General features: G+C 39.8%; 3 protein-coding genes across 9 annotated transcripts; 2 read left to right on the plus strand and 1 right to left on the minus strand.

Moving 5' to 3' along the window:
* Nucleotides 1–4,299: 4,299 nt before the first annotated feature.
* LOC111773188 (uncharacterized) lies at nt 4,300–50,454 on the plus strand. Of its 2 annotated transcripts, XM_070264671.1 has the most exons (5): nt 4,300–4,501; nt 4,677–4,753; nt 17,567–17,738; nt 41,363–41,473; nt 47,570–50,454. In XM_070264671.1, exons 1-5 carry the CDS (start codon nt 4,325–4,327, stop codon nt 47,633–47,635), a joined length of 603 nt encoding a protein of 200 aa, XP_070120772.1. In that variant the 5' UTR covers nt 4,300–4,324; the 3' UTR covers nt 47,636–50,454. The 2 variants fall into 2 exon arrangements, with proteins under 2 accessions (XP_070120772.1, XP_070120773.1); XM_070264672.1 differs by lacking the exons at nt 41,363–41,473; nt 47,570–50,454 and adding an exon at nt 19,698–21,295.
* Nucleotides 50,455–73,147: 22,693 nt separating this feature from the next.
* On the plus strand, nt 73,148–215,677 carry ABCB5 (ATP binding cassette subfamily B member 5). Its single transcript, XM_023639344.2, has 31 exons — nt 73,148–74,330; nt 80,326–80,449; nt 94,227–94,413; nt 95,489–95,555; nt 97,712–97,769; nt 101,930–102,080; nt 105,366–105,420; nt 112,724–112,915; nt 113,001–113,172; nt 115,824–115,948; nt 116,029–116,206; nt 117,580–117,693; nt 117,993–118,103; nt 120,149–120,274; nt 121,550–121,753; nt 127,995–128,165; nt 157,926–158,087; nt 161,913–162,053; nt 172,017–172,160; nt 173,074–173,178; nt 173,350–173,427; nt 178,281–178,364; nt 190,954–191,157; nt 193,868–193,968; nt 194,849–194,989; nt 201,752–201,908; nt 204,560–204,757; nt 206,595–206,801; nt 212,203–212,349; nt 214,133–214,358; nt 215,266–215,677. The coding sequence occupies exons 4-30, from the start codon at nt 95,503–95,505 to the stop codon at nt 214,328–214,330; spliced, it is 3,777 nt and encodes a 1,258-aa protein (XP_023495112.1). The 5' UTR covers nt 73,148–74,330; nt 80,326–80,449; nt 94,227–94,413; nt 95,489–95,502; the 3' UTR covers nt 214,331–214,358; nt 215,266–215,677.
* A 3,235-nt stretch (nt 215,678–218,912) lies between these two features.
* On the minus strand, nt 218,913–237,908 carry SP8 (Sp8 transcription factor). 6 transcript variants are annotated; one of them, XM_070264667.1, is made up of 7 exons: nt 237,771–237,901; nt 237,062–237,165; nt 231,970–236,780; nt 230,650–230,688; nt 228,651–228,715; nt 222,561–222,741; nt 218,913–221,279 (listed from the first exon to the last, which is right to left on the minus strand). In XM_070264667.1, exon 3 carries the CDS (start codon nt 236,745–236,747, stop codon nt 235,281–235,283), a length of 1,467 nt encoding a protein of 488 aa, XP_070120768.1. In that variant the 5' UTR covers nt 236,748–236,780; nt 237,062–237,165; nt 237,771–237,901; the 3' UTR covers nt 218,913–221,279; nt 222,561–222,741; nt 228,651–228,715; nt 230,650–230,688; nt 231,970–235,280. The 6 variants fall into 6 exon arrangements, with proteins under 6 accessions (XP_070120768.1, XP_070120767.1, XP_023495113.1 ...); XM_070264666.1 differs by having other exon boundaries at nt 236,936–237,165; XM_023639345.2 differs by lacking the exon at nt 237,062–237,165 and having other exon boundaries at nt 237,771–237,908.
* Between the last annotated feature and the right edge of the window lie 50,450 nt (nt 237,909–288,358).

Below are 288,358 nucleotides of genomic sequence, written 5' to 3' on the forward strand. Positions count from 1 at the left end.
GGTCATGTGGTCTATGACAGGTTTCACAGCTTAGCAGCTGCAGGACTCATTGGGAGAAGGCCCCAGAGCTTGTGGTTGCTGGAGCCAGTTGGCCTGCGTTTATTCCTGTAGCCATCTGCCCAGCAGCATGGCCGTGGGTGGGCCCCTAACTTGTTGGTCCTCACTTTCTGCATCTGTATTATGGGCCTGAGGAGAAGGAAGAGGCTGCTGCAGCAACTTGCCCTGAGCCCCATCTCAGTGGTCCGGGTTGCTCCTCTGTTGGTGCCTCTTCCTGGCAAGCCTCAGAGCAGGTGGGTGCCATCCCTGCCCCACTCAGCAGAGGAGGAGCCTGAGGGTCAGCATGAGCGATTCCACAGGGCCACACAGTGTCAGTCCCCTCCCTCAAACATGGCTCTTCTGTTAGAAGCTGAGCTTCTCGGGGCCCATGGCCTCCTTGGGGACGGTGTCCAGCCCATGCTCACGCTGAACCTGGGGCTCTGTTGTCAGACCTGGGGCGGGATCTCCCCGAGCACAAAAAGGGCAGGGCATGGCCTACAGACCCCCACAGGGACATGAGACACAGGCCCCCAAAATGTCTTGGGTGAAAATACGTAAGGAAAACAGACAAATGGAAATTGGTGAATGCTGAATTCAGAGTCTTCAGGGTGAGATATGTCAGCTGACCAGGTGCAGCTCAACGGCTTCCCCAGGCTCTCAGAGAGAGGCTGCTGAGGTACGCAGTCAGATTAGGACCCGGGTCGGGGTCACTGAGTGTGAGGAGCTGGATGGGCCGCCAAGGGGTGAGGCAGTACCTGGGAGGAGGTCACCGAGGTGCCATGCATTGCCTGGGTCAGGCTAAAATACCCCCAAGTACTGAGATGCTACCAAAAGGATCCCATATGGAGACAAGACCCTGAGGAGTGGGAGGGATGTTACCTGGGAGTCAGGGAGGGCCTCTGAGCAGGTGGCGTTTGAGCCAAGAACTCACTGATGGAAGGAGCCAGATCTGGGACTGCGAAGGGTGTTCCAGGCAGAGGGAACAAGGGCAAAGGCCTTGGAGCTTGAAGAAGTTGTTTGTGAGATGGAAAGAAGGCCAGCCTCCTGGGGCAGAGGGAGAGAAGGGCTGAGCACTGGGAGGTGAGCCCAGAGGGGTGGCCGGAGTGTGCAGGGCCTGAAGGCCATGTCAGTGACTGTTCTATGCATGCGGGAGGGAGAGCAGACAGGACCACTGACTCTTCAGAAGCCTGAGGGAGCAGAGGTGTTGGAGCTGTCAGAGAGGAAGACTGGAGAGGGCGCTGCAGCTGGAGAATAAGGTGTGGGCCTGGCGTGAACGTGGAGGGCAGAGGGCTCGGGGCCGGCCTCGGGGGCAGCCAGGTGCATTGGGCCTTTCTAGATCTCCCTGGGTACCAAGAGTTTGGGGTTTTGCAGGCAATCCTTTCCAGGACTTTGTAGCAACCAAGTGCTGCCCTCTACTAGGATATCTGAGTATTACACCCAGTGACTTTGGGCTGGACCAACCCCAGAACTTCCCTGAGAACTTCATGGAAACATCCTTGGGATCCAGGGTCCTCAGGGATGGCAGGCACTCCCGAGGTCTTCTTCTCCTGCCACCGCTAGATCCTTGCTTGCTTACCCCTAGGGACAGAGAGCTCACTCCCTTTTGAGGCAGTCTGCATGGCGCAGATCAATTTGACCCCAGAAGGAGTTGCCCGTGGCTTCCTCCTGGTTTCAGCCCTGTCCTCTGGGTCTCAGGACTGCCTGCAAGGCCTGGGGGCACTGACCTCCCCCACACCCCAGCTGCCCTGCTCCAGGCTAGGCTGCTCCAGCTCCTGCAGGCCCTCTCCAGTCTGACACACCCAAACTGCCTTATGCCAGTCCATCTTCCATACTAGAGCCCTGGACCAAAGAGAGGACCTGTCAGGAGATCTAAATGGCCTAGGCCCCCACAGAGGATGTGACTTTCTCAGGAAAATACCTGCAGACTTCCCAAATGTGCCTGTGTCACTGTTTCTATGTTGGAGCCACAGGCGTCTCTTGGTTTCCCTGAATCCAAAGGGAGGTTGACAGTGGGTCTGGTCATGGGGAATGGCCAGGTATGGACAGAAAGGCAAGCGGCTGAGTCAGAGAGGCCAGCTGGGGCAAGGCTGCAGCACAGGGACTGGGGCTTCTCTGAAGCATCATGGGCCCATCCCATGCTGGGATTCCAGGACGTTCCATGGTCCCCGCCCCTGCTTCTGTAGTAGCCACAAAGGAGGGTCTTGTCAAGGAGGCCAAGAGGAAGAGAGAGAAGAGGAGGGAGGCTGGCAGGCTTGGTGGCAGAGGAGGAGGGTGAATTATTCAAGTAAAAAGCCAGCGACTTTATTTGTCAAGTAAGGAGATTCAGTCATTCACTCATTAAATAGTTTTTGAGTACCTACTATGTGCCACACACAGTCCTGAGCCTTGAGGCTGTAGCAGTGAATAAAGCAGACAGAATCCCCAGTAACACAATTCACAATGCACATCAGGAAGCGTTGTGCAGTTCTGATGCCATCCACCTCTGTCATCCAGCTGCCTCAGCTCTACTCCTGCTCCATATGAGGACATGCAGCCAGAAGAACTGGGTTCCAATCCTACCACTCATTGCTGTGCAATTTCAGACAAGTCACTTGCCCTCTCTGAGTTCTATTTCCTCCACTGTAAAGGAAGGAACAAAACTCAAGGATGCAGCATCCTTTCTTCCTCTAAATTCAGTGGGTCTGAGAGTCCAGAGAGAGTGGGAAGAAGGGGAGAATGGCCCTCTGAGCTGCCAACCAGGGGCCAGGGCCTTCATACCCATTCTCTCATGTCATCTTCCCAGTGAGGAAGTTTTGCAAGTGCTTAAGAGCCAAGAGCCAAGACTCTGGATCCAGACTGCCCTGACATACCACCCACCAGCTCTGTGACCCTGGGCCAGATGCTGAACCTCTGGCTTTAGTTTCCTCCTGTGTAAAATAGGATGATAATATTACATCTCACTGAGATTGTCATGAGGATTATAATGAATGTAAAAATTATATATATATATACACACACATATATGAAATAGGTTTGGAATTCCTGATTTACAGATAAGGAAACAGACTCTGATCAGTTAAGCATCAGATAAGCAGAGAGATCTGTGTATGAAAGAAAAGTGAATCTGAGAGGAGAGGATGGATACGAACCCTGTCACCTTCACCTCCCTGTGGCTCGCTCACGCCAGCCACACTGGTCTCCTCAGCGTTGCTCTAACACACTCAGCTTATTTCTGCCTCTGGGCCTTGACACGGGTCTTCACTCAGCTTATTTCTGCCTCTGGGCCTTGACACGGGTCTTCACTCAGCCTATTTCTGCCTCTGGGCCTTGACACGGGTCTTCACTCAGCTTATTTCTGCCTCTGGGCCTTGACACGGGTCTTCACTCTGCCTGGAATGCTCTTCCCCGAGCTCTTCCATTATTCAGGTCTCAGCCCACATGCGCCCTCTTAGAAAAGCCTTTCCTTACCACTCCATCTGATGAGATGGCTGCTCTCCCTCTGCCCCTCCCCCTCCTTTCTCCCTTCTGCTTTATTTTTATCCCAATCCTTATTACCAGGAAAAATATATATGACTACGTGTCGGTTTCCTATTTCCCCCTTAGAATGTAAACACTATGAGGGTGGATACTTTGCCTTATGTACCACTGTGTTGCCAGTTCAAAAGCAGTGCTGGGCATGTGGATGATGCTCCTCCGTGTTTGTTTAATGAATGGGTGAGTGCGTGGGTTAATGAATGAATGGGTACCACAGCTAGACCAGAAATTCTCCCTAGCCCCAGGACACGGTCAGCACAAATGGTAACAGCTATGCACCTGTGCAGCTTCTGTGTGTGGTGGGCCCTCCTGGAACCCTGTGACGTAGCTGTTATGATCCCATTTTACAGTAGCATAAATCAAGGCTTCCAGAAGATAAGCGGCTTGCCCAAGGGCTCATGGCCCTTAGGAGGCAGAGCCAGACTTGGAATCGGTTGGCCTGACTTCAGAGCGCCAGCCCAGTGCACTCCGTGGCTCGCACGTAAACGTGCCAAAGACAGACAGAAGTCACCCTGGAAAGCAGCGTCATCACAGGCTCTGGGGCAGTGCGTGCGTTTCAGCAACAGATTTCCAGGTTTCTAGTGCAGGGCAGGAAGGCGCCCGCGCCAGCGCTCTTGGTCTGGTGGGTGACTGCAGCAAGGGCGCTGCGGTGCGGCGCCGCCTGATGCTGCAGTTGTCATGGCGACGAGCGCCTCGGCGATTGGTCCCGCGCGGCCTCACTGTGTTGCTCCTTGGGCGCTGGGGCAAGGCTCCCGCGCGCCCGCCCCTTCTCTGGATGCTGCCAGAGCAAACCGGGCGCAGACTTCCCTCAGCCCTCCCCTCTCTCTCCCCGCACCCCGCCAACCCGGATGTGTGGGAGGGCAAAAGTCCAAGGTGGTCCCACGTAGCGGAGAGGCCGATGCCCCTTCCCAACCTGGCGACCATGGTGACTCCACGTCCTGCCAGGCACAGTGTGAGTGCTGCGTGCCAGGGGCCCCCTCGGAGCCCGCTGCTGCCATCCCCCTGCTCCCATCCCAGTCTCCGTGGAGGAGCCCTTCACCCCCAAGAATTTGACTCGCCCCTTGATTTGATTTTATTCCCTTCCACTTCTTGCCTGAGCATCTTCTATTGCCCCTAACCACACTTAGCCTTCCCAGCTGGAGAAGGAGAGAAAGAGAAGAGGAAAACTGCCCCCAGACAGGATGGCTTGCAGAAGACGCTATTTGTGAGTATATGTGGCAGGTTTATGCCTGAAACTCGAGGCCGAGGCCAGAGGGGGCCCAGCTGAGCTTGGAGCCCAAGTGAGGATTCGGTGGACAGAGATGCCAGCATTTGTCCCCTGCAGCAGAGGTGTTTGTTGGTGGTGACCATGAGAAAAAAGGCTGTTAGTCAGCAGGTCTCCATCGGGCTGTGAAATTCCCTATCTCTGAGGGCAGGTTCCCCCAAATCCATATACAGGGTCCCCAGACCCACTGCTGCCATTTTGGCATTTGGTGTAGCCCTCAGCATGTCTACTCGGAAGAAGCTTCTCATGCCCAGCTCATCTATGACCGGCACTTCAGCCATACCTGATGGAGGGTTGCCAGGAAGGTTGAGGTGCGGACAGGATGCTGTGTCCTTCATGGACAGGTAAAGGTCCAGCCTGCTATCATGAGAAGGTGGCATCAGTGTCCTCCTGTGCCATCCAGGTGTTCTGTGGGCCAGCAGCAGAGCACCTGTCTGCTGGGCCTGACACCAGCATCAGAAGCTGTTAAAGTCTGCCCGGAGCAGTGACATCAAGGGTCTGGGTATTTATGGAAACTGAAAGCCATGCCTCCTTAAGCCAGGCTTCCCAGGGCATCAGATGAGAATGCCAGCTTCCCTCGCAGCTCTCTGGGGCTCTGCGGTGTGCTGTTCTGGGGTGAGCAACCTTTGGTCTCTGGCCTCGCGGGACCCCTCCTCTGGGACCTGGGGCCACAGTGATTGAGACACAGCCACATATCTCCACTTGCCCTGGGCAACTTGCCCAGTGCCTGGGCTGTCTGGGGTTGTTCAGTGACATCAGACTCTGTAGGTCAGAGAGCAGAGCTGGACCCTCTTGGGCTGGGCTCAGTCCCCTGGACTAGAAAGGGGAAGCCTGGAGCATTACATAGGGGACGTCAAGGGGGGCCACTCCAGGGCCTCACAACCCCCTATACCATGACAAGGGCCTGTGGAGCCCGTAGCTCAGCAGCACCCACTCTCCTCCATCTATGGACAGCTCTCTTGATAATGGGCCAGACGGGAGCCCCGCAGGTGAGAGAGGAGGCCTGTGTCTGTGGTTTGCTGTGACGTTCATTTGCTTTTTTAGGGGAAAAGCCCACAGGTTGCTTTGTTGATGTGAGTAGAACATGCCAGCTTCTCACTCCCTGTGACAAGGCCTCAGCTATATTTTTGGAAACAAATAGTATATCCTTTCGCACCACGAACTTCCACCACCATCCCTGGAATAGGTCCTCCGGAGGCAGCTGCCCCTTCCTGCCACACCTTTGCCCGGGCCCAGGAGCCTGATGTAGAGAAAGTCTCAACTCTCAGGGCTATTAAACACCGGGGAAAGGGAAGATGTCGTTAGGGTGGAATGTGACATCTGCGTTGCACACTCAGCCGAGAGCCTTGCCTCAGATGTTCAGTGATGGAATCCTTACAGCAGCCTTGGCTGGACAGGCACTAAGACCCTCATTTTAGAGATGGGGAAACTGAGGCTCAGCATAGTTCCCTCTGGAAACTTGGAGTGTACTAGCCTAGGGGTGGGAGTTTTAGCCCAGGCTCCACACTAGACTCACGTGAGGAGAGTTTTTAAAATACCCATGCCTGAGTCCCCCATACCCTGAGAGATTCTGGTTTACAGGTCTGAGGAGGCCTCAAGCACCAGGATCTTTTTAGTTCTCCATATGATTTTAATGGACAGCTTTGGTCAATGTTCATGGATGCAGCTGCTTCCCAGGGCAGCGCCTCCCAAGCCTACAGGATCACGATGTTGCCAGGGACACAATTACTTACCGTAGATTCCATTACCCCTCCCAATACCAATACAGACTCATCCAGGCTGCCAGGGGCCCAGGAACCCACCTTTTAACACATGGCCCCTGGCAGCTTTGCTGACAAGTGGACTAAGACTGTCTTAGCCACTCGCCTGGGAGAGGGGCTGGACCAGGGGGAGGGCACACCTGTCCAGGGGCTCCACACTCCCTGCCTCCCAATCCTGCGGTCTTTTCATGCTTCTCCAGCTTTCAGGCGCCCACAGTCTGGCACTGTGACATCTGTGACATCTTTGCACATGCTGCCACCAAACCTGTGGGCACCAGAGATTGCAAACAGACCAGGGAGTTGGTGGCTGGAGAGGAGCAATTGCCCGTGTTTTTAAAGAAGGATTTTGAGACCCAGAGCAGGCTGTGCTTGAGGTTACTCAGTGGACCCTTGGTAAGCATGTGTTGGCTCCCCATTCCCCCTCACCCAGAACTGGGGCTCTCCCAGCACCTGCTGCTCAATCCTCGTTGTTACCAGGGCTTCCAGCATGAAGAAGGATGGGGAGTTGAGTATCCACATGTTTAACTCTCAGGGCAGCTTGAGACACAGTAGCATTGTCACCAATGTCAGAGGCTTCTCCTGCCAATTGCCTCACTGATTATCACAAACTGCTGTAAAATGAGGTGTTATTGATCCCATTTTACAAAGGAGAAAACTGAGGCTCAGAGAGGGGTGGGACTTGCCTGGCATCACATGGCTTTTCCTCCTGCACACTTGGTAATAGTATCCCTCCACCAACATGCCACATGCCAGACCAGGACAGGCTTGCTCCAGTGGCCCTGCACATGGCCAGCCATGGGGTCCTGCGGTCTGGAGGAGCCCTGCCGGGGGGCCTCTCCACTCCATCCCCCCTCCCTGTCCTCCATTTTCTTCCCCTCTGCCTCTTGGCCCCCAAGAGAGCCTTGTGAAATCTAGACACTGTTGTCGAGAGGCGGGCAGGTCTCCCCGTGGGAGCTCAGTCCCTTACAGAGGTGGCACAGGGAGGGGATAAAGGACGACGATGAAAGTGGAGAAGATTTATTAATGTACGAGGGGGAAATCATGAGCCTTCCACAAATCCGTTACTTAATGAAACTTGCTAACAACCGAGGTCATTACTGTACTGGCAGCTTAATTAATGGTGTCTTCATTATGGCCAGCCCCCTTCCAACTGTAGCTACACTTGGCATGGTAACGGTGTCTTCCTGGGTACATCACATTCTACTACTTGAAAACGGAAAGTTGGGCTATAGGGAGTTTGCAGTGAGTGTATGAGACCTGGAGCTGCTCAGAGGAGCTGATGCGGGATGGTCTGTTGCCTCCCTCGCACACCTGCTCATTCATTCATCATTCACTCACTCACTCTGGTCACTGTGGGCACTCATTCATTCACTCAACTCACAGTGGTTATTAGGCACATAGTCTGTGTGCTAGGCTGAGTGGGGCTATCCTTGTAAATGGGCCCGGCCAGGCCCTGCCTGCATGGAGCTTTCAGTCTAGATGAAGGACACACAATAAATAAGGCCACAGAGGCCCTCTGTGCACCATCCTGCACAGTCCTGGCAAGAGAGCTCACACTGCCACACTTTTGCCCATGCTGGTTCCTCTGCCCTTTCTCCCCCTCACCTCAGACCTCAAGACCCAACTCATGCCTCTTTTGACTCTCCCAGGCAAGTTGGTCCCTTCACTGAGCTCCCCCATCACTGGTCCTCCCCTTTCACAATGCAGGCTCCTCTGGTGTCACCAACTATCCACATCTCTCTCCCCCACCAGCCTGGGAACCTCCAGGCAGGGCCCTGCCTTTGTTTCCTGGCAGCCCTTCAGGCTCTGGCGTGGCAAGGCACCAATCACCTTTTTCTAAAACTTGTGGTAAAATGCATATAACATAAAATTTAGCATTTTAACCTTTTTTTTTTCTAAGGAAGATTCGCTCTGAGCTAACATCCATTGCCAATCTTCCTCTTTTTGTATGTGAGCCACTGTCACAGCATGGCCACTGACAGAAGAGTGGTGTGGGTCTACACCTGGGAACCAAACTTGGGCAGTAGAAGTGGAGCACACGGAACTTAACTAGTAGGCTACTGGGGCTGGCTCCATTTTAACCATTTTTAAGTGTCTAGCTCAGTGGCATTAAGCACATTCACATTGTTGTGCAACCATCACCATCATCCATTTCCAGAACTTTTTCATCTTCCCAAACTGAAACTCTATTCCCATTAAACACTAAGTCCCCAATCCCCCTCGCTCAGCCCCTGGCAACCACCATTCTACACTCTATCTCTATGAATCTGACTACTCTAGGGACCTCATATGAGTGGAATCATAACAGTATTTGTCCTTTTATGAGTGGTTTATTTCACTTGGCATAATGTCCTCAAGGTCCATCCATGGTGTAGCATGTGTCAGAATTTCCTTCCTTTTTAAAGCTAAATAATATTCCGTTGTATAGAGATGCCACATTTTGCTTATCCATTCATCTTTCAGTGGACACTTGGGTTGCTTCCCCTTTGGGCTATTGTGAATAATGCTGCTGTGAACATGAGTGTGCTATGAACATGAGTATCTTTTCAGGTCCCTGATTTCAATTCTTTTGGATAAATTCTCAGAAGTGGAATTGCTGGATCATATGTTAATTCTATGTTTAACTTTTTGAGGAACCTTCATACTGTTTTCCACAGTAGCTGAACCATTTTATGCTCCCGCTGGCAGTGCACAAATGTTCCAATTTCTCCACATCCTTGCCAACACATGCTATTTTGTTTTTTTGGTTTTTTAATAATAGCCATCCTCATGGTGTGAAGTGGCATCTCATTGTGGTTTTGATTTACCCTTTCTTGAATAAAAGCAGGCGTGAGTGATAAAGCTCAGCCTCCTCCTCTCCTGATGGACCACACAGCCCCAAGGACCCCCCGCATCAACCTGGGAGGGCTGGATCTGGCTGGGCACCCACTGATACCTCCACTGTCTTTGTCAGAATTTCTGTCCCAGGGCAGGGGTCAGGGGGAACAGGGAGCTCTGGGCTCCCCACCCAGAACCCAGTGCTCCAGGACATAAGTAGCCTAGGGGGCTGGGTCCTTGGGGGTGCCTGGAATGCAGTAGGTTCTCAAAAAATTTTAATCACAGGAGTAATACCTGCTTTCATCCTTTTTTGTTGTTCTTTATTTATTCATATAATTGAGAAATAATTCATCAACATGTCTGTGCACAGTGCAAAGTTGCCTCCCTCCCTGTCCCTCTGCCAAGAGGGCACCACTGTGTCCAGTTTCTTGGGTTCTTCCAGAGCAGTTCTGTGCATTTACATATGTGCTATATTGCTGAAATGCCTCCACCACCCAGACAATTTTTCGGAGCAGTTTAGCTTCCAGTCACTGCTTTACATTTCTGGATTCGAGCCAATTAAAGGCTCAGTTTGGGGGACATGGTGACTAGCTAGCCCTTGAAAGAAGCAACAGTCTCTATCTGGTGGGAAGTCCTGACTCATTGCTTGCTGTGGGGTCCCCATGCAGGAAGCAAACCCATGGCAGGAGAGGGGAGATTGGCAGGACTGGTCCTGGAGCATCCTGAGATGAAGATCCACCAGGCCTCCCAGGAGCCTGTTCGTTGAGGCTTTGCCATTGTCACCTTGACTGACTCTCCATCCAGATCAATTCTGTTGGGCACATTTATTAGCACCTGTTCAACACTGGGCTTGGGATGGATCCTGGGGAACAGCGGCCCCTGCCCATGGGGAGACAGACACAGGTGGAGCTGCCAATGTGGGGAGCAGGGGGTATATGCTAGACACCTTCAGCAGGGCCACACACGTCAGAGGCCGTGGAGATGTGGGTGAGTATTCTGAGAGGATCCACGGAGGGTGTCTGGTTGATGGGGACAGGGAAACCAACAATCTATGGTGTCGGGGGAAGGACTGCACGGCCCAGAACTTGCAAATGTTCACCAGATATTCATGAAAGTGAAAATCCACATGTCAGTGTCTGAGCCTGGGACCTCACGCTGTTTGACATTTAAACCACGTAGTGCACTTCCTGTGATTTTAATATATGTTGAGTTTTACAGGAATGCAACTGCCCTTCTCAAAGTCAAGGGAAGATCAGACTTTGATATGTTTGGACCTCTGCCAAGAGCTGTTACCATTCAGAGCATCATGTCACCAAGGGCAGCGTCCCTCATGGCACCTGAGTCACCAGCAAACCTCTGTGTCCATCTGGGCTGTAGTTGCTGTCACAGAGAGGCAGGGGGCTGCCTTCCTCACTGTGCCCTGAGGGGCAGCTGTCCTCATTACTAACGCGCTAATTACGGGTCACTTCTTTATCAATTACTTTCCTCTTCTTCTCTCTTGATTTTTGTTTTAAAAAATATGTATGTAGATAGATCATATTATTGGTGAACTCCATTTCAGAACAGAGAAGGGGGTAGCTCAAGGTTTGGGTTATAAAGAGGGGGCGTTGGACAAGGGATGCTTGTGGTGATGGAACTCGTGTGTTTTCACATGATCCTGCACATGTGATAAAACCTCATGGAACTAAACACGCACATGCACACACACATCTATGTGCGCACACATGCACACGAGGAGGAGTAAACAGGAACTCTGTCTACAATGGTGGACGGTACAATGTCAGCAATGTGGTGGTGATATTGGCCTATAGTTTTGCAAGATGTCACCATTGGGGAAAATGGGGAAAGTGTAGACAGGATCTCCCTGTATTATTTTTAACAACTACAGGTGAATTTACAATTATCTCAAAATAAAAATTTTAATTAAAAAAAAAGGCCAGGGGCAGGTGGGTCTGATGGGCCAGACTCCTGGTGACTGTGGGACAGAAAGGCCAGTGACCCCTCCTCCTCAGTCTCAGTCCCGTTGTGGGAGGCCTGTGTGGTCACCAATCTCTGCTGTCCTCCCCTCCCTGACAGCTGCGACCCCTTGACCCCTTCTCCCCAAGGCTCAACCGCAGCAGGGGCTCTGGGACCAGCCTCCTCCCCCGAGAAAGGCAGCACAAACCCCTTTTCGGCCAGCTAGGGCCTCACTGGCCTCCAGCAATGAGTTTGAGACCCAGGGGCGGGGTCTTGTCGACTGTCCCTGGAGCCCCTCCCGGAGCCAGGACCCAGCCCCACCCAGGGGCTCCCCTCAGGTCATCCTGCATGACTGCCCTGCTGACCGTCCACTCCTTCCTGCCCAGTCTCTGCCCAGTGCCACCTGCATGAGTGATGATACTGTCACCTCATTCTTCCCAGCCCTTCCGTCCACACTTCTTGGCCTCCTACCCAGCAGCAGGAGCTGGGCAGATGCAAACTAAGCATTCATTCAAATGCCATTTTAAAGACAAAAATGAAACCCAGACAACTGAAACTAAAAGGTTAAGGGAAGTGAGTGCTCTTGATGGGTTTGTCATCCTACAAACTGACTATTCAGTGAATTTGTGTTTGGCAAATTGACTCATCATGGATTTCAGGAGAGCCTGGACAAGGCCAGCGAGACTGGAGCGGTGGGGTCAAAGCCAGTGGGTGTGGTGTCAGCTCAGGGTCCAGCTCACCTGGCATCTTGGGGGCCAGGCTTGCTGGACTGACCCCTTCCAAAGGGTTCTGGCCGTCCTCCCCTGTGTTTCCAATTTCCTGGGAATGTGCTGGGGACATGGGGACTCCAGGGACCTGGGGCCTAGCCCAGAGATGCCCCATGTCTCCCTATCTCTGGTCACACCTGACCCTGGTGCACTGGCCTGACCTCAGAGGGTGGAAACACCCAACAGTGAAAGGGTCCCATAGAGCAGCCCTGAAGCTCAGTGGGTGGCCAATCGAAGTGTGGCTAATTGCAAGACTTTTTATTGGCTTCGGTGGTTTCATTCCTTGTCAAGATGATCCCCGGCATCTGTTTGGAATGGTTAATAAGGGAAGTGATGCATAATCATCACGGCCCTCACTGAAATTCGTGGCCTGTCTCTTGCAGTGCTCGCCAGCCCGAGATGACACATGATGTCTTCCTCACATTTTCTCTCCATTCTCTCCAAGAGAGAAGCACTGGCTTCACCTAGTCCAGCGGGCTAGGCACCTCCTGAGTCCCTCAGATTCCCCATCCTTGGTCCAGCTTCAGGGCTGCTGAGTGATGGGGGTGCCTCAGAGGAACTCCCCAACACTAGGTGGGCCCAGCAGAAGTGGGGGCCAAGGTATTGGGGTAATCAGAGCCTTTTCTAGTCCCGCCCCCAGCTGCAAGGCCCAGCCACTCTCCAAGGAGCTCTCAGGGAACCCCTTATTTGCTTCCCAGTAACTGTGTGACTTGGAGCAGATGACTTAACCTCTCTGAACCTCAGATTCCATTTCTGTAAAATGGGGTCAATAATTTCAGCTTTGCAGGGTGACCACAAGGATTCAGTGAGGTAATAAAGCATGTAATGGATCTGTACACCTATAAATATTAATCTCATGCCCTTCCTTCTTTGGATTCTCACTGCACAGGGAAGGGCTTCAGGACGCTCTGGGACTTAAGAAACATGGACATCTGGGGAGGGGCAGGAAGCCAGGCTAGAGCTGAGGGACTGTATTAATCAGGAGTCTTTGGGTTGCAGAGAACAGAAACTCAAGTCAGAAGGGATTTTAATGGTTACTGTCACTGAACAGCCCAGGGGTCTGGCTTCAGTGGGGCCGGATCCAGGGGCTTGGACACTCTTGTCATCATCTCCTGCTTGCCTTCCTCCTGGGGTGTGTTCCTATGTGGGGGCTCCCTCAGAAACCCTCACATCCCGCTGGTCAGCCCTGGCGCTCCTGGCCATTCCTGAAACCATCTCCCCAGAGGAGGCCATGTGCCCATCGGCCAGCCTCTGTCCCCGGGCCACCCCTGTAGCTGGGCGAATGCGGTGAGCTGAACCACTGCCCTGGGAGTGTTAAATGTGTGTAATATGTGTAAACTGGGGAGTCTGGGGGACATATGAGCCTTGAAATGTGTGTGTTTGTTCTGAAAGAGGCAATAAACCAAGGCTGGAGATAGTCACTAGGTATGCTTGGAGTTAGAGGGCAGCATAGGCCGGGCTGGCGGTATCAACTCAGTAGTGGGCAGACGCCCCCATTACTGAGGCCACCGCTAAGCACCAGATGGGCAAACCCTCAGCCGGCAGCTGGCCTCTGGCCCAGGGCAGAGCCCCAAGTCCTTCACTCTGGGTATAGGGCGCTCCGCGGATGGGAGGAGAGGGTTTGCAGCTGGAAGTGACTGGGTAAGTCCCCAGGACCCCGGACACTAGGGTCCAGCTGCCCCCCACCCCCCAGGCTGCTGTACACCCCTTTTTCTTATACAACTGTGACCTATAAACAAGAACCCTTTTTCTTGCTATTCCATGTTTCCTCTTTTCCCAGTGGTATATATTTAAAAAAGAAAAAAGCTGCCCAGGGCATCGTGTGTTACCCAAGAAAACACATGGTCTGTTTCAGATGGACCTTGTATCGAAAGGAGGGGAAACCCTTCCTGGCTGTGCTGGGCCTCCCTGGAGAGGAGGAGGGAGGGAGAGGCAGAGTGAGGATTGTGGGGAAGGCATGCTCATGCTGCTGGCTGCATGTCCCAATGTCCCCATCTGTGAAATGGGCCATTCCTGGCCCCTGAGGCCGGGTGAGGGTGCACAGAGATGATTGCGGACAGCACACAGGGGTGCTCAGGCCAGAGAAATTCCTCAGGAAGGATGAGGGCCTGGGGTTCTCATCCTGAAAGGAACAGCACCTCATATTTGTCTCCCGGACTTCCAAGTTTACAGAGCACCCTGGAGGCAGAGCGGGGCTCGGAGACCCCTCTGTAGAAGAGGAGACTGAGGCTCCAGGAGGCTCATGGTTCATCCCAAGGACCCTGGGCTGAAGTGGGGTTCAGACCTGGATGGTCTGGGTCTGGGTCATGGGCTCAGCTGTGCTCCCTGGATGGAGTCTTGCTCTCCAAGTGCCCCCCTACCCCACCTGTTGTCAGGCTGCCACTTCCTCCTGGAGCCTGAGGCTGAGGGGTCTCCCAACCCTGGGCCCCTGGGCAGGGCGACACTGCTCTGACCAGAAGCCCAGGGCCCCCTCCCTTCCAGCAGCCTTCTTGAAGGGCTGTGCTTGTGCTTTGCCACTGTTCTGTCCTTGTTCTTCTGACATGCCCATGGCCTGTCATCAGGCCTTGAACAGGTGTCCCTACAAGGGAGCCTCAGGTCCGGAGAGGGACACGAGCCCAGAGAGGGCAGGGCTCTTCCCAGTGTTGCCCAGCCCATCAGTGGAAAACCAAGACATGGAGTCGGGTTTGGGGACAGCAGGGCTACTCCCCCCTTTCCTGGGTCACATCTGTCTTATGGCCAAGGCATGGTCTCTGGGCCAGGCCCTCAGGAGCCTGTGCCCTGTCCCCTCTGGCCTCCCCAACTTGCCCTTGCTCCCTCCCTCCAGACACATCCCCTCCTTTCTGTGCCCAGCTTGCCCAGCTCGCATGCACCTCCTGGCCTTTGCCACTAGACTTTACCACCAGACTGTCACTAGCCTGGGTCCGCCTGGCCTGCTGCTGGGTGTCCATGCCTGGAGAAGCACCAGAGTCAGTAGTTGCTCTGCAGACCTTTCTGCACCGACTGGGGGATCAGAGGCCCTGGGGTGCTGTCCAGAGGAGGTGGCCCTGAGCCGGGCCTTAGTGAGAGGCCAGCCTGGCAAAGTAGGCCTTGGTGTTTGTTGAATGAGTAAAGGATGTCCCACGTTGTCTCCTTCAGCCTGGAGTTTTATGTCTTTCTTTCATCTAAAAAATACCATCCAGAGGGTACCCCCATCCCAGGCTCGGGCTGGGTGGGCTGGGGCATGATGGGAAAAGGCAGAGGGAGTCTGCTGGGGGGGCCACAGCAGCTGACCAAGCAGAGTGACCAGGGTGCCCACTGAGGACCCGCCCAAGGCTGGGGGGCAGTGAAGGAGAGGAAGGCATCAAAGCATGGCAGACTATACAGTGCCCAGAGGTCTGGCTTGGGGATTCAGGTGGGTGACAGTGCTGTCGCCCAAATAGGGCCCCCGCGTGTGGGTTGCTGGCATAGGAGATTCCTTTGGGACAGCCAGGAAGGAGCTGGGGAGCACTCAGTTCAGTGTGTCTATAGATTGGGGTGGGGAGGTCAGAGGCTGGGACTGACCCCTACTCTCATTCCCCAGGGAGGACACTGCCCCTCCATCCCCCAACTTGGCCCTGCACCCCGGGCTCAGCCCTATCCAGCTGGCCAAGGGCAGATTCTCCCCGCCCTGCTGCAGCCGCCAGCCTGCCCCCTGGTCCAAGGGTGCCCGAGGCCTTCTACCAGGGCTGCTGCATCTGCCAGGAGAGTGTGCCATGTCCTACGTGGAGACCAGACGCGTAGGGAACAGAGCGTGCTGTGATGTCGTCTTGCCACCCTGGAGAAGAAGCCCCCACTCTTCGACCTTCAGGCCGAGCCTTCCTCTCTAGCTCCTCCCTCTCATGAACTGAGTAGGTGGGTTAGGGCTCCCTGTTCATCCAGAGCCCCTAGACCCAAGGGCTAGGGGTCCGCAGAGCTCTGTCTCCAGGCCCCCGCTAAGGCTTCAGCCCCACTGCAGTCCTCAAGAAAGGGCCTCCACGCAGCCCTGCAGTCTGCCTCCTGCTGCTGCAGGCTAGGGTCCCCATACACTGTGCAAACCCCACCCCCACCTCTTCCTCCTGGCCCACCCGCCCCCTAGTCCAGTCTGGCCTGCAGTCGAGGATGGTGCCCAGGTGCCCTCACTTGCAGTGTGACTGGAGACAAGTCCCTTCCCCTTCAGGGCCCAAATCGCTCCCCTGTGAGGGTAGGGTGATAAGGGTCCCTGCCCCCAGTGTCTGGAAGCATGGAGGCCACGGACCCCGTACCTGGCACACAGTGGGCACACAGAACCTAGTGGCCTCATTGTCACTGGCCACTTTAAGCCTCAGTTTCCCAACGACGTTAATGTGAAAGCATCTAGCCTAGGGCCAGGTCTGCAGTAGGTTCTGGAAATGGTCATTGTTTTTAACTTTCACTTAACTAAAATGAGTCAGCACAGCAAGTTTTCGGGAAAGGGTGGCACATCTAAAAGAAAAGAACTTGTGAGTTAAACATGAGCTGTTCCTCACTACTCTGGGTTCCTAGCCCTCAGTGAAGGGAGTGTGGGGCAGACTTACCTGTCATGTGGTTGTTGAGTGCAGGGCATAGGAGTGGGGAATGCTGGGGTCACATCACAGCCTGACTGTGTGAGCCAGTGCTTGGTGGCCTGAGGCCAGCGGTTGTGCTCCCAGAAGGTCTTCGTGCTTGTATGTGTGCACAATTGTGTTGTATGCGTGCATGGGGGCTGCAAGTGTGCATCTTTATGCATGTGCACACACATGTGCATACATGTGCATGTGTGCATGCATGCTCATGTGATGGTAATGGTGTGTCTTGTGTATATATTTATCTGGCTCTGTGAGGTCAGCAGGGTCTGAAAGTGTATTTGTGCGTTGGGGTACCATCCCATGGGCCCCATTTCAGATGCGGCTGGGGAGGCACTGCATGCAGGAGGTGCTCACCATGCCCTCCCCACTGTTCAGGAGCTCCGGTGAGGGAGGTCCTTGCCCTGCACGGAAGAGAGCTGTCCTCCACACCCACACCTGGAGGGATTTTGGGGGCGAAGCCCGCCCCCTCCACCTGGCTCAGTCTTTAGTCCGTGGTGGGGTGGGGAGCACTGTGCAGCTGTGCCTGAGACTGAGGATGAGCTCCAGGAGGTGAGGTCAGGGGAAGGCAAGGGCAGTGTGTCCAGGACGCGACCTCTGTGTGAGGAGCAAGAAGCAGACGGCAGCACGACCCACAGCTGTGCACATGTGTTTCTTAGCTTCTATTCACATACAGCAATTCTGTAAGGACAGCCAAGAAACTAAGGACAGGGACTCCCTGGGGGCAGGGGGACCTTGGTGGATGTGGGACAGTTGGGAGGCTGACTTTTCACTTGACATCTTTTTTATTTTACCTTTGAACCATGAGAATGCATTAGCTTTTTAAAAATTAAATTTTAAAAATGTGTAAGTTGTTGGGTTTGGGTTGTTTTCTAGATATCCAAAGGAATCCCCTCGCAGTGGAAGGCCACCCTCAGAGAATCAGCAAATCCTCCTCCCTGAGTTTGGGCGGGGTCAGAATGTTCTCCTCGTCGGAGGTCAGCTGGGACGACTTTGGATGGTGGAGACCCTGGGGCAGAGGGCAGGGGACACAGCCCCACTGACCCAGGTGAGGATCTGGGGGGGCTCTCACCCGCTGAGAGGTCTTGGGTGGGGCTCAGCCTCTCTGAGCCTCAGTTTCCTCCTCTATAAAATGAGGGTAAGAAACTGTGGCTTCCCAGGCAGGCTTGAGGATGAAATGAGATTATGTCAGCACCTGAAGAGCCTGACGCCTGCTGGGGTGAGGCTGAAAACCCAGGAGGGACCTCCAGAAAGGCCAAGTGGACCCCAGTGAGTTTGCTGGAAGCTGCAACTCCCCTGGAGATGGGGCGGCGCCCGATGGCTCTGCAGGGCGAGAAGTTGAGAAGTCAAGGTTTGGGAAGGATCACAGGCCACCCCTCCCCTCCCGACCTGTGTTGGTCTAAGGCATCTGTCTACTCCCTACCTATCAGCCAGTTGAGCCTGGGAATGACAGGAGGTGGCAGTTCCAGACATGGCACCAAATGGCACTGGGGCACAGGCTGGGCCAGGCGGAGAGCCACATGGCAAGGCCTCAGTCTGCTCTCCTTGCCAGGAGGCTGGAGGTGCCCTAGCCAGCTTCCCTGGACCCTCGACACCTTCAGCTGATGCCTCTGCCTTAAGAACCCCCGGTGGGCCCCGTGGGTCTCAGAAGAAGCTGAGATGCTGGAGTGGTGGTGCTGGGGTCTCAGTGGGCGTCCCTCTTCAAGCCAGGCCTTTATTCCTGCAGCAGATGCCTGGCCTCCCCCTGCACCCCACACTGCACCACACCAGGGGCCCTCACCTTGATCCCTTGCGTGGAACCCCCTCCCTCCTGAGCTGGGTTCCACTCATCACTCAGACCTTGGCTCCGCCGTCACCTCTTCCTAGGGGCTGCTCCTGACCAGCATGTGAGGGTAGCCCCCCTCCACCCCTGCCTCGCCACCTCACACACGTGCTTCTCCTGTCTGTGCTGGTGGGAGTGTCCTTGTTGGTGTGCTCAGCTGTTTTTCGGTTCTGCCCCTCCCTCTACACGGCAGCGATGTGCCTGTCTTATCCACTCTTCTATCACACTGTGCTCTGAGTACTGCTTCCCATCACGTCTGGGAGCCTCAGTTTCCTCATCTATAGAGCAGAGATAAGAACATCTCAGGTTGCAGAGTGGTTGTGAGGGGACGTGAGTCAGTACTGAGCTCAGAGAGAGGCTGGCACGAAGTGGGGGCTGCATGTTAGTAGGTGGAATGAATGAATCATCGTCCCAAAGGGGCCTGAGACACCCCACTCCCAAAGTTAAGAACTGCTTCTCTAGACAAACCTCCTCATGGTGCATGTTGGGAAACTGGGGCCCAGAGAGGGACTAGATGCCCCTTGGGTCTCACCCTAGGTCCCCTGCCTGGCTGCCCTAGGCCCTATCTCCACACCTCTGTCCAGGGGGCTGTGCAGAGACAACCCCCCCTCCCCCACTGCAGCAGGGAGTTTTCCAGACTCAAGCTGAGCTCCTCCAAAGGGTATCCTGGCAAGACGGAGGGGCATGGAGGCCAGCCTGGGGACAGTCACTTCACTGTGCCAGGCAGTGGGGTCCCTGGACAGGCAGGGTGGTCTGGGGCCCAGAGCCAGGACAAGAAGGCTGAGGGTGAGTGGGTAGGAGCCCTCTGTGTCCTTCCCAGAGGGCGGCCTTGTGGGGTGCGTGGGGCCTGGGCAGGACAGCCAGGGTGAGGCAGTACGGCAGCACGAGTGTCGGTCCAGTCTACAAGGAGCCTCCAGTTTGTCAGTTCCTGGGAACCTCACTATGGCCTCTCCGGCAGGAAGATCAGCTCCATTTCACAGATGAGAAAGCCGGAACTGAGGTAGATCAGAACTGGGAGCCCCGATGGGTCTGTGTGACTCTTGCTGTGTGACATTGGGCAAACAGCCTCACCCCTCGGGAATGGATAACAGACCGAGATGACAGGGCAGCCTGGCATGGGGGAGAGGCTTTTCTGGGTTCAAGTCCTGGCACCACCTCTTACCTTCTCTGCATCTCCGCTTTCAGAGCCCCCAAGAGGAAGGATGACAGCACCCCACTCTGATGCTCAAGGGCAGCGACGAGGGGTGAGCCCAGACCCCGCCCTCGCTGGGTGCTTTTTCCCTGACAGCCTGGCAGAGCGGTCAGGAGCACGGACCTGGGGAACTGTTGCTCACGTGGCAGCTGTGACACGGCTCACAGCTGGTGCGTGTGGGCCTGGTGTGGAGTAGGCATGGGGTAGAATGGTGCCCAACACCTCCTCCCTTGTCCTCATTTCTGCCCCAAATGGAGAAACTTCTGGAGCCCTAACAATGGCCAAACGTTCGCTGTCCCTACCACTAGGACTGTCAGTCCAGCCTCTTGGGTCAGCATCGTGTGTACCCAGAGCCATAAAAACATTCCTGCCTGTGACCCAGAAATTCCAGGAAGGGTCCTAAAGGCACATGACGGCTGTGCACACAGACCGCACTGATGGGACGCTCCCGAGGCCCCGTTTCGGAGGAGACGGGAGATGGAGCCAAGCCACACCCATCCGACGGCGGGGAAGTGCACGGGAGTTCCACCAGCTTTCAAAGGGGTGGCTGGAGGGATGTTTGAAGACCTAAAAACACACATTTAGAGGAGGGCCTGGCCATAAAACATCCTCAAATAGTAACACTGGTCAGTCCCCAGGGAGTCGGGGATGGTGGGTGATTTTACTTTCCTTGTTGTGTGCCGCTGTTACTTTCCACAGTTGATACCGTGACTGTGTGTTACTTATTTAATAAGAGCAAGGGGGAGAGTGTAACAGAGGTATGTGGCCTCCCCTGTCCCTTGGAAATGGAGGCCAGTTCCACAAATAACCCACTCCAGGCCTGTAACAGCCTGGAGCTACCTTGCTGCGAGCCCCCTCTAGGGTCCTGCCCTCACCCCAGACAAGACTTAGCCACCCACCGCTTGCTACAAATGAGCCTACTCTAGAAGCTCCTGCGGGCTTTGAGCTGCCTCCCCAGGTTGGGGCTAGGCGGAGGGGTCCCATCACATGCCACGCGGCCACCCATGCCTCCCTTCTCCTCATTCTGTCCCTGCTCTTTATTTCCTCTTCAGTCCTTCTCAGGAGCGAACAAAGCCATCCTCTGGCCCGAGACACAACAGCTCAGAGCCAGCTGGGGCAGCCCAGACCTGCCCCGGGGCCCTCCAGGTATTCTTTCCAGAAAGCATGGAGTGCCTAGAATTCTTACAGAAGCAAATGTGTTCTTTTTAAAACTGACGGAACTTTCTAAGCCTGGAGGGCCCCAGGGGATTTGCGGGTTCCCTATTAGACCCATCTGGGGAGCTTTGAAAAACGAAGGTGCACACGAACAGACATGTCATTGAGGGAGATACACAGATGGCAGACAAACACGTGCAAAGACGGTCAACATCATTAGCCATCAGTGAAATGCAAACTAAAACCAGTGAGATATCAGTGTGTATCTGTCAGAATGGCTAAAATAAAAAATAGTGACAACATAAAATGCTGGCAAGGATGTGGAGGAACTGGATCACTCAGACATTGCTGTTGGGAATGTAAAATGGCACAGCCACTCTAGAAGACGGTTTGGTAGTTTCTTTTCTAAGTAAACATACGCTTACCATACGACCTAGCTATTGCACTCTTGGGCATTTATTCCAGAGAAATGAAGACTTATGTTCAGACAAAAACCCGTACGAGAATATTCATAGCAGTTCTAGTCATAATAGCTGCCAAACTAGAAAATGCCCAGATGTCCTTCAGCAGGTGAATGGATAAACAAGCTATGGTATATCCGTACCAGCCGTAAAAAGGAAAGAACTGCTGATGCATGCAACAACTCGGATGAACTTCCAGGAATTATGATGAGTGAAAAAAGGCGATCTTAAAAACTTACATAGTGTACAATTCCGTTTCTATAACATTCTTGAAATGACAAAATTATGGAGCCGGGGAACAGATTGGTGGTTGTCAGGGGTGAGGGACTGGGGTAGGGAGGGGTGTGTCTGTAGAGGGAGGGGTGGCATGAGAGAGCCTGGTGATGGATCAGCTCTGTCACTACGCAAAGGTACAGATGTGATAAAACTACACAGAGACATGGATGCGTGCACGTGTGCTTGGGTGACTAGTGACATTTGAACAAGCTCAGTGGGCTGGACCAGTGTCAGCTTCCTAGGTGGGTGGTGTGCTATAGTTGTGCAAGATGTCATCACTGGGGGAGGCTGTGGGAGGGTTCAGGAGACCTCCCCATACATTTTACCTTGGAACTTCCTGTGAATCTAGGGTTATTTCAAAGTAAAGAGTTAAAAAAAAAACCCACTCGAGGTGAAGGAAAATGCCCCCAGAGGTTCTGAGGTAGTTGTGTCAGTATTTCTTAAAGTACCCCAGTGTGTCTGCCGTACAGCCAGGGACAGAAACACTGACCATTTCTCATTCACATTCAACAGAGGGGAACTGAGGCCAGAGAAGGGATGGGGTTTTCCGAAGGCCACACAGCTGCTTCGGGTGGAAAGGGATGACCACCAACTCCACTGAGTCCAAGGCTTGGGTTGTTCCTGCTGCTCCAGGCTAGGAGTGCAGGCTGGGGCTGAACCAGGTGGTTTGTTTTAATGTAAATTTGTATTGAAATACAGTGTACAGCTTGTTGAATTGTCACAAACAACACACTCATATAATCAGCACCTAGACCCCGAAATGGAAAATGACCAGCCCCTCAGGAGCCCCCTCATGCCCTGCCAGCCACAGCCCACCCCCAGGAGATCCCTCTCCTGACTTTTTAGGTCACAGAGCAGTTTTTCCCTTCTTGAACTTTGTATAAATGGTTGGGTGCTGTGGGCAAGCTGTGACAGGGAGTAGGACTGGAGCCGCCAGTTTATTCTGAAGGAAAAGGAATCAGCCTCCCCAGGAGCCTGATGCAGTAGAGCTGGGGGTGGGGCTTCAGAGAAAGACCTGTCCCCAGGGCAGTTGCCTTGTCCAGGTTGAGCTGGAGGCCAGAGGAGGAGCTGGAGTCCTGCCCGGCTGACTGAGAGCTCTGCGTCCACCAGCTTGGTCCAGGGTCCCCCAAACATCCTGGGGTCCAGCCGGGTGGACAGAGTGCTGGACGTAGGGCTGGCAAACCTTAAGTAAGACTGGGTGGCAGTGAGCAAGTCACCTGGTAGAGCCCTAGTTCCCCCAAATATAAAATTGGGATTTTATATATGTGAATAAACCAAGTATCTATTAATATAAAATTAATGTGTTAACATAACAGTTGGCATTTATGGAATGCTCACTCTGCCTGGCACTGTTCTGAGTGCTTTAAATGTATTAACCTATTTAATCCTCCCAAAGCATCACAGATGAAGACACTAAACTGAGGCAAAGAGAGGTTCATCAACTTGCCCAAGGTCACACAGCCAGTACGTGGCAAAGCTGGGATCTGAACCCTGGCCCTCTTGGCTCTAGAACTCATGTGTTAACCTCCAGCTCTGACATCTCAATATACACTCTTCGATGTACCAAGAGCTCCGTGAATATTGCAACTGTGCGTGCACTGCACTTTCTGGTTTACAAATCACCTTTTCTTTGTGGGCAGTATCTCATCTTTCCTCACAACATCCGTGGAAGGGGGGGCTGTTGTTGCCACCCCATGCTCCAGATGAAGAGGCTGAGGCTCAGAGAGGTTCTGTCACATCATAGGTTGGAACAGGGGTTTGAGCCCAGGCGGTTGGTTCCAAATCCAGCTGTGCTGGGCTAGGGGCCTCTCTGTGCACTCCGAGAGCCCTCACCCTGGCCTTTCCTCCTTGGACCTGTGCATCTCCTGTTTGCAGATGGACTGAGAGGCAAAGGAGGATTGGGGGGAGAACAGGCTTCAGTCTGCGGCTGACAAGGCCACATTGACCTGGCAGGGTGCATGGCAGAGGGAGGGTCTCCATTCAGAGCCAGTCCTAGCTGGGCTATCCGGGAGTCAGCGAGATGCCAGGAGGGCTGCCAAGAGTTCATGCCGCCGAGGAGTCCCTGGGGTTGGGCAGGGATGGGGGTGCGGAGGAGTGGAGAGCCCAGGCACGGGTCACTGCCTGCCACGGGGGTTAGGGCTGGGCCACAGCACCGTTAGGGCCCCCTCAGTCCTGTGAGAGCAGACAGTCCCCATCTCCACATGTATACTCAGTAACAGCACTGTCTTGTAGGAAAATATCATGCACCCTTTAATATCTTAGACCCAGGTGTCACAATATGGGGAAGTGCCACCACACCTCCCTCTCAGGGTTCGGTGAAGGCTAAATGAGTTGATACCCATAAAGTGTCAACACCAATGCCTAGTAAGTAGAAACTGCTCAAAAAATGTTTACTGTTATTAGGGAAGTGGGAGAAAGAAAAAGAAGGGAGGAAGGAAAGGAGGGAGAGAGGAAAGAAGAAAGGAAGGAATGAAGGGAGGGAGAGAGGAAAGGAAGAAAGAAGGAAGAAAAGGAGAGAGGGAAGGAAGGAGAGGGAGGAAAGTCTGTCTAGGAGGATAAGGCAGGAAAAGAAGGCTGTACAAAGGAGTTGACGTTTGATCAGGGTTTTTGTAGGGTGAATAGGAGTTTGCTGCAGGATAAAGAAGCAGGAAATGGAATGGCATTGAGGGTACAGGTGGCCCCTGAGCTGCACTTTCAGCATTTGTAAAGGAGGGGCATGTTTCCATGTGCTTCATGAGGTTCATGCAAGGGCTGGATGAGGAAGTGTTTGGAAAAAGCATCTAGCTTGAGGCGGGCTCTCTGCAGCAGGCCAGGGTAGTGCCACGTGATCATGATGCAGTCAGAGCGGGACCCGAGCTGGGGAGCTGAATCCCTATGCTTGTGGCAAGGTGGCTGTTGGGCTCTACCTGAGGGCACAGTGGGCTCTGCCTGAGGGGCCGGAGAAGCCCAGCACCATTTTGCTGTGTCCTTGTCACATCATATTGGTATTGTCTCCCATGGCATGTGTGCATCTGAGCAGCCAGGTGGGAGTATTGAGAGCTGGGTCCTCCTGTCCAGACTTGGCGCTTCCTGAAGGCCCAGTGGAGGTCCTGGCATAGGAGGGAGGTGGGCAGGGACAGGCTGTGCTGGGGGCACCAGGCCCCCTGCCTAATGGAAGGCATGCCCCAGCCCCTAAAGGCCTGGGACTCGGGGCCTGCTGCCAGCGACAGCAGACAGAGGCTCATGCGTCTCCACAGTCGTTTGAGACCTGTGATTTGCCCCCATGAGTGACATACTGTTACTTATTTACATTTTACAGATGAGGAGACTGGTGCAGAGGTGAGGGGGCTGGCACCAAATCCAGGGCTGGTCAGGGGGAAGGTGGGATCTGACCCCCAGGTGGGGTGGCCCTGGCCTGGGTCCAGAGCTGGACACTGAGCCTCTGGGTGTGGGCCCTGAGCCCGTGCTCTAGGGGACTCCAGGCAGGCCTCTTTGGGGAAGGAGCATGGTGGTCCCAGGTCAAACACACCTGAGTCTCAGTCCCAGCCCAGCCTCTCAGAGTGGTTGACTCTGCCCGTGGCGCTTCCCCTCTCTGGGCCTCCATCTCCCTACCTGTAAGGGGAGCTGCCGCCCTGCCTTACTGGGTGGCTGTGGGGCCTCAGACAGGGCCTGCTCCCCTCCTCAGACTGCACTCACCACCTCTGACTGGCAGTTTGTGGCAGGTCACAGGATCAAAGGAGGCACCATGGCTGTGATTCGTCTTGTCCCCTCAGTGGGGCCAGCAGTGAGCAGACCCAGGAGGCCCAGGCTCTGGGAGAGCACACTCTGATAGAAAGACAGGCGGGGACAAGCAAGCCTGCAGGTAGATGGCTCACCTCTTTTCATGCAGGTTCTGAAAGAGAGAACAGAGAGCAGTGGGGTGAGAGGATGGGGGGCGGCAGGAGGGCTTCTGTAGACAGTCAGGGGAGGTCTCCCAGAGTTGGAAAGTGCATGTCAAGTGAGGTGATGGGGCAGAGCATTCAACACAGAGGGAGCAGCTAGTGCAAAGGCCCTGGGGTGGGGATGAGACTGGCACGTTGTGGCAACAGCGAGACAGCCAGGGTGGTTGGAGTGGGGGCTAGTTTGGCAAGAGGGGGAGGAGGCAGGGGCCAGATCATGCATGGAAGGGAGTTGTCTGTGGCAGGGAGACTGTGGGCAGAGCTGCGAGCTGGAGGCTGAGGCCCAAGTTGGGTCCAGGCCACACCCCAGGATTGGCCCATTAGCTCTGACTGCAGAGGGCCTCGGGCTGGGAGACTCCCTGTGGGACCCCGGACTTCAGCTTCCCCTGAACAGGGAGAGGCTGATTTGACATTGCTGAGGGCCCCTGTGACTGAGCTTCCTGAGGTGGTGTGTCGGATGGAGACAGGGCAGCTCCTCAGTTGACCCACTGAAGGGAAAGAAAGCACATGGTTTCTTGCATTTGGAGGCCAAACACTTTTCCCAGGGCTGCCCACCTACCCCAGGACCTGTCCCGAGACCCCCAGCATGGCCTGAGCTGGCATGGCCCCCCAGGTGTGTGTTGCATGGGGTCATTGGTAACCCTGTCTCACTTTTGCCACCTCAGGAGCTCTCTGGAGATGGGGAGCTGCCTCTCCACTAACTGCCACAGGTACTGTCGCTCCCTTCACTCCGGGCTTGTGCAAGGACCACCGGGCCCACTCTTTCCAGTGGCACCCAGGGTGGGCCCCCAGAGGGCATCAGGGGTAACTTCCCCCTCCATTTGACCCTAAGGTTCCCCCAGGAACCAGAGGTACTGCTGACATGTCCCCTGAGAACAAGTACAGCTAGGCGTGGTCCTCCCAAACCAGGGCTCAGCCAAAGGTCCCCCGAGGACCAGGGTTCAGACCATAGCTCCTCTGAGAGCACAGGCTGGTGGCCCCCAGAGGACCATTCTACAGCTGTGGTTCCCATGACAAGCAAGGCTGCAGCCCAAAGGAGATGCCTGGTGGTTTCTATTGGTTTTCAGACTGTACTTGGTGGAAGCGGGTTGTCTGAGGGTCTCTGCCCTCGTGGATCTTGCTGTTCCCCTATGTCTTTAGAAGAAAGCATTCTGTTTTTACAAGAAAGGGTTGGAGACTGCAGCCCAGAGGAAGGTGCCCTGATGGAGGTCACCAAGTCTCTGCTCACAGTCTCACGAGCAAGAAAGACAAGTAACCAGCAGCTGGTCCTGGAGTGGGGTTGGCACAGGGGAGCCGTGTTCCGTGTAGCCATGTGAATTGGGGAGGAGGGGACGCCTGGACTGCCTTGTAGAGGTGACTAGAAGTCAGCTGGTCCTGTTTGGGAGGTGGGAGATGAACCGCTCCCAGGAAAGGGTATACTTTGTGAGGACCTGCTGGACATGGTGGAGAGCAAGGAAGAAGTGAGATAGAGGGTGAGGCACAGCTGAGTCCCACTGAGGAGCGCTGCCTCTGTGAGGGGGCTTCTGAACCGGCCTGGAAGGAGACTCACAAGGCAACGAGCCCCCGCACTGGACACGTCAAGCAGGGCCTGGGCCCCACAGGGCGGGGGCGGTAGATGCTATACAGGGAGGTGGTTGTAATGACCATCCAGGAAACTCTGAGGCTGCGAGAAGGGACGAAGGGGTGGCCATCTGGGCGCTGCTCCCCAAGGCCAGCTTAGGGCTGGACAGCCCCCCAGGGTGTGACCCTGTGGGATGGGGAGCTGGGCTGTACATACATGGGCTCACACATGCTTGTACCATCCCATACGTGGACCCTCCACAGTCATACATAATCTTCACAGCAGTGCATATGTTTAATGAGAGCTGAGGGGGCCCTGCATCTTCATGTCTGCACAGAACCATTATTTGCCCATTTTACAGAAGTTATTTGTTCAGGATTCTCAGCTGGTGAGAAGATTTGGGATTTGAACTCAGATCCTGGTGTGAATGCTGCCCGATGCTGTAGCGCAGTCCTTGTCCCCGTGTATACACCTCTTCATTCCACAGTTCCTCTTACCGTGGTTGCACAATCTCACACACAGACTCCGGAACATTTGCACACCCAGTCCCTCATACAATCAGACCCTTGCACCATCACTCTCGTACACAGGCTCACACCCACCCACAGCCACACCCTGTTTTCAGCACACAGGTGATTACATGCTCACACTTGTGCACTCACACACTCGGGCTCCCCAGCCTGGCTGGCCTGGACACCTGGCAGGTGTGTGGGTGTCCAGGCAGGGTGGGCTGGCCCCCGGGAGAGAGGTTCAGGAAACTCCTGTAAGCAGCTGAGCCACTGGCTTCTCTGACAGCCGTCCATGTTGTGGACGGCAGCGTGGCCCCATCTGCTCTGTCCACTCTGCCAGCCGGCCAGTGGGCACCCAGCTCAGGGCCAGGCCTGGGAAGCTTCTGGAATGAAGGGAGGGTGGGTGAGGTTCCTGTCCCTGGGTGTCTGGGGGCTGGCTGGGAGCTGTCTGGTTTGACCCAGGCCAAGCTCTGGTCAGCCTAGGCAGGCGGTCATGGTCAGGGACCACAGTAACCACCGCCCCTCAAGACTGACCTGGCCAATGACCCAGTGCCTTCACAGCCCTGCAAGACCAAGCTGGGGGTCAGGGCAGAGAGAGCAGGGCCCCCTGGCTCTGCCCTTCCCCCTCCTCTTCTCAGCTGTCATTTCCCGAGTACTTGTGGTGTCGGGCGCTTGAGATACCATGGGGAGCAGACCTGCTGCCTCTGCAGAACCACCGTGTCAGGTGGGGGACAGGCAGCAAACAGACAAAGGGATGGGTTTCCAATGTAAGGTGTCAGGTGGTGATAAGTGCTCTGAAGAAAAATAAGTCAGGATAAAGGGGATATGGAGTGATGAGAGGGTAGTCAGGGGAGGCCTCTCAGAGGAGGCGCCATTTAACCAGACACCAGGAGGAGAGGTGGGATGAGCCACGTGACTATCTGGAAGAAGAGCATCCAGGCAGGGGTGAGGTGAGGTTGGGGTGGGGGAGTAGGCAGCAGTACAAAGGTCCTAAGGTGGAGCATACTTCGCAGATTTGAAGAACAGCAAAGAGGCAGGCACTGAATGGGATCTGCCCCCATCCCTGTGATCTTCCCGTCACAGGCATCCCAACTTCTCACCCTTCCAGCAGCCTTGGGACAAGGTAGAACCAGGCTCAGTGTTCCTATTTCACAGATGAGGAACACTGAGATCCAGAGACCACAGGAGTATGGTGCAGACCCAGAACTAGGACCCAGGGCTCCCACCTATGTCCCCGCCACCAACTGGCCTCGGTGCCCTTGTTGTGCAGCAGTGGCACTGGCTCTGTGGCTTTGTGGGAGCCTTTGAGAAACCTGGCCCTTGGGCTCTGGAGGAGGAGGTGCCTTTTAAGCAGGCCGGCCACAAAGGGGCTCTGGAGGCCCGTTCACAGCCTGCGAATCCAGAAACCTAGGTCCCAGCCAGTAATCGCCTCCTTTCAAAGGCACAGCCAGCGTCCTCTGCCGCAGTTGTGCGAGGGAAGCTACTGTCCCCGTCCGTCCAGGGAAGAAGGACAGGTGGCACTTCAGGGCAGCTAGCCCGGCCTGTGCCACCTCAGCAGATAGGCTCATCGCCCACGGCAGATGGCCGCCATCGCCCTCCTTCCTCGCCTGCCCCATGGTCATCAGCCCAATTGTCCCGTGGCTCATCTCTCCCCAGCCCCAGACAGCAGGGGGCATCCTGCATCCAGCCCGAGCCCATTCTAATGGTGCTGGGAGTGCCCTCTCCCCTCACTGGGCCTCACACTCCCCGTCTGTACAATGAGGGGGTTGGACTGGGCCACTCCGAGCACCTTCCAGCTCTAGCCGTCCACAGCGGGATGTTTCCAAGGAAGAGTTACTCTGTCGAGCAGGGTTTCTCAGTCTCCCCCTCCTGACATTTGGGGCTGGATCAGTCTTGTAGCGGGCTGTCCTGTGCACTGTAGGATGTTTAGCAGCATCTAGATGCCACTAGATGCCAGTAGCACCTCCCTCCCCAGTTGCGACAACCAAAAATTTCTCCAGACATTGCCAAATGTCCCCCAGCAGGGAGAGGGTGGTGGCAAAATCACCCCTGGAAGAGAACCACTGCTCTGGAAGCAGCTTGTTTGCCAGCGACAGACTGAGGGAACAGCCTCCTGAGGCCAGTGAGCTCGGAGCTGGGATCAGGCCCCTGGTTCCGTTCCAGCCCTCGAAGTCCAGCAGCCTTGTGCGGGGCACACGAAGCCCAGCCCCCTTGGGGTGCCAGTTGTCACCTGAGGCCAATGTGTCGTCCCTCACGGACAGGGATAGGGTCTCTTCGGAGCCTCTGTTTCCTTGTTGTGAGCAGTGGAGTGTTAGCAAGGCCTCCTTGGAAGGATGCGATGGGACCACAGCTTTGTAATGATGTTGAGCACATGAGGCACCCTGTGCACAGAGGGTGAGTGTGGTGGGCTTGGGGCCACAGCTGTGTAAGGATGTGGGGCACATGAAGGACCCCATGCACAGAGGGTAAGTGTGGTGGGCTTGGGGCCACAGCTCTGTAAGGATGTTGAGCACACGAGGACCCTGTGCACAGAGAGTGAGTGTAGTGGGCTTGGAAGGGTGCTGTGTGCTCTGAGGTCCTTCCATTCTGCTCTCCAAGATCCTTCGTTCCTTCACCAAATGATGACTGGGCCCCTGCGGTGGGCCAGGCGTTGTGCAAGCCCAGGGTGGGCTATTCAAAGAGAGATGTGGGCCCGGCCCTGGAGGTGCTTGTGCTGCAGCTGGTGGGGAGAGAGGCAGGAAAGAAATAAACAAGTAAATAAACAGGATCATGGCAGAGGATGGCACGTCCCATGGACAAAGTCAGATAGAGTGGGGTGAAGGGGGCTCAGACGGCCAGGGAAGGCTCTGAGGAGTGCTTGAGGTACCATCTGATGGGAGATGGGAGCCACCTGGGAGGGCAACTCTGGCAGAGGGGCCTGCAAAGAAGGCCCAGAGGGTGTGGAGGATTAGGGGACATGAAGGGGGTCTCCGAGAGGTCAGACAGTCCAGTCGGCAGGAGCCAGGTCACGGAGGGCCAGTTGATGGGTCAGGAGTTTGGTCTTTAGTCTGAGAGCAGCAGGGGGCCACATGAGTGTGTGGAAAAGAGAGGCATTTTAAGGTCCCTGCGGCTGTGCAGGGAATGGGCAGTCAGAATAGAAGCTGGGAACCCTCCAGGAAGGCTGGGGAGACAGGGCTGGCCCAGTGGTTCTCCTCCTTCATCTGTGACTGCCAGGTCCTGGGGCTTCTAAGCTGTGCAACTTTGGTGATGTTACTCAACTTCTCTGACTCTCCTTTTTCTTATGAGTAATACAGGAATCACATTAATTCCCTTACAGAGTTAATGTGAGGATTAAATTAAGTAAGCATCTAGGACCAATGCGGGAACATATGAGCACTTAACAAATAAGAATATTTAAAAATAAAGTAAATAAAAATCAAAATCAAATCGAATGACAAAGGAAGACAGGCAGAGCATTTTCATAGGATGTCTAGCTGTTTGAGGCATAGAATCATTAGCTGCCATGGGAAACAGGAAGTCAAAATGTGGCATTTCTTTAGAACCAAATGTTTGAGCTTGCTCAAACATTGCTGTTTTGAGGGTGAGATCGTCACATTACTCTTTGGTTTTAATGACTTCATTAGTGTTTCTTACAATAATCATTGTGTCTGAAGCTCTCCCCTATGGGTTTATCCATGGAAGAATGCAGAGTACCTACTACTTCATTAACATGGAGGTCTTCAGATTTGTCTGGAATATAGCCTACTGAACACTGATACCTAAGATTGAAGGTACATTTCTGTAAGAAGAATTTCTTACAATTGTAATAATTTAAGGACACCATCTTCAACACTTTAACTGTGTACAGGCAAAATTACTGAAGCCCCAAAATATGCAACAGCTTGGAGTTTAATTGTGACTGGAAAACTATCCTTTGGAAAGTGTATGTGAATAGAAATATTTATGAGTTGGCATGGAGAGCTGGCACAGTACATTTGCTATGGAATAATTTTAACTGTTACCTTGTTTTACAAACTGGATTTTATCTGATACCTTTACGGGAGGGTTGAACAAGTCTATACATTCACTCTACATGCTTAGGTTACTGGTTTGGTTTCAATTCCAGACATGCTTGAGAAAGTTTTAATAAACTTCTTAACTGAAAATGATCAAAATGAAACAACTAGAAACATTTCCCATTTAAGAGCAACATGATATTTCACATGCTCTACTGTTTGATATATCATCAATTTTGCACCAGATTTTGGCAAAGGAAAGGATCCTGCATCAAGAATTTTTATTTTTTGGACTATAAACAAACAAAAATCCAAAAGTAAACAAAGACCAAACCAAAGAAGGAGACATTAAGCAATAAAAAGCAGAACCATGACTTGCGTGTTAAGTGGAAAAAGAAACCATACGATAAGTTTGCTGCTCATTCTGATTTAATCAAAGTCTGTCAAAACAGAGTGGTCTTTCTCACAAAAGATTCAAAATCCCTAAGTTTATTCTCAAATACAAAAATAGCTACACTTGGGAAATATTATTAATGCTATGTGACCACATCTGAATGCATACCTCAAAAATATTAAATTTTAGGGATGTATCTAATGGAAATATCATGGGTCTACCAAATCTATATATACAAAGATGTTCGTACAATATTATTAAAATAGAAAAAATATTTAAATGTCTAAATTTGTCCAGAGTAAGGAACTGATTAATGAGAAGCATTCACAGTGGATTGTTAGCAGCCATTGAAAAACAATGCTGTAGGAAAATATGATGACATAGGGGAAATGGGCGTTTGATCTTAAGTGAAAAAAATAAATAATATGGTCTTATTTTTGTTTAAAAAATTGTGTTTATGCACCAGAGACCTGCTTTTTAGTTCTATTCACCAATGGTTTTCTCCATGTGACATAGACTTATACTAGTTTATTTACTTTGAAATTAAATGTATTTTACAATTTCTGGCAATGTATAATTTATTATCTCTGTGATAGGAAAGTATTTATTATAATAACGACAAAGTAAAAAAACTATATAAGAAGTGACAACTATCTTTTTACAAATAAGTATACTACTTTCTAGTGACATTTCTCCTTCCAAACTCATGTCAGAGTGTTCAGGTGTGTCCAACTGAGACAAGTCACCAGAAGAGCCAAGTCAGAAATCAAGGAGGAAACCTGAACAAAGACCAAAAGTAAGTTAAGAACTAGAGAACCAGAGCAAAGTCAGAATCCAGGGAACCCAGAGAAGGTTACACAGGTCATCCCAGTGATCAAAGGGCTGGAAGCTGAAACCCAAGAGGTAGAAGGCAATTGTTTCTTGCCCAACTCCACCTTCCACGTTAAACATTTCTGTCTCTGTCTCTGTCTGTCTCTGTCTCTCTGTCTCTGTCTCTCTCTCTCTCCCCCACCCTCCCCCACCTCAGATTTTAAGAGTTCTAGGTGGGCCCTAATTTTCTTCAAATTATATTAGGAAAGGCAACTTTAAAATAAATACTTTAAACTCTAGAGGAAACCAATGGCCTAAATCTAAATTCTAAACTCCAAAGTAAAACTTCAGTCTCTGATTCCAGAGTGGCTGGGTACGCATATTATGATGAGAAGACGAGGCTGTGCACTGCTAGGGGATGCCCCTGCCAGTGTGCCCCTCAAACTATAAAGAATCTTCCAATATCACTACTCACTTTACATCTTTATCTCCAGGTTAAGATAATCTCAATTCAATTAAGTTTTCCTCATAGGCTGACAAGTGGTTTTGTTTTTGTTACTCACCTCTAAATTTCTCCCGTGTTTCTGAAAATAAGATGCCTAAAATCAACCTTTAGCATTAATACATTCAGTATCACAAGGATTCTATTCCAAGTACTTCTATGATAATTAATTTCAGGTTATGAAGAAGCAAGTTGTGTTATAGTTACAAAGATAAAGTAGAACATGTAAATCAGATGATAATTTCAACTAATAATAATAACTGTTATTTAGATAAGTTTGTGACAGTAATGACATAGTGTTACTTCATTACACCTATGATAAAAATATGACTCAAGGGTTGGCACTTCAAGCAGAAGTATTCCAGCTGGCTTCCCAGATACTCTCAGCTTTCCAGAGAGTCCCATCATCTCCTAATGGGAAAGGGCTGCTTCTTCAAGCTTCTTACTCCTGGAACTAAGGCTCTTTCCCTGTACTTCTTATGGGATCTCTTTCACAGCTCGTCTGAATAGAGCTAAGCAAAGCAGCTACTCAGAGTGCAGAAGCCACTTCTCTCCATGTGTGGAGATCTCAGGGTCCAAAATACATTTCATGTAAGTACGTGCTGGCTACTCAATTTATCTTGGCACAGGTTAACATATAAATCCCGGATTTACAGCCATCTCCAATTCTACTTCCTAGTTCACTCCATGTGACAATGAGCACTTTATATACCCTGGTGCTTAACCACACACCTAATGAGCCAATCTGACTGATTTCAAAGAGTCCACTAGGTGGCAGAGGCGTTTACAAGGAAATAAAGGTGAACAACGTCCAAGTCTCCTTAAATAGTTCAGCAAGCAGAAAATGAAAGAGAACCTAATTAGAGGAATATATGGCATTTATAAATTACACAATACATATGTGTTAAACTGTGAAACCACACATAGACAAACAGAAGTTCCAATTTTAAACAAGACATAAAAGTCCACCACAAATAGCAACAGCTACCTGGTTCAGCCAGCAATGCTTATTTTAAATAATCTTTTAAATAAAATTTGCCTTTTTAAAAAAATTCTTAAAGGAGATTGAACTTTAAAGGAAATCCCGGATTACTGGTGTTCCATTGACACAAGTAAATTATTTCCAGTCTATACACTCACAAGCTCTGGGTCTCTTCCCATTGTCTATCATCTGCTGTCTGCTGCATGTCAAATCCTATTATTTAATCAGAGCTAATTTACAGTCGGCCCTCAATATCCATGGTTCCACATCCGCAGATTCAACCAACAGCCGATTGAAAGGCCTACGATGGCTGGGTCTGTACTAAACAAGTACAGATTCTTTTTCTTCTCATTATACCATAACAACACTAACAACCATTTACATCACATTTACATGGAATTAGGATTATAAGTAATCTAGAGATGATTTAAAGTATACAGGAGGATGTCCACAGGTTATATGCAAATACTGTGCCATTTTATATAAGAGACTTGAGCATCCACAGATTGGGGGGTGGTTGGGGGCAGGTGATCCTGGAATCAATCCCCCCCGGATACCGAGGGACTACTGTATCTCTTTTAGCCATGCAGCTCAACTCTGGAGTTGACTGTTGGTCACAGTTTTCAGGAAGCTATCTCTCTGTTCTGTTTCTGCAGACTTTGTTTAAGCTACCTGAGAAACGATCCTCTTGGCTTGACAATAACATTATTTCTACAGGTGTCCTATGTGATAAAAAGAAATAAGGTCTGGTAGAAAGAAACAGAGATTTTTAAGCCAAAGATCTAGATTTCAGCCCTAATTTTGCCATATTAACTTCCTGATCCTGGACAGGTTTTCTAACATCTATAAGCCTAAGTTTCTTTGTTAGTAAAATGGAGGAAATAGCTAAACTCGCAGGATCATTGTGAGAATCAAATGACAATATGTGGAAATCATTTAAAGTATTATACAAATGTAAACTATTAAATATATATGGACAAATGTAAACATATAGTATCACCATTTAATATTAACAGATCAAATCTGAAAGAAACATAGGGCTGAAAGATATCAATATTATGAACCTAGAAAGACTAAGAGTGCAAGTTCTTCAGGGCCTAACCTTTAAGTTTCTAGTGGACAAAAACTTGCCTTAGTAGAAGGCCATGACTGTGACAAGGGTGCAAAGATTCACCTGCTGAGGAGATTTTAAGAACCTCGGCAGGCCAACATGAGAGAACAGATGATTCGTATCTTCTTCTTCAGAAGTCAAAATTACTTATTAATAGAATGTGTGCTTTGACTGTTTCCCTTGATACAAATGCAGTAACATATTCTCTAGAACTTCAGATCTAATTACTTTGCTTTGGATTCATGTCATCTTAATTGAATCCTAGAAAATGCCTGCTTAATTTGTTCATTCTCCAGTGCACGTCTTTTATTTTTAAATCTACACACTAAACTCAGAGTATATTTGAAGTTATTTTAAATTTTTCATGCAATATCTTCATGTAAAATATATTTTTTAATACAAAAAAGTTAGGGTATTCTAAAACCTTGCTACTCAAAGTGTAGCCCATGGTCCAGCAGCACCAGCATCAATTTGGAGCTTGTTAGAAATGCATAATCTCAGGCTCCACCCTCTACCCACTGATCAGAATCTGTATTTTCATAAGACTCCCAGGTGATCTGTATACACTTCAAAGTTTGAGAAGCACTGGTCTTGATCATCTAATATTTAAGTTTAGATCAATTGTTATGTCATTTGATTTATCCAACAATACTGACTTTCTCTATAGTTCCATTAGAGATTATGAGGGTTCTTCCTTCAGCATTTATATCTTTCTTTCAACCTCCAGGGAACATACCATAAGAGGCTATCAGTGCTTGAGCCCCCACTGCCTCATCAAGCTTCTGTTCTCTCCCTCGTTTTCAGTTTCCTCCTTCTCAGGCGATGTTTCAGAAGTGCTGCAATACTTGAGGCTGACATTAACAGGCTGAATGTGCACTGCGTAGAGTCCCAGTTGGGCACTCATTTGACTACAGCATTGCTCAAAATATTAAATATGGAGATGTTAGAAAGATTATTAGCCAGGAAGATGTTGAAGAGGCAGATAAAAGCTGAAAATATTCATGGCTTTTCTGAGATTGGCCTAAGGCAACATGGAACCTTCTCTTTCTCAATCTTCTTCATTATATAATCTGTTTATGAAATTCGTAATTCTGTGTAACCTACTATTATGAGGAAATAATAGTAAATATATCCAGAGTGGCTGGGGCTTTGCTTATGGAGGTAAAGACGGAAATTCCATTTAATAAGAAGAAGGATGAAATAAGGACAGTGAGGAGAAATAGGGTTCCATACAACAGAGTAGTGGTTATTCAGAGGACACAGGAGGGCACAGAATAGGAGCCGGAGGTTTCAACACTCAGAAGGTGTGGGGTGGCCAAAGGTAAGGAAATAGTCACAGAGAAAGGGGCAAGATTGAGCCCTGAAGCCCTGCCTCCAGAGAGATATGAGGAATCAACTCTTTTCTTAGCACAGAAAGTAGGACTTTCAAGGTTTCCTGCTACATGAGATGAGAGTACCAGTAACAGGTATGTATCATACTTTGACTTTAGAAATAAAACAATATTCAAGTGATGATTTTTTAAAACATTCTGAGCAGAACAATACTCAGAAACACATTGTCAAAAACATAACCTTTAAGATATCATGACAACCAAAATATCACAATATTATTAAAGCTCCACAGTTGGACTTCAAAATATTTTGCCAAGGGCAATTACAAAGCTGCTTGGATTCTGGAGCTTTCTATTGCAGAACATATTGGGTCCTTTAAATTGCAGCTTAGTATAAACAGATGGAGGGAATGACTAAGGATGACTATACAATGCCTAATTATAAACTTACTATAATTAAGAGAACTCATAAGCCTTACAAAGAATTCTACTGCTTGAAGCCATATATTACAGTGTAAACTCAAGTAGAAATTATTTTACTTTGAAGAAGTTATTTCAGTCTTCTGTGCCTCGTTTACCCCTATTTGTCTAACACTGATTACTAACCCTCACTTTACCTGATTTAGTTCATAGGAGCTAATGACACAATGGTCCCATTTTCTGACTACAGTCTGACGAGGATTTTTTTCCTAACCTTTTAAAATCTTGCCAAGGCATAAAAATTAAACATACTCATCAATACGTGTAAGAAATTTTCTTTATGGAAAAACATAAAATTCCATGAAATAAAAGCTAGGAAAAACTGAGATAGTTAATCACAGCTAACCTTATCTTTGAAGTCAAATAATTGATTCGTAACTGACTAAAACTGTTTTATATCATTAGGTGCAAGACTCTAATTTAAATGCAAGGCTTTTATATTATATCAGGAAAAAAAATCAAGATTTTTGAGTACTCAGAGAGTACGGCATGTTTAAGGTGTTCCACTTATTTATTCCTTAAAATTATAATTGTGTATGAAGGAATTTGATTAGCACATTCACACAACTGATTTCTTACTAGAAGGAAGAAACTGGTACTAAATAAAACCCCTCCTTTTCCCCAGCCCAGAGATGAAGAGGCAGCTCTCCAGGACCGCTTGCTTTCACTCCTGACAGGAAGGCAGGGCTCAGGGAATCCATTTCCTGTAGCTACTGTCAGCAGCCTCCACAGCCATAATGGAAGTCTCTTGCCCCTTCTTGCTTTCTGATGTCCTAAAGAATCATAGATACATTTTCTCATTATTTTAAAATACAAACATAAAATACACAGATTAGAGAGAAGGGAATATGGCTCTTTCATGGCCAGAAACATATATTTGTTTTTGCTTACGTCTTAATTTGAAGGCACATTTTATCTTTTTGTTCTGAAATAATTTCAAACTTAATAGAAATTTTGCAAGAATTATACAAAGTACTCTTGTATCCTTCACCCAGATTCAATTGTTACCTCTTTGCCATATTTGCCTCATCTCTTTCTCACTTTATATTCACGTGTATGTGTATGAATATGTAAAAAAAAATTTCCAGAACCATTTGAGAGTAAATCACAGACATTATCCTTCATTACACCTTTAATACTTCAGTGTGTATCACTTGAGAAAAAGACATCTCTTACAAAGCTCCAGTACAATGAACAATTTTGGGAAATTGAACATTGGTGCTCTTACCAAATCCAGAGTCCATATTCAAATTTCACCAATTATTCAGGCATATCAACTCTTAACAAAGTATCAACGTAAATATGTAACTAACTCATTCAACAAACATAATAGAATGTCTTCTGAAACTGGCAAACGGTTAGCCATTGACGATTAAGTAGCTGGTAACTAAAGTTGTTTTCCCTTTTGCAATTACTGATTATAGCGTTTAGTTGTTCCCCCGCCCATTGTTAACTGTGTTGTGTAGGCAATATGCTATCTGACTCCCACTAGGTTCCCATAGATAACATCTCCCTGGAGCCTGGGTCACCATGGTAATGGGTGTTTGAGCTGTTTTTCAGGAATTAGAACCCCTTGTACACTTCAGGTCAGTTGAGACCACCAACCCATAAACTGGGCCCATGCAGATGTGTAAGAAGTGACAATTTGACATGAAGAGCCTAAAAACTCCACCCTCAGATCATGCTAACACTACCATTTTGTGAACATGCGTCCTGTGAAGAGGCGTGAAGTCTGACTACGCTTGTGCAGATCGTCAATTACCTCACCTCTCCTCACCTCCAATCATCTATCTCCACATTTCAGACCACCTTGTCTCCCTACTCCATAAATATCCCTGAGTCCCCATTTTCAGGGAGGCAGATTTGAGATTCATTCCCCTGTTTCCTCACTTGACTGCCTTGTGATTAAACCCTCTCTCTAGGGCAATCTCATCATCTCACTGTTTAGATTTCTGAGCAATGGGCAAAAACGAACCTGGTTTGGTAACATTCTGCTGTGTATACAGGAACAAAAACCTTCCTGAACCATGGTAACACAGCTTAGCTACCTACTAGAAATGGGAAACTAGGAGAATATGCAAATAACAGATGGAATTAATATTTAATGAACTCTTTTACTATATGATAATCATGGAAGAAAAGTGGAAAGGTCCTTTTTTTTCTCTTGGAACCTCACTGAATGAATCCAAATATATTGAGAGTCTGTACCATTCTGATCTCACAGATTCATAAAGGTATTTCACCTATTGCCATTTCCCAAAGTATAACAGTGTGAAGATCTGCCAGTAGTGTAGCAAAGGCTAAAGAACAAGTGATTTCTCAAAGTTTGAGTACAGTACTTGGGAGAAAAGATCTTTGTCCTAAAGATTTCTTAGGGTTTAACTTAAAACCTAGCCTTCATACCATGACAGTTTACAATGAAATCACCAATGAGCAAGAAATGGGATTAACCTCAGTCAATAGGGAATTACTAGGAGCAGTCTACTTGAAAAACTACAATTTTCTTTGCATAGCTGTACAGATTGTTCAGGAAACCTTGGAAGATGTCACAAGAGATAAAAGTAGTAATGTTAAGGTTGATCCCAGGACAACTGTACAAAACGGAGATGTCATGGCCACTTCTCTGAATAGAAGACTAGTGAAGCAGGAAATTCCAGCAGCTTTCAGTAAAAGACAGTCAATATTTGACACTGTAAATGCATAAATACTACATTTGATAAATACTCTCAATGAAGGTAGAGCATTCTAGTCAAACAAAAATAATACTAGAATAAAATTTAACCTAACACACAGTACTACTGAGAGGTGCATAGGCCTCTATGGACCAAATATGAGTGGGAATCTCAGTCCTCTTACTTTTCCTGGATAAAATCTTTCCTTTCTAGTTAAACTTTCAGAATTTCAGCCACCAAAGTATCATCTTTCTTCATATATGCAATGGAATCTCAAATGTTAAGAAAGAAAAATAATTGAGTCTGTAACTGCTGACTGTATCACAATTGTATTGTACAATATGTACATTGTATAGCTTAATATCACACTCTATGTACAATGAGCTCCCAAATATTTCCAAGAAAAAAGTAATTAAAGAATATACTCCCAGCAGATATTTACATCTGTCCGTGGAATTTTCACTGTTACTGCTACTGTATGTTAATATTGTATATATTTTAAAACTTTTCTACAAATTCAAAATCTAAAAGATAAATTTTTAAAGAAAGATATGTCATACCCTCCCCTAAAAAAAGATTATGTGAGTATTTCAGCCAGTCTTTAATTTTATGATATGTCTTTCTTACCTATTTCTGACTCAACTTAAGCAATTATGCCTAAAGTTTTAGCTGTTCTTCAGAGACCACTTTTAAAATGTACTAGTTAGGAATTACGCAAACAATATTTATACTCATTTAAATCCCATCTATGTGGATAAGTAAAGAAGTCTATTTATTTTGTGTAATTATGTTACAGATATTTTATTGAAAATGTTTTGTTTTTAACAAAGGTATATTTAGCTAAGTTACAAAGATAACTTAAAGGAGCTTGGCAGATAATTCAATTGTGATGTTCATCCTTTAGAAAAGGAATTTTAAATAAAGCAAGACAGTAAAATGTCCAAAGCAAACCAAATAGTGATACCACATTTGTGCATTATATTCTCAGTAACGTGAGAAGGAAAAGAAATTTATACACAGTACATAAATTTTAATGCTTAGCTCATTCTTAGCTTCATTTTTAAGGATAATTAGGCCAGATTTTAACTCATAAAATCTTTTAAAATGTATTGTTTGCTGACGCTGTGACCAACAATTCTGGATTAAACTATTCCCGGAGCCATCCCACTTCCCAGCAGCTCAACCTACTCCCCCTGCCTAACTCATCCAAAAAAACTCACAACTTTAAATTGTAATTCTTAATCCCCAAGTCAAAGTCTTAAAAAATAGTCAACTAGGAAACAAAATTCAAAACTCCTTGGATTAAGGTATGTGAAAACATGGTAAGAGCTGCTAGGAACAGAAGAAGTTTTTTTGTTTTTCATCCAGAGTAGGAAACCATTAAAGACTCCATGAAGAGTCAAAGACACCCTTTATTTTCTGTTCTATTTAAAAGCTTTACTGCACCTCCCATGAATGGAGCAACTGCCTTTAACATTTATTTAATGGCTCTTTACTTGCAGCAGAAATTAGAAGCATCTACCAAACAGAATGAACTGAAAGTTCATCTCAGATTTCGAATTCCCACTTCTTCCTTCTGCTCTTCAAACCTGTATCAAGAAGAAGCACCCAGGGTAAGAGCTGACTCTATGAACTAGAGTGGCTTAAGAGCAAACAACCTAAAGAAAATAAGATGAGTTCTCTACCTATCAAGCCACTAAGTGGCTCTGACCAATTCTTTTCTCCAAATGTACCTGCAATTTTGAGTAAACTCATGCCAATTGTTTTCTGATTCATAAAATAAATTAAATTCCTAATCTAGATCATCACTCCTCTGCTGGACATTTATCTGAAGACTGGGAATCTTTACATTCTGTTTTCAAAGGTACAAATATCATAAGTGTGGGTAACTTTATCACGGGGCCATTTAGGAAGGAAAAACCCAATAAAGGAGGTTCTACTGCATTCAGACTCCAAGACAAGTATAAGTTTGTATGAATTCCATCAGAGTATTTATCAGCATTATGTGCTGGAATCTAACAACTTGATTTTGAATTCCAACTCTAATATGGGAAAAACCCCAGAAGAGGAAGTAACTTAACCTCTTCCCATCTCTTTTACCTCATTCATAGGTAATACTTAGCCCACAATGTTGTAAGGATGAAACTCAATGTAATACGTGACAAGTAAGTGGCAAGCAATAGGATATATTGGAGTATATGAGGCAGCCATTTGGTGTAAACCTAATTCAGCCTGACCTTGTTTTTCCAAAAGGGGCTGACATGGCCATTGAGCATGCATTGTATATCTGCTTTAAGCATTTGCTATGTCCCAAAGACAAGAACAAATGGCCTTAAGATAAAGGTGCAACTTCCCCCACATTGGCATTTCCTTAAGGATGAGCATCTTTCCCTAGGCTAGGAACTGATTGCTGCACCTACCCTGTGACCACCTAGCTTGAGACAACAGACAGGCCACCTGCTGTGCCCACCAAGAAAACAGATGTTCAACATCCATGCCCATCTTCCTCTACCCCATACATGGGACACCTACCACAGCATGGCTTTTGCCAAGTGGTGCCATGTCTGCACCTGGGATCCACACCAGCGAACCCCAGGCCACTGAGAAGCAGAACGTGCAAACTTCACCGCTGCGCCACCAGGCCAGCCCCAGCATCTTGAACTCATATGCCAAGGAGCTGAAGGTGGGCAATTGCACACATAGGCTCAGTGACTCAACACTCTCAGGGTTGCACCTCTGTCAGTCTCTGGGCCTTCTGCTCATGTTTGTGAACTCATGGTTACAAGATAGCTTCCCTAGTTCTGACTATCACATTAGGGTTCTCTAGCCAGCCGCACCCCCTAACCCAAGCTTTCATTAAGTGGAAATATGCCACATGCTTGGCTTCAGCAGAAGCTAGAAAAATTTGTATTTAGTTTTTGCAGCTTCTATAGTGAAAATGCCCAAGGAAGAAAGGGGTGGAAATGGGTATTAGGGAAAATAACCAACAGTATCTACCATATTTCCTTTGAAGAACTTTGAACAGTACCTTAGTAGTGTTATTTAATTCTCCTACAGCAATTTTTTTTTTTTTTTACTCTGTATAGTATACATTTATTTTTCTCCTGAGGCTGCTTACTTTATCAGCTCCCATAACCCTCCCTGACTCTGATCTCAGCAGTAAGTGACAGCATACGTTTTTTCACAAATGCCGATTATTCTGCCTTCTCTAAAACCTGGCACAGTCACCAAAACAACAGAGGAGGCACATCCCAGGATCACCCCAAGGAAGAAAAACACCCAAATATATCCAATTGTTTTACTAGAAGCAATTTCTTAAAATTTTAATTTTGTAACAACAATTATTAAATGGAGTAACTTACATACAGTGTTTCCTTTAAATAACTACTCTGTGGGGCCGGCCCGGTGGCGCTGCGGTTAAGTTCGCACGTTCCGCTTCTCGGCGGCCCGGGGTTCGCTGGTTCGGATCCCGGGTGCGGACATGGCACTGCTTGGCAGCCATGCTGTGGTAGGCGTCCCACGTGTAAACTAGAGGAAGATGGGCACAGATGTTAGCTCAGAGCCAGCCTTCCTCAGCAAAAAGAGGAGGACTGGCAGTAGTTAGCTGAGGGCTAATCTTCCTCCAAAAATAAATAAATAAATAAATAAACTACTCTGTAATTAGTTGAGTGTGGCAAGATGTCCTGCCTGAGGCTACAAAACCTGACTCTGTGCCTTGCATGTTGCTTCTGCTAGCTCACACAGGTTTACTTAATCTTTATTGCCATCTTTTGGAGGATTTGCTTTCATATGCAAATAGGTAATACTAGGCCAATACAGCTCCTCCCTTAAAGGGTTCTGGAACCATAGGCCCTTTTCAGTGTCTCAAATGAAAAAAATAGGTCAAATGTCATAACCACCGAGCACCTCAGCCTCAGCCATGGAGGCAGTCACCTCAGAGTGCATTTCAGAAATAACAAGACAGTCCTTAGCTCAGAAAAACAACCTCCCATTTACAAGAAGAGGCCTATTATTAACGTTCCATTCTGATGGCATAAGTCTTTGAACCATGTCAAAAAGCAGGTACCACTAGAAATACTGATCTTTTAAACTGATTATCAATCAACTCCACTTCAGTGTAAATGAGTTTGAAGTGGTGTCCTATTACGATACATAATGAATGGCGTGCAGTCGTGAAGAATACAGTACATGAGACATGTGAATATCATGTCTCTGAATGTTGCCCAGCAGAGCCCTGCTGCCCAATAAGTAGACATAAGAAGACCATAATTTGGAGCTGGAACTGCCTAGGGCAGGGAGAAACCAAGCTGTGAATCCAAAGAAAATGACTAATTTGGCAGCCAAGGGGGTATGGCCACCACAGTCTGTAAGCAGCTGACATCTGGGAATCTGACCTCAATTCATCGGCCATCCCATAAGATACGCTGAGCAGTCATGGACATCTGGTGATGGCAGTGGTCAAACTGAAGGCAGAGAGGCTGACAGCTAGCACTAGAGAAATCTGTCAGCAGAGAGTGGCATCCCAGGCACCCAGTTCGAGTTCCAGAGTAGATGCCAGTCTCCAGGTCCAGGCCCATGAAGAGTAGCACAAATCTTTACCCGTAGAGTCACTGAGGATTTGAAAGTTTATTATGACAGGAAACAGATGTCAGGACAGTGTACTTCAACCTTCTTGCCTCTTAGTGAACAAAGAAAATAGGTGCAGCCACTCACAGAGTTGGCCCTGGGCCACTTCTGCAACCCTCCATCTCCACATACCAGATGGGAAGCTCCAATCAAGAGAAGGGACCAAACCCTAGTTCTCTGAATGGGGCCCAAGGGCAGAGCCAGAGGGAAGAAAGTACAGTAGTCCCCCTTATGCATGGGAGATATGTTCCAGACCCCCAGTGGATGCCTGTGTAAAAACTGACAACACTGGGGCCATTTAAAAATGGAATTGAGCTGCCTTTCCAGAGAAACTGTCTTGCTGTCTTGAACACTGGACTGAGACAAACCTTTGGACTGGGCCAAAACAGCAATTATTTTACAAGCAATTGTTTGAGAAGTCAGCAGGAGAACAGACATCCTGATCACAAATACTGAGGATTGTAGACTTTCTGAAGATCAACAGTCAATCAATGTTTAGCCAAGACTAGCTCTCTGCCTCCAACTCCAATTAAACTTCTTTGTAATATAATCTTCCTTCTTTGCCTTTAAAAGCCCCTGAACTTTACTCCCTAGTGGGACGCCATTTGGGTTTCTACTTGAATCTGTGCTCCCCGAATTGCAATTCTTTGATCCCAAATAAACACTTTGCCTCTTAAACTGGCTTATGTTTTTGTAGGTTGACAACTGAAACAACAGATAGTACTGAACCCTATACATACTATGTTTTTTCCTATACATACATACCTATGATAAAAGTTTAATTTATAAATTAGGTACAATAAGAGATTAACAATAACTAATAATAAAATAGAACATTATAACAATATGCTGTAATAAAAGTTACTATAGATCATAGCAACCTCAGCATATGATTTTTTTCTTCCCTTATTAAGTCAAGAACTTTCACCTTCTCACTTAAAGGAAGCACTTTACAGCTTCTCTTTCGTATATCCGGATTGCCAGCATCACTACTCTCATGCTTTGGGGCCAGAAGTAAGTAAAATAAGGATGTCTTGAACACAAGCACTGGGACACCATGACAGTCGATCTGATAACCCAGTTACTAAGAGACTAATGGGCAGGTAGCACATAGAGCGAATATGCTGGACAAAGGGATGATTCATGTCCCAGGCAGGACGGAGCAGGACAACTGGAGGTTTCTTCATGCTACTCAGCATAGCGTGCAATTTAAAACTTACGAACTGTTTATTTCTGCAACTTTCCATTTAATAATTCGGGACCCTTTGATCCTAGGTAACAGAAACTGGAGGAAAGCAAAACTGTGGATAAGGGGGGACTACTGTAAATAGAACCTAAAGCTCAGATTCAGAGGGTTAAGGAGGACCTAAGGTTGTGGCTGAGCTCTGAATGCAAGGCAGATGGCTCTTGTTAAGCAAAGAGAAGCCTTAAAGAGGATACTTAGCTGGGGAGGAGGGGGAGTTGAAGGATAGGGAGCAACCAGGCTTGGGTATTTTTCTGAATACCAAGCTTGCGTAATAATTTTACCTAGGCCCAGCAGCTGCAGTGTCCTTTTATTTAAAGGACATAATCATATTGTTCTAACATTCATTTACGCAACAAATATTTATTGAACCTGTATCATATGACTAGCAGAATATTCATCACTACAGATACACCCTTGAACAAAACAACAGGATCCGGTCTTTAAACTATGAGCTTAGGTTTACTGAACAAGCCTGACATTAAATAACAAATCCAAATCTTTTCTCTCTAAGAGAGAACAAGCCAGATGGCCAACTACTTTAGGTTAGGAGACCAAGAATGACCTTTCTAAGGAAGGTATTTCAAAAAGATGCAACAGAAAAACATAAGGAATTCTTTTTAAATGTGTTTAAATACCAATTTAAGCTTTAATGTTATATATTATAACTGTACATATTGTTACCTACACAAAATTGGGGTTCTCTTGCCCGATGTGCATAAAGAGCCAATTATTGCAGCATCAGCTTTTGAGAAAAGAAATAAGCTTTAAGGCAAAGTTGACTTGCAAGGAGACAGGAGGCAACAGCTGTCAAATCTGTCCTCTCGATTCAGGATTTGGGGTGAAATTTAAGAAGTTAGGAATAAATGATTTGCAGATATTTTCTCCCAGTTGGTGGGTTGTCTTCCATTTTGTTCATGATTTCCTTTGCTTTGCAGAAGGTTTTTAGTCTGATGTAGTCCCATTTGTTAACTTTTTCTTTTGTTTCCCTTGCTGAGTAGACATGGTGTTCAAAAAGATGTTGCTAAGACCAATGTCAAAGAGTGTAGGGACTCTACTTTCTTCTAGGAGTTTTATGCTTTCAGGTTTTACATTCAAATGTGTGCGGTGCAAGATAATGGTCTACTTTCATTCTTTTGCATGTGGCTGTCCAGTTCGCCCAAAACCATTTATTGAAGAGACTTTCCTTTCTCCATTGTATGTTCTTGGCTCCTTTGTCAAAGATCAGCTGTCCACAAATGTGTGGTTTTATTTCTGGGCTTTCAATTCTGTTCCATTGATCTATGTGCCTGTTTTTTGTACCAGTACCATGCTGTTTTGATTACTATACCTTTGCAGTATATTTTGAAGTCAGGGATTGTGATGTCTCCAGCTTTGTTCTTTTCTTTCAGGATTGCTTTGGCTATTTGGGGTCTTTTCTTGTTCCATATACATTTTAGGATTCTTTGTTCTGTTTCTGTGAACAATGTCATCAGGATTCTGATTGGGATTTCATTGACTCTGTAGATTGATTTAGGTAGTATGGACATTTTAACTATGTTTATTCTTCCAACCTATGAGCATGGAATATTTTTCCATTTCTTTATGTCTTCTTCAATTTCTTTCAATAATGTCTTATAGTTTTCAGTGTACAAGTCTTTCACCTCTTTGGTTAAGTTTATTCCTAGATATTTTATTCTTTTTGTTCCAATTATAAATGGGATTATATTCTTGATTTCTCTTTCTGCTAGTTCATTGTTAGTGTAGAGGAATGCAACTGATTTTTTTAAATTGATTTAGTACCCTGCAACTTTGTTGTAGTTGTTGACTATTTCTAATGGTTTTCTGGTGAATTCTTTAGGGTTTTCTATACATAGAATCATGTCATCTGCAAATAACGAAAGTTTCATTTCTCCAAAATATATAAAGAACCATACAACTCAACAACAAAAGAAGAAAACAAACAACCCAATCAAAACATGGGCAGAGGACATGAGCAGACATTTTTCCAAGGAAGATATACAGATGGCCAACAGACACGTGAAATGATACTCAACATCACTAATTATTAAGGAAATGCAAATCAAAACTACAATGAGATATCACCTTACACCAGTCAGAATTGCTATAATTACCAAGACAAAAAACAGCAAATGTTGGAGAGGATGTGGAGAAAAGGGAACACTCATACACTGCTGGTGGGAATGCAAACTGGTACAGTCACTATGGAAAACAGTATGGAGATTTCTCAAAAAATTAAAAATAGAAATACCATAAGATCCAGCTATCCCACAACTGGTTATTTATCCAAAGAACTTGAAATCAATGATCCACAGAGACTTATACACCCCCATGTTCACTGCAGCATTATTCACAATAGCCAAGATATGGAAGCAACCCAAGTGCCCTTCTACAGATGAATGGATAAAGAAGATATGGTACATATATACAATGGAATACTACTCAGCCATTAATAAAAGACAAAATTGTCCCATTTGCAACAACATGGATGAAACTTGAGGGTATGATGCTAAGCAAAATAAGCCAGACAGAGAAACACAAATACTGAATGATTTCACTCTTATGTGGAAGATAACAAATACATGAATAAGAAAGAGAACAGATTAGATGTTACCAGAGGGGAAGGGGGTTGAGGGGTGGGCAAAAGGGATAAAAGGGCACATATGTATGGTGATGAATAAAAATTAGACTACTGGGGGTGAGCACGATGAACTGTATTCAAGAATTGATAAACAATAATGTACACCCAAAATTACACAATGTTATGACCCATTATAATTCCAATAAAATTACTTGGAAAAAAAAAAGAGGTCAGGAAGAATAGGCTGATATGCAGAAATGCTAGTGGAGCAAGTTTTGATTGGAGGGCTTTAAGCATTTATGGTAAGGTTTTAAATAGTCATGGTAAGGTTTTAAACATTTATGGTGAGGTGCGGAAGGGGTTTTAACACTGGACCTTCCTAGACAACAGACCTCTCGCTTCTGATAAGAGTCTGACTTTCAAGTTCCAGTCAGGTCCTGGTCCTTTGGTTCCATGGGGGGTAAATCTTTCATTCTGGGGTCATTTCAGGTCATGAACTTCTCCTCTATACATGCTCTGGTTATGTGACTTGCAAATCTTTGGCTTGCCCCTGAGTAACCTTCTGTTGATAAGACTAGGTAAGTCTGAACTGGTCCTAGAGGGCCTGTGGTTACAATATTATGTATGTATGTAATTATACATAATAATATATATAGATACATTACTATGGAGGGATTATTGTACAATGACTAATGACAAACAACTAAAATAAACTTTTTTTTAACTAATTTTACTATGAAATATACCACTGTAACACCGTTGCTGGATTCTTAGTGAACTTTCTTCTCATGTGACAGACAACTTAATCTTTCACAAAAATATTACAGATCCAGAAGATAGAGAAGGAAGAGAAGGTCTCAGATAGTCCTTACATATAGGTGTATATACTTCTAAAAAAGCAGCATTTAATCTTGGTTACTATTTATGCAATTTGAATATAATAGCAGAAATCTGGCCACAACTCAAATAGCCACCTATGCTCAAGAAAAGAGGTTTCCAAGTTGATAGTCGAATCTGAACACTAGTGGATGCATCTAGCTCTGGGGAAAATATCAAAGTAATTTCAAGCATTTACAGAATAAGACAAACTCATTGGGATATAATGACAATCAAATTCAAAATGTGGCCAATTCCCAAAGAAGGGTGAAAAATCTGAACTTTGAAATGACTCAGTTGGAGGTTAATGGGCCCACAAATTTTGCTTTATGTACAAAAGTTTCTGAGCATCTAGAAGGGAGTATAAAGGGGTCCTCTGGGGTGCAGATTACACGTGTTCAATTTGTGAAAATTCACCATGTGTACACTTACGATTTGTACAAACTTTTCTATTTGTATATAATATGTGAATTAAAAGTGGTTTGTTTATGGTTTTTGTAGCTTAAGAGGGAAAAAAATCAAGTCCAGGAAAATATGCAGAGTTTTTATGGGGGAGACTAGAAAAAAATCTTAAAAGCTTAGAATAGCTTTTACAAAATTGGAAATTAGTCAGTAAGACATCTCTAAGCATGTAGAATGGAATATTCAGGAGGTGCACAAAAGCTAATGAAATCAGAGATCACTGTGTTAACCTAAAACAAAGTTTCACTTTGACAAATAAAAATGGCAAGCAATAGGATATATTGAAGTATATGAGGAAGCCAGTTGGTATAAACCTAATTCGGCCTGACTTTGTTTTTTCCAAAAGGACCTGACTGTGGCCCTTGAGCACGCATTGTATATCTGCTTTAAAACATTTACTATGGCAAGAGCAAATGGCCTTAAGATAAAGGTGCAACTTCCCCCCACATTGGCATTTCCTTAAGGATGAGCATCTTTCCTTAGGCTAGGAACTGATTGCTGCACTCACCTTTGACCATCCAGCTCACCTGTGACCACCCAGCTCGAGACATCAGGCCTGCCACCCTGCTGTATTCACTGAGACAGAAGACCTACCTGCTGTTTCCATCAATCGCTGTGCCGACAGAGCAGTCTCGCAACTACTGTAAAAGGGACATTCCAATCATATGTGAAACATCCTGTCTGGGGGTATATAACCAATCTGTGCACCCCACTTCTTTGGTGCCCTTTCTTCTTTCAGGAAGAAAGGCCCCAGGCCATGGTCCTCAGATTTCAGCTCAGAATAAACTCACCCAAATTTTCATTTATAGATTGGTTATGGATTATTTTTGTCAACAACTTTAACTATAGATTTTAAAAATCAGTGTCATCCTTTTTTTTCCCCTCAAGATTGGCACCTGAGCTAACAACTGTTGCCAATCTTCTTTTTTTCTGCTTTTTCTCCCCAAATCTCCCGAGTACATAGTTGTATATTTTAGTTGTGGGTCCTTGTAGTTGTGGCATGTGGGACACTGCCTCAGCGTGGCCTGACAAGCGGTGCCACATCTGCGCCCAGGATCTGAACTGGGCCGCAAAAGCAGAACACATGAACTTAACCACTGGGCCAAGGGCCGGCCCCACTGTCAGCCTTTAATCTGTATTCTAATCACAGCTTTATCTTCACATATGGTCTTCATTTACACACACCTGGAAAGTTTTATATTTGCTCTTTTGCAATTTCAATCACTGATGCCTAAGGCAAATGTTCATAAAACTATAAACACTGAGCTTGCCTCTTTGAGCTATCAAGTTAAAAATAAAAGCCATAGGATGCTTGCTCTATAAGAATAGAGGAAAATCTGAAGTTGCACTTCCTCAATATTTATGAAAGAAGTTAAGTTAAATTAAAAAGTATTTCTCTTTCTTGTTACATTTTGCTGTTCTTTTCTCTACTTTTTGTATTTTACAGATATTTGAGACATGAAACACATTCTACCAAGTGTTTATCCTAATTCTTTTGGACATTTCCCATTTACTAATGCATTTTTGAGATCTTAATGTATTTCAAATTTTGAATTTTCAAATTACAGGTAATTATATAAGAACAAGGCTCTCCTCCATTTTATTTCCCACCACCAATTCATATCATGGATTTTCATTAGATACATAAGACTGATGATGATTACTCCCTCTGAATGTATAAGAGCTATGAAACTGTTGGTAAGTTTAGGGTCAAGCTTATCTCCTAAGTGGAGATCTACCATCACTATCATTGAGGAGGATTTTAGGCTGGTTACTTTTAAAACTGCAGATGAGAAGCAGGCTCCGAGGACTGGAATTTGCTTACTCTTCGAGAGATATTTGCACTTGTGCAGGAAGGGGGGATGACCTTGTAGGGACCTGAAATTGGCCACCCCAGGATATGTCTCTTTGGCATCGGGATTGTTTGGGGCTGATTGCTTTTGATAAACTGGGACAGGGAGGGAGGCTCTGGGGAATGGAACTTGCCCTTGGTGGGACACATTTACATTTGTAAGGTAAATCTCTGTCTGTAAAAGGTGCCTCCCTCTCTGTACCAGGAAGAAGAAGAGAGATGACCTTGTCCCTAGAAACTCTTAATGGGGAAGGCAAGAACTTAAGTTGGTTGCTGTCTGGCAATCTCATGTAACTGATTTAGGGTGGTGGCTTCTAACCTTTCTAACCTTTACTTAACCCGATTTGATTCTTGTCTAAAAGTCATGGGATCACCCAATGACCAGACCCCACCTGCACTGATACCACTTTAACTTTTTTTCATGTTCTTTCTTTTGTCTTGTAAAGAGATGACTCACATACCCATGCCTTATAAAATTAGCCCTAACCCTCAACTCGGCGCAGCAGCAGCGGCTCTGCCTGCCCATGGGTCCTGTCGCCATGCCAGCGGGGGCAGCAGAAGCGGCAGCAGCAGCAGCTCTGACTGCCCATGGGCCCTATCCCCAAGCTATTCCACACTATTCTCTAAATAAAAGAGCACTACTGCCAGATCTTGAGAGTCCAAGAAATCTTTCTTTCGACTCCTGGGCTCACCAACCCTGCATCATCATCACTCTTAAAGAACTTTTCAAACAATAACTAGGACATAAATTATACAGATTCACAATAGTCGTTTACTTGTGAACAAAAGATAAAAGGAAAGAAAAGAGTAGAATCTGTTTACTACAGAGAATTACAGTTTTCAACAACCATTATTTTCTTCATGAATGCAGCCTTAAATTCACTGGAGAAAAAAAAATCCCTGAGCATTTGTTAATGTTGCAGTTTATCCCAAGAGTTGCTTCAGATCATATCATACAATCCTTCATTCACTTTGTTTGTGAAACCAGTTACTCATGGTCACTTAATTTCTTCCTAATTGGACCCTAACAGAGGCACTTACCAGGCCTATTGTTTGCAAAGGTTAAAATATCCCATGACCATGACCTCACTGCGAAAGTATGTCCTGGTCATAGGAACAAACTCAACAACATGACCAAAGACTCCTGGGGAGGGAGAGAGGAGACCTGAATTTTAATCTGATTTCTGCAACTAACTAACTAACTATCTAGAAAAACTCAACCAATTGTTCCATCTTGAGTCTCTGCCACAGATATTTTTTTAAATAATAGAGCAGTTGTCTATCGCAGCCATTCCTAAGATGTGTTCCAAAGTATAAGTTGCTTCATAAAAGTTTGCTCACTTCTGAGACCTATATTCCCCTCTTGGAGGTTCACGAGGAACATTAACACAGTAAAGGTTCTGAGAATTCCTGCAGCTCTGCTTAGCTTTGTTCAAGCCACACAGAACGTTTTACATGTGTTTGTAACCTAGCACCCCTAAACATCTGTGGAGCCTGCATTGCAAAATGCTGCACTGGTGATTTTTCGGCTATGTTCTGCAGAATCCTCTTAGGGTTTGCCAGGAAACTGTAGTGAGGGAAGCAAGGAGGCCAAGAGGAAGCCATCAGCAGGTAGGACATTATGTCCCCCAGCCCCACTTCAATCTTTTTACTTTTCGGCCTCAAAATACAATATCACTTTGAATGAAGGAATCCATGACTTAAAAAAAACTTTCGTTTCTAAAATTCTGTGACTTAGAAATAATTTATGTTGAGTTTGTTATGGGATTGCCCAAGAAGGGTCTACAGTATTTCCAAGACAGTTTCTTGTGGTGGATTGAATTCGTGTTCATGTCATTCCCTCCTCGCTCTTGCTACACTTTCCTGGAGGCAGAGTTCTCTTCCCTGCCCCATTGATTTGGGGCTGGGCCATGTGACCTGCTTTGGTCAATAGGATATGAAAGTCTAGTGCATTTTTGTGGTTTACTTATGTCCCCCTTGAGCTCTTCTCACCATGAGAAGAGCATGCCCCAGATAATGGTTGCTCATCAGCCTAGGCACAGGAATTAGAAGACACGTGAAGCTCAGCTGATACCAACAAAGCTACAGCCAACTCACAGCCCTCATGTAACATGAGCAAGAAAGGCATGTTTATTGTTGCAAGCCTCTGAAATTTTAAGATTGTTTGTTGACACAGCAAAAGCTGATTGTTACAATTGCAAATCAAACATGTAATATTACCCATGAATAACTCTGAACTAGATAATAAGCTTTAAAATAGGAAATGCTGAATTCACTAATAGTTTTGCAATTAATTTGTATAATTTTAACAAAGTGCGATAATGTTATACTTCCTTTCTCTACACCCAAATCCCATTCTCCACCCTTCAAGGGTAAATACTTTACCCTCCATGATTTACAGGATAATCAATGGGTAACAACAACGAGAATAAAACTCACTGTATACACTTTTCCACCAGGGGAATCAAAGGATTTTCCCTTTGCTCATAAAGCCAAATACTGCTTTGGGGTTGGGCTTTAATAAGAAAAATTCTAATAGGCGTTATCCATGCCTATAATTGTTTTCAGATACCTTAGTCAGGTCAAAATTAAAACTCAGCTATCTTTAATCAAGCTGTAAATCAAACAAGAGCCGTCCCAAACAACACACAGGAAAAGCAGTCCACACACAAAAAGCTATATTCACTTCCATCCTAAATATTGAAACCACATCTACCAGAAACAGGTATAGGGAATAAGTAAGCTTTCACTTTATTCAACTTCTTTTAATTTAGAGGACAGTTATATGAAAACAGTGTCCCATAGTATATGAATGACTATGGAATTACCCCACTCAATAGAGAATACAGTTGGAAAAACACCTCCGAGAAAAATTCTCCTAGTTAGGTATCAACCCGTAGTCATGTATAAGCAAATGAATAATGAAAGGCTTCTAGAAGTAATCTATCCCTACTAAGTTAAACGTGCACAGAACGGCCATACAATCAAAAGGAGAATTGTATAAGAACAATAAGAGGCAAACCAGCAGCAAGATTCAAAATTCCCAAGAAGTGAAGGCTAATAATATGTGTAAAGCTTAGAGTTCATGATTATTTTGAAAAGGAATGAGAAAGGGATTTGTCATCTACAGAGGGAGAGAAATTTCTCTCTTATTTAAACAATTAAAAATAATGCTAACTATTATTTATTCAGGACCAAGTATGTGACTGCAAAGAGTTGAATGAAATAATGTAAGTAGGGTACAGCAATCCGGTACAGTACATGATATGCCCATTTTACAGATGAACAGATAAAAACACCAAGTTTAAGTAATATGTTCTCGCAACTATTAAAAGTGGATTTTTTAAAATAAGATAAGTAAAATCAATTAACAGAAAGATTAACTAAGAAAAAAAGAGAGAAGACTCAAATAAAATCAGAAATGAAAGAGAGCACATTATACCTAATGCCACAGAAATAAAAAAGATCATAAGGAACTATTATGAACAATTATACAGATTGGACAACCTAAAAGAAACAGATGAATTCCTAGAAACATACAACCTACCAAGACTGAATCATGGAGAAACAGAAAATATGAACAGACCTCTAACGAGTAAAGATAATGAGTCAGTAATCAAAAACTTCCTAATAAAGAAAAGCTGAGGCCCTGATGGCTTCCACAGGTGGATACTGCCAAACATTTAAAGGGAAATTAAGCCCAATCCTTCTTAAACTCTTCCAAAAAATAGAAAAGGGAACACTTCCAAACCCCTTTGATAAGGTCAGCATCACCCTGATAGCAAAGCCAGAAAACATGCTACAAGAAAGGAAAACTGCAAATTAATATTTCTGATGAATATTGAGGCAAAAAATCCTCAACAAAATACTAGAAACCAAATTCAACAGCACAGTACAAGGATTATACATCATGACCAAGTGTGATTTATTTCTGCAATGCAAGGATGGTTTAACATATAAAAATCAATCAATGAAATACACCACATTAAAAAAATGAAGGACAAAAACCATGTGATCTCAATTGATGAAGAAAAAGTATTTGATAAAGTTCAACAAACAATCATGATAAAAAGACTCAACAAACTAGGACTAGAAGGAAACAGCCTCAACATGACAAAGGCCATATATGATAAATTCTGCAGATCTATTGTACAACAACGTGAAGACACTTAGCACTACTGAACTGTACACTTAAAACTGGTAAATATGGTAAAATTTCTATTATGTGTTTTTTACCACAATTTTTAAAAAGTGAAGAGAGAATTCAAATCCAATTTTTTTCACAGATGTTTTCCTACAACATACACTTAGAGGTGTATGAAACGAACAGCAAGCAGTCCAGGTGGAATGAAAGAAGTGATCAGATGAACAAATGTCCACAGTTATGTGTGTTAAATGAGAGTAACATGAGAGGAAACCAGAATTGTTACATAACAAAATATACATGGGAACCTGTGGCTCAAATGCAAGGATATGTACCTTTATAAGAGATTTAAATGACTCAATGCTTTTTCTTCAAAGATTTAGTACTTACTCCATTATCACTGTATTAGTTTGCTAAGACTGCCGTAACAAAATACCACAGACTGGTATTGTAGAGGCTAAAGTCCATGATCAAGATGTCAGCAGGTTTGGTTTCTCCTGAGGTCTCTCTCTGGAGCTTGTAGATGGCCTTTTCTCTGTGCACATGCATCTCTGTATGTGCTAATCTCCTCTTCTTATAAGGGCACCAGTCAGATTAGATAGAGCCCAACCTAATGGCCTCATTTCACCATAATTACCTCTGTAAAAGCCCTATCTCCAAATACAGTTATATTCTGAGGTAATGAGGGTTAGGACTTCAACACATGAATGTAGAGGGACTACAATTCAGTCCATAACAATCATACATAGACTTTAATTTCCTCATTGTATATGTGGTTTTTACTGAAGAAAAACAGAAGAGCTATGGATACATAGTTGAAGTCATATGGTATCAACCAGAGAAAATAAGAGAATATAATTCTTTTATGTTTTCAACATCACCAGCCTCTTATGCTTCAAACCATATTTTTGCAGGCGTTCACTATAGGCAATTTCACAAATTATACATTTCTACAGATCCAGCCTTTTTTGCTTGTTTGTTTAGTTGGTTAATTGATTGACTGTTCTACATTTTACTGGGTAGTAGGAAAAAACATCAAAAAGCAGGCTGTCAGGGCCAAGTGAAAGTTTAGAAGAACATCTCTATAATTCTGCAAGAGATTTCACAACATCCTTTGGGAAGTCTGAAAGCAAAACTTTCCTCAAAAAGTTTTAATATTCCGGCCTCCAAACTTACTCTGGACTGGGGAGTCCCTAAGTATTTTTAAAAGAAAGTAAAAAGAAATCTACAAATATTTCCAATTTTTTTTTAATATTCTAAACAAAAATGGGATGTACACTTTTCCCCTGGGAACCAGATATGTCTTCTTTTCTTCCAGGTTCATTTTACAGTCATTTCTGTAATATAGTCAACAGCCATTAATTTTCTCTTCTGACTTTTTACCTGATTTAAATTTTTAAGAAAAATATATTCTTGCACACTGACTAATATTCTCACTTGTCATTGATGTCAGTAAATATTTATTAAAACCAGCTGGGTAAGCTGCATGAACTAAATACACACATATATTCTTGACAAAAAATACAGCTCAAGAGCTATCTTTAATTCAAGGGCCTAATTGGTGTTTTTAAGTACACATTGGTGTGCATTTATTTGTTGGTTTAGTTTCTCTTAATGGAAGCTCACAGTATTGAAGAAAATAACCCAATTTACAGCTTTCTATACTTTACAAAGAGCTATGTACCAATAATATGAGATCTGTCACATCTTTAAATCTGTTAAATAGTAAAACATAGGATAATTTAGAACAGTTTCTAAAGGCATGAGAAAATGAGATTGTTCAAATGTAAATAATATTTGAGGGACCAGCCCACCATACTAATAAGAACATCATTGTTTAGATAGATTTAATGTTTCCAACTATTGTATTTTCAAAAGCACAACCAAATTCATGAACTTTACACACCAAATACTGTTTATAAGGCCCAAGTTTTTCCTTCCTTGATTTTATCTTACAAATATTGGTCTATATTAAATGTTCTCTAAAAATGTATACATTCCTACTTGTAGGTCAAAGTGCTGCCATTAAATATTTCATTTAATTTCACTACTACACCAATAACATTCTGAAATATAGTTTACTACATTAAAAAAAAAAGTCACTCTAGTCAATGGGAATATCAGCTAGAGAACTGAGTATCAATAATAGTCATACAATATTCAGCTGAGGGGATCAGAATGCTAAATTTCAAATAGATTGACGTAACATCAAATTTTCCTCAACCAACCTGGAGATACTGGCACGCAATACTTTTCTATTTCCCTGAAAAGTCCAGAAAATAAATAAAGCATTGTCATGTTAGGAATTTAAAATGATATACCAAGGAAATACTGATGATGACCCATATGTTGCTCTTTTTTTTAAACTTTCCTGAGGATACATAAGAACAAATACTTTATGACTCTCAGATTAGACTGGACCCTGTGTCCAGTAAAGTAGCATAAAATAGGAAGGAGGGTGAGTTGGAGATAGATTGTATTTGAGTGTCAACTTCCACTAAACATTTGGAACATGGATGCCATCTTGACTGCTGAGGTCTTCCTAGCAAGTATGAGAACACTAATACCAGGAAATATTCCTGCCAGACAATCTAGAAACATGAGAAGAGAAGCCCAGGACAGTCATTAGAATAAGCCCTCATTCTCTACATAAGCCTTATATGAGGCAAACATTTTCATCTCCTAAACACTTCTCTGCCACCCAATGCACTTCTTGGACTATCTTTTCTTTCTTTCTTTCTTTGTTTTTTTTTTTTAAGAGAATGTAAGGTTTTTTTTCTTTTTTTGGTGAGAAAGATTGGCCCTGAGCTAATATCTGTTGCCAATCTTCCTCTTTCCTCTTTTTTTTCCTCCCCAAAGCCCCAGTGCATAGTTGTATATCCTAGTTGTAAGTCATTCTAGTTCTTCTATATGGGATGACATCCCAGCATGGCTTGACGAATGGTGAGTAGGTCTGTGCCAGGGTGCAAACTGGCGAACCCCAGACTGCTGAAGCGGAGTGCACAAACTTAACCACTGGGCCACAGGGACGGCCCCCATGACTATCTTTTCTCATCATCAATTTTATGGCCTTATGAGATGTAAATTAATTTTAGCATCAGTTTAAGAGAAACACTGAGAAGAAACTGTACAGCTACATATAGTGCATATGAGGGTTAAATAAAAATACTTTCAGATGGTTTTTGCCATGGCTTTCTTTCTTGAGTGAGGAGTTGACTGCATCTTATAACTGATTTCTGGGCTTCCATTTCCCCATTAAAACATTACCAAGTCATCAATGATTCTGCCTTGGTCAGAAAGCCTCTCCTGCTGACACTCCTATCTAATCTTATAATGAAAAACTGATATGTTTATGTATAAGAGCTGGTGATCTGACTGCATTTGATGGTTGGCAGGAATCAGAAAGGAAACACACTGGCCAACCATCACATTACTAAGAAAGCAGGCTCCTTTTGCACGATTTATTCCTAATTCTTTGGGAGTTAGAGAACAAAATGTGATAACAAGGAGGACTGCTTCTGAGCCCAGTTCTGTTCCACTGGCCTCTCTCCCGGCTCTCCTGTTACCTCAGCAATCACTTTTATGTAGATGCCTCTAGTCCAACTCCTGGCCTGACCTCCAGACCAACATTTCAGCCTAATGGCTGACACTTCCACCTACATGTTCAGTTAACATGTCTGGCTCCAAAATGTGCTCAAAATGGAATCTTTCATTTCTGCCTTCCATCTACCTCCCTTTCCTCTTCCTTGATAAATCTCCTTTCTCACTTTTCTACTTCCTATTTGCCACCACTATCTGTCACCCATATTTCAAGTCATGTGTGGGTCCTTCTTCCATTGCCTCCTACCTAGATTTGACATCAGCCTATCTTTTCCAAACTAAGCTCCTATTTTTGTGTCTACTATTGTCAAAGGCTCCAGTCTCTCCTTGAAGCAACTGGTCCTATCTTCTGCTTTAAGACACATCTACCTACAGCACAGCTGTCACAGGCTTCACCAGCCAATATGGTGCTTTTGTTCAAATCAAAAAATCATCCCATCTTCAGGACACTTGACTTCAACCTGTCAGGAAAATTGTCATAATGTAATAAAACCCATGATGGGTAAAACATGGTCATAATAAATATAGAAACATACAGAGTTACCAGGAGAATGGCACCCTCTAAGATTTGCAGTGTGCAACCTGCACACAACACTGGACAGCCCTGTGACACCACCATCCCTCAATTCCACAGATTAAGGACCCTTCATCACCTGTGAAAATAAATGCACATGCGTCAGCCTATACAGGACTCATCATGGGTGGCTTCAGCCTGCATTTCCAGCATTATCTCCTGTTTCTTACCTCCTCACATACCTTTGCTCCACTCTAGCTGGCACACTTTCTCAGAACTGACTCACACTTGCCTATCGACTTGCCTTTAATCATTTCTCTGCCTGGTCCGCTCTCTCTCCTTTTGTTCGCCTGTAAATATGCCATGCATTTTTCAAATGTCATTTCTCCCACAAAGCCATATCTTTTCCCCACCTCAAACAGGAAGTGAGCCTTCCCTCCTTTGAACCCCACTGAACTTTGTTTATACCCCAGTTATGACAGGTGTAATCTACTGCCTTTTACTAGACTTATTGGCTCATTGCACTGATTCTGTACAAGATAGTAAACTATTGCAGTAGGGATTGTGTCTCATTTTATGTGTTCCTCAGGTCCAAATCCAGGGTTTTATGCAGAGTAATTTTTTTTTAATTTGCTTATTTAAACTAAATCAGTAGGTCTCACTCCCAATAAAGGTGTATCACATTTTTCTGGTTAAAAGCTTTCCTTATTCCTTAGGAACCTTATCAATAATTTCTTTTTTATTTTCTATTTAATTGCCCCCAAAATTAGAATTGATAATTATGTTTCTGGTCTTCATATCTGCATTATATTCCATTTGCTTTATTTCTCCAATAGCTGGATAACATTCCATTGCTTTTAGATACATAACCCATAAGACACACATTCACAATTTCATTTTGCTCAGCCAAGCAGAGTTAAGTATGATTTTTCCTTGTTTTGTCTTATAAACTGTCTATCCCTGGCTGTATTGGTCTTCATTCCCCAACCTCTTCAGTGTAAATAAATAACAAAAGTCCAGACAGAGTAGGAGATGTTTTCTTATTTAAAGAAGAGCAGATACAGCTCATAAATAATTACAGGACAGGAAGATCTTTAGGCTTCCATCTCCAAGGACTACTATGCCACTGTGGGTTTTTTAAAGAGATCAAGATCTCAACTGAGTTGAGCACTATTAATTCATGTTATCACTTTGATGTTAAAACCATGCTAAGTGCTAATAAGAAGTCATTATCATATTTGATTCAATTTGGATAACATTAATACATGGCAAATACATGACTTTTAAAGATTACCTATGTTTCTCAGGTCCAGAGAATCCTACCTATGTGTCAAAAACTGGGTCCTACAGTGATGTATTGGTTAAGTTCATGCACTCTGCTTCAGTGGCCTGGGGTTCCTGGGTGTGGACCTATACACCGCTCATCAAGCCATGCTGTGGCAGTGTCCCACATACAAAACAGAGAAATATTGGCACAGATGTTAGCTCAGGGCAAATCTTCCTCATCAAAAAACAAAAAAGCCCCCAAAAAACAAAGTAAAAAAAATGGGCCCTGGATGTCAATTAAAGATGGTAATGATCAATGACCCAAAGATACAAATGCAAATGACACTGACAATATTTATGTTTTAAAATCATTTTAAAGCCCCTGCTATATCATACTTCCTCCACTGACTGAGCCTAACAACCAAATTCAATAGGCCTCTGAGAGGAGAGCAAAGAAAAGGTCCACTTTCCCTAATAAACTCATTTTCTACTTTTTTTTAATCAAACTGAGAATACATTTTCCCTTTTTGTTTTGACTCCCAGGAAGATCAGAGTCACCCATGATTGAACTCTTACTTTCTAGGCCTCAAAATGCATATGAACCCTGATGTTAAGAAACTCACAGGGTAGTAATTTTCAGTCACAGGAATTTGAAGGTCACCTAGTCTACCAGTCCCACTCAGATCTCAAACTGCCCTACAGCTCCGCTAACATATGGCCATCTGATTTCCACTTTAACGTGTCTAGTATTAGGAAGCTCACTGTTTCACAAAGAAGTCCTTTTACATAGGATTAATTTAACTTCAGAAAATGTTTCCTTGTGATGCCCTGAAATCTTTTTTTCTCTGACTTCTCATTGATTCCTACTTCTACCCTCTAGAGCTACAAATGATTAACAGAAAAAAACCAAAAACTTCCTTTCACATCATGTTCCCCTTTGGACATGTAATTAAAACTGCCTTGGCCTTCCTTAGTTTCAACCCTAGCTCTGCTACCTGCCAGCTTTAAATGTCTTTAAAGACAGTAAAGACCATGGGAAAGTTACCCAATATCTTTAAGCCTCATTGTTTTCCTCTATAACATGGAGATGATAATAGGATCCATCTCACAGGGTTATCTTAAAGATTTAGTGAGAAAAACACTTAGAGAGGTGCTTAGCACATTCTCAGTACACCTTCTGACTATTATAAAGATGTTCTTTCTCTCAAGTATCCTCTCTGAGTATCTTATATAAAAAGCCCTCTTTCTCTCAGTCTATCACCATCCCTCCAGTTTTGTTTTTGTTCAAAGTGCTCTTTCATGATGCCTTTTCCACTTCCCTGGCAAAAAAGACAAAATGGCACTGATGTTGCTCTTGCCCCACACTGTTCTAGTGATCCCTGATAACACACTCAAGTCCCACTTGTCCCTTTGTTGAGGTCTACCTTCACTGCCGGCTGGAGCTCAACACGGTGTTAAAGAAAGCCATCATGCTGATCGGCGTTGCTCACTCTCCTCTTGAAATCTCCACACCAGGCTCTTCATTTCAGCCTTTACTTCCCACACAGAACTGCAAAACCTAGACTGTCACAGACACTCTTTCTCCTCCAGCTTCCTCCAGCCCCAATAGAAAAAGAAATAAACTCACATTCTCCAAGTTCCTTTTTTTCAGTGCCCTTGTCTAATCAGGACAGCTAATCTGACAAAGCAATTGTCCTGTTGAGCTAATGGGAACTAATGCTGTAATTTTTACCCTCCTAAGTAACCAAAAAATGTTAATTTTAGACCAACTTTAGAACCTTGACACATGCTTAGAATGACTTTGTCTTTGATAACACTTGATTGTTCCCTGTAGGTATCTTAACAACTATGCTTACAAGTTTTTCTTCGTTATTTAAATTTGCCTTTAATTTAGTGTTTTGTGTGTGTGTGTACAAGAGAGTGTGTGTATGCAGGACATCGCAGACCTCCACATCTGTCAATAAAAAGTGGCAACGTCCTTATAATGGCAATGATAGCAATCTCAGGCACTGGAGGATGCTGGTATGAGAGACTTCTCAATGAGAAATCTTGTGATATATCTTAAATAAAGGTACCTCCCCCAAAAAGCTCACACCATCTGCAGCTGAGTCCAATCCTAAATACAAATTTATTCATGATCCCATGCTATGAACATATTTTATTTTACATAAAGAGACCTTTCACAAATGCCGCTGCTGCTTTTTGAGAGTGAATGTTCACTGTCAACAGATTATTATCTAAACATTAAGACATTAACCTAAAAAGAGAGATGGAGATGGAGGTCAAATGGCCTAGGGCTAGATGTAGCAAGCCTCTCTTTACACAATATTTTCCTAATGCTTTCTTAATGCCAGACTTCAAAATGAATCATTTAAGAAACTGAAAAGACACTTATAATCAAATAGATTTTTAGACAAAGTCAACAAAAGCGCAACTTTCCTGCATATTTCATGTATTCCCAAAACAGGAAATGACTGAAATTCCTCTAAACATTAGACTATTCTCTGAACAGCATCCTCTCAACTTTCTTCATTTAGAAGTTGTCCATGCTAAACATGTGATCATTCTTCAAAACAAATTTACAGTAACATGTTAAAATTGATTTTGCTCACATCAGTGGCTAGTTTTTCTGAGAAACACCTTCTACTGGCTGTTCTACTTTCAGAGATGTGTCATATTTCAGGAAGCCTTCTTACAGAAATTTAAATACAAATAAAATAAGAAAACAAATCAGTGACTCAAAGGGTTGTTTCAGCTATTAAACGAGATACTTTGGGTCTTCTGTGCCACTCACCATAAGGCAACCATCTTGATCAACTCAAGTTGATTAAGAAGTTGATAAAGACTAAGGCATCAATAAACTTCATCTTTTGTTTTCACAAACATGCAACATTCTCATTTATAAAACAAGAAGGAACATGATTATTACTCTACGTAAAAACACAGACATGTCATGAACAGAAGACATTAAAGAGATCTCTTTGTGGAAACTGGGTGTGTGGTGGGTGGGAGGCATGAGGAATAAGAATATTTAACTGGCATCAACCAGTTAACCAGTTAACTGGGCATGTAATCTGATGTCAGAAGAGATGTTTCTTAAAGTAATGAAAGCAGGAAACTCTTAAGACCCAAAGGATCTCATGTTCTTAAATACTTTAATTTTTAAGGAGATTAAACCACTTTTTGAATCAATATTCTACACATCCTAAAAGTGCCATTGTTCTTAAGAATTTAACAGTTTCCTAACATTAGTATTATATCACTCTCTAGAAGCCTCTCTCAACCTCAAGATTCCCTTCCTTTTCCCCTTTGGGACCCATATCTTGGGACTTTGCACAGTTATACTCCATCCTTGTGGGCAGTCCCAAGCTGCTGAGACTTTATCTCTGACAAGGGTTCACACACTGGCAGTGACTTATTCTTCAGCTCATCTTTTTTTATCCCTGACAAGTGATGTTTTAGAAAACTTCGTGGATGAGGAATCATCAGCCTTGAGTGTCATATCAACTATGCCATTTATTAGCTGTTAGAATTTGGGCAAATCACTGAACCTCATACAACTTCAGCTTTTCTGAATGTTTAATGAGAATACTACTTTGCTCATTTACTCATTCAAGAAGGATTTATTGAGAGTCTACTAAGGCCAGACATGGTCTTCAAGGCTGGAGATACTTCTTGAAACTAGACCCTGTCTCTGCCCTTGAGAGGTTTATGGTTCAGAAGAGGAGACAGACATTTGAATTGGCAAGTAGAATATAGGGTGATAAGCATCAAGTAAGGGGGAGACCCCAAAGACCTTCCTGAAGCATTACTGACAAAAAAATCCCTCCTACTTAAACTTGTAGCAAAACAGATATAAATATGAGTCAGCAAACATAGTGTCAAAATGTACACAAGACCAAAAAGTGAATTGGAAATAGTTTGTTTACAACTGCTAGAAGGGTGTCATGTAAATATATGGCTGCATTTCAGAGTATCACTAAAAATATATGTAAAATTTGGTGGGTATGTTTATTTTCAGAAATAGAGTCCCTTAGCTTTTATCAGATTCTCAAAAAGTTGACTGGCTCTAAAATCTTATGAATCAATGCTTTCTAAGGCAGACGCATTTTGGAGGAGTAGTTATAAGTGAAATGTTTGGGTTCAAGTATAGATGATAGACAGATAACAGACAGACATATATATGTGTGTGTATACATATATATATATATTTATCATCTTCTGCCACTAATTTATATGCTCCACAAATTACTGATTCTGTACTCTCCACAATAAGACTCTTTAAATATGTTAAATATCTACACTCTATGAAGTTGTTGAAACTTTTCTGAGATTTGCAAGTAAACTAATATCTAGCTCCTTCTTATATAAACAAACAAACAAACAAGAACTTAGCATATATAGTCTCTATTTCAACCAGGAAGACAAGTAAAGTATTATAAATTAAAGTGGCTACATGTGGACTTGTCCACCAAACTTTTCTCTTAAAAGAATATATGCAAAGAAAAGGTAGATTCATTTTGTTCTACAGCTGATTTGACCTGTTCTCAAGCCATACGCTGCTAGATAACAAGAGAGAAAAACATTAACTTTTCCAAGCAAAAGTATTAAATACCTTCTAGCCTAAAAGAATATACAAGTTATACACACACACTCACATGCACACACATGCATACATAGGATTCATGAGGACTCCCTCACATCCTCATTCCCTCTGAATCCCTTGCATGCCAGTGTAGGCTGTGAGGAACTAGGAGCCTCTCCCTCAAGTTCATATATCTGGAAAACTTCCTCTGCTAATGCTGCATTTTGGCTCTGAATCAGGATGTGTAACAGGGCAAATGTGTAGGGTGTCCTAAGTGCCCTCCCTGGGAAAGCAGGCCACCAGCCTAGACATCTTCCCAGGTTCCCCCATATTCATCTGGATGTTACCATGCACCCCACCTCCCCAGGTCCACTGCCACAATATTCCCCAAGAAGGGAAAAAGCAAACACACTGCTCCATTTCAAATCACTTATTGAAAAAAAATCTTATATTATCTAAATTAAATTCTAAATATGAAAATCGCATAACCCAAACATGGCCCAACTACATGACTTTGGATAAGTCAGAACCTCACTGAAAAAATAACATCACAAGTTTAGGTCTTCTTGTTCCAAATTCATCATTCTTTCCACACAGTGCTTCATATCCTCTTAATTCTGTCTTTGATACTCATGAATCAGACTACAATCCATATTTAAATAACAATGGAGTTGAATGTTAGTCACAGAGCGTTTTCCATGTAACAGACATACACATGATAAATTATCCATACCACAGTCAAAGTGATAATTTTCAAAATACCTTTATTCATGTAGCAAACATTTCTATAGCATTTAAAATTTGTCAGGAACCATTCAAAGCACTTTACAAATATTAATTACTCGATCTTCATTCTAATCTCATGTAGCAGGTACCATGATCATCCCATTTTACAGATAAGAAAACAGAGGCACAGAGAAAAAAAATAACTTGCCCAAAGTCACCCAGCTGACAGGTCAAGAAGCCAAGACTCAATTGAGGCAGTCTAGCTCCATAGTCCATTCACTCAAATATTGTCACTCCCCTGCCTGAAAACATCCATTATCTTCCCATTTCATGCAGAATGAAAGTCAAATAATGAATTACTAGGTCCTACATATCACTGGTCTATCTTAGAGGAACCAAGCAGTCTCCCATCTCAGGATCTTTGAGCTGTCCCTCCATCTGGAGCACTCTTCTTCCATATACACATTCAGCTTGCTCTCTTACCTGCCCTGTTTCACACCCAGGCACTGCTCATCTTCCCCACTCCGCTTTATTTCTCTCCAGAGCACTTATTACCTCTACACATTTATTTATTTATAGATGCATTGATTTACTTGCTTTTGTCTATTTTCACTCACTTAAATCTGCACCCCCACCGTTGCAAGTTCCATGGGGGAAGGGCTCTGTCTTTTGTTTGCTGCTGTATTTCTAGAACAGTGGCTAGCATGTAGCAGACACTCATTTACCATCTGTTGGACAACTAAACAATGAGAATGAATGTGTAGAAGATGCACACATGAAAAAAAAAGAAGTACGAAATATTGATCCTACTCTTTCTAGGCTGCCACTTTGACCCCAGTGCTATTAGACCTAACATTTGACTCTACTGCTTGGTTTTTCCTTCAACAGGACCCAGAGTACAAAGTGATTCAAAGTATACAGAAAATTATACTTGCAACACAGGAAGCCAATCCTGGACATAGAATAATACTAAAATATTTGTAAAGAATTATTACAGTTTTCTCATGATTTAGCTAAAATTCACATGTAACATTTTAACTAATTTATAATAAATATTACCAGTAAAAATAACCAACGTAAATATTCTATTTATAATAAAATGTTTTATAAATTAAAGACTGACAAAAACCTATATCTTGTTGATAAAATTTATAGTTACAAGAACAGAGTAAGAATTATACTTTGTATAAGCTATAAAAATAAATTTACAGTAGTTAAGCCTATACATTTTATTCACTTAAAAATACATAGCTTTTATAAGCTTAGCTCTATTCTAAGAGCTTTAAAAAAAAAGTAATTTACCAACCGTATTAATCATAGAATTATCATATTATAAAATATGCTAGGAGTTAGATGGGAATATTATCCCTTTTTATAGCTGAGAGCAGAGAAACACGAAGAAATTAAGTAATATCCCAAGAGACACAGCAGGCAATGGCAAAGGCAGGTTTGGAACCTGTCAATCTAGTCCTAGAGTTTGTTCTATTACTGCTCCCTTTCTAGTAAAATTTTATTATTGATTAGGAAATTACAGAAGATTCCATTCTTCCTATTGGAATTTATATCCACAAATTTTGACATAAGCAAATTGAGCTTATTAGAAAGAAAAGCCACAAAAGAAAACTCAATGGCAAAATTAAAATCAGTACAATATGATATAAACAAAACAACTATGAACTAATAATTTTGGGGAATTTGCACAAAAAACATTTGATTGTAGTGAAAATAATTTCTGAAAAATAAAATGAAACAATTTAAATGACACAAGGATACTGTACAAAATAATTATCAAAGAATGAAGTGGGTTTTATGGAGATTTGCTCTTTTATACCAGCTGAGATGAGCTAAATAAAGCAATGGTAACAGATGACAACCAATTTCAATCACTTCAATGGTGTGAAGCTGGAAAGTTTATTTTTCATTCATCTACATTTTCACCATATTTTGGCAAGGGTTTCTGCACCCATTGTCCTCTCTTGGGACTTTCATCATCTAGTGTGTCACTGGTTGAGGTGACCAGCATCACCTCTCGTATTTCATAGGCCACAGCAAGTCACATGGCCACACCCACGTTCAAGCAGGTGGTGCGGTGCCATCCTCTTTGTGCTCAGAAATAGAGAGGAGCCACCTATTAGTGAGCTAGTTTTCAGTCAATGTTTATCAGCATGTGGCTCCCAGATAAACACACAAAATCAATGCTCAGATTACAAGGAAGATGGAGCAGCAGGAAACGTCTGTAGGTTAGGCAACCAACATTTTCTGCCACCACAAATGATGGGAAAACAATAAACATGATAATAACAGCCAGCATTCATTAGAACTCACAAAATGCCAGGCACTGCACTTTGTATGCATTTCTCATTTAATCTCACAAGGTAAGTGTCTATTTTACAGAAAAGAAAACTGACGAACAGAGAAGTAGAATACCTGTCTGGGCCTTAGAGCTAGTACCTACTGGAGCTAGGACAAGAACCTAGACAATCTGATAAATACCCCTCTTAGAACTGCTCCCCTAGTCTGCTGCCCCTACTGTGCTTTGCTCCAGAATTGCACATGATTCAGAGTTTAGAGCACTTTATCTCTGGATATTGCAGGTTTTGCAACAGTATTCATCAGTGGATCTTGAGTGCAAAATAGAATTTGACCCTGGTGGTTTAGCTATAACAGGAAAAGACAATTGCCACAAAACCTCTCATAAAGCCTGTTGCCAAGATCGTTGAGAACAGCATGTGCTTTTCCAGATTACAGCGATAAGAAGGGCCATGTTGCTGAGAGCTGCAAGTCCTAACAGGGCTGCATGTCTCCAGGAGAGGGATATTTCCGCTGGCCTCCACAAAAGCCTGTGCACTGGCTTCTTGGGAAGGAGCTGGCTGAGACTACTGGGAAACCACATTGAAGAGATTCCCGCTGTTGGAAGCGCTGTCAACAGGAAATGGTCAATAGATTGCCCTAAATCCACTGAGCTTGCAGAAGGGTACTGCTGCAATAGTCTGGACATGCCAGGCTGTCCATTCCCTTGAAGACTAAAAGACTCCGTCTCTTCTAGAGGCAGCAGTAATTGAAGAAAAAAGGATTCTCTGCCTAAATAGGTTGTATTCAAATTACTCACCCACACATGGGAATTTACACCAATCATACCAAAAAAAGAAAAAAAGTAACTATTACAGTGTCTGGTGTCAGCTGAGCTGTAAATCTCTTCAACAGGTGCTTACTGTCATGGGCTGGTAGGCACTGATCAAATGGCGTCTAGCCATCATCCCTACCAACACACACTCCATGTCTTCCTAGTTTGGCCCCACGTTCCTTCAAGCCACTGGATCTCTTTCAATACTCTGCCCCTCCACTGGATCCTTTCTCTCATCTCTGGGGTACTCAGGACTCCGTGAGGAGGTCCTCAGAGCTATTAGCTCAGGCTACTCATCACGCCACGGCTGGTCTGCTATGCCAGCCCCACGATAACCAGGGAGCTTCTGACACGCTTCCAGTCTCCCCTGGCTACACTTCGGTACCCTGGGATATCATGCACCAATTCCCTTCTGTTTGGGAGGTGGGAGTGAGGGGACACAGAGCAGGATTTGGGTCTCTCATTAACTCTTACCTCTTCATACATTCTGTTGATTTTGGCATAATCTCTACGCCTCGTTATCCTCAGGACTTTGGACTCGGATATCAAAGCCAAGCTTTTGAATTTTAAAGCACCTTATCTGTCTCAAGCACTTGGCTTTCAAGACTTTTGTTTCTGCTATGAGTTTCAAAATCCATCTATCAATCCAACTGAAGTCCCCTTTCTAATCTATATTTGCCCTCCCTCTGCAGGCAGTGGATAAAGAAAATTACATTGGGCAGAAGGGTAACGGGATCCAAGCTGCCCAGTGGAGGAGCAGGAAAGTGGGGTCAAGAACTCTGACTAATGTATTTCAAAATACTGTGTGTTGGATATGCCTTCTGGAATGCTGGTAGTTTCCTGCTATTTTGAGGTTACTCTAACAATTGTTATAGCTACATTTACGTAGCATTTACTATGTGCCAGCCCCTTAAATGTCTTTATCCTCTAATCCTCACAAAACACTGAGTTGAAGCTTTTATCTCCTCTCACAGATAAGGAAAGGGAATCTTGGATACATTTATTAACCTACCTAAGTTCATCCAGGTAGTAGATGGTGGAGTCAGGCACTATGTTAGTACCGGGGTGTACAAAGACTAATCATACAGAGATGAATAATACAAAGATGAATCACCAACCGGTTTAGACATCAGACACTCAAATGGATCCTGATACTGCATGTCGCTAGGACTGTTCTTGAGATTCACATACAAAGCAGAGGCATTTGACTAAGGATTACGGAAGACTTACTAAAGAGATTAACACCTGAGTTGATTCAAGAAGGATAAGCAGGAAAGTTACACAAGTGAAAGGAACAGGAAAGGAGGAAAAGAAACAGCATTTAGGTCCCAAGAAAGAACATCAACAAAAGCACAGAGGCAAGCTGAAACAGAATGGTTTGCTCCCTGTTTAGGACTATTTCTCCAGTTATCTAGTGCTGTGTAACAAGACACTTGAAAACTTAGTGTTTGAAACAGTTATTTGCAGTTATTTTGCTTATGAACCTGCAATTTGGACAGGGCTTTGTTGGGAACCCTCATCTCTGCTCTGCCCGGCATCATCTGGGAGAGCTCAAACGTGGGGCTAGAATCAACTGAAGGCTCACTCACATGTGAGTTGATAATGGCAGTAGGCTGAGACCTTAGTTGGGTCTGTGGGTTCATAAACCTACTCTTGGCTTGTTCCTGTGGCTTGAGCTTCCTCACAACATGGTAGCTGGGCTGCAAGGGGGAGCATCCTGAGAGAGAGTAAACCAGGTGGAAGCCATGTCACATTTTTTATCTAGCCTTGTAAACCACGCAGTGTCACTTCCCCCACATTCTCTTTGTCAAGACAGCCACAAAATGCCACCCAATTTCAAAGAGAGGAGCAAAGCCCTCAACCCTTGAGGAGGGGAATGGCAAGGTTTTGGAAGAGCATGTGGATTTGGAAATATGGGTGTGACCCTTTTTTTTTTATTGAGATTATGATAGATTACAGCCTTGTGAGATTTCAGTTGTACATCATTGTTAGTCTTGTTGTGGGTACACCACTTCCCCCTTTGTGTCCTCCGCCCATCCCCCCTTTTCCCTAGTAACCACCGATCAGTTCTCCTTGTCTATATGTTATCTTCCACCTATGAGTGGAGTCATATAGAGTTCATCTTTCTCTGTCTGGCTTATTTCGCTTAACATAATACCCTCAAGGTCCATCCATGTTGCTGCGAATGGACCAATTTTGTCCTTTTGTATGGCTGAGTAGTATTCCATTGTGTATATATACCATATCTTCTTTATCCAATCATCAGTTTCTGGGCATTTAGGTTGGTTCCACATCTTGGCTATTGTAAATAATGCTGTGATGAACATAGGGGTGCAAAGGACTCTTGGGATTTCTGATTTCAGGTTCTTAGGATAGATACCCAGTAGTGGGATAGCTGGGTCATAAGGTATTTCTATTTTTAACTTTTTGAGAAATCTCCATACTGTTTTCCATAGTGGCTGCACCAGTTTGCCTTTCCACCAACAGTGTATGAGGGTTCCTTTTTCTCCACAACCTCTCCAACATTTGTCACTCTTGGTTTTGGATGTTTTTGCCAATCTAACAGGTGTAAGGTGATATCTTAGTGTAGTTTTGATTTGCATTTCCCTGATGATTAGTGATGATGAACATCTTTTCATGTGTCTATTGGCCATACTTATATCTTCTTTGGAGAAATGTCTGTTCATGTCCTCTGCCCATTTTTTGATCGGTTGTTTGTTTTTTTGTTGTTAAGCTGTGTGAGTTCTTTGTATATTATGGAGATTAACCCAGGTGTGACCCTTTTTTAAATATACAATCTGACACCACTCCAAACTGGAAAGAACAATATAAAATACAAATAGCCATCTCCTATAACAATCCTGTCTTTCCTGATCTAATCACACTATTAGCCACATGAGATCATTAACTGACTCACTGCTTACTAGGAGGGGTTACCAGCACAAAGCCAAGAAAAGAACTGAAGTCATTCACAAGGCATCAACAAGACTTACCCACACAGTAGGCTGGCCACAGGGAAATTCGGTCATCACTGCACAAAATGCTTGTTGTGTTCTCTTGGCCACACCGCAAACAACACATTCATGAACCGTCTGCAACAAAGACTGAGCTAAAAATTGTGTCCAAAGGCTTGAATTTCATTCTTGCAACTGAAAGACCATTTCAAGCCATTTGTTCCAGACTGCCATGATGGCTTTATTTCTCTAGGCAATAATCTATATGCCTTGACCAAGAAGCCCTAATGACTGTGCAGAGTGATTTCAGGAAGGGTCTTATGGTTTGTAGAAATGTTCTCAGAATGGCTTGAATGCTTTTGGCTTCATCTCACAAACTGGGTGCAGCAATCATAGCTCCATGCCATTTATGTGTAACAGTGCAACTGGAAGACCCTGTTGTTTCCATATCCTACAAGGGCCCAGAGTGCAAGTGGCTCAGTATTGCACGTGAACAGTTCCTGTTCTCCGGCACCTCGGAATGAAGCTCTAATCAGAGCGCTCCTATCTTAAAGAAGTTAACTCTGAATTTTCAGCTTCTTAACACCTCACCCCACCACACCCAGCCACCCACGGGATCATCAGAAACACAGAGTAGAGAAGCAATGACGTTTACAATCTCCCATAGTGATGAGAGAAGAAATAACCGTGAGCAAACGCAGGCATGGGCCCTGTTACCAAGGAATTTACATTTTAGTCGGAGGAACAGAAACTAATCAAATAGTCACACACATATGAGATATAATTGAGAAAGAAAATGCTATGACAGAAAAGCACCTAGGAGAGCATATTATAAGGAACCTGACTACGCGTGGGGAAGGCTTCTCTGAGGCCCTGACGGTGGGGCGGGGGCTGAAGACCGAGTCTCAGCTAACAGGCGGCGCAGTCCGGGCTGAGAAGGGGAAGGGGACGGAGGGAGTCCAGGCAGAGAGAACAAAATGAGCAGGGCCTCACAGCACGGAGCAGGGTGAGCTCAAGGAGTGAGATGTTTGCAAGTGTGGGACTGGGTGACACTGGGGGACATCTGTCCTAAGGACGAGGAGAAGCCATGAACCAGCTGGGAGCCTCTAGATCCTGAAGTTCAGTCCAGTCAGGCTCACAGAATTTCCGCCCAGGGAAACGGAGTGAGAGCCGCGCCTTCGTTTTCCTGTCGACCCTGCTCGCCTTCTGCCAGAGCCTGGCAGTCGGACACCAGCGCGGTTAGCGACGCACGTTCCCCTCACCTGCACCTCCTCTCCGGCTCCTTCCATCCCCCGCACCGCGGTGGAGGAGTCCGCCTCGCCCAGGCCCGGGGCCGCGGCGGCGGTGGCGGGAAAGCGGCCGCCGGAAGCGAGCGGCCGCCGGCAGGAGGACCCGGATCTTGACGCCCACGCGGCTGAGGAGCCAGGCTCCCGTGGTCACCACAAGGCCCCGGCCGTGGACCTCCGGCACCGGCAGGTCGTCTTCCTCTTCGGTTTCTGCGTCATCTTGGTCCTTGGCAGCAAGCACCTTTGTGGCTTCTCTGCCTGACGACAGATGCTGGCGTGGGCTGGCCGGAAGCTGACAGGCTGGAGAAACGCCGAGAGGCCGGTGGCCTCGCGACCGTGGACTCCAGCTGCTTCGACCCGGCGACATCAGCGGCTGGACAGGGATGCGGACTGCCCCGTGCCAAGTGGGACCCAGGAGGAGCCCCCTTCGCCACCCCTGGGCGCCATCCTGCGCTCTCCTCAGGGCACCTCGTTGAAGGCCTAGAAGTCTGAAAGGTCTTTTTTCTTCAGCCTTTCAGAACTTTATTAGGTGGCGTTTGGGCAAAAGAGAAAACCCCTGAAACAGCCGCTCAGCTGTTCCGACGACTGGAAGAGAGAAGCAGCCTTTGTTGGCTGACGTTCTCTCACTGAGGTGAAAGCATGAGCTTTGACTTGTTTTTAAGGGAAACAAACTGGCTGAACATCTCGAGTACAAATTCAGGTTATTTTAAAAACGGCCAACCAGAGGAAAGCAGGTCTTTGGGGCAGAATCAGAGCAGAAGCAGAAGCCCCTGCTCTATCTGAAGGCAAACAGGAGCCAGTTCTCTGTTGAGTGCGGGGGTGGGGGTGGGGGTGTCTCTGCGGTCTCCAGATCGAGATTTGATGGGGAGGGAACATGAAAAATGACGAAAGGACCAGGATACAGGAATTACACAGGGAAGAAAGCTCAGATGATGGTTTACAAGAGAGCGAGATAAGTACCTGACCCCAGTACCCAATCAGTTCATCTTCCTACAGTGGCATTCTTTTAGAGGCAAATTTAGAAGGGAGGGTGAGTTCCAAGGCTCCTCTTTGTCATTTCTGCTCCTATACTATGTGTGTCCTACGCAGCCTGCTCCCACTCTTCCCCAAATGAATCTTCCACTTCATCTGAACTCTGTATTTATTTCCACCTCCATGCTTGTGCTCGTGTCATTCCTCCTCCCTGGAATGATCCTGCTCTCTTCCTACCCTGGCCGTCGCTTAGTCATCCTTTAGAACACCACCTGAGTCCCACATCTGTGGAAGCTTCCCCGTCCACTCCAGTTTACATTTACATCTCTCTCTCAGATCTTATAGCCCGTGTTACCTCTACCCTTCGTATTTGCAACTAGTCACAAATGAATGCACACACTTGGGATATTTGGTTACTATTCACATAGGTTTGTCTTGTCTCTTCCAAGGAAAACACAAGTTCCTTGTCAGGAGTCATGTATTTAATCTCTTGATTAACATTAGAGTTCTCTTGAGTGGGCAATTCCATTTCATAGCCAACACTGCCATCTAGTGGTGGCAAAGTTGCATGGCTTCTTCTGACTTTTTACTAGCTGGACAAGGCGTTTATAAAGGGAATGTTATAGATTATTTAATGAACCCAAATTATTCCAATTACACTTGCTCATGAAGGGATTTCAAATGCTTATTTTTGTGCTCTGCCGTCCCAGTGCCTTCCCCACCCTCCTGTGGTCCAGAGACCCGCAAACTGCTGGTAGGGGGTCCCTGCATGAGCTCTTGCAAACCACAGCTTCCCTTTCCCGTAGGAAGATCACCAGAAGCTTTCATGGTGATTGTGTGATTTTTAATTCTCTGCTTCCTGTTAAGATAGAGTTTTATGTTCGTAAATATTTATTTTGGAAATAAAATATGTAATTTAGGAAGAAATTTGAGATGATAAATATGATACCCAGAGTAGAAACTCATTTCAAAGCCAAATGGGAGAAAAGCATTGTGGTACAGAGGAACGCCCGTGGACTTCAGCTTCTGACAGACTTGGGATCAAATGCCAGGTCATCTCATTAAAGTCACGTGGTAGTTATGACAGACTAACAAATCCGGGATTCAACTTTCTCATCCCAAACAATGAAGATGACATATGCCTTGCCAGGCTGCTTTGGGGAGGATTAAATAGAATCATGTACCATAACATTCTGGCCCATAGATAATAAACAGTAGCTATTATTATTGTTTACATTTTACTAAAACTGGTTGTCATCATGTTTCCAACTTAATATTTTAGAAAACCAAAATCCTGTTTTTTAAATTTGGGAATATCAACAACTAACTTTGATTCTGAATAAAATTACTTCATCTCTCTTGGTTTCAGATGCTTAAGCTGTAGAATAATGAGTTTGGGTAAACTACGTTAAATCTCTGAAAATAAAATAGGAACTCTAATCTACCACAGACATCAAAATTTGATTAGTAATAAAGGGTTTAGACGAACTAGACCAGACTGAAATTATCTTTATAAAGACAACTTGAAAAATGACCTCTTTAACTCAAGTTATAAATTGTGAAGATAACCTGGATTTGTGGAGGGAGAAAAAAGTGCTAGGAATAAATACATAAACAAATTTGTCACAAGAAAATACTGTGAAGTACTGATTTGCGTGGCCCCCCTGTGGTCAGAATGAGAATCATAATCACCTTTTCAAAATGTGTCTTTTAGAAAAAGTCTGAGTCTTCTAACTTTTATCTGAACCCTAAGATAAAGCGAGAACTTGTTTCAGAAGTTTACATTTTTTTGCTTATTATTTGGAACTTTGCAAACTTTTTTCTATATAAGGAATGTTATATATGGTGGTTTATTTCCCAGTCGATCCCGCAAATTAATGTCTCATTTAGGCCTTGACTATATAACCCCACAAGTAGTACAAGCCCCAGCAGCAACCATTGTCAGTGATGTTTCTTTGGGAATGTCAAAGAACAATAGAATTTCTGGGCTGGAAGAAATTGAATGGCATTCTGGTAAAGTTCTGACCAATGGTCTCCAAACCTGGCCACACATCTCAGAACCAAGGGAGCTTTTAGGAAATGCATACTTCTGGGCCTTATGCCAGAGATTCTGATTCAGGTAGAACTGAGATACAGTTCTAGATTTTGTATTTTAAAAGCTCCTCAGGAGAAGTAAAAGTAGCTAGGGAATCCCTGAGCTATAGGATCCTTTTTAGCAACAAAATTCTGCACCTATATTCAATAACTTCCCCTTTTTTGCAGGCAGGGGGGATTTGTCTTATATTGTTTATATAACTTTGTTTGAAACTTTATTATTTTTTCTCAATCTAATATAAATAGAGTTGGCTTATTTTAACCAGAGAAGAATAACAGGTACTGATTTGCTCATAAGAAAGTCATAATGAAAGTTTCCTTAGCTGGACAAAGAGTTGGGTGACAGAAAAGTAAAGAGGAAAAATGCTTAAAGTGACCATGTAGCACTAAGGGCAGAAAATAACAGTGATGAAGGCATCCATTCATTCTGTGATCGCAGGCTCTGGCTTAACATGTAATATTTCTTTGAAGCCTCAGGATAGCCTTATGAAGGAGGAAATATTATACATATCTTAATCTGGGTGCCAGAAAAGTTAAGTCACACAGAAATGGTAAAGCAAGATTCACACTCATCTCTCTAACTTTAAGGCACAGGATCTCAGAGATGTCAGTGTCTGATGTGCCTTCCAGGAAATTCCACCAGAGGCCACAAATAAAGGAGGGGAAGTGGATAGTAACTAGAGGGTCAAGGAAGCAGTATTTTATACTTTGTAACACCTCCCAGGTGGCAACATTTCAGTGGTCTGCCCTCATTGTTGTGCCCCAGCTGCCTCTGCCCCACCTGCAGACCTCCCTTTCTGCAGTTGTCACTGTGAAGGCAACACTCTTATTAATGACCGCAAATGTTGCCACTCTGTATCATTTACTGTGTGCTGTCACAGCTATCTCATTTACTATCCTCAAAAAACAGTATTCAACAAAGGCAGAAGCCAAGATTAAAGTGACTTGTCTAAAGCAGGGTTTCCAAACCTAAGTATTGTTGGACTGGATTATTTTTGTTGCAGGGCTGTGTCCTGTGCATTGCCCAATGTTTAGCAACATTCGTGGATACTAGCCATTAGATGCACCACCTCTCCCAACTGTAACCACCAAAAATGTCTCCAGACATTGTCAAATGTCCTCTGGGGGACAAAAGCACCCCTAGTTCAGAACCACTGGCCTAAAGTGATGCAGCGAACAGGTAGAAGATACTCTCTGACCCATAGCTTCTGGCTACAAATGAATGCAAGTTCCATTGCATCCCTGAAGCCTCCCTGGAATCATGAAATTTTGGAACCCAAAGCTTTTAGTGATGTCCAGGAAATTATTTTGCTGATGAGCAAGCCAAAGCACAGAGAAGTGACGTGACTATCACAATTTTATGTCTGAAAGCCATTTGAAAATAATTTTTAGCATTCCTAAGAGACTTGTGAAGAGTCACCTTACTGATATGCCTCATACGCTGAGGGCACCTCTTGTCCTGTAGCCACATCTGTTAGCCGTCGTATCTCTCACAAGAGAGTGCTTCTGTCATACCAGTCTTTGGATCATGAATCTCCTTCACCCTCCACTGCAAACTCTCCACAGGGTCTAGCAGTGCTGACTGAGTTATCAAATTACAACAGTGAGTTAATGGCATTGATTCCTGTGGATGATCTTCCTTAAATCAAGGCTTGTAGACACAAGGGTGTTATAACAATGGAGAAGCCAAGTTCATTCGCAGAGAGAGAAAATTTCACTGGAACAGCAGACTCGTCCAAGAGATGTTGTCAGGTCCCCCACTGTCATTGCCTGGCTCACAGAATGCCTATGGCTGAAGCTTATCTAGCCTCTCCCTTTCCCCATAATCATTTTTGTCCCTTTGATAAGATCAAGGAAAGGATTTGTTCTTATCATTTTAACGTCCAATTAGCCTTTACCAGACTTGGAGCAACTTGAAGGCAAAGACTGTCCTTGGTTTATTCTCTGCTACGTCCTCAGTAACTAACACAAACTAGGTGGCCAATAAATAGTTATTAGACAACTTAAAAAGAAAAATCAGGGCTTCCTGATTTCATGATCCCAGTGTCCACCAAGCAATTTGCTTCTCTGGTCAACTTTCAAAATTCTGCCTCTTTGTCCTTACCCGGGAGAACCTACAGGAGTGATCATCCTCATCTGGTGAGCACCTTGGGGTTTCCAAGCACGAGTGCTCTGGCCTACCAGAGTTCCACATCTTCAGGTAGGTGAGACTTGGAAAAGACAATTCTAATCCTTGAGTCTGTCTGTACCTGAAGCCAGCAAACCCCTAAGACTTTGTTTTCTGATTAAGCTATTTGGCATTGGATTTGTCACTTGTAACCTAAAGAGTCCTAACTAATACACTCCCCTCAGGGATATTCAACTGTGTTGTTGTTGGTTTTTAATGCATAAAATTGGAAACATAAACCAGGTGGGTAACCTTGTTCAGACTACCAGTGCTGAAACAACTCATGCTATACCACTGCTACCCTTCATGTTGAGGCCTTTCAGTCACCCTCCTAAGTTTCTGTGGTACTAGAAGCCAGACTTCCAAGGAACATAAGATCTATCATAAGTGTTCCAGGAAGGTAAAAGGAAAACCACCTTTCTGACTGGATGGGGACATTTGGAAAATGGGGGAATGCTGTGCTCAAAGGCCTCCTTCTATGCTTTCTCTGACTCCTCCTTCCTGTCCCTTTTGTCTACATTCTGATCCCTTCTACTCCACAGCTGGGCCCTTTACCCAGTTCCACTTTTTTCAGAGGTTCTTTGGACAGCTTTAGCTCTGTGTGGGAGAGGTTTCCTTTCATCCAGAAACCAATGGAATCTTAGCTCACCCCTTGCCTCCGTGCCCATGGTGGCAACTGTTGAGATGCGCACTTCCTCAGGTTTACAGCTTTCTCAGGTCTCCTCTGTCCTTAACTCGTGATGTTCAAGTCTTTGCTGTTCCAAGGAAAAAACTAATTATTACTTCTGTTTGGCCACACAGAATTTCAGAACAGATGAACCTGGATGCCAAATGTTGCTATAGAATTTAATGTTTTTCGTGCTTTAAATGAAAAATGTCATTATAATAGTTATGGTATTAGGAGTGTAAAGCTATTGTTTTAAAAAGTGCCCTTTAACTCCTTGAGAAATGATAGAACATTAACACATTACCTCAGAATGGTGCTGGTATATAGGAAACCACCCACCCACACATGCTTTATAGCAATAGCACAAGAACTTCCTCTGTATTAATCATGTATTTATTTTCTGTATTTTTCTGATGCTTTGACATCTTAGGGCCTTGCTGACCCTGGAGGGTCTGCCCTTCCTAGGATTAGCTAATTCCTAGAGTTGGCAAATATCTGGAGTGCTCCTTTCACATGTAAACAGAGTGAAATCTGAGGCCATACCCTCAACCATCTGCTTTATTAAGCTATCACATGCTGAGCAAGCCACTATCTCCCTGCTTTAATCACCCCAAGGTCAGGTACCAGACAACTAGAAACAGCCCCTACACCCCAGAGTCCACTGAAATTATTCAAACTAACCAATTCTGAGTCTGCTTATCCTGCTTTTCCTTGCTTTTCCCACAGAAACCACAAAAAGGGCTCTTGCACATAGTTTCCCCTACTTCCTGGCCAACCCTGGCGCCTCCCCATGTGGCCTTGCATGGAGTGGCACTGCATGGAGTGGCATGCCTACTGTTTCCAGGGATCTGTGAGTATAAACTTCTTCCTTCATGACAGTCATTTCCATGTCTGTGTGTCTTACCGCAACTGATTAAACAAATCCTGGGTACCTTTTAAAACACTCCCCAATCCTACTAACTATTTACCAAGATAGCTTCTGTTAGTAAATATGTTATTAATCTTTTTTGACAATATTCATAGGTTTCCTTGAGAAACATTTTTCTTTTTAAGTAAGACTTCAAGAGAGAGGAAAATTCAACTCCACTGAGGCTATTTTGGAATGAATCACTTCTGTGTTCTTTAATAAAAACTTAGTAATGATCAAAGTCCATTAAGTTGAATTAGTGGTCTACAAAAGTCTCTATAATCTGTTTTTGATATCAATAATATACTGCGAGTCATCTAAGGAAAAGTAATTTTTCCTTTTGTGAATGAGAAATGATTTCAGAAACCTTTATAAAGCTCAAAGGGAAAGTCTTTGCTTCTAACAACTTGCCCAATGGTTCATTTAGATTCAGTGGTTTAATCTTGTAATTTATTTACAGAAGGAGCTATTAACAAGCAAGTGGCCCCCACATGTGACTAGCTGGAGCTTCTTTGCCTGATGGAAATTAATCTTGTGGCCAATTATACCTTTTCTTTTAATTGATGTTTAAATGAGAATGGAGTTGATGGCCTGTTGGTGGACAAAATACATTTATGAATGCCTGGCTGCCTGGCTGGGAGATTTTACACATGCGAGCTACATTAGTGTACTCTTTTGTAATTTATATTATGAAATAAAAACATTATTGTCCCAGAGAAGTTATTTTTCCTCCATTTAGAAGAAGAACTTTAAAAATTCTGTAAATAAAAACAACCAGGGATAGAGCCAGAGTGCCCATTACTTTATGCAATGTATCTCAAACTCTAATTTGAATAAAATCACTTGTAGAGCTTGTTAAAAATGTGTGTTCATGGACCACATTCAAAAGTCTGAGGAGAGGCTCAAGAATCTGCATTTTTATCAAGCACTCTATCCTGACACGGGATTCCAAGAATCACAATTTAATAAACACAGAGAAACCACTGGCCTGCTTTACCTGCTTCTCAAGACTCAGTGTTGAGCCATGTGTGCAGTCAGCTGTCATGTTTTGGGTCCTAAAGTATCTCCCAGTAGCAGCTTCTCTCTAAACATTGGGCCGATAATGTAAATTTCATGCATATATTATGTAAACATTCATAGATAGAGCTATAGATCTAGATATCTAGATATAGATATATTGTTAATATCCCCTCATTAGGGATCCAGGCATAAAAAGGAAATAACTCCAGCTCAGTTACTTATTGACTGTCCAAGTCAGGGCAAGTTAAACACTCTGAGTCTCAGTCTCCTCATCTTTAAAATGGGATTACAATGCTGCTTCACAGAATTATGGTGAGGATTAAGGGAGCAGTTGTATATAATACATTTATTCCAGTATCTAGCAAAGAGTAAGCATAGAAGTGGAGGCAGTACAACCCATTGATGCCTTACATTTGTAAAGAAATTGCTATATAGTTTCCAGAGCTCTGTCATGCACATCATTTCATTATATCCTCTCACTGTGCATGTGAGGTAGAGGGTAGAAGATACTGTTCCAATTTACAAATGATATTCAGTCTGAGTCTGTCCCCATGAGCATTTGATCACAGTGAAAAACAAATGATTCTCAAAGCAGCTGAGAAGGTAAGAGTTTCTTTTGCCTTTTGAAGCCAAGGAAATAGTGTGCGCCAGAATGCTTCTGTAAACTTTGGAGCTCATAATAAGTTTCAAATTTGTAGAAAGGCACAGTGATTAAGAGCGTAGGTTTGAGTAGACAAATTTGGCTCTGCCACTTTAATAGTTTTATTAGCTTGAAAATGTTATTTAACTCTTCTAAGCCTCAATTGCCTCTTGTAAAAGTAGGAGTAATAAAGCAATGATTAAATAAGACTATTTGCATAATAATAATATCTAATAATTGTCTTAAGCTTCTATGAAATATTTTTCACAGTGCATAGCAGAGTAATGCTCAGAATAGTCCTAATATATAAGAAACCACTCAACCAAACATGCTACAAGTACTACTAGTATATGGGAGCTGTTATTAGGTTTCCTAACTTAAAGAGTAAAGCAATAAATTTTTTCCTAATGTGAAGAGATAGCTAATGGACAAATGATTAGTCACCATTATAATCACTTACATTATTAGGAAACAGAGTAAACATGAAGGAACTGTGTAGCTAGGCCCAGATCACAAAATGACACCATGGCAGGCTCAGATTTCTGCCCTGTGTAAGACCTTGTCTCTTCTCCAGAGATCACTACGGTCCTTTCATTTCACTCAAAAGAAAGACTTTCACTTGGGGAATTTCCTTGTAGAGTTACATGTTTTTATCCCGGATGCTCTTGGGTCTGGAAAATTACTTTGTATTCTTATATTTAATAGTCTGAGATTCTGTTAAAGATGGAATTTTTGCTGAGTTAAAGGCCCACGCAGTTCTTACAGGTTCCAATTTGGAACCAACCCTAAATCTTTTGTGGCTTTAAGTTAGTCTTGGCAGAACACTTCCAGAGTGGGAGGATTTTTAATGGGTTTCTTTAAAGAATCACTTTAAAGTGTTCGTTTAGGCTCAAACCAAAGTAAACTGACCACATTATTCCCATGGATTTTTATAGGGACAAGGGTTAGAATTCAGGGGAAATGTGGTAAGCAAGCCTACTGAGAATTTGGTTGATACTGTGGTCCGTAAAACAAAAGCAAGACTATGGTGTCACTAAAAGAAACTTTCTCACAAAGACTTTTTCTTTTAACTTTCTACTATATTATGCTCCCATAATATTAGAGGTGTTTTGAATACACTCATATATATATATGAATATACGTGAATATGTGTATACACTTTGTACCATTGCCAGAGGATAAGTGATAAAATTGATATTTTGCTGAATATCAAATCATAAAATGAACTTCCAGTATAAAAGAATAACTCTTAAGATTTTTATTGAAAATGGTCGTGAAAATTTAAAAGTCTAACATGACAGTGAAGAACCATAATTTTCCAAACACTGTCAGCTGCTAATAGCTCCTATAGTCGCTACACAGGATATCTGTCTTACTAAATAGACACTTATCTGAGATAAGTGAAAGACAAAGATATTTTCCTATGTTAACTTTTCCTCTTCTCCATAGTTTTAATATCCTTTATTATGTCTGAAAATTGTGTATCATTTTGGAGCTTTTCATCCTCAGGAATATTTGAGGTGGCAAACTGATATTCTACTCTTAATTCTTCCTCATAAATTGTGAAGAATTCCAAATGGGACTTTTCTTGAGGGAACTCATGGCTCAAATATATTTTAAAAGTTAAAAATTAAATATATCTTATAATAGTGATGTTGTTTAGTATTATGATGAATGTTAGTATCTAATAATTCTATAAAGATTAAAAGAAAAAATGCCATTTTATTTCTGTTGTACTCTATCTTTCAAGTCATGTAGTAATTTTAATAACCTTCTTAAATCTATCTAGCTAAAGTAACTTCTCTTCTTTTAATTCTTAAATTTCTTATTTTGATAACTATTTTATCTTTTTTATTGAGATATAGTTGACATAACATTGTGTAAGTTTAAGGTATCAACATGTTGATGTGATACATGTATATATCACAATATAATTACACTGTAGCATTAGCTAACATCTCCGTCGCATCACATAATTATAATTTTATTTTGTGCTGAGAACATTTAAGATATAGTCTATTGGCAACTTTGAAGTATATAATACAGTATTGTTGAATATAACCACAGTGCTGTCCATTAGAACTGATGCATCTTCCACCTTCAAGTTTGTACCACAACATCTCCTCAATTCTCCCACTTCCTAGCCCCTGGAAACAACCATTGTACTCTCTATTTCTATGAGTTTAGCTTTTTCAGATTCTGCATATAAGTGAGATCATAAGGTATTTGTCTTTCTCAGTCTGATTTATCTCACTTGGCATAATGCCTTCAGGGTGCTTCCGTGTTGTCACAAATGGCAGTATTCCTTCTTTTTCATGGCTGACTATTATTCCATTGTATACATATACCAGGAAGACTGGTGTCATTGAGTTTTAGACACTGTGCTTAGTGCTGTACAATAAGGATTAAATTGCTTACCCAAAGTTATATGTGTGGTAAGTGGGGAATCTAGAATTTGAGTCTAGGCAGTTTGACTCTGGAAATGTGCTTTCCAATATAATAGCCACTAGGCACATGTGGCTATATAAATTTAAATCTATTAAATTATATAAAACTAGAAATTCAGTTCCCTCACTAGCCACATTGCAAGTGCTCAATATGCCTAGTGGCTTCTATATTGGAGAGTACAGAGAATATCTTCATTTTTGCAGAAAGTTCTATTGGACAGCACTGCTCTAGAAACAAAACTCCTGACTCTATACTACAACACTCTGCCTGTGCTTTTATGTAACATTGTCAGATTATTCAAGCAAATTTATTCTCAAAATTTTACTTATTTCTTCTGTGCAGATGACCATTACAAGTATATCTCTAGCTTGGCAATTTTTCTAATTATCAGTGCCCCATTTTCATCTGTATGCCAGATATGTTCACTTGGACACTGTAATATCAACCCAAATTTTCATTTTTAAACTGATTGTCACCTTTTCCCCAAAACCAATTCCCTCTCCTGACTTCCCCATTTCCATCTTTGCTACTCTTTTGTTTCCAATTTCTGGAATTTAGTCATTGAACTTTTATTTTTTATTCCTTCTTTCATGTCCTCTGAATCTATATCTTGTCAACCTTCCCCTAAAAACATCTCCCAAATATAACTTTCTTACTGCTATCAAAGTAGACCATAATGGATCTACCTGAATCTTGTCTTTCCCCAAGTCCTTCCAGTCTACTCTTGACATCAGGCTATAAAAATTATAATATAAATGTATAATATAAATATAGTATATATTATACATATATATCTAATATAAATATATACAAATTACAATAATTGCCCTAAAAAATTGGCCCAGTGCCTTCTACAATGTTATCTACCTTATCTCTTTCTCTATTTCTGCATGAACTATCTGTTCTAACTAGACTAGTCTCATTCTTCTGTTGTGGGATAATTCGTCTTTGCATTCCTGAAATTATGTTCTTGTTCCTCCTCCACACATCTCCACTTATTGAAATCTTAACCATCCTCCAAGGGCTAACCTCAGGGCCCTCCTCATCTAAACCATTTTAGGTCATAATGTTCTTTTTAGATGCTAGAATAGTCACTGTATGTACTATTCATCACAAAACTTCCTGTCTTATTGAGTGTTATTAGTCAGAGTTCTCGGGAGAAACAGAACTAATAGAATTTATCCTATTGGTTTTATCTATGTATATCTGTATATATATCTATATCTATATATTAGAGAGAGATTGATTTTAAAAAATTGGCTCACATGAATGTGGTGGCTGGCAAGTCCAAAATCCTCAGGGCAGGCTAGAAAGCTGAAAATTCTGGCAAGAAGTTGATGTCCTGAGTCAGAAGGCAGTTTGAAAGCAGAATTCTTTTCTCTTCAGAGGACCTCAGTCTTTTCTCTTAAGGCTTTAACTGATTGGATGAGGCCCACCTACATTAAGGATAATCTGCTTTACTCAAAATCTACTGGTTTAAAGGTTAATCACATCTAAAATATACCTTCTCAACAACATTTAGACTGGTGTTTAATGAAACAAGTGGGTGCTATTGCCTATCCAAATTGATATGTAAAATTAACCATCACATCAGATATATAATACTTTTAGAGCTCTTAAATATAATTCGCAACTCTTCAATCCAGCTCGACGTGTGGAAGGAAGAAAGGAGCAGCATTTGAGGAAATACAGTAAGCCAAATATAACTATTGGAGGATATGAAAACAATTGGAGCTTGTGAAGAATATAAAACACTCCTCCATTTCAGAAGGAGTAGCTTTCTGAAGAAGAAAGAAACAAAATATTTTTGGGTGAAATTTGTCCATATGCAACAATGGTCTTCCTCTTCTAGTTTATTGTTTTTTGGAGCTTCCATAAAATTCGTATCTTCCTTCATCTAGTCAAAAATCCCATGCTTTCCATCCAAACAGTCTATCTTAGCTGTGCATCAGATTATTCTTACCAAGCAAGTCTGAATATTAAGTGCCACTCAGAAATTTCTTCCCACAGTGGTATTTTGTCATATGAATTCCCATCTTGGCACATGAACCCAGATATGTTTTTCTTTTAAGGCAAGAGCCCTTGTAAACAAAATATTTCTTTCTACATTTACATTTCTTTGTATCCTATATAATGTTTGCTATGATAACCTCTACATAGGTATCAACCAGTAAGGATTGGTAACATTTGACTGACAGATTTTACTTAGGCCAAGTAAGATATTCAGAGTTCTGTCTTCAAATCCCCTTCTTATTGTTGGATATCACTAGCTGATTATCTCAACAGTATCTCACACTTGACATGTTTCAAACCAAATTTATCTTCCTTTCAAAACAGTGGGAGATACAGAGGAACAAGGAGGCAGCCATCATAGCCAACCTGTATCTTCTCATATAATGATGACCTCCTCACTGTCCCATGATTTTCTGTCATCTTATGCCCCTTTGTCTCAATGTACTTTTCCTCTTCACCACATAAATCATAATCTCTGTGCCTAGAATATTCTTCTCGATCTTTATATGGTAACCCCCTCCTTGTAATTCAGCTTTCACCTTTAACTTATCTTCTAGAAGAGGCTTTCCCTGACTAGACAGTATAACTACCACTTTACCCTTCATCACATTGCCCTGTTTCAGTTCTATGCCTAAAACTTAGCACTATCTCATTTTTTTATGTATGCCTTTTGTTAAAACCATGACTCTTCTGGGGCCAGCCTGGTGACGCAGAGGTTAAGTGCGCACGTTCTGCTTCGGCGGCCTGGGGTTTACCGGTTCAGATCCCGGGTGTGGACATGGCACTGCTTGGCAAGCCGTGCTGTGGTAGGCGTTCCCACATATAAAGTAGAGGAAGATGGGCAAAGATGTTAGCTCAGGGCCAGTCTTCCTCAGCAAAAAGAGGAAGATTGGCAGCAGATGTTAGCTCAGGGCTAATCTTCTTTAAAAAAAAAAATGACTTTCCCTACAGGAGAGTAGCAGAGCAAGCTCCATGTACAGCAGAGACTGCAGAGACTTCTAGGCTATTCAATGCTTAGATCAATACTTGGCAGAATGTACATTTACAGAATGGAGAGATTTTAAAAAAATCATCTTTTGGGCTTGTTAAAAGTGTAGATTTCTTAGCACATTACCTTAGCTTGTCATTCAGTATATAGTGGGTAAGGCTTAGGAATCTGTTTTTTTAACATGCACCCTGGGAGATTCTGATGCCAGAGGTCCTTTGATCATACTTTAAAACCATGTCATAGACACTAGATAAGAACAATGTTGTTAGCATTGCACTGTATTTTGAACTTTCTTTTTATATTCTTGAATCTAGCAGAGAGAAAGGTAAAACTTCCTCTAGATAAATAATGCCTTCTATTTGCCAAGGTTTTGTGCTAGATGCTATGGAGCTGTGCTTCTCAAAATTTGATATTGCATACAAGCCACCTGGAAAATTTTGTTAGAATGCGGATTCAATTCAGTAATTCCAGGGTGAGATCCAAAATTCTGCATTTCTAGAATGTATTTTTTTAAAAAAATGACCCAGTACAGCCACTATAGAAAACAGTATGTAGGCCCCTCAAAAAGTTAAAAATAAAAATACCATATGATATAGCAATTCCACTTCTAGATATATATCCAAAGGAAATGAAATCCCTATCTAGAAGAGAGATCTGCACCCCCATGTTCATTGCAGCATTATTTACAGTAGCCAATACATAGAAATAACCTAAGTGTTCATCGATGGATGAATGGATAAAGAAAATGTGGTATATATATATACAATGGAATGTTATTCAGTCATAAAAAAGAAGGAAACCCTGACATTTGAAGCAATATGGATGAACCTTGAGGGCATTATGCTAAGTAAAATAAGTCAGACAAAGAAAGACAAATACCATATGATCTCACTTATTTGTGGAATCTTAAAAAGCTTGAACTCATAGAAACAGAGAACAGATTGGTGGTTTCTAGGAGCAAAGAGTGGGGAGTGGGAGAAATGGGTGAAGGTGGTCAAAGGATGCAAGCTTCCATTTATAAAATGAATAAGTTCTGGAGATGTGATGTGCAGCATGGTGACTGTAGTTAACAATACTATACTATATATTTGAAAGTTGCTTAGAGAGTAGATTTTAAAAGTTATCACCACACACACATACACAAAATGTAACTATGGGAGGTGATGAATGTGTTAACTAACCTTATTGTTCTAATCATTTTGCAATATATATATTTATAAATCATTACATTTTATACCTTAAACTTACACAATATGTCATTTATATTGCAATAAAGCTGGAAAAATTGCAACAATGTGGATGGACCTTGAGGGTATGGTGTTAAGTGAAATAAACCATACAGAATGAAAATACTGCGTGATTTCACTCATATGTGGAAGATAACAAGTACATGGATAAAGAGAACAGATTAGTGGTTACCAGAGGGGAAGGGCATTGGGGAGTGGGTGAAAGGGATAAAGGGGCACATATGTATGGTGATGGATAAAAATTAGACTACTGTGGGTGAGCATGATGAGTGTATTCAGAAAAAAAAAGAATGAAAACAAACAAAAAACAACAAGAAAATAAAAAAGAATCATTTTAATTAGTGTTCCTTTGGCGGATGGTGAAATAGAATATTCTTCTTGTATTTCTAGAGTTCTTCTTTGGGATATTCCATTTTAATGCCTTTTGCTCATTTTGTATATTGCCATTTTTTTTACAGTTCTACATTAAGCACATTTTCCAACTGAATATTGTATATGCTTCAAATATTTCCCCCAATTTGTGATAACCCTTTAATTCTGCTGAAGATGTTTTTGCATAAAACAATTTTTGTATTTTAACAAATCAAATATATCAGTCTTTACCTCTAAGAAAAAAGCTGGGAAAAGCTCCCATGATCCAACTATATGCTGTTTATAAGCGATTCAGTTGAAATCTAAAGACATAAGCAAGTTTCAAGTGAAAGGATGGAAAAAGAGATTCCATGCAAATAGTAATCAAAAGAGAGCTGGGAAGGTTATAGTAATATCAGACAAAGTAGAATTCAAGTCAAAACTTTTACAAGAGACAAACCAGACATTGATTAATTTACCAAGAAGTTATAACAATTAAAAACATGTGCACCAAACATCAGAACTTTAAATATATGATGCAAGTATTGACAGAATTGTAGGGAGAAATAGTTCTGCAATAATAGTTGGAGACTTGAATAACCCACTTTCAATAATGGGGCAGAACGAACAAATAGAAGATCAAAAAGGAAACAGAGGACTTGATCAACACTACATACCAATTGGACCTAACAGACATACAGAACACTCCACCCAACAACAGCAGAATATATATATTTCTCAAGTTCATATAGAATATTCTGCAGGAAAGACCATATGTTAAACCACAAAATGACTCAATAAATTTTTAAAGATTGACATTATACAAATTATCTTTTCCAATCCCAAATGAATGAAATTAGAAATCAACAACAGAAGGAAAATTTGAGAAACCACAGACCGGTGGAAATTAAACAACACACTCTTAAAGAACCAGTGGATCAAAGAATAATCACAAAGGAAATTGGAAAATATCCTAAAACAAATGAAAACACAATATACCAAAACTTACAGGATTCAGTAAAAGCAGTGCTAAGAGGGAAATTTATAGCTATAAATACTTACATTAAAAGAGAAAGATATCAAATCAACACCTATGGAGCTAGAAAAAGAACCAAACTAAACCCAAAGTTAGCAGAAGGAAGGAAATAATAAATATTAGAACAGAAATAAATGAAATAGAGACTATGAAAACAATAGAGAACATCAATGGAACAAACAGTTGGCTCCTTGAAAAGATCACCAAAATTGACAAATCTTTAGCTAGATTGACAATGAGGAAAATAAGACTCAAATCGCTAAAATCAGAAGTGAAAGAGGAGACATTATTGCCAATTTTATGGAAATAAAAAGAAAAAGGAGTATAACTAAATACTATCAACAATTATAGCCAACAAACTATATAGCCTAGATGAAGTGGAAGTATATCTAGGAGCACACAATCTACCAAGACTGAGTCACGAAGAAATAGAAAATCTGAATACATCTATAACTAGTAAGGAGATTGAATTAGTAATCAAAAACCTCCCAATAAAGAAAAACCCTAGACCAGATGACCTCACTGGTGAATTCTGCCAAACATTTAAAGTACAATTAACACCAATCTTTCCAAACTCTTTGAAAATATTGAAGAAGAGGTAACACTTCATAACTCATACTGTAAGTCTAGTATTACCATGATACTGAAGCCAGATGAAGACATTACAAGAAAAAAACTACAGACCAATATTCCTTATGAATATTTATGCACAATTCCTCAACAAAATACTAGCAACCAAACTCAACAGCATATTAAAGGGATTATGCATCTTGATCAAATGGGATTTATTGCAAAATTGTGAGGATGTATAGACATATGCAAAGCAATCAACTTATTAGACCACATTAATAGAATGAAGAAAAAAATCTGTGATCATCTTGATTGATTCAGAAAAAGCATATGACAAAATTCAACACCTTTTCATGATAAAAACACTCAACAAACTAGGAATAGAAGGAAAGTTCCTCAACAAATAAAGGCTATCTATAAAAAACCCACAGCTAACATCATACTCAATGGTGAAAGACTGAAAACTTTTCTCCTAAGATCAGGAACAAGACTAGGATACTCACTTTCACCACTTCTATTCAACATAGTACTGGAAGTTCTAGCCAGACCAATTAGGCAAGAAAAAAAATGAAAGGCACCCAAATTGGAAAAGAATAATTAAAATTATCTCTGTTCACAGGCAAGATCTTATATGTAGAGAACCCAAATCTCTCTCTCACACACACAACTATCAGAGCTAATAAATGAATTCAGCAAAGTTGCAGGATACAAAATCAACATGCAAAAATCGGTTGCTTTTTATTATTCATGGTAGCCAAGATGTGGAAACAACCTAAGTGTTCATTGACAGATAAATATATAAAGGAAATGTGGTATATATATGTATACAATGGAATGTTATTCAACTTTAAAAAAAAAAGAAATTCTACCATTTGTGGCAGCATGGATGAACCTGGAGGACATTATGCTAAGTGAAATAAGCTAGGCACAGAAAGACAAATATCACATGATCTGACTTATATGTGGAATCTAAAAAAAAAAATCAGTTGCCTTTCTATACACTAACAATGATCAGGAAAGAAAATTAATAAAACATTTCCATTTGCAGTTGCATCAAAATACTTAGGAATAAACTTGGCCAAGGTGGTGGAAGACTTACACACTGAAAACTACAAAAAATTGCTGAAAGAAATGAAAGAAGATACAAATAAATGGAAAGACATTCTATATTCATGGACTAAAAGACAATATTGTTAAGATGACAATATTACCAAAAGTGACCTACAGATTCAATGTGATTCTTATCAAAATTCCAATGACATTTTTTGCATACATAGAAAAATCCATCCTAAAATTCATATGGAATCTCAAGCAACCCAAATAGTCAAATTGATCTTGAAAAAGAAGAAATTTCGAAGACTCACACATCCTGATTTTAGAATATATTACAAAGCTACATTGATCAAAACAGTGTGGTATTGGCATAAAGACAGACATATTGACCAATCGAATAGAATAATGAACCCAGAAATAAACCCTCACGTATATTTTTAAATGATATTCAACAAGGATGCCAAGATGATTCAACGGAGAAAGGACAGTCTTTTCAATGAATAGTGCTGGCAAAACTGAATATCCACATATAAAAGAATGAAGTTAGACCCTTTATCTTATACCGTGTAAAAAAATAACTCAAAATGGGTAAAAAACACATAAATGTAAGTGCTAAAACTATCAAACTTTTAGAAGAAAACATAGGGAGAAGGCTATGACACTGGATTTGGCAATGATTTCTTGGCTATGACACCAAAAGCCCAGACAACAGAAGAAAAAATAGATAAATTTGACTTCATCAAAATTTAAATCTTTTGTGCATCAAAAGACACTATGAAGAGACTAAAAAAAATACAGAATGGGAGAGAATATTTGCAAATCCTATATCTGATGAAGATTTAATATCTAGAATATATAAGGAACTCCTACAACTCAACAATGACAACAAAAAATTTTCAAATGGACAACTGACTTGAATAGACATTTCTGCAAAGATGTCAAATAGCTAATACACACATTAAAAGATGCCCAGTATCACTGGTCATTAGGTAAATGCAAATCAAAACCACAATGAAATATCACTTCATACCTATTAGGATTGCTATTATCGATAAACCAGAAAATATCAAGTGTTGGTGAGGATATGGAGAAATTGGAACCCTTGTGAATTGCTAGTTGGAATGTAAATAGTACAGCTGTTGTGAAAAACAGTATGGCAGTTCCTCAGGAAGTTAAATGAAGAATTGCCAAATGTTCCAACATTTCCACTTCTGGGTATATACCCAAAAGAATTGAAAGGAATAACTCAAAGAGATACTTGTACACTAATGTTCATAGCAGCATTGTTCACAATCACCGAAAGGTGAAAACAGCCCAAATGTCCATCAACAGGTGAATGGATGAACAAAATGTGTTATATGCACACACACACACACACACACACACACATACACACACACTGTGGAATAGTATTAGCCTTAAAAAGGGAGGAAAATTCTGACACATGTTACAACATGGACGAACCTTGAAAACATGGTAAGAGAAATAAGCCTGACACAAAAGGAGAAATATTTTATGATTCCACTTATCTGACATACCTAAAATAGGCAAATTCATAAGGACGGAAAGTAGAATAGAGGCTACCAGGGACTGGGGGAAGGAGGGAATGAGAGATTATTGTTTAATGGGTACACAGTTTCAGTTTGGGATGAAGAAAAAATTCTGTACTGGTGATTGGTTGCACAACATAGTGTATGTAGTTAATGCCACTGAATTGTACACTTAAACATAGTTAAAATGTTAAATTTTATGTTATGTATGTTTTACCACAATTTTTTAAAAAATTTTTAAATTCTGCAAGGTCCCAGGTGTTGTTGATGCTGCTAGTCATGGGACCACACTGAGTAGCAAGGCTATATTATAGAGTAAAAAATGAGGCATGTTAAGTTCCTCAGGACAAGGGAACATATCTTTTTATTTTTATAAACTAGTAGCTGACACATCATATAAGCTCAATATTTTTTTCAATGAATTCATGAAGGAATAGATAAAGAAATATAATCTATAGGGTAGCCAGGAATTGTAATATAAGGTTGCATGTGTCAATGAATATAATGCAGATGCGAGCAAAGCACAAAAAGAAATCAGAGAAGGAAGTGATTATTTTCAGGCAGCAACAATGAGGTAATTGAATGAATACCTTGCATATTATATTAGTCAATGAATATTTGTTGTGTCAATGTACCATTGCCTTATTAAAGAGACATTTATTTTATTTATTATAATTACTAATTCAGCTAACTAAAAAATATTATGAGACTAAACAATAGAAAACTGGGTACATAGACACTACGGGTCTTTAAAAAGAGTGTTTATTTGGCTCAATGAATTTCTTTGCTCACCTTGCTATCCAGGTGCAGTATGACATGAAGAACATTGTGTGCTTTACCTGGAAATTCACCATTGTGGTAATCAGATATTACAGCGTCATCAGAAAATAAGCATATCAAAGCACAGTTATGAAAGTGCAGTTCGTTATTTGTTGAGGAGAGAAACCATACATGATTTTGGTGTAAGTGAACAGATCATGCACTTATCAAGGTAAGTTTCAATTGCTTTGGTTTCTTTTTATGAATTTATGAGTTTTATTGTATAATGGTTAATTTCTATAAAATACAAATGATTAATAGAGTCTATTTTATTTATTACTTTTCTTACACATATGTTAAATAACTGGAGATGGTGTAACATCAGTATAGCCATTGTAAAGATTTCCTCTATGAAATTATGACTGTTGATTTCTAAAAAAGGAAAAATATGCCAGTGCATTTGTATCATGCCTTCCTTCTCAGGTACTAAAATCATTTCTGATCCGTTGGGACTTGTTCCTTCATGCAGAAGCTTACTATTTGAAAGTGTGTAGGTTTTTTCACATGCTTAGTTAATTAGCAATTCCACTCTAGAGGTTAAATCTATATTCTTTATAACTATCTCAATAATAGATAATGTGTTATATGAGATTGAGTCAAAAACATCTCTATACATTTGCAATAAAATAATAATTTATGTACATAATTGTGATCTTAAGAAAAGCTATGATCCTGAAGTATCATCCAAAGGAAGAATATATTATGCTTAATAAAATTTTAATGATATGTGTGTTTTCAAAATATTCTAATTTTTTGATAACTTAATTCATATGTGGTAGAAGCCCTACCTTGTTTATATTTGGTGAACTAGAAAACCCTATCCCCTCAAACTGCTGGCTAACAGAAACTGCTGCATCAGTTTTTTACAGAGCAAACTAAGCATGAAATAATTTAAAGATTTTTCATCAATAACAATGAAATCAGTGGCAGAGTGGGAATAAAATCTAGTGTCCTGAAAAAACATGCATTGTCCATGGAATCTGGCTTTCCTTCTTTTACTCTATTTCTAAAAGATTCATTGGCTTCAAATCTAAGCCCAGAATGAAGCAAAGAAGTTATAAATTCATGATAAAATCTGAATAGATGAGCTACCTAACTGGAAACTTCAGTTGGGGGAGGGGTTGAGGAGACAGGGTGAAACTCAGCAGCATGCTTTTTCAGAAGCTGTTAGGGATGTAAAGAATGCTTTATATCAACTAAGTGATAAAATTTCACATAGTCAAATGTTTGTTAATATTTTATTTCAGAAGAATTAAATAAGATGGCTAATTCTGAAAGAACTGATGAGATGCAAGAAAATTATCAGAGAAATGGGTAAGCTTTGCCAAAATTCTACAGAAAGTGTTCTGCAACTTCAAATATACCTTATTCTGTTCACAGCTGTGGCAATAATGTTTACAATGTTTTTCAAAAAATAGCAGTGCTTTTTGCATTTTGCTGGACTTCAACATAATCAGAATTTCAATTGGCTTAGTAGTAATTTCAGGAACTGTAATAGCTACAGGATTTATTAATTTAGTACTTCAGATATTTACTCTTCTGAATTTCTTGTGGTTTATCAGTATATAAAGGAAAAAATGCCTGAATATTTTCAGCTCTCTGTGAATCCTTCATTCCATGTGGCACATTTAATACAAGAAAATATTGGATTCTGATTATTTTTCACTAGATAAATAGGTGTCTGTGTGTATATGTATATTATAAAACTTCCTACACCTATGATTCATTAGTTTAGAGATTTAAAATAGAAATGGTTTGAAAGCTTTTATTTCTACTTTTACTATAATAATTGTGTTACATTTCTGTGTATAAACTGTAAAACTGGAGAGGACCCCTCTAGATCACTGGCTCATTAACGCAGGGCCACAAATAGCCAGAAAGGGAGCTGCCTCCATTACTGCTCATGTGCTCTTTTCTACTTTTAACTCTGGTAGAAAAGAGACTTTTGAAAGACTACCTGAGCCCGCCTTCAAAGGCTTTTCATGAAGGTCAGTGAGAGACAGAAATGTTTTCCTGAGACAGAATTTATCAAAAGAAGAAGTTTATGGGGTCTTAATCTTTAAAATTCACATTTGGCTTAGGGGAAGGGGTTGTAGAGCTTTACAGTCTTAAAGCACTTTTTGTTGTCTGTGAATCATCTCAGAGCAAATTGACCTAGTAAGTAAATCATTAACTTCAGGTAGAATAAAAGTAAGTGACTTGTCATTTATCAAAGCTAACTGAACAATGTATTATAAAGCTGGAAAGAAGAATCAGAAGTTTGTCCTTCTGTGACGTCTTTTTTAGAAAACTTAATCTGATCCCCACCATTCTTCCTTTAATATTTCAGAATTGGGTGTGTGTGTGTGTGTGTAGTTGATAGATTACAGATTTCCCTGAAATCAGTGGATAAAATTTACAGTTTTCATCTGGACCTTCTTGAAATGTCAACTAAGAAATGAAATTTTTAATGGGGGACAAAATTCCCAGTACCATTGTTTAATGTGTACTTACTAGAACTCCTTTCATTTAAAGCTCACTGTTGCTCTTGGACAATTTGTTACAAAGGGTTTAAAAGTCTAATCCACCACCTCACACCCATTAAGATGGCTACTATTGAAAAAATAGTCAAAATAAAACAGAAAATAACAAGTGTTGGTGAGGATGTGGAGAAACTGGAACCCTTGTGCATAGGAGGTGGGAATGTAAAATGGTACAGTTGCTAATAGAAAACAGTATGGTGATTCCTCAAGAAATTAAAAATAGAATTACCACAGAATCCAGCAATTCCACTCTTGGTTGTATATCCAAAAGAATTGAAAGCAAAGACTTGAAAAAATACTTGTATATCCCCATTCATAGCAGCATTATTCACAATAGCCATAAAGTGGAAGCAACCCAAGTGTCCATTGATTCGTGAATGGATAAACAAAATGTGGGATATATACACAATGGAAAAGTATTCAGCCTTAAAAAGGAGGACAATTTTGACATATGCTACAACATGGATGAACCTTGAAAACGTTATGCTAAGTGAAATAAGCCTATTAGAAAAAGACAAACTACTATATTATTCTACTAATGTAAGGTACCTAGAGTAGTCAGATTCCTAGAGACAGAAAGTATAATGATGGTTGCCAGAGGCTAGATGGAGGAGGGAGTGGGGAGTTATTGTGAACTGTACATTTAGAAATAGTTAAGATGGTAAATTCTATTATGTTTTTTTACCACGATAAAAAAAATTCTACTCCAAATGTTTGTCTTCAGTCGTTACCCTAAGTAATGTAGAGATAGCCAGTAACAACTTACTTTCCCAGTGATGATACCAAAAATCTTTGTACTATCTATCATTAAGTTTGCTTTTAAAATTTCAGTGTGGATATAAATTTGTTACCAAGGGTGAAATTTGACACTTCAAAACAATTTTAATTGGAAAATGTTGCAAGTTATATTCACATTGTAACCTTTCCATTTTAAACATTTATTTTCAGGAAACTGCAAGAACAACTGCTCAAAGTAAGAAAGCAAGTTGTTGGACCTATTGAGATAGTAAGTCAAATCAGTTAAAAGTATGTGTTTATACGAGAAAATTTTAGAGAATTGTCAGTAGTGCATAGAATGATTGTGTTTGTTTGATAGTTTACATCTATTTGGGTAAAAAGGGGAATTAAAAAACATTCATCATCAAGGGTGATGTCAGCATCATGGCAGAATGAGCTCTTCCCTTAGACTCTCCCCACTGAGATGCAACAAAAAGGACATTCATAAACCAAAGAGGACATTCACACAACACAAAAGATGTTTCAGAGACCCATGCAGCCATATGTCTGAAGGTGGAGGTGCTGGACCCTGGGGAGGAAGTGAAAGGAGGAAAGGCAATCTCCTCTCCCTCCCCCAATGCCAGCAACACAGGGTGCAGGACCACATACAGGTCTGAGAGGAGAGGGGGAAGGTGCGGCATTCCATGGGAAGACCTTCACTTTCCGAGTTCCCACACAGCCTTTGGGAAAGCCCCACACAGAAGTGGCTAAACTGTTCTGGGGATGTCTTCATCAAGCCAGAATACCAGGAGAGCAGATAGTGAGGGCAGAGTGAGAATGCCCCTGGGATTGCACAGATGAAAGAAAGTGCCTCTTCCCCAACCCAGCACTCCAGCTCAGCCAGTCAGCCAGAGAACCCAGGCATAGGTTAGAAAAGGAACAGCTGTCAGCAAGCGAGCCACGAATTGTGATGGGCTCAGAATACACAGTTCTTGACCCCCACCCAGTGGCAGCAGGTGGAAGCTGTGACCAAATACTATCACTATGCAGAGGCACAAGTCCACGCCATTAAACAGCATGAAGAAATATATTAGTACTCCAGACCAGAACGAAAATGACAATCACCCAGAAATAAATCCTGAAGGCACAGAAATTTATAATCTAAACAATAGAGAATTCAAAATATCTGTCATGAAAAACTCAATGAGTTGCAAGAAAGTACAGATAGTTCAATGAAATCAGGAGCAAAATTAATGAACAGAGGGAATTCTTCACAAAAGAGATTGAAACTATAAAGAAAAAGCAATCAGAATGTTGGAGATGAAAAACACAATGGATGAGATAAAGAAAAATCTGAACTCCCTAAATAACAGAGCTGATGTTATGGAGGAGAGAATTAGCAGTCTGGAGGGTAGAAATATAGAAATGCTTCAGATGGAAGAGGAGAGAGAACTAAGACTAAAAAGAAATGAAGAAATTCTCTGAGAAATATCTGACTCAATTAGGAAATGCAATATAAGGATTATAAGTATTCCAGAGGGAGAAGAGAAGGAGAATGGTGCAGAAAGCTTGTTCAAAGAAATAATAGCTGAGAACTTCCCAAACCTGGAGAAGGAGCTGGAAATACAAGTGAAAAACACTAATAGAACCTCTAATTATATCAATATAAAAAGACCTTCTCCAAGGCATATAGTAGTAAAACTGGCAAAAGTCAGTGACCAAGAGAAAATATTAAGGGCAGCAAAGCAGAAAAAAATAACTTACAAAGGAATCCCTATGAGGCTTTCAGCAGATTTCTCAGCAGAAACCTTACAGGCTAGGAGAGAGAGGAATGATATATTCAAAATTCTGAAAGACAAAAACTTTCAACCAAGAATACTCTATCCAGGGAAAATATCCTTCAGATGTGGAGAAATAAAACTTTCCCAGATAAACAGACACTAAGGGAGGTCATTACCACAAGACCTCCACTACAAGAAATGCTTAAGAAGGCTCTCATACCTGAAAAAAAGGGGGAGTTACAAAGCCTTGAGCAAGGAGATAAGTAGGTAGACAAAATCAGAAAATTGCAGCTCTCGTTCAGAACGGGTTAGCAAACACTAAGTTATAACATTAAAGATAAGGGGAAGGAAAACATCAAAAATAAATATAATCTCATTATTTTAACCACAAACTCACAACACAAGAACAAATATGTTGTGACAATAATAACTTAGAAGGGGAAGAGGAAAGGAATGGAATTGGCTTAGTCTAAGGGAATAAGAGGCTATCAGAAAATGGACTACCTGATATATGAGATTTTTTTTATACAAACCTCATGGTGACCACTAAAGAAATAATTAGAACAGAGACACAAATGATAAATAAAGAGAAAATTGAGGAAATCATCATAGAGAACTACCAAACTGAATTGGTACTCCAAAATACATGGGACAAGAAACAAGGGAAATGCAGAAGAATCAGAAAATGAGTGATAAAATGACAATGTTAAACCTTCGTATATCAATAATCACTCTAAATAGAAATGTATTGAATTCTCCAATGCAAACACACAGTGGCAGGATGGATTAAAAATCAAGACCCAACAATATGCTGCCTCCTGGAAACACATCTCAGCTCTAAAGACAAACATGGGCTCCAAGTGAAGGGATGGAAGATGATACTCCAAGCTAATGGAAAACAAAAGAAAGCAAGTTTTGCCATACTTATATCAAAGTAGACTTCAAGATAAAACAGGCAATGAGAGTCAAGAGGGGCAGTACATAACAATCAAAGTGACTCTCCAAGAAGTCATAACACTTGTAAATATATATGCACCTAACACAGGAGCACCCAAGTACACAAAGCAGCTATTAAAAAACCTAAAAGGAGATATTAACAACAACACAATAACAGTATGGGACCTTAACACCCCAATTACATCAGTGGATAGATCATCCAGACAGAAAGTCAACAAGGAAATAGTGGACTTAAACAAAAAACTAGACCAAATGGACTTAATAGATATATATAGAACACTCCATCCAAAAACAGAAGAATACACGTTCTTCTCAAGTGCACATGGAACATTCTCAAGGATAGACCATATGTTTGGAAACAAGGCAAGCCTCAGTAAATTTAAGAAGATTGAAATCATATCAAGCATCTTTTCTGACCATAACGCTATGAAACTAGAAATCAACTACAAGAAAAAAGCTGGGAAAGTGACAAATATATGGAGACTAAACAACATGCTCCTGAACAACCAATGAATCATTGAAGAAATTAAAGGAGAAATAAAAAAAATCTGGAGACAAATGAAAATGAAAATACAGCATACCAACTCATATGGGATGCATTTCCAGTCATGTGTTCCTAAAACATCTCCTCCACCTATTCTAATCTATATATCAGTCTGGCTGTCAGTGTCATTAGAAATATACATGAAGCTGTGCCTGTTTTTTTAAAAGTCAAATTTTTAAAAACCTATAAAGTAGCAGAACCCGACAAACTTTATCAAGAAGATAACACACTATTCTGGAAGAAGGTGGAGGAGCAGAGATACTCTCTTATCATATGTAGTACCAAGTACAATGCTATGGCAGTTGCTTCCTAAATATTTATTAGCAACTGTGTGAATGAATGGAAAAACATTTTTTCAGTCTCCACTCATAAAATACATACCTAGTTCCTGTTGCTGTTATTCAAATCTAATTTCATTTCAATACCATTATACATTTTATCTTGACCTCTCTCAGTAAAATAAGTAACCCACATTTTTAAAATTTGTTCATAATTTGGTTTTGGAATAATGCTGTAAGGACCTGCTATAGACTAGGATGCAAAGCATTCAATATTTGGCTTTCAGGTATTTCTTTCTTATTCCAAACAGCCTTGCAAAATATTATAGACCTTTATTACAGGATAGATGTTGTCCTGGATAGAAAGAACCTGAGAAATTTAAAATAAGAATGAAAAATATGATTCATTACACTTGGTGAACTAATTTTTACTAGATGATTACTGTTCACTGCACTTAGTTGTGTTATTGCTCTGATTTTGATAAGTCTAGGGAACTGAAAGTTTGAAGATCAACTTTCTATAAGCCAAGGTATTGTTCTTAGTCTTTTGAAATATCTTCATTTATTCCAGAATCAACCAAATGGAAGGAAGTTTCTGGTTCCTGGTTCATACCCACATCTGACCTGACTTGTGTCACAGATCTACAATTTGTACTAATTTTGCTATTTTATTTTTCAATAACTTCTGCAAAGGACATTGTAAATCCTTAAAATCAGGGACTTTTTTTTTTACTTTATGTATAAATACTTATCCATGATTTTATACATTTATTTAGTCTCTTAATCAATTTGTAAAATAATGTTTACTTAATGGCAAAAACTGTAGGTTTGTTTTTGGTTGGTTATTTTTAAAGCTATCATGCTACCCTGTTTTATTTGTTTTCCTCAGTTCCGCTTTGCTGATGGACTGGACATCACACTCATGATCCTGGGATTACTGGCATCACTAATAAATGGAGCTTGTCTTCCTGTAATGTCACTGATTTTAGGAGAAATGAGTGATAACCTTATTAGTGGATGTCTAGTCAAAATCAACACAAGTGAGTACAGTATTTACTTTCTATATTACTGGGGACTCAAAAGCATTAAATAAAACAAACATAAGCTCATAATACAGATTATTCTATTCTCAAACAATATCTACATAATATGTATTTAAGTCATTTATTGTATATTGCCAAGGACTAAAGAACCAATATCTGTATTAGTCAGCAGTCTTCAAAGAAACATATCCAATAGGATACATCCACTACTATATATTACTATATATATATACACACACACACACAAAAAGAGAGATTTCTTTTAAGGAATTGTCTCAGACCATTATCGACGTTGTAAGTTCAAAATCTGCAGAGTGGGCCAGCAGGCAGGAGAACCAGGGGAGAACTGATGTTGCTGTTCAAGTCCAAAGGCTGTCTGTTCATGGCGTATAAAAATCGTATGAGGGGCCAGTCCGGTGGCATAGTGGTTAAGTTGGCATGCTCTGCTTCAGCAGCCTAGGGTTTGCGGTTGAGATCCTGGTTGCAGACCTACACACCGCTCATCAAGCCATGCTGTGGTGGCATCCCACATACAAAACAGAGGAAGATTGGCACAGATGTTAGCTCAGGGACAATCTTCCCCAAGCAAAAAGACGAAGATTGGCAACAGATGCTAGCTGAGGGCCAACCTTCATCACCAAAAAAAAAAAAAACTCACGTGAGACCCGCTATAGCTCAGCTTGTTTCTCTAGGAATTTGAATAAGTTTCTATCAGAAGTGATGATTATATAAGAATTTAATCAAAACCTTTGGCCATTCCAGGCCACTTACTTGTAACACACCTGTTAAAAAGATAAAATCAAGAGGGACTACTTAGAGTTTCATAGTATATAGACATGCATGGCACTGTGGAACATAATGCAGCAAGGAAGCAGAACAGAGCATGGAGGACATTGTAGTACTAGAGGCAAATACCCTGAATAAAGATAAGAAGGGACTCTAGCAATCAGGTGTGGGAAAAGAGTGTTTTCATATATCTCATAGTTATAGGCGTCCCTTGTGTATCGTTGCTTTTGTATCATCCTATTTCAGAATCATGTCCTTTGAGGTGACGTTCCTTAGATGTAAATTCCAGCAATTCTCCTGTGCACTAACACGATATCCACAATCTTTTTTATCTGGTAGATACTGTAAATATTAGTAATTCCATGATTTTACAAGTTTTTCTACAAATTACGTAGCAGGAAGTGTCCTTATAGCTGTTCATTATAACTGGGGCAAATGTCTCATTAAAACCTGGGCTGTCCTTTAGACACTAGCCTAGCTTTGTACAGTGTGCCTCCCTCTGTGCCCTATTTCACTTTAAATACTAATTTATACCCTCTTATTTTCTATCCAAAGGCTAATCTTTCTAATGTCCCAGTCTTATTTAAGTGAAATACATCCATTGCTTCCATCTCTATGTTCTTCCATGTGATCATCTCCTATCTACACAGTTATTAATTTTTTGATATTTTAATGAAGCTAAACTAAAGATATCATTCTGTTTGTTGAACAAATGGAACCACCAATTCACTGAGCAAATATTTATTGATTGCCCATTATGTCTGTCTCCGAATGAGTAAGGGAAGGAAGGATGGAAAAAAAGCAAGGAAGGGGGAAGGAGAGGAAGGTAGACCTAGCAACCTAAAGCAGTTGGCTTGAGAGTACTCTTTGTTAGATCTCCTCTAGAATTGATTGCCTTACCAGCTTTGGATAAGATGGGCACCACATATCTGACTGATATTGCTGTGAATTTTAATTTTTGTTCTTGTTTAAGGCTTCTTCAGGTTTCTGGAGTTTCACTGAGTGTTTTTTCAAATGTAGTTGAACATATAAAGAAGTTTGATAAAGATTTAGATAAATACATGGGTATTACTGGTGTATTATAACATATTATTAAAGAGAAGTGGAGATATTAAGGAGTCTGTCAACCTTCTAGCTTTGATTTTCTGAAGGATAATAGAGGAGGATATTTGCTCCTACAAATGAAAATATAAATATAATAGCTATCATTGATCAGGGGCCCATTTTTGTGCCAGCACTGAACTTTTGCACATGCTACCTCTCTTAATATTTCCAAAATGAAATTATGCCATTTTTGTCTCATTCTAGGTACCTTTTTCAGGGTACATTTTTTTTTTTTTGAGGAAGATTAGGCCTGAGCTAACATCTGCTGTCAAGCTTCCTTTTTTTTTTTTTTTGCTGAGAAAGACTGGCCCTGAGCTAACATCCATGCCCATCTTCCTCCACTGTTATATGTGGGACGCCTGCCACAGCATGGCTTGCCAAGCAGTGCCATGTCCACACCCGGGATTCGAACTGGCGAACCCCAGGCCGCCAAAGCAGAACATGTGAACTTAACTGCTGTGCCATCGGGCTGGCCCCCTAGGTACCTTTTTTAGAAACTATATTTATTGTCTTTATTAGCTCAGTTAAATCTCATTAAAACTTTCTACTAGGTTTTAATACTTCTACCTTGTCAATTCTGATATTTGGAATAAGCTGCTTTAAATTTTTTTCCTACCATAAATCCATAAATGGAATAAAGGAAAAATGAATAAATAAATAAAGATCATAGACATTATCATATGTGATGATGTTGTGGTTACGTAAGAGATGAAGAGCATGATGTCTGCAATTCATTCTAAATGTTTATTATAGAGGTTTAAGAAAGAAAAACTGTGATAGTGGATGTTGACCACTGTTTTGTGCTGTTGATGAAATCATGAAATTGGTATGATGTGTTTTTTACTAGAAGATATATAGAAAGGTTTGCGTAGAAAACTTGTAACCCAAGGATTATTTTAAAAACTGATGTATGATGTTGCTATCTTTGTTATACCCAACATGTTTCAATGAGCTTCATTTAAATTTTTCCCATGACTACTACTTCTAGAACTTTCACGTGTTGTTTTTCTTGGAGTTTCTAAATTATTCCCTGGGGTATCTCAAACTGAATTCTAAATACATAATCTCAGCAGGAAAGGAGAATTCTTTTACTATTACTTACACATCTGTTGCCTGAAATCAGAGATGTTCTAAAGAATTCTTTTTGGATACGAGCTCCATTGTCAATATTTCCTTATAATTTTTCATTTCGTGTGAGTGCTTCTTGAGGCCAAAGATATTATTTAAAGTTTTAGGTTAAAGAATAGGAAATAAGATGATCATTAACCAGTCTGTAGGCACTAAGTTTATTTTCTTGAGAATGCACTATATTTGATGTGGAGAGCTATGTATAAAAAACATTGTGGCCAAATATAAATTAATTTCCTTCATAATTTGAAAATTATTTTACAGCAAATTATCAGAACTGTACTCAGTCTCAAGAGAAGGTGAATGAAGATATAATTGTGTAAGTCCAAATATAGTGTTAACTTTGTGTTTGTTGCATGCTGCTTATTCAATACTTATAAGGAACAATACCTGAAAAGTTTGTCTGATCATTAATATTACATATAAGTGGCTAAAGCAAACATGTCCTCTTTTTTCATTAGGTATATGAAATATAATTATCACAATTTTTCTTCTATTTGAAAGGTATATAAATTCAAATACTTTAATACTTTGAGTTGTGTTTGACAAAATTGTCGTCAATGGGACAGTTGTTTTCAAATTTGCATTTTTATACCGATTTTTCTTCCTAGAACTGAAGTTATATATCCTATAGGTTAAATGACTTGTTTTTTCTTCTTTCAAATCCTATTTATTACAATACTTACAGAAAAATGCACTTCTATAAACTTTAAAAACCAAAAAGATGTGTGCAACACATAGTAAAAATAATAATAAAATAAAATAAATAAAAATAGTAAAGTTTTATTCAGACTAATTTTGGAGACTAATTATTCAGACTGTTATAGTAAAGTTGTATTCAGACTAACAATTGTAGTCTGAAATAAATAATTTATAGAAACATTCTGTTTTTGTAGTTTTGTGTATTAAACAGTAGCTTTCCTTCGTTACATGCGTTGAGTTTCTTAGAGAGATGCTACCTTACTGAATATATTCACTGGATTTCAGTAATATCTCACTAAAACTATCAGAGTCTTATCAGAGCTAAGTGATCCCTTATTCTTTGCCCCAAAAAGTGAAGCCTCCATGTTGCGTAACCCCAAGGGATGCCTATCACATTGCAGAGACACCCTCTGGCCATAATTCTTGACCTGCACTGTCCAATACGTTAGGCACATACACATGTAGCTGTTTAAATTTCCATTAATTAAAATTAAATAAAATTTAAAATTCTATTCCTCATTCTCAGTCGTATGCCAAGTACTCAGGAGTTACATACGGCTGGCTGCCGTATTGTGTAGCTTCTTCCTCATAGAACGTTCTATTGAACAGTGCTGTTCTGGACTACAATGTGAGTGGTGTCTCCTCGAGTTGTGCTGTGCTGCAGCCTCAACTTTCTTTGAGGGAACATTTTTTTTTAGCACTTTTTACATAAAACTTTTTATATTGGGTCTTTTGAAAATTCCTGATTAGGATCTAGATTTCTGCTTTCTACTTAATTCTAGTCTTACAGTATTAAAGCAGGGTTCTGATGTGCAGTAATGAAGTATGAGTTTCTTACAAAAAAAGTTTGGAACTTTTAAAAATAGGAGAGGAGGATCTATTTAAAAAACAGATAAAAGGGAGAATAAGATGAAAAGATATGTTTGTGTACAGTTATTAAACGGCTACTAAATTTATAAAGAAACATTCTTACCATTTATAATGTAGTATTTGTTATGCTATTGTATCTCAAACTAGTTTTCTGTTTTGGAAATATTTGAGATACTTGATAAAAAAAGGTTCCATAATCAAATTGACTTAGAAACACTGTATATGACAGCCTTCTCTCAGATACATGCAGGACAGATAAGCATAATAAAAGCTCCATTTAATCCAACTTTTCCAAACCTATTTGACTATAGAACCAATTTCTTCCCCTAACACCTAGTAACATCCTGCTGAACTAATATTTTGGTGAACAGGTTTCGGGGAAACATTGCTATATATAACAACTTTTTTGGTGAGTATAAGATAATACCTCTTTCATCTATAATCAGGAACTGAAGAATTTTATTCTAAATTATTTTCCAAAGACAATGACTCATAGTTTTATATAATTTTAATGTTGTCTATGCCTGTGTCGTGTTTGTCAGACAATTATTCTGAAAATAATTGAATCTTTTCTTGTTGAATCCAGATCATAATCATATATAGTTTCAATATTATTGCTGATGAATATGGTGCCTCCTCTTTTGCTGTCAGGAATTAATTAATTAATTCTATATGAACTTCTAAGCAACTGGTTCCATCCTTTTTGATACTTTTGATATATCTACTATAATCTACTTGAAGATGAAGGGACAAACTAGATGACCAAGTCAGTGTTAGATTAAGTTCAACTGTGCTTAATGTAAAATCCATCATAATAGTGGCTTAACCATGATAGAAATTAATTTCTCTCACATATAAAAATCTGAAAATAGGCAGTCTAAGGATGAAATGTAGCTCAAAAGTCATCAGGAACTCATTCTACTTCTGACTTTCTACAAGTCGTATGACCACATGCATTTTAGCTGAGCATGGAACACTCCAAATAAAATGGAGGTTCTCTTATTTAGGAAGAAGATAAAAATCAGATATTAGATGATACATTAGACAGTTGGCAGTTTCTGTTGCATCAAGTTGTAGCCTAAAGTAATTCCCAAATTGTGTACAGTGGAATTGGCAAATTTTAATAGGTGATACATTTAAAAGGACAGGGGTGTTCATGGTCAATTAGTCTGAGACATCCTGGGTTGAGCAAAATTAAACTATTCTTTGCTTTCAAATCTTTTAATATGTTCCTATGTATTATCAGTTTCCAGAGGAGGGGGCAGTGGGAAGGCGCTAGGTATGCAGTGTTTCCCAAACTTACTTGAGGAACCTTTTTCTCAGAAATATTGCCACAGTGATTCAGATCATAAGCTCAGGATCCAGATCATGGGTTCAGGATTCAGATTGTGGTCTCTGCCACTTTCTAACTATGGAGGCTATTGGGCAACTTCGGTAAACCTCAGTTTCTTCATCTGTAAAATGGGTTATTAATACTTCCTGAAGATTTAATGATACTCAGATACATAAAGGACCCACATACAAAGTAGAGGAAGATGGGCACGGATGTTAGCTCAGGGCCCGTCTTCCTCAGCAAAAAGAGGAGGATGGCAGCAGATGTTAGCTCAGGGCTAATCTTCCTCAAAAAAAAAAAATTTATTTTAATTACTCTTTCTGATTAAATACTTAATATTCTCATTATAGAAAATGTGAAAGGATAAAAGTGCACAAAGAAAATTAAATCACTTATAACCCTACTGCTAGTAAATAATAAATGTTAATTTTGGTTTATATTATTATAGACTTTTACATATATAAGTATACATATATAACTTTAATATAATTGAGGTTAATACTGTTTATATGATTTTAACAGATTTATTGAGGCATAATTACTTATTATAAAACCAGTTTTAAGTGTGCAATTCAATGATTTTAATAAATTTACTGAGTTGTGCAACCACCACCACAATCCATTTTTAGAACGCTTCCATCACTGTGCAAGTTTCCCTCCTTTGCATTCCCACTCCCAGCCCCAGGCAACTACTTATCTGCAATCACTAAAAATTAGCATTTTCTGGACTTTGCATATGCATAGAAACATATATAGGGTTTTGCACCTGACTTATTTTATTTAGCATAATGTTTTTGAGGTTCACCCATGTTGTAGCATGTATCAGAAGCTCATTCCTTATTATTGCTTAGTAGTAATCCATTCCAGGGATGTGTCACATTTTGTTTATCTATTCACTCATTGACGGACATTGATCCTTCCTGTTTTTTTGCTATTTGAAAATAATGCTTCTATAAACATTGATACATAAACCTTTGCGTAGACATATGTTTTTATTTTTCTTGGGTAGATAACAAGGAGTGGAATTGCTGGGTCATATGTTAAGATTATGCTTATCTTTTAAGAAACTGTCAAACTGTTTTCCAAAATGGCTACATCTTTTTATCTTCCCTCCAATAATGTATAAAAGTTCTAGTTTTTCCACATCCTTGCCAACAGTTGTTATTGTCTGTCTTTTTGATTATAGCCATTGTAGTAAGGGTGAAGTGGCATCATATTGTGGCTTTAATTTGCTTATCCCTAGTGATTAATAATGAGCATTTTTTCATGTACTTTTTAGGCATTCATATATTTTCTTTAGTAAAGTGTATATTCAATATTTTGCCTATTTTTTAATTTAATTTTTTGCTAATTGTCTTCATATTATTGAATTGTGAAAGTTCTTTATGGATTCTAGATACAAGTTCTATATCAGATATATGGTTGGCAAATATTTTCTCCTCGTCTAAGGCTAGTCTTTACATTTTCTTAAAAGTTTCTTTTGAACCACAAAGGTTTTAAATTTTGATGAGACACAGTTTGTTTTTCTTTTATGGCTTGCCCTTCTGGATTTAAGAATTATTTGCCTAACCCAAGATCATGAAGATTTTCTCCAACATTTTCTTCTACAAGTTTCAACCTTTTAGCTCTTACACTTAGGTCTATGATCCATTTTGAGTTTACTTTTGTGACTGTTTTGAGGTAAAGGTCTAATTTCTTTTTTGCATGTGGCTATCCATTTGTCCCAGTACTATTTCTTGAAAAAACTGTCCTTTCTCCATTGAATTACATCGAGACTTTTGCTAAAAGTCAACTGTCCATAGATGTAACGGTTAGTTTCTGTTCTTTCAGTTCTCTTGCATTGATTGATATGTATGTTATTATGCTAGTATCACATTGTCTTGATTACTATAGTCTTAGAGTGAAAATAAATAAAAGTAAAATCAAGAAATGTTAAGTCCTCCAACTTTGTTCTTCTTTTTAAAAATTATTTTGAGTTCTTCTCAATTTCTGTATAAATTTTAAGATCAACTTGTCAAATTCTGGAAAATAGCCTGCTAGGATTTTTGACAGGGATTGCATTGAATCTGTAGATCAATTTGTCATCTTCACAACATGGATTGTCTCTCTACTTATTTAGATCTTCTTTAACTTCTCCCAATAATGTTTTGTAGTTTTCAGTGTATAAGGCTTGCATTGTTCTTTTCATTTGATTTTATAACCCATTTCCCTCTCACAATATTGCAAACATTTTTCCCACAACAATAAAGTTCAGTAAGATGATTTTTATTAAAACTATAATGTTCTATGCTGTCCTTGAACAGTCCTTCTTATTAGGAAACAGTCAATTCTCATTATTTGAAATTCTTTTCTTCTATTAAAGTCATCATGAACACTGAATTAGTGAATACTGAACCATTGCTCCTAAGGTAAATACAGGGTTAGATTCCTGTGAGCCTCTGGTCACAACATTTTCATCAGTCAGTCAACACATAACCTCATTTTATGTGTATTTCTGTTTAAAGTTACCTTATTTAATATATATTGTTGATTCGTTAACACTGAACTCATGGTCAACAGCACTATGACTCATGCCTGAGTGATGCTTATCTAACACATATTTTCTCCATAGGGTACATCACAGATTCTTGCGTGGAGGAACACTAGACAGCACTAGCATGGTGCTTGGGAGCCATTTTAAACAGTGAAATCATCAACAAAAAGCACAAAAATGAGAGAAATTTAGTACTACATAGACCACAGAAATGACTTGTTTATAGTGTGATTGCTGACACAAGAAGGCAGAATGTTGCTTTGTTTCAACTTGAGCTGGGAATGTCTGTGTTGGGTAACTCAGATTTTTTGCCACTCTGCACATGTTCATGAATAACAATGAAAACATCCTGAGTATTGATTTTGGGGTTACAAATAAATGTTATCAAGCAGGCAGATTTGCTGACACAGAATCTGGGAATAATGAGGATTGACTGCATGTTCCTCTGTGTTTTCCTTGGTATACTTCACTTTCCTGGCTTTCCAGCTACCTTGTTGGCCACTCTTCAGCTTTCCTTGCAGGCTCTTTCTCTTCATCCCTAACTCCACCCATGTTTGGAGAGTCCCTGAGCTCAGTCCTTCTCCTTTTCTCTTCTTTATCTACACTTCATTCTGTCTCTGCATGGGTGGTCTCAGCCAGTCCTTTGTTTTAACTACCACCTATAAGCTGACGACTTTCTAATTTACATTATGTTTAATAGGCATGCAAACTTATCATATCTAAATCAGAATACTTGATATCTCCTGCACATCTGTTCCTCTCCTAATCTCCCACCTCTGTAGATGGCACCCCATTCATCCTGTTGCTCAAGTCAAAATCTAAGAAGTTGTCCTTAATTTCTCCTCTACCTGCATTCCTCACATCCAGTACATTGGCAGCTTTAGTTTGTTGTATTTCCAAAATATATCTAGAATCTGTCCACTTCTTTGCCCATTGGCTGCCACCATCCTCATCCAAGCCTCCATCCTTTTCACCTTGGCCGTTGCAATAGCCTCCTAACTAAACTGCCTGCTTCCATTGTGGTCACCTCCATCCATTCTACATAGAGGAGCCAGAGTGACCTTTTAAAAAGTTGGACAAATAAGATCATCCCATGCTTAAATCCTCCAGTAGTCTTCTGTTTCTCTTGGAATAAAACCTGTACAATGCACCGTGGCTAAAAGCCCTGCGTATGCCAATTTCTGCAGTCTAATTGTTTCATACCACTTTGGACTTCTTTTGTTCCTGGAATATGCTAAGTTTTTTCCTGACTCAGACATTATTAGTTCTTCTTCTCTTTCTAGAATGCTCTTCTTCTTGCTCTTTTTATAGCTGGCTCCATTTTGTCTTTTGGATCCCAGCAATAATGTCACTTCCTTAAAGAAAATTTCCTATTCACTCTATCTGCACTAGCTTTCCCAAACCAGCTTTATCCATTAGTTATTCTGTGACCTATCTCCCTATTTACTTCCTTCATAAATGACCTGAAATTCTTTTTCTTTGTGTATTGTCTCCTCCCACCAGAATATAAACTCTTCTTGAGTAGGGACCTGTTATCTTGCTCATGACTGTATCTCTAGAACCTCACACATAGTGGGCACCCAGCATACGTTAGTTAATTGACTACATTTCTGATCTGTTCTACTGTTAGATATTTAGATTGTTTTCAGCTTTGCTGTGTTGTTACTAATGTTACAATGACCATGCATCTATATTAATCTTTGTACATATTTCCTTAGGGTAAATTCCTTAAGTTGAATTTGGGTATAAATGGTTTATACATTGGTATTTATATATTTAGTAATGGTAGATATATATATTTTAAAGCATTTTATGCAATGCTTTTTAATACTATCATTTCTTTTCCCTCCTGTTCCACATACAGCTATCTTAATTACTTCAATGTAACTTTTTCAAATGAAAGTATTAAAAAGTGCTGAAACAATATATAAATAGGAAATTTGTTTTAAAAAGCTAATTTCTGCTAATAATGTGAGAGAGACATACTCTAGGTGTCTTACTAGGAAAACCTAGATTCTTACATTCAATGTACTTCACTTTTTCTCATGGAGGTTTATTTTTAGTTATTTTAAGGTTGTAGCACAAATTCTCTTAATCACATGTTATGATAGATTTCATTTTTTTAGTAACAAGGGAGAAATTTGTGCCTCAGTCTCACTAACATTTCCAATAATCTTTTTTCAGGTTGACCCTGTATTATGTTGGAATAGGAGTTATTGCCTTGGTTTTTGGCTACATGCAGATTTCCTTTTGGGTTATGACTGCAGCACGACAAACCAACAGAATTCGAAAACAGTTTTTTCATTCAATTTTGGCACAGGACATCAGCTGGTTTGACAGCTCTGACATCGGTGAACTTAATACTCGCATGACTGAGTAAGAGGATGGATGTGCAGTATGTCAACTTTGTTCTTATATATGAAGTATAAATGACTTAACTGCATTTATTTACTTGTTTCAGTGACATCAACAAAATCAATGAGGGTATTGGAGACAAGATTGCCCTGTTGTTTCAAAACATTTCTACTTTTTCTATTGGCCTGGTGATTGGTTTGGTGAAGGGCTGGAAACTCACCCTGGTGACTCTATCTACCTCTCCTCTTATAATTGCTTCAGCAGCAATGTTTTCTAAGGTAGGCAAATGGCTAATGCAGTGCTGACTGGAAGCAGGAGTGTGAACCAGATGTTTGACTAGGTTTCTCAAAAAAGACATTTCTTTTTATTTTCTATGTCTCAAAATAGAAAGGAATATTATACACCACAAATACTTTTGATTTTGTTCACAATTAATCATCTTTCTATCTTCAAGTTGTTTGGCTAAAATGAAGCTTGGCTTTAATATCTTACTAACGTTAAAAAACATTCCTCTTCATTTAGTAACCTAATACAGCTTCCGGTAATAGCATGGATAAATTATTATGCCATTATACACTGGATACTGGGAGAGCCTTGTGTGTTCTAAATTCCCAGATAAATATGTTGCAATTCATTTCAGTAGAATAGAACAAGAAAGTCCTTAAACAGTAAACACTTAAACACTTGTTTTATTTTAGCCATTTCAAGTTTGTATTTTTTATAAGGCTCTGAATTACATTCAGAATGGTCTATTTTTATGTACTGTGTAAATCTATTTCAGTTTTTTAAACAAATGATGTATTTGCATTCTAATATATTTTTAGCTCTGTTATACTGTGAGTATACCAAAAGATATTAATCTATTTACAGCCTGGTTTTGAAACCAATGCTGTTTGTGAAGTCCAAAAACAACCAATATATCCCTAATATCTCTCTCCAAATCAAGTCTTTGGTAATCCTACCAATGTGTATACCCATCTCCTAGATTGGAGGCACAATGTATTCAAGCTAATTGTTCTTTATGGAAATCAAAGCCATAAAATTCACTGGGTTTATTTGCTGGCAATATACAAATTCAACCAGTAAGAATTTTCAGCAATAAAAATATTCTATGGTTGAGCAATTCCATAAAAATAGGCTTGGATATTTAGACAACAAATCTTTATTTAGTGTGACTTCTAGTGTTAACCTTGTAACCTTTATCAAAATCTTCATCCCCAGCTTATTTGAAATGAGGACCTCTCTGTAGGAAGATTACCCACAGTATGTTACTAAGATCAGGGCCTTAAACTCAACTGCCCAGGGAAGTGAAGTGGAAAAGGAGCTTAAAGGCAACAGCAGTGAGGAATCTAAGTTATGCTGTTGTATTAACTGATTGTGAATAGAAAGCAAGTAAAGGTCAAAGTTATCCAAATAACTAAAAAGTCCAGGGTGGATGGTTTCTAGCTTCCTTCAATTCAGTTTAATTTGGCAAACATTTATTAAGTACTCACTGTGTACAAGGCTTTTTGCTGGGTGCTGCTTCCCCTCCAGTAACATATTACAGAAATAATTATCTTTATTAAGTGAATTCAGAAAATAATGAGTATTAGTCAGTTTATGCTACCTACATACTTTACCAATCATCTGAGCATGTCTTATGTGAAAACAACTCCAATTATGTGGAATGTATTTTGAAAGTAAATAAGTTTTTTATGTGAGTAGGCAGCAGTTAAAGACTCACAACTCTCAGGACAATTTCCCTGCTCCTTTTCATTGAACTGTTGTGCTAATTACTAAATTAAATCCTTTGCTAATTAAGGGAGTAGTGAGTGGGATATATAATGGAGAAAAAGGTACATTCTGATTAAAAAGTTTTGAGAAATCAGGTAAACTTACCTAATATCACCAAGAGTGTTATTCTCCTCTCTGTCTCTCTCTCTGAAATCTCATCTCTTAGTGTGGAGACACAGCTTTTACTAGGCAGGCTGCATTGTGCAGTAATAGCTTCAGGGGTCACACCCCAGACATATGCAGGATCATTGTCCTCTTCCTGCCACAGTCCCCTGACCCATACCCTCTGGAAACCTTGCTTTTTACATAATAACAAATCAAATCAAGGCAAGTAAGGCTCACTAGTTTCCAGAGTACACCTAAAAAGAGCTATGTCCTTAATATCTGTCTCCAAATGAAGTCTTTCCCAATTGTATTAATATAGATACTCATCTTCTAAGTTTTTAAAAACACAGAAAACAGTGAAGCTCTACTTTTTGTTGTTAGTGCCATCGAGTCAGTTTCGACTTCTAGCGACCCTGTGTACAGTGGAGCAGAACCCATTCTGGTCTTTTTGCACCATCCTCTCATTTTTGGGTGCTCTATCAGAATAGCACCCAGATGCTCCACTACTATTCATAAGATTTTCATGACCAACTTTTTTGGAATGGGGTGGCCAGGTCCTTCTTCCTAGTCTGTCTAGTCTGGGAGTTTCACTGAAACCTGTCCACCATGGGTGACACTGCTGGTGTTTGAAATACTGGTAGCATAGCTTGCAGCATGACAGCAACATGCAGCTGCCACATATGACAACTGACAAATGGTAGTGTGGTTCTGTGACTGGGAAATGAACCCTGGGCCTTGGCAGTAAGAACACCAAACGTTAGCCACTAGACCACCAGGGCTGACTGAAGCTCTACAAGTAGAAGGAAAAATAGAGATTTTGATTCTAGGTTACTTTAAGCTAAGCTCTTTCACTGCTGTGAGACTTTAAACAGGCAATATCTGTGGCCATTGGTTTCCTCATCTGCAAACTAACAAGATTAGATTAAGTGATATTAAGTACCTTTTCGATAATAAAATTCTGTTATTATAGATTCTTCCTGAATTAAATTCTTTGCACATTGTTACTACCCCAGAGTCTTCTTTGGTTAACTGTGGTTGTGGTTTATTACAGATAGTCATCTCATTAACCAGTAAGGAATTAAACGCCTATTCCAAAGCTGGGGCTGTAGCGGAAGAAGTCTTGTCATCAATCCGAACTGTCATAGCCTTTGGGGCCCAGGAGAAAGAGATTCAAAGGTCTGTCCATTTAATTCTGACAATATATGCTTGGTTTTATTTTCCCCCAAGGTTATTACATTGTGTTTTGTCTTTTTAAGGTATACACAGAATCTAAAAGATGCAAAGGATGTTGGCATAAAAAAGGCAATAGCTTCAAAACTCTCCCTTGGTGCTGTGTACTTCTTTATGAATGGAACCTATGGACTTGCTTTTTGGTATGGAACCTCCTTGATTCTTAGTGGAGAAGCTGGTTATACCATTGGAACTGTTCTTGCTGTAAGTCTTATTTTGAGAACAAAGGTAACTGGCCTAGATAATCTTTTCCTACCTAGAGTTTAGTAAAAGTTTCTCTTTGAATGACAATGAATATTTTAAGATGAATGGCTTTAATGAATAAATATTTCTTTCCTTCAAATGAGTTATACACACCTTTAAATTATAGTTATGAGTTGACAGGATTTACTCATCCAGTACATTTTAGTGTCTTCTCAAAACACTATGCTTTTAGCAGAATCATAATTGAATTCTGCACTGAGAGACAGAGTTTTCTTAATCTAGCAGTCAAAAAGATCAGTCTCTAGTGAGACTTTTTCCTTTCAATCTTGCTGAGATAAGATGGCACTCTACATTTACTTGCTAAATGTCTTCCTCTGGAAATACTCTGTAGATTGGATTCTCCTGCCCTTCCTCTGTCCTTTTACCATATAGTAATGTTAAAAGCAGACTATAAACAGTTCTGTCCAACAGCACAATTTAGAGTTTTTCAAACTCTTAGGGTTTATGCATTAAATTATAATTTATTCAGTCCTCCTCCCAAATTTCAGTAATAAACAGATCAGTCCAGGATTAAGAACCATTTGTCTTGCTGAACTGAATTGATCTGGTCTATATACTTCAATTCTCATTTGGCCTTCCCATTCTATGTAGATTTTTTTTCTTTCAACTAAAGTCATCTTTTGAATTTGAGACTTCCCTAGTTAAGCCATTAAGCTATTCATTTATTTCATATTAATAAAATGAGTTTATTATATTTCATATAAATGAACTCTGAGGAATTTTTGGCTCATCCTTGCTCCTCAGTTTATGTGTGACTGTGGGCAAATGACTTGCTAAGCCTTAGCTTCCTTATCTGTAATATAGGAAAAATAGCGCCTAGCTTGTGAGATTCTTTCCCTATTTGACTTTTTACAGAGATGGGTCTGTCAGAAAATGGACAATAGTCCAATAATGCAAGAATTCAGAAAAGTTTGGGCAGAAATAGTACAATGTCTTTAAGATAGTAGAATCTATCACATCCCTCTTTTTAAAAATCAAGAGGTTAACCAGCTAGGAGGAGAGTGCAACTCACCTCCTCACCTAACCAAGTTTATGTATGGCCAGCACTCTTCAGTGAGCAGATTTTTCTGCTCAGACCTCCCAGCAGGTGATAATGACAAGACTATGGGATAATCACAAGTTGTTCCACATTAGAAAAAGGACAAGTACACTTGGATTAACTGATGTTTCCTTTATATTTGGTAGCATCTTACAGTCTTTCCTACCGAATTTCTCCAATATCTCTCTGTGATTCTCAGCCAAGTATACACTTCATTCTGTTATCCCTCTTATATAACAGAGGAAGGATAAATATTATTTTTTTGTTCCTGTAGGTTTTCTTTAGTGTAATCCATAGTAGTTATTGCATTGGAGCAGCAGCCCCTAACTTTGAAAACTTCATGATAGCCCGAGGAGCTGCCTTTAATATTTTCCAGGTTATTGATAAGGTAAGACTTCTAATTGCTTTGGAAGATAACCACTATTACTGCAAGAGGGAAACCAGAAAACGGGTACCCACATTTCACTAAAAGAAAAAGGACAAAATCCATGTTGGCCAATTGGTTATGGAAAGAGATTGTTTTAACTTTTCTGTAAGGAGATTGTATTTTATTGAAACCTTCATGTCTAACTCAATGCACTTCTGAAAGCACTGTAAAAGGAAACCATCTTAAAAACTATTTTTAGGATATAGAGAGTGTCAGCTTAATCCCTTGGAGATGTATAATGTTCTCTTTGTTTTTCTAAGAAACCTGCTATAGATAACTTTTCAACAACAGGATTTAAACCTGAATGTATAGAAGGAACTGTGGAATTTAAAAATGTTTCTTTCAGTTATCCATCAAGACCATCTATCAAGGTAGGTTAAATTTAATTATAGAATTGTAAGGTTCTCTGTTATTATCTTCTACTGGCTAAAATCTCCTCTTATGAGATTATTTAGGGTCATTTTGACCAAGATTTGGCTACTTTACTTAGAGACTTTAGGAAAGAGAGAGAAGGGGAGGGAGGGAGGAAGAAAGGAGAAAAGGAAGGAAGGTTCAGTAATGGACAAATGACTAGAAGAACTAGTTACATTTTGCAGCCTTGTTTCTGTAGTCTGCTGACTAAAACATTTTCAACTCCCTAGAATGCCTCCACTCTGATTTTGGAAGCACACCAAAATGTTTTGGATTGATGGTGCCACCTATTGGTGATCCCTGGATGTTATCCCACTCAACAGATAACTCATTTTAACCTCCTAGTTTCTAACCTGAGGGTATTATGCATATGTTGTCCCTTTCCCTTCTCCCTTCCCTAGGGCTTTAACTGCACCAGCATTTGTGTCTCAGGTACTTTCTCAGTTTTACAGTTTTACACTCATGCACACATAGTCCTCCCTTTATCATTCACCCTTTGACAAGATCTTGTGAAAATGTGTCTGTTGTCTTCCTCTTTTCATTTTATTAGTGTATTTACTCAAAAAAGTAGTTACTGTTAAAGATTAACTACAAATAAAATAGCTGTTTCGTAGAAAAAGGAGGACATGACTTTAAGTGAAATAGATAAAACTACTAATGCCATCAACCTTTTAAAGTATGCAAATATCCCCTGTAGAATTCGCATCAAAAAAAAAAAGATTTACCTTCTCCTACTTCCTTATTTTTCTTTGATTGAATTTCTCTTTTCAAAGCTCTTTTTTTAAAAAAAAATTTTGTTACCTAATTACCGTTATTGGAATTGTGTTGTCTTCTACTGTTTTTCTTAACATCAATAGAGTATTTCAACTGCATTTTGTAACTGCATTTGGGTTGGCCTCCTGGAGACTTAAGCACCACTGGGACCGTTATATTGCATGGTAGAGTGCTCTCTGTTTTTTTAAACAACTATTTTTCAAATGAACTTTTGAAACATACCCCTTTTGTTAAGCTGAAGAATGAACAAATCTTTTTTAAAAAATAGTCCAGCCTCTTTAAATAAAAGACAGATTCTTCCGAGGAAAGAACAGAAACTAACTCTAGAGTAAAAGTACAGGTGGGAGGGGAGGCACTCCCACTGGGGGTCCCTGATTTCTCACCTCGTTTAAAGGCCTTTTCCCTGCTTTGCCCTTTGCAGGTTTTGTGTTTGGCTTGTTTAAAGAGTCTGTTTCTTTACAAGTGGTGAGATCAAAGTCAGAGTCCAAGGAGAGATTCCCCTGTTTGGGGCTGAATATATACAAATGCATGCAAAGACGGCTGAGAGTCTCTCAACACGATTGCTATTGTTATTTTGGGAGAGTAATTATTTGCGAGACGTCTCTCACATTGCAGGTCCCTGGGACGCTAAATGCTAGTAGCAACCCCTAGTTATTGAGATAATTTTAAAAGTCCTATCCCCCATGTTGAAACGTCCCCATGAGATCCACCACTAGAGAGAGAGGGTTTCTAATGGCAGACTCCCAGCCATGGGAGTCGCTAAGGAATCTTGCCAGTTGTTTTACTTTGGAATCTATTTTGCAATAAGGTTAAGTATATTCTAAGGAAGAACTTCCTTAAATAGCTCACAGAGATATCTGGCAAGATTTCATTCAGTTGTTTCAAATTAAAAGATAAAACTTTTACTAACTTGGTAATCATGAAATTTATTTAAGTATTTTAGTTGAAAATGTGAACAGTTTGCTGTAGCTAGTTAATATTTTATGAGTACTCAATTTAGTTCTCCTCTATATGTAGAGAGATGATGAGAGATTCTTTTACTGTTATTTTCCAAAGTTATGTAAGTTATTATTATATATAAACATGAAACAAACATAACAAGATCTAATTTTTTAAGTGCCACAGAAGAATTCATTTTGTTTATGATTATACATTGAATTTCTGAAAATATATAAATCATATTCTCACTTACCCTAGTTTTATGGAATTTTTTTCCCATACATTCCAATAGATTCTGAAAGGTCTGAATCTAAAAATTAAGTCTGGAGAGACAATAGCCTTGGTTGGCCCCAACGGCAGCGGGAAGAGTACAGCAGTCCAACTTCTGCAGAGATTATATGATCCCGACGATGGCTTTGTAAGTGCAGCTAGCAAAATGATGAACAGTCCACATGACGGGATTTGGAAATCCCACCTATTACTGGGAGCTTACAGCTATGTCGATCTTTAATTTTTAACAGTGGAGCTGGGAGAGAAGCCATATTGTTTTCTTTCTGGCATATTCATTTATTCAACAAATATTTATTGAGCACTCACTGTATGCTATTCTGGCACTGTTCTGGGTGCTAGGGGATACATGGGTGAACAAAGTTTACATTCTAGTAAGTAGAGAAAGACAATAAATAAAATAAGTAAATTATGTAGTATGTTAGAAGATAATAAATGCTTTGGAGAAAAATAACATAGTAATTTTATAGTACCTAGAACTTACCAAGAATTTCAGTTTCTCAGAACATCCCAGAAGAATGATATCTGTGGAAAATATGCTCACTTATTTTTTTTTTTTGTCATCCATAATATTGCACTTAACTTTCTCATCCTTGTAAATGGTACAGAGAATGAGACTATGATAGTCACAGAAGCGTAATTCTTACCCTTCTAGTCAGGTTTTCAACTGTTATTTTTAAAAGAAAATCTACTCTCCTAGAGCCTGGCTTCACTTATATTTGACTTCTAAAGTCTTCATTTGGAGTATCCTAGACCCATGTGTCCATGATAATACTGAGTAAATAAGTTATTGGATAAGCATTCTGTGTGTGTTGCATACAACACCCATGCCCAGACAGAATCCCGGAGTTGGTGAGAAAGAGAGACTCTGTGAGTTATAATTATCACACCCTGGCTTCTGTCATCGAATATGTTTGTGTAATGGGTAAAGGCACTGTCTGTGGAGAATACAGCGTTCATTTACTATTATTTATAGCCATGAATAGAAGACACTTTTGTCTTTGGCAGGGGAATGGGATGTTGAAGAGAAATAAGGAAAGGTATCTCCTAGAAAAAATTTTTAAGGTCACATCAATCTTAAAATAACAAAACTGAAGTTTGTTACATGTGTCTACCTGATAATTGTGGCTTCTAGAGTATATATCTTCTTAATATCTAATTTGTGAATGGAATAAAGATATTCAGGTGGTTTGGCAAATTTTAAGTCAATTTTTTTTAGGTTGTGTTGGTTCCTATCTACCAGAAAGTCTTTTGACAATACACATGCTATAAGTATTTTATCAAAATAGCGTCAGTCTTTGATTCTTGAAATAACCTGCTTCTCAGCTTATGGTTTGAACTAGTGAAAAAGACTCTAAAACAAAACAAAGTCATGACAACATGATTCATTCCTTTGGATTGGCAGATCACGGTGGATGGGAATGACATCAGAACTTTAAATGTACAGCATTATAGAGAACATATTGGAGTGGTCAGCCAAGAGCCTGTTTTGTTTGGGACCACCATTAATAATAATATTAAATATGGACGAGATGACGTGACCGATGAAGAGATTGAGAAAGCAGCAAAGGAAGCAAATGCTTTTGATTTTATTATGGAGTTTCCCAGTGTAAGTACACCATGTAGCCTGTGTCCCTAGTGTGGAGCTAAAGCTCTGCAATATTCCCGAATAAGGTAACCAAACAATAACTTCTACAGTGTAGGGAGAGGGTGATTAATTTTTGGATTGTCTTAGATGAAACATCTATAAATCAGAGAACATGGTAACAATGAAAAGAAGAAATGTATCATTGAAAAGTTAATTTTTAAAAATAATATTTAGTTCTTACTTGTTCTAACTACAAATGGAAAAGGAAAAAATGTGAAGAGTATGTTAAAGTATAACAAAGAAATATGAGGCAAAATCATGAGTTCAAGCTGAAAAATAATGTCTGCAAAAATATTGATTTGGGAGGCCATCTTGTGGCTAAGAGTGGGAATGTCACACACCATGTTCAGATTGGTTCTGCGATAAGGCGAAAGGAAAACTACGATCGTTTTTAGAGGCACATGGAGCTAATATTAGAAGAAAGTGTGAAATAATACTCAGAAAGAGTAAACGAAAATTCTTGTTACTAGGACATATGGGATCCTAGTGGGTATTTAAATTTGGTACAGAACTATAAAACCATTTATTTACGTTTCCCAAAGTATTCATTCGTTAATATCACCTGAAATTGTTGTGGGAAGCACCTTGTAAAACATGAAAGAATGAGATTTGAAATTAAAATGCAGAAAAGGGGGCCAGCCCCCTGGCCAAGTGGTTAAGTTCGGGCACTCTGCTTCAGCAGCCCAGGGTTTCACTGGTTCAGATCCCGGGCGCAGACATGGCATCGCTCGTCAGGCCACACTGAGGTGGCATCCCACATGCCACAACTAGAAGGACCCACGACTGAAATACACAACTATGTACTCAGGGGATTTGGGGAGAAAAAGAAAAAAAATGACAACAGTTGTTAGCTCGTGTGCCAATCTAAAGAAAAAAAAAATACAGGTAAAATCCACCATCCCAGAGAGGGACAATAACAAAAAAATTCACTTTACTGGATATATTTTATAAAACACACTCCATGCATCTTAATAATTTTGTTCTTTCATTTTTTTTTTTACAAAAACTTTGTTATGCCAGTAATTACCTCCTATTCCCATAATTTAGGGTCATAATTAGGACAGCAAACTCATTAAGGGCTTGAGGTCATTTTTTGCCTTGTGATTTGGGAAAACACAGACTTCCTTTTTTTGACCTTATGCCACTTTCAATGACTTCCTTTCCTCAAAACACCAATGATCTTCAGTTTCCCACTTTGGATTAGGGAGCTTTCTGGTGCCTCTTAAATTATATGCTCTAAGTTACTACTTGCATTTACTAAAAGTCTATTATTTAAATAAATATATCTCTTGCTATAAATCTATTAGTAAGTCCTAAAGATATAATCCAAAGAACAAATTAAATATACAGGTTTACCATGAAGGAAATTAAATTCCACAGCCATTGTTAATCAGAGAAATAAGAATAAGCCTAATAAAAAATAATAGTTCCAGAAATGGTTAATTCAGATAGGTGAAAAATTGGAGAAAATTATGCCATTACTTCCATGATATATTCATATTTTTAAGTTAATATTTTAGGAATAACTGAAACTCACTAGCCTTTTCCCATAAACAACTATAAAACTGGCTAAAATATATGAGGCATAGGACAAGTGTTTCCAAGCATTAGATTAGAGGTAGTACAAGACTATAATTCCTGAGAGAAAGGAAACTCATGAATAAACTCTATGAATTTGCAGCATTCTGCCTGGGAACACATTTCTGACCACATCTCAGTGAACTGGAATCCAGAGAGAACATGGCAGCAGCCCCACTGAGCTGAGAGGCAGAAATCAGATTTCAGGACAGCTTAAGCAACTAGAGACGCAATGAGAGAAGTGTAGAGTTGAGGTTGGGGGCAGAAGTCCGTGTAGACATCCCTTGAGAATTGTCCTCCAAGTATAACACTACCTAAGGCTTAGCAGAGAGCAGCTGCTACAAAGCTGAGAGTTAAACAGAAATACTAGAATTCAAGCAGTGCTGTGGGGATGTTGAAAACACAGCCAAGCCAAAAGTGGAGAGATCATATTAACACCTTTTTAATACCTCAGGCATGTGGCTAAAACACCAAAAAAGAAAAGAAAGCACACCTCAAGAATAAAGACCACACCTTAGAGCAAGGCTGACTCTAGATCTGCCCTAACAAAGTGTGAAACCGAGCCAGGACAAGATCCCCAGAGGAGACAGAATTTGGAGTTTGGGTCCTGCCAAATTTCGAGGCTTTCTACAGATTCACCCCAACAAAGCATAAAACCAAGATTACACAAGTGCAAGATGATTGGTCAGTATTTGAATTGCCTACTAGAACAAAAATCAACATTTTTTCAGAAGAAAACAGAATTCAGAGTCGTTCTAACATACCATGCAGAGTGTTCAGTATATATTCTACAATAATTAGATATGCAAAGAAACAGGAAAAATATGACCCATAGGCAAGAAAACATAATCCCAAATGCTTTTGCACTTCAGAAAAGCTTCAAAATGCATGAGGCAAAAACTGATACACCTGAAAAGAGAGAGAAAAATCCATAATTTTAGTTGAAGTCTTCAGTATTTGATAGAACAAGTAGGCAGAAAATCAGTAAGGATATAGATGTCCTGAACAATACTATCAACCCGCAAGATCCGACTGATGTTTATTGAACACTCCAACCAATAACAGCAGAATATATTCTTCTCATGTGCACATAAACAATATTCTCGGCCATTAAAAAAAAACTTTGCAATTTACAAAAAAGACAAAACAAAAAATATATTTGAAGACCATAATAAAACTATAGAAATCAATAGCAGAAATATATCTGGAAAATCCACAAATATTTGAAAATTAAATAACACACTTATAAGTAATCTATGGCTTAAAGAGGAAGTCTCAAGAAAATTTAAAAACTATTTTGAACTAAAAATGAAAATGAGGGGCCAGCCCTGTGGGATAGTGGTTAAGTCCAGTGTGCTCCACTTCAGTGGTTCTGGTTTGCAGGTTCTGATCTGGGCACAGACCTATGCACTCATCAGGCCATGCTGTTGCAGTGACCCACATACAAAATAGAGGAAGATTGGCACAGATTTTAGCTCAGGGCTAATCTTCCTCAAGCAAAAGAAAGAGGAACATTGGCAACATATGTTAGCTCAGAGTGAATCTTCCACACCAAAAAAAGAAAAAAAAAAAAAAAACAGAAACAATCCAAATGTTCATCAGCACCTGAATGGATAAATAAATCATGATTGATAGATTGCCAGATGAAATACAAGATTTACAGTTAAATTTGAATTTCTGATAAATAACAAGTAACTTTTTTGGTATAAGTCTGTCCTAAATACTGTATGAAACATACTTATACTAAAAAAATATTCATTATTCATCTGAAATTCAAATTTGACTGAGCTCCATGGGTTTTCTTTAATGCATTTTTATTTGTTTTTGCTAAATTTGGCAACCCAAGGTAAAATTATATTGTGTGGAACACTACTCGGAGCGAACTACTGATAAACACAGCATGGATGAATCTCAGAAACATTATGGTAGGTAAAAGAAGACAGACCAAAGAAGTACACACTGCAGTTTTCACAAGGCTGCAGGATACAAAATTAATATGCAAATGTCAGTCGCTTTCCTATATACCAGCAATGAACAAGTAGAATTTGACATTAAAAACACAATACCATTTTACATTAGCACACCAAAAATGAAATACTTAGGTATATATTTAACAAAATATGTATAAGGTCTATATGAGGAAAACTGCAAAAGTCTGATGAGCAAGATCAAAAAACTAAATAAATGGAGAGATACTCCCTGTTCATGGATAAGAAGAGTCAGTATTGCCAAGATGTCACTTCTTCCTAACTTGATCTAAAGATTCAACACAATGCCAGTCAAAATCCCAGCAAGTTATTTTGTGGATAACAGCAAACTGATTCTAAAGTTTGTATAGAGAGGCAAAAGATCCAGAACTTTGGATAAAGGGCTTCACCCAATAGAATGTTACTAACCATGCTTCCTTAGTGCTAGAAGTTACTTCCAACCCCAAAAATCTAACAATATCAGGGCTGGCCCTATGGCATAGTGATTGACTTCACACGCTCTGCTTTGGCAGCCTGGGGTTTGCAGGTTTGGATCCCGGGTGCAGACCTAACACTGCTCATCAAGCCACGTTGTGGTGGCATCCCACATAAAATGGAGGAAGATTGGCACAGATGTTGGCTCAGTGACAGTCTTCCTCAAGCAAAAAGAGGAGGATTGGCAACAGATGTTAGCTCAGGGCCAATTCACACACAAGAAAAAAAAAGCTAATAATATCTACTTTGTTAAAGATGCATATACCAAAAACAATAAATTAAATAGATAAAAGAAGACCTAAAAAGTCTCCCAATTTTCAAGGCAAAAGAAACCATCAACAAAACAAAAAGGCAGCCTACTAAATGGAAGACTATATTTGCAAATGATATAACTGATAAAGGGTTAATATCCAAAATATCTAAGGAGCTTAATATCAAAAAAAACCCAATCTGATTAAAAAATAGGCAGAGGATGTAAATAGACATTTTTCCAAAGAAGACATAGAGATGGCCAACAAGTACATGAAAAGGTGCTCAACATCACTAGTAATCAGGGAAATGTAAATCAAAACCACGAGATATCACTTCACTCCTGTCAGAATGGCTATTATCAGAAAGACAGAAAATAACGAGTGTTTGTGAGGATGTAGAGAAAAGGGACTCCTCATGCACTGTTGGTGGGAATGTAAATTAATGCAACCAGTATGGAAAACAGTATGGAGGTTCCTCAAAAAATTAAAAATAGAGCTGCCATACAATCCAGCAATACCATTTCTGGGTATTTATCCAAAGAATATGAAAACACTAATTTGAAAAGGTATATGCACCCCTATGGTCATTGCAGCATTGTTTACAATAGCCAAGATATGGAAGCAACCTAAGTGTCCATAGATGGATGAATGAATAAAGAAGATGTGGTGTATATATAAATAATCGAATATTAGCCATAAAAAAGAATGAAACCCTCCCATTTTCGACAACATGAATGGATCTAGAGAGTATTATGCTAAGTGAAATAAGCTCGATAGAGAAAGAAGATTGCTGTATGATGTCACTTATATCTGGAATCTAAAAAAAAGACCCAAAAACAAATTAACAAACAAAACAAAACAGAAACAGACTGATAGATACAGAGAAAAATTGGTGGTTGCCAGAGGGGAAGGGGTGGGGAAAGGGCAAAATAGGTGAAGGAGATTAGAGGTACAAACTTCTAGTCATAAAATAAGTTATTGGGATGTACTGTACAGCTTACGGAATCTAGTCAACAGTATTGTAATAACTTTGTATGATGACAGATGATAACTAGTCTTATCAGAGTGATCATTTTGCAATGTAAGTAAATGTTAAATCACTATGTTGTACAACTGAAACTAATACAATATTGTATGTCAACTATACTTCAATTTAAAGAATTTTTAGGGGGCTGGCCCAGTGGTACAGTGGTTAAGTTCCCATGTTCTGCTTCGGCGTCCCAGGGTTCCCTGGTTCGGATCCCAGGTGTGGACCTTCACATCACTTGTCAAGCCGTGCTGTGGCAGGCATCCCACATACAGAGTAGAGGAAGATGGGCACGGATGTTAGCTCGGGGCCAGCCTTCCCCAGCAAAAAGAGGAGGATTGGCAGATGTTAACTCAGGGCTAATCTTCCTCAAAAAAACAAAACATTTTTTTAATTCCCCCAAGATTGAAAAAGATTTTGAGGGGAAGTTAGTTTTCGCAATAATTTTTTTCATGCAATTTTTCAGAATATCCAGAAAGGAAATTGTGGATAACATATTAAATTACTAATAAACATTTCAAATTATAAAGTTTGTGTTCATATTGCAGGCGTTCTCTTAAAGATTTAAATGCAGTTTTTAAATGTTTAAAAATTTTTGAAAATTGATTCGAATTATTATTAATTTTTCTAAAAATCCTTGATTATCGTATGTTCTCATTTCCTTTAGTCCTAGCCAAATTTTTCTTAGGTCCTCTTTTCACTAGACTCTTTTTTTTATAGTAGTAATTTGTTTTCAGAAAGAACAGATCAAAGGTCAAAAACATCCAGGCTGAAGTAATGATTAAGTTGATATTAATACACAGCTGTGATTGTTTGTCATTTCCTGTTCTAATCATGTGATCATGCTGCCTTCTGTTTCTGTGCTCTTTCTTATTTTTCATTAGAAATTTAATACCTTGGTAGGGGAAAAAGGAGCTCAAATGAGTGGAGGACAGAAACAGAGAATCGCGATTGCTCGAGCTTTGGTTCGAAACCCCAAGATTCTGATCTTAGATGAGGCTACATCTGCCCTTGATACAGAAAGTGAATCAGTCGTTCAAGCTGCACTGGAGAAGGTAAGTGAGCAGAAGCATTTCTTGTTTCCATATTCCTGGTTCAGCATTGTTCTTAAATACAAGAAAGTATGACTCTGTTGTGTATTATTTATTAAGTTCAGAGCCCTCCTTAAGGTATGGATGCAGGGTGCTCACTCTTGTGAAAACTTGTGTGATGGCTATAGGAAGTGATTTGGAGGAGAGAAGGAGATGCTATACTTGGTGCTAAAAATATGGATGAGGCTAATATCCAAGCAGTCATCCTAGATACACCTCCATTCCAAGAGGTCTGCACTTTCTACCTCACCATAGTAACCCCCTACCACTACCAGCATCACGACTATACCCACATTCACCCTTTGCCTCTTCCGTAGACACCTGTTAGATTCTCTTCTCTGACTACTTCTTTTCTTTAGGGCAACCTGAGGGTACTCGTTTTAACCTAATTTCACCTCAAGTGGAGAAGCATACAGTGTGGTTTGCCCTGACCTTGAGTCATCCTTCTCCAACAGCCCTGGGACCTCAAACCACACTGACCCGCCTACTATAAGCTGCTGCTCATGCTTCATGGCCACAGTGTAGTCATGGCCCCACCAAATTGCACTGTGTCTGGGAGGGTAGTTGGCAGTGGTGATACAAAAAACCATCAGATATTTTTTTCAATGGCCAAACTCTCTTTTAAATCACGGCCTTCAAATTCTTCAGAAGACTTAATGGCATATTTTGCTTTGAATTTGTTTGAAAATGTGTTGTGTTTTTCTCTCTAAGAAAATTACAGGCTTCTCCTTTTAAATACTGATTTTGCGTGACCAGAAATGGATACTGGCAGCCAGGGTGCCCACCACTTAGTGAAAAATCTGTTAGTTACTATTATCAACTTGCAAATCAGGTTGTGTAAGTTTTTACGCTTATTTCCATCCCATGATAAGACTCTTACGTATCAGCTCATGATATTTCTTATATCCATAAAATAAACAAGTGAAATAAAAATCCTTATTTGCTGTGGACACTTTGCCAGTTTGGTTCATTTTGGTGGAGAAGAAACAGTGGTTCCGGGATTCTTCCAAGATGGCGCCGTGAGTAGTCCTCTTTGTCTCTCGCCCTTCGAGTCTACAATTATTTGGACACTTATCGCTTGACAAAGGATATCCAGACAGCATCTCAGGACGTCTGAGACACCCACGCGACTATACATCGGAAGGCGGACGGACTTTCCTCCGGGAGGATGTGGAAATAGGTGAAAACTCTCCGACCCCGACGGGCAGCCTAGTACCCGCAAGCGGCTTTCTTCCAACGGACGCCCCCAGAGGATCCACACACATCTAGGGCAGGAGCGAGAACACAACAGAGGAGCGACGGTGGAAACAGGTGACCAGAACCCTACTTAAACCCCCCGCAATTACTCCTAAACGCAGAGGGAAACTTTGGAGTTGCACACCTGAGCCCGCGGGGAGAGTCTCTCCCCGCCATTGGCGGGGAGACCCGGCCTGGTGCTCGGGGCGCCCGGAGGGTCCCAGAGAGAGACACGGTGGGCACGGAGGTCTCCCAGCTGCCGTTGCCCGCCCCGTGGGACTAGGGATTGCCGGAGATCTCGGAGAGGACCGGGGCGGGGGATCTTTCAAAGGCGGGTCCGGCGACCCGGTGGGGAAGCGCCGGAGCTCCGCCAGGCAGCAGACAAAACTCTCTGTCTGCCGGTAGCAGAGGGGCCACGCTGAGCATTCAGAGCTCCCGGCAGAGGCCCGGACAGAAGCCCAGAGGGCGGGGCGACCCCCAGCTGCCGTTGCCCGCCCCGTGGGACTAGGGATTGCCGGAGATCTCGGAGAGGACCGGGGCGGGGGAATTTTCAAAGGCCGGATCGGCGACCCGGAGGGGAAGTGCCGGAGCTCCCCCAGGCAGCAGACAAAACTCTCTGTCTGTCGGTAGCAGAGGGGCCACGCTGAGCACTCAGGGCTCCCGGCAGAAGCCCGGACAGAAGCCCAGAGGGCGGGGCGACCCCCAGCTGCCGTTGCCCGCCCCGTGGGACTAGGGATTGCCGGAGATCTCGGAGAGGACCGGGGCGGGGGAACTTTCAAAGGCGGGTCCGGCGATCCGGTGGAGAAGCGCCGGAGCTCCGCCCGGGCAGCAGACAAAACTCTCTGTCTGCCGGTAGCAGAGGGGCCACGCTGAGCATTCAGAGCTCCCGGCAGAGGCCCGGAGAGAAGCCCAGAGGGCGGGGCGACCCCCAGCTGCCGTTGCCCGCCCCGTGGGACTAGGGATTGCCGGAGATCTCGGAGCAGAAGCCCAGAGGGCGGGGCGACCCCCAGCTGCCGTTGCCCGCCCCGTGGGACTAGGGATTGCCGGAGATCTCGGAGAGGACCGGGGCGGGGGAATTTTCAAAGGCCGGATCGGCGACCCGGAGGGGAAGTGCCGGAGCTCCCCCAGGCAGCAGACAAAACTCTCTGTCTGTCGGTAGCAGAGGGGCCACGCTGAGCACTCAGGGCTCCCGGCAGAAGCCCGGACAGAAGCCCAGAGGGCGGGGCGACCCCCAGCTGCCGTTGCCCGCCCCGTGGGACTAGGGATTGCCGGAGATCTCAGAGAGGACCGGGGCGGGGGAACTTTCAAAGGCGGGTCCGGCGATCCGGTGGAGAAGCGCCGGAGCTCCGCCCGGGCAGCAGACAAAACTCTCTGTCTGCCGGTAGCAGAGGGGCCACGCTGAGACAAAACTCTCTGTCTGCCGGTAGCAGAGGGGCCACGCTGAGCATTCAGAGCTCCCGGCAGAGGCCCGGAGAGAAGCCCAGAGGGCGGGGCGACCCCCAGCTGCCGTTGCCCACCAGGTGAGGCTAGGGATTGCCGGAGATCTCGGAGAGGACTGGGGCTGGAGAGAGTTCCAGAGACCCAGCTTAGTAGCCTAGGGGGAAACCCTACAGGCTCACAGAAGCCTTAGGGAAAGCCTCTGCACAGCACCAGTAGAAGGCACCCAGCCGCCAGCCACAAGGCTGGAAGACCCCAGGGCAAAAGCAGCATAGCTAGGTGTACTAACCACAGACTGTAGAAGATGCCAATAGCTCTCCTGCGACCCATAGAGGACAAGTGAGATTTGGTGGGTGCCGACAGCAACCGAGCGACAAATAAAAGTGATCCCACCCCTGGCCGCTGGAAAAGCCCATAACACCGTTGCAGACCCCAAGGAGAGAGCGCATCTAGGTGGGCAACAACAGTAGGCACCTGCAGTCTGAAGCCCCCCGTGACGGCCCCCACGGCAGAGGAGGGAATCCAAAGGGCCACTGTGGCTACGAAGAGGGGCCCAGGCCCAGTTAGCAACTACGGACAGGGTTCCTGGTTGGTGAAGTATAAACAGCTGCTCCCCCCACCGCAGCAGCTGAAACAAGTGAAAGGAGCAACTAAACTCTATCTCCATGCGGAGGCACAAATCAACATCATCAAGCAATATGAAAAAATACATCAAATCTCCAGAACAGAAAGAAAGTAACAAATACACAGAAAACAATCCCAAAGAAAATGAGATATATAACCTAAATGATGATGACTTCAAAACAGCCATCATTAAAATACTCACTGAGTTAAGAGAGAATTCTGACCGACAACTCAACGAGTTCAGGAGCTATGTCACAAAAGAGTTTGATACGATAAAGAAGAACCAAACAGAAATACTGGAAATGAAGAACACAATAGAGGAGATTAAGAAAAATCTAGATGCTCTGAACAGTAGGGCCGATAATATGGAGGAAAGAATTAGCAATTTGGAAGATGGCAATATAGAATTGTTGCAGGCAGAGGAGGAGAGAGAAGCAAGACTTAAAAGAAATGAAGAAACTCTCCGAGAATTATCAGACACAATTAGGAGATGCAACGTAAGGATTATAGGTATACCAGAGGGAGAAGAGAAGGAGAAAGGGGCAGAAAACCTATTCAAAGAAATAATGGCTGAGAACTTCCCAAATCTGGTGAGGGAGATGGATCTTCAGGTGACAGAAGCCAATAGATCTCCAAACTTTATCAATGCAAGAAGACCAACTCCACGGCATATAGTAGTGAAGCTAGCAAAAGTCAACGACAAGGAGAAAATATTAAGGACAGCCAGGCTAAAGAAACTAACCTACAAAGGAACCCCCATCAGGCTATCAGCAGATTTCTCAGCAGAAACTTTACAGGCTAGAAGAGAGTGGAATGATATATTCAAAAATCTGAAGGACAAAAACCTACAGCCGAGAATTCTCTACCCAGCGAAAATATCCTTCAAATACGATGGAGAAATAAAAACTTTCCCAGATAAACAAAAATTAAGGGAGTTCATTGCCACAAAACCTCCTCTTCAGGAAATCCTCAGGAAAACCCTCATTCCTGAAAAATCCAAAAAAGGAAAGGGGCTACAAAACCAAGAGCAGAGGAGATAAGTAGAAGGACAACAACAGAGAGTAGCAGCTCTACATCAGAACAGATTAAACCATGGGACGAGAAACAAAGGAAACTGAAGAAAACCGGAAAACAAGACACAAAATGGTAGTGGTAGGCCCCCACGTCTCAATAATCACTCTAAATGTAAACGGATTGAACTCCCCAATCAAAAGACACAGAGTGGCAGGATGGATCAAAGAACAAGATCCAACAATATGCTGCCTCCAGGAAACACACCTCAGCCCCAAAGACAAACACAGACTCAGAGTGAAGGGATGGAGAACAATACTCCAAGCTAATAAGGAACAAAAGAAAGCAGGTGTCGCTATACTAATATCAGACAAGGTAGATTTCAAAGCAAAACAGATAAAGAAAGACAAAGAGGGACAGTATATAATGATAAAAGGGACTCTCCACCAAGAAGACATAACACTTATAAATATATACGCACCCAACACAGGAGCACCAAAATTTGTAAAGCAACTCTTAATAGAACTAAAAGAAGACATCAACAACAATACAATAATAGTAGGGGACCTCAACACACCATTAACACCAATGGACAGAACATCCAGACAGAAAATCAACAAGGAAATAATAGAATTAAATGAAAAATTAGACCAGATGGACTTAATAGATATATATAGAACACTTCATCCAAAAACAGCAGGTTACACATTCTTCTCAAGTGCACATGGAACATTCTCAAGGATTGACCATATTTTGGGAACCAAAGCAAACATCAATAAATACAAGAGAGTTGAAATAATATCAAGCATCTTTTCTGATCATAACGCTATTAAACTAGAAATCAACTACAAGAAAAAAGCAGAGAAAGGTGCAAAAATGTGGAGACTAAACAACACGCTTCTCAACAAACAATGGATCATTGAAGAAATTAAAGAAGAAATCAAATATTATCTGGAGACAAATGAAAATGAGAACACGACATACCAAATCATTTGGGATGCAGCAAAAGCAGTCCTAAGAGGGAAATTCATCGCAATACAGGCTCACCTCACTAAACAAGAAAAAGCTCACGTAAGCAACCTCAAACGACACCTAACAGAACTAGAAAAAGAAGAACAAACAAGGCCCAGAGTCAGTAGAAGGAGGGAAATAATAAAAATAAGAGCAGAAATAAACGATATTGAAACAAAAAAGACAATAGAAAGGATCAATGAAACAAAGAGTTGGTTCTTCGAAAGAATTAACAAAATTGACAAACCCCTAGCCAGACTCACCAAGAAAAGAAGAGAGAAATCGCAAATTAATAAAATCAGGAATGACAGAGGAGAAATCACAACAGATACCAATGAAATACAAGAGATCATAAGAGAATACTATGAAAAACTATATGCCAACAAATTGAACAACCTGGAAGAAATGGACAAATTCCTAGACTCCTACAATCTCCCCAAACTGAATCAGGAAGAAATGGAGAATCTGAATAGACCAATCACAAGTAAGGAAATAGAAACGGTAATCAAAAACCTCCCCAAAAACAAGAGTCCAGGACCAGACGGCTTCTCTGGAGAATTCTACCAAACATTCAAAGAAGACTTAATACCTATTCTCCTCAAACTGTTCCAGAAAATTGAGAAAGATGGAGAACTCCCTAACACATTCTATGAAGCCAACATCACTCTGATCCCCAAACCTGACAAGGACAACACAAAGAAGGAGAACTACAGGCCGATATCACTGATGAACATAGATGCAAAAATCCTCAACAAAATTTTGGCAAACCGATTACAGCAATACATCAAAAAGATTATACACCATGATCAAGTGGGATTTATACCAGGGACACAGGGATGGTTCAACATCCGCAAGTCAATCAACGTGATACACTACATTAACAAAATGAAAACCAAAAACCACATGATCATCTCAATAGATGCAGAGAAAGCATTCGACAAGATCCAACACCCATTTATGATAAAAACCCTCAGTAAAATGGGTATAGAAGGAAAGTACCTCAACATAATAAAGGCCATATATGATAGACCCACAGCCAACATCATACTCAATGGACAAAAGCTGAAAGCCATCCCTCTGAGGACAGGAACAAGACAAGGGTGCCCACTTTCACCACTCCTATTCAACATAGTTCTGGAGGTGCTGGCCAGAGCAATTCGGCAGGAAAAAGAAATAAAAGGAATCCAAATAGGTAACGAAGAAGTAAAACTCTCGTTGTTTGCAGACGACATGATCTTATACATAGAAAACCCCAAAGAATCCACAGAAAAACTATTAGAAATAATCAACAACTACAGCAAAGTAGCAGGGTATAAAATTAACGTGCATAAATCAGTAGCATTTCTATACACTAACAATAAACTAACAGAAAAAGAACTCAAGAACTCTATCCCATTCACAATAGCAACGAAAAGAATAAAATACCTTGGGATAAACTTAACCAAGGAAGTGAAGGATCTATACAATGAAAACTACAAGACTCTCTTGAAAGAAATAGGCGATGACATAAAGAGATGGAAAGACATCCCTTGCACATGGATCGGAAGAATAAACATAGTTAAAATGTCCATACTACCTAAAGCAATATACAGATTCAATGCTATCCCAATCAGAATCCCAAGAACATTCTTCACAGAAATTGAACAAACAATCCTAAAATTCATATGGGGCAACAAAAGACCGCGAATTGCTAAAGCAATCCTGAGCAAGAAAAACAAAGCCGGCGGAATCACAATCCCCGATTTCAAAACATACTACAAAGCTACAGTGATCAAAACAGCATGTTACTGGTACAAAAACAGGTCCACAGATCAATGGAACAGAATTGAAAGCCCAGAGATAAAACCACACATCTATGGACAGCTAATCTTCGACAAAGGAGCAGAGGGCCTACAATGGAGAAAAGAAAGTCTCTTCAACAAATGGTGCTGGGAAAACTGGACAGCCACATGCAAAAGATTGAAAATTGACCATTCTTTTTCTCCACACACCAAAATAAACTCAAAATGGATCAAAGACCTAAAGATTAGGCCTGAGACAATAAGTCTTTTGGAAGAGAATATAGGCAGTACACTCTTTGACATCAGTTTCAAAAGAATCTTTTCGGACACTGTAACTCCTCAGTTGAGGGAAACAATAGAAAGAATAAACAAATGGGACTTCATCAGACTAAAGAGCTTCTTCAAGGCAAGGGAAAACAGGATTGAAACAAAAAAACAGCTCACTAATTGGGAAAAAATATTTACAAGCCACTTATCCGACAAAGGGTTAATCTCCATAATATACAAAGAACTCACACTGCTTAACAACAAAAAAACAAACAACCCGATCAAAAAATGGGCAGAGGACATGAACAGACATTTCTCAAAAGAAGATATAAATATGGCCAATAGACACATGAAAAGATGTTCATCATCGCTAATCATCAGGGAAATGCAAATCAAAACTACACTAAGATATCACCTTACCCCCGTTAGATTGGCAAAAACATCCAAAACCAAGAACGACAAATGTTGGAGGGGTTGTGGAGAAAGAGGAACCCTCATACACTGTTGGTGGGAATGCAAACTGGTACAGCCACTATGGAAAACAGTATGGAGATTTCTCAAAAAGTTAAAAATAGAAATACCCTATGACCCAGCCATCCCATTACTGGGTATCTATCCTAAGAACCTGATATCAGATATCTCAAGAGTCCGTTGCACCCCTATGTTCATTGCAGCATTATTTACAATAGCCAAGACGTGGAACCAGCATACATGCCCAGAAACTAATGATTGGATAAAGAAGATGTGGTATATATACACAATGGAATACTACTCAGCCATAAAAAAAGACGAAATTGGCCCATTCACAACAATGTGGATGGACCTCGAGGGTATTATGTTAAGCGAAATAAGTCAGTCAGAGAAAGACGAACTCTATATGACTCCACTCATAGGTGGAAATTAGTATATTGAGAAGGAGATCTGATTGGTGGTTACCAGGGAAAAGGGGGGGTGGGGGGAGGGTACGGAGGGGGAAGTGGTGTACCCACAACATGACTAACAAAAATGTACAACTGAAATCTCACAAGGTTGTAATCTATCATAACATTAATAAAAAAATAAAAAAAAAAAAAAAAAAAAAAAAAGAAACAGTGGTTCCCTCAAGGGCAGGGTTGATGCTTTATTCACTTTTTTATAAGTAATAATTAGGACAGGGCTCTATAAAAACAATAAATTGTGTTTAATAATGCTGATGTTTAGTTACTTAGGACTTGAATTTACTAAAAAATGATTACACTTAACATACCCATGTCTAAAGTTGTATAAGATTTTTAAAAACATATTGTAATAGGATCTGCAGTTGTTTAGAGGTTAAATGTTGCACCAATTGTCTTTTCATCCAATATGTTCATCACTTTAGGCAATTAAAACTAGTTCAGACTTTTAAAATAAATAGTTGCTTGGACATGATAAATGAATAAATGTTTGTCCTACTGATTGAAATGAAATCTATCTCATAGTGAAAAAAGAAGCATGCAAAATGTAAACTATGATTCCAATTATATTAAATAGGTGTGCTTGTGAACAAAAATGAAGGCAAGATATATGAAAATCGTAACAGCTGTATGGCAGAATTGTGGGGTAATTAAAGTTTTTTTAAATAATACATTTACTGGGGCTGGCCCCATGGCCTAGTGGTTAAGTTGGATGCACTCCGCTTTGGCAGCCTGGGTTTAGTTCCCAGGCATGGACCTATACCACTTTTCAGCAGCCATGCTGTGGCAGCAACCCACATACAAAATAGAGGAAGATTGGCACAGATGTTAGCCTAGGGTGAATGTTCCTCAGAAAAAAAAAAAAAATTTAGTTTTTTAGTTTTTAAAGTGGGGAGAAAATTAAATCAACATTGTAGAGTTGTATAGGTATGAAATTGCTTTAAGTAGAGTTTGCTGGTCTTTTGTGGGGTGAAGGTAAATGATAACAAATGGGGTGACAAGTAGCACAGTAAACTGGGTTAATTATATATGCCTAAGTTTATTGGAAAATGACTCATAGCAAACAGGAGAGTTAAAATATAGGCAAAGTAGTGAAAGCTCTAGGGCCATGAGAGTTCTCTCCACCCGCCACACAGACACAAAGGAATCAAGCCTTTGGAGAGGTCCCTACCTGAGGAGGGTAGAGCATCCATCAGGTCTCATTTCTGCTTATCTGTCTAAAAACTCCCAGACCCGGCTACATGATATTGCCTAACCCAGAACAGCAGATTTTTACAGCTCAAAATATCATGTATGCCACTAACCAAACAAGGAGGGAACAATATAATATAGCCCTTCTTACTACATCCGCCTTCCTCCATGCCCTGCCTTCACATATTCCTCCCAGCCTTTCCTCTACATCACCCCATTGTCTTCCTTTTATACGAAGTTCTAGAACTAAGAAAACTAACCTATAGTGACAAAAAAATCAAATCAGTAGTTTCCTGGGACAGAAGGTGGGTTTTGACTAAAAAGGGGCATGAGGGAATTATCACTCTTGTCCTCACTGGGATTTTTGAAATGGCTAACTCCCTGCTTCATCCCGTGTCCTCTTCAATCTGTGCTCAACATAACACCAGATGATACCATTAAAACATAAATCTGATGATGTCATGCTTCTACTTCAAATCCTCCGATGGCTCCCCATCTCACTCTTCCTTACAGTAAGCTACAAGGCTCTACAGAGTTGGGCACCAAGCTCCTTCTGGGACCTCATATCCCACCACTCCCCACCCACATTGACAGTTCCTTAAACATGCCATAGCACTTTTCATCAGCTAACGTACTATGCATGTAATTGTATATTTTGTAATTGTCTCTCTTCTCCCACTAGATTATCAACTGTCTTGTGACAAAGGCTTTGGTTGGTTAACTGCAGCATCTTCAGCACTAGAACAATGCCTAGCCCTTAGTAGACAGCCAATAAATATTTGTTGACTAGATTTTGGATGAGTGTGATACAGGATAGATCCAAGGTCTGAAGTGCTCTTTTCTGAATTTCTTAATTTTTGCTTGCTACAAACTAGTTTTGCTTCACTAATATTGTCAAAGAGGAGGATATAGGGTCAGTGGATAAAGGTTTATGCCATAGGCTGTGGGCTTCCACTCTGGTGCTAGTTTGGACCCAGCATGCCAATGCAGTAGGCTTCCAGGCTGTCCCACTACAAAGAGGCATGGCAGTGAACACCTGCAGGCCCCTGGGCAAGCAAAGGAGGCCTACACTGACTGTGTGATAAAGCCTGGTAAAGCTCTTTAAAAGGGGTATGCAAATCTAAGGAAATTATTATTAAGGAAGGTTCAGCTGCAACACATCAATGGAGAACCTTTAAAAAGGCCCTTTGCTAATAATGAGGGAAGAGTTTCTATTACAGTTTTATTCTTTGAAAAAGAGTTGCTTTGTTGCAGCCCTCATGGGCTTTTCTTTATCATTACTGTTCTTTCTCACCGTGATGCACTCTGTTGGTCTTCCTCCAAGGCCCCTTACATTATGTTTATACTACTTGGAGAACTGAACAATAAGCAAATTGATATATTACTTTAATCTGTGGACTACTTTATTAAATTAAGCTCCAAGGAGTGGTTATACAAACTTGATGTTAGGTTAATTATTACACACACACATATTTTGGTGTGTCTGTGTCAACTGTGTTTAATTAAATATCTTATTCTGTATTTATATATGGAATTGGGGATTTTTTCAATTTCTTCTCTTTTTTTTTAACCATTTGTAACAACACTATAATAGTTGAGAACAGAAAGAGAAGGTTCTGTAAGGGGATTCACTGGGCTGGAATTTAGCCAGGAGTGCAAAGGTAACACACAAACTACCTCATCCCAAAAGCATCGTGGGACATTTTATAAGCCTGCTTAATCAAGCTCACATTTGTAAGCCTTGGTGTTAAATTGTAGACCACTAACTTCTTTTAGGGTATTGCTTCCCCTATCCTTTGATAAAACAGGGCCCCACTGAGAAACTGATTCAGAAAGGGAAAAATAAGCCAATGTAATTCTTCAGAAAAATCTACAAATGCACTTGTGCACAAAGATTTACATATAATATTGAGGGGTTCGTAGACCCCCTGAAGCCATTTATAAGTCATTATTTTAGGTGTAATAAAGGAACAAATGGATGGTAATAGCTAATTCTCACAAGAACCCAGTGAGATAAGAACATTTATTCTCCTATTTTACAGATGGGCACACTAAGACACAAGGAGGTTGAGTAACAGCTAGGCAGCAGTGAAGCCAGAACCTGGACCCAGATAGTGAGCCCTCTAGAGCATTCACATAACCACCATGCTATACTGCCTCAAGATTACACATCTGCTAGGAGTTGAAGCTAAAACTGAATCCAAATCAATCTTCAAAACTAGCCTCTTAATAACATAGAATTACCATATCATCTAGCAATCCCTCTTCTGGGTATGTACCCAAAGGAATTGGAAGCAGAGACTGAAACAGATATTTGTATACCAGCGTCCACAGTAGCATCATTTATGATAGCCAAAATGTGGAAACAGCAGTCTAATCCTGAGTATAAAAGAATAGCGACACAGAAGGATTTGGCCTCTCAGATCCAGGAGGACCCTACCCTTAAAAATAGTTAGAATGGTAAATTTCATGTTATGTATATTTTACCAGAATTTTAAAAACAAACAAACAAGAAATAGCCTCTTTCCGGGGCCAGCCCAGTGGCACAGCAGTCAAGTTCGCACATTCCCTTTCAGTGGCCTGGGATTCACTGGTTTGGATCCTGGGCACAGACCTACGCACTGCTCATCAAGCCATGCTGTGGTAGGTGTCCCACATATAAACTAGAGGAAGATGGGCACGGATGTTAGCTCAGGGCCAGTCTTCCTCAGCAAAAAGAGGAGGATTGGCAGCAGATGTTAGCTCAGGGCTAATCTTCCTCAAAAAAAGCTAGCCTCTTTCCAAAACCACTGCCTTCCTGGGAAAGAAATTCAAACCATACCCCAAATTGAGGCTCCCAAGTAGATTTATAATAGACTCACTTTTGTCCCCTTAAGTTGCTTATTTTGATCCCATTGTATATATAAGTGGATTTTTCTTTCATAATGAATTTAAATCATTATTAACAGAACATTTCAAAGTCTTAAAAATTATAATAGAAAGCCTTTAAAAATACGGTAAGATAATTTACATGATATGGAAAAGTATCTTAGCAATTTCTGTAAATTTAAGTTATTCCTAAGCCTTGCCATGCCCCACAAATAAGGAAAATCTCTTATATTGATTTTCCTAATTGCTACCAAATAAGACGTCTCTAATGTATTATTTATTGGTCAGCATTCTGGGCTAAGTAGGATAGTTTTCCCTCCTGGAAGAAGGATGAGTTAATTATTGTAGCATTTCCTGTTCTTGCCCACCATTTACTTCATCGTCTATTTTTTGTTGTAAATTTCTCCACAAATATTAGCTTGTTAATAAAGTTAAATGAAGGAAAAAGTATTAAATGACTATAAATAATTTTATTATGGCCAATTACTAACTTGTTTGTTAACTTATTTAGAAGTGAGAATGAAGAGAATCCAGGCTATATGAAGAAAACATTGTACTATAGTGTTCTAGTCCATGTTCCTAATTAGGTAGTACACATGGCCTCGTATCAGCAAAGAGTTCAGATTTTGAATGTGTTTTCCTTTCTAAAAGATCTTAACATAACATATGTATATTCACACGAATAGATTCCTGCAAATTGAAGGGGTCAAGGAGGAGGTGAGTCAGTTACTAAATATGGCTTCTAAGTGCCTGATATTTTGCTAATTGTCATCCCATTTTACAAAAGAGAAAGCATTCTCGGACAGGTGAAGTGACCTGACAGTAATTCCACATTGTTCAGCTGTGCAACCAGAGCTGACCCAGAAGAATGCCAAGCCATTTGGCTTTCGACATCATAATGAGGTAGTTAAGACACAAAAACTCCTGTATTTCTCATATAACTACCATAAAGACCTTGTTATAGCAGATGTTCAGTTAAAATTTGGTAGCTAAAAGAGATAGAAATTTGTAAAGAATTAGTGAGAGGTTTTTCAGACTATCTTGGAGTAGTGGAGTACTAGGGTTTTCCAGGAGCCTCTCGAGGAGTAGCAGAAGGTGGGGAGGTGGGGTGGACAAGCAAGTAGGACTGACCCCCCCAACCCTGACAATTCAAACAGAGCAGCTACCCATTAGTCTGGATGGTTTATTTAAATATATCAAGTTTCCATGTGTGCTTTCATTTGATGAAGGGATTTTGAAGCTTTAAAAAAAAGTTTGAAAACCACAAGTTTGCATCATGGAGCATATGTCATCGATGAACCCCAAGTCCACCCGAGGCCACCTTCTAGGAGGCAATGAATGAGAACTTGTGTTCTCATAGATTCCCCACCCCACACTTGCTGTAGGACACTAGAACTCTGTTTTTACGGGCTACTGCAGAGAGTATATTACCTCTGTTATTTGACCCAGCAGTCAAATGCAGGCATTCTCAAATGCTCCCCGCTTTGCATTGTTCTCCTTTTTTTTTGCTGCCCACCTTTATTTGAGGCCCATGACCACCACTGGTGAGCAGGCTGGCTGGTCTCCTCAGGCCCTTATCTCTACCCTAGCAATTCTGTAAGGGATGTTTTAATGCACTCTATATTTCAAAGTCCAAGCAAATTACCTGGTGACTTATGGTCATACATGGAATTTTAAAGTAGTCTGAAAAATGCCCCCAATGTGTCAAGCAGAGACCTATCTTTCTATTGACCTTTCTTTGGTTGAATATCTAATTGTTTGGCTTTTAGCTTTGTATAAACTGTAAAGGAGGAGAGGAGATGCTAGGAGATTCTTTCCAATTGGTACTTTCTAGAAGAAATAATTGCAACAAAGATATATTGAAAATCTACCACACCTACTTTGAGGCATTGAAAAACACTGAAATGGATTGTACTACCTCCCTTTACAATAATTCTTGCTAAAAGACAAAGTACCAGCTCAAATTTCTTTGATCAGTTTTCCAGGAGGCCTTGGCTTCCAAAATTTCTTCTTTGTCTTAAGTCTGAAACAATTAGTGTTGAATTTTGTTTGTTTGTTTCCTATGGCTAACACATCAGTTTTAGATCACCTTTATGGTGTAGTGGAGCTGTATTTTTGCAGTGCACTTTATAGTACCTTGAGTGTGTAGGGTACTTGTAGGCCCATTTTATAGGCCTTTGGAGCATAATTTTTTCTTTTTTAAAGTATTAGGTATTTCTGTGGTAAGTATTATTTGATACACTCAGATACTAATCCATGCTGTAACAAATTAAACTGTAGTATAATATGTACCTTAATCAAATGTTTATAGTTTAGACCATGAGCCTGGCAGAGTAAAGATTATACAGATGGGTAAGTGCAGGCTGTTCCAGTCTGGGGAACATCAATGCACACTAAGGCACAACTGTAGAAATAGTCATCCCTTACTCTCAGTGTTCAGGGGTCAAACAACTGCATGAACTTTTGCAGAATAACTAACTTTCTCCATATGTAATGCCTAACAAGTGAAGAAATATTGGAAAAGATGTCTGTAAAAATGCCTGTTAAATGAACCCCCCCGGTGAGGAGGAGAAGATCTGGAATAATATAAACCTGCTTCAGGAAACTTTGTGATCCTGATTGTGTCACAAGAGGTTGCACATCATTCTCAGATTTTTTCTAGTTGCAATCTCTTAATTGTTTGATTCTATGCCATTCTCTCTCCCTACATTCTCCTTCGAGTATGATGTGTTATATGTAGCCTTTTATATTTTTAAATTAAATTCCATATGCATTAATTTGTTTTGAGTAATGTTTCATAGTATTGTGAAATCGTTGAGCTAATTGGTGACATCTTATAACTTCATCAATAACTTTTGAGATCTGCTTTTAGAAAAATTTGTAACCTCACGAAAATGTAATTGCATAAATGGGAGGCAGATGGGCCAGGAGCCTGGGTGACTGGGTGTTCTCACCTTCACAGTGGTGGTCTTTCTAATGCATATCCACTCAACAACAGTGTTCCTACATTCCCCTTTAAGACACTACTGTCAGCAAGTCCCACAGTCTCCAAGACCCAGAATAGAATGCAGACTTGAAGTTTGAGAAAAGTTGGATTAGTATAGGCTGAATGTCCTCCCTCTAAAAACTTGTCGCATCAGACGAACCCAAACTGAGGGATAGTCTACAGAGTATCTGACTGGTATTCCTCAAAACTGTCAAGTTTATCAAAAATAAGGAATATCTGAGAAATTGTCACAGCTAAGAGGAGCCTAAAGAAACATAATGACTAAATGTAATATGGTATTCTGGAGGGGATCCTGGAACAGAAAAAGGGTAATAGGTAAAAATTAAGGAAATCTGAATAAAGTATGGACATTAGTTAATAATAATGTATTGATACTGGTTCTTTAGTTGTGACAAATGCACCATAGAAATGTCATATGTTGACACTGGGGGATACTGTGTGCAGGGTACATGGATACATGGATACTGTACTATCTTTGCAAATTTTCTGTAAATCAAACTATTTTAAAATAAAAAGTTTATTTAAAACACTAAAAAAACACTAACCACATTGTTACCAATTCTGTTATACCATTCTGTGTAAGCAAGGCTTAGAATTACCGCAAAAAAGTAAATAGGAGACTGAGGAAAACAAAAAGCAAACAATAAAAACTCTTTCCCCAAATATCATTCACTCATTAGTTTAATAAAATGACTATTTATCTGGCAATATGAAAAACAGAGGAAGCACTAAGCATTTTAATACTTAGACTTCCCTTCTACTGCAGAGTATGTTAAACATAAATATCTATAGAAATTCACATATGCTATAAGTGCTAGTTAACATTATTATCATGTGTCCATTATCAGACCTTGCTGAAGTTAAGAGAAGGAAGTCTTCCTGTTAACAATGCATTTAGTTGCTCCTCCATCCACTTTATCATTATATTTGCATAACATTCATTAAAATGTCTCAGTCTAATTCAGGATTTGGGGGGAACTTCAAGAATGGCCAACTAGAGTGCTGCATACAGATGCTTCTTTTGTTTGACTTTCTTTTTCTTAACTTTTTTGAGGTTTAATTGACTTACAGAAAACTGCACATATTAAAGTATACAACTGGAGAAGTTTTGGTATATATGTACACCTGTGAAACCATCACCACAATCAAGATAATCAACCAGTCAGTCTCAAAAATTTTCTCATGATTTTTGTAACCACTCCGTCCCAACCCTTCCTAACCCCTCCTTCCCCTGCCACTGATTTGTTTACTGCCACTAGAGATTAGTGTGTATTTTCTAGAACTTCATGTAAATTGAATCATATAGTATATATTCTGTTTTGTCTGACTTTTTTCACTCACCATGATTTTTTTGAGACTTGTCCATGTTGTGGAATGTTATCAATGTTCCTTCCTTTTATTGGCGAATAGTATTCCATCATACGGATATACCACGGTTTGGGCTCACTGTTATGGATGCCCATTTGAGTTATTTGGTTTGTTTGGAGTTTTTGGATATCACGGATAAGGCTGCTCTGAACATTCACGTGTAAGTCTTTCTGTGGCCATGCACTTTTATTTTTCTTGGGTAATTACCTAGGATTTGAATGGGTGGATCTTATGGTAGGAGTGTGTTTAATTTTTTAATTAAGTGCCAAACTATTCCTTTTACATTCCCATAGTATATGAGAATTACAGCTACTCCGTATACTTGCCAACTCTTGGCATTTTAATTTTGTCTGTCTGAATAAATGTGTAGTGGTGTCTATTGTTTTAATTTGTATTATTCTGATGACTAATGATATTGAGTATTTTTATGTGTTTATTGGCCATCCATATCTCTTCTTTGTTAAAGTGTCTGTTCAAATGTTATGCCCATTTTTTTAATTGGTCATTTATTTTCTCATCATTGAGTTTTGAGTGTTCTTTATATAGTCTTTATATTTCTGGATACAAGTACTTTATCAGATAAATGATGTGAAAATATTTCTTCCCATCTGGGACTTGTCTTTCCATTCCACTGAGTGTCTTCCAAGGAACAGAAGTTTTTAATTATGATGAAGTTTAATTTATCATTTTTTTGTTTTGTAAATCAAGCCTTTAGTGTCCTATTTAAGAAATGTTTGCCAAATCCAACATCACAGAGATTTTTCCCTACATTTTCTTCAAGAAGTATTATAGTTTTAGTTTTTACATTTAGGTTAATGATCAATTTTGAGTTAATTCCTGTACATGGTGCCAGGCATAGTTTGAAGTTTGTTTCATTTTGTTTTGTTTGCCTATGGACTTCCAGTTGTTCCAGTATCATTTGTGGAAAATATTGTCTTCATGCCACTGAATTGCCTTTGCACCTTTGTGAAAAATCAGTTTGTTCATCTATGTGTGGATCTACTTCTGTACTCTCTATTCTGTTCAATTGATGTATTTCTGTCTCTTTATGGCTTATTTTCCTCTTTTATATTTAATTATTTTCTTCTTGAATCTTTATTATTTCCTTTCTTCTGCTTACTTTAACTTGCTCTTCCTTTTTTTTTGTTTTCTTAGGTTGAATCTGAGATCATTTACTTGAGAAGTGTTCATTGGTTTCCAAGTATTTGGGGATTTTTCAAAGATCTTTCTGTATTGATTTCTAATTTAATTCCATTGTGGTTAGAGAACAAACTTTGTATGACTTCAATCCTTTTAAATTTATTAAGACTTGTTTTATGGCATAGAATATGGTCTCTCTTGGAAAATATTCTATGTAGACTTGGAAATAATGTGCATTTTGCTATTTTGTGTGGAGTGTTCTATAAACATCAATTATGTCAAGTTGATTGATAGTGTTATTCAAGTCTTCCTTATCCTTACAGATTCTCTGTCTACTTGTTCTATAAATTTTTGAGAGAGGGGTATTGAATTCTCCAACTATTGTGGTGGATTTGTGGATTTGTCCTTGTAGCTATATCCATTTTTGTGTCATGTATTTTGGAGTTCTGTTATTATACACATAAACATTCAAGCTTGTGATGTCCTCTTGATGAACTGACTCCTTTATCATTATGATATAAACTTTTTACTCTGGGTATATCCTTTGCTCTTTAATCTACTTTGTCTGACACTAATATAGCCACTCCAGCTTTCTTTTACTTAGCATTAGCATGGTACGTCTTTTTCCATCCTTTTACTGTCGACCTTTGTGTCTTTATATTTAAAATGTGTTTCTTGTAGGTGGCATATAGTTGGGTCTTGGTTTTGTGTTCAGTCTGACAATCTCTGACTTTTAATTTGGGTCTTTAGACCATTTACATTTAATGTGATTATTGATATGATTAAGTTTAAATTTATCATCTTGCTATTTGTTTTCTTGGTTTCTGTTTTCCTCATATTCTGCCTCCATTTGAATTAACTGAGTACTTTTTATGATTCCCTTTTATCTCTTTTGTGAGTTTTTCAGCTATAACTCTCTGTTTTGTCATTTCAGTGATGAGTTTAGGGTTTATAGTGTACACCTTTAACTTAGCATAATCTACCCTCAAATGATATTACATCACCTCACATATAGTAAAGGAACTTACATTAGTATATTTCCACTCCTCCACTTCTAGCCTTTGAACGATTATTATTAGACATTGTACTTATATGTATGTTATAAACCCCATACTACATTGGTTTTGTTGGGTGAGGGGTGGGGAGAGGGACAATAATTGCTTAGTCAATTATTTTTTAAAAGATTTAAATAAAAAGAAAAAATTATATAATTCCTCATGTAGTTACCATTTCCAGTGCTCTTTATTTCTTTGTGTATATTCATATTTCCCTTTGGTATCATTTCTTTTCACTTGAAGGACTTCCTTTAATGTAGCACCGTTCTACTCTTAAATAATTTCAGCTTTTGTATGTCTGAAGAAATCTGTTTCACCTTCACTTTTAAAAAGTGTGCTTTCTGGATATAGAATTATAGGCTGAAAGTTGTTTAGTTTTTTTTTTTTACATTTTGTTTCAGTACTTTAAAGACATTGCTCCACTGTCTGCTTGCTTGCATTTTTTCCAACGAGAAATCTACTATCATGTTTATCTTTGTTCCTTACTATGTAATGTGTCCTTTTTTCTATGGTTGCTTTTAAGATTTTTCTCTTTATCTCTGATAATGATTAATTTGATTTTGATATACCTTGGAGTCATTTCCTTTGTGTTTCTTGTGTTGAGCTTCCTCGATCTATGAGTTCATAGCTTTTATCAAATCTGGAAACATTTTGCCATTGTTTCTTCAAATATTTTTTCTCCCCTAATTTCAAGGATAACAATTACACATATATTAGGCTGATTGAATTTGTGTCAGAGCTCATTGATATTCTTTTAATTTTTCTTTTATTATCTTTTCTGTCTGTGTTTGATTTTGTATGGTTTCTATTGCTATGTCTTTGAGTTCACCTGCCTTTTCTTCTGCAATATCTAATCTGTAATTAACCCCGTCTACTGTATTTTTCATCTTAGACATTGTATTTTTCATATCTAGAAAATTGATTTAGGTCTTTTCTATAGTTTCTATGTCTCTACTTAACTTTTTGGACATTTGGGATACAGTTATAATAATTATTTTAATCCTTGTCTGCTGATTCTTACATTTATGTTAGTTCTGCGGCAGTATTGATTAACTGATTCTTCTCATTATTGGTTGTATTTTCTTGCTATTTTGCATGCCTGGTCATTTTTTATTGGACGTCAAAAGTTGTGAATTTTGCCTTGTTGGGTGCTGGTTGTTTTTATATTCTTAGAAATATTTTTCATATTTGTTGGGAGAAACAGTTTTAAATTACTTATGAACAGATTTTTTTTCATCTACTTTTAATTTTTCTTAGGCTAGACCAGAGCCATATTTAATCTAGAGCAAATTTTTCTCCACTATTGAGCAGGACTCTTTTGAGTACTTTGAGTACTCTACCCAATACCCTATGAAATATAAAGTTTTACAGTCATGCTGATTGGGACAGACGTTGTTCCCTCCCCTACATGAGTGCTCCCTGCAATCTTTTCAGATAGCTCTATCTCCAGCCTTGAGTAGTTTCCTCACATTCTTCTGCAGTCAGTTCTCTGCTGAATACTTGAGGGGGATCCTGTGAAGAGCTCCTAATTTCTCTCTCTGCATTTCTCTCCTCTCCAGGACACCTTGGTGTGAACTCTTGCTGCCTTGGTCTTCCCAGACTCTTAGCTCGACCTCTTTAACTCAGCAAATCAACCAAGCTTCACCTGCATTCATCCTCCCAACACTGTACCCTGAAAACTCTCTCCAGGCAATAAGTTGGGGCAATTGTGGTACTCACCTTCTGTGTTTCAAGCATCTCAGAGATCACCATGCTTCATTGTGTCATAGTATTCAGTGCTTTGAAAATAATTTTCCATTTATTTTTCCAGTTGTTTCTTTGTATCACATGGGAGGGTAAGTCTTATCCTTGATACTCCATCTTGGTTGAAAGCAGAAGTCTGTCTTTTATTTTATACAACTGACTCTTCATTTTTTTAAGGCACTGCTTTGATAGTCTTCTTGTCTAATATATTCCTTTTTTATAAAATTCAGAAGTCACCTATTTTTGAAATCATAGGTAGTAAACTGTCAGAGAGTATAGCTTATAAATATTATTTAAATGGAGTATATATTGCAGAACCAAAAATAGCTCTTTTTGTATGTATGCTTAGTATTATAAGATCACTATTCAGGACCAATAATTCTCATCATTACCTGCATTTTAACAGAAGGAGTTTAAATAGGTCTACTTTGTTTATGTGTAAAACTTACAAAAGTGTACACTTGTCAAATGAAAGCCTGCCTTTAGTGCTGGTGTACAGGAAAAGAAAACTTGCAAAGTATAGGAAGCAGTCAATGCAAAGGCCTTTAGTCACATTAACTGGATAATATCTTACAGAGATGCAGCAGGGTTTGTGGACTTAAAGTATTCAAAGCACCTGAGTTTGTGTGTCAGCATTGTCACCTACCAGCTATGTGGACTGGCATCTATTGCTTAACTTCTCTGAGCCTCAGTTTCCCTATCTCTCAGAGGGGAATAAGCGTAATTTCCCAATCAGTTCACAGGACTGTGTAAGCAAAACTAAATAGAGAAATGTTAGTTATAGAACCTTTTAAACTCTAATATTCTCTTCAAAACAAAAGATATTTTCAAAAGTAAGAATTATTTTTGCTATCAGTAGTTAATAATTAATCTGTAATATTTTTTGGCTCATTATGAATGACTATTTCATATGACCTTCCTACTTCTTTTTTAAAGACAATAGTACTGACTAGTGTGTCACCTGAAATTAAAATTATATATACATATACATAATTACAAATATGTATATGTAAAATTCAGTTGTCTTGAGTAAAAAGAGAAAAAATAATTAAAAAGTTCAAACTATTATATCTATAGTTATTTATTACAGCATGAATCATTTTGCCTTCATCATTTTACAACCTCGTAAATCTCAAAAATATTATAAGATCAGCCTGAATGAAACAGTAGAATCTGAGTTGAAAAAGACCTTCGAAGTCCTGTATCCATATGTAAATACAGAGTGATGGGTAATTTTTAAAGAACAAATTTCATTATCAACACCATTCCCCTGTTCAGACACCTCCAATGAGTTCTATTCTCTACAGAAGAAACACTCCTTAGCATTGCTTTACATGAACTAGCCCTAAATTCTATTCCTGTCCCCATGATCTTTCATTCTTCATTCACCTCTGCTATATGTGAACCTCAGTATTCTCCACAAATCCATGTTATTTTAGGCCCAACTGCCTGGTCTTGCTGTAGCCTCTACCACAATTGCCCCTCCTCTTTTTTTTCCCATTTGGCAAACTTCTGTCCATTTATTAAGACCCTACCCAGAAATCATCTATTCGGCAGTCCTTCTCTATTCAACTAGACAGTTAATCACTTCTATGCTCTGTAGTATTTTTATATAACTTCTATCATAGATTTATTACTTTATGTTGTAATTATTTTTCTGCCTCCCTTATTAGCTCTCTCTCAAGGGCAAGGACTTTGACTTATCTTTGGAATTGCCCTCAGTAAATCATCAAGGGTTTGCAGCTTGAAGATATTCACTTAATAATTTAAAAGCTATTACTTATTGCAAACTTTCTATGTATGAATCATGGTACCAAGAACATTAATCTGCATGATAACCCTAAAATATTGTTAGTGTAATTTTCTCCACTTAACAAATGAGGAAACTAAGACTTAAGGAGATTAAGTTATTAGTCTAAGATAACAAACCAAGAAATTGAAAGAAACAACATTCAAACCTAGGAATTGTGACTCCAGAGAACACAAATGATGAAGAAATTTTTGAAAATTAGATTTTCCATTATAAATGTAATATACTCTATAGTCTATAAATAAGATTACTTACCATTTGCACTTAATTAACTTATAATACAATAACAGTTATGTCCATCATCACATATGTCAGTGTAGCTGTATTATGAGTTTTTATTGAAACAGTGGACTCCATTCCTGTATCATTAGCCTTCTTAGTCTGTTGTTCATAAAATTTGCTTAGCTATTCATGCAATGTGATGATCTGCTTTCACACTAAAAAAATCAAGGGAAATTTGGCTGCCAGGCATATTATCTCATTATCTCCTATTTTTAGGAAAGAATCTGAAATGCAGGTAGGGCTGCTGGGGGCAGAAATAACCATCTATTCTATCTACTCTATGTGACAGGAGGTGTAGGTTAAATACAATACAAAGTTAGATGCTTTGAATAATAATTGATTATTAGAATGTTTTTGAGGTCATGACAAGAAGGGACCTTGCCTTGGATAGATGTTAAACTATCCTTTTTTTCCCTTTTTTATCTACCTGTTTAAAGGACTCTCTTAATATCCATTTTTGGGACAAACCCGCAAAGATACACCCACGTGAAGACATTTTTACCTATACCAATGGTCAGGGCCAGCTACGTAGTTTGTGGGGCCCACTGAAAAATGAAAATGTGGGGCGTCTTGTTCAAAAATTATTTAGAGTTACAAGATGGCAACAGTAGAGCATTAAGCCAAGAATGAGACTCTTCTAAGCATGGGGCCCTGAGCAGATATGTAGTTCATACACTTATGAAACTGGTCCTGCCAGTGGTCTCTTTACTGCTACCAAGAGTAGGAGGAACCTTAGAATGACTATGATATAGTAACCTAGGCTCACTTCTAAACTTTAGGCATCATTCCTCATTACTAACTCAAATTATAGCATTGGTTGGTTTTGTCAAGTACAAAATGTACATGCATGCACATACACACAAACACATATCAGGTGTGTATATGTATATACATATTTTGAACATGTATGTATATGTATGTGTGTATTCATGACATAAATATATATGTGTATGTGTTTCTCTGTGTGTGTATGTATATATATATATGACATTTACAGATAAGTACATTTCAAGAACCAAAATTAGTAACAATATCTACTTAATATAGAAGCCTAGCTTTGATGAGTTATAGTGTCTCATCCCCAATCCTGTTTTGCTAAGTAATTTTAAAAATTAAATTCCAAGTAGAGCACCCAATTTAGGTAGTAACTCCCTCACTATTGCCATTTGGAACCTGAGTGATATGTATGATTTTTCTTTAACTTTCCTGACCCTAGACCACAAATTAAAAGGTTTTAAGTTAAAATTACATAACTGTATCTCCTAGTTGTCCTGAGAAAGTTTCAGTTTATCCCTTTCATCCCACTCAAGAGTATCCTGGTTTGGATACTTTAGATTGTCACCTTAACATAAGCCAAATGTATCAGAATATATGTTTCTTCATTTTTTAATTTTAAATAAGGTACTGTAAAAATAATAGTAAAAAAAGGCCTTTAATCATAACAGTGTAACGATTTTCAGTTTTTCATAATAGTGTCTATTTGTTGCTCATGTGCATATATACGTGTTACTCATAGGAACAAAAGCTATCAAAAATAGAACATACTTTCCCAAATTATTTTAGTTTTTTTGCTTTTAAACAAAAATGAAATACATTTACATTAAATAAAATTAAGAAAAGAAGCATATAACCTATAGGCCCAATAATTAAATAAAAGTACGATTAGTATTTTGATATATTTCTATGTAGGTGTCTTTTCCTATGGATAGATTTCTTTCTTTCTTTTTTCTTTTGGACAGGGAAAGATTCACCCTGAGCTAACATCTGTTGCCAATCTTCCTCTTTTATTCCCCCTTCCCAAAGCCCCACTGCATGGTTGTATATCCTAGTTGTAAGTCCTTCTAGTTCTTCTATGTGAACTGCCGCCACAGCATGGCAACTGACAGACAGGTGGTGTGGTTCTGCAACTGGGAAACGAACCCAAGTCACCAAAGCAGTGAGGGTGCCAAATTTTAACCACTAGGCCATCAGGGCTGGCTCTATGGATAGATTTTTTTTTAACCTAGTTATAACATGCTGCACAAATTTTTTTCGTTAATTTTTTCCATATAACATTATATCATAAATCTGTTTCCACATTATTATTTAATCTTAATAACTATTGTTTTGAAAAGTTTCCTTCTCATGTAGATTTGGAATAGAAGAGTTTTAAAGAAATACTCATCTCCTTCATCAAGTACATCTACTGCAGTGGAGAGACCCTTTTCAGGGAATAGAAAACACCATACCAAATTCTAGTAGTAGTCCTTCCAGTGACTGGCTGAGGCCTTAAGCAAGCTTCTTAACTTTTCTGAGCTCCAATTTCTTTCCCTCTAATAGATAAGAATAAAAATATGAATGACAAAAGCAAATAGCAATAATATAACAGTGTTATTAATAGTTGTAATATTAGCTGTCAGTTCTTAAGTACCCAGAAAATTTTTAGTGTGCTTGTAGTATGCCAAAAGTATCAGTTATTGTGCTAGGCATTTACAAGAAATACACTACCTCAAGAATAGTCAAGATAATCTTGTAGAGGAGCAATGAAGCCAGAAGACTTAGATTAATAGATATCAAGGCCTATTTTAAATCTATAGTGGTTAAGACACTATAGCATTGGTACAATAATAGACAGACTAAATAGCACAGTATACAGAATACAAAAACAGACGCAAAATAATGGTCACCTGATTTAATGACAAAGACAACTCTGCAGTGCAATGGAGAAAGGATGATCTTTTCAAAAAATACTGCTGGGACAATTGGTTAACTATATGGGGGAAATGTACATTGACTCCTACTTGACATCACACACAAAAATCAATTCCAGATGAATTATAGATCTAAATATGAACGGCAAAAATGATGAAGATTGTAAGGTGAAAGACAGAAGAACATCCATGTGATGTTGGAGAAGATAAAGATTTCTTAAACATGAATTGTAAGAAATAAGTTGATAAATTGGACTTCACTAAAAATTTTAAATTCTAGCTATCAAAAGACCATTAAGAGAGTGAAAAGACAACCACACAGAGGGAAAAAGTAATTGTAATACCTAGTATCTGACAAAGTCCTCATATATAGAATATATAAAGAACTCCTGAAAGTTGACAAGAAAAAGACAGTTCCCATAGAAAAACAAGCAAAAACCTTCAATTCAGAGAGAATATCCGAATTGTCACTGACCATATGAAAAGTTGTTCAACTTTACAATCATCAGGAAAATGTAAAATAAAAGTCACAATGTGATAGTACTCACCTACCAGACAAAGACAGAAAGTACCAAGTGTTGATGAGAATATAGAGTAGTCATAACTCCCCTGCACTGTTGGGGATTTGTAAATTGGGACAACCACTTTGAAAAGCTGTTTGGCAAAATCTAAAAAAGCTGAGCATATGACTCAGCAATTCCTCTCCTAGGTATTCATCTAGTAGAATTGTGTACATATGCTCACCATAGAAAACATGTATAGGAATCTATTTATAACAGAAAAAACCCTGAAACTACCCAAATGCCAATCAGCAGTGGAATGGATAAATAAATTGTGGTATATTTGCACAATAGAATACTATTCAGCAATAAGAATGAATGATCTACAACTATACACAATAAAATGGATGAATCTCAAAAACGTAATGTAGAATAAAAATGCCCAGATGTAGAAAAGTATGTATACTGCATGATTCCATTTATATAAAATACAAAAAAAAATCAAAACTAATCTATGCTGTTAGAAGTCAGGACAGTGATTACTGGTGGTGTGGGTGAGTGGTAATAGTGATTGAAAGAGAGCCTGAAGAGGGTTTCAGGGTGCTGATGATGATGGTTTCTTAATCTGGGTACTATTCATATGGATGTATTCAGTTTGTGAAAGTGCATTGATCTGTACACTTATGTATTCTTTTCCATATGTTTATGATGCTTGTAAAAAGTTAAAACATATATTAGCTTCAGGAATACAAAAGATCATAAGAGAATACTAAGAAAAGCTATATGCCAACAAATTGGACAACCTAGAAGAAATGGATAAATTCTTAGACTCTTAAAACCTCCCAAAACTGAAGCAGGAAGAAATACAGAATCTGAATAGACCAATCACAAGTAAAGAAATTGAAACAGTAATAGAAAACCTCACCAAAAATAAAAGTCCAGGACCAGACGGCTTCTCTGGAGAATTCTACCAAACGTTCAAAGAAGATTTCATACTATCCTTCTCAAACTATTCCAGAAAATTGATGAAGATGGAGCACTCCCTAACACATTCTATGAAGCCAACATCACCCTGATCCCAAAACCTGACAAGGATAACGCAAAGAAGGAAAACTACAGGCCAATATCACTGATGAACATAGATGCAAAAAATCCTCAACAAAATTTTGGCAAACCGAATACAGCAATACATTAAAAAGATTATACACCATGATCAAGTGGGGTTTATACCAGAGACACAGGGATGGTTCAACATCTGCAAGTCAATCAACATGAGATACTACATTAACAAAAGGAGAAACAAAAACCACCTGATCATCTCAATAAATGCAGAGAAAGCATTCGACAAGATCCAACATCCATTTATGATAAAAACTCTCGATAAAATGGGTATAGAAGGAAAGTACCTCAACATAATAAAGGCCATATATGACAAACCCACAGCCAACATCATACTCAATGGGCAAAAACTGAAAGCCATCCCTCTGAGATAAGGAATAAGACAAGGGTGTCCACTCTCACCAATCTTATTCAACATAGCACTGGAGGTTTTGGCCAGAGCAATTTGGCAGGAAAAAGAAATAAAAGGAATCCAAATAGGCAATGAAGAACTGAAACTCTTGCTGTGTGCACACAACATGATCTTATATATAGAAAACCCCAAAGAAGCCATTGGAAAACTATCAGAAATAATCAACAGCTACAGCAAAGTTGAGGGTATAAAATCAACATACATAAATCAGTAGCATTTCTATACTCTAACAATGAACTAACAGAAAAAGAACTCAAGAACTCAATGCCATTCACAATTGCAACAAAAAGAATAAAATACCTTGGGGTAAATTTAACCAAGGAAGTGAAAAGACCTATACAACGAAAACTACAAGACTTTCCTGAAAGAAATTGATGACGACATAAAAAGAGGGAAAGACATTCCATGCACATGGATTAGAAGAATAAACGTAGTTAAAATGTCTATATTACCTAAAGCAATCGACAGGTTCAATGCTGTCCCAATCAGAATCCCAATGACATTCTTTACAGAAATAGAACAAAGAATCCTAAAATTCATATGGGGCAACAAAAGATCCTGAATTGCTAAAGCAATCTTGAGGAAGAAGAACAAAGCTGCAGGCATCACAATCCTTGACTTCAAAGCATACTACAAAGCTATGGCAATCAAAACAACATGGTACTGGTACAAAAACAGGTGCACAGATCAATGGAACAGAATTGAAAGCCCAGAAATAAAACCACACATCTGTGGACAGCTAATCTTTGACAAAGGAGCTGAAGGACTACAATGGAGAAAAGAAAGTCTCTTCAACAAATGGTGCTGGGAAAACTGGACAGCCACATGTAAAAGAATGGTCGAGTTTCATTCTTTTACACCTTTCACAAAAATAAACTCAAAATGGATCAAAGACCTAAAGATTAGACCTGAAACAATAAGTCTTCTAGAAGAAAATATAGGCAGTACACTCTTTGGCATCAGTATCAAAAGGATCTTTTCGGACACCATATCTCCTCAGATGAGGGAAACAATAGAAAGAATAAACAAATAGGACTTCATCAGACTAAAGAGCTTCTTCAAGCAAGGGAAAACAGGATTGAAACAAAAAAACAACCCACTAGTTGGGAAAAAATATTTGCAAGTTATATATCCAACAAAGGGTTAATCTCCATAATATATAAAGAATTCACACAGCTCAACAACAAAAAATCAAACAACCCGATCAAAAAATGGGCAGGGGACATGAACAGACATTTCTCGGAAGAAGATATATGGATGGCCAATAGACACCTGAAAAGATGCTCATCATCACTGATCATCAGGGAAATGTAAATCAAAACTACACTAAGATATCACCTTATACCTGTTAGAATGGCAAAAATAACCAAAACAAAAAGTGACAAATATTGGAGAGGTAGTGGAGAGAAAGGAACTCTCATACACTGTTGGTGGGAATGCAAACTGGTGCAGCCACTATGGAAAACAGTATGGAGATTTCTCAAAAAATTAAAAATAGAAATACCATATGACCCAGCCATCCCACTACTGGGTATCTATCCAAAGAACTTAAATCAGCAATTCCAAAAGTCCCATGCACTCCTATGTTCATCACAGCATTACTTACAATAGCCAAGGTATGGAAGCAACCTAAGTGCTCATCAACTGATGATTGGATAAAGAAGATATGGTATATATATATATATATATATATATATATATATATATATATATATATACAATGGAACACTACTCAGCCATAAAAAAGGATAAAATTGTCCCATTCACAACAACATGGATGGACCTTGAGGGTATTATGTTAAGTGAAATAAGCCAGATAGAGAAAGACAAACTCTGTATGACTCCACTCATAGGTGGAAGTTAAACACATGGACAAAGAGAACTGATCGGTGGTTACCAGGGGAAAGGGGAGTGTGGGGAGGGCACAAAGGGTAAAGTGGTGCACCTACAACAGGACTAACAATGAAAAGGTGGCTCAGATTAAATAGTCTCTTGTTTCCTTTCTAGTTCTAAGATCCTATGGTTTTATAAATCCACTGATTTGGAGTGTAATTAACTTTTTGACTTTCTTTTTATTTTAATTTCTGTTGGCCTTTCTAATCTATTAAAGTGTCCAAATTTCTATATCCAAAAATAAGACTTTGATGTTTAAAATAATACTATAAGAATTTTCTTGAATATTGCAGAGTTTATTTCTACTAATTCTGTATTTCTTTTCTATATTTATTGTTTTGTAGGCAAGCAAAGGTCGAACTACAATTGTGGTAGCGCACCGACTTTCTACTATTCGAAGTGCAGATCTGATTGTGACCATAAAAGATGGGATGGTGGTGGAAAAAGGAACACATGCTGAACTAATGGCAAAACAAGGTCTATATTATTCACTTGCAATGTCACAGGTAATGTTTACATGACATAAATTTATGTTAGCAGAGTCTTTTTTAACTTTTCAGAGATCATACCACACTAGAAAATGGAAGTCCTGAATTATAGTCTTGAGTTTCACAAAGCAACCAAGGTTTATTTATAGTTCCTCAGCGAAGAAATTCAGTGTTTCTAATATCCTCAGCATTGCACTAGATAATATGATGAAGGTTAAAGGACTAATGGGTACGTAGCACCTAATATTTGCCAGGTACACTACAGGCTTCAAAGCTTGTATGTGGCAGATCCAGAACAGTCTAACTCTATATACTATGATCTTTTTGTTAGAACACAAAGAAATGTAACACACAATTCCTCTTTAAAGACTTAAAACTTAGCTACAGAGGCAAAATGCAGAGTCGTGTATACAAATGTCACAAGTTATAGAAATAAGAAACCAGATTGATGAGGAGAAGAGGAGCTAGATTACCCATAGAAGATTTCATGAAGAGGCCTTGAAGGCTGGAAGGTGGGAGGTGGAAAGGGAGCAGAAGTCTAGGTAGGTGAAACAGCTGCATGGAGGTAAGAAGAAACTGGGTGTGCAACTAAACAGAAAGGAAACCAACCTTCTAAGAATAAAGATGTGTGTTGGGGGAAATGGAAAAAGTTGGATAGTGAAAGTCAGATCATGGAAGTTCTTGGAAGCCAGGGTTGAGATCTGAGAAGGTTGAGATTTACTGTGTAGGAAGCACTTAATACAGTGCCTGGCACACACTGGGAACTCAGTAAATATCTGCGGAATGAAGGGATGCACACCTAAATCCCTAGCATATACATACCACATCCTCACAGATCAGATGTGGACCGGAGAGCTCATGTTGGGTGGTTGAAAGGAGGCGTGATTATGCTGGAAGCACATTGGCAAATTCCTGATTTTTAGGATCCACATTTCTGCATGCTATGTGACCCTCCCTACTTGATTTCACATAGCTTTTTCATTAGGGCACATTAATATAAGTGATAGGGATTAGGCTTTAGCTACCTTCATCATTCTGGCCCAGCCTTCTTCTCTTGACCTGGAAGGCAATCTTCTTTCCAAGAGGTCTTCTACAGAAAACTAATCTCAGCCCTTTTCAGTTTATTTTACTTCTTTAACTTTCTGTTATATTTTTATGTCAATATTATTAGTCCATAAATTAGGAGATTTAGAAGGGTATGAACCTCCTTCCCTTCATCAAACCTAAAAGTTCACATTCCAAACCCTAGCTTTTCCCACAGTGCTAGAATGAAGTATTTTTAAACACATCCTATAAAGCAATGATAGTAAAAAAACAAAAACAAAAACAAAAAAAGTTTGCAAATGTAGTCTTATATTGATTTAAAAACTACCCAATTCCGGGACTGGCCCCGTGACTGAGTGATTAGGTTCGCGCGCTCCACTTCGGCAGCCCAAGGTTTCACCGGTTTGGATCCTGGGTGCAGACATGGCACCACTCGTCAAGCCATGCTGAGGTGGCATCCCACATACAACAACTAGAAGGACCCACAACTAAAAATACACATCTATGTACTGGGGTGGGGGGCTTTGGGGAGAAAAAGGAAAAATAAAACATCTTAAAAAAAAAACTACCCAGTTCCAATTTTATTTCATATAAGGCCATATTTTTCTTTAAAAATAAAAGTTAGGTGTTATTTTCCAGTTAAATTTGCATTATTTTCATCCAACAGTAGATTTAATAATTTATGAAGTCATTAAGTTCAATACTTTCAAACTAATAACAATAAAAGTTACTAACTGTGGTCAGATTGACCCTATTTTGAGATTTTTTGAAACTACTGCCTTCAGATCTCTTTTTTGAAGTAAGGCATCTTTATTTTTCACTATAACTAAACTAAACTCCATTATTAGGTCTTAGGTTAAAGAGTTTCACAGTGTAAGGAAAACAAAAATGGAATGTTTGTGATGTGAATGCATAGAAATTTAAAATACCTTATTCAAAATGGGTTAGTATTCTCTGATTACCTAAAATAATATTTATTCTGATATAACAATACCATTTTAAATATTAATACTTAATGAAAATTATAATATTCTGGGTACTATATAGTAAATATAACATACAAGATATCTACATAAACAGTAACTCATTTCTGAAACTTTGGATGCACTTATTTGCCACTATTGCCTATAGTGTCCAAATGAGTCAATTTATAAGATTTTATGATAATCATAAGTATTACAAAGTTAATGCTGCTAAGAGAATCAATCCTGAGAAGCAGCAAAGCAAAGTGGTTAAGGTTATGAGCTCTGGAGACACTGCAAGTTGAAGCCCCAACTGCCACTTAATAGTTTTAGGACCTTAGGCAAGTTTTTTAAATTCTCTGTGCTTCAGTTTCCTAATCTCTAACATAGGGAAAATAATAGTAACCTACTCAAGAATTGCTGTAGTATTAAATGAGTTCATTCATGTAAAGTGCTTAGAATTATTGTTGGCATAGTAAGTTTTATTATGTTACTGTTACCAGCATTAACATTATCCATTTAAATTTTTCAGAAAAACTCAAACCATGGAAATTAGTGCTGTAATTATTTTTCTACAACATGCGTGATTCTTTATAGACATATTCCTTTAGTGAGTTTCCACATGAAAATGAAATAAAAACAGGTAGAGATATATACATACCCAAACTTCTTGCTATTTTGTCTAGCAGCCTTCTCAGGAAAAGGAATTGACTTTGACCTGTTAAAGCACCTTCTAGAAAAATTTATTGTGAGAAGATGTCAAAATTTTATTTTAAACTTGCCACAAAGTAAATAGCTCCTGAAAAAAGCCAAATAAAAGATTTCTTTCTTGGTAGAGAAATTTATAGAATAAAAGAAAGTGATAGCATAAAGGAATATCTGATCAAAGATGTTAGGGTAGTATAAAACTGTTTAAAGTTCATTGTGCTTTGAAATGACTGATTAACAGTTGTTAAGCTTGTCAAAGAATCACAGTGTCCCTGGGAAGCCTTCCATGTGCATATTCTCCTTTGCACTTAAATCCACATATGTTTCAGTCTCCACTCCCCACCCTGGTATGGGCCGCCATTGTCCTAACTGTGCTCCTCATCGCTGTTTTGTCCCCTCCTACCTCTTCATGGGGAAGTAACAAATTTACTCACACCACATTCAGATGAGCAGAGAATATGTTGCTCCCTTATTTCACTAAAACTTGTCTCATTTCTCTGAGTAGCAAGAAAAACAAAAACTAGACTTAAAAGCAGTCTGGTTTAGAACTTCATCCTAGCCTATGATTTAAATAATTTCTTTAACATGATATCTTTGGGATTTCTTATTCTTTAGCAGCTGGCCTTACCAATTTTGCTTTTTCACCAGTTTGGAACGGGCAGCAGTGGCAGGTCTGGAAAGTGTTATTGTCTCCTGAGATGTCTCTCAGGCCCAGGACCAGCCTCACACTTAAGTGCCTAGCTACATGTTATAAACTTGTAAGTTCCAGAAAAGGCTAGGAAGAAGGGATCAGAAAGAGTATCTTTGAGTCATCTCCCTCACAAAGCTCCTTTTACTAAGATCTGTCCCTGCTAGTAGAATAATTGTTTTGGATTAAGGCATTGTTTTCTCCAGTTAATTATACAGGTCTTTGGAGAAGAAGGCGCAATAAGCTATTGTCATTCACTAACATTTTAGTATGAGTTGGACTTATTAGATCTCTATTGAACTTGAAAACTTCAGCAAGAACTGCAAAGAATATACCACTTTCAATAACAGAGGCAATGCAGTTTTAGAGGGGTGCTTAATAAAGTTCCTTTGAATTTTTAAGACATTATTCTTACAGTAATATGTATATTCTTCATTTAAGGATATTAAAAAAGCTGATGAACAGATGGAATCAGTGGCATATCCTCTTGAAAAAAATACTGGTTCAGTTCCTCTGTGCTCTACGAATAGCATCAAGTCAGACTTTACTGACAAGTCTGAGGAATCCATCCAGTATAAAAAGGTAATAGTTCAACTATCAACAAGTTTTACCCATATTCTCCAATGAATTTTTATTTAATCCTTAAAATATCTAGAATTTATATACAACAAAATGTTACTATAGCACTAAGTTTACAAAACGTGTGTTTCCAAACTTCATTCTAGCAGCACTGTAAGGAAGAGGCCCTCAAATAAGACTGCATTTTTGTCAGAGGACATTGTTGGGACAAGAAATCTCATGATAATGGTACATTATTCTTTCCTATAAGACAAACCATGGGTTAAAACAGTGCCTCAGGAAGTGTGGTACAGATATCACCAGTGATGCTCAAGATCAATTTCAACCATATAAGGACCCAAATCCACTCCACTCCCTGGATGCAGATATGCACCAGCACGTGCAAGATTCAGTCCTCCAATTTCAGAGCACAACCCAAACAGCTTTGTTCACTTGGGCAGGAAGTACTTATTCCCATGCTTGCCTGCCCACTCCCTCCCCCAGGCTCTTTTTGAGTCCAGATTATGCTGCCTTAACTCTCCTTACATCTCATACCCCTCAGTACTACCTCTCTTCAGTCTCCAATCTTACTTCAAGTCTCATTTCCCTATTCCCATTCAGCTTCCCTTCTCTTAACATGCCCAGCACTGGCTTTGGATCTCAATTTCAACTCTGAACATTTTCCTCAGCACTCTTTCATAAAACATCATTCCATCTCAATCTCACCTCAGCCCGTGCTTCTTCCAGCCTCCCCATTCCCTAACCTCTGATCCTCTCCTCAACCCCAGTCAATTTTCACTCTGCCCCCTTTTGTTGCTTCTCAGTTGTAAACTCACATACCATGAAGGTGAGGACCCTAGCCGCTGTATATTAGCTTCTGTCTTCCTAACTTCCAGCTTCCATATCATCCCACTCCTATCTTTGGCCCACTATTTCCTTCCAAACTGGAGTTCCTTCTTCTCCCTAGGTCTGACAGATACTTGAGGTTCAACCAGTGCTTAGCTGTTCCCACCGTCTTCCTGCCCACTCTTCTTCTCAGTCTCATCTGTCAACTATCTGCCCCAAAGCCCCTGGATTATCTGCCCCAAACCCCTTCTGCCCTGCTCTGGCATTGCCAGTCTGTTGCTTTTAATTCTAGGTACAATTCCTTCCCTTTAGGTATGAGGTCTTACATAGCATTCACACATAATTTTTTCCCTATCTACTAATTTTCTTTTTAAAAAAAATTCATTTAAATAAACATGTAAAGAAAAATATTAGGTAAATAATAGTATAGATGATATGCCATGTGGCAAAAGGCCTGAGTATAAGAATATAGGACAAGAGTTTGTATTGTACAAGAATTTGTGAGACAGTGTGCAAGAGTATAGAAATCACTGTGTTAAAACATCTATTAATAGCTTCTGGACCTGTCACCATAATTGCTGTGAACAAAATGGAAATCTACCTCAAAGTCTGAATATTCACTAGGTCTATAAAGTAGATTTTCAAACCTGAAAAGGTAAAAATCGTTAAATTAAAAAGCAACTTCCAGACTTCCGGACAAAATGATAGGGTAAGTTTACACTCTGATACAAGTACTCTGCTCTGTACACATGGAAATAATAGATAAAATATAAAAAGTGAAAAACAAATAAGACATATCCAGGCTCCAAAACAAGATAAATATCTCTACCAACCAGAAACAGAGCAAAAGTGCAAAGTGGTGAGCCACAGTCATGGACCCACTACTCCTAAAAGGAGGATGAAAACCTGGTTATTCAGTGCCTTGAGCTATAGACTATACAAAGCTGAGAGCCTGGAAGGATAGTGTTACAACCAAGAGCTGAAACAAGCCAAGCATCATCTCCATGGCCATATTTGTGAGGGATTCTTTCAGACTGTGGTAATGCAATGAAAAGTGAATAAGGAAATGAAGGGCCTATAAAAATGAGTAATGAAATGAAAAACATGAGGCAGAATTTTAGACCATAGTTAATGGGAGGTTGCATTAGTCTGGGTCCAGTCAGGAGACAGAAACCACCCAATGATTTAAACAGAGAAAGTTTAGTATAATGAATCATTAGGGAATTGGAGCAACAGAAAATAGCTAGTGAAAATTAAGAGAATAAAGAATGCAGAGGTAGCAAATAAAAGTAGCAACCTCTACCTCTGGGGTGAAATAGAGACCCAAGGAAAAGCCCTCGTTCTTCTCCCTCAAGCAAAGCTGAGATTCTGGCCTCACTGCAAAGTGCATAGCTTTGGTTCACTGGATGGCAGAGAAGTTGCTGAGGCATCCTTGTGGTGGACCTTGCTGGAAATCTGTCCTCTGAGGTGCCAAGGGAGACCTTCTTCAGGGAGGTACCAAGCTTCAGAACACATTTGGTACCAGGAGAAGCTACTGGGAACTGTTGGAACCAGGAGCTGAAGAGGTTGCCCTCTTCAGGAGTCAAGTGCAGTTCTGTGTGCAGGAGGGTGCAGGCAAAAGTGACCTGGCTGAAACACAGGCCTCTGTCTGGGCCCCATGTTTACATGTCTACTAGCCAAGCCAAGAACTGGAGAAAGTACGTAGTGGCCAAACAAAGGAGAAAACTGCACCCTGAAGGCATCTAGCTCTGAAAAAACTGTGCAAGAGGAGCATTGGAGGGAAAAACTCATCCTGGAGGAGGCTTCCCAGTGAGCCACCAGAAAGAGCAGGAAGAAAAATTCCCCCCTCCTGCACTGTCTTTCCAGCACCCTCTACTGACAGGGCTTGATAGCCTACCAGCTGATAAAGGAGAAATATTTATTAGGCACAAGGGTGAATTTGGACCTGAGAGGCAATAAATCAATAACTAGGACAGAGATGGGATTATTATAAATAGGGAAAATAGCAAATACAGGGGCCTAGAGTTGGGGTCTCAGTGACTAGAGAGGAGAAGGGTGAGCAGAGAGATGTGTGAGATACTCAGGGAACAGATCACATAGTGCCTTGTAGGCCATAATAACAGTTTTAGATTCTCCTTTTCCACTAACAGAAAGCCATCAGGGGGTTTTAATCAGTGGCCCATGACCCACAAGGAATCTCTGGATAGAATTAAGAAGGAATTAACCTAATGGGAAAATATCACAACTCTTTTTTCACATATCCTTGATAGAAATTTAATTTACTTTAATTATGAAATATATGACAAACTACAATAGTATTACCAGTGCCTGTGACGTCATCAATAAAAATCACAGAAATTTTCATATCACATTGCAGTTATTACAGATATCTTAGAATATCTTTACACTCATTGCTATTTGATCTTGTTATTTATTGTGCTAATAAGGAAGAACATCTATATCACAACTCTGAATTTTTTGTTAAATGTTGTAAATACTGTATTTTAATATAATTTACTTTCTCTGAGACTTCTATGTTATTAATACATTGTTATAAATTCTTCTGAGGAGTCCATAAATTTCAGCAGTCTTCCAAAGGGGTCCATGACACAAAGCAGGTTAAGAACCGTTGCATGAGAGGGTCTTATTCAGAAGAGTGTGTGAACTGATTTACCTGATATGGCTGTTGTGTGAAGAATGGTGTTTAGGAGCCAAAGTAGGATCAAGGAGAGCAGGGCAGAGATGAGATGTTGGTGGCTAAATAATGGACCTGATAGGCCTGACTAAAGCTGTCTACAGTGAAAGAAAATATAGATGGAGAAGCAACTAGGACAGGAGAAGGAGATGAGGACACTGCAAAATTTAAATTAATGCAGAAAAGCAATAGCCAGCAAAGGAGCCTAAAAAATGGCTGGAAAATAAAAGAAAGCCCGGAGAGTGTTATATCATAGAAGCCAACTAAGAAAAGTGTTACAAAAAGAGAAAGAGATAATTTGTGTCAATTCCTGTGAAAACCAGATGAAATTAGAGATTTCTACTTCCAGCCAAGATAGGTTAATGGGGACTAGATTTACCTTCCTGCTTGAAACACCTAAGAAACTGAACAAAATATGTGAAACAGTTTTCTAACATTGAACTTCAGGCAGAACAAGACAGTGATCCCTGAGGAAGGGGAAACAAGTGAGATGAACCTTATCATTGACCCAGGATACTGCCTGGGTGGTTTCCAAGCCTCAGAGCTTCAAGGAGAAATCCAGGCAGAGCCCAGGAGGCCAAAGTAGGCAGTCTTCAGAGCAAAGGACAAGAGAGGAGAAAGCTTCTCAGAGAGGGTTCCAGAGATCTAAAAGATTCTCCCTCAAGTCTTCATCTGAGTACTGATCAGTGCCTTTGTTGAGAAAACTGCCAAAAGCAGAGGAAAGATCTACCAGAAAAGATAAGAGGGAACAATCTTTGGAGCTCACACAGGGTCTGGAATAGTTCTTATTAAACCAACCAGAGTGAGGAATCTAAATGCATGGGGTGTTGAGTTGAAAATTAAGAAAAGTATTACCTCAGAGGGAGAAAAATAATCCCTGGACTAAACTCAGCTCTGAGCCCAACTAACAAAGCCTAAAAGCAAACCTCAAAAGGATCAAACTGTTTCCAAGTAATTTAAATGTGTTCTAGAACAAGGCTCAAGAATGTATGTATAAGAATTCAAAAATAGCCAATGCGCAAAATTTGCAATGTCTGGCATCCCATAAAAAATCACCAGGCAAGTAAAAATCAGGAATGAAGAGAAAAATCAACCAATGGAAATAGACCCAGAAATGACACACTTGGTAGAATTAGTAGGAACACTAAACAGTTATTATAATTGTTTTTGATATGTTCTCAAAGGAAAGGTGAGAGGGAACCAAAAAACATTTGAACAAATAATGAAAAAACTTTTTCAAATGTGATGAAAACTAAAAACCCACAGATCCAAGAAGCTCAATAAATTCCAAGTGCAAGAAAAATGAGGAACACTATGCCAAGGCAGATCATAATTAAATTGCTTAAAACCAATGAAAAGGAGAAAAATTTTAAAGCAGTCAGAGAAAATTGACGCAATATATATAAAGGAAAAGAAATAATACCACAGACTTGTCATTAGAAACAATGCAAACCAGAAGACAATATGGCAATATCTTTAAAGGTACTGAAAGGAAAAACACTTAAATTAGAATGCTGCCTGCAGAAAAATACCTTTCAATAATGAAGGCAACATACAGAATTTTTCAGGGAAAAAAGGGCTAAAGTTATTCTCCACCAGCAGACCTACACTGCAAGAAATGTTAAAGGAAGTCCTGGCAGAAGGAAAGTGATACTAGATGGAAATCTGAATCTACACGAAGGAATGAAAAGTATCAAAAATAGTAAATAAATGGGTTAATATAAAATAATGGTTTTTAAAATATATTTTTAAAATAATTTACCTTTTAAAGAAAAAAATGACATTACAGTGTACAGTTTATAACAGAAGTAAAATTAAAAATGCATAAAAAAATAGCCAAAAGACTTGGAGGGAAAGATGGAAGTATTCTATTTTAAGGTTCTTAAACAGTACATGGTGATATTAGTTGAAGTGAGACTGTGATGTTGATGGGAACAAAGTAGGTTTCAGAGCAAAAAACTCTACCAGGGTTAAAGAGGGTTATTTCATAATTATAAAAGGATCAATTTATCAAGAACTGAAAAGAGAAATGGACAAATTCACAGTTATATTCAGAGATTTCAACACCTCCTCTTAAATATTGGTAGGACAATTGGACAAAGATTCAGCAGGGATATAGATGACTTTAATAGCACTATCAACCAACTTGACCTAGTAGACTTTTATAGAAGACTCTACCTGTCAACAGGACGCATGTACTTTTCAAATGCACCTGAAACATTTGTCAAGATAGACCATATTCTGGGCCATAACACAAGTCTCAATAAACTTTTAAAAATTCAAGTAATGCAAAGTGTATTACCTGACCAAAAGAGAATTAAATCAGAAATCAAGAACAGAGACTGGCCTGGGAAATCTTGAAATATTTGGAAGCTGAATAACTCATTTCTAAATAATGTATGGATCAAAGAAGATATCAAAAGAAAAATTCAAAATTATTTTGAACTGAATGAAAACGAAAATCAAACATAATCAAAATATGTGGGATGAAGCTTAAAGTGGTACTGAGAAAGAAATTTATACCACTAAACACCTATACTATATAAAAAAGAAACATCTCAAATTAATAAACTAATAAACTTGCCCCTTATGAAACTAGAAGGAAGAAAATAATTACAAAGAAGAAAAATCCATGAAATCCAAAGCCAGTCCTTTGAGAACATGAACAAGCTGAAAAACCTCTGGATTGACTGAGCAGGTAAAAAGTTAGAAGACACAAATTACCAATATCAAGAATGAGAATGATGACATCACTACAAATTCTACAGATACTAAAATAATAATAAGATAATCTTATGAAAACATTTATGCAAACAAATCCTACAACTCCAATGAAATGGATAAATTCTTTGAAGTTCACAAACTACCAAAGTCCACTCAAGAATAAATTAATAGCTTGAATAATCTTATACCTATTAAAAAGAAATAGAATTTGTAGTTAAAACCTTTTCCATAAAGAAAACTCCAGGCCAGCAGTTTTACTGGTGAATTCTACCAAACAGAAAATTGAAGAGGAAGGAGTTCCCATTGTAAGAGACCACATTACTCTGATATCAAAATTAGACAAAGATATTATAAGAAAATAAAATTATAGACAAATATCCCTCATGAATATAGATAGAAAAATTTTAAACAAAATTTTAGAAAATCTAATCAACAATATATAAAAAGAATGATACATCATCACCAAGTAGGGTTTGTCCAAGGAGTACAAGTTTGGTTTAACTTTCAGAAATTAGTATAATTGCCTTTATTTTAAAAAAATTAAAAGAAAAAACTAATCATCTCAATCAATGCAGAAATCTCCTTTGATAAAATGCACTGTCCATTCCTGATAACTTTAAGGAAACTAGGAATTGAGAGAAATTTCCTCAACCTGATAAAGGACATCAACAAAAAATCTACAGTTAGCATCATAATAAATGGTGAAAGCCTAAGATCAGGAACAAGGCAAGGATGTACATTCTCACCACTTCTATTCAGCATTGTACTGAAAGTTCCAGCCTGTGCAGTAAGGCCAAAAAATAAAAGTCATCAGGATAAGAAAGAAAGATATAAAACTGTCTTTATTCACAGATGACATGATTATCTGTGTAAACAATCCTATGGAATCCACAAAAAAAGTTTCTAAAACTGATCATTGAATTTACCAAGGTTGCAGAATACATGATCAATATACAAAAATTAACTTTAATTCTATATACTAAAAATGAAAAACAGGAAATTGAAATTTAAAAAATAATGTCATATGTGACAGTATCAAAAATATGAAATACCTGGGGATAAATTTGATAAAACTATAAGACCCACACACTGAAATATACAAAATATTACTAAGAAAAATGAAAGAACACCTAGATAAATTAAGAGATACACCATGTATGTGAATAAGATGATTCAATATTATCGTTAAGATATCAGTTCTCTCCAAATTGATTTATAGGTTCAAAACAATTTCAGTCAACATCTCAGCAGGCTTTTTTGTAGAATTTGACAAACTGAATCTAATGGAATTCGAAAGAAAAAGAGGCAAAACAACTTTGAAAAAGAAGAGCAAAGTTGGAGGATTTATACTACCTAATTTCAATTCCTACTATAAAGCTATAGTAATTAAATAATGTGCTGTTGGCACAAAAATAGACAAATAGATCAATAGAGCAGAACAGAGTCATGAAACAGACCCACACATATGTGGTCAATTGTATTTAGACAAAAGTACAAAGGCAATGCAATAGAGAATATATTTAGTCTTTTCAAGAAATGATAGCAAATCAATTAAATATCTATATATAAAATAATTATCCTCAATCCATACCTCAAAGCACAGATAAAAATTAGCTCAAAATGGATTATAGACCTTACTGTAAAACCTAAAATCAGAAAACTTCCATAGGAAAATCCAGTAGAAAATCTTTGTGACTTTGAGTTAAGCAAAGATTTTCTAGATACAAGACCAAAAGTACAATTCATAAAAGAAAAAAATTGATAAATTAGACTTCACCGAAATCAAGAACTTTGCTATTTGTAAAACACTTTTAAGAGATGGAAAGATAGGCCATAAACTGGAAGAAAATATTTGTAAGTCACATATCTGATGAAGAACTTATGTCTAGCATATACAAAGAATTCCCAAAGCATGATAATAAGAATACCAACAACCCAATTGAAAAATGAGCAAAAGATTTGAATAGACATTTGCCAAAGAAAATATGCACAGGGGAAATAAGCATACAAAAAGATGCCTTAAATCATTAGTCATTAGAGAAATGCAAATTAAAATTATAATTGAAATATCACAACACACCTATTGAAATGGTTAAATCTAAAAAGGCTTGCTGTACAGAGTGTTGGTGATGATGTGGAGCAAATGGAACTCCATATTTTGCTGGTGGGAATACAAAATGGTAAACCTACCTGTTACTGTATATCTTTTCAAAAGCAAAAGGATAGATTATTCTATAAGAGCAAGACAGCCTGCCTACATTTACTGGCTCTGTAATATACTAGTCTTATGTCCTGGCACGTGGCAAGTCTTAGTTTCATACAAAATGAGGTAATTTTGTAAAGAATTTGACAAAAAAGAAAATCCATGCTCAGTGCTTGACAAAGAGTTGATATGCAACTTTTAAAATTTCTGTATGTTCTTTTGGACAGTCATCTAACTGGAAAGTGAGGCGCTTTATGATGATGATCTTCAGAAAACTTCAGAAGGAAAGATAATAGATAGTCAAATTATTGAGTAGCCCAATGTAGTTGTGGTTTAGCTATCCTGAAAATAGACTTTACAGGCTTTAGAATTTTAAAAGTTCTGTTGTTCAAAAGATAGAGTTTACATTGTAGTTGCCAGACTAAGATTAAAGCAAGAATTGTAAACTATTTTATAGTCTTTCCTGAAGAATTCTCCGGTTATTAGGTTCATAAATGTCATTACTTCAAGAATGAATGCCATGAAGAAGTTTTAACATATGAAATGCCTACTAGTTCGCTGTCTACTTTCCTATTCAGAATAATTACTCACAACAAATCTATTCACAAGACTTTTAAAGTTTCTGAAATAAATTCGCTATATATTCCGGACAAGACCAAGGAGAGCTCATTATCATATTATTTGTCCTCTTATATTTGTGACTGCTACCTCACCATGTCACCCTCCCAGCATCCAAGAAGGGCTGGCAGATACCAGAACAGCTACTTGCATTGTGCTTTCTCTGTACAAGACCTGGCATTTTGCATAATATAACCCTTCCTCTCTAGTAATAACATGAGCAACAGCTAACATTTATTGGGTACTTCTTATTTACAAATACTGAGTTAAGCTTAATTCTGAAAAAAATCCTATAACATAAGAACTGGTATCACCCCAGAAAAATGAGGAAACTGAGACTTGGTGAATTTAAGTAATATGCTCAGTTGTTGCAGCATTTTACTTGTAAATGGAAACCCCAAAACAAGATTTTAACCAAGGTATCAGAAAAATGTTTCTGTAAATAAGTCACAAAACTGGAAAACTTTCAAACTTAAAATGCTAGTAAAACTTTTATCTTCTTTCTCTGCTTAGTTCCTACCTAGATTTTGTCCTATCCTAGAATGTAATATTCCATCTATTTTAACAGGAGTAAAGAAAAATATGCCTGTCATTTCTTCTATGAGTCTTAGCTATCAGAACATGTGGGTTAATTTGTACTTTTTTAATGATAGCAACTAAGTGAAATGCCAAAAGATGATGAGTTGCACAGATAATCACTTTTGGGTAAGAGGTCATGTTTTGAGGTCATCATCAGTAATATGGGCAGTGAAGTTTTTCTAAGAAAAGTCCTGCTTTCAACTCTACCACCTCTTATATTTGCTGTTTTACATTATAAGTATGTTTAAGATTGGCTAAGCTCTCTCTCTAGGTTCCATTATGCTCTCAAACTGGGGTTTTAACCAAGGTATTTTATTTATAGACAAGTCTTCCTGAAGTTTCTCTATTAAAAATTTTTAAATTAAACAAGTCTGAATGGCCTTCTCTGGTTCTGGGGACGTTGGCTTCTGTACTAAACGGAACCGTTCATCCAGTATTTTCCATCATCTTTGCAAAAATTGTAACTGTAAGTAAAACTAATTCGCTAATATTTTTAGCAATTTTAAACGAAATGTAGCCTGAGAGAACAGACCTGTTGTACTCTGACCCAGCAAGGGGAAAATTGGGACCCACAACAAGTGATCCATGATAGGAAAGTTAACTCACGTTCTCAGGGGATAAGCCAGCCTCTATTGTGAAGTGTTTGGCTGGGCCTTATTGACTAGGCGATCAGTAAAGAAATTGCTTTGTTTTCTGATTTTGACTCCAGTGCTGTATCAGCATTCCAAAGCACTGAAGCAATAAAATAGACAAATACGACTACTATTCTTTCAACTAGTCTGAACAATAGCCATTTTTTATTACCAGCTAGCTCAGAGAGAGGAAATAAGAAGAGTTTGGGATTATGCTCAGGGACCCAGGAGACTTGATGGATTCAACTATCTTGCTAGAGCCGTGTTAAGTCTTCAGTCTCCCACACTTGCACAGCTACACTTTGTCAATATAGATGTCAATATATATATAATTATTAATTTTAGGGACAATTTCTAGGGACATGTATAAAGGTCTCATATGCAGGAAGTACTCTAAATAGAGGAATATTAAGAAACCTGAGTTATTAGAAGTTATTAAATATAATTCAAAGAAATTGGTGGTTTCTTTGACAATATGCTGTGATGATAATAGCAGATGACTAGTTTATCTGATCCCATATTTAATACCTTAAATGAGAGAATTAACAGCAAATTATGTTTTTATCATATGTAATGAATGTAGAGGAAAGAAGAATGGTACACTCTTTTTTCCCCAGAAATGTGTATATAATCTTATTCTTATGTTGAAATTCATTCAAAAAATCCTGGTGGATAGACATTTTAGTTCTTTCTCTTTCTTTTGTATTTTCCTCCAATCGCATGATAAAAAAATCTATTCCTTTTCAGATGTTTGAAAATGATGATAAAACCACATTAAAGCATGATGCAGAAATTTATTCCATGATATTTGTCATTTTGGGTGTTGTTTGCTTTATCAGTTATTTCCTTCAGGTAAGCTTTTAATGAATTAAACAAGTTTGAACATGATTACTTTTTTATGTCAGCCTCTCTGAGTTAAAAATAATGACTAAATAAAATGTAAGTAAATATAATAACTAAATGTTACAAATAAATAGGAAAGAGAATTAAGAATAAATGTAGGGTTCTTTTGTTGTTTTCCAGGGATTATTTTATGGCAGAGCAGGGGAAATTTTAACCATGAGATTAAGACACTTGGCGTTTAAGGCCATGTTATATCAGGTCAGTGTTTTGTTGACTTTTTTCTTACTTTATTTAAAATTTGTTTTTAAATATTCTAGCTTTTAGTTTTTCTTCAAGTCAATTTCTTGACATAATCTTTCCTTTGGTCATTTAAAAGCATGCTTTTTATGTTCCAGGCAGCATCTGATGTCAGAATTCTTATAGTATATTTTTCTAATAGAAGGAAGCCCAAAATTGTTATGTTCAAAAATACAACTTATGGAAAACAGGATTTAGAGTACAGTCCTTGTTCCTTGCATTTATCTTGACAAGTCTTTCTTTTAATGTATAATGTAGTTTTCTGGGATTAGAATGGAAGACCATATTAAAACTGAAAATGAGACTTAAGAGCTATAATATCTTGGAGAATATATTTTAAAAGGAGGAGTTAATTTTTCTAGTTCTCATCCATGTCCACAGCTTAAGTTTTTTCACTTCACACTTCTTAAAGCAGTCAGTTTCTCTGCCCTCATCGGGAGAGTCCTGAATTCAGATAATATCAGTCTAGCTGGCAGGTTGGCCTGCAGCACAGAGATGATCAATCACACCTGTGAAATAACTAAAAATAGGTGGATCAAGTAGTAATCTTGAGAAGTGAGTCTTGGGGGCAAATGGCAGGAATGTCTCAGATTGGCACCTCTGAAGGTCTTTCAGGAGGCTGAGGTGTATTGGGTTACCCTGAAAGCCAGTAATCATTTAGAGGCCTTCACCACATTTTTCTGTCACCAGAACTCACTGTGCAAGAGCAAATAGCTTCCTGCCAGGGTACTTTCTTTTCAGAAATAGAGTGACTGTCACTCCAGCTGAGTCGTCAAAAACAGTTTTTACATCTTGTGACTTCTAGCAGTGGTGCTGGGAGGACTTCCATGTAACAAAACTCCTGGGCCTTTGTGCTCTTAGGGAGCTACAAGATAGAAACTGCCGCGAAGCAGGTGCGCGGATTCCCATAGCAACTCGGCTCTCTGAAGCAGTTGATGCCTAATACCTTCTGCTCAGAAAGGCCCTGTCAGAAACAACTGGAGACACTCCTTAATCCAGAAAATCAAAAATCTACTGGAGGGATCATAAAAATAATTTAATGCCTATACATCTCACTCGTGCTAAACTTTTCTTTTGGTTTCTTTATTTATGAACACTTTATGTTTTTACCTCAAATCTTTGATGAAATAAGATGGAATTTTAATTAACTAACATTGTATTTCACACTTGTTCACAATTTCTGCTCAATTTTGTTTTTCTTTATGAGTTTATGTTTTTCTATGTTCGAGGAAATTTATTTTCAATTTCCAGGAATTTTTGAAAATTTTTCTGAGTGTCTGAATGTTTTAAACAAAAGAGTATATTTAACTTTTCCAAACATTTCTTTGAACTTCCTCTCTAGAGGTTCACAGCATGCTTTTGGCAGAGTCTCAAGGCCACGAACCAGTTTAACCAGTGGATATTGTTGATCTAGTACCCTGATGGTTAATACTGGACATTAATCCTCTGCCTAACATTTACCATATGGGCACCAAGACAGTAACATTCTTGGATAAAGTAGCTTCTGCCCAGAAGAATGCACCAATCTATAAGCCACAAGCTCCAGTCCTTCAAAAAACATACATATAAAAAAACACACAGAGATATTATTAAATTCCCCCATAAATTCAACTGAGCCCCTTTCAACTTATTATTTGCTTTCCTTCTTCATCCTTCAGCCGTCATTTTGCTTATCTTTGCTTTTTTGAATTGGAGGATAAGAAAAGAGTAGTATATTTGTCCTTTTCTTTGTAATATATCTTCCCAATTTCACTTTTGTCTATAGTAAGGAAAGTTCCTAATGTGCAGTTTTGCCTAACTCTTATTACCTGGTTTCTGTCCTAAGATGAGACTTTTTAAGGCTTAGAAAGCATGCTGAGACTTGCAGTGCTTTTTATAACCATTTTGAAAGCTGATTTGAGGTAGAGGTATTTATGGAATTAGGTGTGGTCTTTTTGTAGGTATAAAATTTATATTTTATTTGATTACTTGAGATCTTCCCAGTTGAAAAGAATATTCTAATTGTTGCTGGCTTCAATGGTTGTAAATAATTCATTGCTCATTGTGTTTCAAAGTTAAATTTATGTTTCTTAATGATAAATGATAAATATTGACCTATAGATCTATTGGGTTATAAAACAGATATGAAGTTTATTTTTGCCCATTTCTCTCTAAATTAAATTGGCTAGGGCTTCTATGGGGGTCTCTAAATCATAAGATGATAGCATTAATGGTGACCACTAAAGGATCTCAAAAAGCTACTTCCAAAAGGATTTGAGGTAACAAGTCCTGAAGCAGGAGAAACAGGTAATGAAACTCAACTGTAATGCTTCAGTTAGATGGGAGGCAGAACAGGATAGTTGATTAAAAATTCTGGCATCTGGTTCCCTAGGTTCAAATCCTGGCCTCACCACTTGCCATCTCTGTGGCCTTGAGCAAGTTACTTAATCTCTTATCACCTCATTTTTCTCATTTATAAAACATGGATAATCATAGTATCTACCTCATAGAGTTGTTGTGATGATTAAATGAGAAAATACATAGCAAGTGCTTATCTAGTGTTATATTTTTTTATTTCTAGTAGAATTATTGGGAGGAAAAAAATGGATTTACTAGTATCAAAAAACCTGATAGCCTTACTTACCATCATTTTACCATCAGGAAGAGAGGAAGCAAGCTAATTTTTACTCAACACCAACTATGTTCCAGAAACTCTGCAAAGTGTTTTAGCATATATTCCCTCTGGTGGAAAACAATCCTTAGAGTGTACAATTGCTGACTTGTTGAAAAGCAGCTTTGGACATCTTGCTGATTGAACATCAGATAATGACTAAGACTAGTCACATATGTATCCTATGCCTTTTGTGTTATAGCAAGGTACTGTAGAATCAGGAATGTAATATTCAATAATAAATTCTCTTTCTACATTTTTACTTTATATTGTATCTAAAAATTCTTTGTGCATTCCATGTCGTATTGAAATATAGAAATAATTAGAAAATGTATATCATATCTTAATTTTTTTGAGTGTACAATAAAAAACAGGTAATGTCTTCCAGTTCAAGAGTGCTATAGTTATTATCATTGCTGATGTGTATTTACAATACGTTAGGCCCTTGACTGGGGTTGTTTTTTCAAAGTGGCTACTGTGTAGCACAGATCTTAATCTCTGTAGCATGCCCTTTTGGCATCTAGGACCCTAAACTCTTTGGGACACCTTCCCAATGCATTGGCTTACAGAGTAGTGTTGTCATGCCAGGGTTGTACCCACCCTGGCTCCTGCCATATTCCTACACAGGAGCTTTCTTCTCACACAACTGCGTGATTAATGCACAGCCCTCTGTCTGTATGCTTTTGTTTCCTTAGATGGCAGAAACTAGTTCCTGGGCATTGGGACCCTGGCTGGGTTGTACTAAGCCAACAATTTTTTCCTCTTCGCTCACTAAAAATAATTCATTTTTCAATGACAGTCTCCACGTAGTTTTAATCCACAAGAAATATAAGTGGTTTGAATGAGTGGGAGGAAACATTCAATAGCTAATAAAAGGGGGGCCAGCCCAGTGGCGCAGCAGTTAAGTGAGCATGTTCCGCTTTGGCGGCCTGGGGTTTGCCAGGTCAGATCCTGGGTGCGGACATGGTGCTGCTTGGCACCTCATGCTGTGGTAGGCGTCCCACATATAAAGTAGAGGAAGATGGGCACGGATGTTAGCTCAGGGACAGTCTTCCTCAGCAAAAAGAGGAGAATTGGCAGCAGATGTTAACTCAGGGCTAATCTTCCTCAAAAAAAAAAAAGCTAGTAAAAGGAAATCAGAATTCCTCGAGTGGAGAAGTGCCAAGGAGTGCTGTTTCTATTTGCTATTGAAAATGAAATTGGTTGTAACATTATGCTTTTCTTGCTTGTATTTTTTACCTGTGTTCTTCAGATGGCATACTTCTTGGTTTCAGGGGTTTTGCAGCAGCCTCTCTGCCCCTTTAGCTTCTCACAGTGCCCAGTGCTTGTAAGATCTAGGGGGTAATATGAAGTGCCAGGGAAAATCTTGCCTACGTGGGTCCAAAAGAAAAGGAGATAGACTTTTTAGAAGATGTGGTATATATATATATATAATGGAATACTACTCAGCCGTAAAAAAGAACAAAATCGTCCCATTTGCAACAACGTGGATGGACCTTGAGGGAATTATGTTTAGTGAAATAAGCCAGATAGAGAAGGACAATCTCTGTATGACTCCACTCATATGAGGAATTTAAAAATGTAAACAAAGAGAACAGATTAGTGGCTACCAGGGGAAAGGTGGGGTGGGGGGTGGGCACAAAGGGTGAAGGGGTGCACCTACAACACGACTGACAAACAATAATGTACAACTGAAATTTCACAAGATTGTAACCTATCATTAACTCAATAAAAATTAAAAGAAGAAGAAAATAAGATAGACTTTTTATCATTAATCGGTTTAGGAAGAAAGGTTTGGAAATATTTCTAATTTGTGTTGTGTATTACCTTACTTTTTAAATAGAGTCTGCTCTCCACAAATTACTTGTGGAGTAAAATTACAAATTACTTGGTAGTTTAAAATAACCATTTTTAACATTGATTATTATACAATTTTGTAGCATGGTAATGAGTTCAAGCCGTTGGGCTTAAGTTCTTCAGTTTATGTCTAAGTGTAGATCTTTGTGGAGTAAGAAACAAAAATCATTTGATCCATAGTATTTACAAGAATTAAGTACCTGTGAGTAAGGAGTCAGGTAAATGCCTTCTGACTTACTACAGCAAAATCACAAATCAGAGAAGAATCTTTTTTGATAACCATATGTTAATTCCCTCTTTTCTCTAGGATATCTCCTGGTTTGACGATAAGGAAAACAGCACAGGAGGCTTGACAACAATATTAGCCATAGATATAGCACAAATTCAAGGAGTACGTATATTGCTCTTATTTTTACATGGTGTATGTATGTAGTGTGCATGTATCCACATACACACATGTGTCTGTGCATATATGTGAGCTATAATGAGATGACCCACATCATTAAGGACACCAGGTAAGTCTCAGGGCTAACAGGGAGCTCTCAATGAAAGATGTGAGGAAGCCTTTCAGCTCTGGGTATTTTTAACCAAAAATAAAGATTTAGCACACGTAATATGATAACCAGAGGACTAAAGAAGATATTAAGAATGAGTTAGAGAAGAGAATTTGGGATTAAATAGTAAAAAAGAAAAAGTAACAAAATGATCTCGGCTCCCATGGGTTGAGATACATATTTTAGGGGCCGGCCCTTTGGCTGAGTGGTTAAGTTCACGCTCTGCTCAGTGGCCCAGGGTTTCGCTGATTCAGATCCTGGGCACTGACATGGCACTGCTTGTCAGGCCACGCTGAGGCGGCATCCCACATGCCACAGCTAGAAGGACCCACAATTAAAAAATATACAACTATATACTGGGGGGATTTGGGGAGAAAAAAAAAGAAAAGAAAAAGTAACAAAATGAAAACATGCACACACACAATTTAGAAGTTTTAATAAAAGAAGAAAGTTAGTTTTTCCTTCCCCCAGAAAATAAGATCTTATTTAACATAATGTCTAACAAGTTAGATTCATGTTTACATCCAGAAATGATTCTGTGCTAGTTGTTTTACAAATCAAGTTAAAGAGATATCTGTCATCATGACTGGTCATATTATGTGTAAACAAAATGTTTATGCACCATATTCAAAATCAATGACAGAATGACCAACATAGTGTATGTCAAAGTGATTCTTAAATAAGCATGGGTATTAGGGTAGTATAGAAGAGACAAAGAATAATTTATTAATTTTCTTCAATTATTTTAATAAAAGTAATTTTTATATCACAAATGACATTTCAACTATAATTGAGAAAAGGAGTGCAAAACAAGATTTCCCACTTTTAATTTAAGTGAGATAAAGTTTTCAATCTCTTTGTTAAAATAAGAACTCTAGCAGAGTTATAGACTTTCCTTTTTCCTTAGCATGCATTGGGAGAAAAGGAAAGTCAATGACGCACCTCTGAATGACAGAAAAATCTTAAAAGGGTTTTTCTATTTAGACATTATTGAAAGAAATCAAAGGTGACATAAAGAAATGGAAAGATGTTCTATGCTCATGGATTGGAAGAATAAACATAGTTAAAATGTCCATATTACCTAAAGCAATCTACAGATTCAATGCAATCTCAATCAGAATCCCAATGACATTGTTCACAGAAATAGAACAAAGAATCCTAAAATTCATATGGAACAACAAAAGACCTTGAATAGCAAAAGCAATACTGAGAAAAAAGAATAAAGCTCGAGGCATCACAATTCCTGACTTCAAAACATACTACAAAGCTATAGTAATCACAACAGCATGGTACTGACACAAAAACAGACACAGATCAATGGATCAGAATTGAAAGCCCAGAAATAAAACCACACATCTATGGACAGCTAATCTTCGACAAAGGAGCTAAGAACATACAATGGAGAAAGATAAGTCTCTTCAATAAATGGTATTGGGAAAACTGGACAGCCACATGCAAAAGAATGAAAGTAGACCATTGTCTTACACCATACACAAAAATTAACTCAAAGTGGGGGCTGGCCTGGTGACACAGAGGTTAAGTTCTCACTTTCCACTTCGGCAGCCCAGGATTTGCCGGTTCGGATCCAGGGTGTGGACATGGCACTGTTTGGCAGGCCATGCTGTGGTAGGCATCCCACATATAAAGTAGAGGAAGATGGGCATAGATGTTAGGTCAGGGCCAGTCTTCCTCAGCAAAAAGAGGAGGATTGGCAGCAGATGTTAACTCAGGGCTAATCTTCCTCAAAAAAAAAAAAAATTAACTCAAAGTGGATTAAAGACTTGAATGTAAGACCTGAAACCATAAAACCCTGAGAAGAAAATATAGGCAGTACACTCTGATATTGGTTTTAGCAGCATGTTTCCAAATACCATGTCTACTCAGGCATGGGAGACAAAAGAAAAAACAAACAAATGGGACTACTTCAGACTAAAGAGCTTCTGCAAGGCAAAGGAAACCGTGAACAAAATGAAAAAACAACCCACCAGCTGGGAGAAAATATTTGCAAATCATATATCCAACAAGGGGTTAATCTCCAAAATATATAAATAACTCATGCAACTGGACAACAAAAAAAACAAACTACCCGGTCAAAAAATGGGCAGAGGATATGAACAGACATTTTTCCAAAGAAGATATGCAGATGGCCAAAAGGCGCATGAAAAGATGTTTGGCATCACTAATTATTAGGGAAATGAAAATCAAAACTACGATGAGATATCAGCTTACACTTGTCAGAATGACTGTAATTACCATTAAAAAAACCACCAAATGTTGGAGAGGATGTGGAGAAAAGGGAACCCTCATACACTGCTGGTATGAATGCAAACTCGTGCAGCCACTATAGAAAACAGTATGGAGATTTCTCAAAAAATTTAAAATAGAAATATCATACAATCCAGCTATCCCTCTACTGGGTCTTTATCCAAAGAACTTGAAATCAACAATTCAAAGAGATTTATCCACCCCTGTGTTCATTGCAGCATTATTCACAATAGCCAAGACAGGAAAGCAACCCAAGTGCCCATCAACTGATGAATGGATAAAGAAGATGTGGTATATATATACAGTGGAATACTACTCAGCCATAAAAAAGAGAAAATTGTCCCATTTGCAACAATGTGGATGGAACTTGAGGGTATTATGTTAAGCAAAATATGCCAAACAGAGGAGGACAAACACCATGTGATTTCACTCATGTGGAAGATAAACAAACACGTCTGAAGAGAACAGATTAGTGGTTACCAGAGGTGAAGGCAGTTGGTGGGTGGGGGAAATGGATAAAGGGCCATGCATATATGTTGATGGATAAAAATTAGACTATTGGTGGAGAGCACAATGCAGTCTATACAGAAACTGCTGAAGAATAATGTACACCTGAAAGTACACAATGTTATAAACCTTTATGATCTCAATAAAATAATTGGGAAAAAAGCTGAAAAGTTAAATAAAACAAAAAGAATATTTCCATTTTAAAGATAGTCAAATCTAGCAGTCTAGTTCATGTATGAACTAATATTTGCACTTGCCAATGAAAAATATTGTATTTCATGATTTGTGGTGCTTCACCGTTTTAAAAAACACAAATGAAATCTAGTGATCACTGAAAAGTAAAAAAAAAAAAAAATACTGAAATTTCTATTACAGCATTGCTACCAGGGCAACAAATTATCAACTAAAACAGTTCTTCAAAAGTGCATTTTCTTTTGAAAGCTATTCCACAGGACATAGCCACTATTCTAATTTTTGTAACTTTTGCAAGACCTCGTTGTTCAATGTGTACATCCAAGAATAGATTTATATTACCAGAGAATAGAAAAAGTTGGTTACAGCTGTGAATGTTCACATGCATCCATATTGGTTTGGAAAACTAGTTTTATGATGTAGGAAGCACTGAAGAGGAAAGAGGGCATCATCTTCATCTCTTTCTGAAACTCTTTTTGATACTTTTGAAGGCAAGGCTCTACATTTTATTAGATAGTATCTAAATTTTAAAATAGGGCTGAGGAGCTTAGTTTACTGGCCTAAGTGGGAAAAAAAATGATGGATGGAATTTCACTTAATAGTCAAGTAATGAGCATAGCATTAATCTTTCATAGCACAATAGAATTATCTGAATGACAACATCTGTGTTTAGGAATTCCAGGTTTGCTACTTTAGGCAGAAATATCAATCCTTATAGTTCCATTTGAATCGCCATTCCACAAAATTTGCTCTTTTTTCTTTACTGTGTGAATGTTTTTCTTATACTACCTATCATTCAGATCTTTTAAAAATCCAGTAAAATAGGCATTCTTACTAGCAGCTGTATTTTATATGTGAGACATCTTCTCTTTTATCAAGTGTTTTCTTCAGCCAAAAAGAACAAATTAGTACTGAAAGACAACATTACTCTCCTTACATTCAACTGTTTCTAATAAATGGTGTTGTCTCTCATCAAGAGAAATTAATGAGAATATTTGTCAACCTGATTCCTTATAAGCATCTGACTAATACCATTTGATCACTTGAAACTTTCTTGTTGCAATTAGAAAATGTTCTCATAATAATTCTGGCCAAGTCGAATTATTTTCATTGAATGAGAAGTAGTAGCTAAAGAATAAATAGTGGGAATACTGATGGGAGATTGTAAAGTTGCTGAATTTAAAAAGCAAAACAGCCAAAGAAGGATTCAAGAGTGAGATTGTGTCTACTAGCATGTAATTCACATAAACCGTTGCTTTGCCATATACAGGTAGATTCATATCTAACTTTAATGGATGCTCTTTCAATAGTAAGACTTATTTACCAATCTTATTTGTTCGCTCTTTCTTTTCTCACAACCACGCTAGAGATTCATCAGGAAATAATAATTCAGGATTATATTTCCTATTATATCAACTTAAGTAAGACACATTCCATCTCAGTTTCTTCTTCATGTAATTTCAGTTACATTTCATTTTATCAAATATGTTAGGGTGTATGTTCATAAAATAGCTCCTTAATAACAATAAATATCATTTTGAAACCTTTACTAATGACTGAAAACATATGCCTCTGGCCATTTTTAGAAGCTCTGATACTTTGAGAGTCATGAGAAAAACATGTTAGTGAAATAAACTCATAGGATAACATAATTCCTGAAATAGTTGATTGAATAAAACCAATTTAACTGCTATTGTTTCAGCCCAAGGTAATGGCTTATTGCCAGTACATCTGTCAACAGACTATTTTCTCTGTAATATGTAGTTTTATTAAAGGTATAAAGCCATTTTAGTAGATTCTTTGGGAGACTAGATTCCACAAAATTACTAGGTATTGTCTCTGTATATTTTAGCAACCCCTTTTCATCAACCAAAGTCTTACCTCATTTTTGCCACGAGAAAATGTGTTATTGACGCCACAGTGTACACTTGATATACCACTGAAAGACACAATGTTAGTTCTAGGAATTCTTCTCATCAAAACTATAATTATATTTCTCCAAGAAATCATAAAATTCATTGATTGACTCCAAGAGCCTAATTAATTGATTAGGTCAAACTAGAATATCTTTAACTGGGCAGTGTTGACCTTGTCTTTTTTTTTATGGTATGCTTTTTTTTCTTTTGGTGATGTAGATTGGCCCTGAGCTAACATTTGTTGCCAATCTTTCTCTTTCCTTTTTTCCCCTCCCCACAGCCCCAGTACATAGTTGTATATCCTAGTTGTAAGTCATTCTAGTTCTTCTGTGTGGGATGCCATCACAGCATGGCTTGACCCAGCAGTGTGTTGGTCCGTGCCTAGGATCCGAACCAGTGAACCTCAGGCTGCCGAAGTGGAGCACGTGAACTTAACCAGTCGGCCAAGGGGCCAGCTCCCTGACTTTCTCTCTTATTTTTTTTTTTAAGCCGTTATTTTTCCTTTTTCTCCCAAAGCCCCCCAGTACATAGTTGTGTATTTTTAGTCATGGGTCCTTCTAGTTGTAGTATGTGGGATGCCGCCTCAGCATGGCCTGATGAGCAGCGCCATGTCTGCACCCAGGATTCAAACCCTGGGCTGCAGAAGCAGAGCGTGCAAACTTAACCACTTGGCCATGGGGCTGGCCCCTCCCTGACCTTATTTCTTGATTTAACTTTTGACATGGGAAGTGTATAAAACAGCCTGACATTACTTGTGTTTCAAACAATGTTAGTAATCATTGAAATGACTTTTCCACAGTATAAAGTTGGCATATAATTGCTATTTTGCCTTACAATTTTAGGTTTAATTCATTAAGAAACATTATCAAGTCTACAGCAAAAGCTAATATCCAAAGCCATAGTGGTGAAAGATGGTTCTTGTAAAGAAAAATTTCAAACTCAGACTTGAACTCAAAATGTTGCAGTGAAACTTTATCACTGCTAAACCCTCAAACTGTTGTGTGATAAGGCAAGTCAAGATTTTCAGCTTCCATTTTTAACAAAAATAAAAATAAAGATAGTTAAGTCTATAAGAGCAAATAAACTTCACCATTGACCATAATAGTCCAATAATGTGTGATAAATTCAGTTATTTTCCACAGAATACTTGCTGATGATTAATACAATGAATAAGTTAATAGGCTTTAAACACCTTACATTTTCACAAACTTTGTAAATTTGTTCAACTAAACCTTTTTTTGTGCCATCATAGGTTGTAATATATCTTAGCAGATTCCACTTCAGGTTATACTGACCTAGTTTTTCTCAACTTCTTTGAAAATATGCTCACCTGTAGTTGTTCCACACAGACTATTCATAGCAGCTAACTTTTCAGTCACTTCACACTCAGCATTGGCTCTTCAAAAAGCCAACAATTGATCAATATCAGTAACATATGTCAACCCATAAAGAGCCAGGGAAACTACTCAAAATAATCTACCTTGGTTTTTAATCCACTGTTGATGTTGCTGTCAGTGTTCTCAACTTTTTGAGCAGCTGTTCTCACCAAAAGGTTAATCATCTGATATAAGTTTATGCTCTCTGAGCACATGTCTTCCACTGCTTGCAAGCAAACATGATTTAGTTAACTCACTATCCATAAATGACTTTCTTTGCTTAGTTAATAAATGAGCCACTCAGAAATTTACTTTAGTTTCAGTCTCATTTTCACTTTTTAGTTTTATGAAAAAATTCTGCTGAGATATTCCATTTAAATTTTCTAATTTTTCTGAATGTTGCTTTCCTGTGAATTAGGAATAGAGTGGTGAATGCTTAGTCTGGTAATGTCAACCTATTTTATATATTTTAGTACTATATAATGTCATGGCATAATAGGCACAACACTGAGTGAGGCATCTACTTAGAACATAAAGTAATCCACAGTCCACTGTACCTTAAAAGCAGGACATTCAAAGTCCACTTTTCTCTTCCTTTTTTGTTTTTAGATGATGGATATGCAGTGGTAATTTTTAAAACTAGGATAAAATGTCACAGTATAACAATACATATGTCACTCAACATGCTATCAAATTATAATCACATCACAGATTTGTAGCACTGAACAGCAACTAAGTGAGGAGAGTGACACATTTGGTTTCTTTAGCAACTACTCAACTCCATCATTATACGGGCTAAGACAGCCATAGACAATGGGTAAACCAAAAGGCATGACTGTGTTCCAATGAAACTTTATTTGTGGACACTGAAACTTTCATTTGTAGAATTTTAATGTGGGTCTTTTTTATATCTTCCTTATCTCTTAAGTTTTTGAGTATGTTATATAATGGTAATAACTTTTAATGTCATTGTCTGCTAAGTCTAACATTTGTGTCAGTTCTGGGTCATTTTCAACTGATTGATTTTTATGCTCATTATGGGTCCTATTTTGGGGCTTTTTTACATACTTGGTAATTTTTGACTGGATACCATACATTGTGAATTTAACATTTTGCGGTGCTGGATATTTTTTTATTTCTTAAATATTCCTGTTTTGCAGTAAAGTTACCTAGGGACTTTTTATCCTTTTGGGTCCTGATTTTAAGGTTTATTAGGCAGGACTGGAGCCTACTACCAAAGCAAGACCCTTCTACGTACTCTATCCAGTGCCCTGTGAATCATGAGGTTTTCCAGTCTGTCTGATGTCACCAGGCACTATTCCTAGCCCTCACACATGTACTGCTCGCCTGAATACTCAAGGAGGACTCTGCAGACATCCAGATTTCTCTTCCTGTTTACCTCTCTCCTCTCTGGTGTTCTGTGCTGCAAACTCCAGCTTCCTTGGATTCTCCAAGACTCTCAGCTTTTTTTTTTTTTTCCTTAAAGATTGGCACCTGAGCTAACAACTGTTGCCAATCTTCTTTTTTTCTTTTTTTTCTTTTTCTCCCCAAATCCCCCCAGTACATAGTTGTATATTTTAGTTGTGGGTCCTTCTGGTTGTGGCATATGGGACGCCACCTCAACATGGCCTGACGAACTGTGCCATGTCCGCACCCAGGATCCAAACCAGCGAAACCCTGGCCGCCGAAGCAGAGCACACAAACTTAACCACTCGGCCACGGCCACGGGGCTGCCCCCTCTCAGTTTTATCTTCTCAACTTAGCGAGTCTGTTAGTCTCTGTCTCACTTCACCCTCCCTAATCTGCAGCCTGTAAACTCTTTCAAGGGGTAAACTGGGGCAATCATAGGGCTCACCTTGTTTGTTTCCTATCTCTGCCTTTGGTTGCCTTAGGTCCAGTATCTTGAAAACCATTGGTTCATGTATTTTGTCTATTTTTTGTTTGTTTCAAGTGAGAGGATGAATCCATTCCCTGTTACTCCATGTTAGCCAGAAGCAGAAATCCTACCATATGGAATTTTATTTCTATAATTGCATACTGTTTCCTTCTGTTTATTTTCTTATGCTAGTCATTCCTTTTTGTATGCTGTAATTTTCTTATCAAAGTTGTATTTTCCACATTTAGCATAGTACCTTAGACACAGTAGATACTCCATAAGTAATTGTTATCTGAAGAATTATTTAATCATTACTTTTTGCTCTTAATTTCAAAGAAAAACTTTTTCTTTGTGCGTGTTGCTAAAGAATCTAAGGAAGCTTAATTAAATTTCCTCTGATTCCAGTTCTAAATTCTTTCCAGAGGTACACTATTCATCTAGGTCTTTAAGACCATTTTCCATTTTCCTTCAGTTCTCATAGTATCTTTCAAGGCCAAATGTCTGTTATTTTCTGTTAATGCTTCCTGGAACAAGAAAAGTATATTCAGATCTTTCTTATTCTCTACTATCACCAAAAGGCAGTGTTTGTGGCCTGTCCTTGTCATCATTGACTGAATATTTCAGTAAGTTTCTGGTAGCTTAAACTAAAATTCAATATAGAAAGGTAAACAATCTTATTTCCAGGCAACAGATTAGTACAAGAGTAGATACCCAAGCTTATTGAATAAGCAAGGATATGCAAGTGCAAGTCACTTTGTAGAAAGTTCTTATGTCCCAAACAAAAAGCTCAAATATAAGACTGTCTCATCAAAAGTTTGCCAACTTTACACATGGATGTTTTTAGAAATGAGGTTGATGTGCGTGATCCTTAGACTAATTTTAAGTGACTCTCAAATGTTCATCTAGTTTGGCTCTGTTAAGTCTCTCTACCTCTTTCTCTAACACAATGCATAACCTTATATATAAAACTACAATCCTACGCAGTCTTTATGTCTTTACTTTTTCTATTTTCTACTGCTTTCTTTACTTTCTTTTGATTTATTGTCAAAAATTGTAATTTTTTTAAGTAAATACGATAAAAACAGAGAAAGACAGTGAGAAAAGGAATTATATTATGGCCACCTAATAGGAAATACCCAAACAGAAAAGAATAACTGCCTACTAGATATGTTTTATACTTTTGACAATATAGATATATAGTGCCAAGAGCTGAGATCTGAAAAAAGAAAAGTTGTTGCCTTCAAAATATGAAAAGAAACTAAACAGAAGAAATTAATAATTGTATAAAGGCCTACAAAACATAACCTATCAAGTAATGGATGGCAAGTCACTTCTTAGTAATATTTAGATAAATTTTATATTAAAAGAACAGTGAATATCTTATTAACAGAACTTGATTTGTAATTTTAAAAAACACTTCCAACTATTTCATAGCAAAATGTATGTATGTTTTATGCAGCTGTAGGAGCATTCAGTAGTTAATGTGATATGGTGGGCCGGGGGCCTCCAACAGTCAAGTGCTTAAGTTCCATAGCCTCTCCATCCAGATATGTGCTCTGTATAACTCTGAAACTCATGGCGGGGGTGGGAGGAGAGGAGCAAGTAGAGTGCATTAGTTTTCTAGGGCTGCCAGAACAAACTACCACAGACTGGATAGCTTGAAACAGGAATTTATTTCCTCACACTTCTGGAGATTAGAAGTCCAAGATTAAGGTGTCAGCAGGATTGGTTTCATTCTGAGTCCCCTCTCCTTGACTTGTAATAGCTGTCTTCTTGTTGTGTCCTCATATGGTCTTTCCTCTGTGTGAGTATGTCTACATCCAAATTTCCTTTTCTTATAAGGACACCAGTCATATTGGAGTAGGGCCCACCCTAAAGACCTCATTTTAACTTAATTACTTCTTTAAAGACCTCATCTCCAAATATAGTCACATTCTGAGGAATTGGAAGTCAGGACCTCAACATATGAATGGCGTGATGGGGTTGGGGAGAACGACACAATTCAGCCTATAATATACAGCATCGTTTATCTCCTCATCATCTTTCAAGTCAGGGTGTAAGTCAGCATTATGTACCAAATGATATTTCTATTTCAGCCTCATAGGTCTTAGAGTTCGTGTGTAATACCCTAAGACACTTAAAATAGGTTATCTGTCTTAGTTTTCAGTGTCTGGTGCTTTGTTTTGTGTTTGCTGTTGTTATTTGTTTTTACTTTTTTGGAGTTTTCTTTGATAGTTTAGTGAGAAATTGGGAAATAACAGATAATTGCCATATGCAGTCTTGAAACTGAAGCCACAAGTTTTTTAGGAATAAGGCAGAGCCCTGGGGGGAGAGAGGGCTTTTTATTGTTGTTATTTCAATGACTATACTAATTTGAGGGTACTTTAGTGAAAATTGATATAATCTTTTAGAGAAGCAATTTGAGAATATCAAGAATTATGAGTATATACCCTTTAATATACAACTCCAGTCTAGGAATTTAACATTAAGAAGTAAAAGATGAGCACAAAAATTTTGCATAAAGATTTTCGTTACATTTTTATTTTTTATAGTGAAAAATTGGAAGCAATCAATGTTTTCTGAAGATTATTTAATGACTCAAGAAAAAGCTTGCAATATAATGCGAAGGGATAAAAGCACGATACGAAGCTACATACACGCTATAATCTTAATCTGAATGTGTGTATGTATTTATGTCGGGAAGGATGTAAATTTTAACATTATCTAAACTTTTTCTAATTGTCATGTTTTCATAGTCAGAACAAAATATATGCTTTAAAATGAGAATTGATATTTTAGTTGGTTATATCTGTGTTTCTAGATAAATAGGGGTCTCATTCTTTCATCCCAGCACCAAGGGAATTAACATTTCAGTTTATTACCTATAACATGTCCCACTGAAAGTTGATTTATAAGACATGAAGTTCTTTTAAAACAGATATTATATTATTATGTATTATTGTATATCTAGAATAATAGATATTATTATAAAGATATTTCTACTTATTTTAATATTGTTTCCAAATTTCTTTTGTTACCTTATATCATGGTATTTCTAACTCCTTTTTTATCTTGATATTGCTTCCTTAGAACTTTGCTCAGTGAAAACGAGTTATAAAGTGCAGAAAAAGGAATGCAAGATATCATGTCTAAAGTATACACTTTAATGAATATCCTCAATCATTCAGTCCAATGCTACTAGGGTATAGTGGCTGAGTGCCAGCCTTCCATCATTGTAGGGAGAAGGGGCAAGGCTGAGTTTTGGAGCCCACATGTGGTGAGTTGGGCATCCATGTGTGGCGGCAGCCTGGTATGTAAAAGCTGGGCCAGAACAGAGTGAGGAGGGCATCCATGCAGGGGAGAGGCAAGGACCATGATAGCAGATTGGTTACATACAGAGAGATTGATCACATAAATCTGTTAAGGAAACTGGGAGCCAGGTTCTCACTGTTGAAGAAGGGGATAACAAATATTGGAAGAAGGCTGGAAATAACCTTGTAGTGTTGGATTGGAATAGGAGGTATTGATGTGAACTCATGGATTTCAAGAAATATAAATAGAGAAATAAATATAGATTTCAATGTGTGCTTGCATCTGTACACACACACACATTCCCCAGTTCTGTCCACTGACATTCCACTAATAATGAGCACAGCTAGCACCATATATTGACTTCTAAATAACATTCTCCACCCAAAGGAACCAGGACTCCTTGGAGAAATGACAGATTCCAGAGGTAGGATCTAAAAAACCTTTTTGTGTCAGAAAGTAAGGACAGGGACCAGCCCAGTGGCGCAGCAGTTAAGTTCGCACATTCCGTTTCTCGGTGGCCCAGGGTTCGCAGGTTCGGATCCCGGGTGCGGACATGGCTCCGCTTGGCAAACGCCATGCTGTGGTAGGCGTCCCACATATAAAGTAGAGGAAGATGGGCATGGTTATTAGCTCAGGGCCAGTCTCCCTCAGCAAAAAGAGGAGGATTGGCAGTAGTTAGCTCAGGGCTAATCTTCCTCAAAAAAAAAAAAAGAAAGAAAGAAAGTAAGGACATATTTAAAGAATGATAGGGACATATCAAAGGACAATATCGAACATAAGGTAGACAAAGCATATTTACTCCTTAGTACAGAGCATTTTTAAAATATGGGTATTATTTAATCTCTAAGTATAAACTCAACATAAAAATCTAAGCAGAAATCCTTAAAAAAGAAAGCCTACCTTGGTTTGCAAGATACTATAATAGCAATTCTTGTAAATTTAAAATTAACTGACTTTTTTTCCAAAATATGTCTGATTATAGGCAACAGGCTCAAGGGTTGGTGTCTTAACACAAAATGCAACTAACATGGGACTGTCAGTTATCATTTCCTTCATATATGGATGGGAGATGACACTCTTGATTCTGAGTATTGCTCCAGTACTTGCTCTGACAGGAATGATTGAAACCGCAGCAATGACTGGATTTGCCAACAAGGATAAGCAAGAACTTAAGCGTGCTGGAAAGGTAAAATAAAGCCTGTTGTTACCATCATAACGTTTTAAGAGAAAAACAATCAGAGCTCCCATCTTTATGATATGTTAACTTCCTTTCTCAGGAATTTGTAAAGTGGCGTAAATGTATTGAAAGGCATATAAACCAGTTTAGGAAGGAATGTAAATATGTTATCGCAATGCAGTGCATGATTTAGAGCATAGATTCTAGGGACAAATTAGCTGAATTAGAATCCAAATTCTGTCACTAAAAGAATGTATGATATGAGCAAGTTATGTCAACCTTTCTAGACTTCAATTTCTTCCTCTGTAAAGTGGGAATAATAGTATTATCCACTTACAGATTTTTTGAGCATTACAGAAAACGTTTAGCATTATTCTATGCAAAACACTTAGAATAGTGTCTGGAAGACAGTAAGCACTTAATGTCAGCCATTATTACTGTTATCATATCATGGGAGAATTTGCTAACATTGTGATTCCCATTCTCTGATTATTGAATAATAAAATTTTCTTGAACAATTCTAAGTATTTTATTTTTCAAAATAAAGAGGAAATATAATAGATACTGAATACAAGGCAATGCACTGATAACGATAATGCCTAAAGCAAGGTTTTAGAGACAAGGACCCTTTTTATACTGACCAAAATGAACGATTTATTTAATTACTTGGAAAGTGCCTTGACATATTTAAGCTTCTCAGTACCAATCATATTCATAAAAATAATCATCGTATTAGAGATTTATGGAAACATTAGTATTGCAGTATCATAGCTTCTAAGAACTGAGAGAAATGTCATTTGATCCAACCACTCACCCAAACCCAGAGGAGGAATTCCCTGTACATCCTCCCTGTCAAGATTCATCCATCTTCTACCCTCCACTGGCAATGCATTATTTTCCCAGCGCCTGTCCTTGGATAGCCTTAGAGGGCAAGCAGTCCCTTTTTTTTCTTTTTTTTTCTTGGCCTTCTATCCTGCTCTTCTTAGCTTTCATCTTGGTAGATGTCCAAAGCCTGTTTCTCATGACAGCCCTTAGGAAGTTAATATCATGTAAAGGCTGCATCTTCTCTTGGCCATCCAACCCCATTATCACATTGGTGAATATTCTCTTAATATAAAAATGATTTTAGTATCATTTATGATCTATCGCAGTTGACACATTATAAATAGCATTAATATTTGTGAATAGGGATGCCAAGCACATGACTCATCAAAATCTGGTTTTCGTGACCCTTGGACCTTTCCACCTTTCTTGCACTAGATAATCACCCTAGGAATGTCTGCTTGGGCAGTACAGACTAAACTACTTAACATACATTCGCCTCAAGGACAGTGAAAAGTTGTTTAGCCCTGCCCGTGTGCAAATTATCACAACTTCTAAATTAATGGGGCCCTAATTATTATATTTTACTCATCTTAATTTTTATGTCATAAACTCTAGTTGTATATGTACCCTTTGACTTTTCCTTTTGTATTATTAGAGTGACCTCAGGCTATACAATCAGTAACTCCAGTCAAATAGGCAGTATGTGCCTTTCCCAGTAGCTTTTAATCAGTCGTTTTACCAAATACTGAAACTTAAAATACGGACCCATAAACATATTGGTCCTTCTTCAGTTGCCTGTGTAGATTTGGACAAATCATCAAATGTTTTACTTTTCAGACTTAAAATGGCCATATTGGTGAAAAAAAAAAAACTATTTTCTAAGGTTCTGTAGTAATATTACTCCTTTCTCCATTGTGATCACAATATTTTTTTGTTCATTTCTTTTTTTCTCAAGCTTTCAGCATTCTTATCCATTTTCCTTGCATACGACAGAATATGTTACAAATGGAGGTTTTTTTGAGTTTAGTTTGAATTAATGAGAATTTAGAACAATGCAACATCCAAATTTAGAGCAGAATTCCAGAGGTCCTGCTCACAGTCCAGAAATCTAGTTCTCTCCTGTAACCCGAATTCTCCTTCCAATAACACTAGGTATCCACCTAGGTCTTCCTCTGTGCTACAGTCCACTCTGCCAGTCTGGAAACAGAATGTGAAAGCAGGAAGTTTCTCTTTCAAGTCAACACGTGTTCTCATGTCCACGAAGTTATTCTAAGCCAAAAGTCTCCTCCATTTTGAGTTCCGTGTGATTACTCCTTCTTTTTGAAAACTGGATAAATATGGAGAAGCATTAATTATATTTGAATTAAATATCTTTTTAAGTTCACAGACATCAAAATGAGAAATGGCTATATCTCATACAGAATTCTATCACCACACTTCATGTTGTTTTATTGCAATCTTCCTAAGTCCTTTTGGTTGCTATTTGCATTTCTGTGCTAGAATAAAATAATTATTTATTTGATTATCTCTGCTGTCTTCTTCTTGAATTATCTCATAATTCATAGGACAGGGCCTTTGCATAATTGCATTTGAACATAATGCTCACTAATATTTGATCCCTCTGCCTATGGAACTAGTTTAAATAAAAATTCAGTGAAAACTTGAAGGGGGCTAAATTTTTTCAAAGGAAATTTCCGTTGAACCTGTTATCTTGAAATCTTATTTTTCTATCTTATTATTGGGAAAGAAAAAAGGAAGCTAAGAAAACTCATCAGAAAAACTTATTGACTTGTACTAATAATATATCTCTGATGTAAGTGACTGGAATTCACAGCCAGGAGAAGTTTAACCATTACTAACTTTATTTCTCTATTTTATTGTCCTATTTTATAAGATAGCAACCGAAGCTGTGGAGAACATACGTACTATAGTGTCATTAACAAGAGAAAAAGCCTTTGAGCAAACATATGAGGAGACGCTTCAGACTCAGCACAGGTGATTGTAGATTCCTACTGACTCCGTTAACTGTAGGTTGTTCCACTAGAGGCAGTACTCCTGGATGACTCCAGTGGTTAGCCTGCCAGTTTATTTGCTCTGGAATCTTTCCTAGTAGCGGCATAGCATAATTTCTCGTATGATTTCACCAAGAGGAGACTAGAAGAGAAATCAAGAGCAAGCACAGTTAGAATATACATTTTAGGTCCTCCCATATTGCCATGAACTATTACTAAATGTGCACATTTTTCTTTATTTTCCTGAAACAAGATTGAGGAAATAACATATTCACGAAGGAAGATAAGATTTCTCAGCCCTTCATATTGACTCTCTAAAATAGTTCACATTTTAAAACGAATATATACAAAATAAATATGATCATTCCTTTTAATTTTAAACTAGCCCTCCTTATCACATGTACTTAGTGATACTCTATGTATTACTTTATCAGAGAGAGAGCTTTGTACTCGTTTGCACTCATGCTTGTAGTTGGTACTGTCCTTTAATTTCCGCTATTTATTCTCTTACTGCAAGATTACAATAGAAATATTTCTAAATATTTCTAAACCAAATCTCTTTAACTCTTTCTTTAGCTCTCCTTTCACAGATCTTGTCCATTAATTTGAAAGTACATTTGATAGGGGCAACTTTGTTACACTGAACTAGAGTATATAGCTATAGAGAAGATCATTATATTTTCTGTTTTCTCTGTAATAATTCTCTAGTAGTTAAAAAAAATCACTTTCTCTTTAATTCTTAGAAAAATGTATATCCCCTAAATGATAACATGCCTAGTATTCTATAGTCATTACTCTACATTTATTAAAATGACCTTGCTATGCCTCATGCCCCATTATTTGGTAAATTTTGTGCATTTCAGAAATACCTTGAAGAAAGCACAGATCATTGGAAGCTGCTATGCATTCAGCCATGCCTTTGTGTATTTTGCCTATGCAACAGGGTTTCGATTTGGAGTCTATTTAATTCAAGCTGGACGAATGACCCCAGAGGGCATGTTCATGTAAGTTATGCAAATATATATACCCTGTAAATGGACCATGTACTTTAACCAGAAAGATGTCTAGTTTATAGTGCATTATCATTTAAATCACATATGTGGAAAAGACATGCTGGGATAATTTCTAAATATATTTTTTTATTATTTATTATCTATAAGTGGACTCTAGCTGATAAATACACATAATCTGAGTTAAACTCCCAAATGAAGTGCTCCCTGCTGCAGTTTACTAGAATGTGGGAATGGAGGGTAAAATATGCCTTCTGGAATTTGTGAGGCTTCATGGAACTCCCACGGTGGAAATGGCCTTATCAAGTTTGACTATAAATCAGTGAGGTTGAGTTCTTTGCTAAGCAAATATTCCAAAAGAAACACATATAAATGAGTATTTCCCTTCAGAAAAGTCACATTTGGAGTTGATCGTGGCATCCCAATGGGAGGAGGATCGTACCTCCTCCCAAAGCATTTGTTGGAGCTTCTATTTTGGAATTCTGTTCACATAGTTATAAATTTCTTTACTTTATAGGAACACCTAAATTCAACTTCTGAAATTAGACAAATTAATTTTTGAGTGTTAATTCTGAGCCTCCTAAGCCTCCCTAAGATGCCAAAATGTTGCTAATCTATATCAGAAATGTCTCTGCTAAATGTTTAGAGCTAGAGAAATCCATACAATATTTGACTTCAAAAAGTAACGTTATGTTTTTTAACAAGCCCACCAAAACATACACATCAAAGCAAAGATCAACCTCTTCAAAATAATGACTTGTGAGACTACACCTGTACCAAGGTGTAATCTTGGTACATTTGGCAAAACATTTTGAGGACTCTTCTTTGGGATTTGCCTCCCAAGTCTCAGGCACATTCTTCTGAATATCTTCATTGGTGGCACATATTTGTACTTTGAGGATATATTTAATTTGAGGAAGTGACCAAAAGTCATTTGAAGCAAATAATTTCACAATACCTTGGAATAATTTTTAGTTTCTATTCATGTGATTGTTTATTTATTTATCAAACATTAACTGAGTTCCCAGGAACTTTCTTTGCTAGGCACTCAGAAGAAAACTGTCCATAGTTTACCAACCCCGTATTCCTGAATCTTACTTGACGATAAGGGCACTTAGCAGTTTCCTGGAAACAGATTTCCTGGTGAAATGGAATTTCTGTATTTAAGATTTCAACAGAAATTGTAGGCTCCCTTCTAGTGTTCTCCTACCCTCTAAAACAGTATGCAGTTTTGCCTGTGTGAACATATAAGCCACAATTCTGACATTTAGCCTTGGGCTTCATTGTAATTACATAGACTAATTTACATAGATAGATTAACAAGAAGCTAAATGTAGAATCACCTAAATTAAATAATTCAGCTCACTGGCCTGCACTAACTTAGCAAGTTTCTCCCTTGGTTCTAATATAATGCAGGCAATCACAGCTTAAAAGTTGATTGTATTTCAAAAGTTTGTTTGCAAGCCAGTTGTTTGAAACAGAACATATTTTCCTCATAGTTGCTCTATACTTTCTGCAGCTGTCTTTAAATCCCCAGGGTCCCATTCCTTCTGTATAACTGGTCTTTGGTATTAGTAGAAAGCAAGTCAATTAAATATATTCATACTAGTGTAGGGTGTGTGGTGATTTTATCAATTCTCACAGAAGAATTTTCATTTTTAAAAGCAATTGTAATTCAAATTAATTTCTAATGGTTTTACTTGAAGGTGGTATAACAAAGCAATCAAGAGAGAACCACCTCATCTTTCCATCACCAAACTCACGAGGCTACCACGTAGTTCACCATGCCTGACATTTCTGTGAAAGAATTAACCATCCCTGTCTACGATGGGTTCCTGCAATCATCTCTTCACATTAGTTTCTCTGCTACTACTATTTCTTTGCTTTATAATCACCTGTCTTAAGAAAAAGAAAGAAATCTCTCCCATGACCCTAAGTCCCCTTCTACCTACTTCCAATCACTCTGCTCTCCTTTGCAGCAAAACAAATTCCAGAGTTGCCTATTTTGTCTGTGCACCTTCTCATTTACAGTCTCCCTTAAACTCATTTCAGTCAAGCCTTGGTTCCCACCATGCCACTAGAAAGACTCGTTGTCAAGGTCACCACTGGCCTCCATCTCACCCACCCATACAGCCATCCAGTGCTCAGTTCTCCCATCTCACCTAACTTGATCTCTCAGCAACATTTGACAGTCTCCTTCCTGAAACATTTTCTTCCCTAGGCTTTTTTCATTTGTTATTGGCCCTCCTTCTTTGTTTCCTTTACTGGCTTCCATTTTTCTGCCGGGCCTCCACATGTTGGAGAGCTTTAGCACTCTCAGAGCTCTTCATCTACACACTCGTTGGCGATTTTATCCAGTCTGATGCTTTTGAATATCACCTGTGTCCTGATGACTCCTTTCTGTGTATTTTCAATTCTGACCCTGCCCCTGAACACCACACACTTATCCAGCTACCTACTGGACAGCTCCACTTGGATGTCTAATAATATCTTAATGTATCCAAAATAGAACATGAGGTTTTTTTCCTCACCAAAGTTCCTCTTCCCCAAGACTTCTCCATCTTAGTAAACAGCACCACCATTCATGCATTTACTCAGCCCAAAAATCTAAGAGTCATCCTTGTTGCTTCTCTTGCCTTCACCCACAACATACAGCATCCGGTCCTGACAGCTCTAACTCCAAAATACTTCTCACCATCTCTACGCATGTTACCCTCCTCCTTACCTCCTTGCCTGTCTTGATTGGACTACAGCAGCAACTTGCTCACTAATGCCCCTGTGTCCCCTCTTGCTTCCCTATAATACATTCTCCACACAGCAGCTACACTGCTCTTTTAAAACACAAATCTAATTCCATCAATTTATTAAAATATTGTCATGATTTCCCATTGAAATTTGAATAAAGCCAAGTTCCTTACTCTGACCTGAAAGCCCTGCACAATCACATCTCTGCCTCCCTTTCCAACCTCATCCACCAATGTCTTTTTTGCGAACTGCACATCAGCCCCACACTTGCCATTTCTGTTGCTGGAACTCCCATCTCAGTGCCTTTGCATTTTCTCTTCCCTCTGCCTGGAATGATCATTCTCCACCTCTTTGCCAGACTGCCTCTTTCTCACTATCCAGGCCTCTCCTCTTAAGTCCACTCCTCAGAGAGACTTCTGCTGATGGCTGAAAGTAGTCCCCTTATCCCTCCTCCTCATCACTCTCTATCCCATTACCATGTTTCATTTTGTGTATGGCACTTACCACTATATGACATTATCTTTTTTATTTCCTTATTTACTGAGTGCATAGACTGTAAGCTCAGCAAAGGCAGGACTTGGCCTCTTTTGGTTACTGACATTTCCCTAGAGCCAAAAACAAGAGCTTGGCACATAGTAGGCACACAATAAATATTTACTGAATGAATGACTGAATCAAAAATAAAGGGGGAAATTTGGAGTGATGCATGGTTAGGCAGTCCAGTCATTCCTAAAAATGTGCTTCCAGATTCTACTTTTTACAGATTCTACTCCTGTTTTTCATGGATTCTCCTATTTTTCTTCCCTTCTACATGCATACACATAACACCAGGTGCTTTGGCAGAAGGACCAGGTCTAAGTCAAAGATAACTATTTATATAAAAATAGGATGTTTGTAATTGGGAGTCTACTTCTACATGCTGAGATTTGTTTAGGTTAAAACTAAGCAAAGACTTTTCTCAGTTAAACAATGATACAGGGGCTAGCCCCATGGTGTAGTGGTTAAGTTTGATGTGCTCTGCTTCAGTGTCCTGGGGTTCACAGGTTCAGAACCCGGGCATGGACCTATACCACTCATCAGCCATGCTGTGGTGATGACCCACATACAAAAAAATAGAGGAATATTTGCACAGATGTTAGCTCAGGGTGAATCTTCCTCAGCAAAAAAAGAAAGAAAGAAAGAAGAAAAAGAATGATACAAACTCAGAATCATGCTAATCACTATCTTGCCTGCAAGTGACATCAGATAGGATGTTTCTTGAAAGGGACCTCTCAAGACTGCCAACTATTCTGTTTCATATGATAATCACTGTAACACCAAACCTTGATTGAATCCTTATTCAGTATGAAGGATTTTTTGTACATTATCTGCTTAATCCTTTCAACTACCCTATGAAATATTATGATTCCCATTTTATAGATGGGGAAAATTAAGTAAGACTCAAGGAGGTTACCTACCTTGCCCAAAGTCACTTAACCAGCAAGTAGGAGAGCACAGATTCAAGTTCATGATTCAAGATGTCAGAAGCTTTGCTTAGTGGACAATTTTTTCTGTTATTATCATTATAATCATTATTTTATGAATTCTGTAGACAAAGTTTCATAGACTCTTTCTGTAAAATTATTTTTTTAAAAATTCTTGCGTAGTTTTCCAAACATTTGAATATCCAGAGCTGGGCTGATTCTTGACATAAATGGAACAAATAACATGCTTAATGTTATTTTATGACCCTAAAATATAGGAGAATTAAAAGGCCCCAGTACAAAAATTCCTCCTCCTACTGGCCTAGGTACTTCCTGAATTTCTTTTCACGAAATTCATTAAAAAGGGTCATTTCTGGAGACATAAACATTTTAGCTGTCATAGCATATGGAAGACTATTAACATCAGAACCATGATTAATGAACAGTATCACATTGGTATTTCCCAGTTCCCTGAAGGAAGGGAGAAACAGGGATCTATCTGAGCTAGGGCCACTAGTATCACTTGTTATTTGAGTTTCATTCAACCAGACTACAGACAAAGTAGGGATGCTCATACTTTTATAGTATAGACAAAGGAGAGAGTTTCTGCAAAATATGGATACAGGGTTGTACAAAATGTGAATAGATGAGATTTGCCTTCAACACCAAAGTCTCCAGCCTTCTTAGAGACCCAATGTGGCCCCCAGCTACCATGAATGTGTCACAAGTGTCTCTTTGGCACACTAAATTATACCTGGCCTAGAAGACCATGTGCTTTCTGGAGTCTAGGGTGACTAGACAGTTTTCTATCTAATCAACTAACTGAATGGAAGAGGTTTACAAAGAAAACTCCTTCCAACTAGAAACCTCCTTAAGTAAAAAGAATGTGCCATTCTCTAAATCAGTGGTTTTGCAACTCACCAATCAAGGAGCTTGTTAAAAATGCAGATACCTGGAGCTCATCTCACACATCTAACTTCTCACAGACCAAATTCTAAATGGAAGGCCTTCTTGGTAAATTTCCATTTTAAGAGTGACCTAACAAAGACATTAGCCTCTGTACATTTATGCCTAATGCTTAAACTGACTTTTAATGGTGGAGATTTTAGGCAGGTAGATATTTTGGCACATCTCAAATCAGAGGAAGAAGGTATTTTCTCAGTTGTTCTGGGAAGCTTGTGGGTCCAGGATCCTTGTGGGTCAAGGATCCAGGTCTCCTCACTTGTAATCCAATTATCTTCCCATCTCACCTGCTGACTCTTGAATCAGTCTGAGGGTTAAGTCTGATTTTTTCCTTCCATTAAAAAAAAAAAAAAACAACTCTAATGTGTTACCTTAGCTCAATAACCACTTCTGATATTTACAGCTGAGTATTAAGTATTTTGAATGGTATTTTCACATTAAACAATTTCTGTATTAGTACTTAGAATGCCTTAACATCAGAGAACTAGTGGCTACAATAAATTTAGCATGAGGCTTGCCAGTAAACTGGTTGTTTTTATATTTTACACTGTATTTAACCTTTGTAAAGACAACACGATTCATGATCTGAGATCTAGGTCACTGAAGAGATTGCATCAACATCCACCCATTGGTAGGTTCCACCTCCAGAGAGATTCACAAGGAGACCAGACATGTTTATCTTGCTGTGATCCAGCACAGCAAACAAGCAACTGGGTTCTGTGATGTCCTTTTACTGCCTAGTGTTTAAATATTGCCAGTGAAGCTTGTCCAGTCTTAGGTGAATTATACCTTTTGTTCTGCTACTGAGATGCATTATTTTTCATTCCAGTAAAATGTTTTCCTGTCTAAAATGAAAAATCAAATGAGAGAAAAATACTTAGCCATGGCCACGTGATATGCCACATTTCTGTGAATGTTCTGTATGCTTCCAAACATCATTTGCATACTTACCATTTTATAATTAACATGTTTTGAAACAGATCACAATCTATAGCAAACTTCAAAGATCAAAGCTCTTCTTCTAGTCCTGCTAAAGTGTATTTTAGTCAAATTTTGTTTTGAGGACCTTAACAAGGGACAATCTCTGTGCTTTGCTCTCTTTACATCATGTAGCACTTCAGAGAGATAACCAATCATCTGGCATCAATTATTTGTTCTAACTACATTATATGCAAAAGAAGAAAAAAAAATTCATATCAACTGTGTAAATTCAGATCTCACTACTGGAGACTCATTCTTCCTCTTATCAGTTGAATTCTCTGTCAAATCTCTAAGCAAGTGAGCCTTATATCAAGGTGGCTAAGAACATTTATATTCACTAGTTAGGGCCTTTGATCTATGTCCCTAATTGGAAAAGAAATTTTTAAGATTACCTGAGCTCCAAAGGTTATTTTTGTGTACAGAGCAAAGGATAATCACTGTGTGGTAGAAAATTGCAAAAGAGATATCATTGTTAGGCATTCAGCGTTAGACGTGCTGTCTAAGCCAAAAGATTATATTCCTGTGCCTGCTTTTTCCTTTACTTTTAGAGCTCCATTGTTTGAAAATGTACCTAACTAGATTCAAATGCTTTATCTTTTGATAGAGTTTTTACTGCAATTGCATACGGAGCTATGGCCATTGGAGAAACATTTGTTTTGGCACCTGAATATTCGAGAGCCAAATCTGGGGCTGCACATCTGTTTGCTTTGTTGGAAAAGAAACCAACTATAGACAGCTATAGTCAAGAAGGGAAAGAAACAGTAAGCACAACTATGATTTTAAATGTCCATTTATTATTAATTGTCCATATGCATGGTCTCTAAAGAGAGACTTAAATGAAGTCATTATTTGATAACTTTGCCAAAGATAGTGCTATAAAGAATTAAAAGCTTGGATAAAATAATTGTAATGGCTACCAAGGGAGATAGGGGGTCCTGTCTTAATGAAATTTTCACCTCTACTACTAAAATATACGTATTTTATATTAAAAAACATATGCTTCTAGTTTATTTATTTGCCTGATGCCATGAGAATGTTCTTGAACAAAAGATTGATTTATATATTTAATTTTATTTGGATGACAAAAGTTTTAATCTTGGGTGAAGATTTGCATTAGGGTTTATTCGGTTTTTTTCTCTGATAATATATGCAAAGTAAACAGTGCCCTGCTGCTTCAGATGCCATTTTTCATTGGAAATATATCGGCAAACAGAACAGGAAAAAGAAGGAACTATATTTATTAAATTCATGTACATATTTAGCCACAAACTCTAAAGGACTATTAATATTAAAAGGAAAATAATAGGGAGATTATATAATTTCAAAACAAGCCTCTCAATTGTAGTCTTGTACATTAAATATATGTTCAATTTTTTTTTTTTTTTTTTTTTTTTTAAAGATTTTATTTTTTCCTTTTTCTCCCCAAACCCCCCCGGTACATAGTTGTGTATTCTTCGTTGTGGGTTCCTCTAGTTGTGGCATGTGGGACGCTGCCTCAGCGTGGTCTGACGAGCAGTGCCATGTCCGCGCCCAGGATTCGAACCAACGAAACACTGGGCCGCCTGCAGCGGAGCGCGCGAACTTAACCACTCGGCCACGGGGCCAGCCCCCATATATGTTCAATTTTAAGACCTTTCTAGACATTTTAAATTTAAAAGTAAAAATAGCCATTAGGTATACTTAAAAGAAATTTTTCATTTCAAATTATTTTGCTCTAGAATTTTAAAAGATGTATATGTATGACAGCTTAAAACACTATCACTAGAACTGCATAATTATTAAAACAAATGCCAGTTGTTAGTGACAAAAATAAAAAGATCTTGAAACTCTCAAAATAGAATGCTCAAAGATATGGTCAAAATAAGATTTCATACTTTTTCTTTAGAAAGTAAATGGTGTAGGAAACTTTTTTAGTCTTGCAATTTACATGTATAATAATATTGCTACTCATTTCTTTCTAAACGTTACGGTAGTAGGATTGAGAGTCTCACTGATAAATGTCCTCATAGAACTATATACACGACATAGACTATGAAAATGTTTCTTATAAAGACTATAAAATTAACTTATTTAATTTTCATTTTATTTAATATACGAATACTTCTAAATATCACTCCCTATGCTTTTAAAAGTTAAAGTCTGGTAAAACAAAATTGGCAAATATTGATAATCATTGAAGCTGGGAGATAGGCATGTGGCAACCTATTACATTATTCTCTCTACTTTTATAGATGTTTGAAATCTTCCATAATAAAATGTTTAAAATAGTTAAGAATAAATTTTAAAATGTGTTCAAGTCTAGAAGTCTAAAACATCTCTCTATGCCTTTCCCAAAGGTACCAGAGCATACAGAGAAATAATTGCACTCTCCATTATTCTGCAGTATTCTGGGTTTTTTCTTTTAACCTTTTTTGCACAAATAATATTCATATGCTGTAGGGGGCAAAACAGAAAGTTTGAATAAACTGAAAATAAGCTACTACTACGCTTAACGTTTTGGCGTATATCCTTCCAGATATTTTTTTCTAATTCTAGAACTCTTAACCACATGTTAACATTTCATTCCTTTGACAACAGAATAATATTATTGTCAGACATTTTTTGGTGCTCCTCCCCTCCACCTACCCTTGCCTCCTACCTGTATGCTGGGCTCAGAATATGCTGAGCGTGACTGTTAATCCTGACTAAATTAATTAAAATGCAATTGATTGAGGGCAAACATGAAGTTCAAAATAACCTAAAATCTTATGAACCAAATATATGAAGGGAAGTTAATCATCATTTAGCGATAGTTCTGGGAAGTCTTTTATAAACATCCCTGGTGTATGTTAAGTATTTGTTTATAAGTTGTCAACCACTTAAGAGATTGAAGCATAGAGAGAAAAATAAACTTTTAGGCAAGTGTCACTGCCAAATAATGATTAACTGAAAACAAAGATAATTCTGAATTCAAAATGTAATGTTTATTAACTCTAAGACATGGTCCAACTTACAAAAATAACATTTATGCATACAGTTTATGAGGACCCCAGCTATTCTTAATTTAGTAATAAAGGTTTGTAAAGCACAAATTAAATTTTTAAAAAATGATGTATTTATTCAGAGGAGCTAGTCAAACAGCTAAACTGCAGATTGGATTGTGTGTAGGTAGTGAGGCTGAAGGAAACCAGTGCTTTTTAGGAACTTGGTGAAGTCCAGTAGTAAAGACCAGAAGAATTACTGATATAAAAATCAAAACAAAAGTGACAGAAACCAATGTGCAGTTAGCAGCTCTACAGAAAAGAATACAATGGTTTAAAATTAAAATGGTTGTGGAAACACACAGATTTCAGAAAGCACTCAGCCAGTGTGTTATAATGTGTTACAACCTTTCTAAGTCATCCTTCTAAACAATGCCAACTGTCTTTTACAGGACACATGTGAAGGGAATATAGAATTTCGAGAAGTCTCCTTCTTCTATCCGTGTCGCCCAGATGTTCTCATCCTTCGTGGCTTATCCCTCATTATTGAAAAAGGGAAGACAGTAGCATTTGTTGGGAGCAGTGGCTGTGGGAAAAGCACTTCTGTCCAACTTCTGCAGAGATTTTATGACCCCGTGAAAGGACAAGTGGTAAGACTGAATTTAAATACAACTTATTTGGGTGTTGGTGGTGCTATCCTTAAACATTCCCTTGAACTTAAGCTTCCTCACTGGTTTGGGTAGGGCAAACAGTGCAGTAGTTATCCAAAAAAATCTCTATCCCTTAACTTAGAGGACAAGCAAACCAATAACAGAAATGAGGGACAGGACTTTTTTGATGGATAGGACTTAGAGGCTAACTACAAAGACCCAAAGATTCTTCAACCATTATGGCAGCAGAAATTTTGATCTTATAAGCCATGGAATTCTTTTAGAATACAGGTATTGGAGTATGGGTCTAATATCTACATCTGGGCTTTTTCTTTATTCTCTTCTGATTTAAGACAGAGATAATAGTTTTCTCTGCCTCCCTGGTTCAGGAATCCTGCTGTTCCTGCTGGCCATCCCCACTCCCCCAACTCTCAAAACCTTATGCATGATTAGAGATTATTTGAATCAGCTCTGTTAAGTCCTGCATTCCGGTCTCAAAAAAATGCAGTCTCTCCCTCCTTTGAACTCCAAGGACAGTTTTTCTCACCTAGCACTTTTCTTACCCTACCTTATATTCAGGTTTTCAATTATCCTCTCCCCGCAACCAATATACGTCACACATACAAACATAACTTCCTGTTCTGCCTCCTCCTCCCCACAAAAAACCATAAGCTCCTAAAAGTCAGACTGTCATATTAGTCCTCATTCTCCTGCAGTTCAGTCTTTTCCCCATCACAGATTCTCAATGACTATTTGCACAACGGAATGGTCCAAAATGGCTGCGTTGTTACCAGTAAGAACAATGAGTTAACAATGAGTACCGAAATTAGGTAGCACTCATCTATTTGCTCATAGCATAGTACACTCCCTCTTTTAACTCTCCAATGGTTTCCCACTGCAGTTAGAATAAGCCAGAATCCATATCATCAATCAAGGTCCTTCAGGATCTTCCTCTCTCTCCAGACTCCTCTCCTGTCACTCCCTACGTCATTGTGCACTGTGTGTCAGTCTCACTGGCTTCTTTATGTTCTTTGAACACATTTATGGGCCTTTGTTCTTGCTATTCCCCTGCATAGAATGTTCTTACTCTTACTTCTTTGCTGGCTCCTTCTCATCATTCATATCTCAATCTAAATGTTACTTCCTTAGGTAGGGCTTCTTAGATAAGTCTATAGAAAATGATGCATCCACCCACCCACTTCCCACATCCTCAGTCACTCTTTATCCCACCATCCTGTCTTCAGGACACTTTCTTCTTCTGAGTTTGAGTTGTTAGTGTGTTTATTGCCTTCCTCTCTCCACTAAAATTTAAGGTGCAGGAGAGTTTTGTCTTGTTTACCGCTATTTCCCCAGTGCCTGAAAAGTCCCATCACATAGTAGATATGCTCATCAAATGTAGTTGAGTGTTGCTATTTGTTCATATGAATAAACATGGCTATGTACAAAATAACATATTTCTACACGTGAACTACTGTATCAGTCTACGTCTACTCTCTCACTGGGCTTTAATAAAGTGGGATCCTGTTACAGTGGAAGTTGTTCATTTTCCATCTGACTTCAGTACAGAGCACCAGACTTTAGACTTTGGGCAGGTCTCTAGAATATGTGGTCATTCCTAGAAATGTCAAGTAAGTTTAGGAGTCGGCATGTTAGTCAGTTATGTGCAGTCTGCTTCTATACAGCATATGATTTATGAGCCTTCCTTGGGTAACATTATACCATGAAATAGCTTGAATTCCTAACCTTGTTTTGATTTGTGTATGTTTGAATACAGTGAACTGTAACATGATACTGTTGTTGGATCTTCACATACCATTCTCCATTATGCTTTTGGCAGCTTTTTGATGGTGTGGATGCAAAGGAATTGAACATACAATGGCTCCGTTCCCAAATAGCAATTGTTTCTCAAGAGCCTGTGCTCTTCAACTGTAGCATTGCCGAGAACATTGCCTATGGTGATAACAGCCGTGTTGTGCCGTTAGATGAGATAAAAGAAGTAGCAAATGCAGCGAATATCCATTCTTTTATTGAGGGTCTCCCTGAGGTAAGAAAATATCTGAAATCTTGAACTACAAAGCTGCCAAGTAAGCCCAAGTAATTTACTGGGCCTAAGGGTTGATTATACAATTTATTTATTGCCAGCATCTAATGTAGTTGGATGTAAAAAGCAAAGTTTGAGAATTTTGTGTGACTGTTTTTTCCAAGACCAAACTGTATTAACATTCACTGATTTAATTTTCATTTTTCGATTCTTCACCTTCTATCCATTTACACTCTACTCATGTCTACACCACCATCATTCCCCTCTGGACAACTCCAGCAGCCTCTTAATTTGTCTTCCTGCTTTCACTCTTGCCCTTTTATAATTCTTCTTCTTCACAGCAACTAGAGAGATCCTTTAAAAACATAAATTAGACCAGATCCCTCCCTGCTAAAACTTCCTAATGGCATCCCTTTGCACTTAGAATAAAGTCCAAACACCTTATGTGGCTGGCAAGGCCTTCTGTGATCTGGCCCTGCTTGCCTCTCTAGCTCACTCCTCACCATATGCTCACTCTTCTCTAGCCATGCTGGCCTTTTTTCTGATTCCTGAACATGCCAAGTTCTTCCCTACCTCAGGACATTTACACTTGCTGTTTCTTCAGCTGGGACCTCACTTCCTTTGGCTCTTTGAAGAGCCAGCTCCTTAACTTTCAACCTCCTTAAAATATCACCTTTGCAAAGGCCTTCCCTGGCCACCTTAGAGTCCCAACCATGCCTGTCACCTATCACATAGTCTTCAGGACATTTATCACGGTATGAAATTATCCTGAGTGCTTATTGACCTGTTAGTGTCTCCTCTCCCCACTAGAGCGTTAGGTCTGTGCCTGCCATTTTTGTCTCCTCTCTGTATTGACTGTGACAGCTCATGCGAAATCTCAGAAAAGTTAAAAACCTTGGCTAACCGTAGAGAAGTCTTTGGCATAGCAAGCATTGAAACAAATCTGGAATTAGAGCTCAGAGATGGGTAATCATAACTTACAGTGCTTGGAACACCAGAGTGTTTATACCTACATACACTCTCACACAAAGTAAAATTAAAATATAGATACTCTTAATTAGAAACAAATTTCTTTTTTTAAGAATCGCCCTGAGCTAACATCTATTGCCAATCTTATTTTATTTTTCCCTTCTTCTCCCCAGAGCCCCCCAGTACCTAGTTGTATATTCTAGTTGTAGGTCCTTCTAGTTGTGCTGTATGGGACACCCCCTCAGCCTGGCTTGATGAGCAATGCTAGTTCTGTGCCCAGGATCTGAACCAGCAAAACCTTGGGCCGCTGAAGCAGAGTGTGGACTTAACCACTTGGCCATGGGGCTGGCCCTAGAAACAAATTTTATAATGTCATTTTATATCTCACTTTAAAAGGAAATGCCAAAATTTAATAATCATTATATCAAACAACTATTCTAATACCCTCTTCTTTGGGGGAGGATAATGGTCACCTACTCTCTTTTATACTACTAGATCTTCCCTCACCATCCCCTCCATACTAAACAAGGCCTACAACCAGGAGCAGACCATTAATACAATTTCCCTCACTCCAGTAAGGTTCTGCATTACTAACTATAATGGAAGGATTAACATATTTTTTATAAATATTCTGACCCTGTAAGTGTCTTTCAATGGTAATTCCCTTTTTTAACCAAGGCATTCACCACACTGTTGATTCGTGGTCAGATTATTATCCACTTAACTCTGATAGTTTTTTTTCTTAAATTTACATATGGTAAAATGCTATCCATTTTATATTTGTACAATTTGACCTTTATTCTTAAATTGTTTATCTTTCATTCTTTTTATTGTACTATTTCTCAAATTTACCCAAAACTACATACTGTAGAGATTCAGTGTGCTAACTTTTTACTGTAAACTTTGAGAACCAAGATATTATTTCCTAAAAGAAAGAATAGCTTGTTTCTCAGCGTTTTCGAATTTGACTTTAGTTTATCTTCATATCACTGTTACCTCCCAAAATATGTAGAACCACAAAGAAATCTGGTGCCAAAATATCATTTTGGAATAGGACATTGGAACTACTAATCTAGCAGCAATGTAAATGACCATTTGGAGTAAGGAAGAGACCGGAGGTTTAGGAGATCACTCAGGAGCTATTTCCAGGCTTAAGTTATAAAGGCATGAATTACAAATTATAAAGTGAAATAAAGCAAAGAAAACGATTTAAAAGATTGCAAAAGTGGAATTGCCAGGACTTGGCTCAAGATTGTCTCTGGAAAGTGAGCAAGAAAGTGTATGATACACTTGGCAGCCTGCTGTAATAAAGACACACAGAGCATGTGATGAGAGTACAAAGGAAGGAATGGCAAAGTCTCCAGGTGCTCAGAGAAAACCAAATGGAGGATGTTGCTTTGAGCTGGGTTTTGAAGAATGAGTAGGAGTTCACCAGGCAGAGAAGGGACAGATCCATTCTTAGAAGGCAACGTAAGCTCACACAGAAACATATACGTGTAAAAAGTTTTTAGGTGTTTGGGGGGAAATAAATTTAAAATCCTGAACATAAAGCATAAAGTGGGGAATTGAGAAGAAGAGGCCAAAATATAAGCAGGGACTAAATGTGAAGGTTCTGATATACCAGGCTAAGAAGTTTGAACTCTGTCTTACTGGAAATCGGAAACCACTAGATGTTTTTGGGCAGAGGAATGACATGATCAAATTTTTAAAGGAAAAAACTTGCTACTGAAGCTCAGCCTTTTATTTGCTCATTCAGGAGGTTCTGTGGCCTCTGTTGCAATAGCCAACTGGCATTAGAGGGGCAAGTCCTGGTGCTTTACAACAGTCTGGATGAGAGAAATGCAGGTCTACATTTCCTTTTCCCCACTTCCAATTTCCAAAAGCTCTTAAACTCCATGCCCTCCCCTCCCACACACACACACAGAAATTTTGTATGTTTAGTGCAAATTTGTTTCATGGCCAATATGATGTGAGGCTATATGAAATCTTCATTAATCCTACTTAGAATAAATAATCAAATATTTTTTCACAAATGTTCACGTATTTGATTACCAGTTGCATCCCAAGACCTTTCTGGTGGTGTTAAATAATATATAATATGTTGTATATTAAATATATATAATATATAGTATATATAATTTATAGTATATTTTCTTCTAAAGTAAAAAAAAAAATGGGGGAGGGATTCTTGAACAGCTATAGCCCTAAGGATTTCAGGTAAGGGATTATGGACCTGTCTGATAGCTCAAACTGTGAGAGTGAATAGCAAGGAGTCAATCTGGAGTGACCTAAGGGTAATGCGTCTATGGTATATGCCATGAAGATGACCTGAAGGCATTTAGAAATATGGGCCTGGAGCATGGGAGAGGAGCCGAAGCAACACCATCTTGGTCTTAAGGATCCTCTGAGAAACACACCAGGTATGGATGCCCCCTAGTCCCTACAATATCATACAGTGGCAGCTCTCAGTCAAACCACATCATGGCTCCTTGAGTAGGACTTCGACCACCCTTGAAACTCCTCGCCAAGGCCCATGGGACTTTCCAGAATGCAGTTGGTTTAGGATTAGACTCTCCAATGTTTCTTCCAGGACCCAACTAGCTTTTAGCTTCAGGTTCATATTGAGGAACTGTTGCCCCTTGAGTGTCACAAAAAACAGGTGATTTCCAGGCACTCACCAGCCCAGTGTTTGCCAGACAACTGACTTAAATTTTCAGTTTAAACAGGAAAGGATGGAACTCCATGATCCTTCATTAAAAAATAAAAACCTTCACTTTAAGTATCTGAAAATCTTTTTGGGTTGCTATTAAGACAATGTGTATATTCACATTTATAATCTATTCTGCTTAATGATGGGCAAAAACATCTGAATTTAATTTTCATCCAATTCGCTCTTGAGACATCTTCCTGCAATCCAGAGAAAGCCAAGAAATGCAAGGTGATTTATAAGTTAGAATTGCATCTTCTTCAGCTTCACAAGAAGAATCCATGTACAATTTAAGCTAGACTGGGAGAAAGAGCTACAAGCCCATTATCATTCCCACCCAATCCTCTCTCAAGTTTTGGTTTAAGATTGGATTCTCTAATTTGGATGGGAACTTTGCAGAGTGGAAATGAATGACATAGTTTTTTGATTATCCTGCCCTGTGATTCCAAATGTAATAAAGTGCATCTTAGGAGGAAGAGGCCCAGCCAGCTTTCAGTCCCAGATAAAATCACAGGGGAGATAGCTAAAGTCTGTTTTCTTTGTCAAGCATTCACTTTAGAAAAGATACTTTTACTGGGCATTAGTAATTCAGACCCCCGTTGTTTGATATAAAGCAAGCAACTGTGCATTTTAAATTGAAAAATAAACTTTGAGATGAAGTAGGCACATTTATCACAAGGTTATGTCACAGGCTCTCTCAACGCCCTCTGTCGAATGGTACCTCCTGAAGGCAGTCAGATATGGAGGGAAAGGCAATTCATTCAAGTTTCTCCAGGGTACTAAGACAAAATGAACAGCATATTAATCATATGCTGCATCTTGTCTGTGATGCTCATACAGGATAGGATTCACTTTTAGAAGGTTATACACTTGGAGTTGCCTTCCCAGTGGAGTTGATCCATCCACACATTCTTATCTGGGTACCAGTGGCATGTATTTGTTAGACAACTGGTGACAGCTAATAGAAAGTAATGTGAAACCTTGGAGGGAAGCAAAGTCAATGGGACAATTTAGAAAACAAGTGGGAGCCTGCTTGCACCAACTGAACTGACTAATTGTGATTTAGCAGACTACGAGGGCTTCAGGATATGTGAGAAATTTCCTTTACCGTTCTATTGAGGAAAACACTGGAGAAGGGGTCATTATTAAGTAGGAGAGCTGTGAAAACATTGTGAAGTGCTAAATATCACTGTTATGGCCTGAAAAGATGGAGAGACTGTCTCAAGATGCTGGCCTGACTTATTGCCAGGAAGACACCTGCACCGTTGAGAATGGCTCCTAGCATTTGGAGAGATGTGCCCATAGAAGCTTATAGAGAGGTAAAGTGAAGGAACCCAATGATCTCCTTGTGTTTAGATATTTTAAGTCATTTTGACCTGAAAATAGAAGGTAATGTAACTTAATGGAAAAATATTTGTGTTTACTGGGAACATTTTTCTTGCCAATAATTTTTTTTCTTATGCTTTAATTTGAACAATTCTCTTGTAGAAGCACAAAGGCAAAGGTCTGCTGTTTGTGATCAGATTAGATATGTAAATGAGATGGTAGTGTTTACTGCTGGTTTAGCATTTATTTGTAACAAAGCCCAAGAATAGATTTTAGCACTCATTAGGACACAAATTTTCAAGAATAACAAAATTTGAAATATTTAGATGGTTCTCGCCCACAGTTCCCATGCTAATTCAAATAACCAAGGCTTGCTTTCTTAATTGCATGTTCCTGTAATAGAAATACAACACACAAGTTGGACTGAAAGGAACACAGCTTTCTGGCGGCCAGAAACAAAGACTGGCTATTGCAAGGGCTCTTCTCCGAAAACCAAAAATTTTATTGTTGGACGAGGCCACTTCAGCCCTTGATAATGAGAGTGAAAAGGTAACATCCTCTTCTTTCATCTCAAAATATATCAAATACGAGAGTGGAGTATGGTGGAAGAAATCAAGGTCAGTTTGAGAAAAGAAAGGCCTGGAGAGAATTGCAGTCTAGGGTCACCAGTTCTAATTAAGGTTTTGGCCTTTAAAAACCACGGTTAGAGGCTGGTGGGGAGGTGGGAGAGAGCAGGGACACAGGGCACCTCACGTTCTAGAAAGGTTTTCTCACATGAATTGGCCTTATTATCAAAAGGAGCCCAATTCTTGAAATGTTTCTTCACTGAAAGAAAAAATCCAAGAAAAATAACTTTCCTATTTTATTAGTATTCTAATGATGCCAAATAAATTAGTAAGGCAATCTACATGCATAAAAGAGTGAACTACACTGTAATGTCAGAGCCTGCTAGTTACTCTACCTTCTACAGACTGTTAGCTTGATTTGAAAAGAAAACAAGGAAACAGACAGACGTCTGACAATAGACCTACACTGCAAGCTTCTTCAGATGTTTAATTTTGCTATGTCTTTGTCCCCTAGTAGTTTCTTGCACATAGTAGGCACTTACTTGTTAAATGAACATTGGTTGAATGAATGATAATCTTTAGTATTTATCAAGTGTTCATTATATGTTATTATCTCAATCCTCACAGCAACTTGATGAATTAGCTTATTTTATCATCATGCTAATTTTACAGATTAGCACACCAAGGCTTAGAAAAGTCAAGTAACTTCCCAAAATTCTAATAGAAGGTGTCTATCCTAAGAACCCATGTGGTAACCATTACATGATTGTTATTTGTAGATGATTATCATTCTTTTTTTTTTAAAGATTGGCACCTGAGCTAACATCTGTTGCCAATCGGTTTTTTTCTTCTTCCTCTTCTTCTCCCCAAAGCTCCCCAGTACATAATTGTATATTCTAGTTGTAGGTCCTTCTGGTTGTGCTGTGTGGGACGCCGCCTTGGCATGTCCTGACGAGTGGTGCCATGTCAGCGCCCAGGATTGGAACCAGTGAAACCCTGGGCCACCAAGGCGGAGCACACAAATTTACCCACTCGGCCACCGGCCGGCCCTTGATTATCATTCTTGATTTCCAAGGAGACTGTGTGTTATAAAAGAAAAAAACATGACTTTTGGAATCAGACATATCTGGGCTGTAATCCTGGATTCGTCAGTTACTAGCAGTGTGTGACCTTGGTCATGTGACCTGGACTTTTTGAATCTTGGTTTACTCATCAAAAAAATTAAAATACCTCCCAACTTACAGGGTTTTTTCAGGGATTTAAATGAGATAGCCATCACTGGAACATTTTATATATTCAACAAATATTGTTTTTCACCCTCCACTCTCATTTCCTCTATATAGCATTATAACTTCATTGTAGCTGAGATGCTGTTTTAGCTAGGACAGTTTTACAGCTAAATTCTACCCCCAAAAATAGTAATAATACAATGAGAGGAAATAGAGCAAGTAAATGAGACAATTCTACTTAGGTGTGGAAATGCTACTTTCTGGCTTTGAGTTTGAAACCAGTTACATACAAACAACCATGTCATTTTTATTCATTGTCACAAAAGCTTTTCCAATTAAAAGTCTTACTTAATATGTCTATAATTACTTTTTCTAGATTTCTGTTGAATATGGTGAATATTTCACAAAGTAGGGCAGTTTCCTTGGGGATAAGCAAATACACAAAGAATGTTATTAGATTACCTTAATCAATTTGACTTGGGCAAGTTTATTAGCATCTAACCCAAGCTGGAGATCACAGGTCCTCCTCTCTTCTAGGTGGTTCAGCACGCCCTTGATAATGCTCGTAAGGGGAGGACGTGCCTGGTGGTCACTCACAGACTCTCCACAATACAAAACGCAGATTTGATAGTGGTTCTGCACAATGGAAAGATAAAAGAACAGGGAACTCATCAAGAGCTCCTGAGAAATCAAGATGTATATTTTAAATTAGTAAATGCACAGTCAGTGCAATGACGCTGTTGATGTAAAGGAAGAGTACTTGGTAATTATTTGGCATGTTTTGATCTCTTTTATTGCATTAATCAATACCTAGAATCCTGCTATTAAAGTACACACATGTTCTGTTTACACACCATCGTCCTTTCAGATTTTTAAGAGGAAACAAAAATTTGCTAAACTCATGTAAGTGAGATAATGCCTATATCCCTCACTTTATAAAAACGTTCTAGCACATTTGCTTGTAAAGCAGTTGTCTGCAAAGTGAATTCTGTTTTGAACTTCTCCCATAAAATTGAGAATTTATTCCCGGAGGGAAAATTACCCAGTTAACTAAGTTGAAAGATTTTAGCAGAGAGTAAGATGTAGTTGAGCTTGTTGCATTGCAGGGAGAACGATTTTAATTTGGAACTTCCAGCATTTTGTTGCACATATTAGAGTACTTTGAGCTAGTCCTTTTCTCCAGACGATAGGAATTTCTTTCATAATATCTCTCTCAATGTTTCTTTCAATGAATATCCCCGGTTTTCCAAAATTCCATTATATCCCTTTGTTGGGGGATAGAGAGTATTGCAATGTAAAATTTCTGGCAGAATTAGGTCGTTATCTTCCACTTCACCAGTAAGTGAAATACCTCCCATGATCCATCCTGAAGACCCCATTACTCCAAGCTTTGGGTTTGGCAGAATAAATCACAGGCTTTCTTGTGTATGAACACTTCTTTACTTAAAATAAGAGCTACTTTTATTATGGGCAAAAAGTTCCTTTATTATTATTCAATCAAGTAATTTGTTTAAATTTTATATGTACTTTTTTAATGTAATATATATATGAGTTAAAAGCTGTGTGTAAATAACAATATTGGTAAACTGTTATGTTTTCATTTACTTAAATATGTGATTTCATCTAGTGATTTTATCTCTATTCTTAATTGTATTTTTTTCCATTTGCAGTGACACTTACAGCCAGCCTCTCTAAAGTACACTCTGCCAGTAATCCGAAATCTTGAGAAAAAAATTAAAGCCATTTGTATATTATACCACTTTTTTTTAAATGCAAAATAAAAATAGGTTTGGGGGAGTTGAGAATCAGATGTATTGTTTAGAAGCATTGGCACTGAAAGCCTTGTGGCCCCTTTGCTCTAGAGCTCTTGATGGTTTCTCTTTCCAGAGGTGAATGGACAGGAGGAAGAGGAAGCATGGTATGAATGCGCTTAAAGCCTCAGAGCAGGAGAACCTCAGGTTCCCATCCTGTAACCACCACCCTGGATTCACAGACACCTGCAATACCTACTTCCCTGGGAACAGACCAACAGCAATCCCGTGGTCTTGCCTACAGATGTCAGTAAAACACTTTCCTTTCTAATTAAGAGCCCTTCCTAATTTTTCTTCACATTTTATTTCAAAAGATTCTAAAGGATGCTGCATAGGCAGCATTCTCTTAAATAAAGTCACTGCCCTCATTGCAACAAGCAACCATGCTGAGAATTGGGGTCTAAAACAGTTCACAAGGATCTGTGGAGTTATCAATTGATGAAGGCAGAAAGTAAGTAGAGTCCAGCTGCTTTTAGAGACTGCCACAATTTAAATTTAAAATTGCTGCATGTTCTTATAATGGTTTTAAATTATATCATTTTAATTAAATCACTAGTTTTAATGGAATCAAAGCAACTTCTCCCCAAAATTATTCTAATCAGCTATGGAATTAATTACTTTGATGAGTTCAGGATTTTAGGAATACTTGTAATAATTTTTTCAAAATGAACAATCATGTACACACATCCTTCTCAGTTTTATGTCTGACTTCTTAATTCCTATACTTTTCTTAAAGCAGGGTATTCCATAACTGAAAAAGAAGTTAAATAAGGAATTGAGTTTTTATCCTAAAGAAAAAGAAAGATGATGCTGGCCCAGTGGCATAGTGGTTAAGTTTGGTGCGCTCTGCTTTGGTGGCCCAGGTTTGCAGGTTCGAATCCTGGGTGCACACCTACACTGCTCATCAAGCCATGCTGTGGCGGCAACCCACATACAAAATAGAGGAAGCTGGGCACAGATGTTAGCTCAGGGCCACTCTTCCTCAAGCAAAAAGAGGAAGATTGGCAACAGGTATTAGCACAGGGCCAATCTTCCTCACCAAAAAAGAAAGAAAGAAAGAAAGAAAGAAATGAAAAGGTACTTTAGCAGATTGAAATCTAGTTTTTAAATTTTAAATCAGTCATTAAAGCTCTTATAAATTAATTATTAAATAATAATATGTTTAGGTTTATAGGTCACAACTTGATATTTACTTATGGACTTTAAGTAATGAATGCCACATTATTCAGGGCACCAAATCAGTAAATTTAAGATGCATTGTCTTCACACAGTACCTTGATAGTGCTTTGCATATGACCTAGTGTATGAAAATATTTCCTTTTTGTGTCCACCTGTATATTCATTGTTTTAGTTATGAGCTCTTATTCCAAGAGAGTTTGTGAAGTGGAATCATGGGTTAATTGGAAAGCTCACTCATAAAAACTAGTCAAGGCAGGAAACTGGGAAAATTGGAAGCAGAAGAATGAGGATAGAAGGTTTGGGAGAACAGTAACTTTCAAGCCTTTATTTATTTCCCTCCATTAGTAATAATTACCAGAAATTAAAAAGCTCATTTGAAAGCTGCAATTATAAAAAAATATATGGATCACTAACTGTCTCTACATAGTACCTCAAGTAATACAACTTGCTTCCTTTTAGCAAAACCACACTGATAAAGCCTGCATTACTTTTCTATTGCTGCTGTAACAAATTACCACAAATTTAGTGGATTAAAACAACACAAATTTATTATCTTATAGTTCTGAGGTAAAAAAAATCTAAAAACCAATAATCAATCTTTGTAGGCTCTAGAGACGAATCCATTCCTTGTTCTTTTCCAGCTTCTAGAAGCTGCCCGTTCCTTGGCCTGCATCCCTCTCATCTCTGCTTCCTTCCTCACATCTGTCTCTCTCTGCCTTTCACCTTCCTCTCTTCCTCTTATGAGGACCATTGTGATTTTATTGGGCCCACATAGATAATCCAGGATTATCTTACCTTCTCAAGATTCTTAATCACACCTGCAAAGTCCCTTTTGACATGGAAGGTAGCATATTCACAGGTTCCAGGAATAAGGACAAGGACATGTTTGGGCGGCCATTACTCAGCCTACTACAAAGCATATCTATTTCAACTTTTATTCCATGGAGAAGACAAGACAATTTTTCACAGATTTACACTGAGGAAAAGGTCAAAGAGAACCCTGAAAACATACAGTCCAACATCTTTATATGTTGATGAAAGAGCAAAAAGTCACATATCTTGCCTCCAAGCCCTGTGCTTTTTCCACTGCAACATGCTACCTATCTTCATTGCTAGGGCAGGATTTGGAATGCGTTTGTCTTTTTCTCTTCACTTTTGCTACTGGATTCTGCTATTGCTGCTAATTCCTTTTATCCTGAGACTAGATTTATTAAATAGAAGTTTATACTAAGTTCTACTTTCTTAACATTACTCTCTTTCCACTAAATACGTGCTAACAGGTAAAAATGGTATCTTTAATACTGTGAATATATGAGTTTTTCACACACCTCTGACCCAATACACTTTTGAGTTTTCCTAAAACCGTTTTAAACTACTGCTTCTAACGAGAGCTCACATTTTTTGTGAAATTTTTCACATAGGCATGGGATAAGCACTTTATGTACATTATCTCTTTAGTCCTCACACCAGCTCTTTAAGGACATTTATCTTTATCTCTTTTTAAAGAGAAGAAAACTGAAGCTTAAGGAAATTAAGTAACTTGCTGTGGCTTGGACTCTGAACTCTTAGGTCTAACTCCAGAGCCTACAGTCTCAATCATAGCACCAAGGACTTCTCTCCACAGTTTGTTCAGGAAAATGGCTAATGATTTGAGAGTGCACTCGTTGCTAACTATATCTGGTCAACGTGAGGCTCAAGCCCAAGTTTTGGCAGCAGTTACATGGTCTAATAAAATTAACCAGCCACACCCTAAAAATGCTCTCTACATCTGCACTACTGGAACAAGACTGAATTCAGCCAAAGGTATGACATCTGTTTTTCCTTTAATATTTACTTACATTTATAAGTGTTATGGATTGGGATACTTTTCACATTAACAAAATTGCAGAAATATGAGAATTCCAAGCTGAAAAAATTTCTGAAAGAGGCACACTTCTTAGACAAAAGTATAATATCTGTGATTATAATGTCTATGGAAATACGCTGAAAAGGATCACTAATGTAATTGAGTTTGTTGGGCTTGTTTTCTTAATGATTTATACTTAATTATCAAGGATTTATACTTAATTATCAAGGTTCAGTTTAATCTGACTAAAATGTTTCTCATTTTAAACTGTTTCAGGATATGCTTAATTAGTTTACTGAGATTTCAAAAAGGCAAAAGTTTAGACAATTAGGTGTGAAAAACTATAAATGAATGTAATCACTACTGCATGATTAGACTGAAGGAAATAATGGTGTAGTACACCAACCTGTGTTTTTGTAGATGTAAATGACGGAATACTATTCTTTATAAGCCAAGTAAAATTTGCCATTGAATGGAGATATTTTGTTTGATCATCAACTTTATTATCACAGTAATATAATACATGGCTAAAATACTTTCTGCCCAGTTGAAAGTCAAGAAGAGATTCTAGGAATAGGGTTGAAGTTGTTAAATTACCAGAACATTCTGGAAAATTGTGAAGCAAAAAAGAAAGAGAAAGAAGGAACTAGAGAAAGAATAAAAAAACTATTTGAAAACACTCAAACAATAAAGAATGTAATGTACTCTAGCAATCAGCTTAGGTTTGGAAGGAAAACATATTCCACCATCAAATCCTCAGAAAATCTAAGAAAAGAGGTGCAAATTTAAATTCAAATTCCTAGTCCCATGGCCTCAATTTAGGCAGAATTATACCTTTGCCCTACATTCATTTCATAAATTCCTTTAGTCTCCAGTTTGCTAGAGCTAAGTCCCCTGAGAAGAGGGGTTAATGAGCAACATATTAGACAAAAAGAAGAGACCTGGCTCTCACAGGATGGTATGTACAGGACACCAAAGGAAAGTAGGAGCAAGAGGGCGTCATCGAAAATAAGAGCAAGGTCAACAGGGCTCCCCAGCATGGAGAAAGGAGAAAACCTCCAAAGTAATAAAGAGAAGATAGAAGTCTTTCATTATAAAATGGAGTGTTCCTGGCGTTTGTAGTAGCAATAATAATATCAATAATATAAAATAAGCTAAAACTACTAAAAATAAGTTCACATTCATTGAGCACTTATCTATCAGGCACTGTGATTGAGGCTTATAGGCATTAACTAATCTACAAAAGATACATTCTATTATTATTCAAATTTTACCAAGTGGGAAGACTGAAGCACACAATAGTTAAGGAAGCTTCTTGAGGTCAAACACTAAGGAAGTGTTAGAATGAGTATTCAACCCAGAAAATCCGACTCTATAGCCCACACTCAGCTAAGTCATTGTCCCTCTTAGGTGGACCTGGAAATGGTAAGGTACTTTTGAGTTGTTCATGTAGAAAACAACTTGCTGTTTGCCTCCTCATTACAGTACAAAAATACAAAGCTTCCTGGTTCCTCTTTGGTTAACATTCTGGTGTGAAACTGGATTTTTTCTGCCCACCTACAGTCTGACAAAATTCTGGTACACGACACAATTATAACTTGGAAGGGTTAGAAATACGGCTGCTTCGGCAATAGCACATTTTCACCACAATTCTTCAGTCTTCCCTACCTTCGGATACACACACTCACAGGGAAAGATTAGACGCTGGTATCTACATACATTGTCTCCCATTGTTGAATCATTCCTGCTATCTTTATTTTCAGGGTGTTTATCATAACTCTTTTGTTCCATTTGCAACCCACTTGCGATGCATCATTCCTCTGTTTGGTTAAGATAAAAAGATCTTAATAGCTGTATCATGCAAAAACCAAAACAGATTTACAATGTTGTAACCGATAAAAGGTAGTAACAAATGCATTGAGTAAAGTGTTAGCTAAGGTGGAGTCATCAAAAGTGGTTCAGGTTTGCTTAACAATACTAAGGCTCCTATTCATACAAACGGCTCTCCAAATATTATAAAATAAATACTGCCTCAAGTAATGAAATTGTTTTAAAATTGGGGTGTTTAATGATAGACTATAAAATTCTACACGTTTCTATATTGGCAGAAGGCCTTATGACATTAATGTAGACAAAATTAAAACATTTGGGATAAATTATATCACAAACCTAGCCTATAGGGAACAAGCAAGAGAAGTACAAACATCACAAAATTTTGACCACACACTTCTGAAATGTGTGGGACAACCTTGTGGTTTTTTCTGTTATGTATTTCAAGTTGGTCTTGCAGTAAAAATTGGAATCTTCACAGAAACTCCACAATCTGTCAGACAAGAGTTAACCCATCTTCTTTTCTCCATGTTAATTTTTATCAAGGTAGATTATAAGGCCAAAGACAAAAGACACTATCTTTAATTTACTCAAGTAAAATTCTTCTAAAACATGTAACATTTTAGTGGAGCATACACACCAAGGACTCAATAGCACACCTTCAGCTCTAAATCTAGGGTCCATTTAGAGGCATCAGAGCAGTGCTGAGATGAGCATATTTTTCAGATAAGAGCCATAGGCTGCATGAGAATCTTAAGGGGGTTTGTTAACCAAAAAACAGGTTGAGAAGGATTGTTCCACACAAAATAAAAAACCATCTCCAAAACCAGTTATTTACATACAGAATTCATGGATAAAAGTTGTAAACTGAGCATGGATAGAACAATTAATGAAGTCCTATAGGACTTTTAATTTTAGTTTTAATCTATTTTCTCTGTTGCAGTGTAGTTTTAAAAAGGCATAGGTTCTTGTCTCCATTTTTTTGGTCTTTTTCCAGTTTCAGTGTGTTCAGAATTTCCTGTATATAGTTAAAAAAAGAAAGAGCTGTTACTTTTCTAAGAGTCTATTTACCACCATCAGTGAGCTCTCTTAGTTTGTTATACAAAATAGGATATCTAAGTTTACTTAATAATCAAGTAATTTTATTTAGAGGACAAACTAAATTAATCTCTGTCCCCTTGTAACAACTTTAGATAAAAACAGATTGGGCTTAAACCTGGGTAAATACATATACACTCATAGAGCAAGGTTTAAGTTATTTTAACAAATTTTGAGCATTTTAAAATTATAACACTATAATGCCTACATATTGTTAAATTTTTAATAGTTGATTTTAGAGTCATAAGGGCAGGATGAAGGGGTGATTTTTATTTTTTTCAAGTGATAATTTTTTCCTTCAAGAAAGAACGCAAGAAGTATTTTACTTTTGTTTTACAATTATAAGTAAGTTTCTCAAATTATTACTGTGATTCATGATCATGACCAAGGCTTATTTTTAACCCAAAGTACTGAACCCACGGTGGCCATTCAGTATTTGTTGATTTGATTCTTTAAATTTTTGAACAAAAGCAATTTATCATTTAAAATATCACTGTAAGATAAACTGTTGTCTCTACTACAAGCTGAGGTTATGTTAGAGATATGATGTGTGTCCAATCTACTCACCATCCTCTTCCCTTCCTTCCTCCCAACAACTCAAGAGTTTAAGACTCTTTAGGTTGTATTTAAGTATTTCTTTCAAGTGCTAATAAGTATGTCACCTAGGTATTACAAAACTTCAAGCTTGCTAAAGAATAACTTTTTTAATTACCTAAATTATGTAAGAAACTTTAAAAACGTCTAATTCATTAGTGATTAAGTAGACTGACTTTAGTCTTGCACACTATTTCTCTAATGGCCATAATATATCAAAATTTTAAAACAGATCTTTTTATCCAGTTATAACAGCTGATTCAAATCAGACTCATTCTCTGTGGTGGCAATGAATGAATGAACTCTCTTTAAAAGTCAATTTTGTGGCTTCATACAACGAGCGGCCAAAACATCTAGCTAATTCAGTTAATAAAGTAAACTATAAAAATCTTAAATTTTTTTTTTTTTTTGGTATCCTATCGACTCATTGACGGGATCTTTTTTTACTTGTCAACCAGTTACAACTAACATATTCAATTGAATCTATATTTTAGTACCATGTGACAGTGCAAAACAGTGTCCAATGTTAGTTGGGAAACACTGGTTGTTTTCCCAAAATTCTTTTGTAAAATGAAAGCATAAGTAAGGTTCCATTCTGCCCGCTTACCGTAATTAATCTAGTACTAATAAGAAGAAACCGATTTTCAGGTCCTAGTTTAAGGGAGCTGTATGGTACAAAGACTTGAAGGGAGTTTCTGCTTCCAGAGTCAGCACTTTCTTCCTCAGAATGTTCTCCATTGGCCCAGATCATCTGCTTCATTTTGCGATCAAGTGGAATCAAGTGCAATCTGGACTCTCATTCAGAAAACGGTATAACCATGGAAGGACAATTCACAAAAGAGGAAATAAATATGGCAAACATATGGAAAAAAAGTTTAAGAATCTGAACTTTGCAACTTAAAGCAATAATGAGATTCATTTCTTCCTTATTAAATGAACAAAGATTGAGAATTCAGTGCACTTAAGGCTGGTTCTCTCAACTGCTGTTTTGTAGAACATAAACTGCTATATACTACCGGGACAGTAATCTGATAATCTCTATCTAGAGCCTTTAAAGTGTTCTTATCCCTCAAGAATTCCTTTCTCTTCTAGTATCCTAAGGAAATAACCAGAAATTAGAACAAAAAGTCATCTGTGAGGATGTTCAATCATTTGGAAACAACTAAATGCCCAGTATTAGGGAAATAGGTAAAATTTTTATATATGAGTTCCATACACCAGTTTATAACAATTTAAAATTATGTTTGTAGAGAATTTTTAATAGTAAGGGAAATTTGTTTTAATATTAATGGGAGAAAAAAGGCAGGTTACACTCTTGTACGTCTATGTAAGAAAAAAATCACATAGAAAAAAGATTGTAAGACATAATTGTATCTCAGAATTAGAGTTAAAGTAATTTGTTTCCTCTGCTTCTTCACAATTTCTTGTCCTTTCTAGAATATCTTCAGTGAACATCTAATTGTCTCTGAAAAATCAAGTTTAAAACTTCTATTGAAATGGAAAGTCTTGGGGAAAGAAAAAGAGTAGGGCAGTTTGTAGGAACCTGTTTACAATTTAATTTTCCAAGGAGTGCTACCACTAAGTCAGACTCCAAAATAAATTTTCCAAACTTCCCACTCACCAGTTTCTTCTGAACCCCCACAGTAATAGCTGAATTGCCTGATGAAAGCAGACTCTATGGGGTGGCTACCTTTTAAACTGGGTCCTTGATAAATTCCCTGTTTATGATAAAAGATTGCCGGTATTGTTCTTAATGATTTATCTGATTGGCATACATGGCCTGTTAATATTGTTTTTATTTACTGTTTGAGCTGTGTGAAGGCAAGATGGATAAACCTTGGGTGCCAGGTTCATTCTCTCCCTTACCCCTTATTAGCATATATTGTGTATAAGCTACACAGAATTTAACTCATTATTTCTGGGGATAATCACAAACAGTAATTACGAAGAGAGAGGAAATTGTTAGAAAAATTAAATTAATAGCATAAATGAACCACAAGAAAGAAAACTGTTACAGTAAGACAATGGATTGCTTGTTGAGAAAATGTCATGAATAAATAGTGGATAGTACTTCTATTTCTTATAGCAGTACTTCCATAGAATGAAAAACAAACTCTTCTGGGGTAGAGAACTTTAACTTCTGATTATTTAATTATAATTTCAGAAATACCTACCAAGTAAATTTTATATGCATTACTGCTGCTACACTTACACATGACTTCTAGAAATACAGAAATCCATGTGTGTCCAGTTTAAGAGCCCTTAAACTGGGGGATGGGTGTAAAGTTCCAGAGGAATGGAATTCACAGGAGCAAAACTTCAGTATAGAGTCTCTACTGTGTGAATCTAATGAATAGAAATTAGGGTGGTTTTTTTTTTAGGATACCTCTTTTTTTTACAGCATTAATACTAGAAAGAAGTGTGGAGATGCTGACCAGCAAACATCAGCATAATATTACTTTCTTAAAAGCTAGGTAAATGCAGTTTCTTAGTAGGGCAGAGTGGTACTAGTATTCCAAATGTGTAAGGATAGCCCAGAACGAAGCCAAAGGAGCTGAAAAATAAATACAAAAGAGTAATAAGAAAATCAATTTTATATTTTCACTTTGCAGGTACCATGTAAATCCTAACGTAATTATGGCCTGCATTTCCCTTTTAAAATAGCACAGAATGTTACTCTTAGCATTTTTGTGAAAAGGTACGAATTACTTTGTTTTTATAATGCCTTTTTTTAGCTTTGTCTGTACTGATACATGAATTTCATTTGAAAAATGAAAAATCAGGATAGCCAAATTTGAATTTCAAAAAAAACCCCAACAAATCATGTTTGGTATAAGTTATGTCCCAATTATTGCATAGGGCATACTTATACTAAAAAATTGTTTATTTATCTAAAATTGAAATTTGTGTATCCTGTATTTTATCTGGCAACCCTACATAGAGTGAAAAATACATTCTAAATAAAGAATAGTTTCCTTTTTTATGAAACTCCTTATAATCTTACTTAAACAAAACAACCATTCAAATTCAAAATTTCATCTGATGTTTCCATACATGAAATAAAAATGAAAACTGAACTGAGTATGTTTTCTTAGATTTTTAATTAACTACGAAAGAAATAAAAGCTTTTCATTCTAAGAAACTATGTTTTAAATACATCCCTGAGGAATAGCTTTTTTACATAACTTACTAATTTAGTACATCGGCTCTGCATAGGCAAGCTGACAGTAAGAAGCTGACCAAAAACAGGTCAGCAATTTTCTAAGCTACAACATTTATTGCCTTGAATTCTTTATTTAAAAATATCGGGGCAGCCCCGTGGCTAAGTGGTTAAGTTTGCGTGCTCTGCTTCGGTGGCCCGTGGTTTCGCCAGTTCGCATCCTGGTCTCAGACATGGCACCTCTCATTAGGCCACGGTGAGGCGGCGTCCCACATGCCACAACTAGAAGGACCCACAACTAAAATATACAACTATGCACTGGGGGGATCTGGGGAGTAAAAAAGCAGGAAAAGAAAAAAAAGGATTGGCAACAGTTGTTAGCTCAGGTGCCAATCTTTAAAAAAATAAAACAAAAATAAAAATAAAATAAAAATAAAAATAAAATAAAATAAATAAAAATATCATATACCAATATTGATTTCTTAGGTTTGACAAATATAGCATCATAATATAAGATGTTAGCAATAGGGAAAACTACTGGAACTCACTGTACTATTTTTACAACTTTTCTGTAAATCTAAAATCATTCCAAAATGAGAAGTTTACTTTAAAAATGAAGTAAAAAAAACTCTGCTACCGCTTTTGAAGTATAAAATAATAAAAGTAGCTCCAAAACCACTTCACAGACATGAATACCATTTCTCAACAACAGGGCTCACTATTATACCCCTCTTTTGAAACTAAAATTTTCTCTGCAAAACAAGTGGGATTTTAGGAATGGAACACTTCACTGATGCTGATTTTCCCGGGTATACATATCAAAACATTCAAGTGAACATGTCACTAACCAAAGTATGTTCACATTTAATAATTATACCATATACTAAATAAATTATATCATATGCTTTCTACAAAGTATGCAACTGAAGAATATATAATGTTCTGTTGCCAAAGTATTTACAAAGTTGAAACTGCTCTCTACTCATTACTATTACAACATTTAATTGTGATAATAAACTAAAATATATCACTATTGAGGGCATAGGAAATATATGTGCCCCTTACTAGAACTTAACCACCGCAATTGTAAATCAAATAGTTATTTATTGGGAGAAAGAGCAAAATTTAGTTTGCCTCAAAGACTACTGAACTGTCACCTACAAGAACTTTATTTTCTTAAAGTTTTGGGAGAAATATAATTTAATATAAAAATGCTTATTTTTCCCTAGAGATTTCATATATCTATAGACAAATTCTGTTAAAAGGTATATAGAATTTGATAATATTTTTAAAACATCACTAAATCAATGTGAATATCTTTCATATACATTTCCACCTGCCACTAGGTTCCCTCTCCCTTTAAAAGGCCATTGTTTGTTAAATTGAAAGAGGAAAGAAACTGCATATGCAAAAAAAAAAAAAAAAAACAGCTAAAATAAGGGATAGGCATGTAAGAGAGAAATGAGGCACTGATCGGTGTAGAAGAATGAACACAAAACTTCCTGAAATGATGGGAAACCTGATGATAGGGTATGCGCATAATTAGAAACATTAAATTGGGTGCAAAATTGGGCAGTACAAATCCTTTATTATCCGTTGAACTAGACAATCACCTGAATTCTAAGGAGGAAGGTAGCACCTACTTTCTTTCTTCTATTTCAGTGCTTAAAATGGAATGGCTAAAAAACTTAAAGCTGAGAGGATCAGTTCCCTCAAAGATGTAAAGATAACTCTAGGTGAATTATTGAGGGGTTTTTTCCAACATTCACGTAAAGTACAGGGTGAAATGAGCATAGTGTAAATCAGCTCATTGTTTGGGTCCTTTCAAATTAGTTGCCAAGAGAGAAGTGAAAACTTGATAAGCAGGCTCCAGTTTCTATGTATTGATTTAGAAATCTTAAAGCTTGTGGGAGCTCAATTTATTTAAAGGAAGAAAAGTAAACAAGGAAAATGCTTTGCAATGAAACTCTGATGTGAATGGGGTAAAAAGGATTTTCTTTAAAAAACAAAACAATAAAGAGTTCCATTGTGCTTTTAAATTACAAATTTAGATTTCTTTGATTTAGGTTAAGAGTCTGATATCCTTTTGAGTATCAAAATGTCATGACTCATTTAAATATTCAAACTGTTGATGCCGTTGCTTATCTATCTTCGGGGAAAATTAAATGTAAAGTCAGAATTTTCCTTTACTGAACAGTGCATTTCTGAACAGCAAATCAGGTAGGTTCAAAACACTGATTTTGGCAGCTCCAGGTCTTGACTTTTTTCTCAGGAATCAAGCAAAAAAGCACTAATTCACCAAAATAAAGGAAGAGAGGTGCCAGGACTAAGTCCAGGCATTTGGAGGCAAATCCCAGGTGACTCATCTGCCTTTTTCCAGGAAAATTCAGTCCCAGCTTTCATCAACGTGTACTTTATCTTGATAAGAATGCATACTTAATCATCAAAGCAAATATTTTTTAATCCTCAAACATAAGAGCCTTCGGTAGAGACTTTAAAAATATTTTTAAACCACAAATAAAACTTAAGTGAAAAAAGTGACGACAAACTGCTTTGTAGGGGCGGGATGAAAGCAGGATGAGAGCAGCGAAGGACCAGATCATCTGCGCCGAGATTGAAAGACACTTGTAGCTCACTTGCGAAGCTTCATTTAGCATTGAGCTACAGGGGAAATTCTGTTCCTGTGACCGCACAGTGGGAATTCCCACTCCAACAACCCATGAAATGTTACTGCATAATTATTCACCTTCTGAGGCCCATTAGAACTTATCAGCAGAGAAAGAAATTTAATTTAAACTCACCCCTCTGTGCTAAAGAATGACTGGGACATGAGATCAAAGCACGAAGCTCTGTCCTCCAGTGGTTTGCAACACCTAGGCACAATAGGGTGAGAGAACGCGGCATTCCAGCGCTTCCTGGCTTTCCGGATCCCGGCGAGAGGACTGGGGGCGGGGGCTCACGTCACTGACTGGTTTGAGGGAGGAGGGTGGTGGCGGCTCCAGAGGTGAACGTGTCAAGTATATCCTGGAGCTCCGGACGGCCAGATTACTTCTACTGGTGGCTGCAGGGGCTTGACAGGCTAGGCCCTCCCCAGATAGGCCGTTCCTCTGCCTTCCCCATGCGGGGATACGGGTCAGTGGAGTCCGTGGATTTAACCACAGGCGGGACGTGCCTGGAGTAGTGTCACGGGCAGGTGTGCAGCTCTGAGAACTCCCTGGATATAAGTGCTAAGGAAGACATTTATGCTGGAGCCTCATCGCAGGGTGCGTTAAACGCACGTAGATGGTGCATACAGAGTCTAATCACTGGCATACCTCGAGAGTATAAAGCGGAACCCATGCATCCAAACCTGCGTGATGAGCTTCCAGTACAAGAGGGCCTAAGTCTTAGGGGCGCCTAAGAGAGTTAGGGGCGGCGGAGAGCTGCACCAGGAGCCTCTCCTCTCCTCCGGCCGCCTAGGGAGCGGCGGGTACATCTCCAAGTAAGGACCTTTAAGGGAGTGTGGCGCTCTTTTCCGATGGGTTGATCCATCCTTACCTCCTTTCAGATGTCACCATAATATTGGACCTGGCGAATGTTGCTAGCGCTCCCCAAATATCCAGCTGCCCATAGGGTCGAGATGCAAGGAGGGAGAGGAAGAAAGAACAAGAGAGGTTGTTGGGTTTTGGGTACAACGCGGTAAAGAAAAGTTGAGTTCTGTTCAACAAGTACAGTGATTATATATCTATATCTATCTGTAAAATGCTCCCCTAGGTAGTCACCGAGATGCTAAACTGTTCTTTGATTCCTGAAATCAAAAAGGGCTAAGAGTTGTCACAGCAAATCAGACTTAATTTTGCTTCCTTTATCATAATAGTGTGGGAAAAGGTGCGCAAGTTCCTTCATTCAAGTCTGGCAAATCCATAGTAAAATGACAAGATTAAAACTTCCCGCCGATGGAGAACGCTGCGCTTCGTCGAACCCCTGTGGGGAGAGGTGGTGGGTGCGAGTGACCGCGGCAGTTAGGCCAAGAAAAGAGCACAGGAGGTGAAGGAGGACAGGCAGCTGTCGCGAAGGCCAAGAGAGAAATCCAAACAAGCTTGGGAAGAACGACCTTGGTCCGTCCACGCCGAGACCGGCCTGGCGGCCCCAGCAGGACGCAAGGCAGGGTGTGCCACATCGGCTCGGGGGGACAGAGACCCCAAGGTCCAGGTGCTCGGGTGGCCAAGGGTAGCGGGAGGATGCTGGGATTTGGAGAGAAAGGGAAGGAATCGCCCACCCCGTCCCGCTCGAGGGTCTTTTGAAAGCCAGGAGGCAAGCGCGGAGGAGGCTCACGTAGGCGACTCCCACGGTGGGTTCGCCCAGGGCCGGAGGGGCCGGGAAGCGCCGGCCGGGTCCGGCGGCATAGTCGGCGCCGGGCGCGCTGCAGAGCGGGCGCGGGGCACAGGGTGGCGCTCGCCGTCCGCGCAGCCGGTGGAGGCGGCCGCGGCGCCTTTGTGTGCGCGGGCGCGGCGCGGGGCGGCTCGGGCGGCAGCCCAGGGCGGACAGTGGGCGGGGGCCGGGGCTCGCGGGGAGACACCAGGCTGCAGCCCCGCCCCTCGCAGCACCCCGCGGGCGGACACTGCGGCTAGTCCTCTCGGAACTCGGCCGGGAGGGTCTCGGGGCTCTTTCTGAGAGCAGCCAGCATGTCGAGGAGCGGGGACAGAAAAGAAGAGGTCGCGTTTTGAAAGGCTGGGAAATTCTCCCAATCTTAAAACTTCCCCCTGAATTCGCTGGAAAAGAATAAGGGAAACTTTGGGCAGCCCAGACCTCAGCCTAGAGCCCTGCTAGAGAAGCAGAGGGCGCCTGAGAAGTAAAGTTAGGGGTGGGCTTGAAAGAAGCCCCAGTGGATGGTCTGGAAAGAATGGCCTCAGAAGAGCGAAAAGCGGCAGCTTTGAGCGGGCGCTTTAGTTGTGGTTCGCAATCACCCCCGAGCTCTTCTCCCTGTCCCTAGACCTCTGGAAGCCCCTACTGTCGTTAGGAACCAAAGCAAAATGTATAAGGCTGCTCCCTCATCGCCAGGAGACGCCGCAGAAAATTAAATTAAATTAAACATGCGCCCAGGGACCAAAGAAAATAGATCCCCCCGCCCCGCCCCCAACAGCAAATCAACACCTCTGCGCCCCGGGAGTGCAGCGAACGTAAAAGGGATGTCCACTGACGCGCGTCCCCTTAAACCGCGGCGGCTGGAGCCCGGGATAGCAAGGAATTACCGGCTTTCCTTTAATCCGGAAGCAGGGAATAAATAGGGCGAAAATTCTGAATCTTACTCTTTAAACAACAGCAACAATTGTATATCCAGCAAAGTCTTCAAAAGACGCCACCCAGAACGACAGTCCTAACTTAAAAATGAGTACAGCATTACTCTACACTTCACTCCTTTTGATTCCTTACTTAACACGATTTTCTTTAAATAGTGATAGAATTAGTCTGCTGGGCTATTTTTCAAAGAAAGAAAGAAAAGCAGAGAACTGTAGAAACCATGTATTTTAAAAGAGAGAAAGAGCCTTGATCATACCTGAGTTTTTCTTGGAGGTGTAGGGAGAAATAATAATGCCTGTTTGGACAGAAGCAGCAAAAAATCAGCAGTAAAATTAAAATCCAGTTTATTCAAAATATCTGCATCAAATCAATCCCTCTTTGAGGTTATTTGAATGAAAAATGGAGCAAAATGTATAACTTCTTTCATTTTAATATTTACCTCTACTATCTTAGGCAACCAGAGAATAATCAAATCCATACTTTTTTTCTCTAAAGTTCCTCCCCTAATTTACCGCCTAAAAGATCATCTGACCTTTGAGTTAATCCTCCAAAATAAAATATTTATTTTAAAGAAATTCCTCCACAGGCCTTTGTAACATTTCGTTCAATAATCTCACCAAACGATCCTCAGGGAGATGAAAATGTTGATGGCAGGATTATCGATCCGCCCACTCAGGAGTCCAGTCTCACGGCTTGCTTGTCTTTAATTTTTCATTTCAGCATTTTCTCCCCAAAGGAAGCCCAGTTGAGAATTATACCAAGACTGGGATAAGAGGAGAGTGGACGGAAGGCAAACCCTTCCAGAAACTTTTTCCAAGATCAGTTGAGATAGAAGAGTAACTCATCACATTTACTTACCTTAAGTTTCTAGCATAAAATATTTTAGTTGATAGTCCAACCTCAACAAATCACAGTCGTGTCCTTAGATGAAAGAGATTGTCCAAAAAGACAGAAGTTGAACCAGAAAAGGAGAAAGCAGGACAGAGAAGAAACACTCAAGTTTGGGGAAGAAAGGAGGCAGGTCAACAGAAAGACTGGACTGAGCCGCAGCCCTATTCTCATCTCTGGAGGGTGGACTGATATATGCTGGCCTGACCTCTGGGTCAACAACTAGTTTAACTCTACCTTGATCTGCAAGACCGGAAGCTGGGCCCTTGGTTCAACATGAGACTCAGCTTTTGGCTTCTTTTGAGTGAGTCTCCAGGCACTGGTAAGAGGTGCTTTATCACAGACAAAGCAGGGAGAAATCACAATTTGGCACCCTATCCTCTGTCCTCCGAAAAGAGGATGTTCCTCCTCAAAAGGGAACCCTGCAGAAAATGAATCTAGAAATACTGCTCAATAACCATCAAAACAAAATAAACCAAAGCTAGAAGGGGCAGGAGGAGCCGAAGGAAGAAAGTGAAAGTTTGCGCATCTATACTACAGTAAAAACATCTATCCCCCCTTCAACCACCCCAAAGAAATCTTCTTCCAGACAATATCCCTCCTTGTCATCATCCACCTCTTAAATCAAGTGTGATTCTGTATGTAACGCAACTGATATCATAAATGTACCAAGCCGCTTTCCTCTTACCTGCCACTACATTTAACTCCTTCAGAACCATTTTCTCCGAATCCCTCAGCACTGCAACTTTCAATAAAAAGGAACAACACTTAAACTGTGTTCTGCGTGTTATTCCTAGGAAGAAAGTGATAGAAAGAGACTATTTTACTTTTTAAACCATTATTTAGAGCTACAGTATACCAAAGAATCAGAGTTACCTTGCTTGCCTAAAACCATAAGGACTGGTGATCTCAAATATCTGCATAGACAGCAGGATGGAGGCAGTCTGCTACGTGGGCACAAACCGCACTATTGTGAGACATTTTATCCCTAATTGGTTTTTTCCTCTGAATTTACAAACTTCATGGCACTCTGTATTTTCACTTGTTTCTGTGGATAATAATGACTTTATATAAATTTTAATAAAAAATTTTCAGTTCAAGACGTACACCAAGACTGAACTTGGGGTGAGGAGAAAGCAAACGGAAAGAAAGAAGCTAAACTTATAAGAATCTGAACACACTAACTTTTTATTCAATTTGATCCAAAATAATAATATTAATCTAATAGTGAAATAGTTTGATATAACAGCAATCAACATTTAAAGTATTTCATGTTTCAAAGTATGGCTCAAGGAACACTCATTGCTTAAATGCACTTAGACATAACAAGACAATATTTTTTTATTGGCATCATTGACACCTATGAACAATAGCCTAGTAAATAGATTAAGGTTTAACCTTCCTCTTCTTTGGTGGCTGTTTAGAAACTTTAAAAGGACAGATAACTCATTTCAACAGGAATCTACTACTGATATTTACCTCTACATAATCTTTAGCTAAGACATGGAATGCTAAAAACAAGCTTTTGTTAGCTTGACCTCCTCCACCTCCTAACAACAAAAGTTATCCCCAAACCCATGTTTTTATTTTAGATGTATTGATGTTCCAATGTAAGGCTTGGCCTTTTAAATACCAAATGCAATCAATGGCCAACAACCTGACTCCTTCTAGAGAGTGAGAAGGAAGCAGAACAGGGAAGTTTCTTTGAATTGTTCGGTGACTTAGAACAAATTTTAAGAGGTCAGTAAATCCTGATGCTTTGAGCTAAATCTACTGGTAAATAATTAATTACATTTCTTAGACACTATAATCTTTATCTTGGTAAATAGAAAACATAGCTTCGCCAAATAGATGATTCCATCTAAGTAATATCTTAAAGGCAATTTTAAATATTACCACAAGAACAGGGTTAAATTTTGTTTAAATTAGACATTTAACTGAAGATAAAATGCAAATGTCCATAGTTTAAAAAGGGGAAAAAAAACCCAAATTAACTGGCCTAGTCTTTTATCTGAGTTTATTAATACCATTTAAAATATTACAAATAAATCAATTACATTTCATGCATTTAAAATGCAAGTCTAAAATGTTCCAGAGAAAGGCTTTTCATTTCAATGTGAAATATCCAAATTATTTCAACATTACAATGAACAATTAGTTTGCAGAATCTGCAAACGTTTAAATGTAGTGTCAGGAGTGTTTATTAACAGTTAACAATATTACCTTCAGGAAATACACAAAGGCCGAAGTTAGTTGAGTTTCACTTGGACAATTTATTTAATACATGGGCTTTGGCAGACCCAGTTATTATGAAATATAGGAGAACTCTCACTTTAACTATGCCTGAACTGCCAGCAAATGCAAATAAGTACATGCTCCATTAAATTAAATGTCATCCCACATTTATCAAATATTGTCTTAGTTACAGTTTGATACCTATCTAAATTCATATTCGAGCAAAACTAGGCCCCGAAAGTGCGTTTGTGGCTCTGCACCTCCAGAAGTGAGTTCAAAAAACCTGCAGCTCATCAGAACTGCAACAATAACTCTTAATATTTTCTTGTGATCAAAAAAAAAATCAAGTTTACTTCAATATATTTTCAAATATTTACTGAAAGTAATGTACAAGAAAAATACTATACAAAATCGTCTCCTGGACAACTGCACCTCACACCCATACACTGGTGGAGTTATAGTTAATTGGTAACTAATCTAGAACGATTCTCCAGTTGTACAAACCATTAGGTTCAGATATATTTTACAAAGTGTTTTTTTTTTTCCTATTTTCCCTCTTTTGGCATTTAAACTACAGCCTCGTCTGAAATAAACGATAGCTTCTTCATTTGTTTAGAAGTTTAAATCACACACAAAAAAAGTTTAACCCTAAGAATCTTCAATGAATTGCGAGAATTTACAGATGGGTACTATACAAATTGACGGCTGAACTAGCAAAAAATGATTGGGAGATTATGCTCGGGAGTGGTGAAAACGAGGTAGAAAAGGACAAACACGGTGATAGTTAATCTGGTCTCACCGGAAAGGGGTATTTTTGCATAAGAAAAAGACACCTACCCTCACTCCCACCCCCACCCCATAAGTTAAGTTAATGCGATCAAAATAACTTTGGGATCAATATTAGCACAGTTTCTAGAGAAAGACTTGCTCACTGCTAGAGGAAAAACTATCTAGAAGGGAAACCATGTGGAAGGATGCCGAGCTTTTTTCTTTAGTTAAAAAAAAAAGTTATAAAGATGAAAGAAGGCTGCTGCAGCGATTCGCCAAGACTGCCCTTAGCTGAAACTTGCATCGGTTCCACCTCAGGGAACAAAGAAAAAGAGGCAGAGCTGACGTTGGGAGAGCCAAACTCTGCAAACCCCGGGTCTCGGCGCCGCCGCAGGGGCATCCCCCGAGAGCTCCGACGGCTCTGCACAGGGCGAGCGGCCGCGCGCAGCGGCAGGGCAGGGCTCTCCGAAGCCCAGACGCCCAAGACTGCGGTTCTGGAACCAAGTCCGCAGCTGCCCAGTGGGGATGCCCCTGCCCGGGCCTCCTGCCTCGCACTTCCCACGGCGCGGCTCAACCTTGCTCAGCCGAGTTGCTCCCGCCCGTGCGGAGGCCTCCGGTCTCCCAGGCACTGGACTCGAACAGCTCTACCTCCAGCGGCCGCTTCCCTCTAAAAGATATGCCCGTCACAACCTAGAGATGGCGGAGGGAGGACCCAAGGGAAAGGACGAGAATTACAGGCCCGGGGCGGCGCCGGTTCTGGCTGCACTGACTCCGACAGTGTTACCGGGTGGAGAGGGAAAGCCAGGACCCAGGAGAGCAATGCGTGTTACATGTCCATACCCCCTTTACAAAGTTATGTCACAAAGGGAGTTAAAAGAGAGGGACAGAGACAGAAAGAGACGACAGCGCGAGCAGGGTGCAGTGGAGAGGCTGGAGCGGAGGCCAGGACAGACAGGGGCGCGAGGGGTCGGGGAGGGGGCAGGCGCGGGGTGCGCATCACTCGAGGCCGTTGCGGTGCCCGGGCTCCGGGGGCTGCAGAAGCTCAGGGGAGTGGCAGGGCGGGCTGCCGGCGGCGCTGTGCTCGCTGTCGGTGTCGCTGCCCTTCTTGCCGCCGCTGCCCGAGCCCGCTGAGCTGCCGCCGCCGCCGCTGTGTGTCTTCACATGCTTGCTGAGATGGTCGCTGCGCATGAAGCGCTTGTTGCAGACGGGGCAGGCGAAACGCTTCTCGCCCGTGTGGGTCCGCAGGTGCCGCTGCAGCTCGTCGGAGCGCGTGAAGCGCTTGCCGCAGAAGAGCCAGTTGCACACGAAGGGCCGCTCGCCCGTGTGCCAGCGCAGGTGCGCCTTGAGGTGCGATGTCTTGCCGTACACCTTGCCGCAGCCCGGGATGTGGCAGCTGTGCAGGCCCTTGCGCCGCAGGCTCGCCCCGGCCGGGCCCAGGCGCTCCGCCTCCTGGCAGTTGGGGCAGTCGCAGGTGGCGCGGCCCGAGTAGCGGCGGGCGGAGGAGCGCGGGGAGCCCCCCAGCGGCGCCGACGGCCCCGCGCTCAGCATGGAGCCCCCAGCGCCGGCCAGCGGCGACGGGGCCGAGTCCGGGTAGGAGCCGGGCAGCACCGGCTTGAAGCCGTCCATCAGGTGCTGCCCAGCGGGGCTGAGCAGGTGCGAGGAGGCGCCGCTGCTGAAGGCTGAGTGGCTCAGGCCCGAGTAATCCGAGTTGTAACCTCCGAGCGGCGAGTGCAGCGAGGTCTGGAGCCCCCCGGCGGCAGGGTGCAGCGAGCCGGGCAGCGCGGCCGCGCCGTTCGGGTTCTGCACGTCGATCCAGCCGGCGCCCACGTCCCACCAGCTGGAGGCGCCGGCCGAGCCCACGTCGCCGGCGGCGCCCAGGCCCGGGTGCGAGGGCTTGAACCACGACTCGTACGGGTGCGCCATGCCCACGCGCGGGTAGATGCCCTGCAGCCCGTCCACCGAGGTGTGCACCTTGGAGATGAACACCGGCTGGTGGGAGCCGTCCTGCGAGTGCGCCGAAGAGCCGCCGCCGCCGCCGCCGCCGCCGCCGCCGCTGCCCCCCGATACGCCAGGGGCCTGGAACACCGAGTAGTCGTTTGCGAAGGGCGAGCTGGAGGCGGCGGCGGCGGCGGCCGCGGCGGCGGCGGCGGCGCTGCTGGAGGTCAGGGAGAAGGCGCTGGAGCCCGGCGAGCCGCCGCAGCTGAACGAGTCGGACACCAGGGCTGCGGCGGCCGCCGCAGCCGCCGCGGCCGCCGCGGCCGCCGAGGACGAGCCGCCGTTCCTGGAGGCCCCCGACACGCCGAAGCTTGAGAGACTGGAACCCACTACGTTGCAGCTGCCAGAGGAGGACGACGAGGAACGTTTCCAGGGGTGGAAGCCTTTACCGAAGGAAGAAGAGCTGTCGGAGAGGGAGGAGGGAGACGGGCTGGGGCTGCCGATCTTATTACAGGTAGCAGCAAGCATGGCCAGAGGAGTCGATCCCAACCTCGGTTCTTCCTGCGAGAAGGAGGAAAGGAGAAGGGGTGGGGGAGGGGAGGTGGGCAAAGGGCCGGTGGGGGAGGGAGGAAAGAAATGTGCATCAGTTCTCCGGTAGCCTCCAAAACGCCCCACTGCACCCCATCTCTCGCTGCGGCGCACCGCCACCAACTCACCTGGCTCCCCCAATAGCCCCGGCGCCCAGCTGCTTCCTACTCTACGAGAGGGGACAAGTTTGGCTGCCGGCGTCAGATTCGGGAGCAAAGCGCCATGCTCAAGAAGACTTTGACAAGTATTCTCACCTAAAACAACACTCTCGTGCACACAAGGCCCCGGGCACTTCGAAACAAACAAGCAAGCAAAAAGTCCAGATTGGGGAGGAAGGAAGTTTCCTTTGCCGAGAAGCCTGGGGAAAAACCATTGGATTGCTTTTAAGAGCGCTTCCCCTGTAATCCAGAGAGAGCTTTGAAAATCCTGTTCCGGTTCCCCGGATCCCCATCCTGGGTTGTTTCTCCCAGGCCAAAAGAGGTCAAACTATAGGGCTCGCTCGCTCTTCCTGCTTTTCTTTTAATTTTCTTTAAAAAAAAAAAATCTACGCTAGTTAAAAACGAGACGGGTTCAACGTACCTGCAAGACAAGGCGGGCTGCGGAATATTTTTAAGGGGAAGAGGGAAAATCTGCAGTTTGCCCAGGAGAAAAAACTTGTTCTCTTTACCCCGAAATCGTCGCATGTAAAATGGGCTGGGCGCTCCCGGCCACGGAGTGGCCGGGCGTTGCGAGGTGGCTTGCCTAAATGCCCTTCGAACCTTTTCCTGCGCTGAAAAAAGTGACTCTGCCCCCCTCTCCCCCTCTTTCTTTTCTCCAAACTCACTTGTATTTAAAGGAAAAAAAAAAAAAAAAGCTCTCAATAGAGACTGATAGCCCGTGGCCTGGCCGGGGCGACTTTAACCCCCTCCGATCGGCAATAAAAGGAAACTAATTAAACCAGCAAGAGAAAATCCTGAGACTCACCCCTAGAAGTGAAGTTGCCATCACACAAAAGTGCCCTCCTCCTCTCAGAGGATCTTTTTTATATTGATAAATCAGAGGCAGTGTTTTTTTTAGAGGTGTGCAATACAATGATCAGTTCCGCCCATTCCACCACAATTGTAGCTCCCTCTCCGGCTTTGAAGTGCCGCGGAGGCGCCGCCAGCCAATCTGCGGCCTCGCCGGGCCGCGCCGCGCGCGCGCCGTGAGGTCATCGGCGCCGCCGCCGGCCGCCGCGGGGGCCCGGGAGCGGCGGCGGGAGGGGCGCGGGCGACCGTGTGTGTTACAAAGCGGGCGTGTGAGTGTGTAACATTGTAACTGTGTGCGTGTGACCAAGCCGAGAAGGAGAAGACAGTGCAGACTCGGGGGGAGGGGGGTGTGAGTGTGGCGGTACCACAGTCCCAGGGCGGTGAAGTGCGGGGGAGGGGAGGGACAGTGCAGAGAAGAGAGAGGATGGGTGGGTGACAATATAACTGCGTGCGTGACAAAGGGGGTAGAGGGACAGATCAGTGAAGTGTTGAGGGGAAGGGTGTGAGTGAACTGTAGTGTAACTGAGTGACAAACCTACAGACCTCGGGAGGGAAGAGGGACAGTGTGGTAGAATGTGTGTTGGGGGAGGTGGTGTGTGAGTGTGTTTGGTGTGGGGGGAGAAGGAGGAATGTGACTAGGTGTGTGTGTGCGACAGAGGAGGGAGGGTGGATGAGCGTGTGTGCACTTGAGGTGGGAGAGAGGAAGGCTGTGTGAATGTGTGTGTGTTTGTGAGAAAGAGAAGGGGGTTGTGTGTGCGTGTGTGCAACAAAGCTGGGGGTGGAGAATAGCAACAGTGCAGTAAACTGTAAGTACGTAAGAGAGATTGGCGATTTGAAGAGTGAAACTGACTGCGAAGTTGAGTGAGGCTGAGTAAATAAATACGCACCAACGCTATCACTGTCGCCAATTTCCTCTGGTTCCTTGTACCTAAAATCTTGAGTGATTCTGGTTTTTCTTAATTTCTTGGACACTGTCATTACGCTTTTCAAGAAAATCGCATTAATATCTACAACTTTCCTTTCCTGGCTCTACAGCCGAAGGGTAACAATGTCAGGAAGCTGAGGGGTATTTTTAGGGATGCGTTAGGGCGTGTGTGCGCCTGCGTCCACGAGTTGTTACTCTGATGCGGTGGCTTTTTTGTCCGTCCCCCCTCAGAGGTGGGATTCGGCCTTGGAAGTGCAAGTCTCACTCTAGGGGAGAGGGTGTGTTTGTCCCGTGGCGATGAGTAAATTTCAACACTAAAGGATTAGATAGAGAAGTGGGTGAGAGAGTATTGTTTTTTCTTTGGATGAGAAATTAAGGAGCGTTTTACGGAGTTTAGAAGTTTTCCCAGGAAACCCCACTGCCTCTTTCTGAGAAAAAAAAAATCAGGATTTTCACTGAAATCTGTGAGTTTTACTTATCTGAGAACAGAGGCAAGCTTTTGACAAATCTTGGACCACATGTACAGAGCTGTCTGTGTTTAATGGTGTTTGGGCCAGACACCTACGAATGTGTGTATGTTAATAGATACACTGAGTTCAAATTCGTTGGATTTTAGAACTTGATTGCCATTTATGTTATTAGTTGCCTTCAGAAATGTCATTGTAATTTCACTACCACCACAGGGAACATCTTAAACCACAGAAAGCACCACACCAGTGTAGCAAAAAGTCCAGAGCCCTTGGAGCCCTATTGAATATTCATATCTTTCAAAAACGTAATTCATATTTTTAAGCAGTTACAAATGCTCTCAGAAATCTAATTTTAAGGCAGAATTGATTAAAATGTTACTAGCTGGGATAAATATTTTGTTTTGAATGGGGAAACATTTTTTATTTTATTGTTGTTTTTGAACCCTCCTCAAGTGCATCACAGCTTCTGGAGATATCAAAAAAAAAAAAAAAATCCTCCTGGGGTTTACTGAACTCCAAAGTCAGGTTGTATCATTTGTGTAAGTTTCATTGGGCAGAATTGAGGCTGATGTTTGTGGTGTGAGAGTATGTGTTTCTGACCCCCTTTTAACAGCATTGGGATATTGACTGTACATCATATCTATTGATTAAGGGGGTAAGGTACACTCTCATACTTTGAAGCAAGTGTGAAGTAAATTAATGAACTGCTTTCTTTCTCTGAAGGCTGACGCTTACTATAAATGTCGTGTTTCTCCCTGCAAGCCACTCTGAATGATTTTAGCGTGTTGAGAAGGCGTGACAGGCCAGCCCAGAAGGAGGAAGGGGTGGGGAAGGAGGGAACTCCATTTAACAAATAAAAGAGAATTAACTTCATTGCTTTGGTCTTCTTCTATAATGATATCCATTTTAAGGACCTAATACACAATTGTTCAAATTTGGGGTTTAATTCTAATGAATATCATCACCCTCAAAGGTAAAGAAAAAAAGCTTTGAAGGAAGACTCCCTTCTATGAATAGTTATTTATTTTATCTTTTTATCCTCCTATCTTCTGGAAGGAAGTGAGGCAGGACTGTTAAAAAGTTAAATACTGATTCTGAGTGTAAACAGAGGCATTAACAGTTGTTTCCTCAAAAAAATGCCAGGAATTAGAAAAATTCAGCATCTTGTGATTACAATTTTGAGCTACCTACTTGTAAGATTTTTTTAATTTGTATAAATTTGCTGTGGAATCATATGTAATTCTTCCTATGACAATAGGTCACAACATTGGTGTGGATTTAATGAATGTACTGGAGTCTTGAATTTGCATAAGGTTGGCTTGCAGCATTTGGGGATTTTCATAAAGGTCTGTGCATCTTTCTTCATTGGAAGAAATATGCATATATTCCATTTACTCCCATTAAAAAATAATTTGATGTTTATTTCATAGTAGTATTGGTCAAAGGGTATTTTTTTCTTATACTACTCCCCCCCACATCTACCCCAAAAGAAGTGGTTAGTGTTTGTCATAAGGCATAAGACAGCAGAGTTAAAAAGGAAAGATAAAGGTCATTATATAATTGACCAAAAATTAAAACAGCAATAATCTTGCTTCTGGTTTCAATGAAACTGATCTTAAAGGCAGCTCTTTCTTCACTTTGGAGAAGTAACTGGATCATTTGTGAATCTCCCACAGGAGGGAACATCTGTAATCCATTATAGATAGAGACTGTTGGGCAAAGCATTTCATGGCTCATACAGTACAGCTTACCTTTTGTGATATTGATCATTACTCTTGAGTATTATACTGTGGTGATACAGAGGTTTGGAAGGGAAAGGGGAAGAAAGATAGACATTGCAGGCTTTCTAACATTAATTAAAAGTTTCCCCCACCCCATATGAAGTTTACCACGCTGGCAGGGAGTGGGGTAGATGGATATTCTGCTGTTTCTTGCAAACCTGTGGGATCCACTTTCAATAAAGCTAAAATCTATTAGCATTCTGTATGCATCTGCAGCATAAATTTCATTTGAATTTCAAATTTAATAAACCAGGAGGTTTTTAATCATCCCTGGTTTTATTTGTTTGATATTAACATGCTTATTGACCGGGTCTGGTGACCAGTTTGATCATTACAGGACAGCAAAAAGTTAATTAAAACGACCACAGCCCCTTAATCATATCATCTGTCTCATCCATGTCGCTCTCTTTATTACGGGTGATGATGGATAGTCTCCCAGATTAATTTCTCTGTTTCTTCGATTTGGACAACAGCTTTTGGGACCTAATTTACATCCTGGGAACAACTTGCTCAAGTATATCTAACACCTTGCAGCTACAATATACATCAACATCTCCTTAGATAGAGCTGAGAAGGGGAGATTTTTTGCAGGCGGGTTTGAGACTAATCAATGCTGCTGCGATTTGGAGCTCTTAGGCTTTCACAACCAAAGAAATAGAAGGTCCTAAAAGCAAATTAGAGGCCTCGATCCGTGCCTTTCTTTTTCGGGGAGAGGGAAGTGAAATATGCTTCCGCTGTTTAGTTAAATAGATTAAAATGTGTAGATACAGAGACAAGTAAATAAAACCATTTGTAACCATTAGGTACAATTAGGGATTTATAGTGGAAAACGTCAAAGTTATCTAGGCTTTCAAGTGTCTGGCAAACACCTCTACACCAAATACGGTTTTGAATGCGTTAAGTGTGGTCCGGTATATACACAGGGCTGAAAAAGCCTAATAGGAAAAAAAATGCACGTGGACTATATAATAGAGGCGCGTACCTCTGCTGGGTACGTTTAAACCGGGCTCTGCGCATCTTGGTTTCCTGAATGTTGGCAGGGACGTGCAAGCGTCTCCGAGGCGGACCCAGTGAATGCGGCACCGGCCGCGCGTCCCTGGCGGGCGCCTCTCCCAAAATCTGGAAAAGGCCCCCATTCCCTGGCCACAGTGCAGGGACCTTTCGCGCGGACGCCTTCGCTGCTAAATAAGGCGTGAAGACCGGCGGGGAGGGAGCCGAGCGGCGCGGGCAGCTGCTGGGAGGAGCGGGCTGGGCCAGGTTGGGGGTGTCTTCTCGTCAGAAGCTCTCTGGCCAAAGTTTCTTTCCTGTTGAAAAGAAAACCTGGCCAGGCGTGGACCTGTGGAATCCTGAGAGGTGCCCTTTTGCTGTCCACTCCTGCTTACAGGCAGCTTTACTAGGAAGTTGCCCGACATTTCCTGGGAAGGGAGGTAATAAAAGCCCCTTGCTGGTGGCAGATTGTTGAGCCGTAGGTGGGAAGGGATCAGTCGCCCAGAGCCCAGAGCCGGCTGTATTTTCCTGATTGGAAAATGGGAACTTCCACGCTGAACAATAGCCCCTATTAGTGAGGTTATTCGGTTTCAGACTGTCCGGCCGCATTTACGGCCACATTTACAGCCGAGCCCTTACTTTCCCGATACTGCTTAATTGGATGCGTTTGTTGACCACAGCAAAGCAATAGCGACTCGATCTACTTGCATAGGATCTCCTAGTGGATGCAAAGCATTGCCTTGGTGACTCTTTTTGGAATAAATAGGACCACTTGAGAAAGCATTTCATATTTTTTCTTAATTGACGATATTTTTCTTCTGTATCAGCCTGCTTAATGTTTATACTTTTCCTCTCTGCCACTTCAAAACATTCAAAAGTTAGGGATGGCTTGATTAAAAGAGATTTACTCATCTAACTTAGGATATTACGTGCTTTGGTTCACTTTAGCTAAGGCATTCAAATTGCATGTATTCTGAAGACAAGGAGGGCTTTCCCCACGTATCAGTCATATGAATATGTAGCTAAGTTTATAGGTAGAAAAAATATGAAAATATTTACCAAAATAGGTATTTCTTCCTAGATTAAATGAAGAAAGAAATCCTATGTCCTTATTTTTTGTCTGTATGCATAATGTTCATATGCTCATTGTATGTTGATACGATCATGCACTAGTCCTCAGGCAGGCGTGTACTCCATGTACTCCACTCATGCATCTCTCTGCCAGCTCCCAAGTGAAACTGATAATTAATTCTACAGCACTTCGTATTCCTCCTTCATCATGTAAATGAAGGAAACACATGTAGGGAAAAGAGTTTGCTCATTTGGGGTGAATGGTGTGTGTGTGCGTTTGCGTGCATGCGCGTGTATACTCTTGTTGTGCAAGGCAAGAGAAAGAGAGAGGCTTAGACGTTCAGACAAGTTCGTCCCTGAGTTTTTCCTAGAATGGATTTGTTTCCGCTGTTTTCTCTTTTGGTATTACATAGTACTTTCTCACAGCTAACACACAGAGTTAAAAACTGCTAAATTCTTATCCTCAACACTATTGATTTCTTTTCATTCTGTTCTGTTACTAGAAGAGGTAATGCTCCCAGATTACCTCCTCATCTCCTCCAGACGGTTGACAATTGCAATCGCAGTTTCAGGAAGATAAATGTTACTTTGGGAATTGTGTTTAATTACAAATAATCTAGGAGCTGCGCTGGGTCTCTGGGTTTAATCACACATGTGTTCAAATCATTGTACAAGGTTTACAAATGGGTGATATTTGTGAAAGAGGATACAGTCCGCTTTTCTAAAACCTGCGGATAAACTAGGATGCTCCCATTTGGGGTTTGTCGACAGACCCTCAGAGATAACAGACCAAAATAACACCACCAACAAAAAGTGTGGGGCCTCAGAGTACTTGAAAGCTTAAGAAAAAAAAATTTTCCACTGGAGTTTACCTCCAGATGAATTTCATTAAAATGAAAACCTGAAAATAAACCATTCTTTCCTGAGTTCTTAAAACCTTTTACGTAAACCCATTTTTGTAGAGAGCATTTTTGAGCTCACATATTCCAATTTTCTTTTCATTGTATGTTGTGTGTGTGTGTGTGTTTTGCCTGACAGAAGTCTTGTAGATTTTCTCTGAAATAGCCCACTGGTTATTTTTTACAGTTCCTCTTGTAACTCAGCTGCTGCTACCTTTGTGTGTCTGATTCTTTGCTTATATGGCAGCTCAATTAGTGGTGTTTGTGTGTGTGTGCACGCTTTTTTTTTTTCTAATAGTCTTATTAACAAGAAAAAAGGTGGCGAACAGGTTATTCTCTTAACCTGACCTGGCTGTACGAGTAAGATGAGCAGCACTGAACAGATGTCCCCATTTAAGCCGTTCTTTTCCCACATGCCTGCTGGATATTGCAGGCGCGCAGGAAGCTCGCTTCAAACCTGGCCCATTTCAGGCCATAATGGCCAAGTTATTTCGGCCCAGTGAACACGAACAAAATCGCGTGCTTTAGAATCATTCGACTCTGAGTCCAGGAAAAGCAGGGGGTGTGGTGACAGTGGGGGTGGCTAGGGAGGAGGGGGGGTGCGGGGGTGGGGAGCCGATTTCATCTCGGATCGCAGGAAGAGAACTTGCTGAAAAGAATTTTTCCCCAGCAAATATGGTATAATTTACAGCGCAACTTAATAATCCGAGGGGCAATGCAAAAGCCCTTTGCGTTGTAAACCGCTTCTAATTACCTGCCAGAGCAATTAGCTGACTATCACGAAGAAATTAGATCGCTCAATGTAGCATAAATAATGCGAATAATTTTGTAAGAAGAATGGAAAGCGAGACCTGGTGTTTCTTTATAAGGAAATAACACCTCGTACTGTACGAGCCCTCCATGAACACATATTAATGTCTAGGCATGCATGGCAATGAGTCGGAGCAGGAGCCCTCTGGCTGCTGTTCAGCACTTTTTCCGTTTACGTATGCGGGGTGAAAGTCGGCTTCCAGGCGTTCGATCTCCAGCCTTCCAGCTCACAGTAATTAACACATAGCGACTTCAATGGGAAAACCTGTTTTCCAGATGATTTTTACAATGCAGCTTTATGTCTCATTTGGCAGTTTAAATAGCTGGAGTTGTTTTCTGGCTTCATCTCTACTATCATCTGTTGAGCATATTTTGCTTAGTGTTGAATCCCACCCAAAACTTGGGTGAAGGCTTTCACTAACTTATTTTTCTTAAGAAGTGGGGATATCAGAAGCCGCTTTGAGGACACTAGGGCAAAGAAAGAATTCTTGTGGGAACGTGAAATGTTTCTGCTGTCCTGAATGAGGTGGCATACAGTATATTGGAATATTTTTGTGTGCCTCACTTTTTTTGTAAAAAAAAAAAAAAAACTACCTAAGTCATATTATATATTTAACTCATTTTTCTTGACTGTTTCCTATAGGAGGATTCGGATGATGAGTTCACATATTTCTTAGCAAAGGATTTTAAGAGTACAGCAAAAACCTAATTTTGGAGGAATGGTGACAGTGCATTTAGGTGTCTAATAACACTATCAAGGTCTTTGAAATCTACTGGGTTTGTAAATTACAAATGAGAAGACAGCTTCAAAAGATGTTTGGAAATCGAATATGTGCGCTGACACCAACACTCACACACGCGCGCGCGCTGTTGCCCACAGCTAGACGCTTTTTGTTGCCGCTAAAGTGAAGGGAGTCACGGGCCCCCTTTTCCCTGGTAAACGAAATGATTCACACGTTTGGGTCAAGTTGACTCAGCTCGGAGATCTTCCGTGGTAATCGAACTGCACGTCTGCATTGGTCACAGCAAAGGGTGTCGTGTGAATCCGGGATTTGCTTGGTCCAGCACAGCCGTCGGGGTGAGACCCGGCCCCGCAGCCCTAGTGGTTTAGGGTTAGCGCCCCCACATCTCGACACCTCACTCAATCCTACACATGGAATGCTTTGGCCCAGGTCGTTTGTTGACATCTTTCACGCCTGATCTCAGTGAGTTTTGCAGGACTTCGTAATGGTCTTGGCCCGACCGGCCGCACGTGCCCAGTTTCCTCTTCCTAAGAAGACAGAGACGGTTTTGCTGGTGCCTGGGGAGTTCTAGATCGAAATGGAAGGAATCCCAGTGATTAATTTCGTCAACCTAGGCTACAAATTGGGTACCGCTGTTTATGGGGTCACGTCTACGCAGTCCTCCTCACCCCTTAAATAGACAGGCGCTGACCAACTTAGGCTCTTTCCCCGGAGTTCAGAGCTGCTGGGTTAGGGGGTAGGGTATTGACCCACTTAACAGATACCACGCCCACTTTACAAAGTGTTAGAAATAAAATATCTACATCAGCTATAGGAAGTTCAAGACGTGATGCGCTACTCACTGGGTTCAAGGGCGTCTACCTTACCCGGTACGAAGTCCTCCTTCCACATCCAGACAGAAACGCCCACTAGAAGGAAGAAGGGACACGTTGTTATTCAAAGCTTGACAAGTATCGACTCCTGTACTCAGCAGAGGTTACTTTTTAAGAGAAAACAAAAATCTTGATTCTTGCTTATGGATTCTGGACAAGTAACAGAAGTCACTTAGAAACTAAGAATGCAATTTTCCACTATCACCTCACCCGACCGTTTCAATTTCCTGAACTGTTTTTCGCAGCTCCGTTTCTCCCGCACAGTTAACATCACCCCTCCCCCAATGTCGCCGTGAAGCTTCTCCATCTTAAATAACAAGGACCCTGCTGGCCACCAAAGAAGGCTGCCCCATTTTAATTCAAAACAAGGACCAGTATCGCAGGACTTAGAGAGTGGGAGAGTGAGGACCAAACTTTTTCCTCTTGAAGTGTCTACACTTAACCCGCAGTAGCCCTCTTTCCCTCTCCTTTGTCTTTATTTAAAGGTTTCTTTCTTCTTTTTTCCCGTAATGTTTCTTAGGGTGAAAGAAATAAGCTGAACTGATGATTGTCACGTCTGTAATTGCTCTAAAAACATTTTCCAGTGGGGCCTCATAAGGCAAACGCATTGGTCTTTGATCAACGCGGAAGAAAGCAAACACTGGAAGCACCAAAGCCCCACTCCTTTGGAGTCCACACTCGGCATTTACAGCCCCGCAATGGAATGCCCATTACCTTCAAAAGGGCAGCTATTAACGACAGAAAGTCCTCATTTTTCTGTAGATGGTGCTTCAAGTAGTTTTCTAGATCATACCTATTCTAATGTACCATAATCCACACATTCCCCCCCCCCCCCCCCCCATGAAACTGGAAAAAAGTTGTTGCAAACAGACATGATTTGACTAGTCGTGTCCAAGGTCAGTTTATTTGAAGCTTTCCGGATAAAAATGTTGGGAGGACTAATGAATCCACTGCAAAACTTTTTCTGCTTTGGTTCAAGAAGTCCTCTGAGCTTAGAGAACAAAAGGAAGACGAAAGTGACTTCCACACTTTGGGCACACTTACCAAACGGAACTCTAAGCAGAGGTGTGTAGCAAACTAATGAGTACCAAAGTCAAACCAAAAGAAGCATTGTTTGTTGTTGTTGTTAAAAGACACCTGCACTATAGATTTTTATTGGCCGACTGGTATTAGGGCATTAAAAAGAGTGCTTCGCGCAATTTCAGTGTTCTAATATATTTTAGTAGGTTTAAATAGGCCCGTTAATACATGGTATTTAAAGTTTCAAAATAAGCCTTAGATTGATATTCACACTTAGTTTTATTAGGTGATCTGCTTTTGATTTACTAAGTCAAAATCATCCTTTTTCTTAAACCTTAGTGATTCGAATTTCCTCCCCCTTAGCTACCTAAAATTTAAGAACAGAGATTCCAAAACGGTTGGAAATAAGTGGGAAAATTGTAGGTTTAGAAGTCTGCGGAAGGAAATTACAACGCGGTGTTGACTTTTAGAAGGCCTGGTATGTCCCAGTTCATAACCCAGTTGGAGGGGACAACCTTGGCGACCCAGGGTGCCAGGATCACTTCATGCATCAGCACCCGGCCCGCTCCGCGCCGCCAGGGCTCCCCCAGGCCGCCTTCCACCCGGGAAGCCGCGGAGATCCGTGCGTTCCCGCGGTTAGTGGTCCGGCAATTTGGAGATGCACCGGCTTTCGGTTTCACGCACACCTGGGGTGCTTTGCCCCACAGAGTTTACCACTGATCTTGTGTCTCTCCTCTGTGCCATGGCCACCTAAGGAATCAGGTCAGGAGGCTGGCAACGAAAAACGCACGGCTATAGCCAAGGGGTGGGGTGGGGGCAAAGAAGGAAGAGAGGCTCCCCCCCTCACATCCGCCTCCAGCGGCGGCTACCGCCCAGCGCTTTCCCGGAGCTGAAGCTTCCCAAGAAGGAAGCTTAATTAATATCCGGTCCTTGCGGGCTCTAGCATAAAAGGTGAGCGGCGGACAACTTTCTCCACACGTCGCAGGATGGGGAAGAAATGAGCGCCGGGTGTCTGGGCGGCAGTCAGGGAGACCTCCCCAACGAGGGTCGTCGGGCTTCCCGGCCCTCTTCCGGGGCCCGGCGTGGGGGCTCCAACAGCGCCGCAGTTTCCGCACCGGCAGTCACAATATTTGCACTCCCCTTTCTGCCGGGCGCCACTCCCTCCCTTCCCTTCCGTCCTGCCCCGCTTGCCCGCCCCCTCCACCCGCGCCGGCCGCCGGGCCGGGTCCCCCGCGCAGGCCCACGCCGCCTCGCACCTCGGGCCCGGGCGCAGGCCGCCCGCCGTGGGGCACACGCGTCCCCGCCCGCCCGCGCGGCCCAGGCAGCAGCGGCCGCGGGCACGGGAGGCGGAGGCGCGGGCGCTCGGCTCCGCCGCAGCCCAGCCCCGCCCCGTCCCACCCTCCGGCCCTCCCCTCCGCTTAGCCGCGCTCTCCCGCCGAGCGCCGCCGCCGTCTCCGCGCTCGGCCCCGCTCCGACGCCGCCGGCCGCCGCGGCTCCCGGGCCTGGAAGGCTGCGTCGGCTCCCGCCAAGGGGGAGGCGCCACCCCGCCCCGGGGCGGTGGTTTCGCTCGGGTTCCCGGGCCGGCCACAAAAGCCCCTTTCGGCAGGCCGGGCGGGACGGTAGTCGGGTGTGCGGCGGCGGCTCCCCACCCTTGCACTCAGCCGGCCGCCCCGCTCCTCCTCCTTCCCTCCCCCGGCCCTCCTCCGCTCCCACCCCCCGAGGGCTCGCACACCCCGCGGGCGGGAAGGTGCCGCCCTCGGGGCGGACAAAGGGGCAGGCAGGGCGGGCGGGGGCTGCGGCCGGCACGCGCGGCCACGGGAGGGGCCCGCCGCGCCCCGGCCGCCGACCCGACTCCCGCTGAGCGGCCGCCGCGGCCCGGGGCGGAGGAGGCGGGCGGTGCGGGGGGCTGCGACCGCAGGGGGCGTGTGTGCGCGAGGGGGTCGCGGACAGGTCAGGCGGCCTAGGCCCACCCAACCCGGGCAATAGTTGAAGCTCCTGCTCTGCGGATCTCCCCTTCAGGTCTCAACTGGACTGGACTTTAAAGCTGCTTTAGAAAATTTATATTCTCATTTCTCTGTCAGCGACAATACAGCACAGTCACCCAAAGGGCTAGTTAAAACGCAGATTGCTGGGCCCCATCCCGAGTTTCTGCTTAAGTAGGTTTGGGGTGGGAACCGATAATTTGCATTTCTAACGAGTTCCCTGGTGATGCTGAAGCTGCTGATCCGGGTACCACACTAGAGAATCACTGCTATACCATTCCTTCCTCACTTCGCCCTTGCTGTAGAAGTGGGGAGAGGATATCCCTCAGGCATCCCCAGCGCCCTGCTTGGGCTCTCATTGCCAAGTTTTACTTCTTTTAAAGGTAAGCTCTACATCGAGTACGGACTGGATCTCGCCAGAAGCTCTAAGCTTGAGTCTGAGCAAATGCTGGCATGTAATCCCAGCGCCAGTGGTGCTTGAGAAAGTGAGGCTGCATAGATGTGGACCAGAAAAGCTCCGGTTCAGTTGGCCATTTCCCCTGGTTCGGAGCCGGAACCTGGGAGATGGGTTCCCTGCCCCAGCACAAATTCAAAAAGGAATCAAGTAATTCTCTTTTAATGTAATGACAATCTCCTGTTTTCCCTTCTTTATAAGTGTTTTTATTTTTTTTTTGTTCAGTCCTATGTTCTGCATATTTTTATTGTTTTAGATTTTACTGAGGGACCTAAAAAATTTTAAGACAGGGTGAAAGAACTAGATAAGCAGAGAAGAGATTTGAATAAAACTTTTTTTTTAAAGCCACATTTCTGTTGAAAAATTCTCTGATGTTTTTAAAAAGCATTTCTATGTATTTAAAGGGAACATAATTAATCTTGTCACTTTAAACGCACCCCCTGCCCTCTCAAATCTGGTTTCTCCAAAAAATTATTTGAAAATCTAGTGTGAAATGTATTTCCACATTCCAATCCAGCAAGAGTTACTTGAGGAAAACTATCCAAAAAGAGACCGGCTAAACTTTTCTTGTCCCCAGTAGGCGGTGTTAATCATCTGGTTTGAGCCTTGTAGTTTTCATTGTCAAATACTTGGGTTTTCTCAAAGGGAAGAAACTTGGGGACTTGCATTCACTGTTTTTCAAGAGGAGATTAAACACAAAATCGATTTAATGGAGCATCTGTAATCTTAAATACAAGAAGTCAAGAGCTAAAGCTGTAATAGAAAGGTTAGCTTTCCTCCATTGTTCACACAATCTCACTCATATTTTTGGAACTTAATTATCAATGAAAGCTACTACATCAATGCAATACAGTATAGGCAAATTACAAGAACCTTTTACTTCTCCCAACTGGGTTTAAATTGCAAATCTTAACACTGAACAGTGTGCTTTTGGCATTGAATATTCAATACAGTGAAATGTGTTTTAAGTGAACCACCCAAGGGCCCAGGAACATTTGCTTAATAATGATACTTTGCAATTCTATAGGGCCTTTCAGGCAAGGATCTCAAGTGGAATGCTCTTTAACTATACCCTGCATGGGAAACCTTGGGAATATTTTAAAGTGCTCACTTAAGGCCTATTGGAAAGAATCGTTAGTATAGATTTCACAGTATGGTTTTAAAAAATGAGGTACTGCAGAATTTTCAATCTCAGGGGTATCATATCCATGGGGGTTTGATGGGTACTGAATATTTATTAGTCATTTTATGTGACGCTAAAAATGTATGTTTCCCCCAACTTTTTGTTTTGAAAAATTTCAAGCCTACAGAAAAGTTGAAATAATAGTACAATGAAACATTTAATTTCAGTGAACATTCATATTCCTTTCATCCAGGTTAACATTGTTAACATTTTGTGACAATTGCTTAGGTTCTCTTTGTTCAGAAAGATAAGTAGATATCAACATACTAAATCTAAATAGATAGGGAGATATAGATATAAGATATAATTATTTGTTCATTCATATGTATGCATATACTTCTCTCCCCACCCATTTAAAGTAAATTATGCAATTATCTTTGCACTTCACTGCTAAATGCTTCAGCACACTTCTCCTGGTAAAAGGGCATTCTTCTGCCTAATTATAATGCCAATATAAAGAATATATTCTTATTGATTTTTTAAAAAGTTCAATAACTTTATTTTTTAGGTCAAAATGTCCATAAATTTTGTCAGTGTTGTCTACGAACTTAAGAAATGAGATTTAAACCAATGCTGGTATAAACAATTCAAAAAATACTATTCCATTTCCTAGGCATCTTGGGAATTTAAGAACCTGAGATTCTGATTAAGGAATTGCTATAGAAACAATATATACTGGGGCTGGCCCAGTGGTGCAGCAGTTAAGTTCAAACATCCTGCTTCAGCGGCTCAGGGTTCCCTGGTTCAAGTCCCTGGTGCCGACATATGCACCACTTGTCAAACCGTGCTGTGGTAGGCATCCCACATATAAAGTAGAGGAAGATGGGCACAAACGTTAGCTCAGGGCCGGTCTTCCTCAGCAAAAAACAGGAGGATTGTCAGTAGATGTTAGCTCAGGGCTAATCTTCCTCAAAAAAAATTAAAAAAAAAAGAAACAATATGTACCAAGTGTTTTGAAATCAAATTTTTGAAAACAATTCAAGAAACAGAAAACCTTTTTGACATGCTTATGGAACATTTATATTCCAATCCAAGCCTCCCCACCCCCCCAGAAAAAATTAATCCGCTTTTACCCTGATGTTTGATCTAAATTATCAGAATAATTGTTTTAATTACCCACTTCATTTTGCTAGCTAGTGTAGACTTGACCAAAGTGAAAATAGCATTGGCAGTTAGGTACTTTGAGAAGTGTATGTAGACAATTTACATAATTTAGCCAAAATGACCAATTAATTGGTGTAATTATGAATGTCTAGACTTAGCTTTTATGGGTAAGCAGAAGTAAAACCTCTCCTCTTTCCAATGGTTTCCCTTCTCTAGCTTTAAAGATCCATATTTTTCCGGTATTGAATATTTTTACATTCCTAATTTAAAATATTCTCATATTTTTTATAATATAGGCATGTTAATTAAAAGTAATTATCCGAAGACTATCAAGTACATCTTCTTGCCTCTTACAAGTCCTTGAATTATGACATAACTTAATGTGTGATTTATCCCACTTTTGGAAATGTATATAATTGCATATTTACCTCCTTAGTGTTAGTGTCTTATACTTAATATTCACTCATTAGCATTATTCTCTCTTCTATAGAAGTCAACTTTTAACTGCGTGAAATTCTTGGAGCTTAAAGTCATCTTACAAATAAATGTTGATGAATTTTTACAGTTTTTTAGGCGTGAAATTCATATAGCTTTATGTAAAAATTAGGGGGAACATTAAATTTTATACATTCAATTACCTCCCTGGGTCAGAATCACTTTTACTTTGGTTATTTAAATGTAATTTGTTTTCTTTTATTTTATGTAGTTCACATTTTAAGTATGTCTTTCTACTGTATTTCAATAAAATCTTCATCTGCTAAAGCTATTTGTCAAGGCAAAGCAAAAGTGTTGATGATTGTGTTAATCCTGTTAAACAAAGAACTGTAGTAGGAATAATTTCCATCAGACCTTAAGCTCCAGAAATGTATGACAAATTATAATACATGTTTTTTGACAACTACTAATGATTCCTTGGAAATTTGTTATTACTGATCCACTGAAAGAAATTGAGAATAAAAAGACTTCTACAATTGATGTACTTTTCCATATATCTGCAGAAGCTATAAATATAATGAATACTAAATTGTAAATCGGGAAAACTGGTTTCTATTTCCGATTTCACTGATTCTCTATTTTAGGTTAGACAGCATATCACTTAAACTGCCGGAGCCTCAGTTTGTTCGTTTATAAAATAGGAATATTACTTGCCCTGCCAACTCCACAAGATGGCTCTGAGGATCCAGTGAGGAAGTATATGAATCATCCTACTTGTGGAGCACCTACTCTAGACAAACGTAAGCAATAGGTGTCTGATTTCAAGATATTCACAGTCCCTGGTAGGAGAGCAAAAGTGCAGGAAGTCACCAACACAACATATGGTAGACAAGTGAATGTGTGTTTAATGAGTTGTACAAATCATTACTTTGGGTCAATAGGGAGTTGCAAGAAGACAAAACTAGGGGTCTATGGTGGATTATAAGAAGATACGTGTAACAGATGTGGAACATTTTGAAGATTAAAAGTTTTACTTTTCAGATTTTTGATAGGTAAACCTAGAGCAGCCCTTATTATTTGACACACGTGATACAGCTATAGATGGAGAAGTAGCATATAATATATATATCTAGCAAAATATAGTTACAATTATAAGGTAATAACAATGAGTTAGGGAAAAACTAATTGTTGGTGTTTTGCTTGGCTTATCAGGTAAAATGATGTTCTGAGACCTAATCAGTAAATACTACCTTGTATCAGCGTCTTACATATAAAAAAAGACAGCTGGCTTAAAAAAAAATTATTGAAGTAAATGGGGCTCTAAGACTGTCATCCTCTTTTGTTTGTGGGGAATGAGGTCCTGCCCACTTTGGGGCACTGGCTCTACATCTGTCATTCCATTCACCAGTGAGCCTCAAAGTCGGGACACTACAGCTGTCCTGTTCTTTTCAACTTTTTCTGGGTTGGAAGAGATGAGACAACTGGCTGGCTGGTCAAGGCTTCATCGCATATTCAGCAAGTCTGTACAAGCACTATCGTGTAATTGTATTGTGCTCCCCTTTATTTGTAGAGCAGAACTTTTCAGTCTAAAAGGTCATTGGAATGTTGATTTTACTGTGTGTCCCTATTTAATTATTTTGCTTTGAGTTGTATTTGTTAATAAAACAATGGTGTCAAACCGTTAGCCATAATTTATGAGCTACCACGCACATGCGTGCATTTGCATAGCCAGAAGTAGTTAGTGAAAGGAAGAGGAAAGGACAATCCAGTTGGAAGGCTCAGGTTAGGTTTCCTTCCAAATAAGGACTAATCTGTTGACTTCCCAAATAAGACATGTGGACATAAGCAAAGAGTCTTTTGTGTTTGGAAGTAGCAAATTCTACTAATTTGGCCTTAATGGCTTGGATCTGTCACAGAAACTTGATTGTAGAGAATCAAATGGTTTTTTTATGGGTTGGTGACTGGGCTAGTCCTGGCTAAACTCTGCAGCTTTGAGCTGGAATTGGTGGAGACAAGATCAAAGTTCATTTGGGCTTTCTTTTCACTGGCTGTTGAGTGAGTGTGTGCGTGTGTGTGTGTGTATGTGTGTTGGAATTAGTCTTTAATCATCCCAATAATCTTAGTGGAAAAGTACTAATTCTAATTTCTAGCTCCAGAAATTTAGATCACTCCACAGGTGGGTTTGGGACAGTTTCAATGAAATAGACTTTGGAGTCAACAAATATCAAACCAAATTCCTAGGAAGATACTCCAAACACAAACTATGGGTGAACTACATGAATTCTGAAGATAGTTTCCATTTGGAAATTCAAATTGTTTTCTAGACCTCAGAGTATTTTGCCAAAGAATACCATGCCCAGCTATATACCTTGGGAAACTTAGTGGCATAAATAACCAAGAATATAAGATTTCTACACACACTAATACACACACAGAGGTTTGAACAGATGTAGATGGAATTAGGACTAAATAAAACACTAAATAAGAAAAAGAAAAATGTAAAGACTTTTTTATTACTTCTTTTTAATTTTAGGGAAAAAGTTAGAAGTCCTTTTGTTATTTGGAAGATTAGTTTGTCAGGTATTGGTGCTGTACTGTAGATTTTAGCAAGGTGGGAGTCATTAAACCTGAACCTAGCTGTGTCTACATCAGAACTTCAGCTTCAAGTAATTCTTAGGTTTGCCCATTCTTTTTCTTTCAGCTTTGTTCCTATTCTAAACTAAGTGTCCAACAGCAGAGAAAATCAGAAAAATGCCTTAATTACTCCATTATGTTCTACCCAAATATCCAGGAAGCATTGCAATGAAGCATCTCCAAGGGTGCTGTCTGGTAGTCCTTGACCAGTTGCTGTGAACCTAAATGCATAATCTTGATGCGTGGCTGTCACATCCTTTGGCTTCTCCCTTGAGATTCAGTTGTTTTTAACCTTGGCTGTGCTTTCATACTGTCTCAAGAAGGTTTCAGAAATCCTAATGTCTGGGCCCGACCCTCAAAGATTGATTTAATTGGTCTGGAATGTGGCCTGGTCATTGGAATTTTGAAAGCCTCCCAAAAGAGGTTTGAGTGATGATTCTGACCTGCAGCTGAGATAGAGAACCATTGACTCAAGGATGCGCTATTTGGGTAAGAGTTTACTGCGGCTCCTCTCCAGGTCTTTCCTGTAAGTCTTCAGTAAAGGATGACAATCTCAAATATCTACAAGAGAGAAGCAGGTAACGTAAGTTACATAAATTCAGAATGGGACCAAAGTAAACAGGATTCAGAGCTCTATAGTGTAAAATGTCTTTTCTCATTTAATTACCTCAATGTCCTGTACTAAGTGGCCGTGTTTAAGTTATAACTGCTGTCTTAGATTTTTTTTTTTTAAAGATTTTATTTTCTCCTTTTTCTCCCCAAAGCCCCCAATACATAGTTGTATCTTCTTCGTTGTGGGTTCTTCTAGTTGTGGCATATGGGACGCTGCCCCAGCGTGGTTTGATGAGCAGTGCCATGTCTGCGCCCAGGACTCGAACCAACGAAACCCTGGGCCGCCTGCAGCGGAGCGTGCGAACTTAACCACTCGGCCACGGGGCCAGCCCTGCTGTCTTAGATTTTAAACTCTTAGAAGGACATTACCATTTCTTTACATAATAACATGTGCCTAGAAGTACTTTGTAGAGTTATTTAAATAATAGTTATTTCAACATTTTTTCTTCATATCCCTCCCGACTCATGTATAGTAGACTCAACCTAATGCTATTATTTGGGAAAAAAGGCATAGGTTGAATATTTCTCCACCGATAGTTACAGGGAAAGGAATCCTCTCTCAAACTTTTACCTACAGAAACTGAAACCCTTCTCTTGTACTGGTGATTCTTATCTTTTGCTTTATATTGATGTGTTTAGGTTTGCGTGTGTGTGTATGTGTGAGGAAGATTAGCCCTGAGCTAACATCTGTGCCAGTCTTCCTCTATTTTATGTGGGAGGCCACCACAGTGGGGCTCGACAAGTGGTGCTAGCTCCACGCCAGGGATCTGAACCTGCGAACACAGGGCCTCCGAAGCAGAGCATGGGAACTTAACCACTAAGCTACTGGGCTGGCCCCTGATGTGTTTAGTTTTTGACCTCTTTACATTTCTATTTAATGTCTAAATCCCTGCTTAATTTTTTGATTGAAGATCTAATGTAAAATTATAGCTATTTTGGAAGTGCATAAGGTACTAAGTTCTTTTTTAGTGATGATGAAGTTGATTTTGCTACTTTTAGCGATGATGAGGTTGATTCTGCCATATTTCTTCAGCAGAGGAAACAGCCACTGATTGCAACAAAAGCTTTATGTATTGAAGGAAAAAAATTGTATTGGAAAAAGTAAAGTTGACTAGAGCTTGATTTTACCCAAACATATTTAAATCCCTTAAATAGACTCTGAAAAGTAGCATGAAATACTTTGTCTTCACTTCAGCTAACTTCAGGCCACTGGGAGGTTAAATTACCGTACTATAGCCGGTTGCTGTAATGATCAAATTATAGACATAATCTCTTCAGTTAGATGTTAACTGCTGGTGATGATTATTTTAAATTGCAATTATACTCATCATGTTTTTTAAAAATGAATAAAGACAATAAATCTAATCCCATTATCAGAAGCTACCTCAATATAAATAGCCTCTGAAGAAAATGTGATTTAGGGACTTCTAGTTAAATTTAGCAGATCGAACATGTGTACTTTACTGTCCTCTCTCCAGAGACCTATCAAAATCATAGGGACAGAAAATGAGCGAGCAAAGTAGAACCAGAAAGGAAACCAAGAAATAGGTAGTCATAGAATCCAGGGAACAATCCAACCAAAGAGAAGAGGCAAAGGAAAGCATGTAAAATGGTTATTAGGTTTAGAGAGAGCAACCACTCCAGACTGAAAGGGGAAGCTATGGGAGGGAGGACTTCAAGAAAAAATGCAAAAGCAATGTGTTATTTGATGTGCATAAACCTTTAGAAAAATTGATGAGCATTTGACAAATCTGTTATAGCATTTTGGGGAAAATAGCCATAAGTACATAGGAAACTAAACCAATGTGAAATCAATGAAATTAATAACTCTAGGAAAAACAAAAACGTTAATGAGAGCGGAAACATAATCAGAATATATTACTTGACTCAATAGTAAGCAATATTTATGTAGTCATAATATGGTAAATACTAATTACTGATCTAAATAAAAATTTTGATATAACTATATTGGGTGGATGGGGAGATAAATGTGTACTTTTTGGAAGGGAGATAAGGTGGTATGAGAGAGCTCAGTCATCAACCATATAATTCATAATAGGAAATCAATAGGTAATATAAAAAATGCATATATTACAATTTGAAAATAGGTACATAATTACTAAAAGTGGTTGCTTTGGGCTGTAGGATATGTTTTGGTTTTTATTCCATCTCTTTGATTTCTTAGGCAAAAGTGCAATGGAGTCAACATTCCTAGGTTTGAATAAGCTCCATTACTTACTGATTATCAGATCTTGGGTCAATAGCTTAATTTGCCTAAATACCGGTTTCTTTTCTAAAATCAGATCATAAGAGTTTCTCATTGGATAGTTGTGAGGATTAAAAGAAGTGAAATATATTTCTTAGAAAGTTTTTGGCCTATCACAGGCATTTACTAAATGCTAACTACGATTACTCTTCCTTTCCTTTCCACTTACTTTTCTTCCTTCCTAGAAGATAGGTTATTCTTCAACAGCTCCATTAGTATGCATTGTCTTCTACCACTGTATAACTAGATGGTTTTTAATGTACCCTATTAGGTACTTATCTCTAGCTACATCTATTTTTATAAACAAATTAATTATGGGTCATTATCATGCTGTACAACTGAACTAATTTCTTAATAAGTGTCTTAATTATATATTACGCAAGAACAGGTAACTAGTTTCTGATGTTCTGAGGGAGTAAATTTCATATGAATTATAATTATGTAGGACTTCTACTTGTCAAGCTTAAATTGCTACATGTATAAAATCTAATTAAACCTTTTATGAAATGTGGGTCAATTATTATCCCCATTTGGCAGATGAGAAAACTGAGGTTTGAAGAGGATGTATAGTTTGTTGTAGGCTATATAGTTTATGTCTTTGAAAGCCATTTCAATCTTGTCTAGTATAATAAGTTATATTTCTCAATTCATTTTAACTTCATTTTAGCACTATCATAGGTGCTGCTGAATAGGTAATAGAACAATGTTTCAAACCTTGAATGTGCAGTCGGTGATAACTCTGTGCCCCAAATGCATGGCAGTTTTGAATCCTAAATAGCTATAGGGCTACCCTTGGTTGCTGTAGGGTTGGTAAGGCTTTTCCATAATGATTTGCTTTGATTAGTTTATTTGTGCACTTACTCACTCCATAAATACAGCGTGCTCACCATGTGATAGGCACACTGCTTGGTGCTGTGCATCTATAGATGAAAAAGTATGGTCCTTATTGTCAAGCAGTCCAGTGGGGCGATCTATCAGTACCCACTTCCACAGTTTCATCACACAGTTCCATCAAGGACATAATACAAGTGTGAACAAGGCTCTCAGAGAGCACGTAGTTGTATCCAGAGAAAATTAGGCCTGGTTCAGGCCAGTCCATCCTAGACTACCTAGGAGAAAAGGACTCTCGCCTGGAACTTGCCCTCCTCTCTCTGAAAGGTGACCCCAGGCAGATTGCGTTGGCATTACCCTTTTAAAAAACTTTCCTCACTGAAACGGGCCGTGACATTTCCCCACCCTTTCTGGCAGTAGCCCTCCTGCATCCCCTCACTGTCTCTAGGCTCATCCACCACATGGGACAGTATTCTAATCTCAATCTTAATACTAATGAACAGGCCTCTAGTTGCTAGGGCACTTGGCTTGTTGGCTTTGATACCAATTTTCAAGCAAGCAGTGGACTGGGATTGATTTTCTGCAGCCCAGCTCATGGAGGCACTTGAGAAACATGACCATAAATTCCATGCTCCATCGCTGCATTATACAACCTCTGACCCCACATTTTCAGTATCTCTGGAAACAGGAGGAATATGGGATCTCCAAAATGATCTCATAATGGCTCTTCATTAGCTTGTTTGTGTTGCCCTGGTCTGTCTACTGTCCTTGTGAATTCCTGATACTGGAATGCCACAGAGAGGCATAGTGTGACAGCAATGGCTGACACATTGCTCATGTGAAAAGTTTAAGTTGGAGTGTACTGGCTAAGAGTATAGCAATTTGAATGTTGGCTCTTGTTCATGGTCATCTTGGGCAAGTTGCTTCACTTTCTAATGCTCAGTTTTCTCATCGGTAAAAGGAGAATATAGTAGTAGCAATTTTATACAGTTGCTGTGAGGAATAAAGAACATAAACAATCCTAAGTGCCGAAAGCAAACTGTTTGGCACCTGAGTGCTCTGTCTGTGCTGGACATTCGTTTCTGTAGAGAATACAGCAGGCAGAGGTTGCCGGCACTTTTTCTGCATCTTCCCTTTAGTGTCGTCTTTCAGAAGATTGTACTATTTCTCTGGTATGTCTCACTCTGGTATTTGCCTCACTTTCAGAGACTGGATCTGCAGATGGCAACTTTCCTACTGTCCTCCCATTCCTGAAACTGCAGCTACTGTGAGATTTTGTAAGTCTAGGAGACATATTAATTGGGACATTGGAAACTGGTTGAATTTCACTCGCCTGGTGATTACTTCCCAAGAGTCCTTTTATATTTTTATTTCAACTTGTGCCCACAAATACATGGTAGCACCAAACAAAAATTTATACAAAGCCTCAAAAATTGTGAATAGGTTAGTAACATCATTTCCAAAAGTGTGTATTTAAATGTTATTTTTATGTAGTATGGAATACCTACTATTTAAGAGTGTGACAAATACTATTTTTTTCTATTATGTAAACAGAGTAATGGATTGTTGTGACTCTGAAAGTATAATTTTTCCACAAGTAAGAATATAGAATGTATAAAAAGAAGAAGAATGTGTATTCTGTATTTATAGAATCCAATATTTTAAGCACAGATTCCATAAGAATCTCAACATCTTTTTTTGAAGAAGAAGATTAGCCCTGAGCTAACATCTACTCACAATCCTCTTTTTACTGAGGAAGACTGGCCCTGAGCTAACATCCGTGCCCATCTTCCTCTACTTTACATGTGGGATGCCTACCGCAAGCGTGGCTTGCCAAGCGGTGCCATGTCCGCACCCGGGATCTGGCGAACCCTGGGCCGCCAGCAGAACGTGCGAACTTAACCACTGCGCCACAGGCTGGCCTCAGAATCCCAACATTTTAACTCCAAAATTTCAGCTACAAAGTGAACAACATTTAATTACTTGTATTTTGATAATAGTTTTTACATTGGTTTAAGAATTTTTTAAAAGACAATTTGTCATGACAGGTTAAAACAACCCCTAAAGAAAGAATAAATGATGGAAATTTGAAATATTTGCTCCTCTTGACAGTAGATCCAGAATCAACCTGAGGTCTAAATGACGTGTACAAGTATGAGTCAAAGACGGTGTTTGCAGGATTACTAAGAGGCTAAAATTAATCACTTCCTAGAACTTGTATGTCTGTCTCCTCCATTGGTTTGAAAGTTCTTTGAGAGCAAAGGCACTATCTTAGGTCTCTTAATTTTTCTCCCAGAATACACTATCTTGCCTTGCACATAGAAAACACTAAATGAATTAAATGAATATCAAACATGATGAACTTGAGATCTGAAATTTTTGGATTGAACTCTAATTTAATTTTTATCTGGGTCTAATAATTCTTATCCATATCCCTTTCTCTTTTTTAAGGATTTTATTTTTCCTTTTCTCCCCAAAGCCCCCTGGTACATAGTTGTAGATTTTTAGTCGTGGGTTCTTCTAGTTGTGGCATGTGGGATGCCGCCTCAGCATGGCTTAATGAGCGGTACCATGTCCTCGCCCAGGATCTGAACCTGGGAAACCCTGGACGGCCTAAGCAGAGCTTGGGAACTTAACCACTGGGCCACGGGGCCAGCCCCCTCCGTATCCCTTTTAACTTCTATCACTTCTGGTTAGGTTGTTAGAAGGTCAAACTTTGAGTTAATTTGCAACGTTAGACAGGGTTTTTCATGTCTCTTAGAAAAAACCTAACGATACTGAGATTGTGGATAAGATATGTTCAGTGAAATATTTTGATGAAGACATTTTTCTTTAAATAATCACTGTAAAATAATGGTTTGGATGAACATAAGGAATCATTTATGTAAGGTACACTGCTTCTGATTCTTTTGTTTCTTTCTGAACACTAAATATTGGACGTCAAATAGGAAGAAATTAATGTTCAAAATATATAATGTCTTTGGATCTTTTTAAATCATGATTTCTTTTTTTTTTTTTTAGTGGCTACTGTAGCACTTGGAAAATCATAGACACTTCAATTCCAGGGATAGTGGTATTGCCAAAGCAAAACATCTTCTATTTACATATAAATATCCTCATTCAGCATGACTGAATACCTTTCTCATTTATAAAGAAGTGGCAACAACCTCAACAATCAAATTCTAGGACATAGATACTAGATTAAAGTGACTGAGCATGTCTCAAGATCAAAAAACAATCTTTCAAAAAATTCAGCCTGGTCTCAATGTATAATCCTTCTTAAAGCTATTTTGAATTACTGCCAGATCCCTGGCTATGATTTTACAATCCCAGCCAAATAATTCATAAGACCTTTGGAGGAGAATATCGGAACTTCCTGCCTCATCCAGTGACACAGAGGAAGTGTTGATCTGTTTTCACTATACCATCTATCTTTTGCTGAAAGACCAATAGTTTGAATTTATAAAGTGACCTATAGAAGTCAATAAACATTGTGGTTTCACATTAACCACAATATTGTTATTTCAGATGGAATGTACAAGTTCATCGCAATCCTCTTTAACCCTTTTCTGTCTTCAAAGCAGCAGGAAGCCAGGTTATGTGGCCAGTTCAATGGCTGTTGACTTTGACTTAGGTACTTTGTGTCATGATCGTATCATTGAATTTGAAATATCTTGAAAAGACAAATCAGAACATTGCAAAAACTGAACACAATTTATTCTGCAATTGTTCATTTTTAAATTTAAAACAATAAATTTATTTGTTATTTAATCTTTGAATAAATACATTTAAATATCAATCTCACTATCAGTTTAGTGATAATCTTATAAGTCTTTTTCCTTCTCTTAAATGCATTTCTGTATCTTCCATTTTGGGTCCCTTAATCCCCCCATTGATGAAACATGACTCCAAAAAACAGTTAAAGAACTAAAAGCATCTCAAACCATACGAGGAGGAGGAAGTATTGGTACAACTGATTTTTGTGAAGTTTACAATACTTCAGCTAATGCATTCAATGAATTATTTATTTTAAAAAGAGATTCCATAAATCTTTGACTCCTATACTTGATGATTTCTGTAGAAGGAAGGATAAATAACCTGATGGGGTGTTACTGGAAAAAGAATTATTTTGCATGTTTGAATCAAGTTCATTTTTACAGAGTATAAGAAAAATTAATAAATTGAATTAAAGAATCTACCGAGATTGTCCATTTAATATTAATACTATATTATTGGTTTTGTGTTAATATTCAACAATCAGTTACATTTTAAGAATCTAAAATATATAAGGTAATTATTGGCTAAGGATCGACTATCTGATCCAGTAGCGTAGCTGATAAAAAGGGCTCAGATACAGAGTCTAAAGGAGGCATCCCCAGCTCCACTAAACGGTGAACAGGTAAGTGGCTTACATAAGGGAAGATGAGGATCTTACAGGGAGTGCAAGTGGAATTAGTGCCAGCAAGTTTACCAAAGAGAGAAAGATGGAGGCCTCAGGGCCTTAGGTAACCAAATTTCCTTGCCCTGATGATGTTGAGGGGTGTTTGTGGAGAGCATGGCTGCCGCAGAATTGAGGTCAGCGTGTGCCATCACCACCTGAACAGTACATTGGAGTGTAAGCAGAGGCTGTGGGCTTATCCCACTGGCTCCAGCATGAGCTTGAGCTGCCTCAGCCTTGCCTTTACAGGTTTCCAACAACCCTTCTAGGCCATGTTGGGTCCCATACCAAAGACCTCTTGGGTAATGAGCTTTAATAGGACCCTTACAGAGAGCCTATGTGCTGAATGGCAAAGCATCAACACTGGTTAAGTTTTGCCAACTCTGAATCCCCTATTCTGGAGCTGGACAGATGGCAGGAATGGAATTCCTCTTAAATGGAATTGTGGGTGCATGAAAATGAGGAGCACACAAAGTAGTGCACGGAGCCACTTGTTGAGTTCCCTTTTTGAGTTGTTGGATGTGGGAGGAAGGGCAGCATTTTGGCAGCCTGGATGAGACGAGAAGGGTAAAATATAAACAGGGTAGATACTCATGGAGGAGGGTGGTCATTAGATGATTGGTAACCTATGTTACCTTGGAGTGGAACATGCCAATAACCCCAAGCCCTGGCCTGTGCTCTTCTCATCTTGGAATGCCTCACTTCTTCTCTTTCTTAGTGAAATCCTGCATATCCTTTAAGGCCCTGCTTGTTGACACACTTCTCAACTTGCTTCTTCTTTCTCCAATGCTACCCTTTTATTGTCTGGTGACTGTCAGTCCTACCCTCTGGGTTCTTATACCACATTTCTCTTCTGGCATGTAGAATTAGTTCATGATTACTTTCTTTTTAAATTGAGATATCCTTATGGAAGAGACCTTGTCTTTATAATCTTAGTGCATAACACAGAGGGTGACATATAATCTACACATGGTAAATCTTCTTATAGTGCATTGATACTTAGACTAGCTATTTAAATGACTCCAGCGAACACTGAAAGGACTGGATTGCAGTAAGTTTTTTCCTAAAATTTGCATGTAAATAAGAAGTATATTCTTTTGTGAAATAACTAGACCCGGTTTGGTCAGTACCTGGGAGAAAGAATTGGCCAATGCCAAAACCATCAGACTCCATTGTCAACTACTAAAGAACCCACTGAATATCAACAGACCATTCAATTAAAAATCATTCCACCAAGAAAACCAATTCTGTGGGATTTAGAAGCTGTCAGAGAGAGAACAGCGGAAACCAGATTCGCAAAAGTTTGTAAAATAAAGGAAAACAAATCAGGCATTTCTTGAGTAAAAGAATTTCTTAAAGGACAGCCAAAAAGGAAAGGAAAGGATTGTTTCTACTTCTACTCTTACAGGACTTTCCTAAGCAACTATTTTTAAAAAAATATCTCTATTGAGATATAACTCACATACCATAATATTCACCCACTTAAAGTGTATAATTCAATGGCTTTTTGGATATTTATAGAGTTTTGCAACCATCACCACAGTAGATTTCAGAACATTTTTATTATCCTAAAAAGGAAACCCATACCCTTTAACTATCACCTCCCAGACCTCCCAATCTTCCACTCTCCTCCAGCCCAAGGCAATCACTAATCTACTTTCTGTCTCCATAGATTTGCATATTCTGAATATTTTGTATTAAAGGAATCATATAATACACGGCCTTTGTGACTGGCTCCTTTCACTTAGTGTAATGTTTTCAAGCCTTATCCATGATGTAGCATGAACCACTACTTCATTCCTTTTCATGAATGAATAATATTTCATCATATGGATATGTGACATTGTATTTATCTATGTGTCAGTTGGTGGACATTTGGGTTGTTTCCACCTTTTGGTACATAATGCTGCTCTGAGCTTTCAGGTACAAGTGTTTGTGAGTACATATGTTTTTATTTATTTTGGGTATATACCTAGGCTTTTTTTCGCCCAGATGCTCAGCAGGCAGACAGCCTCCACATATACAGGCCAAGGCCCTTCTGTAAGTTCTGAGAGTTATCCCCCTGAGCCCCTGACCCCTAACCTGACAGATTAAGGCAAAATTGTACTCAACCTTCAAGGCCCATGTCATTTATTTCAGCATTCACTCAATAAATATTTATTCATTCCCTAATATGGGCCAGGCACTGGGCTATATGCTGGGAATGCAACAGGAAACAACTACAGCAAATAATTATCAGAACTTATTTATATTTTGGACAAAGAAAATTCCGACTCCTTGTTGAAATGAAAGAGGATGGACTAGGATTCGAGAAATTAAGTTCAAATCCTATGTCCTTCGTCTGCCAGTCTCTTTCCATGTAACACTGGGCAAGTGATGGAATCCTCCCAACGTTTCCCAATCTGGGAAACAGATACAATGTTTTCTACCTCATGAAGCTGCGAGGATTCAGTTTAATGATATACCTGAAAAGATTCTGTGTTGTATAAGAACAAGTTACTGATTATTGTTCTCTTTATTATTCTAGTCCCTGTGAGGCAGAGTAGGGTTGTGGTTAAGAGCGCCAGCCTGTCTTGGCTGGATCTTAGTTTTGCCTCTTGCTGGCATGGTTGTTGTGAGGATAAAATGAGTTAACACATGTAAAACATTTAGACTAGTGCCTTGCACATAATAAGTGCTTGATAAATATTGGTTGTTAATATTTATAAGGTAGACTTATATAGTAGAATCTTTCTCTTTTAAATTTCTAATTATTTCTTTACAAAACCCCCTCTGCTTAAAAAATTCACAGTATTTTCCTTCTCCCCAGTAACTGGAAACAGATTTCACAAGTAAATAAACATTTCACAAGTAAATATAAACATTTCTAGTAGATGAGCAGCCTCAAAGACTTGTCATGTCACAACCTCAGGGTTGTCTTTGTTGCTGAGCTAGCAATGAATGAATGAGGCTGAAAGTTACCTCTTAATAAGTGCAAGAATGTCAGATGTGAGACAGAAAATATGTTTTACATCTTCCCAAGCTACTTTCTCCATAAGCATGGAGGTCATTGTAAAAATCCCAAGACTGAATATTTAACTTTGACAACACTTCGCCCCATTTAACAGTTAAGATCTGTGTACCTTATCCCTTACCTATGTCCTCACAGACATATGACATTCATTATCATGAGAAAAATCTGCAACTTCAAGGAAAATATATTAGTTAAAGGTAAACTGATAGACAGATGCTACATACAACGGCTTAATGAACATAGAGGCTTATTTTTTGCTTTTGTAACAAGGAGGACAGTTCAGGGCAGCTTGGCTGCAAGAGATAATTCGAGGACCCAGGTGCCTTCCCTCAGCTTGCACAGGCATCCCCTAGGGCATTATTGCCATCTGTTTGGTCAAAGTGGGACTGCCCCCTGTCCAGTTTCCTTTAACTGGAAAGGGAAAAGGAGTCATAAGGAAACATGCCCAGTGCCCTAAGGCTCGGGCCAAGCTGTGGAATTTGTCACTTCTCCTCACGTTCTATGGCAACACCTAACCGAAAGGGATGCTGGGAAACGTGGTCTAGCCTGGTAATCACGGGCCCAGAAAAAGAAGGAAAATAGATTTTGGTAGACTTCTAGCAGTTTCCAGCAAATATATTATTTTGTTGATTTGCAGAATTATCTCCAAGGTCAATAATTTGTTTCAATAAGCTTTTTTTTTTCACTGATCCATAGCAACTTAAATCTGCTTTTATATTCCACTGGGTTTCTATTTTATCATGCTATATGGAGAGCACAACTCATGCTTGGGAGTCAAGAACTCACTAACTGGGGCTGAGTTTTCTCGAACAGACAGATAGCCCAGGAATCTTCTGAATGAAGAATACAGTTTTTTCAGGGGCCAAAGATGAATACTTACTATTTGGGGATATCAAAGAAGCTACAATAAATGTAAAAGCACTTTAGAAAGTGTAAAGCCTTGTATGAATGCAAGATTGTTATTTTGATAGTATTATCATCACATAACTGTTAGTGGTCTATTCTTTTTTTTTTTTTTTTTTTGGTGAGGAAGATTGGCCCTGAGCTAACATCTCTGCCCATCTTCCTCTACTTTATACGTGGGACACTGTCACAGCGTGGCTTGATGAACAGTGTGTAGATCCATGCCTGGAATCTGAACCCATGCACCCCAGGCTGGTGAAGTGGAGCACACACACTTAACCACTATGCCCCCGGGCTGGCCCCAGTGGTCTATTCCTTATAGGGTATTATGTCTCTTGGCTCAAGGAGAAGCTGGGCTCCATAAAAGATACTTTGTTCTTTACCTTTCCAGTTCACTTTTCCTGGAGGGTTCCTTGTGATTTGCAAAGGGGGCTAAAACGTAATGACAAACATAGGAGACTTTGTCACAGAAATGAATAATAGAGCGAAATCTTATGTTTTCATTATCATTACCTACCTATTTATGCAATTTTACTTTCTTGTACTGAACTCATAAAGTTTCCTATATTGTTAATATACTAGTTTCCCACAAATTATGTTTATTTCTTACAATTTGATCTCACTCCTTCAGAAAAGTCCTCATAAAAATTTACCTTTGTTTACTGTGACATGGGCTTTTTCATTCAAGATTCTCATAATTGTTTAGAATGTTCTTTGGAGAAGTAACACTTACCTTCCCTACAACAATCCATACACAGGTTTCCCAGCAAAAGGAGTTTGTCCTGTGGCTGTGTGCCTATTCTAGTAGGTGAGAAGAAACCTGTGAATATTTTCTTTTCTTAGGAAAAGAAAAAAAACCCATTTATTTATTTAAATTTTATTTTATTTTATTTTTAAAGATTTTATTTTTTTCCTTTTTCTCCCCAAAGCCCCCCGGTACATAGTTGTATATTCTTCATTGTGGGTCCTTCTAGTGGCATGTGGGACGCTGCCTCAGTGTGGTCTGATGAGCAGTGCCATGTCCACACCCAGGATTGGAACCAACGAAACACTGGGCCCCATCTTCCTCTATTTTCTATGTGGGATGCCTGCCACAGCATGGCTTGATAAGCAGTGCATAGTTCCGCACCTGGGATCAAAACTGGGGAACCCTGGGCCGCAGAAGCGGAGTGCGTGAACTTAACCGCTGTGCCACCGGGCTCCCCATTTATTTTTAAAATAACCAATTTATTTTGTCTTGTAATATGCTGTATTATCATTGTTGGATGGTATGATTGTTGTCAAACAATAATTAGTTCTAATAATTGCCTGTGATTTTCATTTTTGCACTCTTTATGTGGAATTTTCTCCCAATCCCCAGGAAAAAAGAATGGAAGAGGAGCTTTACAATAATAATCATAGCTTAAGAGTGCCCAAGAGTATAAGATAGTATTAGGAGAGTGAATTATTTAATTCTTTATTCATTATATAATACCTGCATATTAGAAGGCGTGAAGCATGAAGAAACCCTTGCCTTCATAAAGCTCACATTCTAATCTTAGAAAAATTGGACGATGCCGAATGGATGAATGGAAAAAGTTAGTTTTGCCCATCATGGAAAAACATATTGCTTCCAGAAAGTATCCTGACTCACCGAAACATTAGCCTAGATCTTTCTTGGGTTAATTTTAAACACCAGTGTATTGTTTTAGGAATGTTTGTCCTTTACAAATGTCTCTGCTTTCAAAAGTAAGCCCATTTGGGGATTATGGTAATCTTTGTTCCTGATTAAAATTTCTCTGTCCTGTTGCTTTGTATTTTACCTTTCACAGTAGCTTAATCCACATTCTATTGTTTTGTGATTATCTCTGAATATGGAATTTTAGTGTCGGTTTCATATCAGCCTCATCTGGACAGAAAGCGGGTCTCTTTGTTTCATTTGAAATTTCTGCAGTGGCATTGATTTACCTCGCCTTTAGTTTTATTCACCGAGCAAAGAATTTTCTTTTTTTTTCCCCCTCCTTTCATTCCTAATTGGTCTGCTCTGGTGGGTGATTTTGTGGAAAACAAAAATTTGGGGGGGGGGGCGGGGTTCAAAGCACTGATCAGTGATTCATAAACTGATTTTCTTTTTTCCTTACAATTAAAATAAGCAGTGCCATTTAGCCACCTACAAACCCCAGCCCTACTGTCCTTAGAGCTAAGATAACTGATTAGTTCCGCAGCCCGGCCTGACACCTCCCAGCGTCCACCTACGCGGGGCTGTAAACTTGAAAGCCCCCCAGGCCTCCTGGCCCGGCTCCGGGCGAGGCCTGCGGGTGGGGGAGGGGCAGCAAGCCCCGCGCAGAATGAGTGAGAAACACTGACAGCATCACAGGGGGACGGAAAAAAGAACTTAAGAGGATTATAACAAGAAAGGAAGCATTCGGAGTCCTGGGAGGTGATGCCAGTCAGGATCGCTGAATCGCTAAGAAGAGAGAACTTTTCCCCGTCCACATGTAGGCCGCGGGCAGGGGGTTTCTTTCTCCCTCCCACATCCCTTCCATCTCTCTTCCTGAGAAGTGATGGTCCCGCGCTCAGGAGGAAAGGGACCAGGACAGCTTCTCCAAAGAAGGAAACTTCCTGAAAAGGTGGCTTTGACTTTACATTTTCACAGGATGGAAGGGGCGATCAGGAGAGGCGTGAGTTTTAGCCAGACAGGCTGATGGCATCTGAAAAAGGCAGCCAACGTGGCTCGGGGTGGAATGTTGAAAAGCGCTGCTCAGCTGGGGCTGTTCAATGTAGAGCCTTGTAGGAAGGGCTTCTCCACAAAAAGCCTTGAACTTTCTGAAGGAAGGTCAGGCAACATGGACCATTTAAATGAAGATTTTAATCTTGAAGTGTTTTGATCATATTAAATTGTATAGGTCTTTTTTTTTTTCATGAACATGTTGCAACTATTCAGTGCTAGAGAATGCGGTAGTTTTGAATTTTAAATATATTACTAGACTTGTTACTAATCACACAATTTTCTCTCATGGGTCTATTTCTAGCGCTTAGAATTTAGATAATAGATTGGCAAAAATATTCAAAAGTCCAAATATGTATAATTGCTGATTGTGAGGTGAAAACTCTATTCTTTTTTTAAACAACAGGAGAAATTTGCTTAGAATTTCTTTAAGAATAGTGCCAAATAGTTTAATGGAAGCCAGTTCATAAATGCTTATGGTATTTTAATATTCTACAAAATCATTTTGAGGGACTGAGACAGCAGCAAAGAGGAAACTTAAACACAGTCCTTCAGTGACAGTGGAGCTTTGGGTAGAGACGGGAGGAATCCTATGAGCAGCTGACAACTAAAGGAACCCACAGAAAAACAAATATTTGGGACATAAACCCAACAGTCGTGTATGTCTATATGACATCACTATCTTTCCTAGATTTTTTTTTAAATTAAGACTTTATTTTTTTAGAGCAGATTTTTTAGATTCATAGCAAAATTGAAATAAAGTTACAGATTCCTTATAAACCTCCTGCCCCAACACATGCATAGCCTCCCCCATTAAAAACGTCCCCCACCAGAGTGGTGCATTTGTTACAATTGATGAATCTACATTAACACATCATAATCACCCAAAGTCCATAGTTTGTATTATGATTCACTATTGGTGTTGTACAATCTACAGGTTTGGACAAATGTATAATGATATGTATCCATCACTGTGGTATCAAACAGAGTATTTTCTTTTCTTCTTCTTCTTCTTCTTTTTTTTTTTGGTGAGGAAGATTGTCCCTAAGCTAACATCCATTGCCAATCTTCCTCTTTTTGCTTGAGGAAGATTGTCCCTGAGTGAACATCTGTGCCAATCTTCCTCTACTTTGTACGTGAGATGCCACCACAGCATGGCTTAATGAGTGGTGTGTAAGTCTGTACCTGGGATCCAAACCTGCAAACCCTGGGCCACCAAAGCAGCGCACTTGTCAGCTTAACCACTGTGCCACCAGGCTGGCTCCTCAGAGTATTTTCACGGCCTAAAAATCCTCTGTGCTCTGCCTATTTATCCCTCCCTCGCTGCCAACCCCTGGCAACCCCTGAACTTTTTACTGCCTCCATAGTTTTGCCTTTCAAGGCTGTTATCTAATTGGAATCATACAGTATGGAGCCTTTTCACATTGGCTTCTTTCACTCAGTAATATGCACTTAAGGTTCCCCCATGTCTTTTCATGGCTTGATAGCTCATTTCTTTTTAGCACTGAATAACATTCCATTGTCTGGATGTACCATAGTTTATTTATCCATTTACCTACTGAAGGACATCTGTTCCTTCCATGTTTTGGCAATTATGAATAAAGTTGCTATAAACGTCCATGTGCAGGGTTTTGTGTGGACATAAGTTTTCAGCTTCTTTGGGTAAATACCAAGGAGCACTATTGCTATATCATATGGTAAGAGAATGTTTAGTTTTGTAAGAAACAGCCAAACTGTCTTCCAAAGTGGCTGTGCCATTTTGCATTCCCACCAGCAATGAATGAGAGGTCCTGTTGCTCTAGATCCTTATCAGCATTTGGTGGTTTCAGTTTTCTGGATTTTGGCCATTTTAATAGGAGTGTAGTGGTATTTCATTGTTGTTTTATTTTGCATTTCCCTGATGACATTTGATATGGAGCATTTTTTCGTATGCTTGTTTGCCATCTGTATATATTTTTTGGTGCAGTGTCTGTTAAGGTGTTTGGTCCATTTTCTAATCAGATTGTTTGTTTTTTTATTGTGGAGTTTTAGGAATTCTATATATATTTTGGATAACGGTACTTTATCAGTTATGTCTTTTGCAAATATTTTTTCTCAGTCTATGGCTGTCTTCTAATTCTCTTGACATTGTCTTTTGCAGAAAAGTTTTTAATTTTATTGAATTCAGTGTATTATTTCTTTCATGGATTGTATCTTTGGTGTTGTATCTAAAAAGTCATCACCATACCCAAAGTCGTCTAGATTTTCTCCTATGTTATCTTCTAGAAGTTTTATGGTTTTGCATCTGTTTACAGTCTGTAGTATAGGAGTTTATAGTTTTAGGTCTGTGGTCCATTTTGAGTTAATTTTTGTGAAGGGTGTCAGGTCTGTATCAAGATTCATTTTTCTACATGTAGATATATATGTAGGAATACCTAATTGAATACATTGTTGGTATTATTTTTGTGAACAAACTGTTATCTGTTAGGTCAATTAAGAATAAGAAAAATAAAAGTTTTAATTTCACCTTCACCTGTTCCTTCTCTGATCCTCTCTTTATGTAGATCCAAGTTTCTGACCTATATATTTTTCCTTTTCTCTAAATAACTTTTATCATTTCTTGCAAGGCAGATCTACTGGCAACAAATTCCTTTGATTTTTGTTTGTTTGAGAAAGTCTTTATTTCATCTCCACTTTTAGAGGATAATTTCACAGGGTGCAGGATTCTAGCCTGGGGGTTTTTTCTCTTAACACTGTATGTCACTCCATTCTTTTCTTGCTTGCATGGTTTCTGAGGAGAAGTGGGATGTAATTCTTATCTTTGTTCCTCTATAGGTAAGGTTCTGGCTTCTTTCAGAATTTTTTCTTTATCTTTGATTTTCTGTACTTTGAAAATGATATGACTAGGTATAGGATTGTGGGGATTTATCCTTCTTTGTGTTGTCTGAGCTTCTTAGAGCTACGGTATGGTGTCTGACGTTAATTTGGGAAAATTCTCAGTTGTTATTGTCCCAAATATTTCTTTTGTTCCTTTCTCTCTTTCTTCTCCTTCTGGTATTTCCCATTTCACATATGTTATACCTTTTGTAGTTGTCTCATAGTCCTTGGATATTCGGTTCCTTTCTTTTGGAATCTTTGTTCTCTTTGCTTCAGTTTGAGGATTCAGCTGATACATCCTCTAGCACAGAGATTCTTCAGCTGTGTCCAGTCTACTAATTAGCCCATCAAAGGCATTCTTCATTTCTGTTACAGTGCTTTTTATCTCTAGCAAGATAGGTTCTTTCTTAGGATTTGCTTCTCTGTGTTTATGTTGCCCATCTGTTCTTGCATGCTGTCTTCTTTATCCATTAGAGCCCTTAGTATATAAATCTTAGTTGTTTTAAGTTCCCAGTCTGATAATTCCAACAGCCCCCCTGGTTCAACAGCAATCTGGTTCTGATGTTTGCTCTGCCTCTTCAAATTGTGTTTTTTGCCTTTTGGTATGCCTTGTAGTATTTTTTTGATAGCCAGACATGATGTACCAGGTAAAAGGAACTGCTATAAACAGGTATTTAGTGATGTGGTGATGATGTACTGGGGGAGGGGGAGGACTCTGTAATCCTATGATTAGGTCTCAGTTTCTTAGTGATCCTGTGCCTCCAGACTGTGAACTTGGCAAGAGTCTCTCAATTTTTTTCTCTCCCCTTACATGGGACAGTATAGTGAGAGTGGGCTGGCGTTGGGTATTTCCTTTCTCCCAGGTCAGTTAGGTTCTGATAATACTCCAACAGGTGGGCCTCTGATTACCTAGTTTCCCTTGAGGGCAGGCTTGTTAAGAACACAGTGCTCTGGCATTTTTCAAAATGGTTCCTTTTCCCCTTCTCCTCCCAGAAGCACAAGGGGATTTTTCTCCAGTTTTTACTGTGGGAATCTGGTGGAGCTTCTGGAGGTAAGTCTCGCGATATTGTAGGACCTTGCCTGTGACTGCATCCCCTGAAGTTTTTAAATCTCAGACTTTTCCGTGCTGAGCTCCCAGCAATTCATCAATTACAGTTCAGGTTTTCCTCCCTCAGCACTGGTTCCCACTGTGGTTTCTGCTTGTGAGTCTCTGCTTCCAGAAGCTGTGACTCCCTGTATTCGCCTGCTGGTCTCTCCAGTGTTGGGGGCAGTAGTTTGACCTGTCCTTCCCTCTCTTATGGATCCGAGAAGAATTTTCAGTCTGTTCAGCTTTTTGCTTCTTAGGACCAAGTGGCAACTTCCAAATTCCTTACATGTGGAACCAGAACTCTCCTAGACTTTTTAGCCAATTAGAAGAGTATGTATTTGAGAAACTGCCCTATGGTTGTGAAAGCCCTATGACTACATTAAGCAGTGAAGGTGGTCAAGGAAGACATTTCTTCCTTCGTATTCTGCTTCTGTGCAGTCCTCAGGAAGTCTGGTCAGAAAAACACCACCAGAGAACTCTAGTGTGTCAGGTGGTTCTTTGTCCCATGTCTCCCTGGAATGAATACCTTAAGAGGGGATTAACCTGGCAACTTGATGCCAGCACATCTGCCATCCATAGCTGGTGAGTCTCATACCCTTCAGTCATAGTGAGAGAAGTTCCCAGCAAAAGCTAAGTCTTAAGATAAAATTTCTTAAGAGCAGCATTCAGAGTGTCTTCTTATTGAGTCCTGGCTCTGGATAAAGATGATTAGGATAGAGGCAAACTTTGAAGTAGAGCCCCTGTAATTATTAAATGGGACAGGCTTCTATGGGTGGACATAGAGGAACATGATCCACACAAGGGCCTAGTAAATCTTCTTAAGCAGTCACCTAGCAAACTAGTGTCAGCTCATCCTTAGTGATCTGCACACTGTCCTTTTATACTGATTAGCTTAAAGGTAACAAGGCATGATTGTATTGGTTCAGGTAGGCTCTTGGCTACAATTTCGTCAGCTTGGTTGTGGTAAATGTCAGAAGCAACAGGACGTTATTCTCGTGAGTTGTACTTGATCAGTCCCTAGGCTGAGTGTTGCAGCTGAGGTTTGAGACAGAACTAGCAGCCCTTCCGATGGGAAAATCTGGCACTAGCCTCCTACAATTATCATTTCATCTTGTATATTTCCTCCTGGCTCCCTCCGCTCCAGCCTCATCACCTTCTTTCTGTTCCTTAAATGGGCCAAGACATTCCTGCTGCAGCTACTTTGCACCAACTGTTTGCATTTCTCCCAGATTTTCCTGTGCATAGCTTGCTCCATCCCGTCAGTCAGTCTCAACTGTAATGTCACCTTCTAAGACGGATCTTCTGTATCTAATTAATGTGGCAGTCCTCCCATCTCTCACCGCCATTTATGATCAAATCACTTTTATTTTCTTCACAGCATTTATCACTCTTTGGAAATTCTCTCTATTATCTTTTTTTCCTTTCTTTTTCTTTGATGGCATTCCCTAAGAGAATGTAAGCTCCATGAAAGCTGGACCTTACTTACTTGACACTGTATCTCTAGCGCTCAAAACAATACCTGGCACCTAGCAGGAACCTGATAAATATGTGTTTAATGAATGAATAAAAAGAATTCCTGTCCAGAGTAATCCTCTTTAAGTCCTAGCCAATGCCCCACTCTTGCTTTTCTCAGCTGTCACATTGGATCTTATATGCTCAAGCCAATCCATTTTCCAGATCAATTTAAACATAAGCAGGTAAAATGTAAACACTCTCAGATCTCCCTTCAGATGGGGGGCCCAATGGTCACTAGCCCAACCCTGGGTTCTGCAGACCCCTCTCCTGATGAGGATAGTCTTGTAGGCTGCTCTGAGATCTAGAATTCTGTATCCCCAAATGACCTTGAGACTCCGCAGTGGTCCCAGGTCACAGTTTTGCCTTCCTCTGTTGGTCCTAGTCTTCAGGACTATGTTTCTGCTTGTTTTCTAACACTCCCCATCTCTCTAGTATGGGAACTGAAGCCATGCCCTTGGCAGGGATCCCGTTGCACATGGACAAAAGGCCTAGATGACAACCATTTGCCATCCATTAGCTCTCTCTCATTCCTAGCAACCTCTGCCCACTGCCCACCCCCACCCAAGTTAATTACTTTTGACAGTCTAGAAAGTGCCTGTGAGCTGGGGAAAGCAATGCCATTACTCAACCCTGGTCAGAATTGCTTGCCTATGGAGAGAAGAAAAACAGTAGATACTGAACTAACTTCAACAATGCTTGAAGTTCTTGCTTTGCTTGGAGTAAGCATTTCTTATATTGCATAGACTTTATTTTAAATGGAGTGAATATATGCAGCATTGATCTGATCAGAAAAATCTAACACACTGACGTGAGAATTTCTGATTTCTCATTTTTCTCTCTCTCCCTCTTGCTTACTTTTTATTTATGCTTGTTCCTTTAGAATCTAAATGTAAGAATTCTGATACCTTTGCTAAAATCCAGCTTGTCTTGATACCATGTCCTTTATGGACTACAGGAACAAGCTTCTTGGGCCTCTGGTGCCAGCAGGTAGGATGGAAGTTGGGTATATATTCTCCTAGCTCCGTCCCTGCTGAGTTGCCAGGCAGGCCACAGCTCCGCCAGGAGGACTTCCACAGCTACAACTGCTCCATCTTGGTCCTGGGGCCTGCTCTCTTTCTTGCCCCATCAGGCCTAGGGATAGTCATAGTTCCCTACTGTTGCTACTCTTTGGTGTGCTTCACCCTTGTTGGTTTCTCTTTTCTCTTCCTACACCTTTGTAAATGGTCACTTTATTGAACTTTTTCCAAGTATCTGGTCGTGTGTGGCATTCGTTTCTGCTGAGACCCTAAGTACGTGGAATATGAATTAGGACAGAAGTGTTAGTACATTGGGTGTGTATATGTGTAAACATTTAGAAGAAAACAGGAGAAAATCTTCAGGACCTGGGCCTAGAGGAAGTGTTCTTTGACATGACACCAATCCATATAAGAAAAACATTAACAAATTGGGCTTCCTCAAAAACTTTGCTCAATGAAAGACCCTGTTAAGAGAATGAACAGGCAAGCTACAGACTTAAAGAAACCATTTGTAAACTATTTGCAAACCATATATCTGATTGAAAACTCTCAAAACTCAAAAGTAAAACAGTGAACAATCCAGTTAGAATCATAATGGCTAAAATTTTAAAAACCAGCAATAACACCAAAGGCTGGCAAGGATACTGATAACACTGAATCACTCATACATTGCTGGTGGAATGAAAAATGATACAGCCACTTTGAGAAATATTTTGGCAGTTTCTTAAAAATCTAAATATATTCTGACCATGTAACCGAGAAATGACTCTCCTGGGCATTTATCCCAGAGAAAAGAAAACTTACATCCATACCAAAATGTCTACATCAATATTCCTAGCAGCTTTATTTGTAGTAGCCAAAACTTGAAAATGACCCATATGTCTTTCTGTGGATAAATGAATGGTTAAACAGTGTTGCATCCATACCCTGGAATACTACTCAGCAACAAAAAGAAATTAACTATTGAAATACATGCATAACTTGGGTGGACCTCATGACAGTTATGCTGAATGAAAAAGTTACAAACAAAATGTTATATACTGAATTAATCTATCTATATAATACTCTCAAACTAACGAAATTATAGAGAAGAAGAAATTAGTGGTTGTCAGGGGTTAGGGACAGTGGTTGGGAGCAAGACAGATGGGTGTGATTATAAAAGATATCACTAGGAATCTTTATGTGATGAAACAGCTCTGTACCTTGATTGTGGTGGCAGTTATACAAATCTGCATGTGATAAATTGTATAGAGTCACATACACACACACAAGTACCTTTCTAAACTGGTGAAATCTGGATAAGGTTGTGTATTGTTCCAATATCAATTTCCTGGTTTTGATATTTATTATACTTGTGTAAGATGTTACCTTTGAGGGAAAATGGGTGAAAGGTACATAGAACCTTGCTGGATTATTTTTGCAACTTCCTGTGATTCTATAGTTATTAATAAAAAATCAACCCAAAATTGGGACCATTAACTTGGGAAATATGTTGTTTTAGTCTTTAGCATGCAGGAGGCAAGGAGATGAGAATGACCCCACAAGCACTTTGCTATTAGCTGTATGTCATTGCTAAAGGGTGTCAATGGTTAAACTGGCAAAAGGGCTACCATCAAGACCCCAATATTCCCAAGGGGAAGATTTTATTTTCAATTGTTGTTTAACTTAAAATTTAAACTTTTAAAAAATGGGTTTTCCATACATTATCTCTCTGTGGAAGCATTTCCAAGAAAGAATACAAAATCTTTAGAAAATTTTCTCACTCTACAAATGTAAAATTTCTGCTTTAAAGTGGTGTAATTTGCTCTTTCAGAATCTTCAGACTTTTACAGAGACTTCAAGGAGCCCTGGGCACCCTTACAGAGACTTTCTAAAGAGATGTCACTGTTCAGTTGAACGCTCCTCAGCACAGCAGAATCAGGCTTCTCTAGACGCTGAGTGCTAACGCTCTCCACCCAGCTCTCATCTTCTCTTAGGTCATGGCTGTGGTCGTTGCCGGCTCTGATATTTCTCTATGATGAGCAAAACTGTGGCAGCCACAAACATGCGAAGAGAGCATAGTGGTAGATACACCGACTGAGCAGTGTGGGGTGTGAGAGGCTGTAGCTGGGGCCAGTTTGATCTCATCCAGGGTGACAGGCTTCTCTCTTTGGTCACAGACCCGGAGAGCTTGGTTTTCAAGTCAGATCACTGACCCAGGGTTTGGACAAGGTGGAAAGTGGACAACATTTCAAACATCTCATTAATTCAAATAAAAAGGGGAGACAGTTTAATTTCATTAAAGCTTAGAATTATATACAGAGCTTCCCAAAAGGCTAACATAACATTTCTGTATAGATCTACTTGCAAAAATAAATAAGAAAATATGTGATATCATTTCAGGCACCTGTATATTTTATTGTCATCGCATAAACAATTCCTTGACAATTTTTAGATTGACTGTAAAAACTTTCCTAAAAAGCGTTCTCAGAGCCTGGAGTGTGTGTTTTGCCTGCACTGCCACATTCAGGAGTGCTTCGGCAGTGCTGTTAGAAATGTGCTTTCCAAAGAACATTAAATATTTTCCCTGCAATCTTCTTTTTGTCTTCTAGAGGTGTAAATTCCTCTTTTTTATGTACCCATGTTTTGGTTCATCCAAGTTATAAATAACATATTTCTCATTGAAAAATGAAATCCAAAACTTAATAAAGAGTTGCTATGTTCTCGTGTTGTAGATTAGAGAGATTGTATGATGTAATGAAAGAATACCTGGATTTGGATAGAGGCATCTTTATCATCTGTGCGACTTTAGGTAAGTTACAAATTCAGTGAGTCGTGGTTTTCTTACTAATGAAACCTACTATGTCACAGGTTTTCTGAAAGGATGAATGAGATTTTAACTGTTGAAATGCTTTGAAATGTAAAGTACCTACGTTAGGACTGGAGTTAATGGTATTGACATAGACTGGATTTAGGTCTTCCTAACTGGTTCAGTTCTTTATTCTGTAGATTTGTTCCATATTTAATGTTGTTGCTCATCTTTTAACATTATCTAAAGCTGGTTTGAGGACAGCAAGTATAGTTTCTTTGTGACACACAGAGTACCAGAGCAAGATTATGTCTGTCACAGATGAAAATACTCTATTTATGTGTCATAGTAATCTATTCATTGGTTTATGGACCCAAAATTCTCCAGGGGGACTCACAAATCCCTATAATGTTTCTAGGTGCCAGATTTTTCATTTGGATCTCTGATTTAGTTGACAGATGTGTAAAAATCACATGTAACCAAATGACTCTTCAGTCAGTACGAAGCTGATAATGCCAAAGACTGGTTAGTCCAGCTAAGATTCACTGGAACCTCCACTAAGGCTATGCTTTTCAAATCTCATACTCATAGTTTAATGTTATTTTATGCTAATACTCAATGTGCTTTGCTCCCCAATCCCACATCTTTAAAATATCATGCCCCTTTCTAATACAAACATGAACTCACAGAGGGAGGTCTCTTTGAGGAAGTCAGAAGAGATCAGTAACTGCATTCAGTTCCTCAAAGGTGTGAGTGAAACTGTATTTTGGAGATTCACACACAAATCAGACTGGAAGAAATTTCTATTTAGAATAATAAACTATAAAACCTTAAAGCATAAGAATTAGTTGGATGTTAAATATTGAGCCCCAAGCTTTGCCCCGTCACTAATAAAGAAGAAGATCTATGGAGGTAAATTGATTTGCCCAGGGTCTTGCAGACAGTAACTGGTAGAGCTAGAATTTGAATCTGGGTATTCTGATTACTCCAAGTTCAGTGCTCTTTCCGCTATTACTGTTGCTTAGACAAAAATGTTAATTGTATGTTGGTGAGACTGTTCTGGTAAGCATGGAAATTATATTTAAGCCAGTAGGAGTGATATTAAATATTGAGAAGTTGTATTAGTCAGGGTTTTACGGAGAAACAGAATCAATAGATATATATAAAGAGATGTATTATAGAGAATTGGCTCACACAGTTGTGGAGGCTGAGAAGTCCCAGGATCTGCAGTCAGCAAGTGGGAGAACCAGGAGAGCTGATGGAAGAGTTCCTGTCCGAGTGCAAAGGCTTGAGAACCAGGGGAGCCAGTGATGGAAGTTCTCGTTCAAGTCTGAGTCCAAGGGCAGAAGACCCCAGGGTCTCAGTTTGAAGACAATCAGGCAGAGAGAGCAAATTCTCTCTGACTCCACCTTTTCTTCTAGTTAGGCCTTCAATGGTTTGGAAGAGGCCCATCTTCACTGGAGTTGGGGAGCATCGGCTTTACTCAGTCCACCAATTCAAATGCTGATCTCATCCAGAAACACCTTCACAGACACCCAGAGTAAGGTTTAACCAAATATTTGTGGACCCAGATATTTAAATTAACCATCACAGAAGTGGACAAATTCCTGGGTTTTTGTTTTAGTTTTCCTAATAACGATAATGACCTGTAAATAGGATAGTTATTTTATGGAAAAAACTCCACATATTTTGCATTCCTATCTTTTTGCCCTTTGCATAATTTTAGGGTTTTCCCACCCTTTTCTCTCTTCAACTGGAAAAATAAATGATTCTAATGAAAAGGTTCATTAGCTCTATTTTTTCCTAAAAATTCTATTATTATGCTTTATAAGTGATGTTAGCTATTTTTTGTGACAAGAACAAATAAAAAGTTTCAATTTGTAGTGCATGCACTGTAATTAAACATGTATTAGGATGTGTATCAGAGAGTCTGGTCTTATGTAGAGTAGATATTTTGTATTTATAAATCTTTACACTGGTATCTCCTGCTCAATTTCAAATCCCTGAATTTTTAAAAACCACTATGGGGGTAAAAAACTAAATTACTTCCAAAGGCCAGGTGGATAATGTAAATGAGGGAAGCAATCTGGAGTAAGTAAAAGAGAGCAGTGGGGACTGTGGCAAACTGGAGAGCACGTGCCCTGTCTGTAGGGGGTGGTCTATAATTAGCTCTAGTCCTGTGTTGCCGTGTGGAAATATGAGTCCAGTATTGCAAATTCCCATGATTTTTTTAAAGAAGAATTTGAAGTGCTGTGTTTTTATTTTTTAATTTAAAGTTGCAACTAATTCTATTTAAAAAAGTATTCAGACCAAATTAAGCACATCTGTCATTGGATCTGGCCTATGGGTCTTCAGTTTTTGATGTCCAATCTAAGGCATATGATTCCCTCCTGTAAAATTCACGACAGTTAGAGGGCACCACAGCCCAATTGGGAGCAGATGCTGGACAATCAGCCAAGCTCAATCTTGAACTACTTTACATAACTACGTGATTCAAAGTCATGATTTAGGAAAATGACACATTCCTATTAGCTACGGGCCATAAGATCTCTAAAGGAAACTTTGAATGAAATTCTCGAAGCCAAGTATCTCCTGTATTTGGAATCTGAGTTAACCCTTATTGATTGGAGGACCCTCCTGGTCCTTTGTGTTACCGTCCCGTGCCAGCGTGGCCTCCCTCTGAAAAAACAACCAAAGAGATTAATCCTCTCATATAGAATTTCAGCTGCTAGTTGGCCGTAGATGGTGGGGTTTTGCACTGAGGGCAGCCACTGCCAACTTCCCAATACATAAGGTTGGTTTGATTAAGGTAATACCCATGGCATTGAAGTAGTTTGTATTTTCTTTCATTAATAAATTTTTTTTTGCCCCAATAGTCTGCTTACAATTTTTTTTTGTAAGGATAAAACCAGTGCCTTAGGAAAGAATGGTTAAAGAATTAACTATTACAATATAATTTAGCATCATGAGAAAGAAATTCCCTTCTAGAATCTCCTAGTGTATGTGTGTGTATACGTATATTTTGATCTAAGGTCAATGCTCTTATCAGTGGCTAGTCGGATGCAAAACCTGTGGTAACAATTTATTATGAATCCCAAAGACTGCTCTTGGTTTAAAGCCAACAGTCTCTGCTGGATTTATCACCTTATAAGAGCTGTTCTCAATTTTAACTGTAAGATCATCTGTGTAAAACCTTATCTCCCATGTTGGCCACCAACAATTTTTCCTATCTTTGTACATGCATGCTGCTCCTTCCATCAAAAGGTGGAGTCTTGTTTCCTCTTGAGTCTGGTAGTCCATGTGACTTGCTTTGACCAATAGAATGCAGCAGAAGAGTCTCTGAGTCAGTTTAGGGACTAGCCCTTAAGAGACCCAGCAGTTTCCACTTCCACGGTCTTGGAAACCAGCTGCCTTGTGGAGAAGCTCAGGCTAGCCTACTGAATTGTGAAGGACCGTGGGCTAGAGAGATGCCACATGGCGGAGGACTGGGGTGTCCCATCCATGGTCGGCACCAAGGTCTCAAACTGTGTGAGACCTCTGTGGATAATTCAGCCCAGTAGAGCTCCCGGCTGAATGTAGCTATATAAGTGCAGTCTATTCTAAAATAACAGAGTGCATACATGGCACCTTATGAGAATTCCATTTAGCATACTGCAAAGGATAATGCATTTCTGAATAGGTCTACAATTCTATAGTGTAGAATTGATGTTTAGTCTCTGTCCTGAAAACAGACCAAGGGACAATGAAAACTTGACAACTCTTTTTCTGTTCTACTTTTTTTGTGTCTTTTCTTAGCCTGATGCTGGGGGAAGCATGGTCAGAGAGAAGCTGAACTTCACTTAGCAGAGTTCCCTGGTCATTTTAGCTTTGGGAAGTGAACCCACTTGTCTCTCATTCTTGCTCTCGGAACGCAGAGAGGGAGCATTTCAATGTAAGCACTTTCCACCATGCAGCATGTGGTAAGTGCATCTTAACAGTGGCACATGCTTGTAGGTAAAAGTATACTTCAGTAAGTGGAATGAAACCTTGCTGGATTGTGCTGAAGCAATTTAGGCCTTTTATTCCAGTTTACTATTAGAGAATTTCACTATAAGCAACTTTACAGAGAGGGATGCTCTAGAAAAACACACTCTGTGGTAAGCACTTTATTTTTTTTTTTTTAAAGATTTTTTTTATTTTTTCCTTTTTCTCCCCAAAGCCCCCCGGTACATAGTTGTGTATTCTTCGTTGTGAGTTCCTCTAGTTATAAGCAACTTTACAGAGAGGGATGCTCTAGAAAAACACACTCTGTGGTAAGCACTTTATTTATTTTTTTTTAAAGATTTTTTTTATTTTTCCTTTTTCTCCCCAAAGCCCCCCGGTACATAGTTGTGTATTCTTCGTTGTGAGTTCCTCTAGTTATAAGCAACTTTACAGAGAGGGATGCTCTAGAAAAACACACTCTGTGGTAAGCACTTTATTTATTTTTTTTTAAAGATTTTTTTTATTTTTCCTTTTTCTCCCCAAAGCCCCCCGGTACATAGTTGTGTATTCTTCGTTGTGAGTTCCTCTAGTTATAAGCAACTTTACAGAGAGGGATGCTCTAGAAAAACACACTCTGTGGTAAGCACTTTATTTATTTTTTTTTAAAGATTTTTTTTATTTTTCCTTTTTCTCCCCAAAGCCCCCCGGTACATAGTTGTATATTCTTCGTTGTGAGTTCCTCTAGTTGTGGCATGTGGGACGCTGCCTCAGCGTGATCTGATGAGCAGTGCCATGTCTGCGCCCAGGATTCGAACCGACGAAACACTGGGCCGCCTGCAGCGGAGCGCACGAACTTAACCACTCGGCCACGGGGCCAGCCCCTGTGGTAAGCACTTTAGATGGCTTCTGTAGCCTCGAAGTGCAAGCCTTCTTTCTTTTAATTTATCAGGAATTCTCCCTTGATATCATAGATGTTATAAAATTGGAAACACAAATGCTAAAGTAAGATAGATGAAATGGTAGAATGTGTAATGTAAATAGGAAATAGCCTTAGAAAATACTTCCCGTTCACACTTTATTACCTTTGTGTTTTTCTATAATATATTTAAATAGGTGTTATAGTTCACCCTAGACATATTTTAAAAGGCAGTCACCCACATTATTACATTTTATCAACTAGATGTGTTAAATTAGTATTAGTCACACCCTCCTCCTACCTTGGGCTACCTTGGGCCTAAAAAGCCGAAGGAGGGTAGATCACGCCAGGAGTGTGTTTACAATTTCTTTTGTGAAGAGGCTAATGGGTGAAGATCTAAATTGGAGAAATTTCTTCAAATGAGAAAGGGACAGAGACACTAAAGGGGGATCAGAGATTGAGGAGGAAAAGGAAAATTCAGATGGCAGGAAGAGGGAAGAGAATCTGACGGATTTCAAAGAGAAAGGGGCCAGGTTAGCTAGGAGGGGAAGAATTTTAAAGACTTGTTGTATCATCTATTATGTAACTCCTCCCAGCCACCCCACCAAACCTCAAGTAAAATTCAATTGTTGGTCCATGCTGTCTGAGTGTCTATATTTGTTTATGATTCTGGATGTATGTGTGAGTCTGGCTTTCAAGTGTTGATAGATATGAAGAGCGTGGAAACCTTTTAGAGTTTTGGTTAAAGTAAGCAGTGGTGTGCTGCGAGGCAGAATCGGTCTGGTGGTTCACTCGAGTAGGCAGGAATATTTTCTCATGGTCATCATTTAACATTTTCTGTGCATAATGATAATAAAAAGGAGACTGGTTTTTATTCACTTTTATTATGTTTTAAAATTTGCTACAAATGTGGCCCCTGAGTGCGGGCACCCGGGCAGACTTCTCCTCCCACCCTCCCACCTTGGTCTGTCATTAGAAATAAGCAAACAGCCTTAATTTAAAATAAGGCAAATATTGTAGGAATTTTAATCAGAAGCTTATCACTTTTTTCCAGATGTTCCATATGAACTTTCTAAGTCTTCTAGACATTGCAGGTATCTAAGTGGTCAATGCACTTGGAAGTCTTTGGTGAGTTTGGTCCGAATATGTAGCCATTTTGTTGTACTTAGAGACTGGTAACAGTTCCAAAAATGGGGAATATAGAGAATGACATTCCTGCACTCTTTCTTAGAGCTGAAATTCCTTTGTGTGATTAGTTATCTCGCATAGAGAGGTCAGAATAGGTTTTTGGGTTTTGTTTTTTTCAATTTTTGTTCGTTCTTTCTCATCTCCCTCCTCTTTTTCTTTCTCTCATTTTGTGTCTACCTGTCGTTTTTTGCTGGCTCTCATTTCCATTCCTAAAATAGTGGATTGTCAGAGACCAGTGAAGGTATGAAGGAACATAGAGCACCCACTGGTAAATATTCTGGTTTCTTTCTTTTTCATCGCTAGTAAAACTCAAGTTTAATGAGTTTCAATCATCAATTTTGTTTTGTTAGGGGAATCAAAGGGAAGAGTCAGGAAAAAAGAGAACATAAGGGAAAATGAGTAAGCAGAGAACCATCATGGAAATAATGAGAGTCAGGCCATAAAAGTTACATTAGTCATTTGCTTCTAATCCGCTGTCCTCTCTTTCACCATGTCTGTACTTGAAGACGGTTTAGGATGAGATTAGAAATCGTAGTTGCTTGCTTGTTGTGGTGTAAACTTAGACATCCTGATGCAGTAGATAACTGTGTTGAATTGCTAAAGTTGGAATTATGCTGATACTTGTGTTGCTTCAGCTACAATATCGTAGCAGAGGAAAAGAGCTAGTGACAGTGAACACAGATTCCTCTTGTGGACTGTTATGTCACTTGTGCCTTATTTCCTTCTCTCTATTTTTTCACTTACTGCTGAAGAGTCCTGGTGATTGTCAGTGTACCCTTGCTCTTGTGATAGGATCTTGCTGGACTCCATATATGGGGGCGCTCAGGTAGGTGTGGATGGTAGCCTGAAGCTTGTGCCTGGGCTACCAAGACATGGAACACCCAACTTCCTTCTTAATGCTGAACTTGGGCTGTGCTATTTTTGACCACATGTAAACAACTGTGAGCTATAGCTAGAATAGGGGTCATCAAACTTTCTGTAAATGGCCAGATGGTACATATTTTAGGTTTTGCAGGCAATATAGTCTCTGTTCTAACTATTCAACTTCACCATTGAAGTGCAAAAAGCAGTCATAGATAATATAGAAACAAATAGATGTGGCTGTATTCCCATAAAATTTATTTATGGACACTGAAATTTGAATTTTATATAGCTGTCACTTGTCAAAATATTATTTTTCTTTTGATTTTTTTCTCAATCATTTACAAATGTAAAAACCATTCTCAGTTTGTAGGCTGTACAAAAACAGGAAGTTGGCTGGATTTGGCCTGTAGGCTGTGATTTGCTGGACATGAACGAGAACATTATTCTTTGCTACATTATTATGCACCACAAATTTAGTGGTTTAAAACAACAACTATTTGTTTATTTAGCTTGCCATTTGTTGGTTGGAAATTTGTAATGAGCTCAACTGGGTGGTTCTTGACTAGTTTTACTCATGTATCTATGGTCAACTGTTGGTTATCTAGTTGGCTCTGCTTCTAGGGATTACTGGCTATTGGCTGGGGCAATCGAGATGATTGGGCCACGTGTCTTTCACCATCCAGCAGGCTAGCCTGTGCTTGTTCACATGGTGCCTCCAAGAGGAACCAAAATAGGCGAGCCCCAATGTGTGAGTACTTTTCAAGGTTCTGCTGATTCCATTTTGCTATTGTCTCGTTGGCTGAAACAAGTCACACGGCCAAGTCCAGGGTGTGGGAAAGGACTAAGGTCTGGATATAGGCAAGTGTGAATAATTAGAGTCTGTTACTGTCACAACCTACCACAGAAGGCCTCTGCCATGATGATTTATATCGCTCCCACATGCAAAATACATTCCCTCCCTCCTAAGACTCCCTAAGTTCATCCAGTCACAACATCAGGCTCAAATTCCAGGATCTTTTGATATATAATCATGTCTGGAAGTGCCTTTTTGGATGCAGCTCCTCTTGATCCACTTGCACTGAAAAGGTAAGTTACAACATACAGTGATAAGACAAGAACATGATAACTACAATAGAGAGAACCATTTAAAAGGAGAAGAATGGGGGACACATAGCAGTCACTGGTTCATAGATATTCTGAAATCCAGCCAGGCATATGTTGCTAGATCCCCATACTCCAGGGTCAGGAAATTTTCCTTGATTAGGCTGAGACTGTTTTTGGGGACTGTTTCTCCAATCTATTGTTTTCTACAGCTCTCTGGGAGCGATACCCTAGTCATTGTTCTTCACAGTTCTTGGCTCTGCCCTCTGAGACATCATTCCTTATTTATAAGAAATGGCTTGTGTATGCAGCCGAATGTCTTCCTGAGCTTTATTCTTTTCTGTAGAGAGTTCTGGGCCCAGAGGCCTCTTTTGGTTTTGAGCTGACATGGTCTCTTTCAATCCAAGATGGCGGTGCTTTTATCAGGACAGTTGACTTCAAAATTTTGAGAGCTTCCTATAAATCTGATTCAGGTCCAGAAGCCACATCCACAATTCTTGTTGAGATAAGCTTCCTTTTAGTTGGATATGTCATGCTGTTGGGGAAAACGCCTTTAAGCATTTTCTTTTTCTTTGTGGGGAAGATTGTTGCTGAGCTAGCATCTGTGCCAATCTTCCTCTATTTTATGTGGGATGCTGCTGTGGTGTGGCTTGATGAGCAGTGCTAGGTCCATGCCTGAGATCTGAACTGGCAAACCCTGGGCCGTTGAAGTGGAGCATGCAAACTTAACCACTACGCCACTGGGTCAGCTCCCTTTAAGAATTTTGAAAGCTATTTTGTCTAACTGAGAGTGTCTACTATACATGTTCTTAAAGTTTATAGAGTTCGTAACAAAGGGACTTACAGTCACACTTTGATTAGATCTTTACCCTGAAGCCATTTATTACGACAATTTTTAACTGACTGGGGAGATTGAAGATAAGAAACAGTTTACTTTCTTCCCAGCATGTCCTGGCCCCTCTGTATTCTCCCTAAGTTCTGCTTGCAAACAGAATTTTCTTGAGCTCATAGGCAGCTAAAACAAGCCATTGGCAAGTTTAACTTTCTGTGAGGCAATCTCCCTAGCCAAATCCAGAAGTTTGTTGGTTACTACAGGGAACATTTTTACTA

Source organism: Equus caballus, chromosome 4 (assembly GCF_041296265.1).
Source record: "Equus caballus isolate H_3958 breed thoroughbred chromosome 4, TB-T2T, whole genome shotgun sequence".
Taxonomy (NCBI): Eukaryota; Metazoa; Chordata; class Mammalia; order Perissodactyla; family Equidae; genus Equus; species Equus caballus.

Bases quoted from the DNA above. Each gene is read 5' to 3' on its own strand.
- LOC111773188 (XM_070264671.1), top strand. From the start codon at position 4,325: ATGCTGCCAGAGCAAACCGGGCGCAGACTTCCCTCAGCCCTCCCCTCT. The intron at 17,739-41,362 runs GTGAGGATCTGG...CTTTACTTGCAG, and splicing joins ACACAGCCCCACTGACCCAG to CAGAAATTAGAAGCATCTAC. The intron at 41,474-47,569 runs GTAAGAGCTGAC...TGAATTCTTTAG, and splicing joins ATCAAGAAGAAGCACCCAGG to GGTTTTCTATACATAGAATC.
- ABCB5 (XM_023639344.2), top strand. From the start codon at position 95,503: ATGGCTAATTCTGAAAGAACTGATGAGATGCAAGAAAATTATCAGAGA. The intron at 105,421-112,723 runs GTAAGTCCAAAT...ATCTTTTTTCAG, and splicing joins GTGAATGAAGATATAATTGT to GTTGACCCTGTATTATGTTG. The intron at 194,990-201,751 runs GTAAGTTATGCA...ATCTTTTGATAG, and splicing joins ACCCCAGAGGGCATGTTCAT to AGTTTTTACTGCAATTGCAT.
- SP8 (XM_023639345.2), bottom strand. From the start codon at position 237,791: ATGGCAACTTCACTTCTAGGG. The intron at 236,781-237,770 runs GTGAGTCTCAGG...TCCTTCTCGCAG, and splicing joins TGGCAACTTCACTTCTAGGG to GAAGAACCGAGGTTGGGATC.